Source organism: Manduca sexta, chromosome 28 (genome assembly GCF_014839805.1).
Source record: "Manduca sexta isolate Smith_Timp_Sample1 chromosome 28, JHU_Msex_v1.0, whole genome shotgun sequence".
Lineage (NCBI taxonomy): Eukaryota > Metazoa > Arthropoda > Insecta > Lepidoptera > Sphingidae > Manduca > Manduca sexta.
This window is the reverse complement of record NC_051142.1, coordinates 12781046-13046882: the sequence shown is the minus strand read 5'-3', so window position 1 is coordinate 13046882 and position 265837 is coordinate 12781046. Positions and strand designations below refer to the sequence as shown.

Genomic DNA, 265837 nt, shown 5'->3' with positions numbered 1-265837 from the left:
CAAGATATATCTATATAAAAAGCGAAAGGTATAAATAAAAATGTTACAAAAAATTTTGTCTTACGGATTATAAATCATGTCTATATGAAAAGAAAACACAATATAATGAAATGTTAAGGTTTAAATCAATAAAACATTCCATATACACACATAATATCAATAAGATATCTTTATCACTTTATGTCTCATAACGTTATTTATTAGAAAATTCAACTGACACTCTAGCATGGGGTCATTATAAAATATAGGACTTTTGATTTTATTAACAATTTCTGTACCATAAAAGATATGTATGTATGTTACCGAATGCATGTGTGATTATTAGTTTCAAATTATTCATAATTCTAACTTTAATATGTATGTATTTTACTTTATCACAATCTAAATTTGAAAAAAATATTTTATTTGTTAATATCGTTAAAAATTACAATTTGTAAATATGTGTTGGTATTAAGTTAATTGTAATTCGGTTTTAATGGTGTTTATTGTTTGAAGTACTGGTAGAGTCATTTTTCATATAAAATAAAAACAAATATAAAGCATTTAATCTAACCCCTTGTTGTATTTATTCGTGAGCTCTTTTCGAGTTTACACGTGTGTTTAAAATGTTCCATTTTTATCATCCTTTTACTGCCATAGTCGCAGGTCCGAGTGGGTGTGGAAAGTCACAATTTGTTACACATTTTATTAAATATATTAATGATGTATGCAACATTAATTTCCATCAAATAACTTGGTGTTTTGATGAAATGCAACCTTTATATAATTTACCGGATGTAAATTATTATCAAGGTATACCAGATATGAATATGTTTGATGGAAAGGAAGCCAACCTTATTATCATCGACGATCTCATGAGGGAATCAGATGGTCGCATTGTTGACATATTTACTAAAGGCAGTCACCATAGGAACTTAAGTGTTTTTTACATTACTCAAAATTTATTTCATCAGGGTAAAGGTCAAAGAGATATTTCTTTGAATTCAAGCTATATCATTTATTTAAAAACCCACGTGATAAGACTCAAATCCGTTACTTAGCACGACAAGTATCACCAGAAAATAGTAAATTCATCGAAGACTCCTATAGGGATGCTACTAAAGAAGCACATGGTTATTTGATGATAGATCTGAAACAAGACACTAATGATATGTGTAGAATTAAATCTAAAATATTTCCATTTGATGGTCATTGTGTAGTGTACATCCCTACAAAAGAGTTTAAATATCTCAAGAGTCAACAGATACCTCTCATTTACAAATGATGGATCGACGTCTCAAGACGCATAAGGATTTGTTAAGCGCTCTTTATAAACTCAAACCAAAACATCAACAAGCTCTTTTAAAAGCCTGTAACGAAAACGAAATTAATTTTATTTGTGAATGTATTCATAATGTCCTACAAGGAAATGTAAAACTTGAGCAAAAATCAAAAAATAAACTAAAAAAGTATAAAAATCTACTTCGAAAATTGGTACGTAAAGGTACAAATAAAATTAGAAAGAATATAATAGTTCAAGAAGGTGGCGCTTTTCTACCGATTATATTGGGTTCTATTTTGAGTGGATTAATAAGCGGACTAGTTTAAAATGGAACATGCAAAGAAAATGTTGCTGGTTGAACAAAGTTTAATAGATAAATTGAATCAAAAGAAGAATGAAAATCCTACCTCTCGTTTGGATAGTGAAATGGAAAATATACTGAATAGTAAGATGGATGATCGAAAAAGTGTAAATTGTACTTACAAGTCTTGCAAAGATACCTTCTATTTCATGGAAGAAGATCGTCGCCGATTGAACTTCCTATAATTACTTCCAATGTTGATAGCAACGATCCCACAGCCGAAAGTTGGAAAAAATTTAATATAACTAATGATATCAAGAATAAAGATCTAGTTGTCAGTCAGACATTGAGTGAAGAAGCGACAAGAAAGTTCTGCAATTGAAAAAATCGTCTTTCACACAAAAACATATTCTTAGTTTGATACCAAAACTTATGTAAAAAAGGGTGAGTTGTTATTGAATTCGGTGTCACTACATAAAAACAAAATATTTTGGAATGACGATGGTACAGTCATTGTAGATAATGAAATAATTCCTGGTAGTAATATTATCGATTTAGTAAGCGACATACTGAGGCCATTAAAAAACAACGACCCGATTGGTTGGAAAAAATTTGCTGAAGCGTTAAAGGATTTAAAAATACCTTTAACTTATATAGAAAATCCGAAAAAGACGTGACTATATAACTCAACTTCAGAAGGACATCGAAGAACAGTTTCCAACGAAGCCAGAGGAATATTTTACACCAAAAAGTGAAGATAAACACACAAATAAAATTAAGAAAAAGATAGACTGGGAAAAATTGACCCCCTTATTAAAATTAAATCAAATTTATTATGATGTATCACATCCAGCTGGGGTACAGTTGTATTGACAAATTATCAAGAGCCATGAAAGGTAAAATGAAAAGGACGACGTTAAAAATTGGTTGCGAACCCAAGAAACATACACTCTCCACAAGCCTGTACATAGAAAATTCCCACGAAATAAATACATTTTATCTAACCTAAATGAACTATGGCAAGCTGACTTAAGTGATATGCGGACTTATTCTAAAAGAAAATAAAGGTTATAACTACATTCTTTGTGTTATTGACGTTTTCAGCAAATATGCATATGCTAGGCCCTTGAAAAAAGAAAAAATTCAGATACAATCAAAAGTGTTTCGAAAGTATATTTGAAGAAGCTGACACAACACCTACTCACATACAATCTGACAAAGGCACTGAATTTGTTTCAAAAGATGTACAAAGATACTTCAAAACAAAAAATATTAATTATTATACAACAAACAATCCCGATATCAAAGCAAGTATTGTAGAAAGATTTCAAAGAACGCTTAAAATGAAGATGTGGCGTTATTTCACACATAAGAATACTCATAAATATATTGACATTTTGCAGGATTTGATACACTCCTACAATTACAGTTTTCATTCTAGTATCAAAATGTGTCCTTCAGATGTTAATTCTAATAATATAATGACAGTTTGGACTAATTTGTATGAAAAATCTGAAAAACCTTCTAAAATTATGTTACCTACGTTCAATGTGGGTGATCATGTAAGAATAACGAAATATAAACATATATTTCAAAAGGTTATGAATCTAATTGGAGTGATGAAATATTTGTGATTTCTTCTATAATAGAACGAACTCCGTGGCCAGTTTATACTATTAAAGATTTAGATGGAGAAGAGATAGTAGGAACTTTTTATGACCGAGAATTACAAAAAGTTATTTATGACCCCACCATCGAACATAAGATAGATAAAATAATTCGCTCTCGCTATTCTGGCAACAGACAACAAGGGTTAGTTAAATGGAAAGGTTATCCGAACAAATTTAATAGTTGGATTTTAGCGTCTAGTTTGAAACAAATATGAATAAAGATTTTTATTTAACTTTACTTAGCAATAGTTCAATGGAATATTTTCCTGAAAACAAAACATCAATTTTTTCAACAAAATTGCCCAAATCTATAATATTGGAAGGAGAGTGGTGTGTAGGAATCGTTGAATTTCAATATCCATGTACCATGTTTACTGTTCAAGACCATGAAATATTGTTTACATTACCAAAGTAATGACAATGCCTAACGAAGACAAACCATCCACAGTATATTATAAAACTCACATACCTGCCACAAACTATGATAATATTAACCATATTTTATCAGCATTAAATAATATAAGAGAAAAATCAAATTCCGCTATGATAATATATCCAAATTTGTGTCTGTTACTGTATTAGATGAAATGATAAAGTCCGTAACATTATCTCCTAAATTGGGTTTACAGCTGGGATTTGAACCAAACAGAAACCTTGTTGAAAAGAATTTTGCTAAATGTCCAGCTAATTTACATTTAGGCTTGCCATCTCAACTTTTCGTTTATTGTGATATAGTTGAACCTCAAATTGTGGGTGACGTAATGACTCCTCTTCTAAGAATCATACCATTAGATCCTTCAAAATACATCTATGGAGCCAATAAAATGCATGTATTTTCACCTCCGCATTATTTACCCGTCATGCGAAGGGAATTCGATACCATTGAAATAGATATAAGGTCAAGCACTGGACAAAAGATACCATTCAATTTGGAACAGTGTGTGTTAAACTACACTTCAAAAAATTATAATGCATTCTGAATTACACAATATGACATGCCCGTATGAACGCTATTACTCTCATCAAGCTGGGTCAGGTATAGGAGTGGTATACAAAGGAGCATCATATCAAAGGGGCATGGAATCGGAAGTTTCCTTGGGGGTTTATTTAGGTCAGTTTTACCATTACTATCTAGTGGGGTTCGTGCTGTTGGTAAAGAGGCATTGAGTGCTGGTGTTGGCCTATTGACAGATATGGTTAGTGCGCGACCTATGGAGGATTCAATAAAAACACGTCTTAAAGAAGCTGGTTCAAACTTGAAACGAAAAGCAGACGAAAAATTGATAGAATTAATATGTCCGGATCGGGCTATATAACAAAACGAAAACGTCTACCAGGAGTCATTCCATCGTTGACTGCGAAAGTGAAAGCTCTAAAAAAATCGAAAATTACTTCAAAACAGATCAAAGATATATTTTCTAACAATTAATCAAAATGTCTTTTTACACAGTCATTCCTGTGAATGCATTAAGTCTGAATTAGATTTGTTTGCATTGCCATCTACACAAACTAGCATTGAAAGTGGGATTTGGATTCATTATAAGCCAATTTCGTCACTAGCGGACGATGGTCCAATAGAATTTCAAGTTCCCGGAGCAGGCGATGACTACATAGACCTTTCTCATACGTTAATTCACTTCAAAAGCCAAAAATATTGAATCAAGATAACACTAAACTAGTGACGTCTACAGTTGTAGCTCCTGTGAATAATTGGTTACACTCACTCTTCAGTCAACTTGATGTATACCTGAATCAAAAACTTGTGTCACCACCCAATAACACCTATGCTTATCGCGCTTATATAGAAAACTTGTTGAATTATGCTCCTGCGGCTAAAAACTCTCACCTCACCTGTGGTTTATGGTACGAAGACACAGCTGGCAACATGGATTCCACGACTGATGCTAATAAAGGATTTATCAAAAGACAAGAGTTAGCCGGTGAGAGTAAAGAAATTGAAATGATTGGTCATTTACATGGTGATTTATTCAATCAAGAAAAATTTTTGATTAACGGTGTTGATATGTGTGTTAAGTTAGTTCGTTCTAGAGAAAATTTCAATCTTATGGCCTCTTCAGTTGACCTTAAATTGAAGGTATCCATTACGGATGCAACTTTAATTATTCGTAGAGCACGAATCAATCCAAGCGTGTTACTTGCACACCAGAAGGTTTTGGCATCTACCACAGCTAAATACCCTATCACTCGAGCTGAAGTTAAAGTTTTAACAATACCATCAGGTGTTCAAGGAAAAACTCTTGATAATATTTTCTTAGGACAAGTACCTAAAAGGTGTATAGTTGGATTTGTGAATAACGCTGCTTTTAATGGAAATCTCACTAAAACCCATTCAACTTTGAAAATTATGATATTAATACTTTTTGTTTATATATAGATGGTCAACAAATACCATCAAAAGCTTTACAACCCTCATTCGACAGCAATATTTTTACTTCGGTATATCATACGTTGTTTTCCGGTACAGGTATACATTTTCTTAATGAAGGTAATGGAATATCTCGAGAACAATATGCCAAAGGATATTGTATGTTAGCGTTTGATTTGACACCTGATTTATCAGCAAACTCTTCCAGTCACTGGAATCTTATAAAACATGGTAGTGTAAGATTAGAAGTTCGTTTTGAAACAGCTTTGACGCAAACTATTAACTGTATTGTTTATGCAGAGTTTGATAATGTTATTGAAATAGATAAAAACCGTAATATTTCAGTAGATTATAGTAGTTAAGAAAATAAAATTGTTTATAGATTAAGTATTTTAAATTGCTCAATAAAATGATTACATCATATAATATATATATTTTTTTTGTAATTTAATCCTTGCAACCCCACAAAAAATATCTGTCTTTCAATAAAGAGAACCATAACAGGTTATTGTTAACCATATTTATGATATTATCACTTTGTCGTTCAACCTGATAAGATTGTGCAACAATTTAGTAAATAAAATGAATACAATAGAAATACAGAATTACTTGAAAAAATTGATCCATGCATTGAATATAATGTGTATGCAGCCAATCGTTTACCGATATATGTTGTAACTCCTGCATACATAGTAAGTAACTTAGATCCTGATAATAAACCAGGTTCTCATTGGGTTGCCATACACATAGATAAGAATGGATTTGGACAGTATTTTGACTCATATGGTCGACCACCTCAAGGATACCACCGAATGTTTTAGCGAGAAATTCTAGAATGTGGAATTACAATACTAATCGAATTCAAAATGATTTTACTATTGTGTGTGGAGAGTACTGTATAATGTATTTGTATTATAAATATTATGGCAGGAGTCTCAAAGATTTTCAACAATTATTTGGTGCCAATACTATATATAATGATGTGTTATTAAATGGTTTATTTAATAATGTTTTAAATTGAATAAATAATATTGAAAACACGATGTTTTGTTATTTTTTTCTTTATTCTATACTAATAAACTAATACAAAAAATATAATTAGTTCCAAACATGTTTTAACGGTTCCCAATTACTTTACAATCGTAAGCTTGACTTGACTTGACAAATATTAAAAAGAATCATAAGTATTTACAATAATTATACTTAGCACTAGCACAAAGAGTTCAAAATGCAAATAGATGAGTAACTTAAAACACTGTTTTACAATACAATCTAAATTATTAAAATATTTAAGTATAGCAATCGCAAAAATACAATGATTGGTTTCTTAGAACAAAGCATAATATCTAAATGAAATCAATTATTTCTTTCACACGAAGAACATTTCAAAGTTATTAAGTTATAAAAAGTTTACGCACTGGCACTACACACTGACAGTTTTTTCATTTGTCTGTATCTATTGTATATTTCACACAATCGTCCTTACTAGCCAACTGTTTAGTAATATTGTATATGGTGTCCTTTACGGTTTGCAAGTTCTTATCACAGTCACTTTCTGCGTAATATTTAAGTCGCACTTCAGCGTGTTTCCACTGTTCGATCGTTGCAATATTTTTTATTTTATTAACGTCGTAAATTTCAATTTTAATCAGGTGTGATGCATGTGTGCCGTCGTCGCTATTAGATTTGATGTATGAAATGCCGCCACCACTCGTTGATCGACCAACACTGGATGACTTTTTCGTATTTGTCTTTTTTCTTCTTTGGTTTTTCGAAAAAGTCATCGATGTTGTTAAATTCGTTCGATCTTTTAATGCCTATGATCGCCATTTTGACTTTGGCTGCGAGCGTCCCTTCTTCGTCACTAGGTTCGTCGTTGTCATCAGCATAATAATAACTCTTGAAAGTATTTTCAGGAAACTGTAATAAAAATGTTTTAGTTATCGGTTAAGTAAGTAGTATGTGATAAATACGTATAGGTATGCTAAGTATAAATGTACAAGTTAATAACAATGATAAATTAATAAGAGATCGAAGTCAGCTAAAATGTATTAACCTCGTGGACAACACATACAATAAACAATTAATTAAACATCTGGTTGGTTATAACAACGTTAGGTCAAAGTATAAAAAGGTACTTACATTCATTTTTATAACAGTTTCACTATTTTAACACTTCACTATTACACTTAACTGGAGATCTCGCTTGGAACAGAGCACAGAGTGGAATACGATACCATGTGATTTTGAGTCGGGCTTTTTATATGGAGAGCGAGTATTGTTTCATTACAGACAAGACTCAACATGTTTCCAACTTTCACCATAAATTTTATATTGAATACTTATTATTCGGAAATGGGAATAATAGAGACGAGACCTATTGTTAAAAATAATAGAGAAGTAGTAAATCATTGATAAAATATAGTTACCACCCGTGGGAACAATGAGAGGATGCAAAGGTTTTGTACCTAGAATTTGGGTAATGTATTATGTATGACAAACAATTGATTGATTTATCTTTCACAAACAATGGCCTTAATGTGTAAAGGGCCAGTATTGAGTAATTGTAAACGGTTATTAAGTAGAAATACGATACAAAGACCTTAGCGTTTTTCAATAAAAAAAGGATCACTGATAGAAAGTAGAAAGACAAAAGCATAACGAAACGAAGGGAACAGGTCCAAGCTTGAAAATGAGCCGTAGAGCATGAGTAAAGTTAATGCATCACTCCATTCGCTGGTGATATAAATGCAATCCGCGGACGTTGGTAATGAAATCCACGGTTAACTTCGACGTTACATGCGGACGGTACAAGAGTAATACGCGGACGGTATCATTGAAATTCGCGGGCGGTATAATTTTAATTCGCGGGTGCTATCATTTTAATTCGCGGTCGCTATTATTTTAATTCGCGGTAGATATCATTTTAATTCGCGGTCGGTATAATTTTAATTCGCGGTTGATATCAATTTAATTCGCGGTTGATATCAATTTTATTCGCGGTTGATATCAAATTAATTCGCGGATAGTATAGTGCCCCGACCCTGGAGCAGCCCGCGGACCCCCCGTGGCCGGGGGCGCGGGGTGGCGTCGCAGGTGCTCGGGTATCGGTGAATCCCTTACTACTGTGATTTGCATCAAATCGATTTGATCACTCCAATCTTCCACTAATATACTTGACTAAACCACGATTAACAGGGACTCAGTTTTTCGTATATATCATAAATGTAGAGATGAGAAAAACGTTCATCTGGTGGTAATCGCCAAAACTGTCTAATGCCCATAAACACTAACACCTCGATATGAGCTGCAGTTATGGCTGTCTACACTATAATTCTCCGTTACCATAGAAATCGTAAACTAAAATGTACTATTTTGTATCCTTAATGGAGTTCTTTTAATACAACGATGATTAAATTACTACGATAGGTCGAGTAATGATAACAAACAGAGTGACCAACTGTTAAGTCCGCTAGATCTAAAGTAGCATATCTGTTGAAATAAAATTATTATTTCGTTTTAAATAAAACGTTTCAGTTTGTAACAACAGTCAACATCCTCTCAAATCAGCACAATTTACTTACTATCATATATTTTGCCATTTAATTCTATGAATCGTTCCAAGTTCAAGTATTAAGATCTTTTATTGTATACGATAAAAATATATAATATTGTTGAAAATGATACTTACGTTATACTTACGTTGTGGCTTAAATTCCAGCTGTTTTCGATAACAATACGCCACATGTTCCACATCTGCGTTTTTATATTGGCCATGTATTTTTTGTTTTATTGACACTAATAGCTACCAGGAGGACTTTAAGGCCCCAAGGTAGCATGCTTAAAAAATTATAAATGCGATACTGTGAAAATGATTTGAAGTTTGCTTGTTGCAATGTCTGTCAGAAGTAAACGCAGAAGCTATAAATAGATTTAAAATTTGGCGCTTAGATAGACCATGTCCTATATTAACATTGAAGCTTTTAGGTAGAATAACACAGAGGTAATTTTACACCGGGAAACGATTATCACGCAGGTAGAGTCGGGTAACACACGAGTACAAACTCCTAATAAGACAATCGTCTCACAAACTAGCCATAACAAAGAAAACATAAATGTCTTTCGCACCAAAATGCACTTTTGAATGGTAAGTATTGGGAAGAGCATTAGAGGCGAGTTTTGTGTACACACCGAAATGTATATACCTGTTACAGCACGTATAGCTTACATGTTCCTTTAGGGATTTCCGATGTCGTACTAGTTAGTCATTCCGTGTGGTCGGGTAACCTCTGTGATATATCCTGTACAACATCCCGTCCTCGACTTTATTTTCAGTTTCATATTATACTTGACTCATTTGACAGCATGTGATGCCTGATTTGCTATCTTAGATTGCTCAAAAAATGCGATTCGTAAATCGATGTCTAATTTTGATGTTTATGATTGATTGAGACATCAATGCGTCGGCCACGTGTAAGTCTCTCACCCAATCCCAATAGACCGCCATGGAGTCGTTTTGTATTTTTTTTTGCACATTTTAAGCACACAGCCCTATTGAAATAAAACTATATTGCGGATTCTATCGCGGTTTTTATATTATAATTTTCCCACGACGATTCGAAGAGTATGCAGCCTTCGTGGTCACAGGGCGGACTCCAGTACTACTACTACCAGTACAAAATAGTTTTATTTTAATGTCTAACATTCGCGTAAGCATAAGAAATCATTACACAGCCCTATTATTGGCCGAATGGTATCACGATCAATGTCATGTGGTTTCAATGCCAAATCTCAGACACTTGAAATTTCGTGTGAACTTACCACAAAAAAACGTTTGTCTATTAAAAACTTTATATAAATATCTTCGAACCTCATAAAACTATTCGGAGTTTATATATAGGATATTTTAGAAATGGCACAGGTTAGTGTTGGTAAGCATAATAGAGTCCAAATGTAATACCGATGTGGCTTCCTTCTAGATTTTTATAATTATTTGCTGAAATGTGATTCATTGAAATGGGTCACTATGGCTAGTTTTATACACTTACCCCCTTATTCATAGACGTTATTTATCTAAGCTTTATTTTTGCTGTGATAACAAGTTTGTTTCTCAGTGCTGACGGCATGGCGGCCTTCGCAGTACGTAGACATAGAGCCGTTGTGATTGGCTAATATTGAGATACACCTTAAATCTAGTTGGCTGTCAGATAAATAAAGCTGAACAAACAACAAGCTATCAGATAAACAAAGCTGAGAAACAGACTTGTTATCACAGCAATGCTCCGTCCTTAGATAAATAACGTTTATGAATTAGGGAATATGTGATCGCCATGACTATTATAATTGGCAATGTTAATTCTCGTCATCAGGGTATCCTTCCACGAGCAAGTAATAGCATGCTATTATTTGTTTATTTATTTATTATTATGCATCATGATGCATTCACAGCTTGTACATATCTTTACATAAAGGCACATAACAGTAAATCAATATTCCTATTCATAATGCTAAAACTTATTCATAATGCTTCTAGTATATACATAAATAAAACATACAAAAATAACCCATACAATCTCTACTCATGGATTGAGATAGTTGAGATACGGAAGCAGCTGATACCGGTCCGCCATCGACGTCTGTTAGATTATACGCTTTATTACACTATTTACGTCAATACGGTGGATCTCGGGACTGCCCGCGATACTTGCAGTTTTAAGCCTGTTGGGTAATCAGCTGGGTTATTGAACACTAGCTTTTGCCACGGCTCCTATAAATATTCTCTCGAAATAAAAAATAGCCTATGGCACTCAGGAGTGATGTAGCTTCCTATTAGAGATTCGGTTTATTAGTTCCTGACACGCGTTCAAACTAACTAACAAATTCAGTGGGTGGTAGGTGTCGTTCGCAAGTTTTGATGTAGGTGAGCATTTTTTGTTTATTTCTCCATCTAGCAGCAGACTTTAAGCACTGCTGTGTTTGAGTTCGACGTACATTGTACCTATAACAAATGTGAAGGCAATTAATATTTTAAGACGTTGAGCGAAGTAGAGTGTTTGCAGTATTTCATACGAGGTACTGGTAGTGTTAATAAATGGGTTGACGCGACGTTACAGGCAACCTGTTTGTTTAGTGAATTCCTGTAGTAGGGATAAACAAATTTTTAATTATAAATCAAGTTTAATGTCAATAATAGTATGCTGTTGGGTAGTGGTGAAGAATGTAATTTTACGAAAGTGATCCCACTATAACTTAGTAATATGTATAAATGCGGTCTACAAATCGTTCTAAGGATAATTAGATTTTACATAAATTACGAAAGGGAAGCCGGCAGGAATCGGGTTATATAGAACCTTCGCCACTGCTGTTTGGCCTTTTTTTTGTCATTAAAGGACATGGCCTTATGAGATCATTTAAAAAAAGTGACACTTCTGGATTAAATGTATAGTTTATAAAGAAATGTACTAATGTTTTGAGTTTTTGTCTCCAAGTAAATAGTGATAGTAACTATGTGATGAGCTTTCAGTATGATTAAGAGGGATTAGGCTTTTTCGTACGCGAGGCTGGCTAATGCGGGATGATAAATTGCACACATCTTAGTTTCCTTGAGAGGATTCTCTATATTTACGATTAATTACAACAATAAACAATACTTAATATAATTTAAAAGTGAGAGTCACAGTTAAGTTCAAGTTGCTGTTTCAAATAGGAATTTTTTGTTCTCATTCTTTGATTTTATTTTATATTCTAGAGTTCACAAACAATTGTTATACTAAATCAAAATACAAAAATACGTTTGCCGTGTATACGATACAATACAACACAATACATTTTAAATTATTTAGCTGTCAAATTTTTTTAGTAAGATTGTTTTTATTTCTTAAATATTTTATTATTTTCATGAGACTTGTTTCCATTGAAATCTCTTAATCTTTTTTTTCTAAGAATTATAACAGACACTTACTCGTCGCTATAGATAGAAATTAATTAGGTTGGAAGGAAAGCTCTTAAACACATAAATCTTTAGCCTTAGGAACTCTGAGAATCTTTAGAACAATATAGTATTGAGTTTTATCACAGCTTTTCGGAATAATCGATAATTACAATAACAAGAAAAGCCGGCGACACAATAGTTGTGTGAGCCGTAGTCAGAACTATGTTTCGGTTTTTATATATCTTTTTATATATTTGCGTAAAACAATAAGAAGATACTTACTACGCAGTCTGGGGTATTTAAAGGTTAAATAAATAAGACAAAGAGGAACTTTATTATTATTAAGAACTTTGTCCTTTAAAAAATAAAATGTAGATTTGTTCGTTTTTCAAGCTAGCTGTGTTGTGCTATCTTTATTATATTTTTTAAAATACAAGACTGACTTTAGGTGCTCTTAATATTTTTTGTATTATTATTTTTTTTATTTTACTTTCAAAGAGGACTGTCATGATTAAATCTCAAAAAATAAGTAGATTATTATAAATAAGGGACAAGACCACTACTATTTATTTTATTTCCGGCTTCGTCCCTGTTGTAAGTGGGGGAGCTGCCTTCTGTATTGGGACAGATATTTGGCGACGCAATTATTGTCACGTTCCGTCCTCAGCGCCAGACGAAAAATGACAAAAAATATTAACATTAAACGCGGAACGTGCGCCATTACGCTACTGGAGTGGTTTCAGCTGATCTTTTGTTAATGTTGACTACTTCCAGTATTGCAATATGGCGTCTTCGGATTTACGATTTTCTTTCAGCTTCGTTTGTCATTCGTGAATAACCAATTATGTTTTTGTTTGCGATGCGGCTCTGGTTATTATCGGGTTCCCTTCTAACGGTATATATAAAATAACTCGTCAACCACAGGGGTCCAATACTAACCAAGTACATAGAGATTTAAGTCATCTGAATCTAAATGGTCTTAGATTTGGAAAGTTAGGTCTAGATTATAAAGATTCGACTTATCCTCATAGTTCTTTGGAATCGACCTTAACACCTCTTGATTTCAAGATTCCTTAAACTGTAATTTTAACACCAAGGTTGACATAGGTAATTAAACGCATTTTATACTGGTAAAATAATAAATTACAAATACATTATATCAGTATAGGTACAATTACACAGCATCTTCGCCTTTATTCCTATTAGTTTTAAAATAGGAAATTGTAAAAAAGGTAGAGAACAAGTGTAAAAGATAATAGCAAAGTCAGTAAAACGAGTCGTGGGTCAGTACCTACCTAATTGAACGTTTTCCTGTAGTTCGGTTGTATCGTTTACTGCATTCTATATTGCGCTTTTGATGATTCTTTTGAACGACCGTGTTAAGGTTGGTACGTATCTTGCCTTATGTTATTTGCAGATTGATATCAAGAGGATGAAGAATGTTATTGTCGTTTTTAAAGAAACTACTTTGAAATATTTAAAATTTTATTTCATGCGTGTTTCTATTATTTTGATTTATGTTTATAAAGAAACAAGTTTTAATACTTTACCTTTCCATTTCGAAGAATGCTTAACTAAAAGCTTTCGTAATAATTATTTTTGTCAGTGAGTGAAATAGCCAAAAAAATAGTTAAATCTAAGTGATTCAATCTGTTGAACGCTGTTGTTTTTAGATTATCTGATTATATGCAAGGCATTTACTTCCGCGCTATTTTTTATCAAAACTTTTTATTTTTGAATTGGCATGGTGGCAACCCTAGGTTCTGTCGTGCACAGATGTTATAACCTTTTACTTCTCCCGAGTTGAGGTAATCGAACTCGCTACATGTTACGTAAACATAACAATTCGCTCGACATTACCTTACTACCGACACTGGATGCTGTTTTTTAGCGTAAACAATACGTGATCTAAATGGAGCTGTAGTTTACAGAATATTAGCTTAGCTTAGACAATATATGAAATTTGTGTCTTTCCCTTCTGCCAAAGTATAAGTTCAAATGCTTGTGCTCAGAATTAAAAAAAAAAACGTTGTAGCGGCGATAGCCTAGTTGGGTGTAGAACTGACTACCGAGACGAATTGCCGCAAGTCCCAAATGCACATAATAGGTCATTGTATATTCTATGTTTTTCTTACAGCGTTATATAAAAAGTAAGCGACATATAAATAAACTCAGTTTTCGATATATTTTATATTATTCTCTATATAATTTCATTGTTGTTGGATCTTCGATTGCTATGGTGTTTAAAACCTCACGACAAAATTGGTAATGAACAATTTATTGGAGCTGAAAATCAATATAAATTTTATTCCTAATATTTTGATTATAAACACTATTACATTTTACTCCAGTGATAACACGAGGATAGTAGGTTTGTAATTAATGTTTTTTTATTTTAATTAAAGTACTTTACTTGCTGTGAAATAGTTAATGATTTGTGCTCCATTACTTTATAAAGAAATAGGTTTTTTGGGGATTTAGTCCTGCTTTATATTGGTCTATATTTTAAATTAGACTTCTAGCAATACCTCGGTTAAAACGGCATTTAATTCCATGGAGTAGTTTATGCATGATGCGTGTACCAAAATACAAACAGAAAGCCAAAATTTGAAAAAAAAATTGTGGTGCCTCTGTTAATAAGGAACCCCCATATTAGTCTTTTTTAATATTTATAATGTACAGACATCAGCAGCCTGTTACTTTAATGTTATTCTACGTAATAATAAAAATTACTGTACTCCACACATTAAAGAAAACAATCCATTGTGTGAGTGTTCATGGAACTTATCCCGAATCAACGTGACTGTAATATGAAATATTTGTATCTACTTAATTAGTTTTTGTTGATCAAGATTCCTTACGTGATTTGAGGATTTCTTGCTTCAACTTCGTAAGTATATTACATCGACGCTTAAATATTGTATTTCATTTTGTTATCCTAGTGTAATGGTTGGATTGAAGTAGAGGCGATTTGATGAGACAGTGGTTCGTTTTGGACTACGAGATACTCACTGATTGAAATTATATAACTTAAAGCCATTACATACTAAGAAGAAATTAAGTATTGTTTGATTTTGTTTGACTCTCGCTGCCTGATATCCCACATAGGCTGACTTAATTTTTAAACTGGTTTTGTTTACTTAAGTCTCCTAAAAATCACGCCATAGATATAAATGTCGTCAGCTCATGTATTTATGTATTATATAACTTTACAAATTGCGACATTGTAATAAGGGGTTTTGTGCTCACAAGTTCGAAATGGAGCAGTTATGAGGGGAATTACAGAGCCCCGGGATTGCGTAACTTTTTACTTTAATTATTACATAGGTCCATTTTACATTTTCTACGTTTCAATGATCTTACTCATAATAAAGTAGCTACTCAATTCGGTCTTCATTCCACTTACCGTCAGTTGTAGTGGACTCAGCTTGCCATGCTTTTATAATGACATAATATTAATTCCTCTACCGACACATACATATAGTCTTGTTACATACAGGTCTTATTTCGCAGATATTAGAAGTTCTTATCGTTATTCGCGGACTCTTGAGAAAGAGGTCGTGATTGTTGCGATGGTGATACACGGAAAGTTGTCGACGTCGACAGCCTTTTTGGTGTTGTTCGCAGGTTTAAGGTTTCTCTATTTTGTCGGTTAGTTAGTGCTGCGTAGAAACTCTCGTCATGTAGGACCGTGCTGCTGTTTTGGTCAGATCAGTCCAGTGAAATCATATCAGGAATTACGGAGTGCTAACAGTCTCGTAATACTCAAGTAATGTATTTGCGAGTCACAGATTTCTTTACCAAGAAACGAACTATACCTAACTTAGCGCCTATTGTACTTCGGGGGCTATCAACTGTTTAGTAAATACCTATACATATAACGTTCATTGACATGATGCGTCATCAAAAGATACAGCGTTAGTAACGTCATTGTAGTAATGGTGACGCGTTGCTGTTTAATTTCTCTGTGACTAATCAATACTATAGCAACGTCATCTACACATAATATTATAAAACAAAGTCCTCTTTTCTGTCTGTATTTTATCGATTTTTGCAAAATCTACTGATCGGATTTTTATGAAATTTGGTATGGCGATATTTTAAAACCCTGGGAAAATTATAGGCTACTTTCTACCCCGGGGAAATATATAGAGGAACTTTTATCCCTGAAAACTCCTTCACGCGGGCGAATCCGTGAGCAAAAGCCAGTAAATATATAAGAACATATTATTAGGGTATAATATACTACTAGTAAGCTGTTGTATATTAGTTAGGTGTTGCTCGCGACTTCTCCCGCGTGAAAGGCCTTTTTCGCTACAATAGTCCCTAAAAGACACTGTCGTGATTAATAGCGTCAACTGTAAGACACCAGCGCCATCTATATAAAAATATAAATATTTCCTATAGTAGCAAATTACCGGGATAATAAGTAGCCTATATGTTAATCCAGGACATGATCTATCTGTGTGAAAAACTTCATACTAATCCGTTTAGCTGTTTCTGCATTAACATCGAACAAACATCCAAACGCCCAAACATTTTCACAAACTTTTGCATTTATATGTAAGGAGATAAGATAAGAATTTGTATGACAATTTTAAAGTATTCAGTAAAGCCACGTTGCAGTCAGTATTGTTTACGGCATGAATGGTCTAGACAGGAATCGCCATGAACCGCTGACTCACAGAAAACCTATGTAGCGGTTTTGTGATTGTGTTTCGTACAATAAATGGGGTTATTGATCTCGAGAGTTGCAAAGCGGAAATTTTATATAGGCAAGTAGTCCCAATGATTCAACCTACTTACTATATATAAGTAGGCTGAATATATATAAGTATGTGTAGTAAGCCTTAAAATTCAAAACGCTTCTATCCATTAATTTCAATTAAAAATATGTTTTCATATAAAGAGTTACTTAACCCTTTGAAATATATTTTAGTGGAGAAAAATTGTTGTTGTTATGGAAGCGAAACTTGAAAAGCGCTACGAAATTTTGAATTTGTTCTACTACATTTGTAGCTGTAAGTACTTGGTTGAATCCCAGGGGGTGGGCAGCACAGCGGGCTTCCTCTGACGGAAGTGTCTAAGTCTTCGTCCGCAGCCGCCCCTGCGCGGTGCCGCCTTGCAGCCCGTCTCCTATGGGGGAGGGGGGGCTCCGAAGCCCCCGTGCACCGAAGGACGCCCTCGGCGTCTACGGCAGCATGAGGCCAACTACACACTGCCGTCCATCCCGGGGGTCAACCGAAAAACCCCTGCTGCCCGCCAACGACCCCTTCGTGGCCCCTATTAGTCGCCTCTTACGACAGGCAGGGGATACCGTGGTGGAATTCTTCAAACGCCCCCATTCCACAGGGCGGGAGACGCCGGTCAGTCGTCTACCCGGCGCCTCCTTCGTCTCCTCTGACGGCGGGAGGGATCCTCCCTCTCTCGATCCCTCTCGGCATTCTCCTTCTGCGAGAGGACCACCTCGCAGAAGTGGGCCACCGCACGCCAGGCCTCCTGACTGCCGACCATGGAAGCGACCACGGCCGGCAGTGAGAGATCTCCTCCGACGACTAAAACGAGAGCGCTGCGCTCGTTGTCCTAGGCTGGGCAGGACTCCAACGTGTGTTGGGCCGTATCCTTGATACAGGTACTCACCGAAGCAACCATGCCCGGTGAGCACCTGCGTCAGGCGAAATGTCGCCGCGCCGTGGCGCCTGTCCAGCCACTGTGCAAAGACAGGACGTACTGCCGCGACGGCCCGAAGCCCTGCTGATGGAGCCTCCAGCCTGAGACGCCACTCCTCCACGGCGGCTCGCCATAAGGAGGCCCTCTTGGCCTCCACCTCCTTCGGGTAGGTATATACTTACAATATACACATACTCTGCAAAGTAGGTCTACCATGTTTAATTGTTATATATGTTATTTAAAATATTGGTTATAACATGCCTTTGTCCGAGGCTCCGCCCGCGTGATGTAGTTTTTCCGGATAAAGTTTCCCGCTATAATCTCTCAAAAGTTATAAATTTTCCCCGTTTTTGCTACAGTTTTACTGCTCCGCTCCTTTTGATCATAGCGTGAAGCCTTCCTCGATAAATGCGCTTGATAAATACTCAAAGATTTTTTCAGTTCGAAGCAGTAGTTCCTCAGAATAGCGCGTTCAAGCAAACAAACTTCAGCTTTATGTTCATAATAGTAAAAAGTATTTTAATTCTGTCTCCTGGTTCTAAGCTACCTCCCAACCAACTTTCAGCCAAATCGGTTTAGCCGTTCTTGAGTTATAAATAGTGAAACTAACACGACTTTCTTTTATATAATAATAGTAACAAATTACCTCATCCAAAAGACCAAAGTAAGTTATTCATTGTGGCAAGTCTGGAAAGGCAAATACACGGTCACAGCTTTCGGAGACTAAACGATGAATGACGCAAGATAATTATAATTATTGTGACAAAGGTTTTACATAATTCATTCAAACACATTTGTCACGTATATAGGTAATTGTAAACGTCATGATATTGTTAGGCGAATATTAAGTGAATTAATGGTTGCTGGAAAATGTTGCTATTATGATGTTAATTTTTTAAATTGGATTTAATAATACGTGTCGTTAAGCACATCTGTGTCTAAAACCAGAGATGTGACTTATTTGAAATACATGAATTTTAAATATAAATACAAAATGCAAAATACATATTTTTATTTTATATTATAAATACTTTTTCGAAATGTATTTAGAATTTTATTTGAAATACTTTATATAAATATTTTGTATTTGTAAGATACAAAATAGTTTTGTTACATTTTTAATTCATTTTTCTTATTTTTCATTCATCCAAAATTTGTTTATTTATGAACGCTCTGATCGTGATTCTTAATGTGGTCACTATTGTCACCAAAAACAATGTTATGCAATATTGTGCGTCAAGCAAATTTGAGATCAATGGCGATGACTACATTAGATCTGGAAACCCTACAATATTTAAAAGATGAAGACAATGCTTTGGAATCCTTGAACAGATGTCCAAGTGTAAAAAAAAACTCTTCCTTAAATTTAATCTTCTTCTTAGTCGTAACACTCTTGACAGAGTGGTCGTGGTCGTCATGTAGAGTTTTCCGGAGCAGATGCAATACGCCTCATGATCTTACGCCATATCTCTCTGTTAGAGGAAATTCTGGTGCATTCATGTACGGGACGGTCCACGGCCGATTTAACTTGATCGGTCCAGCGCGTAGGAGTCCTTCCTTGCGGTCGAGTGCCTTCAACCTTGCCCTGGACGACAACACGTTCCACAGACTGGTCACCTCTCCTAGAAATGTGTCCGAAGAAAGTCGAGTACGCGAGACTGTACTAAGGCGGATAGACGCTGCTTGATGCCGAGTTCTTGAAGTATCGAGGTATTTGTTCGAAATTCAGTCCACGACACCCCAAGCATTCTTCTCCAGTACCACATTTCCAAAGCATCTATCTTCTTCTTTTCAGTCTCTCGCAGAGTACACGTTTCTGCAGCGTAAAGGAATATGGGTAAAATTAGAGTTCGTACGAGCCTGATCTTTGTGGCTTTAGTGATGTTTCTGTTTCGCCATATTCTCTTCATTTAAATTTAATACCTGCTTACAAAGTTCTGCACCTGTTGAACGACTGTTTTCATTCGGTAGAATTATTATGAGGCCCCATAGAATCAACATGAAAGATGAACTCTTTGAACAAACAATAGTATTAAAATCAGTTAAATAAGTACAAGGTATTTTATTTGGAAAACCTATTTTAAAATTAAGTATTTTGCATTTTGTATTTAAATACGTTTATTGAAAACTATTTTGTATTTCTATTTTAAATAGTAAAGGAACAAAGCATTTGCATTGTGTATTTAAATACTTTTTATAAACTATTTTTCACATATGTGTCTAAAACTGTGGCACGGAGGCATTAGACGATGTATGCAGCTAGCTGGTATCACAGGGAGATACTACAACTACTATTTACTCAGTGTTTGTTGCACATAGGCGATGAGATGAGGTCGTAGGTTCAATTCTTATAGGTAGAAAATGACAGTTTGTACCGCAAACTTTTTTCAACTTAAGGTATCAACAAAGCAAAAGAATATACAAATGTAAGGTTGCATTGTTTTTATACGTGCCCGGACGTGTACTCCACCGAACTTAATGGTAAATGGAGTGGGATCCATAAGAATGTCGACTGGCAAGAGATGATTACCCCTCGGCAGTTGACTCAAATATGCCGGCATTTTTTTGTGTCTGTTAGGACCGGACATACACAGGCTGATCTTTCATCACTTTCGTGGGCCATTATATATTTATTTCGTTAACGGTTGCAATCACAATTTCCTGTTATTTTTTACAGGTGCATGTGTTATATTTAGCGCGTAGGGTAGATAAAACCGTATCGGAAGTGAGTGTCCTGCGTGGGAGGAGGGAAAACGATTACATGGCACGTTACATACTAGATAACTTTAATTGGTATTTTTATGAAGATTCATTCAATGAAGTACCTGACATGGCATTATTTGGAGTTCTAATGGTATTTGGAATGGCATTATGTTACCTACGGCATCGCGAGAGGTATTAACGTTATATTATTGCAATATTTTAAGTACATTTAAGAAACGTAATATTGACTTTTTTGAACATCAATTGCATAATAAATAAAGCCTGAAAGATACTTGGTTTTGTTATGAGAATTGCAAGAAGCATTCGTAAAGTTTAAACTAAATTATGCTATATGAAAGTGTGATTTGTTCATTGTTTGAGTGCTGTGTCGTAGTATGGTGTCCTCTCTATTCAACTCATAGCTTATGATTGGATCGCATTCAGAAATGCTTTTTAAACTAACTAGCCAATTGTATACCTGCCGCTAAAAGAATTATGAAAGTCTAGAATTATTCGGGATTACTTCTTTAAAAATCGTCAGATTTATTGGTGTTTTGTTTTTATAAAATATTACATGGTAATGTAAACAGCCCGGATTTTCTGTCCAAAATCAATTTCAAAATACCACACAAACTTCCTGGGTATCCCACAAACTTACTCCACCTATTCAAAGAACTGTGTAAGGATCGAATACGCCGATCTCAATATTATGTAATACCTATCTATTTTGAACATTCTAGAAGATTCATCTTTTTGGTACAGTCAGCAACAGAAGTCGTTGAACATAATTTGTTTCCAATATTTCCTAACCATTATCATTTACCATAAGTTACTGATTAATTTAAATACAAAACAACTTGACATTCAAACAAACAAACTCTTCAGATTTATATAATAAGTATATATTGAAGTTAATAACCAGAATTATACATTTTTAAGTATGGACAAAACATCATAATACTTTAGTAAGTAATATCATAACATTAATAGGAATAGGTTAGTTACATTTTAAACATCCTATTTTATAGAACACTGGCCGGTTTAAAGAACAAATATGTAAATTCAAAATTATTCTGGCAGGAGATTCTCTTCGAAGGATTCAACGTAAACGTCAGTTTCTTTTTCATATTTTTTTCAGCCAATCCTTTCCTTGGGTATCCATATTGAAATGATAACCTTAATCTGTACTCTTCTTTGGTAAGTGATTTATGGTCCGTTTCAATGTTCAGGTGTTTTGTAAATTAGTATCTGTTCATCGACTTTTGTTGCTGATCGTACAAGTTTATTTACATTTAAAAGGCAATTAAAACACCTTACAAATGCTTAGCTGTGTTGTGCAATTAATAAATTGTAACTGTACTATTATGTAATATTCTGTAACGCTAACTTAAGCATTTTTCATAAATTATTTATAATTGCAATTTTCATTGTTTCATTTTCTTTTTAGGCGCAATGTCGTATTTATTTGCATGAATTATTTACCATTTCATATTGTGCACTTACTTTCATAACTGCAAGTGCATTTTAATTCAGTATAATAATAGTCTGTGAACCCATTAAAATAAATAAATATACTTTGAAATAGTTCGTGGTTAAGTTTGGTACGTGATAAATTAACTCGTGTTTAATCGCGACCCAAAAGGCGTCCATGTAAGTCGTTTGCAGAAAAAGTAATCAAATGGAAACTAATAAAATACTTTGTGATTAACTTAAAGAGTTACTGTCTATTAGACCAATACTTTTTAGATTCTGGAACAACCTTATCTATAAGATTTATTAAAATAAAAAATATTCAATCCTAGGAATGCTTAAAATCCTATATCTAGGAGTACCTAAAACCCTCTCGCAGTAAGGAAAACTCAAATTAGAAACGATTTTTATGACTAACAAACCCGCCTTATTTAGAGGAAAACATCGCCAGTGTAGCACCGGCTGCGAAACATGTCGGACGTGACGACTCCGCGGTATAGTGCGTTAAGTGAGTTCGTTCTGACCAGTGAAGTGTACGATGAACAGTTTTAAAAGGATAATATTGTAATTGAGGGGTGAGTGGTAATGTATTTTGAAAAATATTTTTGTAACGGTTACTGTAGTTTTTTTTTAAATATATTTAGTAAGATATAATATGTTAATACTCAAACATTAACATTATAGTTTCCAAAGTCCACAAATAAAGAATAAAGCCCATAAGTATTTCCTATTATTTATAAACATTTTGGTTTATTTTAGTAAACTATACTGATAGTATAAAGGAACAAAGTTAGGGAATTTAATTTTTTTGTAGGCATCTCAATGACCCCACAATTCTGTTGTTAATTTCTAATGCGAAAGTTTATGAATTTCGGATGCTTGTTAGAACTGAACGCAGGAACCGATAAACGGCTTCAGATTATTTAATCTTTTGTATTCTAACGAGCATAAATATGTTCTGGATTAATGTATAGGCTAACTTTTGTTCCGGTAAAGTACGTAATGAGAATTTTATACGAGGAAAGTTCTTTCACGTGGAAAAGCCGGCAGCAATACCCAGTGTTTAATAAATTTTGATAAAGTTTGAACTTAGTTTAGTTTTCGTAATACAAGTTTATAAGTAGTTATCGGAATATAGGTTAATGATTTTTAGCCAAGTTACAGCCTCAAAACGCTATTCTAGATCATTCCTAAATATATAGTTAGCTTTATAAGTAGTATGCTTCCTCGATTGTGAATTGCGGCCTGATACCATAAAGTGTGGGGACGAACCGACATTTAAGGAAGCGATAAATTACTTTCAGACTTTCTTATGCTTTCATATTTTATTTTATTACGTCATCATCCGTAACAATGGGGTAATAAAATGTTATCACAATTTATGGGTTATGTTTTTTTTAGTATCGTATAATGTTTTTCCATATTTTATTAATTATACAATGTTACAAGTTATGCAATGTTGTTAAGTTAACCGTATTAATACATTGAGTAGTTAAATAAAAGATTTATACGTTACATCGGAAATCAAATAGCCAATTTCCCGCCGGATATCGGTAGGTGATTATGAACAAAATGGTCAGTCCGTGTTTATGTCACCGAATTTACGTCACCTAATTTATAAAGAGACGTAAACTATATTATTCAGTTCGGGAGAATACTAAGGGTTGCAAATTTTCGATGGGGGAATAAATCATTGGATCACACAAAAGGAATCGAATTTGGTATACCTTATATAAGAGTTGGATACTCACTCAGTTTTTTATAAAATATTTTATCGCGGATTTAAAATAATAAAAAGGCTCACTAATTGCAATTTTTTTTTTACAAAAAATATGTTTGTTTATTATTGTGAATATGTTTAAATATTTTTTGATTTAATGGTGGTTAAAAAGAAACGCAGAAATGGTTTCCTGGATATATTTATATGTGCAATACAGTTTTGACAAAAAATATTTGTGGATAGCTACATAAAGGTTCTGATTTTCGAAAAAGTTATCAATTTCTATTGCCCGAGCTGGGAATTGTTGCAGGGATTTATTATCAGTTTTTAAGTAAGATTATAATCTGAAAAATAAAAATCAATAAAAAAACGGAGTTTGCGTAATAAAATTGTACTGGTATTCAGTTAGATATCTACCTGGCATTAGGAAAACGGTCTGTCGTGACCTTTCGAACGGTGCCCTTTGATATTCTATGTTAGGGAGAAAAAACTTAAATTGATTATCCTTAGGTAGATTAAATCCCTATTTTTGTAAATAAATATCTTTTGTATCGCGTATAAACGATTAGTAGTTTATGTTTAGGTATAAATGATGAACAGGACATTTTCCAATACCTCGTTTTACTGCAAACTTTTGCTTATAATACAATTTTGCATTGAAATCCGGGCAGTCCTTTTACTCAATATGTGCGTTTGCATCTTTGTGATAATTATGTATTGATAATTGAACCCTTGTATTTTTTTTTATTATCTATTGTTAATTGCCTAGGTGCGACCCTTTAATTGCCTTAATTGTTTATTTCCGCTGAAACATTGCAAGCATTGTAATGTCGCGATTTGAATGTAATTGTAGCCAGAGTAATTACTGGGTATTATATGCAAGAATTCTTTAGTATAATATAAGGCTATGCAATCCTGAACTGAGATTTGTTATTTAAAATTCTAGGTGGTACTGATATCGCAATTGTTTACGAGCAGGCACTTTTAAAATTTGGTACACGACATGCTTGTATCAAGGAATAGAAAAAATAATAATAATTTCTAAAACAAGTATGATTATTTCTCAAAATAAATGTATCTACGTAACGCTACACGAAAAAGTCGTGTTATTACGTGTTTTTCAGCCTCACCTGGTTTTATGTTTGTTTTATCAATAATAATAATATCAGCCCTGTATTATATACTTGCTCACTGCTGAGTTACTAGAGGTAGACTTCACACACCTTCGACATTCCTATAGAGAACTTCTCAGATGTGCAGGTTTCCTCACGATATTTTCCTTCACCGTTAAAGCGAACGATAAATTCACAAAGAATACACACATGATTTTAGAAAAGTCAGAGGTGTGTGCCCTTGGGATTTGAACCTGCGGACATTCGTCTTGGCAGTCCGTTCCACACCCAACTAGGCTATCGCCGCTTTTTTTGTTTGTTTTATTACATTAATTATTTATGTTACTTGATAGAACGAATGTATTAGACAAACAAAAAAAAAAGACAGATGCAGACGATAATTTCGTAGCAATATTCCTGTACGGTGCATACTGCGTTGTAATTTATTGGTCATTACAAAAATTCCACGAGATATGTAGAGTTATAGAGTACTAATACCTAAGTGAGTGTTAGAATGCGTGGCGACGCAGTCAACAACAGTTGGGATAACATCGTGTATTGTGTATAAACACTGGAGTGCAAAGATACGGTATCGCGTGACGTGTCATAATCAATACAATTCGCGAACAGTACCTTGATCCGCGAGTTTCCTTGTACCCATAATGTACTCGACGCAGGCATATCACTTTAACTCTGGGTTGACATCAGCACGCGTCTGGCTCAAAATTGAGCATGGAGGCTCAATGCGGTACGTACCAGGAGAGACGCTTTTCCAACTGATATCTAACTATTATTCATTAATAGATATTGTTTTCGGTTCTATCTTTGAAATGAACTGTTCCGGTTTAAGAATACCCACTATGTTCTTTTCCAATATAACATATTAATACGGAACATTGATCACCTATGTGTCAAATTTAATTTGATTGTTGCATTTTTTTTTTGTTTCTCCGAACATACGAACATCTTCATAAACTTTCACATTAATAAAGTTAGAAGTAAAATCAATTAGTCATCACCTTAGAAGTTGAATGAACAGACATTGTTTAAAACTGACATAACTACGTGTGTTATGAAATAATACTAGTATTATCCTTATTGTGACAATAGTTTGTTGTCCGTGTTCGCTACTTTAGAATCCCACTGTTGTCGTTAGGTATTTTTTTTATGGAAAATTGCAAGCAGGAAAAATTACGGAAGGTCAGGCAAATTTATTAAAAAAAGTCCTAGTTATTTTACGCATAAGAAATGACATTGAATGAGTGGAATTATCGAGAATCTTGACTCAGGTTCAGGCCCCGCAATTTTGATTTTTTTGAATAGTTTATTATCGTTTGTTTTAACGTCAAATAAAATATCATGGGCTGTGTTTACATTGGAAAAATAAAAAAAATTATTTATTTTATATAAACGCAAATATCGGTGAACGGATTTTATGAACGCATACGGAGAGACCATAAGCTTGATTAACAAACAGGTTACTTTTATATCGACTTTCCCGTAGGCAGTACCGTGAACAAAATAAATAAATCATAAATCGCTATAGTGAAATACATAAATTAGCCGTGTAATATTTGGACACGGATATTTTTAGTTTGTCTACTAAAGACTGTTTTCAAAAAACAATCTCAATCTTAATCTTCTATTCGATTCCAAGATTAAACCAATCAGAATAACTCATTCTGATTAGCTTCATTGTGATTGGTCAATTTTCGCGATGGATAATAAGACAAGCGATGTTTTTTCCCAAACGATTCTGTACAATTTAATAATATATCGCATACAATTATTCACAATAATACATTTTGTGTGTGTAAATTATATGTATGTTGGTGCAGAGGAGGGGGCTCGAAAGTGCTTTGAATACGAAATTGTCCCCTCCATTGTTATTCGATGCAAATGGTAATTGCACATCAATTTAAATGTTATCTATTAACAGTTACTGGTAGTAGGTTTCTCATATGTGAGAGTCCTCCTGGCAGCAGTGTATAGTCACTGTTGTGTTCCGGTTTGAAGGACATTGTAGCCAGTGTAACTACTGGACATAATAAGACTTAACATCGCATGTCTTAGGATGGCGAGCGCAGTGGAATACCAAAAAATACTTTGTAATTCATGGTGTTGGAACCATCCAACACCATTAATTACAATTATTTTTTGTAATTCATGGTGTTGGATGGTTCCAACGACCGATAAACAGTAGAAACACCAGTTTCTACTGTTTATCGGTCGTATCGCTTACCATCAGGCGACCGGCAAGCTCGTCTCGTCATACAAAGAAATAAAAAAATAATAATAATAATAGTTATCATCATATTAATAGTCAAAAGAGCCTCGACCAACATCTTCGGAAGCTCTCAATTGGCCGTTGGGTCGGAGGCCAGTTGCAGAAAGCAGTATTGCTGGACACGGCGCGCATTGTGAGGAGATTCCTCACTTTGAATCCCTAACCGCCGGGGGCTTGGGTCTTGAGTTTCGCCATCGGAGGGTCATTACTTTTTTTATATTTTTATATGCAAGTTTTTTTTTTAAATGTATATGTAAAAATGTAAAAAAAAATACCTTTACAATAAAGAGAATTGACCATAGTTATCATGATTATTCGCTAAAGTGACACTGTAATGTCTAACTTAACTAATGGTGGCGGAGGGATCGTCCGCTATTTACATACATAGGTCGACCCTCAACACAAGCGATTGGGTTCGTTTATAGAATACAGCCATAAGTAGTTTTACCATACATAGCCAACGAGGTGAACCTAAACTAAGGTCAGTTATGGGGCAGGTAATTTAGTTTATGTAATACGTCGACCAAAAATCCCACTCCGGCAAAACATTATTGTTTTATGGAAAAAATAACTTTATACAGCTCGTCCCTTGGGACAGTTTTTGATAGAAACATATTTTAATTCAATAAGTTAGACAGACTAGCAAGCAATTTTCTTATTAAATTAATTCCCAAATCCCCAAGTCCACTTAATATAATTCCCATGTAAGTAAGTATTTATTTCTATTACGAATTATTGTTTTATTAGGTTTTAATTTTAGATCATTTGAAAACTGCTTCTGTAGCTTAGTTGTTACTGTATGACTGCAGCGTTGAGATCTTGGGTTCGATCCCCGAGACGGAAAAAGTGATTTTGGATTTTCTACTGGTTATAAGTCTGGAGTTTGGAATTTGTGCCCGACATGGCGATAGGCTCGCTCCCTTTAACACCGTGGGATATGCATGGCGAAAAGTGGGTGCACGAATATACGCCTTGACCTTCGACTCCTTCGGGGATAAAAGGCGTGAGTGGAATTTATTATTCATAGTTCATTTTAATTTTAAGTTCTAAATGAATAATAATTTACCTTGTATTTACCAGTTTGCTCAATCAATATTTATTTTTAAGTAGTAATGATAACATAAATTTAATTCTAAACTTTATATTATTAGTATGTACGAGTACATATTATATATTTATGTATTTATAATCTGTATTTTATGTATTTATAATATTACTTATATTTTGTTTGTATTTAATATAGTTATACATTATAGTTACTTTTATGTATGTTTATGTATTATTAAATATCCTTATGCACCTACCTTATTTATCCCTGCACCACCCTTAGGTTGACTAGGAGAGAATGCCTTTGGCATTTAGTCCGCCGATATACTTATTATGTATATAAAGTGCAAAATAAAATAAATAAATTAAAAATAAATTTAATAAAATGCCAAGTTTAGTTTATTACTTTATTAAACTATTTACCCCGTATAGGGAATGTAGAGAAATCTCTATCTAGTGAAAATTCACAGATGTAACAAGTCTACTGGTATATAGCGCATAGATTTTAAACCCTACCAATTAAATAGCATCACACCTCTGTATTTCTTTGGGGATTAGCAGAAGTATAATACACTTACATTTTGCCACCTATGATAAGCCTATGCGATAGAGCCGAGCGTACAATTCACCGGGCACAATTAGACTCCGAATTGTCAAACCCAATAAAAAAATATTACCTCCAATATAATTAAACATTAAGGATATTAGTGTTAATAATTGTCATCGTCCCTTCCTCCTTCGACTGATGCTGGCGAGCTCCATTGACGCACTTGGCCAGTCTTTGTTATCGCCGCTTTTGTTTGTTCAATAGAGTTCGCGTTAGTTGACGTCCACGCTGCAAACTAGTGTAAATATTGTATAAAGGTGTAGTTTTTTCCTGGACTAGTGAGGTGGCTCGTCTGATTGTGAATTCAGTGTATTTTAAATAATATGGAGGAATAGGAGAATAGTAACCGTCCGGATAACGACCACCATACACAATCCGCTATAATCGCCAAGCCTAACCGTTCTCAGTAGGCAACGGCTTGGCTATGCTTCAGGCATTGCTTTAGTCCATTGGCGGCGGATGCTGCTTACCATCAGGCAGACCGCTTGCTCGTTTGCCTACTGAGGCAATGAAAAAAACGTAAGTGTTGCGTTTCGAGATCAACCTGTGTATATGCGGTTCCAACAGACCGGCATGACAATGTCGACTGCCGAGGAGTAATACTCTCTTGTCAGTCGAAATTTTATTGGACCCACTCCACTTACCATGAGGTACAGAGGGGTCATTTTGTCATTTTGCTGTGGACGTATAATAAAGTACTTTCGCGCCCTCACATCCACTAATACAACTCCCGTAAGCCAGGATCAGCATTGGCACACGTTGTAGGACATCGAATGAAGGAGCTCGACGAGTCTCGGAGAACACTAATCTGTCCTTGCAACGAAATTAATCAAATAGAATTATAGAAAGGAGTTGAATATATTAATTATACACTCCCATTTATAGCAAAATAAAGCGGGCAGAGGTCAGTGGTGTGACATATCTCTCGACTGACTGCTTCGGTGGCGTAGTTGTAATTGTACACGGTACAAGTACGATTACCGCGCTGAGGTCCTGGGTTCCAATCCCGGGTCGGGCCAAAATAATTGTGACTGTGTGAATTATGAGAGTAAAGGAACAGAGAGTGCACCTGTGTATTGCGCACACACTTGTGCACTATAATATATCCTGCGTACCTGGCTGATCTAGGTTGAGATAGGCCGCCTTGGTCAAAATTCGGCTACGAGGGATTAATTCATACATTCATATCTTTCGACGCTCGCTATGTTATCCTCACCTTAGTGAATGCAGTTAAGGGGAAGGTCTTCAGCTAATCACCTTCTAAGCGTAATATTTATTCCCCTAATCTTTAAGCATTAACTTCAGATAAATTAAGCACTCATATTCAGACTCATCATAATCAGACATGCCAAATATACGGCCGATTGGTTTATTCCATATACAAAATTAAAAATATACGGTAAATAATATATAAAAAATATAAATATTATTTTATTTGGATTAACTTTTAATCAAGAAAATTCGTTTTGTACTAAGAACAAAAAAACTTAGTACCAGTGGCGAAGGGTGAAATTTTTCAAAAGGTAACCCGGTGTAACAAAAATTGGCGTCAGTTATAATATCGGGGGCAATACGCATAATTATGATGACAATTACGCAAAATACCTACTAAAGTACCTATTATGCGTAAATAATTGAAACATTCGTAAAATCGAACAATAAATGTAGATAATTTCCTTCCATTAACCACAAATATAAGTACCTATTAATTTGTTATAACAGCAACAAAAGTATTAAAATTATAACCACACTACCAGCTACCTATAAGTAAGTATCAATTTATTTACATAGTAAAACTGTAAATGTAATTTCCCCCTAAAGAAATAGGTATCACGTTCGCCAAACAGACCAACAGTTTAACTGTATCTACATGATAAACTTATGTAATTATCAAGCTATAATATGATCAAGAAAGGTTATTGGTTAACTTTTGCTAGTATCGTCGTGCTATTTTAAATTCAGTAAAATATTACATATAATATTTATTTTTGTCTAACAAACATTTTGTGTCTGAAGTCAAAAAGTTATCAGATCTACTTCAAGTATTTAACCATCTAAATACTAATACGTGACATCACAGACTAATAATATACTTACGTAAAAGTAGACATTAAACTTATCACAGGTAGTCATTTCCATTATAATACGCATTTATTTGTAGTTTCTAATTAAACAAAGCGCTGGTCAACTAAATATCACAGAACTATCAAGAAATAAAATTAATATGACAATTTACAAGCACCGCAACTTAGTAGCATAATAAATTATGACGTTTATCGACACAAAAAGTGACAACAATACATAGTCGGTCAACGTGAAGCCGATCTTCCGCACGATTCCGATGAACACTAGCATAGAAAGTCATAGAATGTGCTGCCATCTATATTAAAAAAACATACTACGACATTAAGCCGCTTGACAGCGGGTTACCTTGCGCCTGTGGCGTCACAATTTTACTTAGGTAACGGAATTATTGGGGAACTAAATACAAGGAGTGCCATCTAACGCTTTTTAAAATAAGTAATTGATATCGATTAAATTAACAAACAATGGGCTAATGGCCGATAGATGTCATTATTAAGTTATCATGAATTAATAAGTTAAGCTATTATAATTACATTTCATTGTCTGATATGTTGTAAATTTATAATTTACCTATTAAATATATTGTTTAGTATCTCCGTACACCTCAAAGGGAAGCCGGTGGGAATCGGCTTGTATGGACGCTTCGCCACTGCTTAGTACCATGTAGCAGGTGTAGTGCTACGTTACGTAGCGCTTTCTACGCAGTGCTACGGGACTGTCCAAATTAGGCATGTATAAATTAAGTAAACCTAATGCTCATTTAATTTTTCATTTAGAGGTGTTAGTCATTTAGCCACATTATTTAATGGAAATAATATTTCATTCCAGTGCTCTGGTACTTAAATGTTACCTAACTTCAAGCAAAAAAGCCTCGTCTACAAAAGTAATAAAGAAAACAAATACATATAAATATGCAATGGATTTGGACCTTTTTTGCACCAGTGTTCCGAGACTTAAAAATATTATGAGTGCAGTTTTCTTCATCTGAGTTCGATTCTGTGTATTGGTTTAGATTATTTAAATTGTTGTTATTTATATATCTATTCTCTTCTCTTTTTTGTATAATCTTAAACATTATTTATACCAATTGTAACATCTAAACTCTAAAGTGTACTATATTCTGTAAGTGAAAATTTAATTGCGTATAATTGCGTAAATCTGCATTAGCTGTAAGTTTTCCACAATCAATAAAATAAAAATAAAATGTGTGGGCGAATGATAAAGTCATATTGGAGACTGCAGAGTCGACGGGTCCATACGATTCCTGCCGGCTTCCTTTTCGGGATTTATGTCAATCGTTCTAATTATTATTAGAACGATTTGCAGACCTTATTTACGCATATTAGAACTTATATGTCGCGTTCCCTTTTGGAAAATTCTACCCTTCTCCATTAATAGACGGTATTTTTTACATTAAAGTAAATGACACATAAATCTACCAAACTAATATTATAAAGATCTAAGTTCGTGAACACAAACTATTTTTTCTTTCTGGAACCCACTGCAATTATACTGTATCGCTTAATGATGCTTTAACCAATAATGAGCCGCGCTTTACCCGAGAAACGTAATTTGTATCAGTGAAAGGTGAAATTTGACGAAAGAGAACACGACACAGCATACAGATACTAATATGCATGAATGCGCCTGCAAATCGTTCCAATGACAATTAAATTGTACACAAAGGGAAGCCGGCAGGGGTTTGGAATTGGAATTTGGAATTGGGTTATATGAACCTTTCGCCATTGATCTATATAAATTTATTTTGATAATTCCAGAAATATACAGTCACACAGACAGAGTTGTAGGAAAAAATATGTTAAAAAACGCAGAACGTTACATGTAACATGCCATCTTTTGAACTCGCATATTTACATAATTTGCGTTGTTTGCGCGCAAACGAGTGGTAATTCTATAAATAAACAAAACGTTTAATTACATGGCTCGAGAATTGAGTGATTTAATTTGCCTTTTTGCGAAATTTAATTTTGTTGCGGTTGCGATTCGCGGATGTTTTGAAATAAACGTGTGAATACGTTATTGGTCCACATCTCCTGCCTAAGCTTTAATTCTCATTATTCCTATTAAACTAACATATTAATTTTGAAATAATTTACATAAAATATTAACATGTTTTTCACATTATTTCAAAATTTTATTTTAGCAAGAAGTTTTGACACTTCGCTGTGGTAATTTTGAATCTATACTATTATATAAAGCTGAAGAGTTTGTTTGTTTGTTTGTTTGTTTGAACGCGCTAATCTCAGGAACTACCGGTCCAAACTGAAAAATTCTTTTTGCGTTGGATAGCCCTATGTTCGTGGAGTGCTATAGGCTATATATCATCACGCTATACCCAATAGGAGCGGAGCAGTAATGCCTAATCTCAGGAACTACCGGTTCGAACTGAAAAATTCTTTTGTGTTGGATAGCCCTTTGTTCGTGGAGTGCTATAGGCTATATATCATCACGCTATACCCAATAGGAGCGGAGCAGTAATGGCTAATCTCAGGAACTACCGGTCCAAACTGAAAAATTCTTTTTGCGTTGGATAGCCCTTTGTTCGTGGAGTGCTATAGGCTATATATCATCACGCTATACCCAATAGGAGCGGAGCAGTAATGCCTAATCTCAGGAACTACCGGTCCGAACTGAAAAAATATTTTTGCGTTGGATAGCCCTTTATTCGTGGAGTGCTATAGGCTATATATCATCACGCTATACCCAATAGGAGCGGAGCAGTAATGGCTAATCTCAGAAACTAGGAGTTTGAACTGGGCCCTTATTCTCTATCCCGCACGTTATTTTAACAGTGCGTAACAAGCACGTAACACAACACATCATGTTTAGGACTATAGAAATTTGGCTTACAGAATACCATTTCACGCACATTTCTCAAAGATAACATGACACGGCCGCGTTACGCGTTTACACTATCATACAGAATAAGGGTCCTGAATAATTCTTTTTGTGTTGGGTAGCCCTTTGTTCCTGGAATGCTATAGGCTATATATATCATCACGCTATGCCCAATAGGAGCGGAGCAGTAATCGCTAATCTCAAGAACTACCGGTTCGAACTAAAAAAATATTTTTGTGTTGGATAGCCCTTTGTTCCTGGAGTGCTATAGGTTATATATCGTCACGCTATGACCAATAGGAGCGGAGCGGTAATGAAACATGTTGCAAAAACGGGGACAATTTATTAGTTATGAGAACTTCCGTTGCGTGCGCTGCGTAAACGGTTAAAGTTATGCAACAATGATGTATGGCGGGATTGTTCCTCTTAAAAATTTCTAAAAAATATATTATAAAACAAAGTCCCCCGCTGCATCTGTCTGCCTGAACGTGTTACACTAAAAAACTACCCAACCTATTAAGATGAAATTTGGTATGGAGACAGTTTGAGATCCTGGGAAGAACATAGGCTCCCGGGAAACTACTACTTTTATAACGGAAAACTTAAGCCTGAAAAACTTTATAACGCGGGCAGAGCCGCGGGCAAAAGCTAGTATCTATATATACTCTTAGATAACTGTCTTTTGTTACGATACCGTAACTTTTGTTATATAATCTTCAAAGTTCAATATTACGTCGTGAGAAGAAATTCAAATGAAAGTGATTTCAAATAAATCTAGCAGACATTTCTCTTAAACCCTTGGTTATTAAGTCGTGTAATAACGTAAGGAAACTGCTCTTTTAGCAACCTTATCTATGAGGTTTCCTTTAAAATTGTGGAAAGTATGCAAATTGTTTGAAATTCTGAGCTTACTGATTCGTATATTGCTTTCTAAAAGGCAAGAATACATAAAATAAAATGGCAATAATAACATTTTAATATCATTAGACTTCTTTGTACTTAGAATGCAGCAAAAAAATACACAACTCCGTATCGTTTTATTGAGATTGGCTGAGAGATTAACTCGTGACTGGCGCTTTAATCTCTCATCAAAACTAAACGAGATCGAACTACGAATCGATGACTTATACCTATGTACAAATGTACATACCTGTAGACTATTTTATATTTACTGGTATATTATCAAAGTACATGTAACATGTTATTGTATATCTTACTTAAGATATCGTATAAAATTCCAAAATATTTTAAGTCTTATTTTACTAACGTTACCGTTTGAATTTAATTGACACTTTTTTATCGCAGGTTTGATGTCTCGTGTGATGTAGAAGCCGTCATATTAGTGTCACTTTGTAAAGTCAAGATGAGTTGTCATGCAATTTTTATTCTGTCTTTGAGAACTGACAAGTGAAACTATGGAATTATAATTTCATGAACCAATGAGCACTTCATTAGAGTACTTAAACATTTACAAATGGGTTAGTATAACTAGAATTTAGTTTAATGTTAATTTTGCTTAAGTTAACCATTTTGTATTTGTCCTCATACTTTTCTAGGCTGTCAAACTTAATTCCTGATTATATCAGTTTGACACTGAGAAAAATAAAGATAGAAATTACATTTTAAATGTCATATGAAGTGACAAAGATTCCGGTCGAATGTTCCGGCCGGATATTACCGCGCCCGTACTTACGTCTCCACATTTCGTGTACAGGAATTTAGGGAGCGACATTTTTACACGGAAACATTTACTTTATTACGTTGCAAAAAGATGTTTTAGTTGTCACATTTTAGGGCATTACTTGGTATGTCGTATTTTATTTAGGGTTGTAACGAAACTTCACCTCCGCCTCTGTAAATGCGGAACTTCCGCAAAAATAGTACCTCCGCTTCCGTAAAATTTCATGTCTCGCGCGTGAAATGGTCAAGAATCAACACCATGCTTGTGCGGCGGGAACGCGGGCAGCGGAGGGAAGGGCTGGAACATACAACAAATGCAGCTATTTAGCTACATTCTATTACCTTAATATAACACGGATTTATATTTTTTCCACTTCTAATAAGACTTCCGCCTTCGGTAACTTCCGTTGCCGCGGAGGAGAAGGTCTTAGCCTGCGCATTTCCACCTCCGTTAAACGGGCCTTCGTCATAACGCTAATTTCGTTTATGCGGAATTTTTTATTAAAGCCGTCATGTTTAAAATGTATTTCTTGAACGATGTAATGTCAAATATTTAAATACAGCATCAGTATTATGATGTACTTTTTCTACCAGTCTGCTGCCACAGGAAACAAGTTTTGTGGATGGGTTTCCGACGTTAATCTGATTACCGAATCGCTCACAGTATACGTTTTGATACTTAAAAATCGTATAATTGCTCAATGTTACTGCGTGAGGAAACCATGTCGTATTTTTAATTGGAAGTTAGTCTAAGGAAAAGAAGTGCATGCGCTATTCATAATGATTGAATAAAAAGCTATTACAATAAAGGTCATATTGTCACAACTAGCGCGACGTATTATATACGCGAAGTTTCAAAACAAAACCAACAACGAACGCTTCTGTTAATTGACTTTCTCTGTTCGTGACTGTCGTGTTATCAAAACAAACATGAACACATTGTGTCTAGAATTCAGCCTGTTCAGAACATTGATTGTTGACTTATGTACTTGGTAGGTTTAGCTAGAATTTGTTTCGTGTAGCATCTTTGTGAAGCCATCTTTTGTTTGGTGTATATTGCGATAGATACGATTTACAGTAGTTTTCAATAATCGATCCCAATCTCAATCTTCAATCCTACTCTGAGAATGAACCAATCAAAATAAGTCATTTATAAGCATTTAAAAAAAACTATGTTCTAATTGGTTCATTTTTGAGGTTTGAAGAAAAGAGCGTATTTTTATGCCGGCATCGCATCGATGATTTCTCTGATATTGTAGATGTTTATGGGTAGGAGTGATTGCTTACAATCAGATGATCCATTTGCTCGTTTACGTCTATATCTACCAATTAAAAAATAAGTTTTGACAGTGTAATTTCATTGTCTAACATTCGCGTAAACATAAGACATAATACCACAGACACATTCTTTAAAAAAGGGTTTGAGAAAATGTTTTTATGGAAAGCAGCGGCTTGGCTATGCCCCTGGCATTGCCGACGACCATTATTGACAGTGACAACTTACCATAAGGTCGACCATTTGCTTGAAACAATAAAAAAACTTACATAGTAGATACAATCAGCCACAAAAATAGCGGAGAAAATTCAAAATTTACAAACGCTTCCACACATTAACTTCAATCTCAAATAAAGTAAATCGTTTGAAGTTTATTTTATTAAAGAAAAAACAATTATTGAAGGCTAAAGTATATAGGCGATATCAAATTTTGAATTTGTTTAGCTACTTTTGTGGCTAACTGTACATAGCTTATTATGAATAATGGCGGGTCTTCCGTACTTTTTTGTTATCAATGAAATCATTATTGTAATTACTTTTTCATGTACGATATAACTCAGGGTCGGTTGTAAATTGTACTGAAAACGGCGAATGATCCACTGGGAAATGAATCTAATTCCGTGTTGAAATAACACCAAATTCTTTTCTCTATACGCAGTAACGGATAAAACTATGCAACTAGTACACTGATTTAGTAATTTATAAAGAAAGGAAAGTCGTGATGCCGTGTATTTTGCTTCTAAAATGTCTTGATAAAATACCGATACCAACGTCTGGTAGATTTTTTTATGTAGGCATCCTTGCTGTGTACTCGGGGGAAACATGCGAATGGAACTTAGCGACTCCAGGAACCCGGAGCAGAATTGGCAGAACAGTGTGGGGGAGGGTTAGAAACCCTCTTTTAGGATAAGCGGAGAGGAGAAAGAGGGAAAATGTTGGCGAGTCCTCATAGGATTCAATATATATTTATAACTAAAAGGTATACATACTGAACTCTGTGCCTAGGGCCGCGATGTCGGATAGTTGTGTAGTGTTTGTTTCAGAAAACATGACTTCGCAAGGAATTAAATTAAATTCTGTTCGTCTCTTATAATATAGTGGTAAATAAGATTCACTAGCTACAACGCTGCCTACCGCTTTGGGTCTGGCGTGAGCTTATGATAACGTATCGGACATTATAAAACAAATAAGATATATACGTCAATAAAGATACCGCTGAAATGTTTTTGTTTTACTAGTTCGAAATATAACCTCGTATTCTTTTTACTGGAAGCCATAACCCGATATCAGTAAACTTCAGACTTAATATTTGTCAGAACACTATTTGTTTTATTTTCGTGATTTATTATCGGAAGTTTTCTTTGCATTTTAATAGTTGGTGACCTATTTGACTTCCGGTGAAGGTTCTACGTATACCTAATGATGATGTAATAATAATATTGATATGAATTTTGAAACGAAGGAAATCGAGAAGCTGATTATGCTAAAAAGTGTATGAACACCCATAGTGTAAGAGGAATTTTATGTTGGTTACCGACCTTTAAGGACGTAGAAGGGAAATGGGAACAGGATTTCTTGAGCCGCCGGTAAATATTATATATAAGCCGCTACAAGAATTGAGTTGAAATTTGGCACAAATCTAATGTGAGTCTTGGTTAATTATATTATCTTTTATATGCTGGACTAATTAATAGTTAAACTTTTGTAACGGGAGAAAATTTTCATACGGGTTATCAGAAACTGCGAGACTATCCCGCCCTCGCCACTAATGCAACTCCTGTAAGCCAGGATCGGGAGTGGCACGCAGTTTATCACACTGAGCGGTGAAGCTCGGCGAGTCTCAGGGAAAGTAATTAGTCTTAACCCACAACGAAATTAATGAAATAGAAGGAAAGGGAGGAGTAGGAATTATATTCTTTTTTGTCCAGAAGCTAGTAAATCATATGAAATAAACTTGTCATTTTTTTACTAGTACTTCGATGTATTACGAAGGAATCTGCAGACCTACATCAATCTAAGAACGGTTCTTTGATGTCCCTAAGAACTCGAGTACAAAACATTTCGGCATTGATCGAATTATATTCGTGGTAGATCGGTTTGAATCAAAGCAGAGTCCCTTGGCACCCGCGGATCCCTTTTAACGTATCCCGTTTGGCAATTCTTGTCAATTTACACATACATTTTGGACACATCTGAAATTTTACGTAGGCGGTGTTGAGAGTATTTTTGGGAAGATGGAAGAAGCTACCACTTTGCTATTTTTGCCCCTAACAGTGTATTACCACTATAATATCTTATGGTTTAAAGTGTATTAGAGCTAGTACCATTATTATTACTTAATATTTAATGTCTTTGAGTGACGGCTGTATTGCAGTTATTCAGTGCTTTATTCTCTGTAGGTCTGGATTTTGTTTGGTGTTACTAGTAGCGTGTGAAGGTTTATTAATCCATGACTTACTTACTTGCCTAGGCTCGGTCCCAAAGGGTGCGAATGTGAGTCTCTCACTATGTTACTGATGCCTGAGTCAAAAGGGACATCAATGAAAGCGGATGTACGGAGCGACACTGTCTTAAAAATACGATAAAGCTTCATAAATAAAAATTAATAAACGAAAAATAAACTTATTATAATAGTTAAGAGTTAAGAAAAAAAAAAATTATTTAAAAAATATTTATTCGTTTACATTTCTGTAACGATTTGAATACACAATACGTTTTACTCATCTTTACAACACTTATTCGTGAAACATTGTGTTGAGATTTAGCGTGAGTACATAAGATGTATGGAAAAGTTTCCTCATTCTACGACTGGTAGACATGCGGTGTTTTTCTGTTAATTCTAGTTTATTAGTGTTGACATACCATGCCTATACGTCGCTTACGCTGGTCGCTTAGTACATTAGTACTGAAGGATTGGTTAACTAATTACATCGAATGTTTCTTGTAAATGCCACTGGAATTCTGCGGCTTATTTCTCTTTAGGAACTTTTATATAACATTCGTAATTAAGGTCGTATTGATCTAGTAGCGCACTTGGTCTGTTACTATAAGGTTCTGGGTTTTGCTTTCGGACAGGGCAGCCGAATCTGTGTCAAATTTTCGATTGTACAAATCACATTTTTTTCCTAGTTATTGCTGGAGTAGGAGTGCAGTGCAAAAATAATGTCGACCATTGCATGAACGAATTATGCTGTTATCTACTAGACTAATGCGAGGATACCGGTGGGATATCAAAAATATCCCTAATTTTAAAGATGTTGGTTACTCATCACTTTATGATCAAAATGCGTGTACCAAATTAGATTAGCTTAATGTCTCATTCGTGTAAAGATAATGTTTTTGTAAACTCGTATGGCGGATTTATTGCCAGTTGCCACAGATAATAGAAAGCATAATTTATGTAAATTAGCAACCTAACACACCCTGGTCACCATCAGATATAAATAAACTAGAAACTAGGGTCACCATTTTACCAGAGATTTATGGTATGTATGGTATTTATTCGTCCGACTACCATACCCACCAAAGAGTGTAATAAATGTGATACCCACACCGGCAAATAATCGCAAACCGAGTAGTAGGTACCTCGCAGACCGCAGTATGAATTAATGTTGATGACAGATGATACATACTATACTTAATACCTACTATTAATATTTTAATATATAGTAGGACTATATAATCACTATTTTTAATTAATAGTAAAAATGTAATTCAATATTCCTTGTTCTAAACTTATAAATCAACCACCACTTTTATTATTATTTTCTTTCTGTAACCGCCTACAAATTATATTAGATGTACATTACATATTTTAAACTTTTTATGAATACAGATTTTTTATGTTTTGCGTAATCATAAGAAAAAGACGCCAATACAAGGAGAATATTAAATCAAGTTCGATAGACTCGAAATTATAAATAGAATAAAAGGTATATGTTAAATGTTAAACTTCCTATTAATAATGAATATTAATCGGCCAGGTTGACCATTTCTTTCTAAGTGTACGTTGGTACTCGGGACACACCCTCGTTGACATACTATTGACCTCATTGTTATCGAACCGGTTCAAACTACATTCGACAAGGTTTAGGAAAATAATTTTGCGTAGCGATCACATTTTATGTACTCAGTTCACTTTGTCTGACGAAACTGAGTTGAGTTTAAATTATATTGAAACAGTATTTTTCTAAGATTTTATAAGAAGTTTAGTTTTACCAAAACATGTTGATAGTGACCTACAAGTTGCACAATCTACGATTAATAAACAATACTTATAAAGAAACCCCCCATTTAAAAATCAGCTTTTATGGATATATTATGTTTACTTAAGGAATCATTATTGTACGTTAGTTTCGTTTCTATAGGTATATTTCAAAATTCTTCCTGTTTGATATAACTATATTGTATGTCTCGGTCACTGCCTTGTCTATAATCTCCGTTATAAAGTAGTAGTCTCTGCATAATAATTGGTTTTAAAATCACATAAATACGGGTGAAGTGACTTACAAGCAGATTTCAATATTATTAACATAATTTACTCATATAATAAATATACAATATAGGTACTCAAGTTTCCTATACGTCAGATGGCTTGTTCTCTATGATAGTGTAAACTTATTATTTTCGTGAAATTAACGTGGAAAGGGATTTTGTTTGCCAATTTCTATTATCTTAAAGTGGTGCGTTACGTGTAGTGCTTGTTACGTGCGATCAAAATAACGACGCATTGAGAATAAGGTTTCAGGTAGGTCCAATACAGATAATATCAGTACATACATACATACATAACATCACGCATTTATCCCCGAAGGGGTATGCAGAGGCGCAACTAAGGCACCCACTTTTCGCCAAGTATGTTCCGTCCCATGATGTGATAGGAGGCGAGCCTATCGCCATATCGGGCACAAATTCCAGACTCCGGGCTGATACTGAGCAGAAAAACCCAAATATCACTTTGCCCGACCCGGGATTCGAACCCAGGACCTCAGAGCGCTATTGTACCGGACATGCAATACAACTACGCCACCGAGGCAGTCATACTGAGTCTGAGATAATATCAGTAGTGTATACTTAAACTGTACTAACATTCTACCAAACACGCAAGTCTTCGAATTCATTGTAAATGTAGTAGTACTCTAGTTACGTCTATGCTCCACACATCATATCTGTGAATAGAAATAGTCATATTTTTATAGTAGAAGTCTGCCTTTTCTTCACGAAGTAGGGTCGCGGCAACATAATTTTTCACGTAAGTTACTCAATTCGGTTTAGTTTCTTCCATCTGACGTCAAATCCCGAGGAGTAATTAAAGGGGGTGGATAATTGGGGTCATGACCTGCCCCTGAGCTGGGTCTAGGTGGCAACTGATATTTTTTTAATCACTCTTATTGATATACTTAATAACATAAATATTTTGTATGATAAAAAACACAGGCGAATTATATGCATAATATTACATGCTGTTATTTAATTTATGTTTCAAGGAAAATTGATTTCGTTATTTGATTTAAATTAATTTGACGTTTAACAATAACATACAATTTCTTTTGTAATTAGATTTATTATTGTAATCGATTTGGAGTCTTTCCTGACTAGACTTCGAATATGACTCTCTCTGACTTAAAAGTCGGATCCGTCCTTGTAAGTAACAACAGTAAACAGAGAATAATTGTGTTTATTGTATAAGTATTAGGTACCTACTTATAGTGTGTAGATTCATAGGTATCTCCCTAAAACTAATGTTGGTGGTGCCCATGATTCTGTTGGACTTATACGTACCAACCACGTGTGTCAATTTATTGTTTAATGGTGGAGATCATCGTTCGTCTTGGTCGCTGTCCGGCGCGATGACGTGATGTTTCTAATCGTGCCTTTAATTACTACATTTGTCGGCGGTTTCGTTATTAATTAATTCTGTATGCGGTTTTGCAACTGTTACATCATGTAGATATAACTTTATTATTGGACGATAAATTATTATTCACCTATTGTTCTAGGCAAATTAATTTAATTTTAGGGGAATTTTATGAAAACGAAAAATATTCAATAAAAATTTCCAGAAAATCTATCTAAGATAAGGTTTCTTTTGGAAATTGCTAATTGTTAAATAAAATACGCTACATCTCTTTAATGTAGCTTTTGCTGGTGGTACGATATATTTATCTGCCCGGATAGCGACCACCGTACACAAGGTGCTAAAACACGCCATAGTTGCCCGCGTAAGTGTGTCGCGTTCCGGGATCAGCCTGTGTTTATCCGGTTCCAACAGGCCGGCATAATTGTGTTGACTGTCGAGGCGTAATCATCTCTTGTCAGTCGGCATTCTATTGGACCCACTCCACCCACCGTTAGGTGCAGTGGGGTCACTGTGCCCTGCACGTATAAAAATGTAGCTTAGATACATGTAAGAAATCACAATTCTCTGGCAATGAATTAATCATGGCCAAATTTAGCATGTACCATCAAATGACTTACAAAGGTTGCGTAGGCCTAACTTAACCTATAAATTTATACTGATATAAAAATACACATATATGTACATAGTTATCAAAAGTATAACAGGAACATAATGGAATGTTGTTTGTATTTAAAATAATCATCATAAATATTGACACGAACAAATATAAGGATAAACTGAACGATTTTATTACTATAAATACAAATTGAATTGTCATTCTGCCTACAGCAGGATGTAATTCCATAAAAGGCAATTATAGATTCTGTCATTACTCTAAGTATCTAGCTTAACGATAATATTGTCTTCACGGTAATACGAATGGTGTAAGGAAAGAATAGTTCTGTCTTTATGAATTTGACTGGTGGTAGATCTCTTACATGTGAGAGTCCACCTGGGTAGGTATCGCTGCTATACCTATCTATTTCTGCCGTCGTGTGTAGTCACTGTTGTGTTTCGATTTGAAGGACATTGTAGCCAGTGTAACTACTGGACATATAAGACTTAACATCGCATATCTCAGGATGGCGAGCGCGCTGGAATAGCAAACAATACATTGTAATTCAAGGTGTTGGATAGTGTTTTTTTTTGTTTGTGGGCGGTCGTAACGCTTACAATCAAGCGAACGGCAAGCTCGTCTCGTTACTCAAAGAAATAAAAAAAATAAAATACAATAATTCTAGAAGTATGATTAACAAATCATGTCTTCTACCACGAACACGATTCAGTGTTACACAGAGCTTTGTAATACGAACTTGTGTGTGATCTTCTACTATTTAGCTTCGCCATAACAAAGGTCGGGCTAGCGAATTGCTCGTTTCGTCACTCAGTTGTATAAAAAGATAAACTCTATCCAACTTTGATTCAGATAGAGTCAATTTATAATTCAAATAACCTGCAGATCTCTGGAATTGTACAAATAAATCCAACACACAACATAGGTATCATTCTACCTGCAAAGATATTGATGTATTTATCAAACGCCAGAATAAATGGGATCTCGTTTAGAGGAAAGAATCCAACGAAGTGTAAATCTCACCACATTTCTGAATCAACGTGGGATTACCGCGTGGACAATATGAATAATGTATGAGCCATATTGAACCATATTCAACTGTATTTGAATGTGACCTTCCATTCAAAAGTAGGGAAAAGGAAGCTAAAGTAAAATGCAAACTAAATTTAAAAAATATGCAAGTGGCAGTCGGAACTCCTGCGCCAAGTTTACAATACAGTTAGCTTATAATATTTTTTGTTTTTATGTATCCATTTTCTTCTTTACGACAAACTTCTAATTCGATTGTTTAAAATCACAGAATATTGATGGACTGCTGTACACTATCATTTACACATAATATCTTCCATCGCCACCGCCATCGTTACGCGTTCTGTTCTATATCGGCAATTTTTCTTCGAGCAATAAAGTTATTAACGGTGTTTGTACAACGCCATCTACATCGAGTAATCGGTGTAACAGGTGAAGGCGTGGCTTTAAACATAGGTGCATATATGATATGAAGAACTATCAGTAAAGACTTGATGCTAACTACCGAGCGATTTTATGATGTAGCTGACTGAGAAACTAGTTACCGTTGTTTGAACAAAGGTGTGCGTAATATAACAGGTGGCTTAATAATATTTTGATGTGGTACAAAAGCTTACAGTTGTGACGAATGTTGGACTTAGGCATTCGTTAATCGTATATGCACCAAGAGATATAATTTATTGTTTATTTAAAAAAAAAATGTATGTCGTATTAAAAAAGGAAATATACAAATAAAATTATTAGTGTTTGCATCAATTCTATCAGGTTAGGAAAACTATTTTTAGTTAAATAATATTAATATTTATTCTTGATAAAACTATAGGCTTTTATATAATAAATTTAACGTTTTCCCGTTTAGCCCGACACCGTAGGGTTGAGATTTTTCTGGTAAGTATCAAAAATAATAATATTTCTTTACCATACATTACTATTGATAAGAATAGTATAAGTTTTAGAACTAATCAAAAAAGTGAATATTAGGTCTACCAAAGTAGTTATGTCTTATGTTTAAATCTGTACATAACTATCAGATGATATCAAAGTTATATTATATTAGAGACGGTTTCATACTTGACTGATAGAGAATGCGTCCGGCATTAAGCCTGTATTTATACAATTGTATTAAAAATATTAAAAATAATATATACATATATATATATATATATATATATATATGTATATATGTATATATTATGTCCTCATTAAATAATCCTATAATATATGATATTTATACAGTGTAAGTGTAAATTAAATTAGTACTAAAATAAATTGAATATGTTATTAATGTAAAATACCTACCTGAATGTTTAACGTTTACTTACGTATTTAGGCCATGCATGGGGATAAATAGATGTGATTATGCTCGTAGTTTAATATCATAACCAAAAAAATAATTTAATAAAAAAATAACCAACAAAATAATCTTAATAGGTTTTAAGGAGCTTTATTCTCATAAGAAATATAATACATTTCACTTATAATGAGATACATAAATTTGTAACTTAAAGTAGGAATTTTCGTTAGTCTCTGTTACTCGTCGCGATAATATGTAGCTTAAGTTTATTTTTAAAAGTATTTACACTTTCACTGTCTTTCACTTTCTTCGGTAATTTATTGTACATCTGTGCACCCACATATAGAATGGTCTTCTGTCCATAGTTTGTTCTTGGCTTAATTAATACTAGTTGGTATTTATTTCGAAGAGAGTATTTATTATTTCGTACATTTAGTTGTATATTAGATCTGATAGTATTAGTAGTGATTTTTTTTATTAAAACGCATGTGCTATATTTGTATAATTGAGTTAAGTTGAAAAGTTGTGTTTTTTCGTAAAGTTATTTAGTTGGCATATAAAACGGATAGTTAAATAATACTTTAATAATTTTAATAAGTATTTAAACATATCACATGTAATGAAATTTCGATGCGAATAAAGTCTTTCATTTGTTTTATGTAAGACTAGCTTCCGCTCGCAGCTTCGCCCGCATGAATTTCGGACTTCAAAAATGGAGCCGGTCGCGAACGTTCGAGAATGTTCGTTTTACGAAGCTACTCGCTACGTATTCGCTAGCCTCTAGGTGCCAAGCAAGCCGCCTGCCTGTGCGTTCGCGACCTTATATATATACAAAAGTAATCCTTATAGCATGATTCAGTATTCACGCATGATGGTTTATTATTAGCGTATTTCATGTATAACTTTGGTGTTTCTATACCGATTTCTATGATTCTTTTTTTATGGAATATTTAATAATGTTAACTTTTTAATTAGGGATGATTGAAAGTGTTATAAACGTAAGAGTAGACAAATATAATGAGAAAGCTTCGAACTGCTAAGCTATCGGGAGTTACACGTGTTATTGTGAGTCAACCATAAAAGATAGACATATGCTGTCGTGGGATATTTTTACATAATTTTAAGGAGAACATTTCCGTCATACATGATTTCTGTGTAGCTTTAACCATTAAGGTTGCACACGCGACGGAAGCTTAAAAAATGGAGTAACTTCTCCCGTTTTCCCAACATTTCCCTTTACTGCTCTGCTCCTATTAATTGTAGCGTGATGAAAAGTATACTATAACCAGCACAGGAGTATGACAAATAATTGTACCAAGTTTCGTTAAAATCCGTCGAGTAGTTTTTGTTTCTATAACGGTTATACAGACAGACAGACAGACAAAAATTTTACTAATTGCATTTTTGGCATCAGTATCGATCCCTAATCACTCCTGATAGTTACTTTGGAAATATATTTCATGTACAGAATTGACCTCTCTACAGATTTATTATAAGTATAGATAGAAGATATAGATGTGATCTTGAAAGCCAATTATCCGAAATTCTTACTATCTTGAAATTCGACATCTTGGTATTCTTTACGAAGAACATTTATTGGATAAGACTTACGCATTGAGCACAAAGTGAAAAGTAAACAAATTTTAAAACTCATATATTTTAAAGATAACACAACTTTACTGAGATTAGGTTCCAAATTTAACTTTTACAATTTAAATGGAGTGATTCGATCTAGACATTCTTTAGAAGATAAGTTTTAATTATATTACTACCGAGGACAATTTATAAGCTAATATTTTATCAAAGTCCGTGTTTTCGCTTAAACACATAATTTAATTAGGACACGCTTTAGATTTCCTAGTATACTTCGTTTTTAATTAATATTATATTATCTTGTCATTAAACAGCAGCGTAGAGGTACATTCTGTAGTGGGTTTAAGGGTATTGCAGTTAGAGTAATTATTAGAGCGCATTTTTACTTATGTGGGAAAAATATGATTTTATGTTGATAAATTTTGATTTAAGCAATAAGTCACTTATTAATCTTTATTAAGCTTTTTGGGCGTATTTATTTTTTTTGCTGGAAAAATACATAGAATTATGTGTTGTATATAATTAAATTTATGCAATTAATATAACATGAAACCTTGAGAGCCAGCGATATGATATGTTAAGTTTTGTACAGCGTTGTGACTGATCTTTATCAATTGTGATATTTATTACCGTCATCATTGTCTCATCACTCCACTTTAAAAAATAGATGTAAAAATTATAGACACTTATGACCGTGGCGATTTTATTATTCGTTGTAGTCATCCTTTAAGTGGCAATCAACATCACGTGCGGTGGCGTTGCTGATTCAGATAAAAACGAATATTGACTGCCTCGGTGGCGTAGTTGTACTGCATGCCCGGTACAATAGCGCTCTGCGGTCCTGGGTTCGAATCCCGGGTCGGGCAAAGTGATATTTGGGTTTTTTCTACTCAATATCAGCCCGGAGTCTGGAATTTGTGCCCGATATGGCGATAGGCTCGCCCCCTATCACATCATGGGACGGAACATACTTGGCGAAAAGTGGGTGCCCTAGTTGCGCCTCTGCATACCCCTTCGGGGATAAATGCGAGATGTTATGTATGTATAAAAACGAATATCTTTTTTTGTTTACGTGCACTGCAAAGTTACCTCACTGATGGTAAGTGGAGTGTGTCCAAAAGAATGTCGACTGACGAGAGATGATTATCCCTCAGTAGTCGATACAATTATGCCGGCCTGTTGGAACCGGATATACACAGACTGATTCCGGAACGCGACACTCCTACGTAGGCCACAATGGCGGGTTGTAACACCTTGTGTACAGTGATCGCTATCCGGACGGATATAAAATATATCCTACCACTAGCAAATTTCCATAGTTGATAGTACTTTCACACTGGCATATTATAACTAAAAAAGATTCGGTCTCGACTCTGAAACTGAGACTTGAAATACAGTGGATACTTGACAATGTTAATTGTCTCGGCGGTGGTCGCATCTCATCATGTTCTATTCTCAGCCAGCTAATTATCCGCTCTACAATCTAGATCCCTTCGCGTGTCTATTCAATTCAGACCTCTGCATTGCGTCAAATCATTACGGAGAGTTTGTCCTGATTTCCTAATCCAGTTTTATACTAAAAATGCAAACGAACTCTCAGAACTTTCTTAAACTTCTGTAGAGAGCGGGTCATTTCATATTTATAGTTTGTCAATTCTCGCAGGGCTTTGTGCTTAGGGCTAGTTCACACGAATAATGCATTTCACATCAATAACGTCATAACTAGTTTTTATACAGGGTCATTTTGACACTGCATTAATAAATGAAACCACATACTCATCTTCACGTCTGCACATTGTGCCAAAAATTATCCACATGATTAAAAAATATTTTCATCAAAATTCCCGATTTTTCTTTTCAGATCTATACTATTATATAAAGCTGAAGAGTTTGTTTGTTTGTTTGTTTGAACGCGCTAATCTCAGGAACTACCGGTCCAAACCGAAAAATTCTCTTTGCGTTGGATAGCCCTTTGTTCGTGGAGTGCTATAGGCTATATATCATCACGCTATACCCAATAGGAGCGTAGCAGTAATGGCTAATCTCAGGAACTACCGGTCCAAACTGAAAAAATATTTTTGCGTTGGATAGCTTTTTGTTAGTGGAGTGCTATAGGCTATATATCATCACGCTATGACCAATAGGAGCGGAGCAGTAATGAAACATGTTGCAAAAACGGGGAAAATTATAAGTTTTGAGAGCTTCTGTTGCCTGCGCTGCGTAAACGGTTAAAGTTATGCAACAATGATGTATGACGGGATTGTTCCACTTTAAAAGTTCTAAAAAATATATTATAAAACAAAGTCCCCCGCTGCATCTGTCTGTCTGAACGTGTTAAACTCAAAACTATCCAACGTATTAAGATGAAATTTGGTATGGAGACAGTTTGAGACCCTGGGAAGAACATAGGCTCCCGGGAAACTACTACATTTATAACGGAAAACTTTAGCCTGGAAAACTTTATAACGCGGGCGGAGCCGCAGGCAAAAGCTAGTATTTTATAATTTTGCAGTTTAATGGAATATGGCGTATACGTTAGTGTATTTTTGACTGAGAGTTTGGTGTTGACGTTGCGATGATTTCTCTTAGGAGTAGTAGGAGTGCCCGATATGACGATAGGCTCGCCCCCTATCACATCATGGGCCGGAACAAACTTGGCGAAAAGTGGGATGCCCTAGTTGCGCCTCTGAATACTACTTCGGAGATAAATAAGTGATGTGTGTTTGTTGTAGTAGTTCGATTAGGGCAGGTAAAATTATAATTACTTTTTATTTATATTTATTTTGTTGCAAACTCACACTTTTTATTTTACATCTACAGATCGAGCAACTTATTGTTAGGTGTTATTTCCAAGTATGTAGTTTCATTTAGTAAAGCAACGTCAAAATAACTCCGTATAAAAATACCTTCATAATTCTGAACTCACGTCGACACACAAGTAGGTACTGTGTAGATATCGACTACGAAAGACACTGTTTTTCACACCCACGGTGAGCACAAATGGTTCTAGTATTCAAACATCGCAATATACGTAAACGGCACGCCACTCTCCACGTAAACAGCCGACTAATGCACTCTGCAATAATAGTTCTTCTTTTAATAGGAGTATGGGGTGGTATTGTAACCTTTTAAGACAAAAAGAATCACAGCCTTGTCATTTTATACTCTCTCACTATTGGGGACAACAGGTCCTTTACCTAATGTGAGAGATTAGGCCTTCGGTCCCACACACTTCACATAACTTATATTTTCATATAAAGAACTCTCCTCGTATTGTGCATTGTAAATATGAGTGATATTAATGTGTTACTTTAAAAGAGTTGCTTGTTTAGAGAAATCGCTTCTTTTGTCGGAACAAAAGACCCAACTTTGCTGAGATAAAATGATAAACTTATATCCTTTCTCATGGGTCAAGCTCCGTACCAAACACCTAAATCAGTGGTCGTACGTGAAAGCGTCAGACACACCTCCAGATTTATTTTGTTTTTATAATATTACCTCGTATGGATGATAATAAAATGGAATTACACACACAAAGACCGCCATTAATCGCAATAAATGTCGAATGTGTATTCGCCGTTAATAATTCAGGGATCGGGAGCGAGGGGTGGGAGTTCCAGGTTTAGTAATTACCAACCCACTAGTGATTATGTTTAATTAACAATTAGTGAAGCGACGCTGTAAACACGTCTAGACGGTACAATTATGCCACCATGCTGTCGCCTATTTGTGTCGTGTGAATGTCTTACCCTATTATTTCTTAAAATAGATAAAGATAAAGATATTCATTTTGTAAAAAATGAGTGACAACAAATTTGTACAAGATCTTCAGTTTTGGAAAAAGTAGCTACATGTTTTGCCTTTTATGGCGTACAAAATTTATATTTAGCGCATACGCGCATGGCTTGTAATTACCATAGAAAATGCTAAAACAATCTCATTACTTTTGACTACAAATAAAATAATAATAATAATAAAAAAAATGTGGATATTATGATTAGAGCAAACATCGTGATTGTAATTAATTTATTATATTTAAAATATAAATTTATACAGAATAGTGTTTATAGGGTTTAATTCTCATCATTTAAAAATTCTGATAAGCTGTAGTAACATTTATGTAGAAGGTATTTTTTAAGGGCAACCTTATATTGTGCGGTCGGTAGTTGTTTAATAGTATTAGGGATTTTATTATAAATTATTGGTGCTAAACAAAATATACTTTTATATTTTAATGCCGTGTTTGATTTTACAATACATAATCTATTTTTGTCACAAAGATTCCTTATTGTAACATAAAGTAATATTTATTGTTGACGTGCAATGTTGTTTATCATGTCGGTTTATTCCATAAAATAATTGTATCATTACTGACATCACCGAAATGGTAATATTAGTTGAATCGAGTCTACTATACTTTTAAGTAATATTTGTAAAAGGTAGGAACATGAAAATCCTATCGGGCATGTAGCTATCATACGTTATGCTATAATGTTAGATGGAGGTAAATGCTAAATACCACTTGCTCAGTCACTTGTCATGAAACCTCAGGAGCTACTTGTAATACGCTTATAAACTAGCAACTATAAGCTTTGTAGCTTTGTAGGTAGGTTCTCAGTGGAAACTAGACATTAGCGAGCGCTAAGGAATCCATAGAGAGAGAGTCGTCAATTATGTATAGTCTGTAATTATTATAATAAACGTAAAGTTTACGGTCCTCGAAGAATTCACTAATTTATATTATTTTTTAACCGACTTCAAAAAAAGACGGAGGTTCTCAATTCGACTATATTTTTCTTAATATTTTTTTAATTTTTGTAACCTCTGAACTTTTGACTGTATGGATCGATTTTGATAATTCTATTTTTATGTTACAAAACTATTATCTAAATACTAATGGTTATTTATATTCTAGGAATGAAATTTTATTTTACCCGTTTCCTTAATAGGTAATTATAGTAAAATGTAATCTAAATTATTAATCAGTAACATTTCTTTTACAGATCAAAACACCTGAAGAAAAATGCCGTCCCCTGATAATAAGAAACCAGGTAATTTAATCATCTATTGTAATAACATATTAATGAATCCATTAAAAATATCCTAAAAAACCGCTTTCCATCACTGTGTACTCAATAGTACCTACTATAATAATAATATCTACTACTGAGCAACGTTAATAGTAAAAACAATTAATTGTTGTAAGTGAACGAAACATCAATGTGTTGGAATTTATACTCATTGGGATTAATGAATCACGAAGTTGTTCCAGTACGTTGAACTTTATGGGAAATCCTTATTCCTCATTTCACATACAAAAAAGATTGAGAGAAATGTATAATCCGATTCGGGTACCTTTTTGTATGATAGAAGCCTCATTAAGATAGAGCAATTATTGCTAGCAAGAATCGTCGGATTATTGCAACCTTCTGTTCAAAAGCTGGGGAGTATTAAAAACTTTTTGAATAGCTGTCAAAAGATTTACACGAGTGTGGTCTAAAGAGTCTCCTTGCTTCTACATGATAATTGTTCAGGCCAAGGGAGTATTGCCTCGCTATTGCATATGTTAAGACCAGGAAACTGTTTTATGTCCTCCGCACGTGTGAAGCAAGAAAATTGTTCAAACTAAATGTGGCTTAACTAGTAGTCTCTTAGGGTTTTTATTATAGTATCATCTGTGTCCATCACATATTTATCTTTTTTTTGTTGCGTTTTTAAATAATACGAACGTTGCATGCATATGCTTTGTACTGAATTTATGTAATGGTAGAACAAATTAAAAGAATCCCCACTCTACTGTTTTAATGGATTTAGTTAATTCCATTTTACAATTGGTAGTAATGTGTGAATTAAACTTGTGGCGGTAGTGCCACCGAAAAATTCGGTAATGACAGCTGGAGCAGTAATATAACCAAAACGCCTTTCTAGAATCGTTAAACCTGACGGGAAATAAAAAAGTGAACAGGAATATAATATACTATCCGTGGGATAAGTCTTTCTTTAATATATATCTTTGTTTTCTATTAGCGTAAATTATACTAGAAAGGCGTCTTGGTTACGGCTTCTGTCGTGTTTCATAATAGTCAGTGAAATAGCCTGAACCCCAAATATTCGTTCCTATCAGCCTCCATTTCTTTCCGGAATTAAAAAACTACGGTGCTGAGTGCATTTTGGTGGTTTTTTAATTGAGTGAAATCCATTATGAATTGAAATAAGGTAGTTAACTAGATCTTTACCTAGTAGTTTACTAAAGGGTATGTTTTTCAATTGTTAGGGATAAGCCTGTTGTAATATAATTTACATTAAAATAAAGTTCAAATATTTATTATTAGAAAGGAATAATTATTGCGTAACGGGTTTATATTTATAAGTCGTATGACTGTGTTATTGGGAACCTTATATTATCTCAGGTTAAAACTATGAAATAGGTTTATGTAAGACGTATAATGTTAGGAGCTATGAACGTTTATAAACAGTATCTTACGTTTCAAGAAAATATGTCTGATATAGAAGGATTCCTCGCAGTAATATCAGAAATGGATTAGTTATTGCACACGCTTCTGCCAGCGTGGTGCAGTTCATTGGTTTCATTCAAGAAAATGCGATTCACTCCGGGATATGAATTCTATTACTGCATAGATATGAAATGTTACCTAGCAACACAAACACATGCGTATATCATTTATATTAAACTTACTCTTATGGTCCTAAAGATTGTTCTTTTCTCTACCCATCCTTGGTATAATTAGTTAAATATTTTCCCGTCAAATAAATTCATAAATAAATGAAGAAGGCCATTTTCATATCTGTTGTTAATAAAGTGCTGGAAATAACCGCAGTAAATAAACATGAAGTCGATGTAAGTACTTGCGGGAATTCGGTGATAGACGACCGACAGTTATGTGCTATTCTTGTACTTATGAACATAACTACTCTTAGCATCGATATATATGTACTACGTACTCTAGGTTTGACGTTCTAAACCCTCACTGTGGTTGCCATTTTACTTATACTCTATTTAAAACGCTTTAGCACTGCATGTTTTAAAAGTTTGGTTAGACGACCATTGATGTTTTAGCGCTGCAGCGAACTTTATTTCTAACTCCAGATTTTGAACAAATAGTTTATATGGACGTTTGTGAGTACCGGTAGAATATAAGTCAATGACTGCGTGGAAGTATGTTCGTTTTTCATCGGTGTTTAGATATATTTTTTATTTATATACCTATGGGTACATTTGTCGTATTGCTATACTAAGTTGGATTGTATGGTAGATTATTATGTGATTTGAAGCGATGTTGTTTTACTTTATACAAATTGCCTTCAAAATAGGAATGCATCTGGGAAACAGTGGCAACCATTTTGTTTTTATTTTGCAGCCTGTTGCAAAACAGCGGACTGTCCGCCCTGTGACCACGAAGGCTGCAGTCTTCGAAACGTCGAAAAAAATTAAAATATAAAAACGTCGATAAAATCCGAAAAATAGTTTAATTTTAAAGTTAACGTTATTAATATAAGAAATTAGTTTAATATTTACCAACAACATGACAAGGTTTTTTTATTTTCCTGATCAGGCCATAATTATGACTGTGTGTAAATTGATTCTTATGTTTAAAAAATATGAACATTTAAATTTTTATAAAAAGTACCGGAGACAAAATGCAATAAATTTAGATATTGCACGTCTGGCAGGCGTCTGGCGTCCCGTGTATTTATCCTTTCCTTTAAGCAGTTGACCGACATTCTGTGACTACTTAAGGCGATACCTCAAGGTCCATTTTCATACATTTTGTTTCGGCTTTAATCTGGGTAACTAAACAAGTATTGGCAAGTAAAGAATTTAAATTCACGTCTAGTTAGTGATTAGTTCTCGCAGTAGAAAGAAAAACGTAAAAATAATTAATAATCATGGATATTTCGGCCTTTAAAATTTAATATGACGAAATTTTAAAGGCAGAAATATCCATGATTATTAATTATTTTTACATTTTTCTTTCAACTGCGAGAACTAATCACTAACTAGACGTGAATTTAAATTCTTTACTTGCTAATACTTGTTTAGTTACCCAGATTAAAGGCGAAACAAAATGTATGAAAATGGACCTTGAGGTATCGCCTTAAATAAAACCCGTTCCTTTCACTCAAATGCACTGCTCAAATAGCTATTCTTCACTAACGGGTACTCGCTTGAATCGAATAATTTGTCTCACTTCAGCAATTTGGCCGGATTAACTTTTCTTATTTATCATTGAACTGCGAAATATAATGTCGATAAAACTCGACGTGACACGATTCGATGGTTGTCAGATTTATTTAAGCCTGCTTTATTGGATGTACCTACAGTTTATGACGTCTGTCTCAACAATAACCTTGGCTTTAACGCCATGTTAATGTTTAACTGGCATTTACCTTTATACGTAATCAGTAGACATTAGCTTTCGTAGCTTATCAATTTCTATATTTAAATGTGATGTTTTACATCAAAAGCAGACCACCGCTTTACTCTCTTCATGTATTCACAAATTTTCACATCAAAGTTTAGTTAGACTAATCAAAGTGGTTTGTCCTCTATGTTATTTGAAATATGCCACGTATTTACTCTCGTCTCAAACAATATGTCAACGGACCTGCCGTTACACTAACTTTTATATTGCTCCGGGCGCTGTAAAGTGTTGAATGTCATCTGTTCTATTTTAGCTGACTTTGCAAGATAAATTTTAAATTTAGAATCCGTATTATGCCGGGATGGATTGTGGGAGTGACTCGATCAATCAAAACTGTCAGTTTTAACAGATTGTGAAAAGTTTTCTGTAAGTAGTGTAGATGTATTGACAGTGACTTCGCATTGATTTATTAGTATTATTTATACAAAGCAAAACTTTAATATTAAAACGATCAAATTGATGAGAGGCCTTACATAATATTGGCCATATTGATATTATAGTCACTGTACAATATTTTGATATAAGAACGATTCGTTTAGCAATAAGAAAATAAAAATCAATCCAATATGAGTAAACTTTAACTTTCCTCAAACATTCTCATCTAATTATGTGGTTCGTTAGACTTGATATACTTTAGAAAGGTCATGTTAAGCACTCAGGTGCCTCACAAGGCCCAGCAGCAATGTTATCAATTTTTTTTTTATGTTATAATGTAAAACACATCCTGACGATTTTTTAGTGCTGCTTTTATTACTAAACTAGATTTTACCTGCGGCTCCGACCGCGTGTAAAAGTTTTTCCAGGACAAAAAATAGCATTTATAGCACTCAGGAGTAATGCAGCTTCCTATTAGGGAAAAAACAAAGTTGGTTTATTAGTTCCTGAGATTAGCGCGTTCAAACAAACAAACAAATTCTTCAGCTTTATAATATAAGTATTGAGTATATTGTAATTTATTCAGATTTTTTATATTTTTTTTACATGAAGCGATTTTATGAAGGTTTAAAAATTAGGTGGGCAATCAAGGGTTCCGTTACCTTATTATAATTGCTATATCATGCAATATAATTCGCCCGCATTTTCACTTAGTTCTCGATATAATCATTACCTTTCTTTGCTTCGCCGTAGTCGAGTAAAAAGTAAGTTCAGATTGTGCTACGTCGACTTAGGTTAACAAATCAAACAAAATCCACGGTCAACCCCATGTCAGGTATCGTTCCCCGACCCGGACATCTAAGGTGTGCATTTTCGAATCGAAAACTCATAAAATTTTACTATTCCCGAAATAACACAGGAAGTCATAAAAAGTCCGTTAAACACTGGAATAGAGTACATTTTTTCTTAACACAAATTGCTAATGTTTATTCAGTGGACCGCTTTGAATGCGGTTTTATATCTTTCGGACCTTTTGTTTTCCGTATTACGTTGCATGTACCTAGTTTATATATTTTAATGATACGATGCAGATTAAACTATGACAAAACATATTGTTTAGTTATTCATTAGAGTGCACTGATCCAGGTGGACATTTTTCGTTAGATATATCGTGTTAGAAAACAGTATGTATACAAAATATTGGGCTATCTGGAATTCGAACATATAACCTTTTAATCCATAAATATACTGACACAGACGGAGACATAGACTCATAATTTCTAAACATGTACTAACCAAATTTTGTCGCTGTATACCTTGCAGAAGTGTGAAGGTATCATCCGTTGGGCGTAACTATGCGACATAATAAGCCCCATAAATTCATCCACGGACTACCGCGGGACCGAAATAATATTGGCACAGCTCTGGTATATTTATGGTGTTTATGTTTACGCAATAAAAACTTTTAGTAAAACTGCCTCGTAAAATAAATTTAAATCCCCATTGTGCTTCATATTTACTGGTCTTTTAGATGTCTTTGGCACGGAGAAGTGTGGCTTCGTAATGATACTAGTCCGCGTGATGCAAGTGAACCACAATGAAACACGGCTGGTAGAAAAACTGCTTTGGCATAGTATTATGCGTTCGGTAAATTAATGTCTCATATATTTGTTTAGATCTCATTGTTATGGCAAGATCTTCGTAGTTTCAAATACACACATAAGTTTAGTATTTGGGTGGGGCTGCTCTATGTGTGACTGTGTGGTGATATCATCAGCAACCGACAGTTCTAGCTGTAAAGAAAGTTTTTATAACAAATACCCATTAATATTAGAAAAAGGTCGTATATTTTTATCACATCCATTCAATATTTGTCTAGTAGAGATCGCCTCGAGCGATAAGACCACCATTTGTACCACCGATGTTGAAATTATTTATAACAAAACAAATATGTATACATATTTGTTTTGTTTTTCAATAGTTATGGTGTACAATAAAGTTTTAAATAAATTCTACTAATATATGAATCTAAATAAATCCGAAAGTTTGTGAGGGTGGATGTATGTTTGTTCCCTTTTTCACAAAAAAAACTACTGAACGGATTTGGATGAAACTTTACAGTAATATTATACATTATACATCAGAATAATACATAGGCTACAATTTATAATGATTTTGTGTAATTTGCTCATAATATAAAGATACATATCAAGTAAGTCGAAAAAAAATATCTCAAAAAACTCCTTCACGCAGGCGAAGCCGCGAGCAAACCTGGTAAATAAATCAAATAAAAAGACAGCTCTAGCCAACGATGTTAACACCATTAAACATTTCTAACTAGTCCATCTACATATCGATTCTATCAATTCAGCACGAATGGTTAATCGCGTCCATCATTTTCATAGAGTATCATGCATTCAGCCTGCAACGAGAATGGACGTCCGGTCGACCGTCTCGTAGCTCCTCGTTGTTGGTTTACAGTGAACATGTCAACGTAAAATCTAGAATTGTTTGATTTTTTTTTAAATAAGCTAGTTCGGTTCCTAACATGACCCACAATCTATGGTTTTTTGTGTTGTAATGCAACAACATACTGCGATTTTTTGTTAGTTCTTTTATCAAATCAGAACCGGCCTATTGCAAGGAAATTGTTGATTAACATTTATTATTAATGAATAATTAGAACTATTTTTTAAACATTGTTACAGGTTCTAAACGGCTGGAGACCATGATAGAACTGCCGTCAGGTGTCACCGAGGAAGACGTCGAGAACTACGCGAATGGAACCGTGAGTACATAAACTATACTTATATTAAAAATCCGGTAAATCTGTCTGTTACACTTTCATGGTTAAACCGCTGAATCGATTTCGATGAATTTTGGTATGGAAATAGTATTAAATACTGGGAAGGACATAAGCTACTTTTTATCCTATAAAAATATATACCGGAGCTTTTATCACGGAAAAAATATTTCACGCGGACGAAGTCGAAAGCTATAAATGATAAGTAGGAGAGTAGAACATCTAGTGAGTATAGTGGTAGGGTATTTGTATCTGAATAGCTGAACTGTACTGTGTACACAACGTTTAAAATACGCCATAGTGGTCCACGTAAGTGTTTTGAGTTTCGCAATCAACCTGTGTATATCTGGTTTCAGTAAGGACGGTATAATTGTGTCGACCTACGAGAGATAATCTCAACTCAATCGCTACATTATCTGGACCCCACTCAAATTACTCGCTAGATATAGAGAAGTCACTTTGACGTGCAAATATATACATAATATATTATATACTTCTTCATCCATACATTGCATAAAACATAGACTCTGTTGATAGCGGCGTATAATGTTATAAGGACTAATGCCTATGGCTTGCGATTTAATTATTTCAGACTAAGTATTCGTTAATATGTGTTGTAAGTAAATAATTACAGATTAAGTTTATTATTTTATCATGTTCCCTCTGACCTTAATGTCACTCAACATAACAAGACAAAACAGACATTACCTACAGTATTATAGACATAATAACAATGTTTAATATTTAGCTTTTAGGGGAAGAATATGATAATGCATATACGATAATGCTATTACCTACGTAATGTATACATGCGCAACGTGTTACTATCCTAGTGTCTTTATATCTTCGTACACACTGCCACCCTGGTCTGACCGGTCACACTGGGCAAGTCTTGTGAATTTAAAATATCTTTAATTAAATAGTATATAATAATGAAGATACGTAGTTCAAAATTACATTTAACTTAGTATATAGTAAAAGTTAACTTGTATAATTAATATAGCAAATATACACGAGTTTATCCTCGAAGGGGTTCACAGAAACGCATCTGTTCGTTACCATACTTTATTCTTTGGGTCGTTCCATTCCTACGAAAGTTGGCGACTTGCGAATATAAGAAAATAAATTACTAGGCGAATAAGAAGATTCAGTTAGTAAAGTCTAATTAAATAATAAGAACAGGTTAGCGACACGTAGCAAGGCAAGTTTGTAATCTCATACAATATTCAGGGCATGTGTGTACCCGGCCGAAACTGTAATACGATTACCCTCAAGATGCTGGTTATGCCTCAAATTAAATCTGGGTTTCATTACCATGCTAACGGTGGCACACATAGATTCATCGTGTGAATCCCGCCTTAGGGAACATGAATTTGCACTAAGCTCACGGTTATTAATATTCATGTAGAAAATTCATGCTTTTTTGATCAGAAACTTTTACTAATCCAAAGTGTCGCCCAGTCGCTGACAACTTGTTACTGACAAACATTAAAGTAAAATCAAAGTGACAGTTGCTTCAGAGACTTCTGTTTATTCATGAAAAATGATTCTCAGCAACAAATTGTTAGTCTGCGTGGAGGCTAATTAATCTGAGGAACCTATAAGTAAAGAATGTGAGAAACTCAATATTGTTTCTGAAATAAAGATAAAGAAGAGCTTGTTTGAACGGGCTAAACACAGGAACTACAGGTTAGAATTGAAAAAAATTAGTTTTGGATAGCCCATTTATCGAGGAAGGCTATAAGATACATAATATCACGCTATGACTATTAGGAGCGATGAAAAATGTTGCAAAAACGGGGAAAATGCTCCTATTTCTTACTTTTTAATCGGTATCGTTTATGACTCTAGTCGTATAGTTTTTTTTTTTTTTATAAAAAACAAAATGATTACAATTACTTCTTTGTTTAAAAAAATACATTCTTCATAGCTTGATTGAATGACATGCCTATTATGTTAAAAGTATTTATATCGGTACAGGATCAAAGAAGATTGAACGCGCTAATTTCAAGCATTACTGTTTTTCAACTAAACCGATTTTGAGTATACCGATTTACTAATAGGAGTTATAATACTCCTGAGAACTAGGCTACTTTTCATCCCGGGAAAAAATTATCCCAAAAATCTTTTTACACGCGGGTGACGCCGCAGACGAAAGTTAGTAAGTAATAACATTTGCCCGAAGCTACACTTCACTTATACGATAGAAGTGCAATGACATTAGAAATTAATTTTGCTAAAACGTTTTATATGCCATGAGACGGAAATACCGTCGGTGAAATGTCAGTGCAATTATAACCTCTCTATATATCCTCTATATCTAAAATAGAAAATATCACTTTTTATTTAAAACCCAATTGTTTTTTTTTCCCTGTATCGTGTACTGTAAGTACCATTATAGTTTCTTGGCCGTTCTTCTCTGGTGAGATCTGCTTTTAAAACTGGTGGTAGAGTTAATGTTGACGGAAACTAAATTATGTATAACATTTTACAGGTTCAAATAAATTATTTCATTTAATTTCATATATGTAGTACAATCACGCTAATTTGTCTGCGGCACCTAGGAGCTAACTTGACTAAATCTTTGTCATACAGAAAGCCAAATGCTAAGCATCACTTCGCATGATGCTTGGTTAGTGAGATTTTATATCCGAACATAAGGGTGGCATCATTTGCACTAAAACATGACTACAATTATATAAAATTGTTAACAACCATTATAGTACTGTGTTATCAACATAGTAATGTGTCTAGATTTTTTAATTATGTCATTTACCGCTGACAATTTTATGTAATTGTACTTGTATCCTACTGCACATTATGAATATATGTTGTATGCCACATTATTGTATGTTTATAGTTTCACATATAAGTAGTTGTAGAATACTCAAGGATGGAAACATCAAATGACGTCTTCTGCAAACAGAAGACGTCATTTGATGATTACTCAAAAGTAATACCACAATTTGTTATTTATTACATTAAATGAACACACATCGCGTCTTTATTCCCGAAGGGCTAGACAGAGATGCAATTATGGCAGGCATTTTTTCGTTACCGTACTGAACACAAATTCTATAATCCGGGGTGATATTGAACAGAAAACCCCAAATATCACTTCGCCCGACCCGGGATTCGAATACGGGGCCTCGGAGCAGTGTCGTACCGCACACGCAAAACAACTACGCCACCGAGGCAGTCGTACCGGATAAAATAGACATGGCTAAAAATTTAACAGGTTTGTTTATTTTTCCTTCCCTACATGAATATGCTTATACCTTAAATACCAGTATGACAACACAAAGCTTCCTCAATTAAATATCCCAATATTTATTTTGTTTAAAACATCTATTCACTCTGGTTTTATTTTGGAATATACACGTGATGATTTTATGTTAAATAAGTGCATAATAATATACGAACGCAGTAATAGGAACTTCACTATGACACTACTAAGAAATTCGAAAGAAAAAGTCTTCACAGTATGTTCATAGATAACAAAACACATTGGCCAGTAAGTGAATGTAAACTGGGGCGGTATCAATAAAATAACACGAGAACGGCGCGGCGGCGGGGCGCGGACCATCAGTTAAGTTATTTTTCCAATAACTAAGAGCCCCCTAAGCTGAGAAAATTGTGTCGCCGGCCCTAATATACTTTAACTTATGTAATGGTATAATGAGTAACCTTCATACCAGATGACCCCAAATCAATTAAAAACCAGTACACACAATAGAAAATGTCTGAAACTTGCATCCGAAGTTTGAAAAGAGGTAATGCAGCTGTGTATTGTGGTCCTACGTGGCCCTAAACGCTTGACATAAATATGTTTTTAGGTTAATAGCGTATCTCATGGGCTACTTGATATAAAATAGGCCCTTTAAATTCAAGCAAGTGGTAGAGACATATAGCTACTTATTCTATCAATTGCATTAATGTAATAGGAATACTTTAATGTTACCTGAATATCCTAATTTTTACCTGTTATTATACCTACTCGATGAAAGGTCAATTGGTAGGTCATATAAACTATTTCCACTGTCCAGAAATGTTCACATAAGTCATAGGTGCGAAACCGATGTTAAAAGAAGAAATGAGATTTAAGTCTCCATTGCATTTTATAAAATTAGGTAATGCGCAAACAATTTTACTTCACCGTGTGTGTTTACCATCAGATGACCCACTTGCTATTTTGCCGGAATGTTATAAAAAGTACCATAACAATGTCATAACGAATAAATCAATTCTATAATTCGTTCAGATGACGTTGTTTTTTTGTTTGTCTCACTGTGGGAAGAATAATGCTTATGTTTATGTCGCGTTACGTGTAAGAGCCAACGTTCCATTTTACGTGCCATTTGTCATGTACTATAATATTATTACGATACACTAGCTGTCCGCGCAACTATACCTTTACAATAAAATAAATCAAGTTGTTTTTTGGATCAAAACAAATATTTATTGTACTAACAAGTGGGGTCGGTGTATAAAAAGTAAGGTCAGCATAATATGTCAACCATCTGGGGACTAAGTTTATTGTTTTATTATATGCTTTAAACAATATAACTTTTAGAACCACACTGAAACCATCCGAATTTAATCCGAAAGTAGAAATATAGAAAGAACTAATTGGGCCAGTCACTAATAGTTTTAATAGTTTATTCGTAAAAAAATTACGCAATTTCCTTTTATACCTTTTTGCTCAACATAAACAGGATAATTGGCTCAGACAGACTAAACAGACAGACCCGGTGGCGCCCTAGTTATTTATCTTCACACTGTCTCTATTAATGAAGTGAAATAAAGGTAACAGACGTAATCCAGGAGGAATAGTAATGCCACAATTTAAGTCTATTTTCTTCGCTGTTCATTACATAGCACAAAATTGCCTAAAATGTTATTTTGAGGATACAATCCATAGCTCAATGGATAGGTAAGTGAATGGATTAGGACTTATTTTCGAATTTTAACCCGGTGTTTTGTATTTTAATTTTGTCATGTTTTCCAAGTTTTTGCAGCCTTCAAGGTCACAGTGCAAAGTGAAAAATACAATAAATGTTTACGCTTATTGGTAGAGACTAAATGCGTAAAACAAAATAATTAAAATGGAATTTCTTGTCAACGTACAATCATTTGGGGTGACCGTATCTACGTGCTTTGTACTTCACTTCATCCCTTCATTTCTCCAGGAAATAGGAATACCAATTATTATGAAAACATTATATATTCAGCGAGTAGCGCCGGAATAAGAATTGGTTACCCTATCATAACTTATAATTTGGAATTCGTGTACACATTCGTGATCGGAATATTCATAACTTTTGGGTATTATCGCTCGGCGCCTTTGGAGTTGAAAATAATTTTATTTGCTTCTGCAGTTCGAACTTTTATAGAATTATACTCCTCTACATAGGTTGCCCTATATTTATTTAGGGGTCTTTGTAATATACGACTAAAATATTATTTTTAACGCTCGTTTGTGTCATTAGCCCGGTATCGCGCTATCTACGACATTACTTACTAGAGAAATTAAATATCTCACGATGGTCAATAAATAAATTAGCTATAAGGCATAAAAACCAGAACCTAGTGGCATTTACATACTGCTGGTTAGCTGCAGAAAGAGATTAACGTTCATACATGGTATATCCATAAGGACTCCAGGTACAAGAAATTTAATTAAGCCAAATTCTAAAACACCTACCTAAAACTAGTAAGTAGATGTGGAAATATTGACAGCCTACGTTGTACTCTAAACATAGAAACATTCTATACATGTGTAATTAAGATTTTAGTAGGCTTTCATAAATCTTATTTTAATTACATTAATCTATAAAATTCTTGCCTTAAGCCTTAATAATGCTTGGATGTCTATATTTTTTCATTTATATGCTTTTATATACCTACCCCCTTATTCATAGGCGAGATTTATCTAAGGACAGAGCATTGTTGTGATAACAAGTCTGTTTCTCAACTTTGTTTATCTGACAGCCAACTAGATTCAAGTTGGATCTCAATATTAGCCAATCACAACGGCCTTATAACGGCCAACGGCTACGCACTGCGAAGGCTGCCATGCCGCCAGCACTGAGAAACAGACTTGTTATCACAGCAATGCTCCGTCCTTAGATAAATAATGTCTATGATGAATAATGGCTAGACATTTATTTGGCGTGGTTGCGCAGATGATGCGTGCATACATTGTTTTGTATTATTATGTAATATCATAAATTGAAAATACGGCATACGTCCCAAAAATTCTTACATACATCGCGATTGGGTATAGCTAATATTATTATGAAAATACTAAGGTTTTTCGGTACCACGATCCTACGCATCTATATCAATAATGTAGCGAGTAACAACGCAAAAGCTTCAATAGCGCGTCACCACTTGGCCTCGAACGGTTTGTTAAAGCAAAGGGTCAACACGGGCCATATTTGCGTACACATAATCGAACCTGTGTGTGCACGCTGTTCGTGTCTTTGTCATGCCTAATCGAACAAATCGAGCCGTAATAGATCAGGTGTGGTAAAATTGTATAGTTTCGTCGAAATTGCGTTAACTTGTGAATAATTAATATTTTAGCAGTTTTATTTTGCGTGGCAGCGACTTCAAAAAGGAAATGCTGACAGTTCTTTACAATCACCACATAACTTCGGGTTATTATAATACATTACTGTATCAATCATAATACATTATTATTATACATTAGTAAATCTAGATTGTCATAATAGATCAGAAATGCGTCCCTTAAAATGCAAGACTTTTTAATTTGTTAATCGAAGAATGTAATTTTTATTTCTTGATCTGGATTTGAATTTTTCAATATCAAAACTCCGTCTAGCGTGAAATGGAGCATCACAACTGTCTATCAAAAAACTGATCGCAGACACATTTGGACACGATCGCTTTATCACAATGGACTTTTAAATTGACATACATGAATATTATGATAAAAAATGTACAAACACAATATTTTATTTCTTAGTCGTTATTTCAAATATATTTTTTAAAGACTGATATTAGGTATTTTGTTTTCGGACTGACCATATATTTACAACAAATGCCCTGGCCTTTATATTTTTAAATCTCTCATTTGAGATGTTTTTTTTTATAAATCTATAGATGTCGTTATGTCGTGTCGACATATAATAAAAAAAATCCCGCAAACGTATAAATAACATTAAATTGCATGTAAACAAATATTAGTCACATGGAACCAATTCAAAGGATGAGTATGTTTTAATTCCATTACAATCCACACGTCGCGTAACCTTTAGAGACCTTCCCTGAAACCATTCACCCCGATTTAATCTGAATAAAAAGGCTTACAGATAAAATTGATAGCGTTCGAAGGAACATAAATAACAATTTCAACATTCTAGTGGTAAATGAAATACTTTGCATTCATGGGTTTTCGTGAAAAATATGTTTTTTTTTAATTGCACCGTAAAATATTACTTTTTACATTGGCCGTCGGCAATTTATGATTACGATGCTGCATTGCCTTTTTATAATTCCGACATTACAAAGAGAACCTCGTGTTATAGTGAATGCTTTTATCCTGCGTGACGTTACTTCAAATTATTTGAGTGTGTTGCCCTTCTAAAGGTAAAATTAATTACTTATCGCTGATGCAAAAAACCTGTGAACTGCAACTCTCATTTTTTCTTATAGTAGTTGTTGGAAGTGGGCTGGACAGTGGACATGTCGCTCAGAACGAAGATGATATTCAAGGAGGCCTACACCGAGAAGGTTGTAAAAGGCTAATGAAGAAAAAAAGATGACACGTAAACAAGACATTATACTGCTCTCCTCGCGTTAATAATTTTAAGTCTCTATGGCCAGTAACAGTACCTACAGCGTCTTTAAATTGGAATATAAAATTGCACTGCTAACACACCGCTGCTGGATGATGAATATAAATATAAGTTGCTATAATAGTACCCAAACGTACTTTAGTCTAGAAAAGCCATACCCCGACACACGGTCCTTAACATGAGCTTTGACTAAGATAGGTGAATAAAGAAAAATTTAATCAATTTAAAAAGCGTATTTGCACATCCCATGCACTATATCGATCGGGTGGCTACTGCCCACAATCAAAATGACGTCAAGTCGGTCATGGAAAAATCTACGCTGATTCTAATCTTTTAGAGGACATACTTTTCTTGATAACTTGTTACATTATGCAGGCACTCGCTAATCAAGACATTTAACCTAGTGTTGGATCGTTCTTATTTTACGGTATTGTAAATACGGGTTTTTTTCTTCCCGTGCGGTGCTGACATTAAAGGTTTTTCCATGTTACGCAGATGTGGATTTCCTCTGTGCCTATGCAAAATTTGTTTTGCTTCGAACATCCATTCAGTTATATATATATTACCTATACACGGGGTAAATCGGTAAAGGTTCAAATTGTAAAGAAAAAATGATTGCAACCCTGGATATAGTACGAATGAAATACGCGAGGCGTACGTACTTAACCGCCTGCGAAAACCAAATATAACACATTTAGATGCGAAGATTGTAATGTCTATTAATATTGGTAAATTATTCAAAGCAATAACTGCTCAACGAAACGCATCAAAAACTTTAATAGCAAGCATGTACGATCTTTTGGCGGTTAAACTATTTTCCAGTAAGTTGCCATATGTAAATGAGCTGATGATGACAGTGTTTAATTAGTTTGGACATGGGGTTTTTTTAACATCGCTATTGTCGTAGAAAACCCTTTTACCTACTTCTAAAAACTACTATCCAATCGGCTAAATTTATAAGAACAAAAATGCGTGCAGAATGTCGCTGTCGTCTAAGAGACGCCTGATTTAAAGTTTGTTTTGAGTTTTCCTTCTTTGAAAGTAAATATAAGCGAGTTAAGATAGTCAAATGCTCTAGTATAGATTGCAGCATGTATCGAAATATATTTGTCACCTTCTACAACCTCAATACAATCGGTAGTCAGTGCAAATGACAAATTGCATTCCACGTTGCAGGTTACGAAATATTAAACAAAACAATAATTCAACTGCTCAGGTCACGTAACTCTATTTTATTGTGGTTAAGCAATTAAACGTGTATTAATATTATGATTTATAATTTCCACGCATTTATATGATGTTTTCCTCCTTATATTCCCCATATCCCCCTTTTGGTTAAGTATACCTACTGTAAGTACTAACATAAATGGACTTACCGTATGGCCATGGGAAGGGAAAATATTATATTTAACTAAGACATTTAAGAGTAATATACCAAATCATACAAAATATACAATACATTTTGATCATTATCAAATGTTAAGAAGTAAATGACTGCCGTTTCTTTGTACCTCCGCTTGGTAGCGATGTATGCGCTGGTACGTGCTGCAGTCGAATTGTGTATTCAGATAATGCGTTGGAGAACATGTGTGCCATTTCTGATTCTCCTTATTTCATCTAGGTCGCTTTATAAACTTATAATTAATAGCAAATAATACCGCCCGTTTTAGAAAAAGGTTAAGCATTGAGCATGGCTGCTCATCGAATCATACTCAGAGATCAATTCATAGGGAATAGCATAGAGTTCTCTATGACTTACTTACTTAAACACAGTATTGATTCTAAATTATAGTTGCTAAATGCACTAGGTCTCGTTTTGTGTAGATTCTTGAGTACGAGTCACCTAATAATATTAAATTGGTCAATTTTATTGTTAGTTACTCACTTAGTGACAGAATTGTTAATCTGGTCAAAAACCCTAAAGATACATTATATTGCAATAAAACTACTAGATCACATTTAACTAAAACTAGAAAAATCAGAAATATGATGCGCAATTCAGCTTTCCACTACGCTATCGGATGACAGCTGTTATCGCACCGAACATGCCGATAAGCGAAAGCTCTTATTGATAACGCGAGACGCCAAGCCATTAATCGAGTAAGGTGACTGCACCAGTAACTGACTATTTAAGATTCTGAAAAATGGCTGAAAAATAAGTATTTATGGGGTCACAATAGAAAAATTAACATAATTTATTATAAGCATTGTGGTAACAGCTTAGTTAAAAAAATATTAACTTGTCTCTGACGATTGGTTTCGAAGCACATCTTACGATCATATTTTTTTTATTGAAACAACCTAGTTAATGTTATATATTATGTAGACGACACTTATGACTATTTGTATATTTTTTTAATTCTACTATAAATAAGACCTTTATGAACGTCGTTAAAAAGGTCTTCAGTAGAATTGTCCGCCAGAGGTACGTCTATCCTCTTTTACTGCTAGTGCTGAATAGAGTCAATTAATAAATACAATACTTTGCTTTTCAAAGTGGAGGGCACGTCCCTCTGGGGGAGGCGTGACATGTAAAGGGGGGCGTTAATATAGATTTTTTAAATTCATTTATATCCCTCTGGAACAGTACTTGTTTTGGAAGAGAAGTCCTTCGCTAGCCTTGACAACATAAATGCAAAATTTCATGATCATTGATTAGTGTAGAAAAGGTGTGAAGGCGTAATAAACAAACTCTATCATAATATGTTTGAGGTAGAACCAGGCCATCTTCTTAAAGGTTTCTAAATCCTTTACAGAGTGGCCGTATTGAATGAATGAATGAATGAAGCATATTATTGTATACCACTTACAGCAAAATAAATATTTAAATGTGAATCTTCGATTTGCGAAAACGATCTCTTCCACCCAACCTGCCCTGGTTGTGAGGGAAACCGGAGGAGATGAGTTTATATCAATAATTTTACTATGCATATTAGTTTTATTAATTAAATGAAACCATAAACATATTTATATAAGTAATTATTTTTATATTATAGATATACTTACATAATATACCCATTTATAATATTATATTAGATATTGGCCATTATGTTCATTAGAGTCGTGTCTGAACCCTTTGTTATTAGTGTGTGAGCCGGTTTATTACGTGTTTTCGGCTTTATTAACAAATGTGATATGAGACCAAAGGTTAACGAGCAGACTAACTAGTTCTGATCGCATTACATGCCTTATAAGGATAATACGTGTTGTTTTGTGGTAGTATCACATCGGCGACGCGACGAGTACGAGCGAGCTGGTGCACGCGCGAGCCCCCGTGGGTGACCGACAGCCCGGCGACGGCGCCAGCAGCTCCGCACACGAAGATGTCTCACAACCAACCGCCTCTACTAACAATGTTAGTTTTTTTAAATACCCTATCCTATATCGAGATATACTTTCAATATTCTTATGAAATCTTTAAAATATATAGATTTCCTCGTGTTTATTTCCCTGATCATTAAGGCGAACAATGCAATGCTATAATCAGAATAATATTATAGGCATTGTTTAATGACAACCTTTATTTTTTTTATTACAACTTGAGAAATATTGACAATAGATAATGACCATTTAACCGGCTATTGGACTATTTTATTGTTCTGCAATTTGCTAAGCTTTTTGAGTCTGTCCTAAAGATGCACTCGAAGTTGTCGACTACTGACGAGTGCTATTCGGGCAATACTTACACTCTTTAACGGTTTCTGGTATGATCTTAGTCCGTAGCATTACGTATTTCACACAAACGCCTATTGCGGTAATAACTTCTAAATAGGAAATAAAAAAATTATAAGAAAAAAATACTTTCAGAATCGAATAAGTGACGACAGACGATCGAGTGTGCCTATATTCGGTGCCATTGAGGATCCAGGTAATTAATTAATTAATTCGTTTTCTAAGTTTTATAGGTACGTCGTGTAAATTGCTACTATAAAAACGTCAATAGGAGCAGTGTCCACGCAAATGACACAACGGTACTATGTAATCATGCTTAATAAATGTCAATTTATCTGTTTCATCGCAACAGATTTCTTTGATACACCTGATGTTCATTTCTGCTCCACTTAAGTATGATTGAGAGAAATGCCTACAGCATTAAGTCAAACTAAGTAAATAAATAAAGCTAAGTTCAGACAAGTTATTTCAGCAATGTATTGTGCAAGAACTGCAATATGCGTAACACTAGCGGCAATATTTCAATAATTTTATATTCATACGACGCGCCGCAAGTCCTTCAAGCTTTAAAGTTTGCAGAAATGATATTGCGGTGAGTATTTACACGGTAACAATTGCTTGTGGAAGATCACGTCTGCAAATTTTCTTGATAAACTAAAATTTGATTATGTTTTATTTTTTATTCCGTCGTATTATTGTACGGTGGGTATGAAGATCATCAGAAAAATTCAAGGATTCGTTAATTAAAATTATTTTGAACTACACTGAACTTATAATACAAAAAAAATATAATCAAACAGGGATACTACAGTGCTTATCATTTACTGTGTATTAAATTCATATACCTTTTTTTTTTTTTTTTTTTTTTTTTTTCGCGGAGAAAGTGCCTTATGACTACCGCCCAGCCTTCGGGGGGGGCGACTGAGCGGTTATGTTGGGGTCACCGTGCCTTACGGCCCGGCGTTGAGCCACCCGGATTTGGTCTTGACCTTCGGGTGACCGCCGGGCCGAGTCCCTAACCTATATACACGCACGGCATACCAACTAAAACTCCGCGGTGGCCCTCTTCGGCGCATTAGGGACGACTGTGGGCTTCCTCTGACTGAAATGTTTAAGTTTTCGTCCGCAGTCGTCCTGCGCGGTGCCGCCTGTTGCGGCCCGTCTCCTATCCGGCGGGGCTCAGAAGCTCCCGCGTAACCGAAGGACGCTCTCAGCGTCAACGGCAGCATGAGACTTACCTTCCACGCTGCCGTCCACCTCTGGGGTCATCACAATATGCGAGATGTGCACAACGTACACTAAGGGCGGACGGCCCCCAGCCGCCCGCCGACGACCCCCCGATGGCCCCTATTAGTCGCCTTTTACGACAGGCAGGGGATACCGTGGTGGAATTCTCCAAACGCCCCCATTCCATAGGGCGGATGAAATTCATATACCTACGCTAGTTATAAAGTAACTATAATATTTTCAGTGCCTACAGAAGAATTGTTGCGACCTCCGCGATACTTCAAAGGAATTCATTTGCCTTCAATCGCCAATACATTTAAGGTACTACATATTGTTTTTATATAGTGATATATATATATTTCTTATTTATCAATAATTTTATTTAGTGAATATTGAACTATTAATTTTTGTTCTAGGATGTAAAAGTAGAATGTTCATATCAAGGATACTCTCGGAGACAGCGGCAAAAATCCCTCATAATGGTCAACATAGTTGACTTAGTTCTTAAGGTTATTATTTTTTTATCTTAAAATAAAGTAAACCGATTCTTGATAAGGATACAAAAGCTTAAAGGCGATAAAATTTTGAATTTGTTCAGCTACTTTTGTGGCTCTCTGTACATGGGCATAACATATTTGACTTGTATCTGCCAATCTGAAACGAACCATTACAAATAAAAAATATTTTACTTAATTGGCTTCCTAAGACAAGATCTTAATCACTGCGCAAATTAACTCTTTCTATCACCCTTTTTGTCTCAAATATTTATCCTACCTTCCTCTCTCTTCAACTACGAGTTAGGACTTTCGTAATTGCGATAGATGCTACAACGCACAAACAGGCCAAGTCAAAATACTCGTATAATAATTTGCCTACTTCAAATCAGTTCCGATTATTAATTATTATACAAATCCCATCTCTCATTGAACTGAATGATGATAGGTATATCTTTTATTTTACAGATATGCCTCGCAGGAATTTATGTATACGCAGCAGGGGGTAAGAAATATTACATTTATATGTATATAAATTTATAAGTTAATTTATTTATGTAAAAAAATCTAAGATGCCGGTACATTATAATCGGAGTGTTTTCCAATTCAAAAAGGAATTAGTATAATAGTTTTCACACATCTTGCGCAAAGAACTTTGTTCTATGAATTTTTCCTACGGTAGATCTATATAGTATTTTCTGAGATCCCGCGGTCATATACACATTTCATGACACAGGGCGGTGAATCTCGGGGAGTCGCTAAGAACTTTGCTGAGAACACTAATAGTCAGTCTTAACCAGCGTTGCCAGACGTCCCGAAATTGAAGGGCCGTCCCGATTTTTAAATCAAAATTAAATTTCCCGCACGACAGTCTTAGCCCCGCTTTCGGGATAATTCGACGCTGCATAAGCGCGCGCGCGATCGAGTGAGTGGTGCGGTTCGTCACGAATAACAATTGGAGGCAAATATCTATTCAATTTGTTTTAGTACTTGAGACATATTTTAAACAATTTTTTTTGTCTTTGACTTTTGTTTTTGAATTATTTCTTTTTCGAAAAACCAGAAAGATTAAACTACATGAATATAGGGTAAATCTGTTTTAAAATATCATATTTTTATTACAATACATTTCTACGGTTTTATATCTATTGTCACATAAACATAATTTAAATCTCAAATAAATAATATTTATAAACTTCTGATTATAATATACATTTTTTACTATATCTCCTTTGTGACGAAAGAATCCCGCTTTTTTCACTCAAAGATTTGAAATCCTGAGTTGGCAAAAAAAATATCTGGCAACGCTGGTCTTAACCCGCAACGAAATTAAACAAATACAAGGATAAGGAGAGACGATTTTTTTTTCTTTTGCTATATTGCGAGGAGGATAAAAGCATTTTTAGTTCGCATATGTGTACGTCGTAGCAGACGGGAAATTACGAATTGTCGTAGACCTACAGGCTACGCTGCGAAGCTACGTGCGCATCGACAGTATAACTGTATACGGTTATTCTAAATGTGGTCTGTCCATTGCATTGTTACACGATGGACTTGCTAACCTAATATTGGCCACTCAATATTTTGATAGGTAGATACTTCTTTACTTAATTCTCGTCATACTTTATACTATGTTAATGGCGTCTTGACACACATACATTTTACAGTAACTTTTGCGCGTGTTTTATAATTTATACAATTATATTAAAAAGCTATGTTCTTTAAACAGGTATAGATAAGCTGGACATGTCTAATCTGGTATGGACAGCGGCATTTGCATTTCTGAATGTGGGCGTTTGCCTGCTGGGCTGGTGGCGTTGCTTCGCGAACAGCTATCTGCACTGGGCGGCAGCCGCCACCTGGATACTGCTCATAGCTCAAGGTGGAGGCATAATGTTATGACTCTTCTATATATCCCCTTACAAGTAGTTTCGTTACCTTCTGAGCGACAGATTTCAATTCCTGAATTCCTTTGTCTAGGGGTCGACAACGTACCTACTTACGCTTGCCCTGCCTAAAGATCACCTAACGGTTACGTTAGATGATTCATAATGCGATTACCGGCAGCTCCACTAAAAAAACTTTATTGACGGAACTGAACCTACTCCATGTGATTAGACATAATTATGCATATTGTCTCTGGCCGTTGTAATCATTTAATTTTACATAGTTTACAACCGTAAAGAGCAGGAGTAGGTACTTAACTTATTAATTATTTATGAAAAAAGGTCTAAGCAGCTTGGGCATAGGATACGACGATCCCCAGAACCAGGTGTGGTACATGCTGTTCATAGTGTTCGTGCCGTATGCGATGCTGCCACTGTCTTTATTGTGGTGCATCGTAATCGGTCTGCTGTCGGGCTTGTCGCATATCCTCGCCACAGCCGTCGTCATCAAAGAATACACAACACAAAACGCTTTGGTAAGTGCATCGTAGCTATGTCGTCAACTCATATAAGGCCGATTGGGGGCTAGCCTGATTGTAAATGTAATTTCTACCAAATACGCATTCCTAAAAAGCCTCTGAAAGGAATAAAAAATATAACTTTATTAGTATCGACATCATAATATTACAGCCGACATCGTGTGCGACGCGTATCCTAGTAGCCAACGCTCTCCTGTACCTGGCAGTAAACTTCGCGGGAATGTACGCAAAGTCACTCGCCGACTGGAGCCAGAGGAAGGCGTTCCACGAGACGCGAAGATCCATGGTTACAAGAAAGAGGACCAAGAGCGAGTGCGACAAACAAAGAGATCTGTTTCAGAGTGGTGAGGATTGTGAAGTCTGTTCACTAATCGGGGTTTATTTTGTGTTTAGTCGAGGTCGAGTGCAGTTGCTTGACTTCTGTACGTTATTATGTAGAAAGTTAAAATATTACTGGCCATATTTCCGAATCAAATTTAAACAGAATCTCTTAGAAACAAGGTACATTCTGAAATAAAGCGAAGTGTTTGGGAAAACTATTGGACCTCCAATTGTTAGTAATGTGTGGACTGTATTTACCACTCACCTGCACTCGCAGCACCGCTCGTTTCCCTGGGTACCCGGTACTGATGAATGGTCATAGGATGCTGGCTGCTGTTCAGGATTGCACCGCACTATCACTGGTCGTCCTTCTTGGATTTTGAGCTAATTGTTAATAAGAGACACAGCGCGCACCAAACTACGTTGCGTTCGAGACCGTTACTTGTATTGAATAGGAAGTGCGTAATGCACGTTCGAGGGGGCAGCACTTGTCGCTGCTTAAGGTGCGATCGGATTTTGTGGCAGATACAGACAGATCCATTCATTTCATTAGAAATATCTTAATCGCGAAATTGTGCTAGCATATTGAATTTAATAAAAGTACGGAACACGAAGGTTTATTTCTAGTGGTTGGGCAATCTTTTAACTGTCATTCCAAATAAAAACAAATTATTAAATAACTTCACAGGCGATGATTACAACATGTAATTTATGATTACAGTGATTCCGTACTTCCTGGCGCGCGAGATCTATATGGACGTGTCAAAGGTAAATGGTGACTTCCACGAGAAGCAGTTCAACAATCTCTACATACACAGGCAACAGGACGTCTCCATACTTTACGCTGATATCAAAGGTTTTACCGGTGAGTTTGATTTTTAGGTTACTTTTGTCCTAGTTATTATAACTAGGTTTTAGGATAAGTTTTATCAATATTTAATAAGTTTTAAGTTTTAATCTTATGTAATTCAATCATATGTGCGTAAGAACTACAGTTTCACTATAATATTGCTAACTACTAAATATTATAATGTTTCTTCGCCAGACCTGATCTGATCGTTGCCTTTTTCAGAGTTATCCAGTAAATGCAGTGCGCAAGAGCTGGTCAAACTGCTCAATGAACTCTTCGCCAGATTTGACAAATTAGCTTCCGTAAGATAATTTTTCTTTATAATACAAACTTGAACTGAGCATTTCAATGCACTGAAAATTCAGTCTAATGTAAGGTATAAATAAAATAACTTTAACCATGAATTTGCAGTTCATTATAATGCCGCGATAGTAATAATGAATGTCTTATGTTAGGAGAATTTCTGCCTGCGCATCAAGTTGCTGGGCGACTGTTATTTCTGCGTGAGCGGCCTGCCCGCGCGGGCGGACCACGCGTTCTGGTGCGTCAACATGGGCCTGCATATGATCCTCGCCATTCGCGACGTGCGCTACAACATGAAGGTATTATAATCCCTTTTAACCCATCATTACGACTTGTGGCAATAAAAAACTTGTAACACTCACAATTTCTTTGTTTGAAGTCGTTATTAGTTCCTTGTAATTGTTTTGTTGTGAAAAAATGTGTGGAACAATTTTTTCTTTTATGTATAAATTTTATTGATAAATATCGTTTCTACAGGTGGATTTACATATGCGCATCGGCATTCACAGCGGCGCAGTGCTGTACGGCGTGCTCGGCAGGTTGAAGTGGCAGTTTGACCTCTGGTCGAATGATGTTACCATAGCCAACCATATGGAGAGCGGCGGATTACCCGGGTATGTATTTATTGGTATTTTCATTTCTAACATACATAGAAGAAAACTCTGAGGGGCTCAAGATTATTAGATTAACGCGTATGAGGTTCTAGGTAAACTTTTTTTTTTTTTTTGGTTTCGCGGAGAAAGTACCTTATTACTACCGCCCAGCCTTCGCGGGGGGCGACTGAGCGGTTATGCTGGGGTAACCGTGCCTTACGGCCCGACGTTGAGCCGCCCGGATTTGATGGTGACCTTCGAGCGACTGCCGGGCCGAGTCCCTAACCATATGTACAACTTAACCTACGCACGGCCTACCAGCTAAAACTCCGCTGTGGCCCTCTTCGGCGCATTAGGGACGGCTGCGGGCTTCCTCTGACGTTGTAGTGTCTAAGTCTACGACCGCAGCCGTCCCTGCGCGGTGCCGCCTTGCGGCCCGTCTCCTATGGGGGGAGGAGGGGCTCAGAAGCCCCCGCGCACCTAAGGACGCCCTCGGCGTCTACGGCAGTATGAGGCCAACAACACACTGCCGTCCATCCCGGGGGTCAACCGAAAAATGTGCAAAATACACAAAAATGCACTAGGGCGGACAGCCCCCTGCTGCCCGCCGACGACCCCCTTCGTGGCCCCTATTAGTCGCCTCTTACGATAGGCAGGGGATACCGTGGTGGAAATCTCCAAACTTTACTCCAAACGCCCCCATTCCACAGGGCGGGATTCTAGCTAACCTGCTTAGCAGTTTATAATAAGTATTTGGTATATTCCACCAGGCGAGTACATATATCAGCGGCGACATTAGCATATTTAAATGGAGCATTTGAGGTGGAACCCGGGGATGGTGGCTCGCGAGACTCGTACCTCAAGGACCACAACATCACCACCTACTTCATCCGAGCCACAGAACAGCCGCGATGGATCAAAAGATTCAGCAGTAGAAGCGGGTCAGAGTATTAGACATACCATCGATTTCTTACCTTAATCCCATTTAAATGTACAAATATTTCCTTTTGTACTTGTTGCAGAATGTATCTCTATCGGCTATTCTAAGGTTGCCTAAAATCGAATGCCAGTAGCATTAAACCGCCTCTATACCTATATAAATGCCATTTGCATGAAGAACCGATATAAAATATAATATTAAAACTGATGGACTTTAAATATTATATGCCACTGATTTTATTACCTTTCAAACGGCGTATAAAAATGATGATCATCATAAACTTGATTTTACAATTTTATGATGATCATAGTAAGTAGTAGTAACTATATTATTATTAACTATATATAGTACTATTGGCGTTTGAAATATCCATCGCCCAGTCAAGTTTTGTTCATTTGAAATATTTGTTTGCAGCACCCCAACAATATCCCAACACATTTTGGAAGCGGTGGCCCGGAGACCGAGCAGCATCATAGAGAATGAGCTGGTCAACGAATGGATTCCAGAGATGCCTTTCCAAAATGTGTGTGCATCAATTCTACAACACGATATATTTTAATTAGTTGCATTTTCTATTCGGCACTACTCAGATCACAGTTTTTTGTGCAAGAGAATTTGCGACATAAATGTTTATGCTCAATTGTGACAATGTGCAACAATTTCTGTTTTTAACAAATGATTGCTTGAACCAGTTTGACAAATTCTACATTAGTGTATCCACTACCGTTATCTTACACGACTTTACTTTTTATCTTACACGAATTTACTTATCTTACTTACGACAAATTCTACATTAGTGTATCCACTACCGATTATATTACAATGATAAATAATTAAATCGTAGGTACATCATACATCCTCTTTTTAAAATCTGTAACAAATAAAATAGAATATTGTTTCTTGACCAGTATCTAAGCGAAAACCCGTTTAAAAGGCGAGAGGATCTGTTCATGTATGACCAGGATATCGATGACGGCGCTCCATTGACAGAAGACATAGAGGTAAAAATCACATATTTTAATAAATAAGACTATTACCGTGTCTTGCATATGCTGATATTATATATAAAGTAGATAGTTATGTCTGTCTGTTTGACTGTATTCTCTGTTTACGACTAAACGACTGCCATGATTTTTGCAAAATTTGGTACAACGATAACTTTATCTATTACCTAGATGATACTGACATATAATTGGGTACAAATAAAGAATATGTATTGGGTGAATCCTGGAATAATCCAATCAGAAATGCTTTAAACAAAGAGTATTATAGATTTATTTTCTATCTGATACAGGATGACGACTTAATAAACTCAATCGAAGTGGAGAGTAATCGTCAGATGCGCATGAACAACATGCGCACGGTGCTGCTGCGGTTCCGGCGGCCGTCACTCGAGCAGAGCTTCAGCGAAGAGGACGAAGGCACGTTTAAGTCCAACGTGCTGTGCTGCCTCGTGCTATGGCTCTTCATCGTCGCCGTGCAGTCCATCATACATTACAAGTGAGCTCATAGTAAAGTGAGACGATAAATCACTAAAATCCCATGACTGAAAGTTACCACCAATAAAGTGGTGCATTAATATGTGCAATTATGTTCGCAGTTGCACCCGTCTGTTGATTGTTCTGGCAATAATGACGGTGCCGTTAACGCTGTCGTTCTTGTTGGTGATGCTGGAGGAATTTAAAGTGCCGCTGCCGCGGCTGGTGCGCTTCTCTACCGCTCTCAGCAGTACACGTATGCGGCGCAACTTACACATCTGTTGCTTCGTCACCATCATGTCTATATCAAGGTATTATTATCCTGAAATCTTACAGACTGAAAAGTAGTTCATTCTCTAAAACCTCAACTATTTTGTAGCAAATGTACAAATGACTGGTTAATAAACTGATTTCCGTCTTTCCAGCGTACTGGTACTAAGCTTATGCGACTTCACGCTTCTACAGACTAACTGCAATCTGACATACACAGGATCCAACAATAGTAGCACTGTCAACCAAACTTCTAACGAGCTCGGCGAATGCCGTCGCCCAGAGTACGTAGTGTTCACGTGGGTCCTGTGCCTGGTCGCGCTTACCTCCGTACTCAAGCTCTATTACTTGATCAAGACCTTCATCGCGATCATCAATGTCATTATGTATTGCTGTCTACTACTCAGATATTACAATTACACTTGCTCATACAACGAAAAAACGTGAGTATTTTAGTGTTATGTACCTAATCAATGTAGGTAGGTACATACATATTCGTAGGTAATCCTATTTTTTGGTAATTATAGACAAAGGAGCAAACAGTATCTAAATATTATATTTATATTAACTCAGTTAAATAGGTAATATTAAACATCGTTAATTTGTCTTGAAACTTGATGTTCAATGAATCAATCATATCGTCAAATAAAATTAGAGGAAGGTGGGATCAGCAGCCGAAGAGCAACTTAAAAAAAGAAATAGTACCCAAATTACTCTAATTAATGCAATTATAGCATTCATTACTGTACTTTTTGTGTAGTTTTTCATTTTGTCAAATTGTCTGGGTTGGTATATTTATTATATGACAGACGGCCGGTCGCAATACTAAACCGTACTAGACGCAATTCTTAATACAGTTAAACGCCGTACGGGTTATTGCAATTTCACCTTGGATCAAATTATTTCTGCAGTACCTACGTGTAACATGTTTCTCCAGCTGGATAAAGAAGGTAATAATATTATATATGAAATATGCAGACAGCTGCCAGCGTACTTGCAAATGCTGATTCTGATGACGATGTTCCTGCTGGTGGTGATTTACCATGGACGATTGGTAGAAGTGACATCACGCCTCGACTTCCTCTGGAAGCAGCAGGCGGAAGTTAATCTGGGAGAGATGGAGGCCACACAGCGAATCAATAAGCACCTGCTGGAACATATTCTGCCAGATCATGTTGTCACGCACTTTTTGAGCAAGGATCGACGTCCGGATGTAAGACTTTTAAGTTGATTATTGGATATGGAAAATCATGAGACGTAAAAGTAAAAAAATCTAAAGATTAATAAACCCCAACAGGAGTTATACTCCCAGTGGCGGCCGGAGGTCGGAGTGATGTTCGCGAGCATCGCCAACTTCGATGACTTCTACTCGGAAGAGAAGGGCAGGGAGAGCATGCAGCTACTTAATGAAATCATTAGTACCGTACCAAATTATATATCATTCTTAAGTTCTAAGAACATTACATAGTAAAGTTATTTGTTGGAATTAAAGGGAGATGCGAAACTAATGCCTAGGACAAGATCTACCAGTCAAGAATAATTTTTAAGCATTTCTTTCCGCCATTACAGAAAAATTAAATATTCAGTCTACAAATTACAAAATAAATTAACTCACATCTGAAGTGATAAGTAGTAGTAGTGTAGTATGAGTACTTAAATTTCGTCAATGACATATTGCCCATTAGCTTTTTTTTTATTACTTACTTAATTGCTTTAATTAATCCTGGCTAAAACACCAATTTCATTGATATTGTTAAGATACATAACAAAGCTAATATTTTAATGAACAGAGCTCAGTTTAAAACTTAACTAAAGCTGCAATCCACAGTTGATTTCGACAATTTGCTGATGAAAGAACGATTCAAGAGCATCGACAAGATTAAGACTATCCGTGCAACTTACATGGCCGCTTCTGGATTGAATCCAAAAAATGTGGTAAGAGCTGAACACTCTCTTTTCTTCCCTAAACCCTAGCGTATCAATGATTCTTTTAGTATTATGGGTGTTTATGGCAGTAGCGATTACTTACCAACAAAAATGTATGTTCAACCCATTCCATTTTTCTGCAGTCAAGTGACGACGACTGCGATCACCTGTGCGCGCTGGTGGACTACGCGTTCGCAATGCGCGAAGCACTTGAGGAAATTAACAAACATAGCTTTAATAAATTTAAACTTAGAGTGGGTACGTATACTGTTTCCATCAAACATTATATATTATGATAACTTCCCCACATGCTTTTACGAATTTCAAGAATTTGTTACGAGAAGACAATATAGATATTATTATGTAATTATCGTTTAAACTCCGATAGTTCATTCACAGTTATCGTAACCTCTACAGGTATTAGCTGCGGCCCACTGGTGGGCGGTGTGATCGGCGCGTTGAAACCCGTGTACGACATCTGGGGCAACACCGTCAACGAGGCGTCACGCATGGAAAGCACTGGAGAGATGGGCATGATTCAAGTAACCAAATATACCAAACAGGTTAGACTTTATATTTTCTTTTTTAGTATAACAACTAAGGGTTCAAATCCCAAGGGCACACACCTCTGACTTTTCTAAAAAACATGTGTGTATTCTTTGTGAATTTATCGTTCGCTTTAACGGTGAAGGAAAACATCGTGAGGAAACCTGCACATCTGAGAAGTTCTCTATAGGAATTTCGAAGGTGTGTGAAGTCTACCAATCCGCACTAGGCCAGCGTGGTGGACTAAGGCCTAAACCCTCTCAGTAGTAGAGGAGGCCCGTGCTCAACAGTGGGCAAGTATATAATACAGGGCTGATATTATTATTATAACAACTAAGATTAGCATGTCCCTCACCTGACGATAAGCATCACAACTCCAACTTTGAATAACGCAAGCAATTTATTAAATGAAAAAGATATAACACAGCACTCTTCATGCAACTCATCACTCACTCATCAATGTTTACTATTATGTACTTAATAAGTATTCCGGCTATAAGTTCCGTCCTGGAGGCAGTTGATCAGCTGATATATAGATTAGCAATAGATTAAGAAGGAGATAAAGCCGTCTTACATGATTTAAGCAAGCAAGCTATTTCAATTTTATCTTTTAAAACTTGAAAACAACGTGATAGATTTTGGCCCAAAAATTACATTTTGATACCTGGTTAAAAATTTACCGACTTCCGTCCAAACAATAAAATAATTTTCATCGGAAGTTTTGCAAATTTTTGAGAAAATAAGGGTGAATGGGAATTTGGTTTAATTGTCAAGTTCCAATACTCTTAGTTGTTGGAGCGGCGTGGCTATGTGGTGGAGTCTTGCGGGAAGGTGCATGTGAAGGGCAAGGGCATCATGGAGACGTGGTGTGTAGTGGACCGACCCGAGGCAGCACAAGCATTGGCTGCAGCTGCCGCGCCTCAACCGCGGTCGCTCGCCTCCATCGTCTACACCATGCTGCAAGTGCGCAAGCGCATCAACACACACCCACTTGACGCGGCCTCGCAACGTAAGCTCAAACACCAATTTTATAGCAAAATTATAACAAAGAGCCGAAGTAACAAAATGATAAATCACGAATGCCACCCATAAACACCTACCATGCTTATCTCTGCACCTCCTTAAGGTTGGCTGGTAGAGAATGCCTATGGCATTAAGTCCGCCTGTATAATAAACACTCATAGGAAAAGCTGAAATAACCAAAGATGCCCATCTTAAAGAAAAACAATAAATATTAGGAAAAGAGTATGTTTTTCGCAGCTCTTAGGCAAACACACTGAAGAACAAAACAAAATAACAAAGGAACCAAATGTCATCAAATCTTTTTCTATGCATAACAAATATGCTTATCATAATCACATATAATAATAATCATATTGTATACAGAGAGACATAAATTTTAGCCTCATACAGCCTACGCTCTGTGGTAAAATTAACAAAACCGCAGTAACAATATTGGTGTACTTATGTACTACTTACATCTATGGAACACACACTTTTAAGACTGCCTCGTTGTCGTCTAAATTAATCATAACTTTATTGTACCTATTTAACCAGTGATTATAATATATAGTATATAAGGATGTTTGTATTCGTGCAGCTCGTCGTGGTGGCAGTATGAGGACGGACCGCGCTAGGACAGCGCCGAGCGGTTCGCAACGACACCGACTGCGACGCACGCACACCAGGCTAGAAGAGCACACGTACGTACCACTCAACACGCATGACCTATACAATGCGAGTGACGGAGGTGCCATACTTTGGTATAACAGTATATCGCTGAATGAGGGGATGTGTGATAAATTCGATTAAGCATCTTCGTCGTGATATCATCTTACTGCACTGATGCCACGTTTTCGTGGGATTGTAGTCTTCGTCGTAGGGACTGAATGTAATATAAAATAGTTTGCGTCGGACTCTTGCTATGTACATAAAATCGTATCCATACTCATTGCAGGTATCCTGTCATGTATAACACGATATCTGTAACAGCGTCCATAACATATAGTTTTGTAAGCCTCCTTCACGATAACTAGCAAACAAATGTCTTCTTAACTTAAACTTTTTCACCGATACACATGATATGTAACTAAATTGAAACTACGTGTTGTTTAGTGATATGTTAGAGCTGGACGTGCTGGGGCGGCCGCACGCGAGCAGTCTGGTGGTGCGGCGCGAAACGCCACGCGTGTGCGCGGCAGTGGCGGCGGCGGGCTCGGTGTCGGCGCCGCACACGCCCACGGGCACCCACGCGTCGCCGCTGGGCCTGCGCGCTTTGCGCAACGCTCACGCACTTGCCACCTCGCCCACCGATCCCACACGCGTCGAATCTTCCTCCATGATGAGTAAACTTGGTACGTTTGTTACAGCTTTTATTATAATATCTACGAATTCAGAAAAAAATATCAATTACATTAATAAACCTAAAGCAATTAAGTATTTTCTTTTATAAATTAAAGGGCAATTAAGGAACATGTTTGCTTGGTGGTAAATAATTACTTACACCCACAAGTACCATCATGTCCAGTGTAGTAATTTTTTCAAATAAAAAATGATATAACATTGGCAATTACACACATTTTCAGGAGCAAGGTTGAAAGCAAATAGTTTTACGTCACGCACGCGACCTCGGGACAGATCACCGAAAATCCGCGAGCAGACCAATGAAGGTTCCGGCACTTCCATTGCTAATGGAACTCCAGGGTCATTCCGCAACCGATCTGGCACTACCGCCTCCTTCTTCAGGAGTCGGAGCAAAGACAAACGGAGCAGAGACCAGCTGAACACTGACAGCATGGAAAACGGGGATGCAGTCACTACCAAAATGTAGATAGAGTCACTGCTGTGAGTGAGGCAACCCGGACGGTAGCCCAAGACATAAGTAATTGGGCCACAAGGGGAACACTCGAAACCCTTAACACTCTATTGGCTAGGGAATGTAATTAAAAGAATACACATACATAGAAATTATATGAAGGAACGGATATGAAATACTTTTGAGACTTTATTTTTGTCTCTAGGTAAGTAAAATATGGACAAATAAAAACGTATGTCAATGGAACTTTATAAATTTGTGCCATATTGAGGGGATTTTTAGAAGTAACATTTTACAGTTTTTCGAAGTTAGGTAATTATTAATTTCATTATTTTATAGTGAAATGTTTTTGTAGATTTCAAAAAATCCTTGTGTACCTACATTATATTATGTAAATCGTATGTATTGGTCACGTAATTAGATATTTTATTTACTATAAGACACCTAATTAATACTAACTATTTTAAACAATCTATATATTCTATATATTATGATGATATAATATATATACAGCACAAATTATGTACATAGTACTTAAACAAGTGTAAAAAATACTTATGTTTTTTTACAAGAGTATTCAGTGTTGTAAAGTATGGATATATTTTTCAAATAGATAATAATGTTTTACATAATATTTTCTAAAAATGTTATGCGAAGTTCATAAACGGAGAGTAGGGATGTATTATGTATTTATCAAGTAAACCGATGCATTATATTTTGACACATATGTCAAACCAACACAAGACATGGCCCATGGAAGACAACATTTTAGTAAAGATCTACTATATAGATTATTAAGAATTAAGTAGAAAAATATGTAAATACTGTATAATATTGTGTTTATGTTAGATTAATAATTTTCAAAGAGAACTAATGCCCGATGCTTACTGGTGCGGCGGTCCGGCGGTATACAAATGGATCCTTTAGCATACTTTCCCGCAGACTCATCGGTAGCAATTTCTATTCAACAGTGACTGGAGTATATACGTGACATCCCTTAATGTACCAGGGTATTTTACAACCACATTCATAATCATTATAGTTTTAACTAAAATATTATATAATGGACTACCTTAATTACTAATCATCATAAGCCGTCATACCCTAAACATCTCACCAATGGGTGCAGGTCGTAAAGATCCAACAAGTTCATTAAAATCATATTAAGATTTATATTTTTTACATTTAATTATATCAATATAATTTTTTCAATATTTTTGGCCGAGTTGATGATACGGGCGGAGTGACAGCTATTATTTTTAGTCATTAAAGCGTGAGAGGCGTATAGGAACAGGCAAAAAGATTTGAAAACTACAATTATGACAGTAATTACCTGTTACTTTGACCTCTGTTTAATCGTTTGATTCTAGTAATGTTAATGTCAAGTTAAACATGTAAATTGTGGATAGATAGAACCAGAAAATATATCCCATATCCCTTATAATGCCCAAAAACCTTGTAAGGGATTGGATGATGCAACATAGAATGTCTAATAGTCACCTATAATTGTACCTTCGTACGCGCCGATTAACGGTGGGATCTAATAAATGCTATCTTCGTGTATGTCCTACTATTGGTAATAATAAATGAATAGAAATAACTCATCTGGGAACACAAGAAAGAAACTATTCTGATTAGACCGTTTTCCCTATGGATCCGGCAGTAGCGGTTAAAATCGTTTATAGGTATCAGCAGCCAAGCTACAATAAGTACGCACATATTTTTTTAATTTAATAAAGAATTTACAAAACGGTTCAAAGATAATTTTAAGCTCTGAGTAAAACCAGAATTAAGTCTGATTCTATAATATTATATTCCCCAAATCGTGTAACTGTTGCTACCAACCTTAAAAAAACTAACACCGGATATTGAGAAGGGGAAGAGGGTTTGTTGCTTTGCTTTTAAGTAGGTGTACCAAACAAGTTAAGCCGGACCATTCTGTGGCCGAAGCTGTGCAGTAAAGTGCGTTACTACTTACAATTAACATACGTAAGTTTGCAGCTGTGAAGTTTTTATAAGTTGTAAACACTTCTTAATTGATTTTTCATCATTTTATCTCAATGGAAAATCGGTATAAGAAGGCAGTCCCGCACATTATAACTGCTATCTAATCTGTCTCTTATCCCCATTGTATAAAGTAGATAAGTCTTCCGCATATATGTGCCGCGTAAAACCAAAGATGTTGATCTCAAAGAGCATTTTGATCTACTTTTAGATGTAAGTAACTTATTTGTACTATCAGCGGTACCAAGATCTGACGAGTGGCTTTTGCGCCTGCCGAATCTCTTATGCCAAAGAATGACGATGCCATGCATAATCGCTGGCATTGTGTAGCGAAATCGGACACGGTATTAAATACCAAATATCGCTTTACTAATGCTTGTTGCATTCATAGCGGCGTAAAAAAGATACGAAATATATCTTCTGACCAAATAATTAGGGTGAAAATAAAAATGTTCACACACCGAGTATTTTTAAAGAGATTTAGCAAGCACAACGGCTATATATGAATTGATGTATCTCAGTGTTACCAAAGCCAAAATAATGTAAGTGTAATTAGTATATCAGGTGTTGCCAGGTGAAATAAAAGATTAGTATTTGTGTATAATGTATTTTATTTCAAAATACTTTCGTGTCCTTAATAAATAAAAGTATGTTTATAGCTTTGGAATATACTTCACCTTGCGACTAATTGCTCACACGTCGTTCTTCCATATACAATGCTGTGATGCGATAAAAGCGTTCCTACAATAAATATATTGTTCGCTTGAGTGCTATCGCATATTATTAATAAGAGATCGGACATGTGTGTTGTAATGAACAAAACATATATATGTACATTTTACACAGCAAAAGTTTCCGAGTATGTTGTATTACATACAAAACACACACATCCGATTTCTTAGCTACACTACTGTGATGGTGTGTCTGGTTATATCCTTCAGCAATGACTTATAAACGCTCTGAGCGAAGCATTAGCATTTATCAATGTTTATATAAAAATATTATGTCCGTCAGTCGGTTAAAAAATTAAATCTACCGTCATTAAATTTTTATTACTTACGCCTTGAATTCGCTAGACAACATTTGACACGCGACTTGTATATTTAATCGGCAATACATTTTATAGCCGTGTAAAATATGATCAATATATTGTGTCGCATTTGTTGCGCGGAGAATGCACGTTCAACAATCATGAGAGAATTTAAAAAGTTAAAATACTTGGTTACAAACATACGTACATTATCACATATCGCAAATAAATACAACAGTTATAAGGCCCTTGTATAAAAAATATACTATAATTAACATCATATTCATTCATTCATTACATGATGGCATTAAAATTGTAAAAATTAAATGAAACGCTAATTAAGATATGTTAAATGAAAAATAGAAAAAGGGTCTTAGGACACAATCCAGTTGCGTAATTGGTAGTCGACTTGAATATCCCGACATCCGATACGTATGAACATCAAGTAAACTACGCGGGCACAAGTCCCTTAAGAAGAGACGTGCGTTTTAATTATATAGATGTGTAAACCAATCTAGCACGCTGGCGCCACCTTGAGAGTATTTTTAGGCGTTAATAATCAACGTAATTATTGGAAAGGTACAAAACAAAGTACAATTTAAAATATATATATATTTCTGATTATTTCATCAGGTACTAAAAATATCATATCACGAGTTTGATTTCTATCAATATAAATATTATTGCTCATTTTGACAGTCACAGCGATTGTCGCTGCCTCTAACTCTTGACTTATCATACAGTTGAGTTCGAAATCACAAATAAATAGGGGCAAGAAACATTTCCTTGTTTTACAAATAAGTATAATCGAACGCAACTAATTTGTCACCTCGGCAATCTTTGGAATAACCCGATACTTTACTTCGGATTACAATGCATTCGGAGGAGTTCTATCAACCCGGCTCCTCAAATATCGAATATAAAATACTATAGTAAATACAAAAATTATAGATACTTAATATAAAATAGGATCTATAAAACCGTTGAACCAATTATGCTCAGTTTTTATGATTTTTGAGATACAACAATTACCGAGGACCCAACTAATTTGCGAGACTATCTTTTTACAAATTGAATTCAAATATTTCCTATGGCACCCGATATGTTCACTTCGACCGTCCATTTCAATATTCAGTTACACTTGACCCATATGATTTACATATCAAAATACGCCCAGACACCATAATGACCTTACTTGCGAATATAGAACTCTCGAGGTACTTTTGTCCCTCTGTTCCTTAAATCGAATATATTTACAGTCTATATTATTATATAGACCGGAAACATGTAAGACTATGAAGTTAGTACTATATGAGTACAAAAAACGTGTTGGAGCTTTTAAACAATTCTGTATGCAATGGTATGCATACTTTCTTGACAACTCATGTTCATAGGAGACGGTGACATATCATTGATTCGTCTGATTTCGAATGCAATAAACACAAAATCAAAACACATCTGATCATTGAAATGTACGGAGCACATTTACGAGCAATTCAACTAATTAAACTTAACGTTATTGTGTTCTGAGTGTAGCATCGCCGTCTGGAGCACTTCTGTCCATCTGTGGAAGGGAAAGTATTATCGAATTACATGTTATACACATACCTTATACTTACATATTAGAGCACGTGGTTTCGAAAATTCCATGGACGCAATTTGGAACCGTGAATAAAAAATATCAAACGACAATTTCAATTACTAAAAGATTCCACTCACAAACTTCGAAGCAATTGACAAAAAAAAATTGTAAGCATCTCAACAAAGTGTATTCTGATTGGTTAATTTGCGGGATCGATCTAAAGATAGCGATTGGAATCGTTATTTTCACATACATAGTTTTACATGTGCATATTTCTTGATCCCTTGTACGGGCTAACTCGTACCCAATAAGTGCGTTGCGGCGTCAGCGCTTTACGCCACGCCAATGCTTTTATTACACCTACACGATCAGTGCGCAAAGCAATCAGACTGCGCTAGGTCGTGCGTGCTCATATCCTATCAATATATCATAATACCATTAAGCAAATTAACAATATATGAATTTTCTCGTATCCTGGACTATCATTTCCAATCAACACTATCAACCAAGGATGTATGGGTACCGTAATAGCCCGTACATCCCTATTAATATATTGCATGGGTCTCATATTAGCGACAAGTTAACTTACCTGTTGTAAGTGAAATGACTATCCGCTCTGAAGAAGTACACGTGGTTCTTGAATTGTAGCTTGAACACGAAGTCCTTGTCGATGCCGTCACCCGACTCCGGCGGCCCTACCGAGTATCTGCAAAAGTTAAATAAACATAGACCATAACACATAGCTTTCCAACAGAATATGTAAAACTCAGAAAAAAAAATCGATATTTACTAAATCTATAAATGTAATGACAATAGCTTCGCCCCCTAAGACATAGAACCAGAGAAAGACAAAGAACACCTCTACCTTCCTCTGAAGAGAAAGAGGCTTTGATGTTATCTGTGTGTATTTACCCGAGCAGTGGTAGCGACGCGAGCGGCGTTTCGTCCTGCCACACCTTGTAGAAGTAGAGCGTGAACATAGCGAACACCACCCACAGCTTCTGCCATCCCGGCGACTTCTTGAACTTACGCAGTAAGTAGCCCGATAGTTGCGTCTGTTAAATGGCATACACAGATGTCGTTTAATTGGAACTGCATTACATTTGTCATATTTTAATTACTGCTATCGGCACAGATTAAAGCAGTCCGACATCACACTGATTGTAGACGTGCATAAGATTTTTAATAGCCATCTGGTTCAACATTGCATGCACTGTCTTTCTAAGCCCGCTGTTCGAATGAGAAGACTTACGAAGGGTGTGGTTAGCTCATTAGGAGAGGGAGTCACCGTCACCGTGTTCGGTCACAGTGATCGGGCATGCGCATTACCAGAGACTAGGGGGACGTACCCGCATGGCGAGGTGCAGCTGGTCGCGGCCGAGCGCGGTGGCGCGGTGCCAGCACACGGCGGCCAGCGCGCCGCCGCTCGACCCGCCAGAACCGCCAGAACCGCTCGCGCACTCCGCTGCCGCACAACACAGATAATAAACATACCACACAACAAGGGTTTTAGAGTAATAATCTTTACATCAATTACTGAAAAACAACTTATTAGTATATCTTATCATCATCATTGATCACAGCATCTTGGTAAATGATAGTTGCGATAGTCTCAGAAAATATAACTGACTGACTAACTGACTATTATAAAACGACAAACAACACGCGAATGAAGACGTTATTAATCTATGATTGGCTCATTTCTTCATAGTATACCTAGTTGTCTCGATAATAAATATGCTCCCATAAAATAAATACTTAACCTGTCAATTACTTCGTTTCGACTTTTTAAAAATACATAATGTGGTCGAGGCTCTATTATAGTTTTTGAACGAACTTGACAATTAATAACGACGCCCATGTATGTTCCACATGTCATCGGACTCCATACCTTTTATAAATATGAATACTTACTAGTCTGTTGGTCGTGCGGAGTCAGTTCTGTATCAACGTCGGTGTATCTGTCGTGCGCGTTGTCTATAGCTTGCCGGAGCGCTTCGTACCAACCGCGGAATTCTTGCTCATTGCTCGCGTTTAATAGGAGAGTCGTATCATCGCCTGCGAAGAATATGGTACCTTATTATTTTATAGGTCTTAAATGAGTTATAACGAATCTATCAGGGTCATCTATCGATATATCAAATTTCGAGACGGTAATTCTGTCATGCTTACAGCCGGCGGTAGCAACAAGCTGGCTATATTCAGGTACTGACCCGTGATGGTGAAGGAGTGCGACAGGTCGCCGCGCTGTAGCTGCAGGCCGTGCAGCGCGAGCGCGGCGTGCGCGCGGAACCGGCTGCCGTCGCTCTTGGACGCCACCACCAGCACGTCGTTGAACTGTAATACGCAAGCTGACTGTAATTTAAGGAAACTTTTCATGCAGTCCCTAATGTTATTTCTATATCACGTGCTAAGGGGAAGAGAGCATTCACTTTTCTTTCCAGTCATATTTGAACTTTGACACGATACGGTGATTCTACTTAGTACGACAAAACAAATATTAAAATGATAATAATATAATACCCACCAGAAACAGCATCCTTTGTTGTAATCCTACTGTGGAATGTTTGTACACGCAGCCGAGTCGTATAAACTCTCGCTCCGGCACCAGTAGCTTGTCGTAACCTGTCGTATTAAGTTTATTAAAAATGTTTTATAATAATTATAAAAAAATTACATTAATTATCTCCCGCTGAACACTATTAGGTAAAATTTAAAACGCTATTAGGCCATTGCTAATTTTAACTGATTTCTGATACACAGAAAACGTAATATGCAATTTGACATTGGTTAATTAGGCAGCATGTTATGTGAATTCTCGGATCAGTGACATATTTTAATGAATTAAGCTTCAAAATAGTACGCTTGCTTGGTAACAGTTAATTGGTGAAAACGAGGACGGCGCCCTATAAGCACATATACGCGCGATTGTATTATACTGCCTTGTTAAGTATATAGCGATTAGAATTTTATGATTAAATATTAAAACAATATTTAAAAGTGTAGTGTAGTTTGTAATATGGAGTACCTGCTATGTCCCGCTGTAGTTGACACAACGCTGCGAGGTTCTCTGCGTGTAGCAACTGCAGCGCGGCGCCGCGTGCGCTCGACCGCGCTACCTCAAGCGCACGCGCCGACGACTCGCTACGGCAGTGCTCGTGCAGTTCTGTAAGACAGAATGAATAATCACTTATTGAGTCATTATACATACAAGAATTTAACTAATTGAAAAATATTGAGTAAACATATACGAATTGATTAATTGTAATTTTATTTAATAGACTTAAAAAGAAAGGGAAAATATTCTCATCGAAGTGTATGTATTTTCTGTAATTATTGACTTTAATCTGTTAAACAACGTTTTTAGTTGTGTCAGATATAGTGCGTAATGCGAACCGTTAGCGAGCGTGTGCAGATGCAGCGCGCGGTGCAGCGGGCGCAGCAGCAAGCAGGCGAGCGGTAGCGGCGCCGCGCCCTCGAACCATGTAGCCGCGCGCGCCGCCTCCCCGCCGCGCCGACGCGCACTCTCCGACGCGCCCACCAGTGCGCCCGCTCCCGCTACGTATTGTGCCTGCGCCTGCGCATACAAACACCATCCATTGTTAACATGCGACGCAATTGTCTCGTGTCTAACAGATTCTTTTCAACTGATCAAAACTTACCTCAGCTATACTCGATAAATAGTCGTGTAATATATCAGATATTTTTTTGTACTCTGGTTCTTCAGATTCTGAAAGTAAAAATATTTTTAATTTAACAACCCACCTACTACATGTTGATTTACCAAATTTATAAACATGGTGAAAACTATTGCACTATTAAGGACAACCAATAGAACATTGACACCTTTAACTTAATTCTTTACGATTATGAATAGCTTCATGTTACAATATAAAACATAAAGACATTTATACAGTTCTCTAAACAAGAGTTTTTGTTTTAAATATAAAATTTCGGAAAAACCCTTTTGTAGTACATATCGGTAAGATGTATGCAGTATAGTTAGTGGTTTATCTTGTACCGTCGCTCCGTGCGGGCGAGGCGGGCGAGGCGGGCGAGGCGGGCGAGGCGTGCGCGAGCGTGCGCTCGAGGCGCGCGAGGAAGGCGCCGGCGGGCAGCGCGAGCGGCTCCAGCGCCAGGCACGCGCGCGCCAGCCCCGCCGCCGAGCCGCGCGCCGCCAGCGACGACACGCGCCGCGACCACGTCTGCACACACAACTCTATCGATCACCGCCCAACATCTCCGCGCCGCTAAGAGGCTCACTTACGGCAACTTTATCATATCTTAGACGCAAACTTTTTATCAAAAACCTCACAAAGGACTTACGAAAAGTGTGAAAAATCTTTAAACATAAACGTATCTTATGCTATTTGTAACCAAAGTAACTGCCGGGAGCGCGCAATAAATTATTTAATGAATATAAAAAAAAAAACAGGTTCATTCGAGATTATCGTAAGATAACTAGGATTAATTAGCTTATTCCTTTTTTTTAAGTGAAACACAACTAAAATTTTAAAACGCTTTTTACTAAGCACTAACCACAGTAACAAGTTCAAGGTCCCTTTTGTATGTGCGCTCAGTCATTAGCAGCTCCTTGGCTATGTAGTAGGTGATGTCGGTGTTGCGCTTCCGTGTATGCTCGCCCGTCGTCTCTCGCAGCGTGCCCAGCACATTCGATGATATACTGCAATTAAATACACATCTTCAAAGCTGTATCAGTTACAGAGCGTATTTTAATAATTACATCACACAGTTTTTTTTTTAATTCATATTACAATGATGGTTATATTCTTGTATCTTGTACAAGAAGCTTGTTTTAAACCCACAATTTAGTGTTTGAACCTGCCTCTTACCTATTATTATTCCGCCTGGACAGAGTATCACCTGCGTCGCTCTCGCCGCCACTCAAGACATCCAAGTTATTTGATGACTCCGAAACGATGTTAACTGTAGCAAAACCAGAACTTTAAATACTTTAAACTATATAGAAGAATATAGTAACTTGACTATAACTTACTTAGGGAAACTGATATTTTTTTAACTTAATTTCAACAAATTAAGCGACTGCCTATAGCTGTTATCGTCAAAATGTTCCCGATCTCTATAATAATGTAAAGACTTGACGCGCGCATATGGACTTTGAAACGTCAGTGACATATAACTGCAGAATATTCTATCAATTTTCCGTTACTTACAATGACTAAATATAAAGAGGACAGGCCTCAAAAATTAGCTATATGAATAAGTTATATTTATGTCAGGGAAATCGACGCAGAATTGTCAATATATATGTCTATCTCTTTTACTCAAAGCTTATTTGGAACGCAACAAAAAAGACAAAAATAATTGCTTTCTTCGCATATGGGACTATTTCGTTTACTTCAACACACTGGGACCGCCTTGCGGCAGAAACGCCATTTGTTGCAGGCGAGTCAGCAAGTACATGTAGTGTCAGACGATGTAAACAAATCTTCATAAATATTGAATTTAAAGTAATATAATCATATTCTCAATTGTTCAGTGTGTTTATTAGTGTATTTGTTAAGTTTCGAAAATGACTCAGTGTTGTGTGAATGGATGCAAATCGAATTCACGCAAGAAAGACCCCGAAATATCTTTTCATAGGTTAGTAACTGTTTTTACCGAAAATTAGCAAATATCTTTGTATATTTACTTTTTGGATTTGTTTTTATCAATTAAAATGATATGTGGATCTGGTTTGTTAAGCTTTGGACCGTTTTAGGCGTGATTTATACACATTAAAATCATTATGTTTGTTTACACACGAGCTTAGGGATGGGTGGGTGGATTTGTTTAGAAATTATTGATATCGATATTTTAACAGACGCCCGTTTATCAGTTACGGTTTTTGTCTTTGAAAGAATGTTAGAGCACACATCAATATTGTATTATCCAGAACGACAAACTAAGTGAAATTAGAATATTTTTTAAGATAACCAAAAAATTTAAAAACAAAGGCAAAATGAATTGAGAATATTGAGCGACGTGATTGGAATCCTACACCAAATACATATTTGTTTACATTTTGAGAAGATATGCATAAACCACACGTTTAATTAACGCGAGTAAAGATAACTGTTTTCCAACAATATTCCCGATAAGTAAAATAGTAATGATTATTATACTTCACCTAATAGTAATATTACTTTAATATATTGCTATGAATAAAATTAGAATTGTTACATAAAAGAATAGATAAACATAAAAGAAACAACATAAAGATGAAATGTAAGATATATTTTTACAATTGGCGGTCTTATGTTTCGAGCAACCTTGCATGCACGGAAATAGATACATAATCATATTGTTATTGCAAATAATTATTATGATTGATTATCTTAACCACCATCTTTACGCTCATTGATTTTAGTTTGCTGAAACATGGTTATGTTTCTCGATCAAAGAGCATAATAATAAAATAAAATAAAACCAACCAAATAATTGCTGACTACGCTATCTTATTCCATTTATCATGTACTAGCTTTTGCCCGCGGCTCCGCCCGCGTTATAAAGTTTTTCAGGCTAAAGTTTTCCGTTATAAAAGTAATAGTTTCCCGGGAGCCTATGTTCTTCCCAGGGTCTCAAACTGTCTCCATACCAAATTTCATCTTAATATGTTGGGTAGTTTTTGAGTTTAACACGTTCAGGCAGACAGATGCAGCGGGGACTTTGTTTTATAATATATTTTTTAGAACTTTTTAAGAGGAACGATCCCGTCATACATCATTGTTGCATAACTTTAACCGTTTACGCAGCGCAGGCAACGCAAGCTCTCAAAACTAATAATTTTCCCCGTATTTGCAACATGTTTCTTTACTGCTCCGCTCCTATTGGTCATAGCGTGATGATATATAGCCTATAGCACTCCACGAACAAAGGGCTATCCAACGCAAAAATAATTTTTCAGTTTGGACCGGTAGTTCCTGAGATTAGCCATTACTGCTCCGCTCTTATTGGGTATAGCGTGAGGATATATACCCTATAACACTTCACGAACAAAGAGCTATCCAACGCAAAAATATTTTTTCAGTTTGGACCGGTAGTTCCTGAGATTATCCATTACTGCTCCGCTCCTATTGGGTATAGCGTGATGATATATAGCCTATAGCACTCCACGAATAAGGGGCTATCCAACGCAAAAAGAATTATTCAGTTTGGACCGGTAGTTCCTGAGATTAGCCATTACTGCTCCGCTCCTATTAGGTATAGCGTGATGATATATACTCTATAGCATTTCACGAACAAAGAGCTACCCAACGCAAAAAGAATTTTTCAATTTGGACCGGTAGTTCCTGAGATTAGCCATTACTGCTCCGCTCCTATTGGGTATAGCGTGATGATATATAGTCTATAGCACTCCACGAACAAAGGGCTATCCAACGCAAAAAGATTTTTTCAGTTTGGACCGGTAGTTCCTGAGATTAGCCATTACTGCCCCGCTCCTATTGGGTATAGCGTGATGATATATAGCCTATAGCACTCCACGAACAAAGGGCTATCCAACGCAAAAAGAATTTTTCGGTTTGGACCGGTAGTTCCTGAGATTAGCGCGTTCAAACAAACAAACAAACAAACAAACAAACAAACAAACAAACAAACTCTTCAGCTTTATATAATAGTATAGATTAAGTAAATATGTCAATCTGTAACTTAAATTTTTAGCAAGGAATAGTGCAACATACAAATATAGATCAAACACAACTGGATGTTTGTCACAACAGGTACTGCTTTCTTTAACAATTGTTACTTATAAATCAGTTTCAGTTTGTTTGTTTATATTATGGTTTGTTATATTTATATTATGGTAGAACCTAACCCTTTTCGTATTTGATCTTTTTGGGCTTGTTTGTCTCTCTTTTAATTCTTCGATGTCGATACAAAATTTTCGGTACTAGCATATCACTATTGTAAGGGGCGGAGTCGGCGCCATTTTATGCATTAAATGTGCCGCATGTCACGTGACCATATTACCCATCCTCTATACTCTTTAATCATTAGTTACTTACAAGTCTAATTCACGGCAATAGAGAACATGACATCCATATTTCGCCATAAAGTGTAATTTATAGGCCATAAGGTGCTAAACGCGTTCATTCGAAACTTCTCACCTATTGACTTTATCGTAACATTGTAATTCTCTAACTTAACCATAGATGATAACTAACCGTTAACATTCCCGTTAACAACATCAGCGGTGGGTGCGGTGGGTGCGGTGGTCGCGTTGTCGACGGCGTCGTGCCCGTTGTGGAGCGCGGAGGGCGGCGCGTGCGCGCGCGGCGTGGAGGCGCACAGCGGCGCCGCGCCCCGCTCGCACGTCGACGTCGGCGACATGCACAGGCTCGCTGACGACACCGTGTTATCCTCTTCCGCTGACGTTTCGTCTGTGAGACATGTATTTCATTAATTAACACTTTTGAACAAATGTTTGTATTTAGAAAAGTTGTGTCAAACTTATTATTATTAAAGAGGTTTAAAAAACTGACAGTATGGAATAGTTACAAGGTTGAATAGGAAACAAATAATATTATTTGCGTAAAAACAAATTGCGATATATGATGCTTCAAATATTACCAAACACAGGATATACAATACAATATACAATTATAATCAGGATATACAATTACAATAAAATATAACATAATATATTTCCTTACTACTTGTTCAAACGAATAGTTTATAAAAAAAAGCATAAACGCACATTAAAACAATAAACAAATTAAACACAAAAATCTGGAAAAAAATGTAACATGCATTTAAAATGTATCATGTAACCTGCAAAAAAATATTTTACGTTTCAAAAAGCTGTAACAAAAAACCTAATAAAAGTATAACATGCCTAAATGTAGATCACACTCACATGGTAATTCCTGGCAGCTTTAAATTATTATTATAGGGAACAAACTTAGAGACAAATAAAAAAATATCGTAAAGAAAATAACAATTGATTATTTTATTTATTTTTATTGTTTAACTATCCCCAAACGCGGGGTAGTGTCGTGTATTGCAGGGGCACAGTACACACACACTCACATATAAATTCAAAAAGGAAGTAACGTTTCAATATTCGAAACAATATAATTACGTGACACGTAAAACTTAAACAATTGTTTTTTTTTGTGACATGAACATATGACGATTCGCACAGATTCGGTGAAATACAAGGGATACCTAATAAAACTGAAAAAAAAATACCACCATCGAAATGACAGAGAGCAGATAAAATTATACATTTATAGCGCCAATGAGATTAAAATTGTACGGAACTTAATACAGTCATATATATTACGTTTAAAAATCATTCAAATAGGCAAATCGGCAATTCAAGAAAAAATAAAAACACAATATGACGAATAAATATTAACTGTTGGAAATGCCTGTGTGTAAGCTTGACTTGTTGTGCAGGCTTTGGCCTAGTCGATTACCGTAGTGCAGCTACTCGCGCCATACCATGACAGTAATATACAAGTTACTATCATTCTACAAGACATGTAGTAATAGGCTTTTGAGTAACTACATTTTCATATCCGTCCCGTTACTACAAACAATAGGCAAACAGCTGAGGCAAGTCAAGTTGTAAGGAGTACATACGAGCAATAGTGAGTAGGTATTCACCCTCAGCACATTAACTCAGAGTATTTGATTCCATATAAAGCATTGATTAAAACAGACTACCACAAAACAATGCGCTGTTCTAAGTATAGTATGATAATTTGACTACAAAACAAAAATCATTCATAGAAGACTAAAGAAAACGCGACAAACCAAATTCGTGGCTGAATGTTTATGTCACAAAAATCCACAATAGTACAATGAAATTGTAACATTACAGTCTATTCGGATTGTACACTTTCAATCGAAAAGTCGAAGTGCTTAAATATCTAAGACTTTTGTATTTTCATAATAATAACCGACCGTTATTGCGCTAACTATTGTGGTCGGCGACCTCTTACAGCTAATAGTCTAAAATTGCTTCGTGCACATCATCATTTTAAAGTTATTTATTTTCAATATTAATTGAACACTATCCAGCAGTGGGTTGACGAATAATAAAAAAAAGTGAAGCGAGTTTTCATTGCGCAAGCTTATATTGTCTTGGTAATAAAATATTGTCTAAGTGTTATAAATCGTTTAGAAATGTTGAAAGGGATATAACGTACGCACTAAACAGCTTCAAGATGTCGGCAAATGAACATTTCTAATTGGAGCAATAAAGCTTTAGGAACTCGTTAGGACTTAAGTAATTATATTATCAATTTTAACTAATGAATTTAGTAGAACAATTAGGTCCGATTTACTTTTATATTTATAATTATTTTTTTTCGACCAATTTACAATCCGCTACCACGATGAAAACACGCTCCAAAACGAAAAGAACATGATCGAATGATAATCAATTGCAATACTAATGTTTAAAGTCTCACACGAAAAATCGAATGTCCAATCGGACCCGTTACAGCATACAGTATGTTACTAGTTACCCCGTGTTCAATTCCACCCCGTTGCATAGAAAATAATACTTACTTATGGCCACAGATTCATACACATCTATACGATCAGGCTGGGGCACAACTCCGCTACACGACAGTATATGTGATGTAATAGCAGCGATTTTGTCAATCATTGATCGCAAAAATGTGGACAAAGCTTATTTGGATCTTAATCAATCGGAATGAAATGGGTACTAACTGGAAAAAATGTATGTCTAAAATTACCATAGCAACTGAGTGCAATAAACGTCTTATCCAATATAGCTGCACCGGAAACCAATGAGCGCAACATTAACCTACCCGTTCACAACTACTTTGACAACACACAATTCGTCTATTTTTTCGATATTCTTTATTCCTATCTAATTAGGATTGCAAATTAGGTTATAAATGAAAACATGAAGCCAATCCTTCGTCACTGTAACAGAAATATGTGTTAAATATAATGTGAAAACATACCGGTGCAAATTAATTATCATTTTTTAAAGATATAATTTTATTAATACTTACAGTGTTCGAAAGCATTTACTTCAACAATTTTATTTACCGATATTTCGGCTTATAATTTTATAATTAAATTGGCATTAGACAACGACAATAATAAACTTAGAGAATAAGTAATTAATAATTAAATGATGTGTGAAGGTTTGTAATTAACACCGATATCTTAAAAACCTCTGGCAGTACATAGCTTTTGTTGTCAATAAATCGAAAACTATTGCGGCTACGCACACAAACACAACTATAACCAATGCGTCTACCGAACCCATCCACACAATACATCTAAAATCAATCTGACTAAACTTAAATATTTTTAACATTAAAAAGTAAATATAATTAATTTTATAACCCCTTAAACTATTTTTTCATATAATGAAAATAACAATAGTCAGTATTTTTAACTAATGTAATTTTACTGAATAAAATACAAATATTATTGGAATCAAGTCTCACGCGTTCGTAAAACTTCGATGACTTTCATAAATTCATAATAATAATAATAATCCAATTGCGTGTCGTAAATATAATTTAACGTTAACACTTTAAAACAATATTAATTTATTAAACATTTTCTATATTATGAAGTAAATTATAAAAATTTAGGAAACATTGAGCATGTTTGGCACTACTGTGTATTAAATATTGTTTAGAATCTTTTTGACGTAGTGTGGATATACATACAATATGTAGGTGAACAGTGAATGCTACCGTACTGAACGGTAATGTCAGAACATAAAACAGATCTTGGATCTCACCACACAAAGTAAATCACAGCCTTTACGCATAATATCTATGTATCATGGATATAATAGAATAAATATTTAATACAATTTTATAAAGTTCAATAAAACACTAAAATATTTTGTTGACTAGAAGAAGTTGGCACTAAACACATTACGGTACCTGTTTGCGTATCCTTGAAGCGTGCGCTCTACCAGGTACGCGAACCGATCTACGTACGTAACTTAATGTTAAACGGTTAGGATCAGTTTTATATTTCATTTTAGAATATTTCATCAGAACTTTATTGATTTCGAAGATGAATATATACGATCGATATACGTAACTACACCTAAGTACTTAAAAAGCTATAGGTATAATAAGTCGACATACACACGATAGTCAAGGGGATCGCGCTACCCGGGAATTGGCACTAGGTATATATAATTCATTATTATGCTAAATATTCAAAGTGATAATGTAAATATATTTAATATAATGAGTACCCTAATATCAAATACCAATGTAACAATTAATTGCAATAATTATAATTTAAATTTGGAAACGCTCTCAGACACCGCGCACGCACACCAGATTCGGAACGAGGGTCAACCAGGAGGAAATGTGAACAAATTAAATGCAAGCATGTACCGCGATCAACACCGTTTAATCGTTTTCATCGTCGGAGCAAAGGGGTGGAGGCAGCGTGGAAACGTCGAACTTTTGCTCGGGGCTGTCGCTAGAAGCCTGGGAGTCGACGTAATGACTCGAGTAAAATCTTTCAACATTGTTCAGACTGAACCGCTGGTCGAGGTCTCTAGTGTAATGATCCCCGTTCTCGTCCCTACTCTCATCCAAATTGTTATCGTACTGTGGATAACATTCCTGTGTTTGAAACATTTCGACTTCCTCGTAATGTTCAGGGTAAGGGCTCCCCCTGTACTCTTCGTACTCATCTTTGTCTGGTGGTAGCTCAGTGTCCGAGTAAGCTACAGACTCTCCACGCTCAAACAAATAGCTACCCGACTTGGGAACCTTGGGAGCACGTTTGATTGTGTCAATCGGATAGGCATAATCATCCGAGTCATCTCTGTCACTAGTTTCCTCGTAGTACACTCTTGGCTGGTGTTGCCCAGATGACTCTCCCATGGATTTGTCCTCGGACTGTCGAAAACTCGAAGTAGACTTAGTTTTCTTCAATGAAGATTGACGACTGCCCTTGTTGGAGTAAGAAACCCTGGGAGGACTGTCTTCAGACACATATTGGGGCTCCTGTGAGTCCAAATAAGGGTGACGCAAACGACCTAACCTATCGAATCGCGGGAAGCCCATCTCATCCTCATCAGCCGAAGAACCGAACCCTTGGAAATGTACCGGTGTAATACTGATTGGAAATTGTTGAGCTTCATAATTTGCAGTTTTGTATTTTGTGTACTCCTCTTGCCCCTCGTCCTCAGAGTAACTAGCCACCTCCTGTATGTCGTAATTTTTTGAGTCACCTTTGGAAACTTCAGAAGAACCAGATTCCACCTCTGGAACGTAGCTGTCAGAGCATTCCGAACTTTCCATACGACGCAAAGATTCTTCTACAGCTAAATATTTTATGCCTTGAGCTTTGTCGCTTTCAGAAGAATATTGGCTTTTAGTAGAATCTTCCTCTAACACGTCTTGAATCCTCTCCTGTCTTTTACGTGCACTTGTTACTTGCTTCTTGCGCCTAAAAGTTTTCATACGTTCACGAGGGTCTCGAATGACGTCCAAGGAACTATCCGTATCATTACCACTAGGGGGACTTTTTAACGATATATTCCGCACTAGAAGTGATTTTTTTACAGGCGCTTTTAAAGGCTGTATAGGCGGTGACTCGGAGCTCAGGCTACTAGAATAATAAGGGGAACAACGAGAAAGGGGGGTCTTGCCGGATCTCTCCGCCGACTTTTTCTCCTGGAGCTCTCTATGCACGGAAGGTATTTCTGGTACAGATATTACAGGCAATTCTGAAGAAGCTAAATAGTGTTCATGGAAGGACCAACTTTTGGGTTTGGTACGATATTGCTGCGAAGTCTTGTACTCTTTTATTTGATTCTTTGAAAGAGTTTTATCGTCATAGCTAGCATGTTTGGCTAGCGGTTTATAATCAGATCTGATAAACTGACCACTCAAATCTTCACGTATAATATTGGAGAATTCTTGGCTCTGGTAGCGCTCACTGTGTTTCTCCTCTTGGCTATAGAGTTGCGAAGGCATGTCTATGTCTAATTCAGGTTGTGGTCCCACGAAGTAGGGCTTAAAATCACTGTCTTCGCTTTGGCAACGAATAGTTGGTTTTAAAAACTTCTGGGATTGTTCTTCATAACTCAGACTTTTCGGAGGCACTTTTGAATATCGCTCGTGAGTTCCTTCTTGTGGTTGAAAACCTCTTAACCTTTGTTCAAACCTAAGCACTCCATTGGAATGCTTTTGCAAACTACTCAAAGAACTAGAACTAGACTTGTCTGATTTGTCACTATAACTAATTGATGAAGACTTATCCGTCTTGCCCATATATGATGCAGTCAGTCTCAAAACAGGTTCCTTTGTTTCCTGAACATCTTTAGAATGTGAAGGTGATTTTTCCGTTATTATCTCATCAGCCTTCTCTTCTGGTTCTAAATTACAAATAGGTTCTACGATGATCGTGTGATCAGATTTCGTAGTATCAGCTTCTTGTGCATCCCCAAGAGCCGTTGCGACTAACGTATGGCTAGTACTAGCAGACCAATCGGATATTGATTGTGCTAATGTTAAAGTACTATCGCTTTTAGTTCCAGAACTGCTATCTATACCTTTTCTGGTAATAGTAGTATCTGAACTACACAATTTATCATACTTAATGTTTTCTGAACTTTTCTCTAAGCTACTGCTCTTAGAACTCATTTCTGCTTGAGAACTCATTTTGGCCTTCTGGTCAGCTTTTTTGCTTGTGTGAGAGGAAGAATAGGCTTTTGCTGATATATTATCCGATTTTTCACTTTTTGGTACCGATACGGCAGATATGCTTTCAGAGGCAGACAGATTTGCATACTGACGGACAGTGTTGGTACCCGTGGACCACTCAGAAATACTTAAACAAATAGAAGTATCCTCAGAGTGGGAACTGTGAGTGCACTTCTTTTGTGGCAATCCAATTTTAACAGTTCCATCTAAATCTGTACCAAAAGAACTAGTTTCTTCTTCAGAGTGGCTACTATGGCTACATCTCTTGCAAGTACCAGCGCTGCCAGTGCTCAGTTTAGCCACCGCGCGAACTGTCTCCTCGATATTTGTCTGGGAAAGTAAATCATCAATAGAAGTGTCCGAATTATTCGATCCAAGGGAATATTTTGGCGTGCCCATTTGAGAAAATCCTTTATCAAAATCAGGAGAAAGAGATTTACTATCTGCACCGAACATATCGTCTGTATATAAATGATCATCTTCAAATATTGGACTATGATTTGTAGGTGATTTTTGGGGCTGATTTATAATCACTTTATCTTCGAGATTACTTTTTATGGTAAAAGATTTGTGTTCAGCCCGAGAACAGCAAGAACCCATGTCACCCATGAGACAGGTCGCTTTACTAATGGTTCCGCTTAAACATGATTTGTCGTAGTTAGGAACTACATTTTTATTTAAGCACGTAAATTCATCATGTTTCTCTAATGGATCAACCATGTAACCAGACATTTCGTAAGGTATTACTTTAACATTTTTCTTAGAACTATCATCACTTTTTGATTTTTCCGACTTCGATTCCGGAACATCTTTTTCTAAATCATCATCATTATTCAATGTATCGCTGTCTTCATCAGATCCCTCTAAATTTCCTTTCGAGCTTTCAGACTGTAAAGTAACCTTCATAGGCTGTTCCGGTTCATTGCTCATATAGTAGATGTGAACTTTTTCTATTATTGGTGTTTCTAATAAAGTGGTGGATGGTATTGGATCGTAATCCTCTTGACTTTTACCAACTACCTGAGGAGGTAGCTCTGGAAGAGGCCAATCTTCAGATTCTTGACTATCACTGGCCGACGATTGCTTTGAAGGAACTTGTAGACTAAATTTTGTCGCCGCAGTTGAACTTTCACCAACCTTTTTATCTTCTGCGCCATCATCAAAAACTTTCTCAGGTTTATCAACATCTTTTTTAGCTTCATACATTTCGCTAATTTTCGTCTGATCTATGGGTATATCTGGCATTTCCGCCGATGTTCTTCTATCGGTGTCCGATATGTAAGCAACGTTAGCATTGCTCGGCGGATCGGAACTAAGGCTAGCTTGGTGATCGCTAGAGTTCATTGACTCCTCATTTAAACTTTCAGATCGCGAACAAGCTTTTGTGGAATCTTCGTCTGCACTGGTTTTTTCTGACGCTGTACTTCTTTCTGATATACGAGATAGTGTACGACCGAAATTTTGACCATAACCTATTACAACGTCAGCTGTCGATGACGTAGCAGGGTAAAGGAAATTGACTGGAAAATCATTAAGGTCATCCGTAAAGTCCGCATCAGTTGAGTCTTTAGACGTATTCGCAGACAACGGTGGGTTTTTAGAAAATGTTTGAAAGTCATCTAGCATTCTTTGATTGTTGTATTCGAATACATCTTTATTAAGACCTAAGCTTTCATAACCTTCGTGATCTTGTGGAATCCAGGCTTCCTCTATACTTGTACTATTTTCACTACCCGAGGCACCAAAGAATGGTCTCCAAGTTGGCTTCAATTCCTCGCCACGACGATATGCTTCGCCCAAAGACCCAGATGTAGACTCTGTTGTTTCAAATGATCCTCTTGACTCTACACTGAGAGAACCTCTGGAATCCATGCTGGATTTAGAGGAACTTTTTTGTTCATCAAGTCGTCCTTTACGCCTTGATGACGAATCATCGACGCTTAATGACCCTTTTGATGGTGTAGTAGTTGTCGTATCTATACTTGATTTAGATGAACTTTTTTGGTCAGTATCTTTCAGAGCTCTTTTTTTCATGAGCTCCCTTTCAAAAGATGAAGTAATAACGTTCCCATCATCATCAAAATCTATAGTGGTATTTTGATCTTCTTGTGATATGGTTATAGCTATCTTAGTTTTCTTAACAGTTCTCTGTAATTCTTTTGCGATATCTGATGCCTTAGAAGCTGCCGATTGGCTCGACTCCGATTCTTCAATGACACACTTGCCAATTTTTTCTAACCCACTTTTTCTTGTATTAGGTTTTGATAACTGCTCGACAGTTTTATCAATGCTTTCCGAGCTTGATTCCGAATCTGAAGGAGCTTTCAATGAATCTACTTGTCCTTGCTTTTCTAATGTCGGCGTGGGGGATTTTCTGGCGCCATATTTACTTGGACTCCTGGGACTTTCAATACGTGTCATCTCGGGTATAGGAGAAGGTGATTTCGAATTGGATTTCGAGTGATCACTAGACAATGTGTGTTGAGATAAAAGATGCTCTTCTCCGTATTCCATTGCTTGTTTTAATTCTTCAAGACATTCGCGATCCTTTTTATTTAATTTTTCAATATCTTGTGATATACCTAATGGTCTAGCTATTGAGCAACTGACACTGGATTCGTCTTCGATAGAACTACCTTTAATATTGCTTGATGGACTAACATCTTTTTCAATGCTAGTCCATGATGTTGACTCTGAGCTACGAGATCGTTCTGCGCTCAGTTTGAGCAACTCACTACGTCTAGATTTAGCCGTTAATAAAGCTCTTTGGTCAGCTTTATTTTCGGTGGGCGATTTATCACTTCCAGAGCTTCCAGTATGTTCTCCGGTATCTGATTTGTTAGATTTTGACGTACTTGAATCAATAAATGGTATATTTTCAATAGTAGGACTGTTTTCCTGAGGTGGAGTAACAATAATTTTATTTTTATTTTTCCATTTCAAGTTAAGGTCCTTAGTTTTTGATGGATCTCGTGTGATCTTTCCGTCACGTTCGGTTTCTGTGTCAGATAACATTTGAGACATTGATTCATGTTTCAAGAACTCTACTAAACTAGCTGAGGATTCATCGAAGGTTCCTTGAGGGTCTAAGGCTCTTTTTCCTCTAGTAGTAGTTTTGCTGCTCATATCAGAAAGGGGTAACTCTGTATCGGCTGTGTCGTCATAATCAACCGTTACCCATGAGCCAGTGTCATCACTTTTACCGCGTGGTAATTTCATCCTCTTTGAAGCTTGATCTTGGTCAGATGAGCTGTCAGCATCAATATAAGGCAATGATAAACCTAACAAATTGCTCTCGTCAGACACTTTCAATTCACTTACTTCCGTTAAAGATTCTTCTTCACTAGTCAATCGAGACACCTCTGGTTTTCTTTCAGATTTAAGCAGTTCATGTACATCTTGATTGCTCCTACTCTCTTGAAGTTCACTCTGCCTTTGTTTATTATAGATATCAATCTTCCGGCGTTCCATTATAATAGTTTGCGTATCATTTTCTATTACGGTGTGTTGGGAACTTGTCATCCATTCTATCGAAGAATCGTCCTCAGTTTTTTCCTTGTAGCTATTTGACGGTGATAGATCTTTAACGTCTTTGACCGGCGTAACTTCCTCTTCCACGATATTCTCGGGCTCTTCTGCTACACTTGGATGAACGTCAACCTTAACGACTTCCTGCTTGAAATGCTTTTCTGTAGTCTCTGTTGGCATCATAGACGAAGGTGTTACGTAGTTTCTATCAAGGCTCTTTGATTTGGCCTTAGAGTCGAGGTGTGGGTCAACTTTCCGATCTAAACTTTTGGATTTCACACTTGGATGAATTTTCTGATACACAACTTTTCCCTCAATTTGCTGTTTAATTTCTTGTTTTTTCGATAGAGTTTTCGGTGACTTTTGTAAGGCAGCCAAGTCATCAAATTTGTCTTCCAAAGACTGACTTGATTTATCATCCATGCTCTTATTAATTTTGGTGCTTGATTTAGGAGTTTTTTGATCTTCGAAACTTCTACTTATTTTGCCACTTAATTTATTATCAAGTTTTTTGGGAGACTTGGCTATAAAGACGTGATCTTCTGCTTTACTTGTGATTTTAGTTTCAATAATTATCTTATCGCCTTCGGTTTTCACCAATATTTTGTCTTCCGGAGGAGGGAAGGGCGGTATTGTATCCTTCACGGGACTTATGAGTGTTTTCGTTTGTTTTAAAGCGGCTTCAAAGAGCATTTGTTGCTTTTCTTTACGTTTGGCAATTTCTGTATCACTATCTTCCTGAGATTTGGTTCTTTCTTTGCTACTACCGCGTTTTACCTCCATTTTCTCCAGTGACTTTGACTTTTCTTTGGCTATCTTCTTTGCAGCTTGGTCTAATTCTTGACTCTTAGCCCGAGCAATGTCCAAGGGAGGAACAGTTAAGAAATCAGGTCGATCTTTCAATGAAGATGGCAATGATTTCTGAGTTTGCAGTGCTCTAATTTTTGTAGCATTAGTATCAAAAGAACCTCCTTTATTCAACTTGCTTATTTTCTGTTTATCCTCAGGCTTTGTTTTCAAAGTTAATTTTTTCTTCTCTTTACGTTTAATTCTTTCAATATCAGGTACAATTTGATCTTCACTCAAGTCGGACAGTTTTCTAATACTACCTCTAGGAGAGTTTAGTGAGGAAGTTGGCGATCTAGATGGCGACTTCGAAATCGGCGATCTAGATAACGGTGACTTACTCATTGGCGACCGCGAAGGAGATTTAGCCTGTGATTGTAATTTGGTTAAATCGTATCGACGCTTAAATGACCGTGGACGTCTTTGTTCAACCAGATCTTCAAGTAACTGCAATTCCTCGTTGTCTATCACCACAGACTTTAATTCTTCGGGCTGATCAGCCATTTGTTCCTCTTCTACTTCTTCTATTTTCTCAATTGTATCTTTTTTCGATACTAAGGTTTTCGCTTTCTCCTCGACTAATGGCTTTTCTTCAAGTATATCACCTTCTTCGTTAATATCCTCAACAGTATCATCTTTCGACGAGAAAGCATTCATTGGCGGCAATCTGTGTAATTGTATAACAGGCGTATCTAAGCTTTTAGCTCGACGGCTTGCTGTTGGTGAATCCTGAGTTGCCTTTTGCCTTTGCAAGGAGAAAACAGACCCTTCTGACAAATTCAGTCTAGCATGTGCAAAGAGAATTGGAGTTCCACCTGGTTTTCGCAGCATGGGCGAAATCAATTCATCTCGTAATGACTTTTTTACATCAAGTTTATTAACATCTTTAGACGTTTCATCCTTAGCGACATCACTCTGCTCGTCAGACTGTGTCCGAAGCCCTGTGACCTTTTGTATTTCCATATCGACTAAATGTTCATCATCCGATTTGAGAAACTCCGTGCTCTCTAATATCGGAGATGGAATGTTCTCGTTATACTCCCAAGTGGAGCTTTCCTTACTAACCTGTTTAATTTCCGGCAATTTCATAGCAGCAACATCGTCTTCAGAACTAGGAATGGATATTGAACGCTCAGAAATACGTCTCAACTCGGTAGCAGTACCCACACTTTCAAGAACTTGAGGATTGTACTTCGCCTCTAATTCTAGTAACTTACGGCACTGAGGAGGCGAACCTTCTATTTCCGTAGAACTCATTGTTTGACCCCTATGCCAAGCTCCGGACGTAATTTTGTCATACTCCATCTGCAATATGGGTTCGAGGTCTTTTCGTGACTGGGGTGGTGAGAATTCTAATTTTGGTGCTGCTTCTGTGGTTCCGAAAACATCATCAGAGTCAACACTTTCATCATCCGAAGAAAAAGAAGTAATTCTTATTTTATTATTATTCTTTGCTTTTATCTTTCCACCTGTGCCTTTTTTTCCAGTGCCTCGTGTTTTAGGTCCACGTTTCGGTGGCATTTTCTCAGATTTAGATTTTATATCAGCCCGTAATTTTTCTGCTGCTGTTAATGGTTTTGATTCTTTGGAAATCGGCGCTTGCTGAATAGTTCGTCCATTTATTGTGAATTTTATGTCATGCGGATACTGAGACTCCTGCATAACGCTGTCTGTTTTGGAACTAGTTGCTGAATCACTTTCTATTTGACTTAATTTGGAATTCAAAGTCTCAAGAAGTGCGGGGTCTAAGTTCTTAGTAATATCACGCTTCGGGCTAGGCATATGTTGCAATTGACCACTTTTATCTACTTCTAAAGTGACAGGGTCTACCTTTGATAGATCTATATTTTGTGTAAACAAAAAGTCACGATTTTCAACTTCAAGGAACTTAGAGCTGTGATCAACTTGTATACTGCTTCTTGGTGACTTGGGCGATTTTGGTGATTTGGGCGATTTAGGGGATTTCGGTGATTTTGGAGATTTCGGAGATTTTGGCGACCGGGGAGATTTAGGATGATCATGATACTTACAACGAGGATGCGCACTAACTACGTGCCTCCCATTCTGCGGAGGAAGCATAACTATATCAGGCGGCTGTCTCTTATCATCTAAAGGAGACGGCGCGGTCCCATTCATGACATGGCGCTTATGTAAAACATAAGGGATATCATATCCATCTTCTATGGACTTTTTCGGCTCTTTAAAACCCGCCTTGAAATCATCAAACTCTTTAAAATAGTTCTTGGGTAAATCGAAAGGAGGTCGAATGTGATCAGGATGTCTTGAAGGCAATTCAAAATGAGATCTTTTGGTAGCAATGGGAGGAGCACTTGGTATCTGGCGGAATATGTAATCCTCATCACTAGACTCGGCAGGTGTTAAATCGATAGACTTTTGATGCATCAATACATGCCTTCGGGAATTAACACTACTAAATCGTGGCCTGTTCGCAAGACTGTTTGGATCGCTCTTAGTCCTTTCAACAGTCGGATGTGTATACGTTACGGCTGTATCCGCCAAGCGACTACTAGAGCTCGTCTCTAGTATTAATTTTGGATTGTATTCGTCGAAATGAGTCTTAGCCATCAATTCCTCTTTGACGTTGTCTTTTCTAACCATATGAGTGTGCACCTTGCCCCGCTTGTCAAACTCCGATTGAAGGATAGAAGCTGTTTCAGTCTGCATCGCAGCAGCTTTAGCTTTATTTTTCGCATACTCAATGCTGTCCATGGCTGGCAATATCCTAACATTAACGTCGGACTCGTTCGAAGACTCTTTTACAAGATGTGAGGTTGTATTCTCTTTACTTATAGATCGCGTTAACGACTCAATCTTTTCTTTATCAAAACTAAACACAGTATCAGATGAACGACGACGTTGGTAGCTGTGTATTTTAGCAGCCCTGGTGCTATCGATCTCCGTTTCCAGGCCGATTATCTTTTCAGGCCAAATGTGCGTCGTTTGCGGATGCAAATCTTCTTCTTCAGTAGAAAATTCCTCAGATTTCTTTGGTGGACTCACGTCCGAATATTGACCGTATTGTTCTAGTTCAACATTTTGCAAACTAGCTGAATGCATCGGTGGAGCGTCTTTATGCTTATTGTTACTTGGAAACGTAGAATAAGGTGTCGGAATATGATAGTAGTTCGGAGAATTAGCTAAATTGGCAATCAAGTCTTCGTGCGACTTATCAAACAAAGTCCTCTCACGATACTCAGGTTTCTCCATTCCGATGAAAGTTGGCTGAGTATCGTAAAAGTCTTTGGTTGAATCCGGACTAGACGAGGGTGAGACGGGTTCGAAAGGATCTATGTATGTTGGCTGTACACTTGTAATACTGCGTCGTCTAATATCATCCGGATCGTAAAGATTCCTCCTACAGTCGTAATAGTCAGATTTGGAGTCCTGGCTGGACGTGCGAGAACCCGAGCGGTCGGAGCTCTTACTCTTTAGCGTCTCGCGGGACTTCTTACTGTCCGTATGATAGACACTATCACGTGACTTTTTACTCGACTCTGCGCTACTCTTTGAGAGTTTGGGATCGTATATGTCACTACGCGATTCCTGACTAGATGTGCGTGAACCCAACGCACGCTTTATCTCGCGATAAAAGGCACCATCTGAGCGTACAGAAAGTTTCTCACGGGGCAAGATTCGCGGGTCATCGATTAAGAACGGGTCGAGAGCGAGATCAGGTTCGCTGCCATACCGGCCGCCAGCAGCGTCCGACTCACGGCCCTCGCCTTCAGATAAATGAGACAGCGAATGATCGTCGTCTGACAGGTCATTACCCGAGTCGAGCGAGCAGGAGCGCGTGCGCACTGGCGGCGAGCGCGCACGCATCCTGTCGCGCCGACCCTCGGACTCGTCGTCAGAACGTTCGATAACCTCGTAGCTGTCGTGCGACACGTCGTCCTGTGATCCAGCACGCGCAAACGACGGCAGGTCGAGACGCGGCTCACCTACCGCACCCGGAAAACTCGCTGAATACGCTCGTCCTAGAAACGAGCGTTGAGACTCTACCGACCCGCCGCGCCCGAACGTGAGCGCTGTCGTGCGCGATTCACCGTAGCGCGTGATGGGATCATCGGTGCGTAAGCGGTACGCATCCAAGTCAGCAATGGCACTGCGAGCGTCGCGACGCCGCTTGGCGCGTCCGGCGTCATCGAAACTATAATCACGCAGGTTGCGACAACTGGCGCTACGTCGCCAAGCAGCGCGTACAGGGGCCGGCTCGCGCTCGGAGGCGGCACGCTCGCGCTCGCGTTCGCGATCGCGCTCGAGCGGCAGCGGGTCGCGCAGGTCGCGCAGGCTGTGCAGTTGGTCGGTCTCGTCGAGCAGCGGCGCGGGCTCGCCGCCGGAGCGGCTGGAGCGCGTGGAGGGGCACGCAGAGTAGATGTTGGTCTGGCTGAGCTCGTACTCGAGCCGCTCGGAGGACTTCCTGAAGCTGCAGGAGTGCTTGGGCAACACGAAGTCCGGATAGGCGCTAGACGGCGGGGAGACGGCGACAGGGCGCGTGGCAGTGTGCGTGGTGCGCGTGGTGGCGGGGCTCTGACCTGTGCGTGTGTGCGCGTGCGGACGCGGGGCACGCGGCGGCGGAGTGGGCGCGCGCCCGCGACCACTGCCTCGCACCAAGCTCGCCTGGCTCCATGTACTCTCCGGAGAAACCTGCCATACACGACGACAATATTATTGAAATAAAACTAAAAACTATTTAACGGATTTTATCACGGTTTTTTATATTATTATTTTTTCCCGACGTTTCGAAGACTTTGCAGCCTTCATGGTCACGGGAGAAAATAATAATATAAAAAACCGCGATAAAATCCGTTAAATAGTTTTTAGTTTTATTTCAATGTCTAACATTCGCGTAAACATAAGAAATCATTATGACAATATTATTCTCACGAAATCATACACAATACAAATTAACTATTGTGTTGTACGGGCGACCGAAACAATCAAGAATCCAAAAGTCATTGTGGACGTTACAGCCGGTCGTCTCGATTCCGTCCGCAAAATGTCTTATTACTCATATAAAAATTCGTCTAAAGCACGCAAATCACGTAGCCTTGTTTATCAACTTTAAACACTCACCAATGGTGTCGTCGTCCGATGAGGCAGAGGCGAATCCTCCGTAGGATGATGATTGACCTCGGCATGAGTCACCAGCTCGGGACCCACCTGTATAGTAGTTATCTCAATCATCAAACAACACCAAAATTGCATAACATTCAGTCTATTCACACATATCCGAACAGCGTCTAAACCGGGGCCAGACCATACTTTGTCATTGATAAAAAGTATCTTCGAGGACACGATAGGTGCTTAACTGGATCCTGCCACACCCCAAACGCAGCACGGATATGTACAAATAAACCTTTTATCAACATAATATACATAAAACCCAGTGCCGAGTGCGTGACGAAAGTAGTGCGTATGACCTGACGCGTGCAACCACTGATGTTCTAATACACCTTTACCAAGAACTTGCATCAGTAATCTATCTGATTTTATTGTTTTCTATACAATTTTACGATAGATTACTGCTACAAGCAATACAGATTGTCCCTGCCGTGAAAGCACATTTACAACATGGTATTGTGAGGGTGGAGAAATAGTTTTTAATAAATGTAAATAATTTTTGATAAATTCATTTCTGACACATGAAGTGAAATATTCGCCATCCTATTTGGTTGCACAATGTCGCTCGTTATTAAATTAGTGTCAAAATAGTAAGCATTAAAGTTTTTTTTAACGTTAAGTATGTAATTTAAAAACACAAATCTTACAGCCTATTGACAAAGTAGGGGAGACCTAGGAAGGTTGTGACAATTTTTACTTAAATGAACATATCTCAAGAAAGAAATATACCACGATTATGAACTGTATGCCTCATCATAGCTCAGTCCTTACCGTTTTTAAAACAGTCATTAAAGTAAATAAAAAGGTATATGATTTCTGAGAAAATCCATGAAAACTGAAACTACTCCCTTTGTCACAACTCTCCTAATACCGAGGTAAGTTGTGACAGGTACAAAGGTAAGTTGTGACAGCTGTGTTTCTGGATTATATTTGATAGACAAGTAGATTTACATACAGGGTCATTTTGACAACGCTTTACTAAATGAAACCACATACTCATCTACTTGGAAATAACACTTTACAGTAAGTTACTTGAGCCGTAGATGTAAAATAAAAAGTATAAGTTTCGAACAAAATAAATATTAATAAAAAGCAATTCCAATTTTACACGTCCTAAAGCTACTACTACTACTCTAAGAGAATTCGTCGCAGCGGCAACATCATACTTCCAGCCAGAAATACACCCCCATACACGCCATATTCGCATTAAAGTACAAAATGATCAAATAATCAGATAACTAAAACCAGGATTACTCGTGAAAATATTAGTTATTAATGTGTGATTTTTGGCACAATGTCAGCAAAGATGAAGACGAGTATGTGGTTTCATTCGCAATGGCAAAATGACCCTGTATGTATTATAAACAAAATAAACATTTTTTTCATAAAAATACTTTACTTATTTTTGACAGAATTATAAGAACTACAATAACATGAAACATTAACATAACAAGCATTAAATCTTTTGTAAGTATTTATGACATATTTATGAGATCAGTCGTTTTAAATTCAGTCAAAAATATTAATCTAGTCTGATAAGCAAAAATAAATAAATGACAGACATCGCAGCTCGCCCCCAGTGCAATCTTCGTGAGACCAGCCTCTGCATTTCAGACACTGGACCCACTTTGCATTTGATCTGGCACTGAGCTACACTTCTACTGCCTTCTCATTTTGTGCCAACATAAAGGCAAAATACTTAAATACTTCCCGTTTCTTTTAGCCCATTATTGGATGCTGCACATGTCAATAAATAATCGCATAATATATTTTCTCCGTCTTCTGTAAATAACGTATGACTGATATAACTCATAGACGAAGCCACATCAGTTGCATTATCTTGAAAAGCCTTTTTCTTCTTAATAAACCTATGTAAAGACATGTAGTTGAGATTGTAAGAGGATGCGGCATTTGGAAGACTTTGACCTCTTATTAGCAACTTCTTCAAAGGCCAATTCATAAATATTGACACTAGCGAGGCCCATATCAGTCTTTGCGTGTAAATATACGGCATTCTAAAACAAAAAAATAGATAATTCAGCATTCAACATTACACCGCATACCCAAACAAGTTCCTAACAAAAAACATTTTAAAGACGAAGTTTAAGTATCGCATATTTTATAGTCAAAGTAGGTTGTAAGAATTAATTAAAACAAACGAATTTATACATATAAATAGAAAACAAACATTGCAAAAAGCATGTAAAACAAGGTAATCAGAAAATGAACTTAGCCTAGGAGAGTTGTGACACGCTGTCACAACTTTCCTAGGTGCCAGAAATCGTGACCTGGTCAAAATAATATTGCTTAATTTCGAAACAAGATCCAAACACAAAAATACAGTGCCATGCTTAGAAACTTCATAAACCGCAAAATATAAGAAAAAATTGCAAATCCACCAGAACATAATATGTATCGATATAAATACAATCAAAATTTTGATATAAAACTTACTTTTCAGTTTTTTTTCCATGCAGACGTCGTACTTACGAAACCGCTGGCCGTGCGCCACTGGCGCTTACAGTATCGAGTAGCGTTTCTCTAAAGAAGCAATCGTGCGCTTTAGCCAGTTCCCTAACGGTCGGAGGTTCTGAGAAATCGTCTTTGTCACAACTCTCCTCTGTCACAACCCTCCTAGGTCTCCCCTACTTGGTATCTATGCAATCCCCTTGTAAAACAACTAGACCAACAAACTAAACCAGTAGAACAAATAGCCATCACCTACAAAGTTAAAACAATCAACGTTAGATTTATTCTGATTAATGTTTTTAATTAAACCTTTAATATGTTTAAACTTGGAACGCAACCAAACAAGACGTCGCGTCGCTAGGGCGCTATTATGCGACACGACACGATCTCGCTTACATCGATGATGTACTAGATGTCAATTGTCATTCTTGATATAAAATATGCGAGCGTGTAATCACGTTCGTGTCGGATGAACGCGCCCGCATGAGACGCATGTTGTTAGACAGATGATAAGACAGTTTAGATACGTTAACAAGCCAATTTTATGAGGCTCTTACGATTTGATTGCAGTACAGTTTTGTCAGCTGAAAGAGACAAACAAAAATATTGTTTTCTATGTGACATACAAAAAAGGCAACTAAATTCATTACAGTTCGCTTCAAATAGACAGTAGCTGCGTGAAATATTTTATAAATTTATAAAATTTACATGTATAGTTTATTTTATTAGCATGATTATAATATGATGTACAAGTTCTTCGAATATAGTATTTCAAATGTGTCCACTAGATCTCAACATAGTCGATCATGCACGTGTTAATTAAAAGGCTAAATATAATTACAAAATTACTTATTCAATTTAAATTTATCCAGAAAGCCTGACTACTTACTTCCTAGAATTTGTGGTATCCTAATACATTATCTTCTTGTTGTATGAATTCTGCCAGACATATTTTCTAGTTGTTGTACTTTTAACAAACACATTGCAATGACAACATGTATCAAGCTCTCTACGCGTAAGAAGTAAGCTATATGCTGTATCATTTTATGTGTGTCTAAGGCTGAAGCCAGACAATCGTAATTTTGTAAGTTATGAATCGTATTTTTGGAGTAACAGTTTTTTTTATTTTATTGCACGCTAAATAACTGCCAGCCACAAATGAACAAATGTTACGTTTTTATCGTTGTTTACTTAAAGTTGTTAAAAAATATACTAATATATAAAACCGCACGCGGCGTATTTAACTTTACTGGAAACTTGCAAAATTACGTCCATCTGGCATCAAGAATATAAAACTGGCATTAATAAACGCTAATAACTAGAATTTTGCAAGCGCTATTTCTAAAAACCAATAGTTACAATGCTTTGAAATATTTATGTGTTTCAAAAATATTGGAATATTTGTCAATATTAATATATAAGCCTGTACGAGGAAATGCACTTGTACAAAGTATGTCAAAGAAGGTTTGCTTCATAAGAAACTTATCTGTTTAGATGTGAGTGGTGTGAGTGGTGTGTGTAGTGTGTTGCGTAGGTGTGTGGCGCGGCTCACCTTGTCCCTCGTGGTGACAAAGGCGGTAGCTTGTAGCGGCGGGCGAGCGGCGCCCGAGCGAGTGCGCGCTCGCTCCGCCGCCGCCCGCGCCTCCTCCGCAGAGTACCCCTTCATCATCAGAGAAGCCTCCAGGTAGTGAGGCTGCTTGTCCCACTCCAGGGAAATCGCTGTCGAACGCACCGCACACGTCATTCACGCGCCAGATACCAGATACCATTACCGACGTCAATATACGTAAATATATCAATTATGGACATTGTATTGTAAAGTTACGTTTTCAATAAAACATACACAACTTGCATTTTACTGTATTTTTAACCAGTGGCAACTATATTAACATTTGAACGATATAACGCTGTGGAGTGGTTCTTAAATTCGGCAAGACCGTAAAATAAAAATGCAAATCGTGTATAGGAAACATGTTTAAATACGTGTATATACCTACTTCCTTACGTGACGCAAGTCATCGTAATTCATACTATCTAAATGTAAGCGTATGTATGGGTGAGAACGAGGAGTCGCGCGGTGTTTTTGCGGTACGTATCTAAAGTTCGAACGACAGTATCGATATTGAAAACTTTAGCTGCTAGGACCTCTGATAATAAATATATAAAACCGAGTACTTCATACTCTTCATTCAAAAACGTTAACAGTCGTAAAAAGTTGGAAACATAATTGAAGCGAAAAAGATCATGTGGTCGTTATATACTCGGTATCAACACTATCGTTCCAACTTCCATAGCGCAGAAATAAAATTATAAACCTGGTTCCATTTCTGTCCGAAAGTATCGATACATCGATACTCAATAACGTTGATGTTTAGATGTGTTCCGTTAGCGGTGCAGGAGTCGGTATCGATACTTGGGGCCGGTGAACCCTATACGTACCGTCGGAGCCGGGCGGCAGCGGCAGCAGCGGGTGCGCGGACACGCTGCCCGAGATGTTGGCGAGCGGCGCCGCGACGTTGCCGCGCGACCCGCCCACCGACCGCGACGCGCGGAACGACCCCGACCTGCCGACAGTCCGCCAGAGGATGGTGACCACACACACCAGCTTTTGGTTCCACCGCGGGCCACCGCTGGACCTCGTGGTTATCGATATCGACACATATCATCGATTACGATATACGATTTTTAATAGAAAAATATCGATAGCCTTTAATTCACTTAATTCGCAAAGTTGTACTTATAGTCTGTATGAAAGCCTGAAGTACGTTCGTAACGGATATCGATCTACGGAACACGTGTTGTGCGTAAAGCTACACTAAGCCGTGTGCCCTACGTATCGTCAGTGTGATGCTAACGTGAATCCGTAACGCGGTACATAGTGTCTATCGAAACCGTGTGTTGAAAAAAATCCCTAAAATCGAACGACTACACCATCCTCCGACCGATTGTCACAGTGACGTTGCCAGGCAACACACTTAGTCTCTCGTCTCGTCTTTTGGAAGAAGCGAAAGTGTCAACGTGTACAGCGCATGCTCGAGAACGCTAATCACCATCGATAAATACAAAACTATTCGAAGCCTTCTCACTAACCAATTCGTTTTAGTCGTTTTTAGGGACTTTTTACTTTTACTTCATGCAATTATCTTTCGGTTGATTGTTTATATTTTATTTAATTATAATCTTTATTCACACAAACGCCCACAAGACAAAACCAAAAGCTAGTGTCTCCCAGCCCATGCTAACCACTCACCTTACTATAAATTATAAATAGTGTACTGTATGTGATCGCTTACAATTCCTAGACGCAATAGTATGGAAAGCGTTCGTATCATAAGGCTATCGTAACATCTAATATACAACTATAAGCCAGTACTAACTACGCCTATGAGTAACGTAGAGTATTAACAAAACTATTATATTGTTACTATTGCGGCTTAAGCTCTCGTTTAGTCCTTATTCATGCAGTTAATATCAACACAATATAAACGTCACGATGGACACTACACATTATCCTTTAAACAATATAAGATGTGAAATGACCATGTGACTGTTACCTTGTGTCGAGCTATGCCTGAGTCTATAGTATTTCTATATTTGTCTGTCAGCTAAGCTTATGAATAATTATATTACATTGTAGCACGTACCTTTGGAATGTTTGTCGTTTCACGTAGTTGTCTCTGACGAATTCGACTATTTGCTTTTGAGTTTTGCCGCTATACCTGCAAGAATAAATACATAATGTAGGATTCAACACCCTATTCCGCCAACACCTGATCAACATTTTATTATAAATGCTCAGGATTGAACATACTCTTGCGCTCAATGTACGACACAAAAATCCTTGTTTGGAACCTCTTCTAGTGTCGATCTTTTAATAATTTATATTTGCAATCCGTCCATCGTTAAAGAAATCACCTCATGAAGTGATTTCCTTATCAATGAGTATTGTCATAAAACGTCGTATGCAACTCACCTAAACGAGGAGCCGCGCGATATGACCCTGGTCTTGTGTCGCGGCAGTCGCGGCACGCTGGAGCAGCGGAAGAACCCATGGTTCTCCACGCATTTCTTCCAGAAGTTCTTGCACTCGTTGCGACCTTCGAAGAAGAACTCCACCACGTCCCGGTAGTATCCCTGTGAAAATTAATATTGTATGTAGTTAGTATGATGTATTAGACTGCAAAGGCAGTGAGTATAGTGATACTCGATGGGCTGTCGCGTCATTAAGAACGGTTAGGCTTTTTTCCAACACGTCATATGTATACGCGTTAATAAACGAATTACATATTGTACTTTTCCCGGGGTATTACATAATGTACTTTTTGAATTGGGACAGCAAGGGCAACTGTTAGGATTTTGCATTCATAGATTTTGAACAAATGGACATTCAGCAAAAGAAAATTAGCAATTTATGAAAAAATAAAATTAACCACCAGTAAAGGTTTGAGCACTTTTAAGGCCGAAAATATAAAAAAAAACTTTTTCATACTTTTGTACGTAGCTAAAGCGGCTAAGGAAGCTGCTCTTGCTGCCCCTTTTCAAAAATCTACTCCATTTATATCATAAATCTCCGTCAAACCGACTCACATATCCCTCCGGGTGCAGTTTGATGAGGAATTTTTTCCTCTTGAACGATATCTTCCTGATCTTGGCCCAGCTGAAGGTGTTGATCTTGGTGAAGTTCTGGAATACCACGATGCCCATGTGCGCTACGGCCAGGTTTAGCGGTACACCCTCGTGGTCTTTGGCAGGGTGCATTTTTATTCCTGGGAACAGTAAAGAAAATTATTTATTATAAAAAATATATGTATATTATACTTATATGCTTTTAAATTAACTTTGCTTGTGAGTGAAATACCTTTAGTTTTGTTAACAAATACTGTTATTGCTCAGCTACAACTCTTTCAGCTATAAACTCTGACGATCTTTTCATTCAGGCAGTTTCCTATTAAGATTTATAATAAAATTTATTTGAATAAAGTAATTATTGTGTTACCGTAAAGTTCGCATCTCCGCGCCGTCTCCAGTAGATTTAAATCCGCTTCCGCTGGACTCTGGCCTCTGGATATACAAACACATGTTATACCTATCTGTAGATACGAAAATTTCATTATTTTCTATTCAAAATATAAGTACAAAATCATAAAATTTATAATACATTATTTATTATTATACAGCTTCATCTCTGTGTCCGATATATAATTTTAAAATTAAACATTTTAAAACAAGCTATACCAACTTTCACTATCAGCAACAATAGAACGCAAAACATCATACATATGCTTCTTATGGTTCTCCATGATCCGCCTCTCGGACTCGGAGTCCTGGCTCGGGAAGAACTTGTACCCGCTGAGGTACGTGTGGTCCGGGTAGTCCTCCGGGACGAAGTCGCCGCACTCCGCTGTTGGTAGACCGATAATGATGTCACCAAGGGCGAGACCACACACGTTCCAGCGTAATTATGTTGTGAATATTTCAACAATATGCGTGTATAATGAGAGAGACACACGGACGAGGGCATGACAGTCTCTAAAAGGCAACAATTGACGCGAAATATTATGTTAGCATAAATCAATATTGCATTTTGAGCTATGTGAAACTTTTGTCTAACAACACTGTTGTCCTGCTAATAAATACGTTACATGCTTAATGTCGGCAGTATCAGGTGACCGCGCGTTGCGCAGCATTTTGATGGTCATGTGATGCATATTACACAATTATTCAATTGAGTAACGAATCAAGCCGATCGCTCATATTATACTTATCGCCATACTTGCCCGTATCAATAGTAAAACCATCCCTTAAATGCATAAACTCAGTAATACTGGCTTTAAATGCTTTAAGCAAATACTTTCTATCGTAATATATCGTACTCAAAATCCCAATAATTTAGGATTCAAAATGCTAAAACCTGAAATAAGAGCTTCTATGTTCTATGACGCTCACCCTGCACGATGTAGCTGGCCATCAGCGCGGCGGTGTTCTCGTTGCACTGTATGCACCCCTGCGCAAGGTCGCGTTTCACTTGCAGACAGAACAGATAGCGCGTGAACTCCTCCTCGAGCCGCGCCGGATCGGGCGTGTAGAACTTCACGCAGAACCGCAGCGTCGGCTCTAGCATCGACAGGCCCACTTGACGGCACATCGGCTTCTCCACGTCCAGCCAGTACTGATAAAAGAACAAAAAAATTAAAATAGCGTATGTGTCGGTAGGGATCAACTGCACCGAAACCTTTAATGTTTTATCCTTTAGTGTTCAAAGGGCAACATTATGTTAGATTAAGCAACAAACTGTTATGTTTAGACTACCACAAAATAAAATAGCTTATGCCTCTTATATTTATTGCTCTATCTCATTACTGTTGAGGATAAGGAAATATGTATAGAGATAAAAAAAAAAACAATAAAACTGTCAGAATTTGGTGATCGGAAACATATGTAAGAAAAAATGCAGGCATCTCAGTATAATGCATGGAGTAAAACTTGACACGACACGAACACGTTACTAATGCTCTTACATAAGCAAAGCATTGTCAGTAATAAGGATCAACTGCGTGACTTAAACCCATTAGCCGTCTGCACCATTGCTAAGGATTCGTCGTGTCTGCGATTTATAACCTAAACCGATTAGGATATTAAACGTGAAACGTAATGTTGCAGCTCTTCTAACAAGCGCAAAGTTACTATAACTAGCCATTCGCCTAAGCGTCTTGGCCTCACAAACAGTAGCATCACCATGCATATCTTAAAATTATTATCTAGGTGGTGCTCGCAGCTTGACTCGATTGGAAAGACTTTCCCTCAACATACAAAATTCCTAAAACTCTGCAGCGATTCACAGCGGCATCCATTAAAGAAATCAGAAAAAATATTATTATTTCCCATGGCAGCAAGTTACCGGTATAAAAAATATGGTAATCTTACATAGATAAGGCACACAGGTAGATCAAATTACATACAAATCTGTTTCTCAATGTACTTCTAACAAACATCGAAACCTTTTCACAAAGCGGCTAAACCATTAAATCTACCGTACTCATACAAACACATTCCCAATTACAACCTCTTGTGAAGTTCAAAGCTAGAAGCAAGTAGCTCGCATTCTTGACATAAAATTTCTTCACAAATTTAAACGATGCAAAGATAATCTTATTGTTCAGTAGTCATTTTATCCTTCCGCGTTACTCAAGATACTTATTACAAGCACTTTTCCTAGAGCGTGTTAGTAAACACCATAATCATTAGTATTCAATAAATATTGTATACTAACCACAAAGTACAGACAGCTGGATGTTAATAAATAATTAATAAACTATTGTTATATTCATGCAACTCAGTCTAAATGAATTAGTTACTAAACGGAACTTTAAAAATTAATGCAAAATAAGGCAACAAGTTACAATTAATAATAATATATTATGTATGTTGATAGACGACTATAAACTATGTCTTGTAAAATAATTAATTAAATAAAATAACCTAGTAATTATTTATAAACAAAACAAATACAATTATCGTTTCTAAACAATGTTACTACGAGATCTATTCAACCCTTAACACGCATACTGTAATACAAAATATTCACACATTTCATTACGAGTTACAACTACCCTCAATAATATAAACACTGGTGTGCGTGCGGAGAGCGTTGCGAATGTATTATTCATGACTCCGCTATTTTATTGTTGAAAGGTCACATGAAAAGGATTTGTAATATTTTTTGTAAACTAATCTTCCTTGCATCTTATGGTTGTATAGATATATCTAACACGCATATTTTTTCTTTACGCCCCCAAAACAATTTAATGTATTATTGGGTAGACTCTGAAAGGGCGGCGAACACCGCACTGGCAGTTGCAGAAACCGCATATGTGCAACGCTTCGTCAATGCGTACTCCGCCTTGTGAAAATGGTTAATTCGAGAAGTATCAAAATACGAAACTTTTTGTGTTTATCATACATTGTATTATACCTATCTACAACATTTAGAAAAAAATAAAAAAGCAATGAAATAAAGTAGATATGCAAATGAAAACAACATATGCAACGTACCCATACCTTCGTCCCGTTGCTGTCCTGGTACTCGAGGCCAAAGTAGTCCGCCTCAAGCAGATGCAGCTGCCGACACACCTGGTCGAACAACACACGACCTAGCGCCTTCGACTGTAACAACCATATTTACATTTAGCACACATCTTAAACTTATTCGGTACAGAACCAATTAGAGCACTTGTAATGACAGCGCGTGGAAGGTGTACTATATTCTGTCTATCAGAATTAAAATTTTTTTTATTAAAAGTGATTAAAAAGCCGTTCTCATAAAGGACATTGCGTCGCCTTATAATTTATTAAGATGACAAAATATATTTAGATAAACTTTGGCTAAAAATATTGACATAATTTATCTAATACTTATAAAACAATAATTTAAATAATATACATTCCATAAAACGAGGCCTTCACACTTCTTCTTGGCAGAATCCTCGAGGTTTTCTATATAAATCTATCTCCTGTCATCATTTCAAAATTCCAAAACATAACTAAATTCATAACAGCCTAACAAAAGACTTTGATGAACTAACGAGTAAGGCATCTGACTCAAAATTTCATATAACATTATTTCGGAAGACGAGCCAACAAGAGCACTCGAAACATCGTGCTGCAAAGCTTCACTACTATTTTGCATCGCTGTAGCCGATAGGGTTGACTACACTGTCAAAGTGACAAAAGCCTTGTTCTTGGCAAAAATAGTTCAATAAAACGTATATTTTAATATAACACAAGTCCGCACTGTAATTATCAATTGCTGCTAAATAAGTTATCGCGTACACTGCCTTTGCTATACAAAAGAAGTTTTTACTCTGCATGAACACGATGCTAACCATAGTCAGTTTAGTTCGTCTCTTAATTCAACTCTTAAAATTGATTGTCTAATAATATGATAACAACATCATGAATATTGTTTTGTAAATTGCAACACTATGTATTAGACGAAAAGTCACTACGTCTCTGAGATTTTTTAAACCTAATTCTTTGAGCCAACCCTTGCTATAATGTATTCTAATATTTCTTCTTTAAAGTAACAACCCTATGCATGCGCTGCTCCCGCCGCGTCCGTTGACCCACTAACAAGTTTAACCCGTGCAGTGCATTGTCAACTGCACACATTTTAGCTGGTAGTTAATTACGACCACCGTGTGACCTGGCCCGCACACAGCTTTTTTAACCCTCATGACCCTCTTGTGTTTTAACATCAACGAATACTCGTTAGTGGTGTTGGTTACGAGCAAACTTGGATTAAATTTTACACAAAAAAGTAACGAGAATTGTAAGATTTTTTTTGTTATGTAGAAACGTATGATAAATTAAATTTCAGCGTCGACGACCCTTGAGAATAGTATAAAATAAAATCGTAGTAGAAAATTCATTATTTCGATGTTACTAAAATACCAGAACCACGTAATATCGTGTAAAATGGCTTTAGAATTATTGTCACTCATAGCAGTTAAGGGTCCATATTGGTATGGAACAGTGCTCTATACTCTGAAATATATGCTAGTTCGATCACCAAATAGACCATGTCCAATAAACGCTTCGAAACAGATATGTGACCGTCTGAAATATTAACTGAATTATCAAGTTTCTTATGAAACGTACACCACGTATAGAATTCCATCATCAAATCGATAAATTATCCAATGCAGTTTAGCAAGTCAAAACTCAATACAATCCAAAATAGACGACGATCGGTCTGCCGTAAGAGGTTATAAACCAAGTGATAATTGAAATGCCAGCATATTTACAATCAAGCCTTGTAAAAACGGCCCAACAATGTGTCCCTTAGAAACGGAATCCTAAGCAAGCTTGTTCCGTAGCTATATAAGCCGATCGTCTTATAGCCTTATAACAACCAAAGTGTTATTCGACGTTTATTCTATTTATTGCTAAAATCCATAGCTACATTGTTTATGGAAACAAGCCGATATTATATTTATTTCAAACATCACAGAATATGCTTCTATTCTCTAACATTATCATAGATCTTTTAGCAGAAAACCAGGTTACAAAACTATCACTAGTATGCATCTCTATTTCAAAACGAAACATAATATGAAGTATCTGTCTGCTTGAACACAAATCATGCTGCGTGATAGGGAGGCTTTTGGCGTCTTATACAGATACGGAGTTTCTCTCATTGTCGAAACCGCCTTATAAGGTGCCTGCTGTTCTTTTTCATACATGCAAAGGTATCAAAATTAATTGCTGTACGACTTGGAAAACATTTATTTATTATATTTGTAATATTTCGTACGAGAAAATAATTTTGTCTATAATAAAAGGCTCAGTTCTCTTCACTCGTACAGATGGCGCTGTTAGGCGCTACAGGATTTAAAGATTCTTAGAGCGCGTAGACTTTTCACGCGGGCGAAGATAGCGCAGGCACATGTATCTGTACTAATACATTTGTGTAATAGTACAACTGTGACTGATCGTCTATTATGAATACATATTTAGTCATCACTAAAACTATCTTAGTAATTTATATGTATAGAGTGATTCAGTAAAGTCATAAATAAAAATAAAAAGTTTAGATTACAGCGATAAAAAGCCGAGGAAATTAAACAAAAAATGTAAATATTGACTATATACTTACGACGTTTACTTTACTTTAAACTAGTCGAGACAGACTGTAAATTCAATGGTAAACAGAAAAGTGTTGTCTTTATCATTCTAATGTAAACGCAACTCGCAGTCTATCAAAGTCACAAGTGTAAGCCGAAATAACATGATGGCTTCACAATGTTTGCTAAAGTTTGGACATAATTATATTATTATGTCTTCAATCAAATCAAAGACATTAAACAATATAGTTAGTTATAGACCGGACATTAGAGCCAAATGTTTGCTCCAAAGTTATTATCAATTGGTAATATATGAGTCGCAGTCTTGTTTGAAATGGCTGTATGACAATATGTCAGAGCGTCCTTAGATATTAATACAAAAATAATTTATTTATAGAAAATATGCTAATATTCGCATTAAAAACATGCAAATCATGATGTGGAAAAAATATAAAGTATTTTGTACATGAATATTTTGCTATATCACGGTAGGTTAAGTAACCATCACATAAGCACAAATTTTTTGTATGAAAATTTCCCAATGTTCGCTCTATACAATCTTAGACCTCTTTGAATCAAATCGTAACAATTAATCCATTTGGCGTTCGGTTGATTGATAGGCTACACTATAATATGAATTTATCTTTTATTTTCGTATGCAGTCCTATGTTATACTCTATCACATTAAAGATCAGTCTAACATTAGAAATGAAAAACAAGGTTGCAGTAAATATATGACGACGATCTCCGAAGTCGGGCGTCGATATTTTAAATTCCAGCACCGTACCTGCATTAGCACAAACTGCATTAGATACAGCGACCTACATATTTCGACTGACTTCACAATTTACAATGTCAGCAAATTTTCTAACATCCATTGTGATATTTTACTCATACGAATTCAAAAAGTTAATGATATAAATCGAAACGCATTACTACAGGATAATTGTGTCCAACTGCGGTCTATACTTTATGGGCTTTAAGGTCCGAGGGTCCTATTCCATCTATAGAGTTCTATCCGAAAGGCAGGTAAGGGAGACAAAAAGCTCCTATTTACCTATACGGCTATCAAAGCTGTCCTTCTAGTAAAACGGCCGTAATTGCTAAAAAGACGGATACACTGCCGTATACGGAATAGGACCCCCTGACCCTATATGTTTTACAGAATACGTTGATTTCCCTTATAGATAACTTCGCTGTTTATCTCAAAGTATATCCCAATCATAGAGAATACCTTTATGTCCACGTGAGCTACACAACTTCCACCCGTTAATATACAAAGGATTTGTAATCTTTAAACACATGCGACATTCTGCAAACTGCGTCCCCAGATTGGAATACTTTAAATAGCCCAGTATGTTGCACAGGCGGGCGTTCCACGTCGACATTGGCTCAATTGTTCACATCTTCAGATCGATGCTCAGGGGACTGTGCGTTAATGAATCAGATGCACCCAGCGACCCGTGCTGCAAGGACTCGCTACGCAAGTGTTATAAATATATTGACATTGGACACATTTATCAGTAACCGTAGTTGGTTTAAAGAATGCGAAAGTAGAATGCGAAAGTAAAATAATGCATTACCGAATTATCTATTTCTACAGGCAATCAAAGGGGTTTTTGTCAGGTTTTCAAAAGCATTATGGCCAGTATAATTACTTAATAATATTAGCATCAATTAGTTTCGACTCGTGCATAGAGATGAAAGCATGTAGAGAATTATTGAAATTACTATTCTAACGTATTGAAAATCAAAATCTCTATCAGGATATTTTTGACGCACTATTAAATCTTTTTACTTATTATGCATCCATAATCTTTGTGATTTCTTATAATATTAGCAGACATATACCAGACACACAGAGGTTTATAAATGCCTACATTTATATTCTTAGAGAATCCACTCCATATTCCGGCAAGAGCTTAGGGTTAATAGATAAAATCAAACATCACTTAAGCAGCTAATTTGTAGCCGAGTGATTAATTTTGCGCTGGTTTAACTTCTCCCCGCTAAGTAGCTCAGCTGGCCTCGTCTACCGATTTAATACTAATTTATGTTTAGATCGTATTAGCAGAGTATTAGTGATGCTTTTAAACAGAATAGGGTCAAAAAGTTGGTCACATTCTGTCGCTAATGAACAATCACAATGCCAGAGGAATTCTTTAGTTAACTGAACGCATGCAAGTGAATCACTTTAATTGTAATTACTTACCTTAATAACACACGAAAACCATAATTTTTAAAAACTTTATACATAGTTCTGATGGGTAATTATTACGAAAGCGAAATGTATAACCAGTGTGTGATGATAAAACATTTCATTAAACGGACTGCTTCGTAGGCGTGGTTGTATTACGGTACACCTGCAGTGCTGAGTTCTTGTATTCGATCCCCGGGTCGGACAGTGATATTGGGTTTTTCTGTTTATTGTCTGCCCAGTCTCAGATTTCGGCACATTATGGCCATAGGCTTGCCTCCTATTACATCAAGGGACGGAATACACACGTTGGAAAGTGGGTGCACCTGTCGCTCCTCTGCCTACCCATTCGGAGATAAAAAGTAATATCTACATTATATTAAATAAAGAACTATAATTCTAAACCTTAAAGTTACTTACCTACGATTCTTTGTTTTTAGTTCTCGAAGAATACAGTTTGTCATAAAAATAATTACACTGCTTGATCACAACTATTTCAAACCCTAGGATATTTTTCAATAAATTTTAATGCTGATATCTTTATCATATGATTTTCTATATAAAATAATGTACAAAATTAAACAGCAAAGTACCCAATCATGTACCCGCATGACCGTCCCTCCTCGCCTAGTCACCAGACTTGCTAATCTCAGTTTTCCTCTAGCCGAGATAACGACTTCGAGAGGCACTCGACACCGAACGACGAAACGAAGTGTCATGCAAATTTGTAGAGTGTGTCGTAAAATGTATACTAGGAAAATGCAAGTGTTTTTTAACCTAACACAATAAATTTGCTTGGTAACGTATCGCCGCAGCGGCGCAGATACCTAAAATGGCTGCGAAATGACAATGCTGAAGGCATAAAAAAATTATGCAATCCGTTTGAGTTTTTATTCTTTTTATTAAATATCTGGATGGCAATCGCGAATCATTTATCTCCCATTATGGGTTTTGATAAATTTTCGTTATCATCGATTACCAACTAGCTCTTTTTTCAATTGTTTACTGTTAAAGAAAGATGAAGAAATATCAAATAAAGTAATAATCGCCAGTGAGCAGAGGTTAGTAGTTAGTACTCCATGGCTTAAATTCTTTAAGACATCAGGTCTGCCTTTATCTTCAGCACATCGTACGTATCAAGCACGCAACAAAACCACCTATTACTATAGATACTGTCAAACAACTTGGCCCAATGCTTATAGATGTCCACGAAGAAGCGCGCGCGGGGAACTCCGCGGCGTATTGACCGAACGATTGGTAAATCAGGAACTTTTGCCTTCCGTACCCCGCTCAAGCCCCGCCTACTGGATCAACTTATTTAACAGCGTCTATACATCCGTGAACTGTTAAAATTGGAAATATTGCACCCTACTGCGCCCTAAATGAACCTGGTAAAATCACTTCAACGCCTTCGACCAGATATCCATTATACTCGCGGATTATTGCTATGTATTGTGAAAATTCAGTTAAACATTTGTTTCGACAAGGTGAAAGTTCATCTACGATCAAAACTTTAAACACAACTATGTCTAAGGGTTATAATCCTTTTCAGGTAGTGATAAAATAAACCACCTCTGACTTGGCACCCCCTCTTGTCAATATTAAAACAACCGCAGCGCATAGCAATATAAAACCTTCTTAACGTAAACAATTAGGCCAACTCGTTTTATTTTTACTTGCTATTTATTTACGGACTTGTAAGGCTCCGTCCGTGTGACGTCAAATCGTAAGGTCGGGCTACAGCGAAGTAAACCTTATAGTGGTTATCTTAAAAGCTAGTTTAATATACGACATTAGAGGTCAAAGGAAAATCCGTTGCGTATTCTAATAATTTTAGTAGGTCAAGCAAGCAATTTAATATTCATATGTATAAGACAAATTGGGGAAACGTCTATGTAAAATCATTGTCTCGCAGAAATAAATAATTTTGATCATGCGTTGGGTACGATCAAAGTATCTCATAGCTTATAACCTGTATCTTTTGTTATTCAAATTTAAAATCACCTCTCCACCACATCCATAAACAATGCAATGTATGTATACCGTGAAAGTATTGTAGTTCAGTCACTCATTTTAATATGGCAGTATATTATGGCAAAAAAAAGTTGGAAAATTACTTCACTCCACAGTTTTCATTTTTCACGCATTCCCGACTCGAGTGAAAAATTATTACTTTTAGCAGTGGAAAAAAACACCGCCCGGTATTATTTCACAGCGATAACAATCGAGTAGGTGAAGCGCTATCAAAGAATCTGGCGACCCGCGTCAAATCGTGACACTTGCGCGCCCGTGTGGAAGCAGACTTATATTATTTTCATTGTAAGCGCGCTATTAAACAGAATGGTATGATTGATTCAACAAACAGCAGTTGTCCAGGGCTTGTTATTGTAATCTGGTAGTCTGTGAACTCATCTGCTTTGGAAGGAGGGAAAAAAAGCATCCTCGTGCAGTCGTATATTATACTGACGGTAGGTATATTTGCCGAATAACCACCTAAGAAAATAACGTTATTACATACATACCTATACTATTTCTTATAAAAAAAAAGTTTTTGTCCATTACCAACCCTTTTCACCGAGAGATGTCGGATGCCACAAAAATAATTTCACATTTTACGGTTACGACTTCTTTCAGAAACTTATTTCAAGTGAAAAGATTTTAATTAAAAGAATTTAGATTATTCTTTACTTTACCAACTCACAGATAACTAAGGAATTGCCAAATCACACCGGATATTTTCAAATTTTAGCTACCTTCTTCGTGTCTTTCGCTGCATCAGTGTTTAACAATTCATTGGCACAATGTCAAAATAGGCCATGATTCTATCGAGCTTTCGAAAAGCATTGAATTTCTCGATCATCGGTGCTCTCACCGATGTTAGACGCATGCCGTGGGCTATAGACATAGATCTCTAGATTGCACGAGTTTTAGAAGTGTATACTTCATCATCATCATTGGCAATCAACATCTACGTGAGATGATTAAGTAGCGTTCATAGACGATGCGCGGTACAATATTCACCTATGCTGGTGACTTATCCGACCGATTCTGCCCGAAAGATACGACCACAGTTTTGGCAGATATTTGTATATGGTAAATTATTAAAACACAAATATCCATGCAAAATTTTAACCAAAATGAAACATTTGACCTACATAAGATAAATCAATGCATTAACATAAAATACGTTGAAGCCAGCCAGTAATGCAGCACTAAATCGACGCAACTTAGGAGAGAAAAGAGAACAATGGACTCATTGAGGCAATCAAAACTGCCTCCGACGGGCTCTCGTTTGATAAATTCTGGCGCCCGGCCAGCCCTGAATGCTGGAGATAAGGGCTGACACAAGCGTACAAGCTGACTGGAGCGTTTTGCGAATTTCTTTTATTTCATTACTCCCAAAGAAATAGAAATCTGCTAGCCCTGTTGGTAGTTATGCATTTTATCATACAATTTCACTAACTTTATCGTGTATGATTTTATATAGGAAATTACAATGAAATCTCAATAACAAAAGAAGAAATAAAATAATACGTACCTAAACAAATATTGTGACACGAACCATGACACATCGCCAAAGAATGTTGTGAAGTGATAATGAAAGAAATATTTTTTTGTAATTTTCACGGAACGCTTTGATAAATTGCGTAAAAATGATTTTGGTCGGAGTGTAAACAGTGAGCCCAACGTGACCTACATTTTCGGGGCGTTTTGGAGCTAAAAGGATATGCGATACATGCTGGTAAATTTGAATCAAACGGAAAAAACGCATGCTTCGTATGTATTATAATAGGTCTCATATATTATTTATTAAAAATATAAGGATTTATTAAACAATAACGGCCTGGTTCTTTTCATAATAAATTTTCCTTTTGCACACTTTTCATGGTGTACCGTTTAACGTTAGGAACTCTTGTAAATATATAGAGAATAAACTCAAAATCACGTAACAGGCTCATTTAGTTTTGTCCATAAAAAAATAAACTATATAGTAGAATGTGGGAATACACCCAAATGTATCACCTGCTAGTAAATTATCAACTCTGACAATTAATACTAAAATGCAAGGAATTGTGGACGCGTTTGAAAGGCGAATACTCCGAAGAACGAACTGCGACAGTAACGGTGGAAAGCCGCATCTACATCTTTCATAATGCATGCTATTCCATCCCATGCCAGATAGACTAAAAAATAATGAAAAAATAAGTTTTACCAAGTGCTAACCCTACGACAAACCAGCACCGTCGCTATTAAAGTATGTTTACCAAAATCGGATACTTCGGCCATATTTCTGGACAGTTTGCGTTCTTCAGCTTTTTAGATTGTTACGAATTTAAAGAAACAATTTCATGTTTCTTATTAAACTTTCTATTGTGGCAAAGTTTTATAATGGTTGTCATTTTGGTTTCACGATAGGACAGGGCTGCTAAAAATATACATTGATTAAAAAGCATAATATCGTATTATTTCCCCAATTATTAATTAGCAAAATGTTTTAATTTACAGTTTCCATTCTTAGGTATCGCAGATAAAGTGCAGTAAACTACCGCCCAGCCATCGCTGGGGGCTATGTTGGGGTCACCGTGCCTCTTCCGACCCCTATCAATATTACCTGCCTACATTGATAGGTGAAGTCAAGCCAACATTTTAGTACTTTACTATCAAACCAAATAAATTTTCGTGGACTCGAGGACCCCCGGTTACGAATCTCTGACCCCCGTTTTCAGGTCACGCCACCTTAGACCCCCCAAGTCTCCCGTGGACCCCTGGAAGCCCACCTAGACCACTTTGGCAATCAATGCTTTACACCATTAATTTGTTCCAGTTTTGACATCCAGTAAAATAAAGAATACAAGTAATTAACAGGATTTTGCAATAAAATGGCGTCATTTAAAAAGGAAACCTTTATAATTATGTAGTGAAAGAATTTGTAATTGAAAAGACGTTTATATGACTGCGTTTTGAATGAGTGTCCTCAGTCGAGTCACGAACTAATTGCATCCTAGTGTTGTTATAATTCAACCACTTGTTAAGACATTGCAGGTTAAATCATCTATTTACCCGTGGCACTTTACGATTATTTATCATAAAAAATAACATCTAAATACTGCCTCGGTGGCGTAGTTGTATTGCATGTCCGGTACAATAGCACTCTGAGGTCCTGGGTTCGAATCCCGGGTCGGGCAAAGTGATATTTGGGTTTTTCTGCTCAGTATCAGCCCGGAGTCTGGAATTTGTGCCCGATATGGCGATAGGCTCGCCCCCTATCACATCATGGGACGGAACATACTTGGCGAAAAGTGGGTGCCCTAGTTGCGTCTCTGCATACCCCTTCGGGGATAAAATGCGTGATGTTATGTATGTAAATACTTTGTGTATTTTTATTAGAACAGATTTGTTCAGGAACGAATTTATAGATCGACCTAGCTCTAAACTCGTATCGTATAAATACCTAGGGAATATCTAACGTGATTTGGGACGTTAATCAATGTAGGTTACATTCACGGTAATAGTCAATACGTATATAATATGCATAGCATGCAAGCATGTACCATATGAACACTGCCACCCACATCATTGGCGACGTATTTGGCTAAAGTTATTTGTCATGATCTAATTTTCGAACATTTCAAACCAGATTAGGAATATTAATGAAAGTAATCCCTAGGCAGAAGTTCAAATATGCAATACAAATGAGTTTAGGCGTCCGGCCGTGCGGCATGCATTAGTAAATTAGGAGAAAGACTGTCTGTCTGGCGGACAGTTGGCACCACACTGAGCTAGCTCTTTTTAACAAGACTTATGTATATCGCAAACATACGCCGATATGGGAACTCAAACTAGTTTTGTGATTTCGTACCACGTAGTTGAGTAGGTATTGAGTATACTGCCGAGTTTTAGAATAAAGAATATTATCATAGCGATTAAAGACGCAAACAAACATTCAGTACTTTTAAAACCATAACATCACTTTTAACACCTAGGTATTGAACCAGTATACAAATTTATGCATATAATCAACTAAACTATCTTGAACTATAAGGAACTCTATTCATACATTCTAGTGGAAATATACGCTTTAAAGTAAAGCAGCGGAATGTGTCAACACCACACGAGAATCTACTGTATTGGGAAAGCTAGGCTTTACACGGCTTTCGTTCCAACGCGACGGAAACTACGAGTAATGGCCGGTAGTAGAGCTGCGTTGGTGTGGGCATTAGCAAAGAAGGATATGAAAATGACAAAATATAGAGGCACAAAGCGAAGTCGGATAGAAGAATTGGTAGGCACGACTACGCGGTTACTTTGATAACCAAACTCACATGTTGAATAAAGAGCATCTTTAGAGAACGCTTAGCCGAGCATGCTTGTAGAAAAAAAATACAATTAACATGCCATCTCCCTTTTCCTGAACATTTATACCACAAGGTGGAGAGCGCCAGATGTTTTCTGAAATCTCCAGAAAATCGACAAAAAACGAGTAACGGACACCATTCTACTAGTGCATCCAAGCTTAAATGTTTACTACATAAAGCGTCAGACTTTAAACTGCCCGCTAAGAAGGAATAGGAACAACATGATTACCGTCATGTTTTAACATGAAGATATTACCAAACAAAACGTTTCGTGTGGTTATTGGACGAGATATTACTCGCACATGAAAATCTTTTTTAAAAGTCTACCTCAGTACTCAATAATAAAAGAACTCATAGATATGCTAGCCACCAATTTGAGCTGAGTTATCTATCAATTGGTCAATGCTAATAATTTTATACAGCCGAATACTGAGTCAAGCCCAACAAGCTAACCATTTGACGTCAACTTTTACTGTGCCAACAACAATACATAGAAGTGCATGGCACTGCACTGCAGTAGTCAATATGTTACGATATTAGCTCCCAGATTTAAAGTTAATTTAAGTAATATGTTTTATCAGTTGCAGGTTCTATGAAACGAACTACAGCTATATATGAAAAGGAAGAAGGAAATTGAGTAAGCCAGAAGCATACACATCACCTATACCGATATTCCAAAGACGCCGGGGACCCACGTTAGTTCCGGCACACCCGTGCGGAACTGAGACTAGCGCACCAGACTTCGAGACGTCGTGTGCATATCAAGATGTACGGCAGAATATAAATTATATGTTTATGGTTCAGTTATTCATAACAGTTTCGGCCGGGCACGAGTGCCTGCCGCAATATTCTATATCTCGTGAGAGCTTTTGAATTTCGAATGCGTTTTTAAAACGTAGCAAACTTAAGTGTGTACTGGAAGTGTTAGACAGGGATCCAAGTAGGTCCATAAGCATCTATAGTTTGACCAAGTTAGTTTAAGTTTCTTGATGTAGAAGAGTTTTATTCCCATGGCATTGTGGGAGCTATTTAAATTATACATATGACATAGGTGACTGGATACGATAAAAGTTTTAGATAGATACATAAAAATATAAATTCCAGAGCTTCAGGGTCATATAGTTTTAAACTTGAAACTTGTTAGTTCAAGCCGACAAATCATTTACAACGTAACAAAATGAAATTCGACTAACCTAAATACAAAAACAAAGCTAATCTAAATTGCGAGCAGGTCAATAAGTCTTGTCTAATTTCGTGCATTCGGCCCACATTGTACGATGTTATCGACGCCACTAGAGATATCTACCGAAGATTCAACTTCCTACTTTATTCAGTAATTGGTTCCATATAAGCTGGTTAACTTAAACACATACGTGTTTTATCTTGTTATCTTAGTATCGGTGTTGCTTAAGCATGTGAAACGTGTCTACGTAGCGTTTAAGCAATTTTCATTTATCGAAAATGGATGATCAGGTTTTAAATATCTTATATACGTAAAACTCAGTAGATAACGTAGTGACAAGCACTGTTTTCATTCGATTTAAAGAAGCCATTCAAGTCAACCAAATTACTGCGTATCAAAAGAAGTGACATCCAATGTCCCGAGGTGACAGAGGCGTTGCAGTAATCTACAATTTAATAATCTACGGTGTTGCTGTTTATCATCCAATTGTATAGGAATTTACCTATTATGCGATATATTTTGACCGGCGTTGCAGTCACCACGCAGGCTGTAATGTCCGTTCATTGATCATAACACGTTACTAACACAATCGTTCATTTCATTATTCAACGTGATTCAACCATATATTTAATAACATAGGAACAATACCCGCAAACAGATGTGACGTCACTAACTCAGTTCATCACTATCATCATCACGAGTCGACAATAGAATATTAGTTTCCCATTTGTTTTGTTTACAAAACGTATACATATATCATCTGTATATGTACCTACACAGAATATATATGTATATTTTAAGATATTACAAATCATTTTATTAGGTACTACGTTTACGGGTTAAACAACCAACTTATTTGTTTAAGGACTCGGACTTAAGTCTAATTAAGCGCCACAAATCCCTCATTGGAAGGGTAAATTTGAAATAAATACAATAATAATATATGTATTGCTTAAAGAAAAATATTCATCGTAAATGATTTCTACGAATATAATTTATTCTGCTCGTACTAACTACCTCAAATAAATTGTAAATTAAATGGTGATTAATAACGGCGAAGTAATATCAATAGATCTATTGAATAGCAGTTAATTTGCGTAATGTAATTATCGAATTTGATTACCACAGAGTGGAATAAAGCGCATACTCATGTCAATTATAACGTCCCGAGAGTACATTTTCAATACAAATGCCTAAACCAGGTCAGTGTATACAATAGTAGGCATCACTGCGCAAAAAGTTGCATCACTAATGACAATTTCGATTTACAAAGTGCTTCGTGGCACTTTAATACGTTCTTGACCGTGAAATATAATTTATGTAATGCCTAGTAAACCCTGACTAAAGTGTTTTTAAAACCGGAACACAACAATGAATACATACCTATTGTTTGGTAGGTATAATTGGCGACGAAATGGTATCTACCCAAGACAGATTGTCGCCTATCAGAACTCAAGTACAAATTAAAATAATTTGTAAAAACGAATAATATGTTTTATTGATGACCCTATATTGTACTGGTCTCTACATAATATTTTTCTTTGACAATGTTTACGTCGTCTCATGCCCCAATACTATCGATAAAAATGCACAATTCCTTGAAATACAAACAAACAATTTTCACTCATAAAAATTCCACACAAGCATACCAACAACCTTTTATGCGGCCCAAAAAAAGCCATTACATAAGAATACAATGGTGTCCAAACGGGCGGTGAGTGCAAAAAGAGCATGACATCACCCAGGGCCTTCATTCTATATATTAAATCGTTCATATTACCCGCGGGTTTCGACTTTTAAATAAAATCACTAATGAATTTCGAAGGATAAGATTCGCTTTTAATTTATTGCTCAATACTAGTCACGGTGGAAGATTGAAAATAGTCATACAATAAAAACACGTATTATTCTCTAAACTGGTTTTAATTAGGTCAATCACAATTAAAGGGTATTATTACTGAAGTAAAAATAATTATTGTTAATGTTATTAAACAGCAGGGTGGGAATTTTTTTACACAGTTGAGTGATATTTAACTTAAGAGAAATATAGGCAATATTTTATAACATACATACATAGTATCACGCCTTTATCCCGTAGGGGTAGGCAGAGACTATAGATTGGCACTTTGCACGATCCTGGCATACTTCTCGCGCTTCCTCAATCTTCATTAATCTTTTCATGCATTCCCCCCGATTCCGGGTACTTTTGACCTGGCCTTATAACAAACGTATACAATTGGCAAAATAACAGACGAAACAGTGGAGCCATTTTTAAAAAGAAGAAAACAGACACAGTGCGTTTATAAGTAGGGTAGTTAATGACTAATTATACTAATATCTAATAATTAATCAACTACATTGTCTATTTATTGTATGATGATCGATAACATACTCATATATTGTAAACACGGTTTAGGCGTGACATGATTTCTGTGTGATATGTTATTTATTGTACAGAATTAAGACTCGGGTGTGGTGCGCCCACGACGCGATGTGCCTGTCTCACCTTGACCAAAGTACCATTAGTACTATGTATGTTTGAAATTAATTTGAAAAGTTGTTTATTTTGTTTTATTGTAAGCTGAGTTGCCCCGTCATAACACATTTGAGCACTGACATAAAATCAATAAAAAATCTGGCGAATATTCCTTTACTAATATGTAAATGCGAAAGTTTTTGAAAATGTTTGGATGTTCTTATGTTTGTTAGTAGATATTTGGAATACGTCTAAATCCTAGGCCATCTTAGGAGATGAAGTAGTGTAGGTGTTAATCCAGGGAGTAACACCTACACTACTTTCTATCCCGGTAATTTGCTGCGATGGGAAATAATGTTTTTGTTTTTTTTTTTTGTTAAAAAGATATGGCATTGGTCTCGTACAATCTTTTATACTTTTGTAGCAAGAAAGGCTAATGACGCGGACAAACCCGCGAGAAATACTTAGTGCTCAATAAAACACCATTTGAAAAAGGCGATAGCCTAGTTGGGTGTAGAACGGACTGCCGAGACGAATGTCCACAGGATCAAATCCCAAGGGCACACACCTCTGACTTTTCTAAAAAATCATGTGTGTATTCTTTGTGAATTTATCGTTCGCTTTAACGGTGAAGGAAAACATCGTGAGGAAACCTGCACAGCTGAGAAGTTCTCTATAGGAATTTCGAAGGTGTGTGAAGTCTACCAATCCGCACTAGGCCAGCGTGGTGGACTAAGGCCTAATCCCTCTCAGTAGTAGAGGAGGCCCGTGCTCAGCAGTGGGCAACTATATAATACAGGGCTGATATTATTATTATTATTAATCCATAAAACTAAATCATAATATCTTTAATTTAGGTAAATCTTTTATATCGGAAATTCTATTCCTTATAACGACGGAACCCCATTTCGTGATCTCTATTTTCACCCTCCTACTCGTCCGCCGCACCTCTGAGGTCAACTGGTCATGTATCTTGCATACATATTCGTATTAAAATTAATTATGCGCGCGCCATTGCAGAAGACTCTCGAAACTTAAACCACTTTGGGAAGTACTAAGTAACGATGGCCGAGTGAGCTCTAATGTAGCATTAATGGGTAGTGCAGTGTCTGAATTATGATTTACTCGCTTTATAGAGTACAATAAAGCTGTATTTAAAAATGTAAGTTAAAAAATGTATGCTACGGAATAAAAATGTTGACAAGATAAAAAGGGTGAGTTATAATGCAACTAAATAGGCATCATCACATTGTTTGCAATGGGGTGCAAACATTCTTTTCTTTTGGTTTAGAAGATATTGTAACCAGTTTAGTAACTCAGTAATCATGAAAATTATAAATTTAAAGTAATTTCTTCATTAGCTATTTATTCAAGAAAGAAAACTGACGGTGATACGTATTAAAATAAATATTTAATATCAGAACTAAAATGATATCCAACTACTACCTCTTAAAATGTGCTAATGCCTCGTAAGCAAATCTCAGCATCAAAATTCTAACACCAGCCCAGCCGTAACAAGAATTGAATGAAGTAACGACTGGAGGTTAGGTCGATTTTAATGTGTCCGCACTCCCCGACATGCTATAAATAACTCATGTCAATGAATACGACGAGGGTATGTCCGTTACATGTAACTAGGCGTACTGATAAAACATTTTACGACGAAATATTTCATGAATGAGACTTGCTGCGAAAGCTCAGTTTTTGAGAACCTGTACTGTTCGTTGTATTCAGTTACTAAGCACATTGTATTTCTGAACCCTGAACAATTATATTTTGGGGATTTGGGCATTAATGAAAGAAACGAGAACTGTATCTACAGAAAATATCCTTTAAATGGTTCCCAGCTTGGAACTAGCCGCATATCATTGATTACCGAGATATGACACTTACATGAGTCATCACTACGTACTGGCATAATACCTGCATGCCTTGATTTTTACTTACTTCTGAATTCTGAATACACGTCATAAAGTGTATAATATAACTATATTATTGACTAATAATACATAACATTTGACCCAGTTGTCAATCAAAGCTGGTTGGTTGTAAACACGAGCATGAGTCGCGGATTTGAAAGGCTCGCGTTAAGGTCGCGCTGGATGAGACCCGCTGAATGCAGCAGGGAAACTGTGATCAATAAGTTCGGGCGAATTACATTCGATACACTGACGCTAAGGTATTTATACGTTTTGGATAGCATGTACGATTATGAATTCATTTAACTGATAAAGATTATTATTATACGACCGGCAAAGTAGACAGCAATTGATCTCTATGAACTTAGCGACAACAGCTTAATTTCAACCAACAAATCTCATTATATGGACATAAAGCGCCGAAATTGTGACGCCATCTAATCGCTGCAGCAATTAGCTGACCAGAGAGCATTTACAACGGCGGTACATTTGTAGCCAGCCGGGCGGCTAACGAGGTCGCACGGCTAATAAACGCCATGGAACAACTAATGAAACACCAGCCTGGCGGCTACACTAATATCGCAGGACTACTGACGGCTATCCACAGACGCAACGGTAAACCTTATTGAACATTTCCTAATAAAAATTCTTTTCGTCCTTACAACAATAGGTACTAAAAGAATTTGAAACAGATTCGCAGTCAGAATTTTGAAGTCAAAATGAGAGCATTTCTCTATCCTTATAGTAGACATCAAGACGTGTGGACTCAGGTAGTGGACATGGACTCGAGATGAAACCGAAACATATGCAAATTTCAGTTTTCTTTTAAAGTTTCTCGTCGTGCTCGTTCAAATAAATGAGTCAGCAAAATCAGAAATAGGAAAGGAAACAATGAACCTACGACTAACCATGACACAACAAAGAAACTGATGATAAAAGAGAACATCTTACATTAATTGAGTACATAAAATATACCCATGTCGTTTAGATTAAACACACCCAGCACTGAATGAGGCAACAGAATATTCGTTTTTGTGACAAATAACCTGGCGCCTTCTCAGGTAATAAGCGCCAGCAAGCCAACTGCTACAAATTACAGCAGCTAACTTAAAGCAACATCAAATTGTACAGTTCCCCCGCTGCTACAACTTTTTGAATAAAATCGCTTGATTTAAGTGACAGATAATTCAGACTATGTAATTGAGGAGGCCCTAGTTTCAAATCCCTAGATTGGATAATCTACATTTATTTGTATTTCTGTTTGTTAAAACATGGTGCAAGGTATCTGTAATTGTATTTTGTACCAAACACATTGGTAAGCTCTAGCATATGTGACGGATATAAACTCAACGAATCATTGATGCACAAATTGAATGATGTCTCCCACCTTTTCAAAGGGTTGTACTTCTAGGTTTACAAAATATATCATATTCTTCTAATGCTTATAAAATTCGATCAGAACTGTCATAATTAACTTAACAATCCAACCTTAGCACATATTATTAAAGTTTTACCTTTGAGAATCAGGTTAAATCGCATTCCCATTAAATAATTATATCTTTGATGCAGAAAAAAGTTAATTGCAACTCGAGCAATGGAAACTACGTACATAATTAAAACTAGAGTGAAGTGATGCAAGGCGAGCGAGCGTGTGAAATTTTAACTATTATTTACACTTTAATACTATCTTAATAAATATATTATAAAACAAATATATAAAACCGCAAATTTTATCTACAGCACCAAGCCAACGAACTATTAACCTGGCGCTATTTCTCTTTAGAGAAAATATATATCATGTAGGAATCTAATACAAACAATTTTAATACACCACGAGATGATGAGACGATACGAAAATGATACGTATGTCACGTATTGTGCATCGCTCCTTATCAAGAGCAGTCGCGCGAATATCCGATGATATATATGCCTTTTTATTTTCAAAGAGGCTCGACAAAATCAGTTCAATGAACTTTATACAGTCTAGAATATAAAGAAAGAGAAATACTCCGCCTGGATGTTATGAGCGCTTACAGGGTAAATGAGATTACGGCGTCCAATTGCGAAAGGTGATTGTCTCAATTGATTTCACGAGCTGCCGTAGAACTTGTGACCTAATTTACCAGATACTGGCTTGGAACTTTCAGTTACTACTGCTTCCAACAAGACTTACGTTGAAAATGATTTCCTATAATCATATTTTTATAGAACTTGATGGAGAGAAGATCACATCGTATACCTGGAATGTTTTACACAAACCGAACCATTCATGTGTACCACATTCTTAGCATTATCACGCCATCGCCCAAGTAAACATGGCCTATGCCAACTACACGCCAGAAAGTGCTTCAAACAATTACCGGTGGATATTTGACATCACAGACACATCGACGGTAAATACTGCGTGTAGGTTAGTTAGGTATTTTATATATGAAAATATAAATAAGAATTATGTAATTTTAAGATGTTACAACAACAATGCTACACAAATATAATAAACAAGAACGATATGAAGGTCGTGTTGAAGGAATCACTCTGCGGAAAAGCCCGCCTATTTTAACACCATTTTTAAAATTAGATATATTATGTAACTCAATATAATTATATTTTTTTTTCTTACGTGGTACAAACAGTTTTCTATCTACAGACCTACTTATTGAACAGAAACTGAATGCGCTGAAACGAATGCGTACAATAACGATAAAGAAAACAACGGCACGAAACTTCACATAAAACTTTATTTGGATTAAAAAAACACGGACGAAACAATGAAATAAGACGCGATTACGACAAACTTGGATACTATTTACTTTGTTATCTATAGATCGCGTGCAGGTTAAAAGAAAAAATGTACATTCTCTAGCTCCGATGTGAACATATCTTGTGAAATTCAATTTAAGTAACTAAGAAACATAAAATTCCGTTGTTGCCTGAATTTAGAACTGCGTTGTAATCGTGCAATGACCGCCCCGTGTCTACCTAATCTCGGAATTGGCTAGCCAGCAATCAATACTATGTCGACAGCAAAATGACCGAGTATTATAAGACTTACATTTCAGGACGAGCAACGCAATGCAGTACTTTTTAACTCAAAGTTCATGTCGCAGTTATTAGATCGAATAATCTACTCAATATAAAAGAAAACCATTCTTCCACATCTTTGTCATAAAACAAACCATAAACCTAGAATTTGAAAATCGAAACATCGAACATCCAAATATCGCCACAATGCAATCGCATCGCAACACGAACGCAATCATGTCTCCGCTCCCAACGGCCGCCTCCCTGCTCAGGGTGAACGAACAGCAAGTTAATTGAATCCCGGTACTAACATCCAACCAAATGTCCAGATACGAGATTGCAACACTCCTTTGATCTGCAGGCTTATGTGGTTATTGCTGATGATCAAGGACGGGTTGAGGACGGTCAAGTCGCGTCTAAACAAAAAATCGATGGGACAGAGCAAATGTATAAATGCCCCGCGTACCGCTTTGTGATTTTAGTACAGAGGTTTGTCACTAACAAACCAATAAATAAATTCATCATAATCCTGAATATAAAGTTTATGTAATGTTTATGTAACGAATTTATCGTATAATAAATATCAAATATTGCAAACAATTAAATAATATTAGTACATAGTCGGGTTAAATTATCGATTTATAAACTTTTCCTTTCTCTAAATCTTTAAGAATCGAAACAGATTATTATATACATAAATTTGGAATACCGTTCAAAAATCATAAGACAGAAAATGGACAGAAAATGCAACTACTCTTGACTAGCATAAGCTGGCAAGTAGATGTTAGGTGCTCTTAGGTAATCAACAAACTATAAAAAAACCACTTTCCTAACTAGGGAAGATTAATATTGATTCTAATAAATTATACCCTCTTATCACAACGTTATCATGATTAAATACATCTTTTATAAACAATTTAAGTTCACCAACCCACATACATAGGAGCAAGGTAGCTTCATTATACTCCAAAATCCAAACATCTCCATTGAATAGATGAGACACCTACTCCTACAAGAAAACAAGACTGTAGATAGGAAGCAGTCACATACTTGAAGAATATCTCAAATGTTACATCATATCAATTTCGAGCCACTAAATGCATATCAATCATAATAAATTCGTGAAGAGTCCATCAATCATTCCCTATCGTCGTTCAACTTCTAAGGGTTAAAAATCTTCAGATGATACGTTCAAATTGAGAATCTTAAGTCGTGGTCATACAGAAAGCTTTTAAAGCGTGCGTAAGGCGCTATAACACCTCGCACTGATATGACGCGACTTCGCGCAAATACGAACAACAGATGTATTGTTTGCATTGATAAACACTGATTACTAAATACTGCATGCCCTAGCGTACGCATTTTCATTGAAAGTATCTACAGAGTAGATTAATAAGTATGCAACACATTTACAGTACACGTCACCGACGCTACATAGTTTTGACGAGCGCTAAGAATGCTTACTGTTTGAACAAACTTTTATGCTTGAACATGAGTGTTAATCATGATGTATACGAAGGTTTTATTTATGATGACGAATAAATGAAATATGTTATTCTGTTGCGAAATATTCGACACATTTATTTGAATATCTTGAGTAACCCTTAGTGATACGGTTTGGACACGGATCTAAATCTAAAGCTATCTGATCCCATATAAATTTATACAATAGGGATTCTATTTGCCAACCATTAAGCAAACGGAGAGTATTATCAAACACTTGTTATTTGGGTGATATCCTGTGAAGAAAGAATGTAGAATGTTACCCTGTGAAGTCTTCCAAACTTAGACAAACGAAGACGGTAGGTGAAGGAGAAGGAGGAATATATCGATACGACAAGCGCTGTACAATCTCATTCACAGCTTTATTACGAGGTCCTGGGTTGTATTGGTACTAATATGAGTACGATTGGCAACCGGAATGTTTTCAATTACACAAGCCATTTGCATTCGATATCAAGTTCATTGAAAAATGGAAACCAGGACGTATGGCAGCATTGTCAGGAAAAGTCCAGAACAAACCCGTAAGCTTTATGCCCATTGTCACAGCTCATCTTGCACTGGCTTCGTGCTTAAGTACTTCACGGCGACCCCATCAAAAGTGAATAACTTTTGTTGACCGAAACAGGGCACGGAGTTGTAATTGGAAAACGCGGTTGCCGCTGGTGTTTAACTTCGACACGTTTCGGAGGTGACATCGGGTTTATGTTAGCGAAGTGGCTTTGTGCCTGTTCGTGCTGGGAATACGAGCGTGTGAGTTTTTTTAATACGATAATAGCAAAGTGAGTTCATTCCGCCTGATGCAAAAAGAAGTCTAGAGACAAATTTTTGTTTTTGTGACGTCAAATCAATTAGCTTATTCTGATTGAACTGCATCTCACTCCAAATGGACCAACGCTTAAAGAACTCAATACTGTGAGATCTTAGGCATTTTAGAGACTAGATAGTGAGTAGGTTTGCATCTCAAAACTAACGTTGTGACTACGCAAAATTTGTGAACAAACACATGTATGCCAGTGATGTATATATAAAGTACTTCGGTATTCCACAATCCATGTGCGTGACGATCTGATAAATTAAACCCTAAAACCTAACCAATCAACCTTCCACTCCCACTCGAAATTTCGCCTAATAACTTATGATAATGCATATCGCCTACTATAAGTTTTAATGTATTGCTACTTAATAATGGAAATTGATATCAATTAAGATTATTGGTTTATTGCTCAAACCTCTTGTGAACCAATCTACTCACATTAATAATTCCAAACGGCAATTCATTTATAATCGCCTGTGCCTTTGTTTTTGCTCTACAGATACTTTTCACAGCATTACTTTGCCTTAATGGGTATTCAGCGATCACATAAAAACGAAATATGTAAATTGGCCTCCCTAATTTGATTTAATTTTGAAAATCCATTATATTCAACACGAAATCTTTGCTCTGCAATAATTACTGCTAAAGTACAGGAAGTAAGAATCAAATCATCCATCAAACGGTCGTAAATTGCGGTCCCCTTCAAGCTGAAGATTGAACATTTCATCAGTGTCTGTGGTCATTAGTGGTGGACTCACCTGTATCTGGAACATGGATATTGTGTCGTCCAACATCTGCACCCTGACGGCGAGCATCTTGCCGCCCTTCTTCGGCGTGGCGGGCGGAGTGCGCGCGCCGCCGGCGCCGTCCACCCCCGCCGGTGTGCTGGCCGAGTGGTGCATGCGGCCTGACAAACCAACACCCATTAATATCGTTGTGACGAAACTAATCTCATAATATGAGTGACCGAGATTGGTTGTGATAGGTAAAGAGCCTATAAAAATTCTACTATCAAATTAAAGCATAAGAATATAGATCGATTAGGAAGCAATCGCATTCCTTTCCCAATTAAACAGCTGTTGCTTAAACAAAGAGTAAATAATACAATGTATTTAATATTGTAATAAATTTTAAAAACAAAACTCAACCGACGCGACAAATAATAAAAAAATAGTTCATTAAAGAAAATTATACTCAGGATCCGAATGCATGGTCATTGACTTGAGAAAGGCAACTTAATTAGTTGACAAGCTCTTACTTCTTAATTGGCAAGCAGCCCGTAATTATTGCAATTTAGTATGAGAAGGATATAGAACGTTACATTTTCTACATCTTAATACTAGAAGTTAACGTAGTTTTAGTAAAACAACTATTTGTACTGAAAAACTCCTTGTAACTGGCGGTTGTGAAGTATTTTTTCCAACTCCTAAATTCCAATGCATGGCCTATGTAGATGTATATGTACAAATCGAGTGATAGATCTCATGGATGCGTTTGTTTGAATATCAGCACATACAAGCACCGATCCAACTATTTCTGCCTCCTAGCATCAAAGCATTGTTTTGTTGCGATTTTGAAAACATTGCAGTCAAAGTAATTTCTTGAAGTAATGAAACGTTCACATTTGATATCTCAATCTGACTAGCGCAGTGCGGACTGCAGAATCACGCTGTACTTTGTTATTCTAAGTTTCATAGCTGGGTTTGGCGTCCCAACAGTTAACAACACAGTATCATATCGATATAGCATTACTAAATGAAACCACATACTCATCTTTGCCTCTACTGACATCGTATCATAAAAACCCATGAATAACAAATATATTTTCGCCGTAAAATTCCGGTGTTAGTTTACTGATTTATGAATTAGTTTGTGGTTTAGTGCAAATATTTTGTGTACGTGAGTTATTTTTGATTGTAAGTGTGATGTTACTGCCCCAACGAATTCTCTTTGAGTGGTGCCCTAGAATACTAAACAGTACTACGTAGTAGTATTATGGTGTGTAAATATATTTTTATTTTTGGTAATTTGTATAAATCGAACAGTTTTAGTTCACATATAATATACTGTTAATCACTTAATGTAAGTTGTTTCTTTAAAAAAGACGAATATGTGGTTTCATTTAGTTACGTAATATCAAGATGACCCTATATGTTACCAAATAAGCAGTAGCAGGATTAATTGTCACGTCACGGTCCCGGGGTTGAGAGAGCACTGCCCACAAACGTCACGATTGCCATGAGAAGTGGTAGCGAGAATCGTTTATCTCCTACCGCTATTCGCTAATGGAGTCGACCTGAGTCGGTTTTTCTAGCAACACCGGGCTGTCGGATGAACAATTTAGGCACTTGAATTAGGAATACGTTCCCTTTTACTCTACGGGGCCTACAGGCTCGAGGCATTGTCAATGATCAGCTGCGATTTACAAATTTAACAGGTTTTGCTCGCGGCCTCGCCAGCGTCAAAGATTTTCCGGGATAATGTTCTCCTATATATTTTGCCGGGATAAAAGTACCAAACTATCTTGATACCAATAATTGATACCCGATCGGTAATTTTCAATTTATCCCATTCAAAAAGACAGACGAGGCGGAGAACTTTGTTTTATCATATGTATGGATTTTTAGATTTGTAACCAGGACACTTTTTAAAGAAAATCATGCAGAATATTATTAAACATCTGCTTTAAATATCTTTCCATACAATCGAATAACAATGGTGATCTAAATGTTGATGTAAACATTGGCATGAGTACATCAGCAGACTTATTAACACTTCATCTACTTACGGGTGTTGCTAAGTGAATGCTTTACAACAAATAGATTGGTTAAAAAATTCTAGAATGCTTTAACTTGGCAACTCATAGCATTATAATATAATCAATAATAAACAACCAATTCGTTAAGCTTTCCGTACTTATTGGAATGACGGTATAAATTATTTGGGCGATTATTATCATGTATTACAGTACCCTTATTACCTAAAGATTAAGAAAGTACACAAAATAAACTGTCATACTGATAACAAATAATAAAGTTGTTTAAACAAGTCAGTAATTTCAGAGTTACCATGACACGAATTTTGTTGACATTATTTTAGTTACTTTGTATGTAACATCTAAATAGTAAATATCTGACATAAATAAGTTCACGGCTAAATATAAGAAACAAGGTTGCATGAATTTTACATAGCTAGGAGTCAAATACAGGTCCTTAGGGCCTCACGACGTAATAATATATCGATTGATTCCTTCCTAACCGAATTTCGGCCACGGCACGGCGGTCAGTCTCAACAGAGATCAGTCAAGTACGGAGGAGAATTTATAGTGCACAAGTGTGTGAGCAATACATAGGTGCACTCTCTGTTCCTTCACGGTCGTAGTCCAGTGAGACGGCAATCGGACATAACCGGAAAGAGATCAGGCACAGATCCTACGGCCTTACATGCTTTTTGAGGCACGGCGGTATCACACTGCCAAATTCCTGACTCGGAACTGCGACTGAATAATTTTTTAAGATTGAAAAGTCCACTCACAATTTTTTCTATTTATTGGGACCTCACCGCGTCGTACTCGTATCGTATACAATTACAACTGCGCCATCGAGGCAGTCACGACGTATATACATTCCTACTAGACTACTAAAGCAATAAGAATAAAGCAATGAAATGGATGGAAAACAATCCATACCTTGTCATCGTATTTAATTAACTCAGCAAAGTTTATTGTTTGAGCAAAAGTTTGGAGCGGTACACAATATTCATTCAATTGTTGTGTGAGTTGTGCTATAACTTAGTTATTATGCGTTTTCAGGAATACAACTCCAATATCTAAGACCTAACTGTTAGTTGCACATGAATTATAGTTGTAACCATTATAGTTTAACATAAGTTGCATGTCTTAATAATCATTATTAATTCAATAACTGTATTCAATCCCTTGTACATTATTTGATTCCTTATTAATGGCATTTATAACAATAATTTTAAATTTAAAGTGTAGGTTGAAAAGGTAAAATAGTAATGCACAATTTTATGAGTTATTGACTTTTTAAAATTCATACATTACAATTACACCATTACTTATTTTGCATTAAATATATATAATAAATATAAAATTACCTGGCAGAGTGTGGTATCCAATTGTGGACAAGTGTCCAGTGGAGTTACAGCTACCAGGTGGTAGTTCCGAGTCCATCATATTGTGTTGTGTACACTCCGTCTCAAACGTAACTCTCTGGCCAGCACTTGTGTGGCCATTCTACTAGCTACACTAAACATTTACACTTTATTTTGGATGCGTTGTGTTCACAGTCCTGGGAACAATGAAATAAAGAGATCTTAATACACTTTCTAACAAATATTTTTACCTACCTATGCCTTAATGTGCTCTTAGAGCACAGATATATAATGACTGCCGACACAATGCTAAGATAAGCCTATGATGCACACTATGGTATATGTTCCTATTTAGGACCCATTAAATTACAACATGGGTAAGTAAGGTACAAAATCACTGAAAATATATTATGAAAATTCATATTACCTAATTTCTGTTAATAGACCACAACTGAATCATGTTTTATTAAGAACTGAAGGGTAACAATTAAATCTTATAAGCTTTCTATAACTTTTGTTCTTGGTATGATGGGTTAGTTTTATTGATGACTATTCAGTTAAGATTTTTAACTGTCAATACAACATAAGTGAAAGTTACTAATTACATTTAAAAAGATATATCTGGATAGTAACATCACTATGGAAATACATATTTGGTAAAGTTTTTAGTGATAATTAATTTAATCTAAGCATTTGGCATTTTGTTAGATATTGTATAGAATTGATATTTCTTATAAGAAATAAAATTAAGAATATTTAAAACCACAATGTAGTACTAGTAAAACTAGTCATATCACAGTATCAGAAAGTAGCTTACATTCATAAATATTGTAGTATAAATTGTTCACTAAAATTAAACCAAAAGTAAACTCAATTTGCTAATGACAACATATTAGATTTAGACCCCAGTTCTCAGATGTTCATAAGAAAAATCATTTACTTAATTAGTTCTACAAATACTCCCAATATTAATAATAACAAATTTGCTCTAATAACCATCTTAGTATTTATAAATAATTTGTACTTAGTTTGTTAATTAATACTTTTGCCAAACAGTTCACATAATGGCTGTGAAATGAAATCCTATAATAATTTTTGCACAATTCCTATGAAAACTTTAAATTTACAAAAACCTTTTAACTTAGATCTTCCATGTCCCCAGGATTTATCGATAATACTTCACTGCACTCACAAAAACACAAACTTTTCAAGTCATAAATTAATCGAAAATGAATAAAAAGCCTGAAGCACTAAAAGACCGAATCGAATTATAGCTCACAAGATGCAAACCGGCGTCGCCCCACTTTACACCCTTAGACATAAATAGTTAGGTTGGATGCAATAACCAGAAAATAGGTCAACGGAGGTGTGCCCGGTCACCGCGAAACAGACAGACGCACTGGCACCCACAACAACGGCGCATCAAAATCTAATAAGCGTTTGCAAATTTAATTATCATGCTACAACTTTGCGACCCGCTCGATTATATCATTCAGAGACCATAGTTCTTTTACTAATAAACATATAATCTTACTTTCTGACAAGTGCAGATGAAGGAGTTACGAGACCGACGCAGCGAAGCCCCTACTCCCTTCGCAATTTGTCAACCATAAAGTCATTGATCTAATTCGTTTTCAATTACACACACACATAGTAATCAATTGTAAACACTTGACAATATCACCAGGTATTAATTTGCTGGTGCAAGATAACGAACACAATTTATTGCACACAAATTGTTCACGGAAACTTTTATACATCCCACACCCAAAAGGGCTTGATCGCCATATTTATTTACCTATAGAATGTTGCCAACGATTAAACGAAGTAATAAATCAGTGTTGCAGGTGTTAATATTTCTATTTTATTATAACGAAGGTCTAGATTAACAAGAAAACTTGAAGAAAGGGCAGAAATCAAACACTTGATATCCGTAAGCAATTTTATGGTCACAATCAATCGCGGCAAGCTGTCTTCTAAAAATTTTACGTTTGGCAGGATTATATTTTACTTACAAAATTTAGTTACGCCCTCTACTAATGGTAGTTTTGGGTAAATGCAGAATTTAATTGCCTCACATCTCAGAACAATAACTCCAATCATAGATACTTTTCTCTGTCTACAAACTTATACATAGATGCGTCTCCTTCTTGTGGAACTGAATAGGACTTATACCGCAGACAGTCCTCTGTTTATAGCAATTGTTAAAGGGTTGCCAAACTGTAGCATTGGATTTAATAAGTGAAATATTTGAGTGGCTACTTTCATTGCAGTTGTTAACGTAAAAAATTGGGAATTCATTGAGCTCTTATAGTCAGCATCCACGTAACTCATAACAATAATAATGAACAGTTAAAGAAGAAATCACATCAAAATGTTTTGTTTTTTTTTTAATCGGAAGACAATACATTTTAATTGCTGGTTTAAAATCAACTGATGAGCAAAAGGCGATCCTTTCCTTTCATCGTAATACCAGCAGATGTAAATATAAGTGATAGATATTATATTTTAGTAGATGCGATAGTGTGCGATAGATACACACATGTGACGGCAAACAATTCCATTATTTAATTACGCAAGACATATCTTCTACCTATGTTCTTGTGAATTTTAATAATAAACTAGAAAATACGTTATGTATATTTAAGTATTTGTACATCCGTTCGGATCTATTCTCTGCATAATTGGCTATTACTTTTTGCATAAGTGCTTATCGCTTTCGGGTTATAAGTGTTAGTTTTTATTACTATTGATTTATTGTAATTAGGTACCATTAAAATTGAAGATTATGGCGTTTAATTTCAGACTGAATAAAAATAATTGTGCTACAACTGAATAATTTAAAGACTAACTGCTGGCAACCCTTGTAGAGAATTTGACTTTTGAGGCAACCAATTACGTATTGTCAAAAAAACATCTGCCTGCTACTACTTGCTAGTGTGTTGTGTTTATTGTGCTGTGTATAGTTTTTAAATTACGAACAACATTTAGTAACGTGTAGATTTTAATTATGTGAAAAACAAAACAGTGCGTGGAATTAAATAATCATGGAAACAACACCGTTGTTGACAAGACCGAAAAGGAGATCCTTATGGTCAAGGTAATTAGAAAAATAATTGTTTCTTTTCTTCTTTGTTGTAACTATCTCTGTTCCAATTATTAATAATAATAATAATTGTTGTTAGATTTCCGTTTTTAAGATTTCGCAAGAAGGACAGATTAAGCGCCAGGGTAATATACGTGGGTCATCTCCCAGAAGAGCAATTTCCACCAAACTATGTGTGCAATCAGGTGAGTGAGAGCGTTGATGTTGCGCATATGATCAAGCTATTGTTCATGATAAAAGTCGTTAACATTTACCAACATCTAACATTGACATTTGCATAATGCATAGAGTAGTATAGTATAAATATGTTTTAAATCACACTCATAGAAAGGTTAACTGAGTTTTAAGATACAAATGTCTAAAAGTTAGTTTCGTTCGTAGACTAAACCTTTTATTATTGCATGTTTCTTGCAATTTAAATAATAATTTTTATACCTTTCAATACAGTCTTGGTTAGCAAATCATTCAAATAAAATGTTATAATGAAATTCTGTGGTATCACCATTCAACAATAACATAATATCAAAGCTGTGCATTTAATACTGATTTACTAAGAGCATGACTTAAGCCCAAGCACTGATAGTGAATTATTAGATTGATTTATCTCATACTGATCAATAATTAAATAAATATATTTCTTGAATAATTGACATGGCTTTCGGTTTAAGTATAGTTTATTATATTGTAAATAATAGGATTAAGATATAATAGATAATAGTATAACCTTCGTTAAACAATGACTGTGTTTAAAATTATAACATAAACAATTATTGGCTACAGGTTTGAAATTACTAATTCCAATCAGAAATTCAGACTGCAACAAAATAGAAACACATAGCTTTCATAGTCTACTGCTGAAATAATTTGCCTTTTTAACTTTTCAATCTCTTCAAGTCGCTCTTTACTCCAGTGTTAATTTTCAACATTTTGTTGAAGAACTTAATCATAGAAGACTATCCTTAATATATACTTTATTGCTTGTATACTTGTTAAAAAAAGTTACATTATGTTTTATGCATGACCTTTGATATTACAAATTATAATACACATTTTACACTGTATATTCAGTTAACATACTCAAATCTTATTTATATATTATATTCTATATAAGATAAGATATTTTAGTGATATGTTACCTAATTGAAATGCATACTTAACCATACATAATATCGATTCTGCATAAAGGTCAAACAGATAATAGTGAATCAATTTTCCAATTAACATTTTTGTGCATGTTTGTTACATGCAAAACTAAGAAGAATCGAAAATGTTATAAATCTGCTACTAAATAACATAATAACAGTAAAAAGACAGATACTTAGTCATTTTTTTTTAATTTGTATTTACCATAAGATGCAAAGTGTGTGAGTTAAATAATAAGTATGTCTGCTGTTAATGAATAATTAAGCTCCCATATTCAGTAATATAATCATATTATAAATATAATATAATATAATATAATCATATAATAATAATCTTAATGGCCAAAATATTTCTTGTGTCACTTATTTTGTTGCACCTTATACGCATAAAGTATACAAGTAGACTTAATGTTGTATGTATTTTATCTTCTAGTAAAATTTCCTATATGCAAGAACTCTCCATGTTATATAATTATCACTGCCATTACTTAACAATCTCGAAACACTATTTTCTTCAATTATGATTAATGGAATTGGAAAAATACCAGGTATAGTGAAATATTGCACAGATCAGTACAGTGTTACAGCCTTGTATATACAGAACATTGGATACATTGTATCTATTACGGATGGCAAGCTATTATCAGTTACTCTGCTGCTTCTCATGTCACTGAGTAATTAAAAACATTTCTATTCTTTCTGGCAATTGTTATAAAAATAATGACTGTTAAATCATTGACTCATCTTGTTGAATAGATTCCCAGTCACAGTTACATATTTGCGAGAGTTTCCTGTGTCAATATTACTGCGGTCATTATCTTATTGGTAACATGCATATCGTCAGTGTTCATTAGTAAACAACATATTTAATTTAACACTTCAACCTAATTTTAAAACATTCACATTCTCATACTAATCTATATCATTATTACCGCCTTAATGATCAACCTTAGATTTCTATTTATTTTGAGCATCTTAATATTAGTATTCTTCTAACACATTACCATTGGCTTATCTATAATGATCAGGTTTCGAGTTAGTTTTGTCTTGCCCGATTCCTACACTGTATTCTATTATTATTGATCTCAACAGCTATATAATTACGTTGTGAAGTTGTAGCTACTATAATTTACCACTTTAAACAGTTTATTTAATATTTAAACTTAACTCCTGCATAGTACAGTGTGCATTAACATCAAAATATTGTCAAAAAATGTTGAGATACAAAATAGATGAAAATGTGTCAATCAACGTTACCCTGTGGTGCTAATTCACATTTATGGTCACAATACAATGGTCATGGATTATGTATTTCTTTGCAGAAGTACAACATCATCACATTTCTGCCGATGGTGCTTTACGATCAGTTCCGTTTTTTCCTGAACATGTATTTCCTCGTGATGGCAGTCAGCCAGTTCATTCCGAGCATCAGGATAGGCTATCTGTACACTTACTGGGGGCCGCTGTGCTTCGTGCTAGCTGTCACGTTGTTCAGGGAGGCAGTCGATGACTTCAGACGATACAGGTAATAATTTTGTTGCTCAGAAGCGCGCGCGCAACCGAAACTCGCTCTGAGCGTCAACGGCAGCATGAAGCCTACCTTCCACGCTGCCGTACAATTCGGGGAGGTCACAATGGGCCACAATGAGTTAAATATGCACAATGTACACTAAGGGGGACAGTCCCCTGCCGCCCGCCGGCGACCCTCCAATGGTCCTTATTAGTCGCCTCTTACGACCAATAGGGGATACCGTGGTGGAATTCTCCAAACGCCCCCAATCCACAGGGCGGGAGACGCTGGTCACTCGTCCAACCGGCGCCTCCAAGCCACACAGAAACCTAACTGATTTCAAACTATATTGTCTTATATTTCATTTATTCTTTGTTTTCGTTGCTGCAGGAGAGATAAAGAAGTAAACAGGCAGAAGTATGAGCGCATAGTGCTGGACTCTCCAGTGGACGACTATAGACCGTTCGTGATGGAGCATGTGGCGGCATCGGAGCTGAGGGTTGGAGACATCGTGATGCTGCACAAAGGGCAACGCGTACCCGCCGACATGATCCTGCTGCGGACCAACGAGACTATGGGCACCGTGTTCATCAGAACCGATCAATTGGACGGAGAGATTGACTGGAAGCTGAGGTATGATTATTGTGGTTGATGGTGGTTATAGGCGGTGGTGATTACCTGTTTATCATCAGGTGAACCCAATATTTTAAAAGTATGAGGGGAAATGTGTAGGCACCGATCAAAGTGGACGTATGGAAAACATACCGCTAATTTCAATACGCGATCCCAATCGCTTTTTTCGATCTATCTCAAAAATGGATCAATCAGAATAAAGTATTTTGACATACTTACAAATTAGTTATTTTGATTGGTACATTCTCTGAATCGGATTGAAGATTTGGATCGTTTATTGAAAACTGTTGATAGTCGTAACATACGACAAAGACGCATGAACAAGAAGCAAAGAGAGTATCATGTTCCCTCCCAGAGCACGTGCAGAATCAAGATGATCAATGATCTAGTTGCATCAAGTTCTACATGACGACATCTGCGAACATAATGCTCTTAAGAATTTCGAAGATATGCGACATTTGCCATCTTGTTGTCAGGGTGCTAAAAGTCAAATCGTCAATGCCAAGCGGTAGGATCGCAGATAATATTGCCAATTTCATTATTTCAAACAAAGTTCATAACGGTGACCATTACCAACAAACCAATATGAGCATAAATAGGAAACAGCTTTTTTGTTTACTAAATGATGAAAAGGACCCATTTAACCGTAAAGATAAGATAGTAGTACAATGTACTCTTAAAATTATTGTTTTTATCTCGAGCGAACACTACTTTGTTTATCATTGTTTAATTACTATGAGTCATTCCATCTTTATAATATTTGAATAATTGTAAATATTAGTAAACTATGCAGATATTTTAAGAATAAGGCCAATTAATGCCGCGTCCGCGCAATAAATCAATACCATAAGTAGTGTGATATTACCGTTTTGGTGAGGCTGCCTTGGTGGCGCAGTTGTTTTCCGTGTGCGGTAAGTCTGCTGTTATGAGGTCTCAGGTTCGGATTCCGTGTTGGGCATAGTGATATATGGGCTTTTACGCTCACTATCAGCTCAGATTTTAGAATCTGTGCTCGATATGGCTATAGCCTCGCCCCCTATCACATCTTTGGACAGAACTCATATGGTGAAAAGAAGGTGCCCTCATTAAACCTCTGCTTACGCCCTCGGGGATAAAATCTTGATGTGTGTTTGTTTTTTTGGGAATGAGCCACTCGGATTGAGCTGATTAATTTATGTTATTAACAAGACTAGGGAATTTGCGGGTGGCAGAGTATTTGTATCAGTCCGCATTGCGACCACTCAAAACGAAGTGTAAAATCCGCCATAACGTCCCACGTAAGTATGTCGCGTTCGGAGTTTAGCCTGTATACATTCAATTTGGAACAGGCATAAATATTTGCACTGTTGGAGGATAATCATCTCTCGTCAATACTCTATCTGGACGCTACTTCAGTTCCATCAAGTGAATTTAATTTACTTTGCCCTACTCATAGTCCAGTAATATTTTTTTTGCTACAGAATACCACTCCCCTCAACACAAAAGCTGCCAACCGACGCACATTTATTGGACATAAACGCTCAAATATTCGTAGAGAAACCCGAGAAGGACATACATTCGTTTATTGGTACCTGCACTAGATTAGACGAGGAAGAACGAGATTCATTGGATATAGAAAACACGCTGTGGAGCGGCAGCGTAGTTGCGTCGGGTCAGGCTACTGGACTTGTTATTTATACGGGTGAGTGTTATTTATGGGTTGAGATTAGCAAGAAAGTTTGCAGAAGTAGTCTTCTATAAGTGTTTTTACCGTGTTAACAATGACACGCTTACTTCTGCAAATTTTGAAGCTTGCAAGAGGCATTTTGATTTGTAGCAAATATTAAAAAAAAAGTTGTTTTATATCCTTTATGATTTAAGTTATTAAATTTCATCAATATTGGTTTAGTAATTTAGCCCGGAAAATGTGCCAGATAATTACTTTTGCATTTATAAAACTAACTTTTCGTCGCAGCTCCACCCGCGTGATAAACCCTTATTACGGTTAAAGTCATACTATGCACTTTTTCTAGGTTGAAAAATAGTCTATATCCTTTTTTATGTAAGATTAGTTTAATAGTTTAACCGTGAAATCATGACAGACAGTTACTTTCGCATTTATAATATAAGCATGGATATAATATTGATAAGTATTCTATAAAAGGTGACTAATAATGATACACCTTGCACTAGGCAGCGAGACCCGCAGCGTGATGAACAACGCCACTCCGCGGTCGAAAATCGGCCGGCTGGACCTGCAAGTCAATAACCTGACCAAACTGCTGTTTGTGGCGACTATACTGGTGTCCTTCCTGATGATCGTGCTGAAAGGCTTCGCCGGGCCCTGGTACGGGTTCATGTTCAGATTCGTGCTGCTCTTCTCCTATATCATTCCTATAAGGTAAGTAATATACTTATACTGGTGGTAGGTCTATTGTAAGCGAGAGGATATGTGGGTACCATCGCAATGTTTATGTCTACCGCCAAACAGCAGTTTTCATGAACTGTGTTTCAGTTTGAAGGATATTGTAGCCGGGGCAAATACTGTATATTAAGAGATAACATTTTATGTCAGGTGATTAGCGTAGTGGATTGCCTCGCAGTACTTAGCAAGAATTTTCTATGGCATTTTTAATATTTATGGGTGGTCATACTGTTTACCATCCGGCGAGAAGCATAATCGTCTTGCCATTAGAATATTGTAAGATCTAACCCTGATCTCATTTCAAGATCTGTAACCAAGTTTTTTTAATTGTCTATCAATACGCGTTAGACTACCTGTTTCATGGTTCTTTTTCTACTCTTTTACAGTCTACGAGTGAACCTGGACATGGGCAAAGCCTTTTATTCGTGGACGATACAGCGCGACAAGAAGATCGAGGGCACCGTGATGCGTTCCACGACTATACCCGAGGAGCTGGGCAGGATCCAATACCTCCTGGCGGACAAGACAGGAACGTTGACTAAAAACGAGATGGTGTTCCAGAAACTTCACTTAGGAAATGCTCTTTTCGATAAGAATAATTTTCATGAGGTCAGTATTTAGAAGTATAATTATTATTTAGAATATATTCAAGGATATTTTTCAAATTATTGTAATGATTCCGTTAATGGACGTCGTTTTTTTAGCGCATGCTACCAAAACCTATAAGTTTTCTATCTAAATCCGTTTACTTTTTGAGGACTCATAGCTGATTTACCCGCTAAAACCTGATTTGTATAACTTCCCTTATAGGCCCAGTAAGTTATTTGCAATCATATCTACACCAGCAGATAAACCTAAGGCTAAGCCGCTAGAGGAGTTGCTAATACCTTACGAGCCTAATATCGGACCCTTGGCCGATGGTAACGTCCAAATTTAAATTGTGCATTCAGGTTTTGCTTTAAACCGAATTTCATAATAATTTTTAGATGTTTGGCGTTGCCTTCCCACATTTGAGTTAGGTCAGTTTTGTGAGGGATGTTTTGACTTCCCACATTTGAGTTACGTCAGTTGTGTGCAATATGAAATGATATTAAGCCACCGTTGTTAGGTGGAGGCTCTCCTGACGCAGCACGTGACGAACGACGCGCCGTCGCTGCCGTCGTCGCCGAGCTGCAGTACTGGCGAGCCGTTCGCGCCGACGCCGCGGCAGGTGTGGCAGGCGGTGCTGGCCATCGCGCTGTGCCACAACGTCACGCCCGTGTACGACTCGTCTGACCAACACGCTGATGAGGCACAATCAGGTATTGGCAGGCATATATTTATCATTAAGGAATATTTTTTCTCTGATGATGATATTTTGGTAATCATTTAGCTAAAAAAAAAAATTATTCTTGTTCCATTTTTGTTCCGTAATTCATAAAATATGGCACTTGCCAATCTAGCTGATTCTTCTATGTAAAGTGGAGTACAGCAACTAAAAAATAAAAAAATATATGTCGTAGTGAAAACTCTTTACTTGGTTATTTTTTTACATGACCGGTAAAGTATCACCGGTGTATATTTATTTTGCAGACAGTTATTCAATTATTGAAACACTTCTTTACTTCACTAACAATTTACTGCATAGTAACACTAGCGGAATACACAATGTGCTCGGTTCGAGCGTCCAAATAAGACTCGTACAAAAACTTCTACAAGATTCTGCTCGTCGTCGTTCGGCCGGTCCTTATATTGACAGCAGTCGACCTCCCTCCTCTTCTAATACTTCCTCGATGTAATGATAGATGGCGCCACTATCGCTCCGGAAATTCACCAATTCAACGAATAACGAGGTGCTGCGGCGACATATATATCAACAAATATTAATACTGACTGGGACTTTTAATTTACGAACCTACGTTTCTCTTCACTTATTACTACAAAAAGTATATAATAAAAATGATGTTCAGATATGGGCAGCTCGGTGGTATCGGAGAGTTGCGGCGGCGCTGTTCCTCAGCAGCAATTGTGCGACTACCAAGCCTCCAGCCCTGACGAGGTGGCGCTCGTCAAGTGGACTGATATGGTATGTTTTATTATTTATATGTGCAAACTTCGCTTGTGTTCGACCACAGCAACTAGCATATGTAAACCAATACAATTTACGTTACCAACTTTCATCTTTAAATAACATCCCTATATTTTTTCTGGATATTTCAGTTCATTGGTGTTTATGGTCATATCTCTGTTGCTAACGTGTATACACGTATGTATATATCGTGTTTTAGTTTAAATTTCATTCAATTATTTCATGATTCCTGAGAGGGTTATGCACTTGTATGGAAGTTTTAAATTTTTATTACTTATTTTGCGAGTATATGAATTAACTGCTCTAAAGAACAATAAAAAAATCTCTATCATGCATTGTAGTTTATTCCTTCAACTGATTTTGAGCAACATTAAAGTATCGTGCCCCTTCTTCTTTGGCGACAACTGCTTTCCAAATTGGTGGTATAGTAAATGTTGATGGAATCTAAATAATATATGGGGCATTCCACGTGAAGCGGGCACGAAAAAAAAATCGATGTGTCAGTTTTAGTAATATTTGATTATGTTATACCTGTATATGTCCTCGCTCTAGATACAAAATATTATTAAAGTATAAAGCCTGGTTAGCGAGTTAAAGGACTTTGAAGTTTTGACTGGCCGGCTGATATAAGCCACTTCGAATCCAATTATCAAGTTTATAAATGTAACAATAAAATAAATAAAGCAATGAAATAAATACTTCATTTAATGAGCTTTTTTATTGTATTTTTGGAAATTGAAAAATGATTTTTTTTCTTTGAAAAAAATGTGTTTGAATGTTTCAAACTTGAATTTCACAAAGTTGGCATATTTATATATTTTTTATATTTTTTCTAAAAATAGCTACTATTGTATAGATAATCCCTGCGAAGTTTCATAATGGGCTGAGAAGTAGTTTAGGAGCTAGACCGATTACAATGCCGAAGCGCGGCGGTCGCCAGAAAGAGCGAAGTAATAAAAACTTTCAATTGAACTAAATACTTTCGATCAGAGTATTTTATCATGTTTTGCATTGCTCTAACGATTCAATTACATCTGATTATTATATAAAAAAATATATTTATATTACTGACGGTGCACAACAACATTTTAAAAAGATTTAATTGTATTAACTTGTTATATTTCAAACAGGATTGTGGTAAAGATGCAGAATTTCATTTTCGTGCCACTTCACATGGCAGAAGGGCAATTTGACGGTCTCGGTGGTAACCTAAAACGCCTGGAGACACAAGCTAGTTTACATAACGCATCAAACAAAGCCATCACGATACCCGACCACCTATACATATAGGCTAGAACATCAATGCCACAAACTCATATTTATTATTACTACTACTATTTATTATTATTATTCATATATATTTTAATGTTTCAAACATGTATTTCACAAAGTTGGCATATTTATATAATAACTTTTTTCTACTAAAATAGCCAATATTGTATATAGATTATCCTCGCCAAGTTTCAAATGTTGTTGTGCACCGTCAGTAATATAAATGTTTTTTAATATTATAATTAGATGTAATTGAATCCTTAAAGCAATGCAAAACATGATAAAATTATCTGATCTAAAGTATTTAGTTTAATTGAAAGTTTTCACTACTTCGCTCTTTCTGGCGACCGCCGCGCTTCGGCACTGTAATCGGTCTAGCTCCTAAACGACTTTTCAGCCCATTATGAAACTTCGCAGGGATTATCTATACAATAGTAGCTATTATTAGAAAAAAATAAAGAATATATAAATATGCTAACTTTGTGAAATTCAAGTTTGAAACTTTCAAACACATTTTTTTCAAAGAAAACAAAACATTTTTCAATTTCCAAAATACAATAAAAAAAGCTCAATAAATGAAGTATTTATTTCATTGCTTTATTTATTTTATTGTAACATTTAAAAACTTTATAATTGGATTCGAAGTGGCGCATACCAGCCGGCCAGTCAAAACTTCAAAGTCCTTTAACTCGCTAACCAGGGTTTATACTTTAATAATATTTTGTATCTGGATCGAGGACATATACAGGTATAACATAATCAAATATTACGAAAATCTGAGACATCGAGTTTTTTTTCGTGCCCGCTTCACGTGGAATGCCCCATATAACATTTTACAAGTCCAAATAAATTACTTAATTTCAATAACCACCATCATGTACTTTCGTTCCAGATGGGAGTGTCTTTGTACCGCAGAGATCTGCACAACATATCGTTGAAATTACGCGCCGCTAACGAGATATTACAGTTCAACATACTACAGATATTCCCCTTCACCAGCGAGAGTAAGATGATGGGCATTATCGTACAGGCAAGTTTATTTTCTTCTTTTTTCATATTATGGCTGCCATGGTTTATTTATCGGTGATTTTGCCAATGTCGAGTTAAATCTATACTTCTATACTATTATATAAAGCTGAAGAGTTTGTTTGTTTGAACGCGCTAATCTCAGGAACTACCGGTCCAAACTGAAAAATTCTTTTTGCGTTGGATAGCCCTTTGTGCGTGGAGTGCTATAGGCTATATATCATCACGCTATACCCAATAGGAGCGGAGCAGTAATGGCTAATCTCAGGAACTACCAGTCCAAACTGAAAAAATCTTTTTTGCGTTGGATAGCCCTTTGTTCGTGGAGTGCTATAGGCTATATATCATCACGCTATACCCAATAGGAGCGGAGCAGTAATGGCTAATCTCAGGAACTACCGGTCCAAACTGAAAAATTCTTTTTGCGTTGGATAGCCCTTTGTTCGTGGAGTGCTATAGGCTATATATCATCACGCTATACCCAATAGGAGCGGAGCAGTAATGAAACATGTTGCAAAAACGGGGAAAAATAATTAGTTTTGAGAGCTTCCGTTGCGTGCGCTGCGTAAACGGTTAAAGTTATGCAACTATGATGTATGGGATTGTTCTTCTTAAAAAGTCCTAAAAATATATTATAAAACAAAGTCCCCCGGTGCATCTGTCTGCCTAAACGTGTAAAACTCAAAAACTACACAACGTATTAAGATGAAATTTGGTATGGAGACAGTTTGAGACCCTGGGAAGAACATACGCTCCCGGGAAACTATTACTTTTATAACAGAAAACTTTAGCCTGAAAAACTTTATAACGCGGGCGGAGTCGCGGGCAAAAGCTAGTAATAATAATAAATAATAAAGCCTATTTATTTCCGAAAAGTAGGTACTTAAAATCTAAACAGTAAATTTCGAAATAGTTATATGATGTCCCGCAGTTCGGTGTGCCTTTTGGCATAGGCCTCCTCCAGCTCTCTCTATTGAGCTCTGTCTTCTGCGACTCTGGTCCAGTGTGGTCCCAAGGGCAGGCGAATGTCGTCTCTCCATCTTGTTCGCGGGCGTCCATGCTTTCTTGTGTCTTCCATTGGGTACCACAGAGTTACTTGCTTGCTCCATTTGTTTTGTTTGCAGCGCAACATATGTCCTGCCCATGACCACTTCAGGTGTTCAATACGGGCTACTATATCTGTGACTTTGGTTTTAGTCCTTATTTCTAGGTTACTGATTTTGTCCTTAAGTCTGACTCCCAACATGCTTCTCTCCATTGCTCTTTGTGTCTTAGCTAGTTTTTGGCTGAGTTTGTTGGTTAGTGCCCATGTTTCACAACCGTAAGTCATGCATGGGAGAATGCAAATATTGAAGGTCTTTCTTTTGATGTTCATACCTAAGTCTTTGTTCTTCATTATTTCTTTTAGGGCCCAGTATTTCTTCCATCCGCAGGCTATTCTCTTGTTTATTTCCTTAGGCATAGAGTCCTCAGGGGATATGATGTGTCCAAGGTACACATACTCTACCACATATTCGATCTTGGTTCCGTTGACCTCTGTAGCAGCTTCTGTAGAGTTGGTCATTAATTTTGTTTTATTTGTGTTCATTTCTAAACCTACAATTCTGCTTCTTTCCGCTAAACCATTGACCATGTGCTCTAGTTTAGTGGGGTCTTCTTCAAGTAGGACTATGTCGTCTGCGAATCTCAAATGATTCAGGCGGTTACCATTTATGTTTAAACCATAGTTTTCCCAGTCCAATCCTCTGAATATGTGTTCTAGCACAGCATTAAACAGTTTGAGGGACAATGGGTCTCCTTGCCTTACTCCTCGGTTTATAGGGAATGGGTCTCCTTTTGATTCCAATTTAATGCGGCTAGTGCTTTTCTTGTAGATGGATTCTAGTAATTCTATATAGACGCCGGACACTCCTTGTTCTTTTAGACTCAGCCAGATGAATTTGTGGTTTAAACTGTGAAAGGTTTTCGAGTAGTCTATAAAGCAGATATACAAGGGCTTCTGGTATTCGTTATATTTTTCCATGACTTGTTTGATTGTGTGGATGTGATCAATTGTACTGTAGTTCTTCCTGAATCCAGCCTGTTCGATTGGTTGGTTTTCGTCTAAGACCCTTGTTATTCTGTCTAGGATTACTTTTGCAAGGACCTTATACACATTTGAAATTAGGCTAATAGGTCGATAGTTGCCTAGGTCATCTTTATCGCCTTTTTTGTGGAGGAGGATAATATGGGATTCTTTCCATTGTTTCGGTATGGTGCCTGTTATTAAGATATCATCGAGTTAAATAGCAGATACAAAACAAAATGGGATTATTAAATTAGATCACCATTTTCTATCTTGGACTATTCGGTCACCGAGTCCGGGAGGTAGAAGGGAGGGGATAGAGGAAAGCAAGAGAAGAGGAAGGAGTAGGAGTTGTTAGGATGGTTAGAAGGGAGAGGGAGGGGAGATGTTCGCGAACCCTTATAGGCCTCAATGTGTATTTGGCAACCAAGAGGTATACACATTACACTATGTGCCTAGCGTCGCGGCCTAATGTTCCTCCGTGCATGGGCGTGCATTCTGTATGAAGACCGAGCGCACAAGAATTGCCTCGGGGGACACCACTTTATACTATTGTATTGAATTATTAGTTTTATTTCTGCATTTCTTATGAATCATTCTGCAAAATGTATAATATAAATTGTATTACGCAGGAAGAGAACTCAGGCGAGATCACGTACTACGTGAAGGGCGCTGACGTGGCTCTGGCGCGGCTGCTGGACTCCAACTGGCTCAGCGTGGAGTGCAAGACGCTCGCTGCCGAGGGACTGCGCACGCTCGTGCTGGCCAGCAAGAACATGTCTCTCGCAGAGTACAAAGCTTTCGAGGTAACTGCCTTCTGCATTACTTTAATTGATATTTATAATCAAACGCAATGAGCACAAGCGCGTCCAATCTTAGCACTATGCTGATTTATAATAATTTTGGACACAACAAAAACTATATTCAACAATGTAATCTATTGTTATTGTCCGCACACACGCTAGTGTGACATTATGATGATGTGATGATCCAGGATCATTTAAAAAAGTATAAAAGTAAGTGTTGAGTGTGCAGGTCGCACAAAGGAAAAGGCGTTTTTAGCTTATTAGAAAGCGTATTTAATGCGTCTTAAATTAAAACAAAACAAAGTACGGAGGTGCAAAGGGCGGACGGGTGCCGCGGGTTAGCAAAACGGCGGCCCGCTGTCGACTAAAAAAAAGGAACAGCCTACGTGACTCGCGGCCCACGTGCCGCGCGCCGCCCGGGAGTCCCGCCCCGCGCCTCCTGCACCCCCCTTACATATTATTATTTTCGTGTCGCTAACAGTAAGTAATATGTGGGTACTTTTAAAAAATAACTTTCGCTTGTTGCAGAGCGAGTACAAAGAGGCTCGTTTGAACGGGAACACTCGTAACGAACGCACTGCCGCAGTCATGATGAAGTTACAGCGCGGCCTGCAGCTGCTGGGACTCACCGGCGTCGAGGATAGGCTCGCTGACGACGTGCCCAGGACGCTAGCTATGCTGAGGACCGCCGGGATAAAGGTAATCTACAATCATTTGTAGAACTTGCACAACACACTCATGCACCACGTCTTAATTCCCCAAAGGGTAGATTGGGTTGCAAGGGCACCCACTTTTCGTCATGTGCCTTCTATCCCATGATTTGATAGAGGGCGATCCTATTGCCATATTGGGCACGAATACCAGACTCTTGACTGATTTTAAGCAGAAAATCTTAATATCACTTTGCCAATCCCGGGATTCGAACCTGGGACCTTAGAGCGGTGGCGTGCCGCAGACGCAATACAACTACGAAACCAAGGCAGTCGAGCAACTTTAGATCTGGAACTCTGAACTTGGAATTAACGGTTTTAAAAAGCTACCTTATCGAACCTTACATGTGAGCTTCATTCAATTTCAGATCTGGATGTTGACGGGCGACAAGCTGGAAACGGCGCTGTGCATCGCGCGCTCGCTGCAGCTCGGCGGCGGCGCGGGCTGGACCAGCGCGCCCGCCTGCAGACTGCGCCGCGACGCGCATGCGCTGCTGCGCGACCTGCAGCAAGGCGACCAGCTCATGGACCTCATCATAGAGGGCGAGACGCTTGATGTTAGTCTACATAACAGTGTATACTGAGGTCACCATGATCTAGTTAATGTTTTTATAGCCTCACTAGCTGGAAAGTGATATGGAGGGTTCATATTTATATAGATTCATTTGCTCAAATTATTGAATAGTACCACATACGAGGAATGTTGGTTACCTTTCTTTTTGTGTTGCAGGTTTGCTTACAGTGGTACGAGGAGGAAATGGTCGAAGTGTTGCGCGGCTGCAGCGGCGTGGTTGTAGCGCGCTGCTCGCCCACGCAGAAAGCGCGTGTGGCGAGGCTGTTGCGAGCGAGGGGTCACGTGGTCGCGGCCGTGGGCGACGGTGGTAACGACGTCGCCATGATACAGGAGGCTGATATAGGTAAGTTAATACCCATAATATACAATGTGTGCACTCAATATAGCTATAAAGTAGTAAAAGACTATAATATAATAATGATCGTGTTCAAGTTAAATTGCTATTAAGGCGATACCTCAAGGTACATTTTCATACATTTTGTTTCGCCTTTAATCTGGGTAACTAAACAAGTATTGGCAAGTAAAGAATTTAAATTCACGTCTAGTTAAAATTGCCTGCCTTTAAAATTTCGTCATATTAAATTTTAAAGGCCGAAATATCCATGATTATTAATTATTTTTACGTTTTTCTTTCAACTGCGAGAACTAATCACTAACTAGACGTGAATTTAAATTCTTTACTTGCCAATACTTGTTTAGTTACCCAGATTAAAGCCGAAACAAAATGTATGAAAATGGACCTTGAGGTATCGCCTTAACAATACAGTATCACTAATCGTAATAGTAAATTTGGTAGGTTGTATCATACTTAACTCCGTTCATGATAGAGATGAGAGAAGCGAATAAGAAGTACATTTGTGTGTGCAGGGGTGGGCATCGAGGGCCTGGAGGGTCGCGCGGCGGCGCTGGCGGGCGACGTGTGCGTGCGCTCGTTCGCGGCGCTGGCGGCGCTGGCGCTGGTGCACGGGCGGCGCGCGCTCATGCGCTCGGCCGCGCTCTGTCTCTTCATCGTGCACCGCGGGCTCATCGTCTCCACCATGCAGGTACTGCGCCACACGTCGCACACGTGCCCCGAAACTAGATAAAGATTCACAACAGAATTCAGCAGTAGACTTCAAGTGGCTAATGATTTTTACATTTTTATTTACAGGCTGTATTCTCTGTTGTGTTCTATTTCTCATCGGTTTCGCTCTATCCCGGATTTTTGATGGTTGGCTACGGTACTTTGTTCACTATGCTGCCTGTGTTCTCCTTGGTAAGCACATTTTATTTACTACGCAATGTTAGCGAAGCTTATAATAGTTAAAAGATAATGTATTCAGTAATATTTCTATTTCAGGTGCTCGATAAAGACATACCAAGTACGACGGCTCTCAGATACCCACAGCTATACAAACAGTTAACGAAAGGACGACAGCTGTCCTACAAAACATTCTATATATGGACTGGGATATCGATATATCAAGGTCAGATATTAATATACTAATGTTATGTGTTATCCTTGTTCTACTGAATAATTATCCAGAAATCTTCCGAGCTCAATTTTACTTTGTTGGTTATAGGCCAATAACAATTTTAAGTGTCCATTATAGGGGACACCAGAAGCAAACATTACCAAACGACAGTATGGACTTTAAGAATCGAATGTCCGAGTAGATTGTATCGTACTTTTAGCAATTTAAAATTGAATTTTCCTTCCACCAGGTGGCGTTATCATGTACGGCGCCCTAGTTCTATTCGAGGACCAGTTGATTCACATCGTGGAGATCAGTTACACGGCGCTGATCCTGACGGAACTGATCATGGTGGCGCTGACGGTGGTCACGTGGCACTGGCTCATGGTCGGCGCTGAGCTCGTCAGCCTGCTCATGTACATCGCCACGCTGCTTATATTCACAACTTATTTCGGTAAGTCGATTACAATGTACAAGTCTCTGTTTGAAATGTAAATCCATTTGTGCACGTCTAGTGCCAAATTTGCCTATCATTGACACTCTCGCCGCGGGGAGTTATAGTTGCGGCCATTGTCATAGTCCAAGACTATGACAATTTCCGCAACTATAATTGCGACGATTTCAGGACCCCACTTTACCCTTGAAATGAGCCGTTAAACGTTTTAAATCAAGTCCTAATTTTTAATGACCAGATTCAAATCAAATAATTTACAGGACATATTATGTCGATAATTTTAACTGCTGGGGCATTTTAGTGACAGTTACTTTATCGATATTATAATCAAAATTATTTTAGACGCTGATTTCATAAGACACTGGGACTTCTGGTGGAAGGTGATCACAATAACTTTGGTTTCCTGTCTACCGCTGTATATAGTCAAACATATGCACAGGAAGTGGAGCGCCCGCCAGTACAAGAACATACGAAAATGATGCTTGTTCCAGTGGGTGATTAGGTTCATTTTTCATTGTGATTTAAATTATCGACTGCACATGTCGGTCAAATGTTTGTGCCAATGTTGAAAGTTGTGTAATATGTTAAGAATGTTGTTATTTTAGGTATATACAATGATTTCCGATTATAAACGATAAGGTAATAGCGATTATGCACTCAAAATTTTTAGGCTAGAAATGACTTCTAAACACAAAAATCCTGTTTGCTGCCCATTCACTTTTTCCTTAGTTATTATTAGTGACAGCAATGGAGATTGAAAAACATTTATTAAGCTAAGCTCAAAGTTGTGACTTCACATTGGTCTACTATGAGTAGAGATTATTAGCTAAAGCGTGACTATGGCATAATACAATTTATTTCTTCTATGACATGTCCTAATTTATCGACTTTATGACTAAAAAAGGAATTTAACTTTTGTTTCAAAAATATAAAGTGTCAATTTAAATTTGTTGATGTTTGAGATATATTGGCCAAAATTTGATCCAATGTGTGTAGTTTTATTTTCAATATTAAGTGCACGTTTTTAAGCACTATAATGATGTTTAATTATTTTAAAGTATTTTAATAGTTGTAAGTTTAAAATTGTTAATGTGTTTTGGTAGGTTAATTAATGTATATATAAAATGTATTTAATTCATTTTTCTTTACCTATCGAGCCTGGTTACCTACACCGAAAATCGAAATAATACAAGTATATAACGAGGTTACGATACATATAATTTTGGGGTTTTTGTGTACGTAAGTGTAGCAATACTCACGTAAAAAAAGCCCCACCATGGGGTAGTGTGTTCAATTTGTTTGGCGGCTATATATCACAGTGAATGCCACAAACCCTCTGCAAAATTTGTGCAGGTTCAAATCGTACTAATAAATCGGAACCTGTACTTCTCTGCTCGACTACATACGATTTTCAGACAATCTTCATGGAGCGGTGTAAATTTAGTTTGATTTTTAAGTATGGTTAAAATTTATTTTACACAAAAAATCAAAATGTCCTTTTTCAAATAATTATTTTTGTATAATTTAGAGTATAAATTTATTTTGTATCGACTTTATTTATGTTTACAACTTATTTATACCAATTATAATCAGAATCATAAAAGATTTTACCTGGTCGATGATGTGTACTGAACGATGGGTAAGAAAAATGAATTGTAAGGAATTTACGACGAATTAGATAGTGCATTGTGCACATGTCTCGTAACTTTATGTATACTCTCTCGAAAATTTTCTAAATAAACAACATCAGTATGTAATAGATGCTATTTTCACACTAAATCAAAGTCAGTAACGTATAATGATAATTTTGCTAAATATGCGTTCTTATGTACTACTATAAAAATTAATTGAATTTATCGATTCAATAGAGACTTGTGGGTTGCCTTCATATGGAATTTATATTCGAGTCATTACCACCTAATAGGCTCGCCCCTGCACCGCACCTACTGGTGCACCAGTTGCGCCTCTGCTTACTACTTCGCGGATAAAAGCGATCAGTGAGTGTGTGGTACCACCGCCACGATCATCATATATTATAAAGCGATCATTTTGTTGGACGAATCATGATATTCCGCCATCTTGTGATGTGAAGAGCAACGTGATTCTGTAATCGAAAACACATTTTTTTCCTCTTGTAAACTATAGAATAAAATGTTGAAATTTTGATAAAATCAACATCCCTCACTTAGATTTGTATGTAGGAAATTGTTTTAAGCAAGTCAGATAGTAGATACTGCACCAATTATAAAATGGCCCTTTACTCTTCACTCGTGCACATTTTGTTGTTATTTTTGTATATCTGTAAATCATAGAGGATTTTTATTGTATACCTTTTGCTATATTCAGATCTTTTCAACTTTATTTTTGTTGTTTATTTATATGTATTATTGGTGTCAAATTTGAATGCATTCATCTGATAGTTATTTGACGAGCTCTTTTGTGCTATAGTATAGTATAGTAATAGTAAGACATGTTACTTTGACATCAAAGGACCAAAGATGTGGGCACTTACCGCATCCATAAAATCTAGAACGATGTGAACTCATATCATAACGCGACAAAGCATTCGATGAATGCATTCAAAGTTAACCTGTAAGAAATGTTACTGTGATCAAATAATAATAACGTAAGTGCAATGATTCCATTTATAGGATGTTAGTGGACGTTTGTAATCTTCGAAGCTGGCCGCGTGCTAACATGTTACCATGGAAAGATTTTAGACAATTTGTAGCATAATTTGGACAAAAACGAAAGTTTATTTAAAATTAAAATTTAAAAAATAATTAAGTACAAAACATAGGACCTAAATTGACGTGAACCCTGGCCCATGTTGGGATTGCACTATTCTGTTATTCGCTGTTTGGTCAAAGACCCTAATCTTAAAGAAACATTTGAGATCGTTAATGTGGCAGATGTTTTTATCAACATTGACTTTAAACTATGTTTTGTACTTTATGTATCGTTGTAAAATCAGGACTCAGGAATTGCAATATGTAATTGTAAACAAAAAAATAGTTTCCTTTTTTATGTTATTAAATAACTTGATTTCACGACAATATATTATCTTCCGTAATAATTTGAAACGTGGTACAAACTGTTTAACATGTGATATCTATTTATTTTAATTAAAATATATAATATCTGAATGAATTGTTGTTATTATTGTATTTGTGTCGACGGGTACGTTCTGTGTATTAATATTTAAAATCTGAAATACTGGACTTTCAAATAGTAGATGCATTTAATGATTTTTCAAAATTCCTAATTTAATAGATAGCAGTGTAACAAATAATAGAATACTGTCCAACTATAAATATATTCTTATAAATAAATTCTTAAACATCCAACATATCTTATTCCATAACAACTAAAAATCCTAGAAATTACCGACTTGTAAGAAACTACAAAATATCACTATCGTTTTGACGGCGGAGTTGTGAATGACGTCACGTCAATCTCAGTGGTCGACGTGGAACGTCCGCGAATAGACTGTCTGGAGATCACGCGCTTCGCCCACGCGAGATTGCGGGAACTCTTAGTCTGTCTCGTTTGTGATTTAGAAGTGGTGGAGCTCAAAGATCTGCTCGATGTAGAACTATCAGTTTCAGACCACGACTCACTCTGCTGCCCTTGGCAGTAAGTCAACTCGGAATGAGACCTCGTGCTTGTCGAATACGCGAGCTTTCGGCCTTTCTGAAGTTTCGACTTTTCTATCTTCACCTGGGAGATTGAAGTTTCTAATTTCGGTGGACTTTTTGGAGGATCTTTGGGTACAATAGTTTGTGAGTCATTTACGCACTCATCCGCACAATCTTCGTCACTCTTAGAAGATAATACAGATTCCACTTCGCTCTCTTTATCGCTCATTATAACTGCCATCAGTTTCTCCGCGTTTTCGTTTAAATCATATACTTTCTGCGTATGAACGGAACCAACTGATGATGATTTTGTTTTGGGAAGCGACTGCTTCGCGCGTTTCCTGTCGCTGTAGTAGATAGCGCTCTGCTGAGGCAACATTGCTGGTATGTTGGACTCGACGTTCGTGTACGCTACATCCTTTGAAAGCGGACTTTGTGAACGCCCTTTACATTTGCACGCATTATTATCGCCGAAAATATAACTGTAGCAAATTTGCAACAGACATATCGCCAAAGCAGATAACAGTACAAAACCAATATAAACTCCAGGCGTCCAGTCTGTGTTTATATAAACATACGATTGTGTAAGCGTCTTCCATGGGTGCCACTTTGCAACTCCTGCATTTTGATACTCAAAAAGATTACGTCGAGAGAGACCCTTCCCGTAGTTTTGGACAGCGGCAGCTATTCTCAATACTCCACCATAAGCCGCATACAATTTCTCGTCTACTAAATGTGGGGCGATGTCGCGTTTCATCCAGTGCCACATCTCGTTGTTAAAGTTTACGAAGTCAGCGTGACGACATTTCTCTGGCGAGCTCCGTAATATACACCTGGATGCAGTTGTGTAATATTTCAACAAAACATTTTCAGAATGAGGTGATGATAAACTAACTAACCCGCTAGATTTAAAAGGTAAAGCTATCGCTGAAGGGGTGCTTTCGTCATCTAATTTAGGAACAGGTAGATGGATACAGGAATTGGAGTCACGTTTTATAATTAAACAAGAGCATGGATCAAAAAGTCTTCCAGAGCCAATCACAATTTTAGAGACTGTTAAATTCGACCATTGCGGAATTCGTTCGGGGCGTTTCCAACCCAAGCCTTGTGTGTTTAAATAAGTTTTTATTTCTTCATAAAAGTTTTCAAGGCATCTTGCATATCTGTATGGTATATATCCAGCGTAGTATGCAAATCTAACTGTGGGTAGCATTTCGCTTCTCATGTGCGCGCCTAGAACATCTGCTAAGGCGTCTTTCAGCAACATAGCGGTATGTTTATCGATATCTTTTTCTACAAAGCTAAGTGTTGTGCGGAAATATCTCAGAGTGTTTTTAATATATCTACTGTTTACTTTATCTGGGTTTACTGGGTAAGGTATCAGAGTTTCAAAAGTTTTGCGGGCCCGTAACCTCGCCACATCGTCTTCGTTCCAACACTGTGTCCTGAGATTCCTATTATAAAACAAAGTACTACCCACATTTTTACTTGTTGCGCATCTAATTTCTGTAGTTAAAAGAACAATCATAAGAAATAACATTGAAATTAAAATCTTATACAAAACACATCCATTTTAGTTTGACAATATTTTGTTCAAAAAGCTTAGTAAAATTATTCTGTTTCTGGTACAGTTTGTACCAAAGAGTATGTTAGCTAACCTTTATTATATTCTGCCAATAGTACTATTTAATGTAACAGAAGTCCTTGAACATAATTTGTTTCCAATATTTCCTAATCATTATCATTTACCATAAGTTACTGATTAATTTAAATACAAAACAACTTGACATAATTGAACTACAAAAGTAGCTGAACGCCGTCAAACCATTCACTGCTAAACATTATTAGCAATTTTTTATGATCTGTAATAAATACAAATGTGGCTGAAATTAGCAAATTCTTTGTTTTATATACAAACTTTTTTCCAACAGTCCAGAATATCAATTAAATTGTTATTTTATAACATACTAGCTTTGGCTCGCTACTCCGCCTGCGTGAAAAAGTTTTTCAAGGACTAAAGTCTTGCTTTATATTTAACCGGGATAGAAAGTAGCGTATAGCACTTAAGAGTAATGTAGCTTCCTATTAGTGAAATATTTTCAAAATCGGTTAAGCAGTTCCTGAGTTTAGCGCATTCAAACAAACAAACTCTTCAGGTTTATATAATAGTATATATTGAAGTTAATAACCAGAATTATACATTTTTAAGTATGGACAAAACTTCATAATACTTTAGTCAGTAATATTATAACATTAATAGGAATAGGTTAGTTACATTATAAACATCCTATTTTATAGAGTACTGGCCGGTTTAAGAAACAAAAGTGTAAATTCAAAATTATTCTGTCAGGAGATTCTCTTCGAAGGATTCAACGTAAACGTCAGTTTCTTTTTATATTTTTTTCAGCCAATCCTTTACTTTGGTATCCATATTGAAATGATAACCTTAATCTGTACTCTTCTTTGGTAAGTGATTTATGGTCCGTTTCAATGTTCAGGTGTTTTGTACATTAGTATCTGTTCATCGACTTTTGTTGCTGATCGTACCACATAGCACTACACTGGCGAACCAAACGACCGCCCAAGGTCTCTCGATATAGTTTATACTCTGGTTTATACGCTCGCTTACACGAGGGGTCCCGCGCGGGGCCCAGCTGAGCAACTTTACCCGCGAAATTTAGAAAATACTTATAGGATCGTTTTTGACTCCCCTCCGGAACCCCGCGCCAGCTGAGAACTGCTACGGTTTAGTGACAAAAATCAACATTGCGGTTGTACCTACCTGGAGACGGATTCAAATTCAATAAGTATTTTATTTTTATGCTAAACTTAGACTACCAAGTTTATTTATTTTTATGGTACCTGCATTAGCAGCTTACATAATAAACATACATGAAATAGGAGATAATAATAGTACAAACATGCAAGCTAATTACAGGTATAAACAGCATGGAGAAAATAATAAAGACACTATAAAGTACTACGATATTATTATTATGTTACAACAGTCAATCAAAACAACATATTATCAAAAGAATTAGAATAAACAGATGAAGAGAATACAAATTGACCACCGTGTATTAAGAACTCATTACTATAAGTAGGTACACTTTGTATTTTTTATTTCGGATAAGTTAATATGTCACAATGTTCCTTCAAAAGAATTTAAAAAATCGCGGTAAAAGTCAGTTCTTGCAATGCAATAAGTATATCATTGTGCAAGAACTTTCAGAGGCGTTTGCAGTAGCGGCAATATTTCAATCGTTCTTTACATGTGCTACTTGCCGCAAGCCCTCAAAACTTTAAAATTTGCAGAAGGAATCTTGTCGCAATTGTTTAAAAGGTAATACCGCTTGCGGAAGTCTACTCCTGCAATTTTTCTTGTAAAAGTCCGGTTTCGACAACCAAATCTAATTACTAACATATAAAACTGAAGATTGTTTGTTTGTTTTTACACTAATAGGAACCTACATTACTTATGAGTGTTACAGACTTTATTTATCTAGGGAAAAACAGAAAATCTTTTTCACACAGGCGGAGCCGCAAGTAAAAGCTATATAGATAAAAATATTAATTTTGACAACACAGACTGAATGTTACCCACGAGTGTCTAACGTCAGTTGTCGTTTAACTGCCCATTTAGCATCGGAATGTTTGCCGCAATGATAAAAGAGTATAGAGGATGAGTGATATGGTCACATGACATGCGGCACATTTAATGCATAAAATGGCGCTGACTCCGCCCCTTACAATAGTGATATGCTAGTAGCAAAAATTTTGTATCGACATCGAAGAATTAAAAGAGAGACAAACAAGCCCAAAAAAGAACAAATACGAAAGGGGTTAGGTTCTACCATAATATAAAAATAACAAACCATAATATAAACAAACAAACTGAAACTGATTTATAAGTAACAATTGTTAAAGAAAGCAGTACCTGTTGTGACAAACATCCAGTTGTGTTTGATCTATATTTGTATGTTACACTATTCCTTGCTAAAAATTTAAGTTACAGATTAAGATATTTACAGCAATTATTTGGTTGGTTTTATTTTATTATTATGCTCTTTGATCGAGAAACATAACTCTGTTTCAGCAAACTAAAATCAATGAGCGTAAAGATGGTTGTTAAGATAATCAATTATAATAATTATTTGCAATAACAACAATATGATTATGTATCTATTTCCGTGCATGCAAAGGTTGCTCGATACATAAGACCAATTGTAAAAATATATCTTACATTTCATCTTTATGTTATTTCTTTTATGTTTATCTATTCTTTTATGTAACAATTCTAATTTTATTCATAGCAATATATTAAAGTAATATTACTATTAGGTGAAGTATAATAATCATTACTATTTTACTTATCGGGAATATTGTTGGAAAACAGTTATCTTTTACTATCGTTAATTAAACGTGTGGTTTATGCATTTCTTCTCAAAATGTAAAGAACGAATATATGTATTTGGTGTAGGATTCCAATCACGTCGCCCAATATTCTCAATTCATTTTGCCTTGGTTTTTAAATTTTTTGGTAATATAAAAAAATATTCTAATTTCACTTAGTTTGTCGTTCTGGATAATACAATATTGATGTGTGCTCTAACATTCTTTCAAAGACAAAAACCGTAACTGATAAACGGGCATCTGTTAAAATATCGATATCAATAATTTTTAAACAAATCCACCCATCCCTAAGCTCGTGTGTAAACAAACATAATGATTTTAATGGATATAAATCACGCCTAAAAGGGTTCAAAGCTTATCAAACAAGATCCACATATAATTTTAATTGATAAAAACACATCCAAAAAGTAAATATACAAAGATATTTACTAATTTTCGGTAAAAAGAGTTACTAACCTATGAAAAGATATTTCGGGGTCTTTCTTGCGTGAATTCGATTTGCATCCTTTTACACAACACTGAGTCATTTTCGAAACTTAACAAATACACTAATAAACATACTAAATAATTGAGAATATTATTATATTACTTTAAATTCAATATTTATGAAGATTTGTTTACATCGTCTGACACTACATGTACTTGCTGACTGGGCTGCAATAAATGGAGTTTCTGCCGCAAGGCGGTCCCAGTGTGTTGAAGTAAACGAAATGGTGCCATATTCGAAGAAAGCAATTATTTTTGTCTTTTTTTGTTGCGTTCCAAACAAGCTTTGAGTAAAAGAGATAGACATATATATAATGACAATTCTGCGACGATTTCCCTAACATAAATATAACTTATTCATATAGCGAACTTTTGAGGCCTGTCCTCTTTATATTTAATCATTGGATTGCCGGCAAACACGGCAACGGCCAAAACCGTTGAAAACCGTCGGCTTGCGTACCCTTTAAAATAACCAAATGGTTACCTTTGGTCATCTTTATGATGCCGAATTAAAAAGCAAATAAAATGACAAATGTTCCAACTTGCCAATCTCAAAACAATGTCACAAACGCGCCCACACAATTCAGTTACGTTATACTTCAGCGCGTGCTTTTCAAAAGTGGCTACATGTTTTGTAATATTTTTGTTGTTAATTTATAGTCGGGGTGGGTCAGCTTCAATAAGAGTCTATACTCTATTTATTATCGCTACCTATACGGACGGGGAGTCTGCTACTAGTCACCGCTATACACTCCCCCTCGGGTTCGTGAATGCGTCCTCGCTCAGGAACACGCTCAAGAACATCAGAAACAGGCTTTACATGACGAGGCCGGCCTCTACGACGCTTTGGCATAATCAGTGGAGGTGGCGCGTCATCTCTATTCACAAATGGCGTAAGTTGGGATGCGTGAAACCTGCCTAAAACATCATCAGGAGCATTAAGTTTTGACACCAGGTAAGTTGTAGGACTAGTTTTCCTAATAACCATATAAGGACCGTCTCTTTTAGGTACAAATTTAGACGATAGCCCTTTGCAGCATTACTTAACACATGCGACTTAACTAAAACTTGATCTCCGACATTAAATTCTTCAGGTTTACGACCTTTATCAGCATAATCCTTACGCCTATCCTGTTCTTTTTCTACTCTATCCCTAACTGAAATTAAAGAATCCAAGAACCTCTTTAAGTAGGGCGTGATCTGAGCCACGAAATTATCCTTATTTAAAACAGTTCTTATATCGAAATGAACGTCAACAGGTGAACGAAGTTCTCTAGCTAATGTAAGAAAAGCTGGTGAAACGCCTGTTGTTTGACACATAGCTTAATTCATAGCAAAACGAACCGATGGTAAATGGTTAGGCCACGAAGAATGCTCAATGTCTACCAACTGGGCCAACTGTGCCTTTAGATCTCTATTTTCCGTTCGGCCGGGTTTGCTTCTGGATGATACAACGGTAATAAATCCTGTTTAATCCCTAGAATATACATGCACTGTTGCATAACGGCAGATACGAACTGTACGCCATTGTCTGAGACAATGCGACGTGGAAGACCGTATCTAAGGAAATACTCCTCAATTAGAGTTCGAGCACAAGCTTCTGAAGTGGCGTCAGCGAGAGCAAAAAGCTCCACCCACCGAGTAGCTGTGTCCTCTATTAACAAAATGTATTTCTCCCCTTCTCTCCAGGAGGGAGCGGGCCAAACAAATCAATCGCCAAAACCTCTCCCCTTTGATTTAAGACCGGGGTCTGTAAAAGACCTGAGGGTTTTAAATTTGATGGTTTGTACCGCTGGCAAGTTGCACACGACTTGACAAAGTCGGTAACGTAACGTCTCATGCCAAGGAAGAAAAATCGCTGCGAAAGCTTCTGAAAGGTCCTATCAATACCTTGATGTCCAGCAAGTGGAGTATCATGACATTCCTTCAAGACATCGAGTCGCAAACTTATTGGAAGAACGAGTTGGGGTTCTTCAACATCGACATCAGGATTGTATCTATAAAGAACACCTTGCTGCATAAAATAACTTCGCTCAGACCAGCGTTTATCTTCCACTGCATCATTACTTTCAAGACGATTAATAATTATTTTTTTCAGCTCCGGATCATCTAACTGAGCAGACCGCAGATCCGCAGGACTACGCGTAGGTAAGTCAACGACAACCGTACATATACCACACTGACCTTTACTATTTTCTTCACAGGTAGGACGACTCAACGTGTCGGCGACAAAATTGGCTCTGCCAGGAGTGTATTCGAACTGAATGTTAAACTCCTGTAACTTCAAAGCCCACCGAACTAATCTACCTGATGGTGACTTCAAATTCAACAACCACTTAAGAGGCTGGCGTCAGTACGCAAGACAAATGGCTTGCTGTAATCAGCCTGGGCAAGAATGGGTGCAGACGTTAAAAGCCTTTTGAGCTCCTGGAACGACTGATTTTGCTCAGAGCCCCATACCCATGGTTGGTTCTTCTTTAAGAGACGTGTTAACGGTTCAGCAACTTTTGAAAAATTCAAAATAAACTTTCTGAACCACGAACAGGTCTGAAGAAATGTTTTAAGGTAACGTAGCGAATTCGGTGCTTTCATATCCGCTACAGCGCGGACTTTATCATGATCAGGTGAAATCCCATCCTGAGTGATGACATGTCCCAAATATTTAACTTCTTTGCGCGCGAAAACACATTTTTCGCGATTGGCACGAAGATTAAATAAGCGCAACCTCTCGAAGACCATTTGTAAATCAGCAATATGTTGATCAAAGCTTTCTGAAATGACGAGCAAATCGTCTTGATAGGCTAATAAAGTCACATTTTTAAGTGACGCGCCAGAGCGCAACCTATCTATCAATCGTTGGAATGTGGATGGAGCGTTTTTTAATCCAAACGGCATTCTTCTGAAACGATACGTTCCTAAAGGTGTCAAAAATGCAGTTTTGTCTCTATCACACTCACGAACAGAAACATTCAAAAATCCACTTCGCATATCTAACGTACTCATGATGCAATTGCGCTTGGTAGATTGTATTAACTCATCTATAAGCGGCATCGGGTACACATCGGTTTTCGTAATCGCGTTAAGTTTTCGATAATCAACGCAGAAACGAACTTGACCGGATTTCTTAGGCACTAATAACGCAGGATAGCCCCATGCAGATTCGCATTCTTCTATTATGTCATCAGCTAACATCTTTTCTATTTCAGATTGCATAACAGCTTTTTTCGCAGGAGTTAATCGATAAGGAGGAACCGCTATAGGACTATGTTCACCGGTGTCTGTTGTGTGTTCAGTGAAAGTAGTTGGTTCGCCTTTTAACTCAAAGACATCCTTATTATTAACTAAGAACTGAGAAAGTACCTTGCGCTGCTCGTCGCTAAGCTGTGACGCTTCCTCATCTCTAAGAATACTACTAGCAGGCAAAGTATTTATTTGGTGTGACTGTGATGCTTTTTCAGATAGAAGATCAAAGTGCTCATTTACGTTATCAGCAAAGTGCCATTTAGAGTTACCAAAATCAACACTAATATTAAAAGTTATCAGAAAATCTATACCTAAAAGAGTCTCATTTTTATCCGCGTCTGGAAAAATTAAAAACCTTACTAACCTGGTTCTGCCTTCAAGAGTTACATTAACTTTGGTTTTAAGAACCGTCATTGGTCTACTAATGCCATCTGCCAATTTTATATTTTCCATACACGACGACATTGGGTGATGATAATCCTTCAAAAGAGTGTACAGCGTATGACCAGCCACACAGCTTTTTGCAGCTGAATCTACTAAAGCTATACCATTTTTACCCAAAATACTAATTTTTAGTACAGGCCGTAAAAAATTTCTATTTTCGTTAAAAGATTGACAATTACTAGCAATTCCGTTCGTTAATTGAAAAACACTATATTCGGAAAAAAATTGAGAACAACTTTTAGTTTTAGAAAAATGTTGAGAACCATTTGCAATTCCTGAAAAATGTTGACAACCACTTTTAATTTCTGAAGTATCAGAATTATCACTAAAACATTGAAAACGCAATACTGACTGTGACATATTATTAATTTGTGGTGGCAACGCAAACTCCCCCTCGTCACAAGTAGTACATTTAACACAACTACACATTTTCACATTCGTATAACTACGTGTTTTAAAATTACTACGACAATTACACATATCAGTTTGCGAGACACAATTTTGTAAAATATTATTATTAATATAACAAGAATCCTTACACCAAAACCAAACACTATGCGGTGACGGGGTACTTATTTGTGACGGCGGCGGCGACGACAACGGCGGCCGGGACGGCAGCGGCGACGACAACGGCGGCCGGGACGGCGCGGCGACGACAGCGGCTGGGGCAGCACCGTCGGCGGCGGCTGCGGCTGGGGCAGCAACGGCGAGCCAGTCGCGCAGCGCCTATCGCTACGCACAGAACGCGCGTGAAGCGACTCAATGCATTGAGGCACCTGGGACTCACATAATACCGAACAAAACGCTGAATGTTCACTATTAACCGCGTTGTTACATTTTGTACACTTTGAACGAATTACATTCGCGGCACCACAACCATAACATTTAACGTTTTTGGTGTCCTCACTTTTGGCATTATTTTTTAATTTTTCACATGTGTCCTTACTGTGACCGGTACGTTTACAGTAAACACAAAATTTTGGTTTTCCCGCTCTTGTCGTAGTCTTTAACTTTTGTAAAACTCGACGGAGCGGCGGCGGCGGCATGCGAAGACTCGACGGCGGCGGCGCGCGTTGGTTCCACGCGAGTAGCGGCACGCGCTGGTTCCACGCGAGTAGCGGCACGCGCTGGTTCCACGCGTGCGGCGGCACGTTCTTCGCAACTGGAAGATGTCGACATTTTGGAACCATCATGCCGTACTTCACTAAGGGAGTCTTCGATAGCTCTCGCTTTTTTAAGCAATTCGTCAAACGAGGAAATTGATTCTCTGTCAATACGTTTACGAATACGGCAGTCCAACAATCCAAATGTCATATCCAATTTGACACGTTCGGACAGGTCACCTTGGGGCAGTTTTGATAACAAGGCACGAACTTTTGATATAAAACGATCAGTGTTTTCTTTACCTTAAGAGCGTTTACGCATCCGCGCGCCGTATGTCTCAAAAACAGCACTTTTCGAAGGAGATAATATCCATCAAAACATTATTTTAAAAACATATGAATTAGTAATTATTATAGAAAAGTTTGTTGTCTAAAAAGTTAGTAGAGAAAATTTTTAGATTTATTGAGTATTTGTAAATTGTTTAATGATTACTGAATAGAGGTTTTCAAATTTGCGCTTCGAACGTCTATTTCGAAGCTCAAAATATCTTAAACCACTAAGGAACATAACAATATGTTATTTTTATCTAACTAAAAGATCCTGAAGAAAAAGTTAGTAGAGAAAAAATATCTTTTTATGTTTAATTCATGAGAAATAAAAATTCAAAAATTCGAAAATTTCAGAAATGTTGGTCATTTAAATGATTTTTTTATCACTATATCTTACTTAATTGAATATAATATTGGATTACTATAATAGAAGAACATCTCCTTAAAAACATACAATTTAAAAATTCTACAAAATTAGTTCTGTTATTTTTCTATAAATATTTTAAATACCCCTATAAAACGCAACGCGCAAATCGTTTCAAATTAGTCCGCCTTGAGGCTTTCTAGAGAGAGGACGTGTCGCTCGTCGTTCCGGCGAGACTCCAGTTGGACTTTGCTGTGCGTAGAAAAAAAAGTCACGTGTATACAGTGATTGCCACATCTTAGTACTTTAGTAAGTAAAATATTTTTTTCTTTAATGATTGCCAATCATTTTAGTAGTTACTATAAATTATTATTATATTATTATGTTTCAGACACAATGGGAAGTAAAGCTATTTCTAGGCAAGAAAAGGAAACGTAACAACGCTGAAACTTCGGCTAAAGCAAAAGCTAAAAGATTGATGTACTAATGTTATAACATGCGTCTGTAGTTATGGTTGTTGCTTTTTTTACTCATTAAACACTTGAGCATAGTTACTCGAAAGAAAAAAATGGAACCTTAAGCTAAAAACAATTAGCCCATTGAAATGTTACATGAGCTTTGTATTTTTTAGAGGACCCAATTTTATTTTTAGAACATGTGTGGGGGGTCAATAGAAGCTTAATGTCAAGTTTGTGAGATCTCCCCCCTTGTCCCCTGGCCGCCATCATGGAAAAAGGGGTGAAAACACTTTTTTCGCGATATCTCGGAAACTATGCGTCTTACATAAATTTTGTAAAGTCATAATTTGTAGCAAATTGTTTTGCCTACAAATATGTTTTTTTTCTCTTTTATCCCCAAATGGTAACTCATACCTTTTCTGTGTGCTCAGTGTGTGTGGTAACTCATACCCAGTGCGCGAGTCCCACTCGCACTTGGCTGATTTTTTTGCATAATGCATAGGTACGCTTACTTTCAAATAACAAGTTTTTTGTGTTCACTGATGCGCACTGTTAAGAAAATTCAAGTGACGAGAGACGGAATCCTATATCTTTCTCCTCTTTGAACCTTAGAAATAAGGGATTTGGTAATTTATGTAGCTAGTGAATAAAACTAATAGTAGTAGTTAGTATACCTATCTTCTTAACTATTTGGGCTAGTTTAGGTTTACACGCTCACATCAATTTTACATATAATTTTATCCTGACGTTTAACCCTGTGCAGGTTTCGGCGTCATTATACTTGTATAAATTAAACGCGTCTAGATCCATATGCAGTTTTACTTAAGTATGTAGTGTTTGCGTAAACTTCGATAACAATAATAGTATATTCTATATATTTTTTTTAATTTTTAGGTAATCGTGCCTGATATTACACTCAAAATAAATAAGATTATTAAAAGCCGCAAAATTATAGATTATCAATAACCACAACAGAGCAACAGGTTGTAGTATCGAACATTTACAACTATTGAAAGAGAATGTTTGCTTGCAGTCAACATTTTTAATGAAGTGTAATATGTGCAATATGGAATTTAAGCTATTTAAGCGCTAAGAGATATACTAATAGTATGGACGTATATCGTGGAACTGTGAATGGAGCTATGATGACTGAAGTTGGTAGATCAAATTTAAACGAACAGTTAGCTTCCATAGATTTACCAATATTAACGCAAAATGTTTACATGAAATGTTACGACGAGTTAGCTAAATGATTGAAATTAGCTGCAGAGGACAGGATGCAAGAGGCCGCTAGGGAAGAAACTGATAAAGATGTTGCCTGTGGCGATGTGAAAGACGGTATTCCCATACTTACAGTCAAAGCTGACTGCTGTTGGCAAAAAAAAGTACAGAACCAACTATTTTGCTTCGTCGTGTGTCGCAAATATTATGCAAAACTATGGATATAAAACTGGTAAATTGTTATACATGGATGTACAATCGATCGATTGATGATCGATGTCACTGAGAAGCAATACCTATTAAAAAAAAAACCTATCCAAAAAAATATAACCAACTTCCGAAAAGAGAAGTCTTTTATTTCTCACTTTCTAGTTATACACCTAAAAATGACATCTCATTACATACACCTTCTGACTCAAAATATAAATTCCAATATGTAATTTCTAATGACTTAATTTAAACTTTCAATACGCTAAATATTAAAAACTGCAGATCTATGGAGTAATTATGTGGTCCATTATAAACATCGTAGCACAGTAATTTTCCTGATTTATTGTCTGATTACGGAGTTCTGGTGCCTATCTTTCGGCTTCATGATGAGCTCCACTTTACTAAAGGGTACTTTCTAAATGCAAATGCTTAAATTTTTAAGCATTTGCATTTAAAAGTGAAAAATAACACTTTGTAAAATTGCCGTTAAAAGTGGTTAAAAATGTTTAATTTTTTTATAATTACAAAATGATACATATAAACTATTTCATGATGAATTCTTATATATTTAATAATAGAATTCTTTATTTATCATAAATTCATAAATCATAAGTTACATTCCAATTAGATAATTAAAGCGAAAAGATCAAAATTGGTTGGTTTGACTATAAAGATAGCCGACGCGCTAACTCTACGCACACAGCTACGCAACGGCTCTGTGTGAGTGAATTTTGCGAAGAATTACCTATAGTTGACTTCACGCGCGGCACGTAAACGCTCTTAAACTAAGGAAAACAGCTCGACATATATTTCGAAAAGGCGGCCGGCGTTCACCATACGCACTTCGTAGCTTCGTAATGGCATCCTCCCATGTTCTGGTAGTACCTTTTACGCCTTGCCACCATGTTCCTGCCGAAGAATGGAGTAACATCGACATACCTAACAATGCGTTCTCGTCGCATATATTCAAACATGTTTTGTAAACTTGTATGGCATCAATAAAATTATCAACGGATTCTTCCGGACTACCACCGAATCTCGATGCGCACTTTGAGAAATTATTTTTCGTGATGGTGGAAGTACATGACGTAGAATTTGGATCAATTGATATAGTTTGCGGTGTCGAAGAGCGAACTTCACGTAAAATTTGACTGCAAAACTCTGCTTCGACTGTTGTAGCGTAGTCAATAGTGTAGTTAAACTACAATATACTAACATCTATGTTATCGACAGAATATGCAGCACAACGCTATTGAACACGACTACTTAAATTGGTAAAAATGAAAAATACTTAATAATGACTGGATCGAATGGCCAACAGCAGATTATAATATGACTACAGCATAATAAAGTATAATTAATAACACTTTTTGCACTTAAGTACAGGGTTAAAGCAAATATATTAGGTTTTTTGTTTACTCACCGATGGAAGCTGATGATTTCAGTTTCATTTTCTTTACGAGAAGAACGAGATTTACACCCCACAATAACGCAGGCCATTGCTTGTTCGTAGGGCTATATTTTACTTAAACAGCACTGTGTATTTATTAAAATTAACAACAAAAATATTACAAAACATGTAGCCACTTTTGAAAAGCACGCGCTGAAGTATAACGCAATTAAATTGTGTGGGCGCGTTTGTGACATTGTTTTGAGGTTGGCAAGTTGGAACATTTGACATTGTATTTACTTTTTAATTCGGCATCGTAAAGATGACCAAAGGTAACCATTTGATAATTGTAATGTGTACGCAAGCCGACTTTAGCAACATAATATTTGTCTCGTTCTTTTCAACGGTTTTGGCCTATTTGAAAAAAAAGGATAAGTATATTAGGGTAATTTAGATTACTTCTATGCTTGTTCTTATTCTGAGTATGAAGACTTAGCTTAGACCTTGTACTGAATCTCATTGAAAGCACTATTAATGACGAGGCTGTATGGGCTAGAACCCTTTGCCTTCCCAATAACAAAGGGAAAATGAATTAAAAAAAAAATGTCTCTGGTTTAATATTTGACTGCTTGTATTTGACATTCCTCATACTAGATAAACGAGATCGTATAATTTGATTGTTTTGTTGAATAGGCGGTTAATAATTTAATTTTTCCGCGAAAAGCACGCAAGTTCATTTACGAATTTGAAACAAATCATGTAAGGTGGGATTTATTTAAGTCCTTATTTAGAGTATACAAGATCATGTCTCGGGTAAGTAATGATGCTATCTTAAAATATTAATAGGTAATATTGTGTCATCCGGGCTATTGTTTTGTAGATAAATGATAGAGTTATGATTAAATTTAAGTCTTTTGTGCGCAATTAATTTCTATGTTTAAGAAACCATGTGTAGGTACTACTGATGAATTTAAGCACCGACTGTATGACAGTAGTACTTACGGAAATCGGTTTATTTTAATAAGAACGTGGTATTATCTTTTAATTTTAAATAATTTATATTAAAACTAAGTTTAGGTATCCACAAATAAAGAATATTTCTACTATAATAAAACCTATTTCAATTTGATGTTTTGTTTATTTTACCTCCAAAATTTTAATCAGACTTAACAAGTGTTATCACACTTCATATACAAGCCTTTTTATGAATACATGAAATACTGATAAACTATGAGTGCTTTTGTGAACAATGACAAATTTGCTCTGTGCACTCAAATAAAGCACAAATAAGCATGCAATGCTGTACTGTTATCAATTTATAATCACAGAGAGGACTATTGTCACCAATAAGCCTGATATTCTAATAGTAGACCAATAGTTGTACCGAGAACTACTTGTTGACATCACCATTTCTCATGATGATAACAGTGTATCGGCCAAAAAAGAAAAAATGCCTTAATATTTAAGCTTCGCACACAGGGTTACTGACATGTGGGCTATGAAGTCTACAATTAGTGTCCTGATTTTCATTTCTGTCTATGGGTTAATGTTACAAGACATTCTACCAACACCTCCAGAAGCTTTAATAGGGCATTGAGTTCAAGGCCAGATGTTGAAAGCAGTATTGTTGAATGCAGCATGGTTTGGGCATTACATAATTAAAGAGACTCCTCACTTTGAACCCCGAACCACTGGTGACCCCGAGCTTTGGTCTTTTGGTCATCATTGGAGGATGATTTCTTAAAATTGTATTATATGCATTGTTACTAACTTTGAAAATAAAGGGAATAAGAATATATTGGGTTATTAGTGTACAAATTCATACTGACTATAACACCAGCTGGTGTCATAATCAATTTGAATTTACAAGTGTAAGGATCATACACTTGTAAATATATATTATACCTTGATACAAGATTATAGAAATATGGCAAGAATGATATTACAGTGTTTATATTGTATGTCATTAGGATTTACAAAGATCAGTTAAGGTAAAATTAATTCTAAATTACAGGATATAAGGTCATTCTTCTTACCTAAAAAATCGCAAAAACCTAAAGATGAGGATGATGATATTATTCCCGAGTCACCTGATGTGCAAATCAAAAACAAGGTTAGCTCTACAACAATTTTAATTTAAAATTATGGTTCAGATCACATGTTTACATAGTTGTAGTTTAGTAAATATATTGGGTACTGGATAGAATATGAAGTAATAGGTTAATATTCTCTACAATATTTTTCACATTGTCCAAAGTTGGTCATGGAATTTAAACTAATGACTCAAGTTCATATAATAATTGATTTAAACTATAAATTTTCTTGCAGAAAAAAGAACCTAGAAAAAAAAGAGTTATTCATGATTCAGATGATGAAACAAATACTAAGAAGACATCTTTAGTGTCAAATAAGTCACCGCGAAACAAATCTAAACCAGATCTTAAAGAGGTGAAAGTTGTTGATCTTTTTGGCAATGCCCCTATAAAAAGAACTGAACCTTTAGTTAAGAAAAGCAAAAAGCAGACTGAGACCGGTATACACTCAGATGATGAATTTGAAAAGAGTCTTCTAGAAATTGATAGTGTTGCTGTAGGAGATAAACCAGAAATAAAACAATTTGATGGTGGTAATTCAGAATCTAATCACAAAGACACCACCACTTTAAAAACACCCAAAAACAAACAAAAAGCAAAATCCCCTGCTAAAGCTGTAGTTACCTCAGCAAAACAAAATTATGCAAATAAGAAAGAAGAATCAAAGTTGAACAGCAAGAGGAAATTTTCTGAATTTGCTGAAATAGAGGTTCATAATGAAGAAGATAACATAAAAAGAAAGAAAATGGATGTAAGTGTGTGTGACAATAAAACTAAAGTTAAACAACTAAGTGAAGACAATGATGATGCAGATGTTTCAACATTTGAAGATGAGTCCTCTTCTAAACATAAAAAAAAGAAAGTCAATACAAGCTTAAATGAATCAGGTTAGACTATACAGTTATTTGTCATGTGTTTTTAAATTATTATACTTTAAAATGAAAGTAGTTATTTGTAATATTTCAAAGTATTTTTGTTCTTTAGATCTAAGAATCTATCTTAGAATACTAATGTAATATAGTAATTTCGCTTCAGTAAAGTATTTTCAAAGTACAAAAATGTACCAAGTTTCTGATTTACTACTGAAATTATAATTGATTCAATAGTAATCTTTTTCACTTTCTTTCAATATACAACATTATTTTCTTGTAGTTCTAACGGATGAAGAACGACATGAAAGAAAGATGCATTCCGCTGCCTTATACCAGAAGTATTTGCACAGATCTGGCCCTAAGCATTTGGGAGCAAAGGAAATGCCAGAGGTATGAATTAAAACTGACCCATGAACACAGTCAAGTAAATTTTCTTGTGTGGACTGTGGATGTATCCAGTTTTTTTGAAAAAGAGCAAATCCTAATTAATAAAAACTTAATATATTATGCCCCATCTAAATCGCTTTGTGTATGTTTGCTAATTATTTATTTATTTATTCTTTTTGCATTCATATTTTATTTATTTCTAGGGTTCACCAGATTGTTTGAAAAATTGTGCATTTTTACTGACTGGAGTGTTAGATTCTTTCGAAAGAGAGGAAATTGTGGAAGCAATAAACAAATATAGTGGTTGCGTTAAAAACGCAATTAGTAAGAAGGTAATAAAGAAAATTTTCTGAGAACACAATGTGCCATACATTTTCAATTCTGTGACCTATTATATACTATGATGCTGACTTATCAAATTAATCGTTGTTATAGTTCAATTAAATATGAATTTTATTTATTAGGTGACCCATGTTTTGGCGGGCGAAGATGCAGGACCAGCAAAAATGTCGAAAGCCCTGGAATTAGGAATCAAAATAATTAGTGAGGATGATTTTTTGCAAATGATTGCAGACTCTAAGAACTCTAAGAATAAAACATCTGCTAAAAATGATACAAACGACGACACTAATAATAAAAATCATTCAAATAAAAGCAAAAAGAGTCCTAAAGACAAAAGCGTTGATAAAAGTATAATTGATATCAAAAAGGAAAAATCCCCGAAGGAAAAACATACAAACGTAACTACGGTCAAAGAAGAAAAATCAAGTGAAAACGTTAAAGTTAATGCCAAAAACTCTAATAAATCAATAAATTCAGGCGAAATTAAAAAAGACATGAAAATTGACAAAAAAAGTATAAAAACAGAAAAACAAGATTCAGAATCAAGTAATAAAAATACAACTGTCATATCAGGTTAGCAAAATTGTTTTTCTAAAATTTTTAGTTAGACATCCAAAAAAAAAAATATTGAATAAAATCTTAACCATTTAATTATTATATATTTTTCCTAGACGTTAAAAGAGAAGATCAAAAGCCAATCCATATAGTGCCTGCATCTATGTGGGTAGAAAAATACAAACCACAGAATGTCAAACAAATAATTGGCCAACATGGCGACGCAAGCAATGTTAAAAAGTATGTAATTTGTCTTTGCTGAGCTTTATGTTTTAGAAATTGAAATTAGTGAAATTACAAATTTGGTTGCAGATTAACAAACTGGCTGACTAAATGGTACGTAAATAGGAAAGCTAAATTGCCGAAGCCAAGCCCGTGGGCAAAGAATTACGATGGAGGCTACTACAAAGCAGCCTTACTTTCTGGGCCTCCTGGAGTTGGTGAGATCTTTATGAATAACTGGTGGCCAAAATATAACGACTTAGAATACGACAGCAGCTAATAAGCTTTCTTTGCTAGGTAAAACAACGACAGTATCGCTAGTGTGCAAAGAGTTAGGCTTCGACATGGTGGAGTACAACGCGTCAGATACCAGAAACAAAACTCTAATCAAGGAACAGATTGGGGAAATGTTAACCACCAAATCGCTATCGGCTTACGCTAAAGGTAAGGTATTAAATTAATGGCGTCAATATATATGGCTGATTTGAATGACACTATAACTTCCTTTTATATTATTTCCCATTTTGGATCTTTTTATTGTATGCATCCAACGACCGAATTTATTAAATGGTCTTGATTGATTTCTGCAAATAGATTCCCAAAATGAAATAATTATAATAAGGAATTTGTGAGTGTGATCTAACTTTATTTTGCCATTGATCCGAAGATATATATATTGATTTTAGGCATAATAAACGGTAATAGTGATGTCTGTACTACATTGAGACATTGTTTTAATGATAGTTTCATCTGTATTGGTAACCCCGTTTTAGATTAACAGCCGTTTTCCATAAACGATCCCAACCTCAATCTTAAACCCAATTCTGAGAATGAAGCAAATAAAATAACTCATTTGTTTATTTGAGATAAGTTTAAACTATTCTAAAGTACATTTTATAAACGGATTTCTGTAAACAGAAAAACAGAATCCATTGTTATTAACATTTTTATTAAAATCAAAAAATATAATTGACACTTATATACCTAGGTACAGACATCGTCACACAACTTGGTCGTTACACAAAAGTACTTAGAATAGTTGCACATTACCGAGGGAATACAGAAATATTGCTTGTGAATAGATTTATCGTCACAGTCAGACTGTAATCAATCGATGATAATACTAAATTAACAATTATTCACACGCTTAACCTCTTATCCATCAATACGGTTATGAACCTGTAGTTCCCCAGTCCTCGGGAGTCTTTAACAAAAATATTTTATAGTATGCAAATCTTATAATGTTCCAATAACTACAAGTATACAATAATATACGTAACAATTTATTTTGATCCACGATAATACAATACCATATATTTTAAAACGTATAATTTAAGAATTTCATTCTTCTTTTTTTATCTCAGTGAAATATTCCGTGGGCTGTTTGGTATTTTCAATGATTTCTTGCAGTGTTGTGTTATCAACTGAACTACTGTTTGAATGCGCAGGCGACGATGCCTGGGATTCATCAGAATTGTGTTGTAACAGTTTCAACTCCGTATTAGAAAAAAGTTTGGCTAGTTCTAGTTTTAGTAAAGCTTGTTCCCGCGGGGGAAATTTTTTAAACGTGTCAGCATAACTGAGGAACAGGTGGTCAATACCGTCCACCTTCCGTTTCTTTTTATTTAAATGTTTGGGAACTTTGTTCGCGTGGTCCACTTTCCTCTTTCTCTTTCGCAACGGTGCTTCTTCATTCAGACAAGTTGATCTAGATGATGAAGCTATATTTACTATTTCTGGTGTTGGCGTTTCTAATTGTGTTAATAGTGGGGATAAATTAGATGATAGTGGCATAAAGTCTTGCGATAATTCAAATTCTCTAGTTGGTTGGATGTAGGACGAGGAAGGGGACGCCGTAGGTTCAGGCAACAAGTAAGTGTTAGGGGGCTTAAAATTATCCAAGAAGCTTAATTGGGAACTCCATAGATAACTAATGTTTTTCTTGTTGGATCCTGATTTACTCATTTGTTTTTTATACTTTGTGTATCCGTCTCGTATTGATTTCCATTTGGATTTAACGGCTTCACCTGGAAAAAAAAATATAATTCCAGAACGGGAATCGGAGTGCTGTAAATTGTTATACTACTTATCTTAAAAATAACTCGGTTATATCAGTATGTGATAAGTACGTACCACTTTGATTTAGCTCCCTTCCTATCAACTCCCAGATAGTTGTTTTGAGGTTAAAGTTTTTGTACTCTTTGTGATACACGTCGTAGAGGAACGTGTGTCGCTTTACGCATTCTATGAGGCGTTCCATGTCCATGTTGGACAGGTCCCGTCGCGCCGAGCGTGACGTGACTGCGGCTTTCTTATCAACTGTTACATTGAACACCAACAATCCACTTACGATGCCCTAACCTTGGTTTCCTACGACGTTGATAGCAGCCAAGTCCAAAAAAACATTGAAAATATACACAGCCGCATTTATGCGCTAAAGGAATGCTATTTGGTTTGTCTATATAACAATATAAAGGTTTAAAACACGTGATAAGTTTATTTCCGTTGAGCGGAGCGGCGGCGGTGCGCCTCGTGACCCGTCTGGCGCGGCGCGACGGCTGCATGACGGCTCTTTGGTGCTTTGCTAGGGGTGTCACATCCGCTCAATTGAACAAAATGTTATAATCTTATTATTTTGTTTCATATTTTTATGTTGTATCGTACAGAATTTAGGTATAGTTTATTTAGCAATATTTGCAACAAAAAAACATACTCCGTACAATTATTTTGTTAATTGTAACTGCATATTAATAAGATAACAAAACACCTACTTTATAACTGTCGACCACGTAATAAAAGTTACAGTCACAAATATGTGTAAGTATGTCATTTGAATAAACCTTAACGTTATCAATTCAAAATTAGTCGTTAATTTAAAAATAATTTGCTTAGGTAAGATTTAATATACTTTTCGGAATTTTCTTTAACATATTCGTATCGGATTCGCCAATATTCATTTATTTTATCTTATATGAATTTCTGAAACCAGTTATTTTTAATTTTTGTATAAAAGTACATAGATAAATATTATCATTAATAAACAAATTATTTTTTAAAGTATGTAATTACATTTTATATTCCGCGACATAGTGCTAAAATCAATTTATTCCATAAAAGAAAAATGATTATATGTGAAAATGTACTAGTGAGCAACCCTAATCGGTAGTCGAATCGGGGCGCTCCCGGCGCGCCGCGCCCCGCTCCGCCCCGTCGCCGTCCGCCCGTCCTGCCGCGCGCACGGCCCGCGGCCCGCCGCGTGCTGTGTTGGCAACAATATGTACAAACGTAGGATAAGCGGTAACGAACACGACCGCTTGCTAAGTGGACAAATTAATACTACTTATGTTAGTAAGTATAATTGGTTTGTCGCAATCGTATTATTGAATTAAATAACCAAATAAAATACCTGTCAGAATTTATGGAATGGTAAAAATTAACACAAAATATTGGGTTCGATAATTCAGAAGTTTTCAAAGTCTTACAGAAATTCAAAGCTCGGTGTCGTTAAAATTATCATAAATCATTACACATAGTACGTGATACTTATCCTAGCCTAGAAGAGTTCCGATGGCGGGGATAAGGACAGAGTAGCCAATACGTGACAATACTACGCTATTACTATTGCTTTGTTTATATTTTTAACGTAACAATGACGGGTGAAGCAATCGTGTTACCCACCGCAACTATTGAAGAGTTTACACGCAATACGAAAGTGTCCCAACTGCACCTAATGGTAAGTGGGGTCGGGTCCAATAGAATGTCGACTGACAGGAAATGATTACCTCTCGGCAGTCGACATAATTATGCTGGCCTGTTCAAACCGCATATACACAGGCTTGCTGCTGGCTATCGGGGTTTTAACGCCTTATGTACTACGGTGGTCGCAATCCGGGCCGATATAAAATATATCCTACCACTAGCATGTGTGTAAAATAAAAACGTAAAATGTAAATGCACTACGGCCTACAAATAACTCTGATGATGGGTATGGAAGTTGCGGTAAAATATCTACAAGCGACGACGTTGACAAGCCAATGTAGTGGCTTCTATTTCTTCAGAATTTAAAGTAATGGATAGCGTTTTATTTATAAGCCCTCGTTGTTCTAGCTATAAGTATAACGATCAGGCTGCTTTAATGAAATCGTTCTGTAGGATAAATTGTTCAAAAATATCCCATAACTATAACCTTACTGACTAATCGTTCGATCGCCCAGTCTCGATCTCGAGGTTGATGCATAAAATAAGTTTACCGAAATAATGCGTGGACCAAAAAAAAGTTCCCTAAGGCTTGTACTGCACCCAACTTCCGACTCTAGTACTTGTGTATTGATATATTGATAGCTTTTCTTTTTGCGCTGCGATATAAATAGAAGCAGAGCAAAATGAATTCTATAGTCAACATTCAATAGGTTTCTTTGTCGCAGGTGATGTTGGTAAACAAGCAGTGACCAAGAAACATGTCCTCGTCATGGACGAAGTGGACGGGATGGCTGGCAATGAGGACAGAGGTAAATATAGCTTAGCTTAGACGTAGGATTTGCAAATGAGTACGAGCAAGTTAATCATCTGAAGTTAAGTCACAGGTACCTTCTATCCAATGTCCGTAATAGCATAGCTACTCACAATATTATAATAGAATAATCATTACTTACCTATTGAATCTTAACTTACTCTATTTTATTTATATACCTGTATTTTTCCTAATAAAAAAAATATTTTTGAACCGTATCGGTGGCGAAGGGTGAAATTTTTCGAAAGAGGACCAGACATAACCTATGGGTACTAATAATATGCATAAATGCGGTCTGGAAATCGTTCTGATAATTATATTTTACATAAATGACGATTGCCCTACACATCATGCAATTTAATTAATATTAAAGAGTTGAAGTTAAATGAAAAGTTGCACAACAATATTACTTCAAGCGGCTTCACATGGATGCAGCCGAGCGATGTAGCAGGCTGAAACAGACACTACAACAAAAAAATGTCAAATGCCCTGCCACCGGAGTGAACTAGGCCGGGTCGCTAGTCATTAATATAATGTTCCTTCAGGTGGTCTCCAAGAGTTGATAAATCTTATAAAGATGACGTCAGTGCCAATCATTTGCATGTGCAACGACAGGAACAGTCAGAAAATGCGCTCGCTCGTCAACTACTGTTACGATCTGAGGTTCAACAGGCCACGGGTTGACCAGATTAAAGTAAGACTTTTTTTATACAACAAGTGAATAAAGATGCTTCTTAATTGACGGTTAACAATTGTTAATTAACAGTAGCTTTTGGAACACTGAACCATTATATACGCTTGTTAATATCAGATATTCGATTGTGTATTATAATGCCCAATTATAATTAGTGTTATACTCTTGCAACTATTTTGCACTAACCTTTAAGTACAATTGAGGAAATGTAAATTGTAATCAGTATTCAAGATGTTTGACCATTATTAGGGAATAGAGTTTCTAAAACATATCCAAAAATTAAAAAATCATAGTCACAATTATTATATCGAATGATTTACTTTCAGTCAGCGATGATGTCGATATGTTTCAAAGAGGGTCTGAAGGTCGCCCCAGACGTACTGTCGCAGTTAATAGTGGCCGCCAACCAGGACGTACGACAGACCCTTAACTTGCTGTCTATGTGGGCTGTGGATCCCGACTTAGCCGACACTGACCGCTTGAGAAAAGATACCAAAACTGTGAAGAAAGATATTAAATTGGTACGTATTTTTTTAAAGGCAAAGGAATACAGTCCTATAGGCTTTTAAAAGTACAAAGAAAATGTTTATATTATCTAGAAAACCAATATACTTTTCTTATCTTTTAAAAACAAATTGTCTAGGGCCCGTGGGAGGCGGTTCGGAGAGTGTTCTCGGCTGAAGACCACAAGTCGATGAGCATCCACGACAAAAGCGATCTTTTCTTCTACGATTACAGCCTGGCGCCACTGTTCGTGCAGGAGAATTATCTGCAGGTCGCGCCACACTGCCCCAAGTAAGTCAACCACACCTTGATATACTCTCTGTCTGTCTCTCTCACAAATACACTCTTTATCATAAATTTGCTTCCGTACCGGGTGTGGAACTAAAACGTACGTATGAAATGGCTACAGAACTTGAAAAATTACTTTTTCAATTCACAAAAACAAGAAGAATGTGTACGGTCTCTGTATCACAACATAAGACAAATAATGCAAACATTGCTTCATTATTTTATGTATTTATGCTGTATTGTAGACATGAAGTGTTGCAGCGGATAAGTAAGGCAGCGGACAGCATCAGTTTAGGCGACCTGGTCGATAAGAGGATACGCAGCGCACAGGCTTGGAGTCTACTGCCCACACAGGTAAACAGGTTATATTATTTTTTTTTTTACATTCTTCCATGGCACAGCGGCTGATGAGCCCTTTTAACTCTTATTCGTTTTTCCAAAATTGCTTTTTATCCAAAATTAAGGGTTTCCGCAAAAAACACTTCGAATTCAGGACAAACTTCCGAAAAATAAGGGTCCATTTAGAGATTTATTTCGGGAAAATTTCGTGCGGGCAAAGCTGCAAGTGAAAGCTAGTATGATAAAAATAACACTTTATCCTCGTCTATCAGGCTATGTACAGTTCTGTGATTCCGGGGCATGAACTGGCGGGCCACGTGGCCGGACAAATACTGTTCCCGGGCTGGCTCGGAAAGAACTCGCGCGCCGGCAAACTGCACCGGCTGTGTCAGGAGATACACGCGCATACGCGACTCAGGTAATTTTTTGATAGAATTTGGGGACTAAATTAAAATTTGTGATCTTTTACTGTACAATGTTAATAGATATAAATTTACGCAGTTACCTTCATGTCTAGTGATATAAGAAATTCCAAATTTCAGCACGTCAGGTTCAAAATCGTCAATATTCTTGGACTATTGTACCCACTTACGCGACGCGATAGTCAACCCGTTGATCAAGGACAAGTCGGACGGTATTGCTAAATCGTTAGAGGTGCTAGAATCCTATCACCTGTTGAGGGAAGACCTGGACTCCCTGGTGGAATTGTCGGTCTGGCCAGGGCAGAGGAATCCCACCATACTGATTGATTCAAAGGTAAAGGTCTTAGGCACAAATCAACGTGATAAATAGATGTTCGTTAATGTAGTACACGCATAATTGGTGTAAAATGTTGTGAGTGATGTGGAAAAAGGCCTATTTCTCTTATTGACGTTTTAAACACATAAAGCGTTCAATGAATTTAAACCACAAATTATGGGAAATAACATACTAAATATGCATATCTTATAATGCCATAGGTAAAAGCGGCTATGACGCGTACATACAATAAGACGTCCAGCGCGCTGCCGTACGCGCCTGGAACCATAAAGCGAGGCTCCGCGCGGGACGACCAAGAGGCGATGGACGACGAGGAGCTCTCCGACCAGCCCGAAGACAGCGACCCCGAAAATGATGCTTTGATAAAGGTAATGCAAGAAATACTTTTTCATATGGTAATTATGTAAAATGTCCTAAAAAAAATATGGGCAGCCTACTTTTATAATTACTTTTTAATTGTGTTATTTTAACTTCACTCAAAATCTGATATTTAATCTACCTTTTATGTTGTTTAGAAAAAGAAAACGAAAGAAACTGAAAAGCCAAGTTCCAGTAAAGAAAAACCAGGTGCCAGTAAAGAGAAACCAAGTTCAAGTAAAGGCAAAGCTTCAAATAAAGCCAAAAAGAAATAAGTAATGAGAAATTTGTAAAAGGAAAGCATAAGAAAGAGGATTGTATCCAGGATGTAGTTTACAGCCAATTGATTAATAATAAAATTGTGACATCTCTTTGTGATTGTGAAATCTCTTAACATTGTATTTGAACTGCATGATACTTATCATCAAATGGATATCGTACAACAAACTATTATATTATTTGTAGATACAACTGGATCTTCAGACCCTCATTTCCACAATGTGTCACAAACTTTTCAAAAATTTGTCGTTCAGAATCATCTGAGTGTGATTTTTTGTAAGTGAATATAATATGTTAACAATTTTTATGTTATGAAGACTTATTTGTCCAACACCACACTTAATATATCTATTTTGAACTAGACTTATTGAATGTTAAAATTTATATTTTAATAACAGAAAAAAGACATTGTGAGTGGGTGGTAAAGTCCTTCATAAAAACTATGTAATATTAGCAGATCAGTGACATTATTCATTTTACCTTACCTTTCATTACCACATCTTGTTTTATTTTTTTTTTAATTCATCAAATTGGATAGTTATAAAATGTACAAAACAATTTTTGATACGATTTAGCTTTAATAAAATATTTTTTTTACACATTGTTGTTTTACATACTGTGTCTTCAAATTTTTCATCTGTAAGTAAAATCTTGTATTGGTTATAATAATTGGAAATACCATTCTATATAAAATATAATTAATTCTTATAGTTTATAGTTACATGGTCTTGCCAAAAGTAAGTGAATAATATGAATAGTCCTGACACCTTACTTCATGCTATTTCAGCACATATAAATCAACTGGGAAGTTATTAATCTTACTGTTGCATAAACAGATGTGTATTATTGTTTGAAAAAATCGTTTGGAACAAGTTAGTATTTTCTTTCATACCAATAACAAAATAAAAACACATTTTGTACAGGTTTGCATTTTATTACATAATACACTAATTATTCACAACAGCCAAAACACTGAACTATTTATTATACTTAATCCTTTCGGATACGTTGCACTTTAGGATCGTCTGGTCTCATGATCACGTAGGTCATTTTGTACCTCCTGTTGTCTCCATCTTCTTTATAGTATTTGTAACAACCAGCTATGCCCATGCCGATTCCTACTAGTGCCAGCCCAGTTGAGGCTAAAACCTCAGGGATTTCATTCCACCCTTGCTGGATCAGTTGGCCTATGGTCCTTCGCGAAGCACCTAGGGCAGTCATTTGGGATGGCTATGTGAGCTTTTATTCCGAAAATTCGACAATTGTATTGCCTTTCTGACTGGAAAAAATGTGTTAAAAAATACAGCTGACAAGTGTCAGCCAGGTGTCAGCACACTGACATTATTTGATAGTGTTACTAGTGCAAAATATATAAAAACTAGTGCTACTTTTTCAATATCTAAAGTCCCCAAAAGCTGTCTATCTATGTAATCGTTTTTCTCTAAAACTACTGAACCGATTTGATATAGTTTTTATTAAAAGATAGTGCAATTCTTGAGGATGGTTCAGGTTAATAGTAAATTACGATTTATGTAAATTGTCTGAAATATAACGAATACTATAGCAGAGGTCGCGAGGTTGTAAAAAAAATCGTGGGTAAGGAACCACGCGGGCGAAGCCGCGGGCACAGCCACTTATAGGTATTTTTTTATTCAATTGCAATGTATTTTTCAAATAAATTAATTGCAATTGAACAATATGTATCTTTTCTCAGGGTTCAAGTTTACTCCGTACCACATCAATATCAGTTTAGTCGTGAAAGCGTAACAGACAGAAGGTGTTAGTTTCGCAGTTATTATATTAAAAAAGCGTTTCAAGATCGCGAATGAAAATCACCAATCAAAACAAAAATAGATTAAAATAAATAGTAGTAAGTATCGATGGTAGTTAGTACAATTTTGTTAAAGAGGTTCGTCTTGTCTACGAGTTCTCTTATTTCCGAGTTTACGACATAGATTGTCACTAATTGTCATGCCATTTGCTCTTTTCCATTTGCATGAAGAATTATACGTAAAACCAAAGAGCATTACAAGCATTACAATACTTCGGAAAGTATAAACATTACATTTTTCACAAATAGAAAAGTATCAACATTATACAGCTATTCCCGCAATTATTTCGTAGGTATTTAATATGACTCCAGAGCCTAAAGAAATTGGACATCAAGTGAGATTTTCCAAATCGTTGATAGGACTCTTCAAGAGAAGCTGTTGGGAAATACCAGAAATAATGGGGTCCTCATGTATGGCGTTAATAGGAATTGGACTAGGCATTGCAGGTGTCTATAAATATTATAAGGAAGATGGTGATAATAAGGAATACAAGCAAACGTATCTTATTGTTAGACCAAGTGATCCAAGAGCATCAAAGATTATTAATCCTTCCTACACGGAATATAAATGTTAATTTTCTGGTCTCTCGTAACTTATTCAATAAAAATATTATTTTCATTAATAGTTTTATTCGTTCCTAGCCTTGGTCGCGACTTCATCCCATGAAATTTGATTTGCGACAAATATATAAAAGTACCTAACGAAAATCATAGAGCAATTTTGAATGCAGCCAAAATTTCCACCACCATGCAGCGTGGTATATGGTGCGGCTTTTGCCTACTACTACGGTCAAGAGCATTACAATACTACGGAAAACCACGACCGACAAATTATTTGCAGCAAAGAGCATAATATAAAATTATTATGCTTTTGTAGTGTTACTTTGTAACCACTACGTGGCACAAAACGTGGTTACTGGATTCCGAGGATTCCTAAAATATTATGTATAAACTTTTTTGTCAAACCCCGCGCTTTTAATATGGTACCTACCTTGTTTATATAGAATAAGACAGTGTAATTGTTTGCTAAAAAGCAGTATATTTTGTTACTCTAATGTTTGTGTTTGTGCTTTGCTATATAAATTGATGATTTTTTTTAAGATTTTATATTAAAACAAAACGTAATTTCAGAGTCGCTGTCAGGCGTTGTGCTTGTTCTTGTTCTGAGCCAATGTTCTGAGCGTTGGTCGATCGGAGCTGTCATTTTGACATTTGTTTGGTGACGTTACCGTCATTGACAAAGGTCACCGTAAAGGGTGACCGATACGAATATTGTCGGCAAAAAATTACTGTAATTTATTCCAAGGATTACTTATTAGCTGCAGTCGGTGACAGTGTTCCAGAGTGTGTGGACGCCAAATTATAAATTTGTAAAAATGGGATCCCGTTTCCAAGTTGTCGAACAAGGTCCTCCAATCGAGGTCTTTTTGTTAAATAAACTTTTTACCGACGATACGTATCAAAATAAAGTCAATTTAGGTGTCGGCGGTAAGTAAGATTCGCAAGTGTTTAAATTAAACCATGAAAAGTATGTAATCTTATAATATTATGTAACTTGTTTATACTCTGTTTATTTCAATCTCAAGCTTTTTATGGACCTATTACTAACGAATCCTTATGATCACGCGACCAGTATTTTTTTCTATAATACGATAAAAAAATATGTTTCGGTTGATGTTCGTTCTTTAACTAGTTACGCTAAATGCAGTTAATATTCTTTATTCTTATCAAGAATATCGACTTTTATTTACAACTCGTAAATAAAAAGTTTCCTAAAAAGGATAGAGAATACTGTTTCATTTAAATATTTTTCGTTTTCTGAATTTATAAGGACTTTAATCATAGCCACAAAATCATATCAATAATGAAATAATATTAAAATTGTCATAAACATGTGTGTTCCTTATTGAGTTTTTTATAAAACATCTGTATTATTTATATAAATTTGGCTCATATTGTTCTGCACTCAGTTTGATCTTTAAAAACAACAATTTATATGTTTATGTTACAAAATTTACAATGTATGTGAAAGTATGATTATTACTAGGCACTAGTTTTAAATAAAGTTAACAGAGTATTTTATTATATGAATAATGAGAAAAACAATGCCTATGCTTTAAACTTCTAATTCTCATTATATTTATACTATTCTCATATTTTAATACAAAAGGGCAAAATATTATAATATTATGTTTCTATAATATTCATGTAATCTGTACAATAATATTTTATGACAGCATACAGAGATGAAAATGGCAAACCATGGGTGCTGCCAGTTGTACGCAAAATGGAAAAGAAAATGTCAGAAGACCCAACCCTTCTTCATGAGTACCTGCCAGTACTTGGTAAGTGACAATGAATATGAACTAATACTATCACGAAAATAAGAAATTTGACACATTTATGTTATGATTGCTTTTTAATAATAAAAAATATCATAATATAGATTCATGCTGTAACACATGATTTTAAGTGTATTAACAGGACAGCATATCGAGTATCTGGGTTATAAATTAACTATTAAAAGTAAACTATGCTATTCTAAAAATTGCCTCATTTCCAAGAAATCCGTCACCAATGTTTATTTATAGGGATGCAACTCACATTTTGTTGGTCCCCATCTATTGTCATAAATAAATAAATACAATTTAGAGGGAACCTGTTTTAATAAACGAATATCGTTTTGATTAGTATTTAAAACATTATTCAACAATGTTTTTCAATTAATGATACATAAAAATAAAATTGGTAATTGAACTTTTTTTTTCAATATTTACCAAAACTATAGCGTTCATTGACACGGATTCTTTGTAAATACATACTTTTAGATTTAAAAATTAATGCATGGGACCCATAGATTTGTTAAACCCTAAACCCACTGGCTCATGGTAGTCTGTAACATCAACCAACAGACAAGACAGATGTTTGTCATGACTTCAATCAATTGATTAAATTTAGATTACAATATAATCATATTGCCTGTTGCTATTGTGTGTTATCTGACATTGATAAAAAATGACACAATAATGATGCAAAATTTGAAACATTACGATAAAAGATCAAAACACGTGCGTATCAAATTGTATTGTGGTCGCCCATTATCGTTTTGTAGATTTTAGTAAAAAATAATAAACACCTTCGATTTTTTTATGCGCGTGAATAGGCTGGGTAGGTACTGGGACACCATGAGACAGAAATAATTTTAAGGAACTGTGACTTTTGAGTATACTCGTTGCTTTTCTGAATATAGTTTCAATGATATACGTCTAAACTTATGATACGTTGTATCTTCTAAGACTGTTTGTAGAAAGCTGTATATTATTGTTTATCGTAGGAAACCTATTTGTTCAACGATTCAATCGATGTTTGTTAGGCTTCACTTCGCCTACATACCTAGTATCTAGTATTAATTTATGTTATTTACTTAGATATTATTACAAGATCGGAGTATCATTATATCATAAGGCTATTAAACAATTTAGTAGGTCACCTGGTAACATAAAGATATTAAAATCTCACCGCCATTTTCAATAAACTATACCAATCGCTTTTTCGATCTATGTCAAAAATTTACCAATCAGAACAAGTTCTTTTTACATGCTCACAAATGAGTAATTTTGATTGGTTCATTCTCGGAGGCAGATACAAGATTGAGATTGGGATAGTGGGCAGGCCATATAGAATCTATCGAAGGCTGATGATGGTGATGATATAATAACTGCTTCCAGTTCAACGTACACGCAAAATCAATATTTCAAATATGTATTTTAACGGTAGGTGTGTAGAATACCGTATTTGGCGTGTTGCAGCTTAAGTACTGGTTTTATTTTCAAGGCGGCATTTAGCAAGAGTTAGGCAATTGACCAGATTCCAGCTACCGCAATGTTTTTAGGCCCTATTATTAATGTAATTTAACAAAAATATTATACATTTTAAGAAAGATTTGAGCAAGTTTTTTGTATTAACGATATGGACCAGAGAGTCTACTTCGAAAAACGAAATCCGTAGTTTCGGATGACGGATCGTACATTTTGTTACTACGAAGTGTTTCGGATTCGATGACGGATTCGACGACGGATCCGTAATCGGATTTTGACACTTATGACATTTTACTTTCGTCGACCGCACTATGAAAACCCATTTGACATAAAATACATCGTTTCTTCGTTCGGATCTTAGCGTCAATTTTACGAAAGCTCTAAGCCTTTCGTTTGATTTTCGTTTGGTACTCCAGAGGTTTGAAAATTGCTCAATAACTCCTGTGTGAAGAATTGTTGCAATAGGAAAGTGCTGGGCGTTGGAAGCGTCTCTAACTGCGTAAAACCTTCGTAACATGGAATTTTTAAGAGCTTATAGGACTTTGCCACCCCTTTTTGAAACCATCTGCGAGGATATAGTTGTGTATAGTACACTAATTCCTCCAAAGAACATATACGGGGAATTGATACTACCACTAAGGTAAGCCACAGAAGAAATATTACTTTCTACCTTTCTCAAGAACCTAGCTGGTATTAGTTTTGTAGTATTCTTAACGTCTAAATGATCTTGTTTTTGTTTTTTGATGCATTGTACTAAAATGTATATAATATTTTTCTAATTTCATATTTTGACTGGCGCTACATTTTTATTCCAGGAGTTGTTAGGGAGCTGTGGAACTAAGTGTAGATAGGTCCATGGCCCAGCAAACAGTCTCTGAGTGCCTCAGGCAAGTGTCTGAGTCAGCCTCATATATTGACTAAATTTATAAAATTTCCACAAATCCGACAAGAAAGGACTCTTATTAAAGTACAGTGAGTTAATAAATATTAATCATTCTTAGAAAGTTCCTAAGTATCATCCACATAGCATTAGCCTTTAATTTAAAATAAATTTAAACACTTTATTTACTTAGGTTAAACAAGCCATTAATAATTTCTCATTTTTCATAAATATGTAATTCCAGGCAGAATGTATGTGGGTGCATTGACTGCACCCATATAACCATTAGAAAACTTATGAATTTTATGCCATCCTTTGTATAAAGTGCCTATGACTTTGAATTTATTAGACTTTAAACATAATATGTTTTCTTGTTTCAGAATCAAATAATTAAACAACTACTAACTCGCTAGAGCTGCCATAACCAACACTGCATCACGCATGGAAGATTAACTACCAAATATATGTTATCGGAAAATAAAACATTATTACAATCATTTTTATATTTGTTTTTTATTTTTTTTATTCATTTCTTTTAACTATCTCCAGTACTTCTTTTCAGTTCAGTCAATGCGAAGGACCCGATTAGAGGTCCGCCTGTGTCGCTAAGTGCACTCGTCGTCGTACTCTCCTTGAAACTGTTAGGTGGAATCATAAGAAAAATGTTAATTATTTATTGTAAACATCCTAACACAGGGTACATAAATATATGGGTTCTTATTCCTACTGGGATGAAAAATAATAAAATTCATAGAAAGATTGAATAAATTTTACCATAAAAACCATTGTGTATATCGATGGGCAAAACTAATGATTTCTTTAATAGATCAAACCAAGGAATTTACTTGTTATTACACAATAACTGCCTTTACAATGAAAAAGATAATTTGTTTAAAGCGAGTAAATAACATTTTAATAATAAACTTACCAATACAATCAATAATTTTACTTGTAAATTACAATTACAATTTGTTGTGATTTTCGCCAATCAACTTGTCAATGTCCATCAATTGTCAAAAATTCTAATATTCCACAGATTAAAACATAATGCAATAAGACCGTAGATTGCATAATCAGTAAAAATATTTATTATTTTGTCATTAATAAACATTTAGAGTTATGAAATAATAGATAGATTGCAGAAAACCTAATTAGACATCCAATTTATATGTTTTTTTACAAGAATGCCATGATAGGCAAAAAATTACGGTTTTTAAATATATACATCTCTAATCCGACACAATATTTTCATTCGAACGATTGTTTATGGTTCCGAAAGTAACGATGACGGATCCGAAGTAATTTGGTAGTAGGGTTAAATCCGAAGTTCGTCGTTTCTTCGTTTCGGAACGACGTTTCGATGTTCGTTTTTCGAAGTAGGGCCTCAGGTGTTACGGAAAATGTATTTAAATGTGAAACTACTTAGCTAGGTATTATATTCTTTATAATTATTCTTCCCTAGTATAGAAAACTCTATTACATGACGCGTCGTAATTTTCCTTTTTTATGTGTTGATGTTTGATAACATCGATCGTAGTTATGTAACCGTCATGGTTATCTTCTTACGGCAATATTAGCGATAGTGTTTGTCGTGCAGTCATTAAAATGTAATGTAAAATTCGTACGCATCATTTCACACAGTCTTTTTTACCTGATGGCCTATAGGATCGAATACATTTTTACTAGATTATACCGTACGTAGTACATATACATATACCTTTCGTTAGCCGGCTAACATTCCAATGACGAATGGGTGTATATCGATGATTATATCTGTCACAAGCTGATTTAATAAAACAATTTAGCTCTTCGTTTCCTTATTAGATAAAACCTCTCAAAATATTAGATATATGTAATATAACATAAGGTAACTTTTGTCAATGGTAATAGTTCGCTAGCACGCCGAGATACAAGAGTGCGCCTGGCCTAAGAATACTGTACCTAGTGATTAAACCACTGAGTCCTATCTACACATGAAGTATTATAATAAATTAGTGCTATAAATTTCGTATATTGATATACATAATTATGTTATTATAGTGAATAATCAGTCGGATTTTGGTAAAGTTATAATTACCTATGCCATCATAAGGGCTGTGCCAGATTTATATTTTCTTCAAGTATAGGCCGTTCAGTTCGTGCCGCCCTATAAGTGCTGTGCATTCGAATGTTTATTTTTCTGCAGCAAAAAAGGTTCCCGATTGCAACGGTGTCGCCCTTACTTTAAACTGACGCCCCAAAGACCACTGCCGGCCCTATGCCGCGGCCTATATAGCTTATTGACAAATCCGCTACTGCATGAGGGGTACCTAATTACACTACGCGAGCAAAAAATATCAAGGTCTTTACCTATTACAAATTTGGCATTAATATTAATTGGCCTAGTTTTGTAATTGAATCCGTCCGATAGTTAATGTTACCGAAGGAGCTTCAATATTCGGAATATTACAGAAATATTTTTTTATCGCAAAAAGTATGCATAATCCAATTCTACAGCCCATATAATTATTGCGACAATTCGATATCGATAAATGTTATGTATTATGTAGTTTGTATGTTCCTGTTCGAGATAACATATCTATGAAGTAATTGGTGTTTACGCTTAGGGACATATCACGCTGGCGAATTGCGAACTGTTTCGTTGCGGAGCGGAGGTGCAGCGAATATGTAGCGAACTCGCCGCTGGTGTGCAGCGAATACATTGCAGGCACGCTTTTGGACAGTCATTAATAGAATGTAATCCGAGGAGGGAACATTGTTGTAACGAATGAAAATTTTCTTACTACAGGCGCATGTTAAGACCTACATTTCACGAGTTGTAATGACACTCACTTGCGTTGATCAATATCATTACAATACAAGATATACAAGACAGTACAAAATGACGTTGTCGAATCAAAGACGTTGCACACTCGTGACGCGTGCGCTGCGGATTCATTGCGCTGTGAATTTATTCGCAATTCTTCAGTGTGACAATACCCCAGCATAGCGATACCCAAACCAGTATTTATCTGTGAAATAGCTTGTATAAGTAGTACATATTTTAAAATAATTAGTTATTCATGTTCATGATAAATTAAATAAGGTAGAACCTTGTATTTTATAAGGGGATAGTATATTTTGGAAGTAAACTATGTACCGTTCATTTTATACCAAGAGTTTTGGGTGACTAATAAAATTGTTAGTAGTAAACAATAATTAGAACTTAACAATATTTAGGGGTTAATAAGCTGTCAAAGAATTTAAGAAATAAAAAGTACATATTTGGCATCTCCGTGCATCGACAGATAACGTAACTAAATTATTCTTTAAGATACTGTGTTTGTTCTTGATTTCTTAATAAACTTTCTGTTAATTTTTATCAAAATTTCTTTGGTAATTAATATATAAATAAATTATACACAGACAAACGTAATGACATGATATATAATATGATTATAGTAAGTATTTTAGTAGTAGTATTTTAACCCGAATCGAAAAGTCTGACAATAAAGAAGCAGTTAGTCATAAGAAACCTTTTTTCTATTTAAGTATCGATCAAGATAGACTACACGTCAAGGTTTGTTAACCTTAAGTAGTGCTCTACTTAATCGATTTCGCTGAAATATACACGGAGGAAAATAAACTTTACTGTTATATTAATTGGACCTTATTTGAAAAGGGGAAAGGATTTGAGATTATGTATATTGTATATCTAAACTAATATTATAAAAGGAAAAGATATGACATTTTATATTTTTGAATGTAACGGATAAATTTAAAAACTACTCAACCGATTTTGAATTTTTTTCATTAAAAGCAAGCTACGTTTCCTCTGGGTCCTATAGGCTACTCTTCATCCCAGCAATGGGCGCTAAAGAGATGTTAAAGCCGGTATGTAAGAAACAATTGTTTTCACAGGTCTGGAGCAGTTCTCAAATGCCTCTGTGTCGATGTTGTTGGGCGAGGACAGCCCAGCCATCGCCGCCGGACGCGTAAGTTGCAACAAATTCATTTTTAATGTTACCATATACAATCATATCGAGAACTTATGTTTATAATTATATTAGAGGCATTTAAAATTATTGAAAAAGAAAGTAACAATTTAATACTCCTATCGACCCTGGAAAAAAAAATTGACGGGAAAAGTAGAGGTTAAGCGCCCTCGTGGGAGACCATCGGCTAAATGGAGTGAACAACTCACTAAACCTTTGCAACACAAACTGCACGATGCAATTCACGCCGCCGATGATAGAACCAGATGGAGGGCGCTTATAGACTATAGACTCAGCCTACTGCGGTCACAATCCTCAGCATTGAGGGAACGACAGGATGGATGGATCGACCCTGGAGATAGAAAAAAGTGTGATGTTAACATATATCACGAAATCGAAAACGCGATACCAATGCGAAATATTCTTGTTATAGACATTCGGAGTACAAGCGCTGTCAGGCACCGGAGGGCTGCGTATCGGCGCCGAGCTGTTGAACAAGCACCTCAAATACACCACTTTCTACTACTCCAATCCCACGTGGGGTGAGTATTACATCACTTTCATGACAGAAACGCTCAGAGATAACAAAGGCCACAGCTTATGTCTTCATCACTAAAATTAAAGGTAACAGCTAAATCAATGCCATAAGAATTATCAAAAGATAAACGTCGTTAAACTAAAATTTATAATACTTGCCAGAAAAAAATTGTCATAATTTTGAAGTATCTAACAGTAATTTTGAATGTTATTATCAATGTAGAAACCGGCCGTAAATATAAGATAAATTATCTATCGATAAAAAAGAATAATCTCAAATTTAGAAATTACTTGTATCGGGTAGTTATTGGTTATAATTATTACCGTTAGCTTTAATGTTGGAATGAGAAATAATGAAGTTCACATTACCTTACAGGCCACTATAACAATTTCGTAGATAATTATTCGATGTCCAAGCGACGATAAATCAGATCTTAATTAAATAATTAAGAATGCCAAAATATATATTCCATTTAGTTCTTTCCATAATTTCGCTTTTCCTGGCGTTTGCCCTGGTTTTCAGTGATTATGGATGTTCTACATCATTTAAAAATAAGGGAACATAAGTTGCGCGCATGGCGGTTATACTATAAAAATATGTTTATGGTCCGAGCGTGATAAAGTTGTCAAGGAAAATATGATAACCGTATATTTATCAGCATGAAGTCGCAAAAACCATAACCAGAAGAAACCAATTTGTGTTCGTAAATAAAAAAGTATTTGCTTTTATATAACAAAGCCAGCTACATCTTCTTCTAATTAGCATTAATTAATTTATGTTGCGTAGCCGAACGGATAGACAAGTGAAATTATTGCTTGCTAATGACAAACTGTTTAATGTTATGGTGTTGCTACTGTTTATGGGCGATCGTATCACTTACCATCAGGCGAGTGGCAAGGTCATCTTGTCATTCAAGTGCAATAAAAAAAAACACACACATTGATTCCATGCTGTACCTACTACTTAATATCCGCATCTCTAACTTTGTGGCAATTTAGGTGTGGTCATAAACAATAGTAATATTTTTTTCATAGTGTGGGCCGGCAAATGAGAACGTTGATCCATCATATACCTAAATTGATCAGCATTGATCAAGAACTGTGATGATGATTCTAAAAGAAACTGGGATCCTTTATCGAACACAAGGAGAGAAAGAGGGTAGTTTTGTCCTCCGGAAATAATCCGCGAACTATAACCCCAGGTCGATATTCTGTTATGGTGGCACTACACTTAGCATATTTGTTAAAATATTTGCGTCTTTTGGGCAAAGCAATAGCGACCTTGTGTTCTTTACGTACATAGCTGATATTGATTAGCCCAAATAATGCAAACATTGGCTCAAATACCACTCTCTATCAATTACTTGTTGGCCGATTTTCAATTACATCAAGCGATATGCAAGTTTACGTAATAACAACAACAGTTGTCGAGTATGTTGACGGGTCGTGGGTTATTGGAAGCATCGCGTGACGCAATTAGACGACGTACTGTAAACAAATTGTTTCCCAGATTCTACAGTTAATGAAATATAGACCTTAAAGTAATTATTTTGTGACAGCCACGTGTTCATTTTTGCGAAAGATAAATATATTTGGTTGTTAACTGTACTGCAATATTGATTAATGATAACCAAGGAATACTTATAGATAAAATGACATAATTTAAGTCCCAGATTTTGTTTCGTTTATTAGCGTATAATATTAAAAATACTTAAGGTTCATAATGCCGTGACATAATAAATATTTCGTAAGACCAATATGAAACTCTTTCCTGTGCTATGAATTTATCCATTCAATATTATTTATCAGCAAGTGGCCCGTTGTTGATAAGCGGCAGCCGTCAATAGTTACTTAAGTATTATGCCGCCAATCTTAGAAATTTTGGCATCGAGAGCCCGCCCATATGCCAAATCGAATGTTGTTTAATATTGTAAACAGTAAACAATAGTGTTTTACATTGCAACTTAGCGGCAGGCGGCTAAAGTTTGCCAATATCGGGAATACTCATCCATTAACTTGCTAGTTTAACAAATATTACAGTTGTAGACAATTTCGAAAAAAATTATAACTGTTCATACTTCACTTACACGCAAAGACCTATGTAAGAACTTACGATACCGAGTAAAAGTCTAATATTAGGTAAGTTCTCGTAAAACCCGCTTAGTTTTTTAAGATAAGTCATGACCATAGCCTTTTAGAATTTATTAGCAGATCTTTTTCCTCAATCCACTTGAATACACTTTTTAGCGTTAAGAGGTAATTAAGAATTGCTTAAATAGCTGTCAAAAACATCACCGGTTCCTAGTTTAAACTTAATTAAGAAGGAAGATGGCGGGTTTTGACTTACTAGCTGATATAATATTAATACTTGATTCTTTCAATAGAGAACCACCACTTGGTGTTCGTGAACTCCGGTTTCACCCAACCGCGTACCTACCGCTACTGGAATCCGAAGACGCGCGCGATCGACTTCGACGGCTTCATTGAAGACCTGAAGAACGCGCCGGAGAACTCTGTCATTATCCTGCACGCATGCGCGCACAACCCCACTGGCATCGACCCCTCCCAGGAGCAATGGGAGAAGATCGCCGACGTCATGGAGGTAAGTTGACGTGACATATCTGCCCGGGTCTTGGTTATAATTTTTGAAAGATAATATTCTCTTCAGGTTCTTTCCTAAAAATAGTTATGTATCCTCAAAAGAGATACCAAAAAGAACTACTGTGTCCAATAGAAGAGCGGCTTCAAAGGGTTGGTCGTTATAGATATGAAGTATAACAGACAGTAATCATTGGCGAATGTCATTTATATTTTATATATTTTAAATCCATTGTCCCTCTTCTCGCCATGTAGGAGCGCAAGTTGTTCCCGTTCTTCGACAGCGCGTACCAGGGCTTCGCGTCGGGAGACCTGGACCGCGACGCGTGGGCCGTGCGCTACTTCGTGAAGCGCGGCTTCGAGCTCGTCTGCGCGCAGTCTTACGCCAAGAACTTTGGACTTTACAGTGAGTTATATTTTAAACTGCAGGACATGGTAGCCATCACTAATATTGAAATTACTACAAAAAATTTGCAAAAAGCGATGTGTGGTTCTATGAAATTTGAGGGTTGCCGTCGATTTGTCCAGGTTCCAATCATCAGATCCTGACTTGGTGACTGTAGGACCACCTCAGAAGTATATTTTTTAGAACAAAAAATTCAAATTGAGAATCTCCTCATTTTCTGAAGTCGGTTAAAATGCACAATAAAACGCAATAAAAAGGTATTCAAAAACGTGTACTACTTAGATAAACCCCAGATATAGATATGAGTATCACTGTGTCTGTACGAGCGCGTGGGTAACTTGTGAATTGAGAACCTCCTCCTTTTTTGAAGTCGGTTAAAATGCATAATAAAACGCAATAAAAAGGTATTCAAAAACGTGTACCATTTACACGGACCGTAGGTATACATATGAGTATCACTGTGTACAGACGAGCGCGTGGGTAACTTGGCGGTGGTGATGTCGGACGCGCGGCACGCGGCGGCGGTGCGCTCGCAGCTGACGTGGATCGTGCGCGGCATGTACTCCAACCCGCCCGCGCACGGCGCGCGCCTCGTCGCCGCCGTGCTCGCCGACAAACAGCTCTTCGACGAGTGGTCAGTACACAACACACTGTATCACTGTGTACAGACGAGCGCGTGGGTAACTTGGCGGTGGTGATGTCGGACGCGCGGCACGCGGCGGCGGTGCGCTCGCAGCTGACGTGGATCGTGCGCGGCATGTACTCCAACCCGCCCGCGCACGGCGCGCGCCTCGTCGCCGCCGTGCTCGCCGACAAACAGCTCTTCGACGAGTGGTCAGTACACAACACACTGTATCACTGTGTACAGACGAGCGCGTGGGTAACTTGGCGGTGGTGATGTCGGACGCGCGGCACGCGGCGGCGGTGCGCTCGCAGCTGACGTGGATCGTGCGCGGCATGTACTCCAACCCGCCCGCGCACGGCGCGCGCCTCGTCGCCGCCGTGCTCGCCGACAAACAGCTCTTCGACGAGTGGTCAGTACACAACACACTGTATCACTGTGTACAGACGAGCGCGTGGGTAACTTGGCGGTGGTGATGTCGGACGCGCGGCACGCGGCGGCGGTGCGCTCGCAGCTGACGTGGATCGTGCGCGGCATGTACTCCAACCCGCCCGCGCACGGCGCGCGCCTCGTCGCCGCCGTGCTCGCCGACAAACAGCTCTTCGACGAGTGGTCAGTACACAACACACTGTATCACTGTGTACAGACGAGCGCGTGGGTAACTTGGCGGTGGTGATGTCGGACGCGCGGCACGCGGCGGCGGTGCGCTCGCAGCTGACGTGGATCGTGCGCGGCATGTACTCCAACCCGCCCGCGCACGGCGCGCGCCTCGTCGCCGCCGTGCTCGCCGACAAACAGCTCTTCGACGAGTGGTCAGTACACAACACACTGTATCACTGTGTACAGACGAGCGCGTGGGTAACTTGGCGGTGGTGATGTCGGACGCGCGGCACGCGGCGGCGGTGCGCTCGCAGCTGACGTGGATCGTGCGCGGCATGTACTCCAACCCGCCCGCGCACGGCGCGCGCCTCGTCGCCGCCGTGCTCGCCGACAAACAGCTCTTCGACGAGTGGTCAGTACACAACACACTGTATCACTGTGTACAGACGAGCGCGTGGGTAACTTGGCGGTGGTGATGTCGGACGCGCGGCACGCGGCGGCGGTGCGCTCGCAGCTGACGTGGATCGTGCGCGGCATGTACTCCAACCCGCCCGCGCACGGCGCGCGCCTCGTCGCCGCCGTGCTCGCCGACAAACAGCTCTTCGACGAGTGGTCAGTACACAACACACTGTATCACTGTGTACAGACGAGCGCGTGGGTAACTTGGCGGTGGTGATGTCGGACGCGCGGCACGCGGCGGCGGTGCGCTCGCAGCTGACGTGGATCGTGCGCGGCATGTACTCCAACCCGCCCGCGCACGGCGCGCGCCTCGTCGCCGCCGTGCTCGCCGACAAACAGCTCTTCGACGAGTGGTCAGTACACAACACACTGTATCACTGTGTACAGACGAGCGCGTGGGTAACTTGGCGGTGGTGATGTCGGACGCGCGGCACGCGGCGGCGGTGCGCTCGCAGCTGACGTGGATCGTGCGCGGCATGTACTCCAACCCGCCCGCGCACGGCGCGCGCCTCGTCGCCGCCGTGCTCGCCGACAAACAGCTCTTCGACGAGTGGTCAGTACACAACACACTGTATCACTGTGTACAGACGAGCGCGTGGGTAACTTGGCGGTGGTGATGTCGGACGCGCGGCACGCGGCGGCGGTGCGCTCGCAGCTGACGTGGATCGTGCGCGGCATGTACTCCAACCCGCCCGCGCACGGCGCGCGCCTCGTCGCCGCCGTGCTCGCCGACAAACAGCTCTTCGACGAGTGGTCAGTACACAACACACTGTATCACTGTGTACAGACGAGCGCGTGGGTAACTTGGCGGTGGTGATGTCGGACGCGCGGCACGCGGCGGCGGTGCGCTCGCAGCTGACGTGGATCGTGCGCGGCATGTACTCCAACCCGCCCGCGCACGGCGCGCGCCTCGTCGCCGCCGTGCTCGCCGACAAACAGCTCTTCGACGAGTGGTCAGTACACAACACACTGTATCACTGTGTACAGACGAGCGCGTGGGTAACTTGGCGGTGGTGATGTCGGACGCGCGGCACGCGGCGGCGGTGCGCTCGCAGCTGACGTGGATCGTGCGCGGCATGTACTCCAACCCGCCCGCGCACGGCGCGCGCCTCGTCGCCGCCGTGCTCGCCGACAAACAGCTCTTCGACGAGTGGTCAGTACACAACACACTGTATCACTGTGTACAGACGAGCGCGTGGGTAACTTGGCGGTGGTGATGTCGGACGCGCGGCACGCGGCGGCGGTGCGCTCGCAGCTGACGTGGATCGTGCGCGGCATGTACTCCAACCCGCCCGCGCACGGCGCGCGCCTCGTCGCCGCCGTGCTCGCCGACAAACAGCTCTTCGACGAGTGGTCAGTACACAACACACTGTATCACTGTGTACAGACGAGCGCGTGGGTAACTTGGCGGTGGTGATGTCGGACGCGCGGCACGCGGCGGCGGTGCGCTCGCAGCTGACGTGGATCGTGCGCGGCATGTACTCCAACCCGCCCGCGCACGGCGCGCGCCTCGTCGCCGCCGTGCTCGCCGACAAACAGCTCTTCGACGAGTGGTCAGTACACAACACACTGTATCACTGTGTACAGACGAGCGCGTGGGTAACTTGGCGGTGGTGATGTCGGACGCGCGGCACGCGGCGGCGGTGCGCTCGCAGCTGACGTGGATCGTGCGCGGCATGTACTCCAACCCGCCCGCGCACGGCGCGCGCCTCGTCGCCGCCGTGCTCGCCGACAAACAGCTCTTCGACGAGTGGTCAGTACACAACACACTGTATCACTGTGTACAGACGAGCGCGTGGGTAACTTGGCGGTGGTGATGTCGGACGCGCGGCACGCGGCGGCGGTGCGCTCGCAGCTGACGTGGATCGTGCGCGGCATGTACTCCAACCCGCCCGCGCACGGCGCGCGCCTCGTCGCCGCCGTGCTCGCCGACAAACAGCTCTTCGACGAGTGGTCAGTACACAACACACTGTATCACTGTGTACAGACGAGCGCGTGGGTAACTTGGCGGTGGTGATGTCGGACGCGCGGCACGCGGCGGCGGTGCGCTCGCAGCTGACGTGGATCGTGCGCGGCATGTACTCCAACCCGCCCGCGCACGGCGCGCGCCTCGTCGCCGCCGTGCTCGCCGACAAACAGCTCTTCGACGAGTGGTCAGTACACAACACACTGTATCACTGTGTACAGACGAGCGCGTGGGTAACTTGGCGGTGGTGATGTCGGACGCGCGGCACGCGGCGGCGGTGCGCTCGCAGCTGACGTGGATCGTGCGCGGCATGTACTCCAACCCGCCCGCGCACGGCGCGCGCCTCGTCGCCGCCGTGCTCGCCGACAAACAGCTCTTCGACGAGTGGTCAGTACACAACACACTGTATCACTGTGTACAGACGAGCGCGTGGGTAACTTGGCGGTGGTGATGTCGGACGCGCGGCACGCGGCGGCGGTGCGCTCGCAGCTGACGTGGATCGTGCGCGGCATGTACTCCAACCCGCCCGCGCACGGCGCGCGCCTCGTCGCCGCCGTGCTCGCCGACAAACAGCTCTTCGACGAGTGGTCAGTACACAACACACTGTATCACTGTGTACAGACGAGCGCGTGGGTAACTTGGCGGTGGTGATGTCGGACGCGCGGCACGCGGCGGCGGTGCGCTCGCAGCTGACGTGGATCGTGCGCGGCATGTACTCCAACCCGCCCGCGCACGGCGCGCGCCTCGTCGCCGCCGTGCTCGCCGACAAACAGCTCTTCGACGAGTGGTCAGTACACAACACACTGTATCACTGTGTACAGACGAGCGCGTGGGTAACTTGGCGGTGGTGATGTCGGACGCGCGGCACGCGGCGGCGGTGCGCTCGCAGCTGACGTGGATCGTGCGCGGCATGTACTCCAACCCGCCCGCGCACGGCGCGCGCCTCGTCGCCGCCGTGCTCGCCGACAAACAGCTCTTCGACGAGTGGTCAGTACACAACACACTGTATCACTGTGTACAGACGAGCGCGTGGGTAACTTGGCGGTGGTGATGTCGGACGCGCGGCACGCGGCGGCGGTGCGCTCGCAGCTGACGTGGATCGTGCGCGGCATGTACTCCAACCCGCCCGCGCACGGCGCGCGCCTCGTCGCCGCCGTGCTCGCCGACAAACAGCTCTTCGACGAGTGGTCAGTACACAACACACTGTATCACTGTGTACAGACGAGCGCGTGGGTAACTTGGCGGTGGTGATGTCGGACGCGCGGCACGCGGCGGCGGTGCGCTCGCAGCTGACGTGGATCGTGCGCGGCATGTACTCCAACCCGCCCGCGCACGGCGCGCGCCTCGTCGCCGCCGTGCTCGCCGACAAACAGCTCTTCGACGAGTGGTCAGTACTCACACTCCGCACCAGACCTGGACTTGTAAATAGGCCGACGACGGCAGATTTAGAGGACGCTATATTTAATTAATCATTCGTTTATTTAACTTTAGTCCTTTCCATAATGCAAACGAATGGAAAATGATTAAGTTAGATACCTACATACCTACAAACATAAACTTACCTATATAGGGCGGCAGAAATAAAGTGACCTACACTCATAAAAAATATAAATCCGGCACTGCTCTGCATGCAAGCTCCGAGATATCTTATGGAAGGTGAAAGTAATGATTTCTCGGTTACGTTCGACTGCCTACCGTTGTTCAGGTTGTTATCAGTGTGTAACAGCCCAGGTATTTTGTAATCCATATTATGTTAATGATGGAATAAATGTATTTGACACTTTTGGTGCCTAAATTGTTCTACACCAACGTCATATCGACAAAATAACTGCATAAAATTATTAAATCAACTTTCTATAAGATTACTCGGGGATTGCGCGTGAACTGTACTTTACAATATTACACGAATTTTATTCACCAAGATGTATGTAAAGGCGCAATTGGCACACCCACTTCTCACCTTGTATATAATATATGTTCCCTATAATGTTATCGGAGACGAACCAAACCATATCGAACACACATTAATAAGCACTCACTAAGTTCAAAGTGTTATTACTATTATATATATGTGTTATAACCATTTGGAGAATCAAGAATTCAACGCTATTGTAAACGTCATAGCTCTTAAAATCATAACGGAGTTTTTATTGTGGGATTTAGTACTTATCACCTAAACAGGCAGGTGACTACTTGATTCTTGATACTTCACAAGTCTAGCTTCAAGCAAATTTGATACAAATATTGACTTTTCATATTTCCAATTTATAGGAGGGACCACATCAAGCTCATGTCCTCCCGAGTGATGGGGATGAGGGAAGCTCTAAGATCGGAGCTTGTCAAGTGAGTACCGGTTTAATATAAATCAATGTCGACAACCAAATGTATATCATAACCTTGTCTCTGTACGCCACTAAATGAGATCAGCAGGTCGTCTAGAAAATCCAAACCTCAGATCTTAGGTCACAAAATTGTATAACAGCACTATACTCGTAATCGTTTGTTGTCGTGGGATGTTAAGTTGTAATGCCAAGCTATAATATCTCTTAAAACGATACACTACAGTGCTTTCACACTGCCAGTTGACGGCAAAAATAGATGAAAGAAAAAAGTAACTGCATAATAAAATATCGTGAGAGGCTTAGCTTTTATAATATTTAGCTTAAATGCATAACCCCTGACGCAGTTTATCGATTGGTACTGTGGCGTCGTTTCTTTCAGACGAATGAACCAATTGTGATGCATTTACATATTTTTATTTGAAAGCTGATGTGATAGATATGGTTCTTAGCTACAATTGATCAAGATTCATAACTAGATGTTTTTTATGAACAGACTGGGCACGCCCGGCAACTGGGACCACATAGTGAAACAGATCGGTCTGTTCTCGTACACGGGCCTCACGCCGCGCCAGACGGAGCACCTCATCAAGGAGTACCACATCTACCTGCTCAAGTCGGGCCGCATCAACATCTGCGGCCTCAACCCCGGCAACGTGGAGTACGTCGCGCGCGCCATACACGACGCCGTCACCAAGTTCCCCGAGGAAGAGTAAATATCTTATTATTATTGTCTGCGTTGATGGTGTAATGTCGGGTGTCGATGGGATTCAGGATGGGAAATTACAAAATAATAATTCGATGAAAGGCTAATTGACTTAAGCGATATTATTTTTTCGATTTAACTATGTATTTAAAAAAAAAATAAAAAAAAAAAACAGAAAAAAGAGCTGATTTTAAATATGTATGAAACTTAAGTGTCGCAAAAAAATGTCGCCATAACCGTCGAATTATTAATGTTTTTCATGAAACTTTGTAAGAATTTTGCAAGCTTGATTGCGATCTTGGTAATAATTTCACCGATAACCTGTGACCTTTACCTTAAAACTGCAGACATTTTAAAAATGTATGTTTTTCACCAAGTAATTATTTTATTAATTATATGTGAAGTATGTTTGGAACTTTACCATAGGCTCGAAGAAATTCGTTTTAAGCGTTGTTTCGATTCGATTACATCGTATTATAATCGATTATCACGTGTATTGGTTATGAATATGTTTATCGATATAATAATTTAATCGTATATAGTATCAACGAAAGATCGTGTTCTTGCGTCGTATCCCAAATATTGAGGGTCGGGTCTCCTTCTGCATCACTTTTTCTCAAACGAGTTTTCTCTACCTGTTTTTGTTTCCGGTGGTGAGGAGAGCGCTGTGAACTGTAGAGTCAAAAGTAGTGTGGACCTGAACAGACCAATGTATTGGTTTGCGTCCCTGAGACCTGCGTATTGTATTAGATATATCTTCAAATAAACAAATTTTATGAGGCTGCAAATCTTATTTCCTAGTTTAGGAAATAAAATAAATTTATCGATATTTTTGAGGCTATTATATTCAATACACGACTTAGATATTAGGATCTATTAAATAATGGTAATTAATCGAAATGTCGCTTCTAACGAACATCTACTGCACAAATATACTGTTTTTATAAAACTAGATATCTATCGAATCATGAACACAGCTATACTAATTTAGTTATAGGCACCAATTCTATATTCTTTTATGACAAAACAGATTACTAAAACAACTTCTTATAAAAAATAAACAGTGAAATGGTTAAGAGGTAGATGTTAGAATTGGTGCCGCTGTATTTTAATGCCTTTATAGTTAATTTAGATTTACTGATGCCTTTATTTTTACACATAGATTTACGCTCAAGTTCTCGGCCACATAATTTCTTAAAAAAATATAGCATAAATATACCCTTATGAAAAAATAATTCATATTTCAAAAATGTGTAGATAATATGTTAAGTTTCTTAAATAGTTTATATACAACATAAATAATGGACAGTCAAGATATTTCTATCTACCCACTTACTTATTAATAGTTAACGTGGCCGAGGTTTTCATGTACTCATAAAGAATATAGTGAGAACTAAAAATCTAAAAAGCAATATTAGATTTAAAAAGAAATATATACGTTCTTTATTTAAAAATCACAATTTTTGTGGCTGTGAATAAACATGAAATTGTATTATAAATAATTTTGGAATTATGATGTCTTGAATTAATTTGAATAGTCATGCACTGCCTTTTTGTTTCTTAAATGACCATTATTGGATCATATATTTTCATACTGACCAGTTACATGTGGCTTATTCATAGCAGTATTAAAGCTTTTAGCCGACATAACATTCAATAGTTATTTAGTTATTTTAAGATATGTTGCAAATACATTATCTCATTTGTTAAATTGTCTTTTATTTATTTCATTAAATATAAGTTTTTTTTTTATAATCAGTTGGGAACATTTATATACAAAAAAATGTAAAGGTATCAATTACATTTTTCTAAAAATCCTATCCTCTTTGAATTCTATCATCATTTGTGTATCATTGCAGGGCTACACAATTTATGTTTTACGTCGTAGACTTAGTACTGCGAAAGACCCAAAAATAATATTTAAAAATATTTTTTTTATTTTCCAGCGATTCTCGGTCGAAATTATAAGGTCGATGCGGTATTGGCAGCCACGGTATGTGATGATATTACTGGTTATGGGACAAGTGGTTTCACTTACGACTATCGCCTTTATTGGCCTATATTTGTATTGTCTTTTTATACATTATATTTATATTTAATATACACCATTAATATCAACACTATTGTATTCTGCTATTTGTCTTGTACTGTTTTGTCGAATGATAAACGTCCTATCAGAACTGGCGATAGAAAATACTACTATAATGTTTTTTATTTTATTTTATTTTATTTATTTAGGACCATCAACAGAGATAACAATATTAAAATAATCATTATTTACATGTACATATTATGGTTACATATCCATTGCATCTCTAATAACAGATGGGCTCAACATGCGAGATATACATATAATATTGTGCAAAAAAAAAGAAAAATATATATATAAAATTTGAAAAAAAAAGTTAACAGCAACAGAATCAACTTACATTCTACTTTATAAAAATAAACAAAAATAAAGTTAAGGTTCAGCATTACTTAATATTTTCAGTTTAAGTTTTGGAATCGTATCACAAAATACATCAATATCGTAGATAGTGGCCGAGTGATTGTACAGACACGACAGGCGAGGGACAGGTGCTTGCCTGCCTGTATTTGTTCTATTGAACCGAACATGAAACAGGGGTCCTGGTTTACGTGGTGGTCTATAAGGTACATTCAATAAGAATTTGTTAAGTAAAGACGGTGTGTCAATTACACCATTCATAACTTTGTGGAGGAAAACTAAATTTAAAAGATCCCTTCTCTTACTAAGAGATTGTAATTTAAAAAACTGAAGTTTATCACTGTATGACTTTATATGCGCGGGTACTTTAAAACGATAAGACATATGATAGAGAAAATTCTATTTATGTGAACTTTATATGATTGTGACCAAACAGCACTACAGTAGTCCAATTTACTTCTAACATAGCTATTGTACAGCATCAATGTTGTAGAGAAATTCTTAAATTCTTTGCCATTCCTAAGGATAAATCCAAGTGATTTATTTGCAGAACTAAGAATTCTATCAATGTGAGCTGTGAATTTCAGCTTACCGTCAACAGTTATGCCTAGATCATTGATTACTGTTACCTCTTTGATCGGTTCGTTAGAAATTGTATATAGAGTATTGATTATATTCTTTTTAAGGGTGAACTTTACATGGAAACATTTAACTGGATTTAAATACATCCGATTAGACCTACACCAAGATGACAGGCAATCCAAATCGTTTTGTATCAAGTGTATTTTGAATGTTACGTGTTATCTTGAGGTCATCTGCAAATAAGTAACAATTCGTGTTTTTCAGAACGAAGGTGATATCGTTTATAAAAACATTGAAAAATAAAGGACCTAGATTGGAGCCTTGAGGTACTCCGGAATATAATACAAAAAGAGTAGATGTGTGGCCATTGACAACAACGTTAGATCGCCTGTCATGCAAGTAGGATCTACACCATTCCAATATGGAACCCGAAATTCCAAAATTCGCAAGTTTTTTAATCAAAATACGATGATTGACCTTGTCAAATGCCTTTGTAAAGTCTGTGTAGACAGCATCAACTTGGCTACCCTTGTCGACTGCTGACGTTACATCATCAATATACTGAGTTAGGTTCGTATTGGTGGATCTCTTAGTGATAAAGCCATGCTGGTTTGGGGTAAGTTGATCTCGAATGTGTTTGAACAGATGGGGGTATACTACAGATTCAAAAACTTTAGCTAAACAGGACAGAATAGAAATGGGCCTATAATTAGAGATTTGCTGCTTACAACCATTTTTATGGATAGGGACGATTCTCGCCTCTTTCCATTTGGTTGGAAAAATACCAGATGATAGAGATTTATTAAAAATATGACACAATGGTGTCGAGAGATGATTGGCACATTTGGAAATAAATAAAGGTGGAATGTTGTCCGGGCCCGCACTTTTACTCAAATCAAGCTTTTTCAGTTTACATCTAATAGTGCTTGTGTGAACAACAAAATTTCCAATTTCTTGCCCAGTTTCCAGTACTGTCTCGTTCAGCGTGTTTGAGTAACTATCATCCAGTTCGTATACAGAGGAGAAATGGGTTGCGAACAGTTCGACAATTTCGCCCGTACAGTGACCTGTGGTGTTATTTAGGGTCATAGAAGGAGGGTAGCTAGAGCCATTACTTCGCTTGTTCTTAATGTGTGTCCAAAAGAATTTGGGGTTTTTAATAATCATGGACTCAATTGAGATAATATAAGTATTATAGCATTCCCGCATTAATTTGTCACAGTCATTGCGTAAGAAGTCGAACTCCAATTTGTCCAGTGAATTTTTATATTTTTTATATTTACGGTGATATCTGTATTTACGTTTAAGCAGACGTATTAATGTGGGCGAAAACCACACTGGGTAGTTTGATTTATATTTTGATGAAAATGGAACAATGCGTTTTATTATATCATTTATAATTTCATAAAAAAGTTCTACCATGGCGTTTACATCTTGACAAAGCTTAAATATATCTATCCAGTCAATTTTACTAATTTCAAAGTTAATTAAATCATAATCGGCTTTTCGGAAGTTAAATTTTTGAATTTTAATATTATTTTTACTCCTACTTGGTTTCCCCACTAATTCAACCGTCACATGTAAGGGGGGGTGATACTTATCAACTTCTCGAAGCGGGCTAGGACAATGACTTACTTTGATGTTACTCTTCATGTTACTAAGCACAAGGTCAAGTATGTTACCTTTGTAGTTGGCAATGTGATTATGTTGCGTAATATCATTTAGAGACATAAAATCTATTAGTTCACTCTTAAGGTGGTAGCTCAAGGTCCATTTTCATACATTTTGTTTCGGCTTTAATCTGGGTAACTAAACAAGTATTGGCAAGTAAAGAATTTAAATTCACGTCTAGTTAGTGATTAGTTCTCGCAGTTGAAGAAAAATGTAAAAATAATTAATAATCATGGATATTTCTGCCTTTAAAATTTCGTCATATTAAATTTTAAAGGCCGAAATATCCATGATTATTAATTATTTTTACATTTTTCTTTCAACTGCGAGAACTAATCACTAAGTAGACGTGAATTTAAATTCTTTACTTGCCAATACTTGTTTAGTTACCCAGATTAAAGCCGAAACAAAATGTATGAAAATGGACCTTGAGCTACCACCTTAATAGGACAATTCGAGTAATTATTTGGAGTAGCATGATCATTAGAGTTATCAAGTACCCAATTTATTCCACCCAGGTTGAAATCGCCAAATATAATTGTGTTAACCTGGAGTCCAACGGCGTTGCTACATTTATTAAGATAGTTGTCTAAGTGTGTTCCAGTAACCGGTGGAGGCAAGTAAACAGCACACACATTCAGGGTTGGGCCACGATTGCTTAATTCAACATTTACCCATACGTCCTCGCAATTGCTTTCCAGCTCAGACAAACGGCGCGATGTAAACTTCTTATTAACGGCAACCAAGACACCTCCCCCTCTAGCTTTATGATTAGAGAACTGTGAACTCTCCCTGTCACGTCTGTACACATCATATCTATCATCGAATATTTCCGAACTAAAGATGCTATTATTGAGCCACGTTTCACTGAAAACAATTATACCAAATTATTTTTTTGAATTTTTTGCTGAACATTAATAGTATTTAACCTAAGGCCTCTAACATTTTGGTAATAACAAGATAAATCAAATGAATTTGAGATCATATTGTTTAGGAAAGCACACATAGGTGCGGACCACAGCCAATTGGTTACGGATACAACATTGTAATATAAAATTAAAAAAAAAACATTTATAAATAATTAAAAAATTATTAAGAAGGAGAAACGGTAAGAACTACAATTTACTTTAGTTTAGACAAGGCCTCAATTGTTTTGGTGACAGAGTTGGGAATTAAATAAATCTATGTAAAAGGAAATTTGTACTGTACAACGACTATGTAGACGGTTGTTGTCAATAACCGATCCCAATCTTAATCATCGATCCGGACCCGAGAATAAACCATTCAAAGTAAGTAATTTGTTAGCATGTCAAAAAACGTTGATCTGATTGGTCCACTATCGCGAACAATCGAAAAAAGTATATTTGGCTCGTTTATTAATTTTGGACATAGAAGAGATTAATAAATGATATTTATATATCCGGATCGATCACGGAAATATATCGAATAGAATATTTTATTTATTTTATTAGACGCCAACAAGATATACATTCTACATTATCTCATATATTATAATAGATTATAATATTATAGATTGAACCTGTATATATTCATACAATAATTAACTTGATTGGTTTATTTTCGGGATCGATCCGCTGATATCGATTAAGATCGTTTAGTAATTTCGGTTATTAAGCTTCTGGTGTTAAGAAACCAAATGGAAATATGTTAAAATATTATTTCTAGTCTTACTTCTCTGTTCGGTTTTCACTTTAAACCCTGATATGTATTGAAATATTTAGTATCGATTGTATTTTATTTTTTATAAATGAAAATTTTTAAATCAATTGGTATTGATTCCAAGCATACATAATTTATGGAATACGGGTGTCAAGAGAAAATAAAACATAATAAAATAACAAAGAATAATATACTGTTAAATATAATCAAAACAAAGTTTGTCTATGTTTCCATAGAGTTATCTTCTGTAGTGATAGATACTGGCTGCCGACTTCCGAAACGATTCAAATCTGAAATGCAAAAATAAATAAAAATTAAGCGCACATCAGTAATTTGACCCATACAAATAATCTTTAAAATATTTACTATTGCCGAGTTTTTAATTAGACTGACTCATTAATTTGACAGTTGTAGTGTTGCCAGGGGTACAGGAATTTTATTAGTTATGAGGCAAATTTACAAATTCATAATAAATAAATGTATTAACTTGATTAATTTAATGGCAGAGCGCATTAATATGGCGCGATTGCATTCGTGATAATGAACCAAATGAACTGAATCTACGGATGAAAGAATGACTTTTGTATATATTTGTATATTTGTATATTTGAACTTAACTATACATAGACAAAAATAAGAGTTTAGGAGGTATTAATGTACTTCTGCACCGTTTTCTTTTAAATAATAAAAAGTTATAGATTTCAAACAAAATATTGTAGAACTGTTCTGTCTTCGATAGGACCAGCATTAAGAGTTTACTGGCAACATTCATGAATTAATAGTCAAACTAGTCAGTCGAATTAAAAACTCGAGTTTAGAGAAAGGTAAAAAATAAACAAATATCTTATCTGTAATGAAGCCAGAGGTTCTTTTGTAGTCAATGTTGACTCAAGAGAACTTTGTTGCATACGAGATTATAGATTACATATTATATATTAGTAATGCATAAACTAAGGATGCACTAGTAAATAGAATTACATGTGGAGTACTATCATAGTCTGTGGGGTTCTTCAAGTGGACACACCTTCACTCTTCAATATCAGCTAAGCGGAAATGAAGGATCGAAGCAGTTATTCATTTCCTAACATTAGTTCACCCACAATTCTTGATTTACACAAGCACATAAATCGTTTTACTTGTTGTATTGAGGTACAAGTGTTAAGTTGACTAAATAACTCACACTGTTCGCTAATGGTGAGGTCGACGACTTCGATGAAGTTCTCCTTGTTGTCGCCGCCGACCGCCAGCGAGTGCGGCGCGTCGGGACACAGCGCCGCGCACAGCGCCTGGCCCACGCGGCCCGCGCGCTCGCTCACCTGAGTAGCGCCAGACCTGGGGAACGGACAATACGCGACTTATCATATACGAGAAAATCACAAAAATATTTCAACTCTGTTAAGGCCTTTACCCTACCAGGATTATAATAAACCGTGTTATGTTGCTGTAAAGTATGGAACTAAATTCTTAAACGGTTAATTGAAGACAAAAAAGCTAAAAGTGCTACCAAAGCGGAGTTCCTCAGGGTTCCATATTAGGACCACTTCTATTTATTATATTTATTAATGACATTAAATATTGTTTTCATAACTGTAATTTTCTTATGTATGCAGACGATTTGAAAATATATAAAGACTGTAAAAATATTAATGATTGTGCACTGCTTCAATACGACCTAGACAGATTATACACATACTGTTTAAATAATAAATTATTTCTCAATATAAACAAATGTTATGCCATATGCTTTACAAAAAACAAAAATAAAATTTATTATAATTACACTTTAGATACTGAGCCCTTGAACAAGGTAGATTCGGTGCGAGATTTGGGCGTAATATTGGATTCGAGCTTACACCTTGACTTACACATTGACGATATTATGAGCAAAGCCTTTCGTCTGTATGATTTTGTCATGAGAACTGCATCTGACTTTGTGCGACCTTATACTTACCTGCTATTGTATAAAACTTTAATCCGTTCCCAACTAGAATACGCTGTACCGATTTGGAATCCATTTTACAAGAAGTATAATAATCGACTGGAGATAGTTCAAAAAAAATTCTTACGTACTATGAACTATAAATGCGGTAACTCAAAAACTCCTTACGCTCAGTCGTTAATACGCTACAATATTTTAAGTTTGGAATCACGGCGCTTGCTTCTCGATGTTATGATGCTGCACGGCTTGTGTAATAATAGATTTGACTGTATCGAACTCACAAATAAATTGTGTTACAGGGTACCTAGAACTGTTATCAGACGGGGGGTGCGCGTACCTCAGTTGTTTCACACCGAGTCATGTAGAAGTAACGCCGGGCTCCGAGCACCCCTCCATCGTCTTTTAAACACCTATAACGCACACTTCCAAAATATTGACATTTTCTCCCTCTCAAAAATGAAATTTAAAGAAATGATAAATCTCAAGCTATTTAATTTATTAAATAACCCTGAATAGTCAGTTTGCTTTATAGATTTTTTTTTTTTTTTCAATCCTTCCTATATGTTAATACGCGGACAATAGTGTGGGTTATATGTTTGCATATTTGTTTAGTTTAAGATTAAGTTAGTTTTTAGCATGTAACCGTTTTTTGTCCCTAAAATAAAATATAAAAAAAAAAAAAAAAAAGCGAGTCATGTCCCTAGTTATGTCCCTAGTCGGTCTATAAGTAAAAACTAGAATGTCCTTACAGTACTATATGCCTGAATAAAACAATTCATGAAGAAACAAATGATTTTGTAAAAGTGAAAAAAAAATGACAGTTAACGTAGGCTATTACGATATACGATAATAATATAAGTAATTGACTGACCTTCAATATTATGTTAAATGAAATCAAATTAATCGCGGGTTTGTGAAGATCATTGCACTTATATTCTATCCCCCTTATTCAAAGACGTTATTTATCTAAGGATGGAGCATTGCTGTGATAACAAGTCTGTTTCTCAGCTTTGTTTATCTGACAGCTTGCTGTTTGTTCAGCTATGTTTATCTGACAGCCAACTAGTTCAAGTTGTATCTCAATATTAGCCAATCACAACGGCCCTATGGCTATGCACTGCAAAGGTGTCATGCCGTCAGCACTGAGAAACAGACTTGTTATCACAGCAATGCTCCATCCTTAGATAAATAATAAGAGGGTTAATCCACATCATGATCATTATACTAAACTTACCCTGTTATATCCCAAGTTTTCATCTTGCCGTCTGTGCTGACGGTCACCATTAGACCAGGTATGTGTTCACTTAATAAGAGACCTGAAAATTGTACAATAAATTAAGATCCTATCCAGCAGGGTATAATAATTTTAATACGAATGCTTCAAACAGTTTGAATTATGCTAATACCTGTGACTTCTTTTTCGTGTGCTGTCATTGTCCATAGCGGTTCGTTTTGTCTGCAGTCGACATATGCCACCTTACCCTCGTTGTTGCTCATCTGTTTATACAGGGCGAGATTTATAACAGGTATATTTTTATAAAACAAATTTAAAACAGCTTTTTGTTATTTATTTTTTTTTTACATATACTTGTAACTTCCAGTGTCAGGTAACGCATTATTTTTGAAAAGAGGGCATATAAATTGACCAAAACCAGACAAAAAAGGCCACACATAAAAAGTTTCTAGGGGTATAAAAGACATTTTTTATATATATCTTTAAAATAATTACAAAGTGTAAGATAACTGACCACGAAGCAGAATGGGTTGTGCGTGTCCCACACGGCGCGCTCGATCTCGGGCCCGAGCGGCCAGGCGCGGTGCGCGTCGGCGGCGCGGCAGTCCGTCACGCGCGCCGAGCCGTCGCACGCGCCCGACAGCAGCGTCTGCGCCTCCAGCGGGTGGAACGACACCGATTGCACCTAGCCGCACAACATATTTTAACTCACAGAGTCACAATACATTTATAGTGTATTTATATAATTATATATTCACTGTGCCGTGCCGACATTAACTTCTGCGATATGATTATCTTACTTTACTTTATTTATAACAATAATTTATATTTTAATTTTTAAATAAGCGGCACTGGCGTCATTGGGGTTATGGATCAGTACAGTGATTTAAGAACGAAGGCGAGGGGCGAAGCCGTGAGCAACACCTAGTTTTCTATAAATTCATGCAGATTGCAGCAGACCACATAACGTAAATCCCACTCACAAATTATAAGAACAGTAATGTGGCTTAATGGGGTCTTCCAGTGTTTCTGTATTTATAATGTAACATTATACAGGTTGTTTAGAAAGATGGTATCCTTTAAAATCCTACCTTGTTTTGGAAGTAGTCAAGTTTGGTGTGTGGAGTGCCTTGGTCCAGATCCCATAATAACACGGTGTTGTCTGCCGATCCACTCGCTAACACATGTCTAGAAATAAATAAGTGATCTTAATAAATAATTGGTAAAAATCACTCAAATGTAAAAAAAATTTTTTGAAACCAATCCACAACCTAATTTGCAAATAATTACTAAGTTCTTTTATTGTATTTTCAAATAATGAACTTGAACTGCATTAAAATCTCTTAATTTGGAATTATATTCAATAATAATTATATAAGAGTTAACACACTTCAATAGATTATGTTTATTACTGAATACATAACTTACGTGAAGTTTCTATTCCATGATAAGTCAAGCACTGCGTCTTTATGGCCTACTCTTTTCGATTTTTTCTTTTTATTCGGTTTTTTCCCGAGTTTGAAAGCTGGCTCCAGACAATTTTCTATATCTAAATCCCACACTTGTATCACTGGGTCCATTCCGCCGAGAGCACAAAGGTTGCCTAAAAATGACATCAATTCCAATTATATGGCCAAATATATTTAAAAGAATGTTAGCAGCATATTCCTACTATATGAAATACCCTGAAATAAATAAAAAAAGGATAAAAATGCATTACATTAGTTTGCCTTCATTAGGTTTGTTAAAAAAATTGCGGCACATCCAGTTCTTAAACAAAACTCTTTTTGAAAATTAACAAATGTTTTTTGTCGCTTCAACTGTGGTGTGATGAGACAATAATATATTGATGTCTAAGTTTGTTAATGATAGTGGAAACAAATTCAGTAATTACTTACCAGGATTTGGGTCTGAAGGGTCATGGCTCAACCACTCAATACATAGAGGGAACCAGGGCAGAATGATATCATGATGCACGTAAAATGATCCTTCTTCCTTGTTGAAAACTGAAATAAAAGAACTGTTATTATCAATGTTTCAATTAAACAACATACTAAGGTGATAAATTCCATACATAAAAGTAATTTCTAGGTTTAACCAAGTTTAAAAAAAAAAGATGAAGGTTCTTAATTCACATGCTTGTAATTTTTATACTTTGATGATTTGTACTTCAGACAACTTTGACATCGAACAACATGACACTCAACATGAACAATAATTTGCTGTAATCTGGAAACTAATAGCTAAGGTATACTTACTGTATACTTCGAGTATGCTGGCATCACTCTCAACATGTCCCACTAGCAACAGGTTGTCTGTAGGCTTGATAATGTCATCTTCTTCATCACTGTCTGGGCCTTCAGTCTGATTAATGTCATAAGTACATTTTGATATTATGAAATACGAAACAAATTACCTATTGAAATTTAAAAAGAAAAGGTGGAAATCTATGTATCAAGATTCTCAAATATAATTTATTGTAATGCATTACTTCTTGGATCTATGGCCTTTAGGTTAAAAATATTAATGCATAAAATATTTGATCTCCTCAATATCAGTCAATTTCGAAAATTTTTAACATACAATTAAAACAATTGATTTTAAGTATGATTTTAAAAATACTTCTCCGGGGCTGAAGTAAATTTAAATACAACTATTGTCAACTTACTCTGATCTGCACATGTTCACTGAGGTCTCCTAAATTGGGCATTGTGGCCACAGTCCCAATTCCAATGGGATTTGTATCTGTAAATATATAGAGGTTTACGACAAATGCTGCATAAATTAAATAATTATGATGTCACGGACGATTGGATTTTATTATATGGCAAGTAACTCATTTGCACATGATTCTTGATAAATGGGCTATCCAACACTAAAAGAATTTTTCAATTTGAACCGGTAGTACCTGATATAAGCATGTTCAAACAAACAAACTCTTCAGCTTATATCTATAATATAAAAATAAGTCGGGTTTTCCTTCCTGACGCTATAACTCCAGAACGGCCGAACCGATTTCCACGGTTTTGCATTCGTTAGAAAGGTCTCAGGCTCTGTGAGGTTTACAGCAAAGAAAATTCAGGAAAAATGTCAAGAGAAAAGCAAGAAACAGGGAAAATCATTTTTCACATACAGCGCCATCTCTGATACATAGCATGTACTAAAACGGCGCCAGTACGTGGTGTGTGAGTATGCCTAACGAAAATAAGTACGTTTCATTTCAAGTAGATGGCGCCGGTGCGTGATACATTGTTTGACAGCTACTCATTGTACTCTGCTGAGTTAATTTCTGTGTTGGATAGCCCTTTATTCGTGGAGTGCTATAGGCTATATATCATCACGCAATGACCAATAGGATCGGAGCAGTAACAACAAGTCTCAGGAACTACCAGTTTGAACTGAAAAAATCTTTTTGTGTCGGATAGCCATAGGATGCCATATAGCCATGTCGAAAGATAGATATGACGGGATTGTTCCTCTTAAAAAGTTCTACAAAAATATATTATAAAACAAAGTCCCCCGCTGCATCTGTCTGCCTGAACGTGTTAAACTCAAAAACTACTCAACATATTAAGATGAAATTTGGTATGGAGATAGTTTGAGACCCTGGGAGAACATAGGCTCCCGGGAAAACATATAGCGTGACTTTTATAACGGAAAACTTTAGCCCGAAAAACTTTATAACGCGGGCGGAGCCGCGAGCAAAAGCAAGTAATAGTATAGATTTTTTATTATTCATAATTACAGAAATCAAAAGATATCGTTTTTCCAATGAGTGCAGTTAAACATTTGATAAAATTTCGCCAAAAAAAACTTTTTTCTTAAATACCAGATAAGATGGGACAATACTAACTTGTATCTTCTTCATCATACTGTTCAAAATTGAATTCATCATTAGGGTCTGCGGGAGGATCTGGAGGCGCACTTGCAGCTTCTTCACCTTCTTCGTCGCTATTGTCATCCCCTTGTTCTGAAATTCTATAGATAGCAATATTGTTTTAATAATATAACATTTATTATAATTTTACAGAACAGTAAGTTTTATTTAGTATGCAAGTTTAATTGACTAATTGTAATACAAACCTTAATTCACTAGCAGTCTGTTTAATAATCTTTTCCAATTCTTTCTCAGTCAATTCAATCTGAAAAAAATATAAATTTTAGGGAAAAAAGTTTACAAGTAAAAAATTAAAAATAGTGAGATATTTTACCTTTTCTGGTACAGCTTTAGCTATACCACGACGAACAAAACGCATGCATGATACTAAGCTTACTGTTGGGGTATTTTCTTCCATTTTCTATTTTAATTTGTATATATTTATTTTATAAACACATGCACATAACCCAGACAAAACACGTTAACATAACATTGACAAATGATAAAGACCATAAACAAATTTAAAACTAGAACAATGATTGAATGAATGATGCACAGATAGTATAATCATAGGTGACTAAGTTTGGAAGTTACAGGTTTATGACTTTTTACTATGTTACAGTAGCGTCATCTATTATTTAAGGTGATAGCTTAAGGTCCATTTTCATACATTTTGTTTCACCTTTACTTGTCAATACTTGTTTAGTTACCCAGATTAAAGGTGAAACAAAATGTATGAAAATGGACCTTAAGCTATCACCTTAAGTATTTATATGTAATGTCCAAATGTTATAAGTTGTGATCTATTATAAAAAATAATGTAACACATGTTTTTTTAAAGACAGATAACTGTAAGTTTAAACTGGGTGCTGCGCCGTTGCAAATAATTTATTATTAAGTGCATTTTATCGTAATAATATTATGTTGTTTTCTTCAACATATAAAAATAGTAGGTACATCATTTTTATTTTTTAATCTGAGACAGGAACTAACTTATAAAAAACATTTTTTACCTTGATAGACAGGGTAGCCAACATAATAAAATAAAAACTATTTTTTGAAACGTACTCTATATAACTCTCAGATATAACTAATGCTTTGCAAGTGGCGAGTGGTGACAGTTCACTCCTCAGGTTCACTCAGTCTTTCATGAGTCTGTTAGCTGTTTGGCTCATATATATTATAATTCTCTTTGTGTTTGGCAACCGCTAGTCAGAAGTCTGTGGAATGTGCCATAGAGAAAGACAAACCTCATTCGTTTCGTTCGTATTGGTGTTGTTCAATATTTCCAGGATTTTCAAGCAGAAAAAAGGAAATTTATACCAAATATTCTGGTGAGTTTTAACAAAATTGGATGTCGATTATGATATTTCCCGCAAAATTGATTTTTGTTGTTAATAAAGTTTCACAAAAATTGTTCTATATATCTGTGTTATTATCGGAAACTCAAGTCATAAGGTGTACCTACCTAGAGTGATTTCACGAAATTATTTCCTGACAGCCGTAATAATTTTGTCTAATAATATTGCTTCTATTTTACATGTTATCATAATTGATTATACTTATTGTACCTCTTACGGTATGTGATACACATCAGACAATCATAGAGTTTATATTGTATTGTCTATGTATAGTATTTTGGTGCATATAATGCTTTTTGGTGCATACGGTGCAGACTCTGGTGCAGACGAAAATAGTTAAGACGTTGCTGCCGTACTCAATTACTAGAATGGTATATTTATGTTAAATTTACTTTATGAATTCTCGTAAGACAATAGCAAATGATAAAAACAAAGCAGCTAATCACAGTTTTAAAATCATCGAGATAATAAAATGAAATGAAAAGTAATATACGGGATAAGGATGTAGGAAAAACTTGTCCAACATTGTCGATATTTTAGAAAATATATTGTTTTAAGTCCGCCGGGATTGCGTTATTCTGTACGTACTTAGGAAGATATCACATGTAATGTCTATAATAGTATATATGTGATTATCACAACAGAATATTGGATACACCAATTCATTTTACTACGCTCTAGTTTCCAATATAGATGTGTTTTCCATAAAATTAACTACAAGGATTTTCTATAATCTATGGATTATGAAAAAATTACACTCTACCAAAGATAAGACACAATCTGAAGCACCGAGTAGTTCCATTATGTTGTTAACTGGTTACGGGTTTAGAGTAGGAGTCATTGGTGAAAAGTGTGTTGTGAATAATAAATGTTTTGACACTTTCTAACATTCATAAACACATTTCCAACAATGTAAAGAAATTGATAGAATCGATATTTAATTTATTCTTTAAGTACACCTCCCTATTATAATACAAAATGGCGTTTAAAACCATAGAAGAAAAAGACTTTTACCTGCTTGTAATCATCACAAATTAAACAGGTATTTTTAAAAATGAACATTATTTACTATACCTATAGTAAATAGAATTATTTACCAAGCATGAAACATTTTGTATTTTTTTAGTTTTTTTTCTTGTCCAAAAATATGACTGCTGTCATTTATAACAATAGTAACTTTATGTCAAATAAATTGTCAATCGCCGAATGGCGTGTAAACAGTGCAATGAAATGTTTCGTTGTGCTATAACGTAGTGGTTATATTCTGTTTGGCCGCGTTTAATTTTGTCATGCGATCAAATTTGAATGAAAAGCTAATGTTGCGCAATTTTTAAAACAGCGGATATTTCCATTCAAAGTAATACCTTAAGCAGTAGCAAGTATTTAAATGTTGAGCTATTATTTTGCGAAGTTAGTGATTTATTTTAAAATTCTGCAGACGCAAGTTGGATATCATTGAAAGGAGCATAAAATATACTATCTTTTTATTATCAAAGAGTGGGAAATACTCTAACACCAGCAATAAGCTAGTTGGAAGTGGAACGAAATGCCGAGAAGAATGTCCACAGGTTGAAAAGCCAAGGGCATGCACCTTTGACTTTTCTAAAGAGTTATGTGGGTATTTTTTGTGAATTATGTTTTGCTTTAATGGTGAGGAAAAAGCATTATGAAGATACCTGTATACCTGAGAGTTTGACATAAGAAATTCAAAGGTAGATGTAGTGTGCCAACCTGCACTACACCCCTATAGTGGAATAAGGCCTATAGCTTCTCAGTAGTTGAGGTGGCCTGAGCCCAGCAACGGGACAGTATAATACAAGGCTGATAGGTATAATTTGATTTTGTAAGTGTTAAAGATATGTCTAAATATATATGAAGTTTGGGTAACATGTGAATTAACAGTCAATAAATCAACACACCTTATAAAATTACCATGATGCTTTTTGTATGTGAGAATGATGGTACTCTGAATTTTTGTGAACATTTTTGTGTAACAAACATATTTTTAGAATTAATTATGTTAAGTTGTGTGAAAACTTATCTTATTTTCTAGCACACAAATTTGTTTTTCAGTTACACTAAATAACTTGATCCTCAGAGTAGAGAACACATAGTTATAACAATTTCTTCATATTCAGTTTTTAAATATATTGTTGAACTTCCATACAAACAATCCTTAAGAAACTAGATAAATTCTCATACTAATTGTATCAATCAGCTGATCTCTTTAATATGGTAGAGTGATGGTTCTTTTGAGATTACACCTTATGTACCATAAGGAAAGTTTATAATTATGTGTGTAATATGCCGTTAAAATATTTGTATTAATCAAAATGAGTGGTGCCAAAAATATATGGAAAGGATCAACAATATTATACGTCGACTTAATTGCTGTTCTTACTGTGGCTCCCCTTGATCTTTTGCAAAACAATTAGAAATGATTTGGTGGAGTATATGAACCATGGGAGAAGTTTTAAGAAGGTTTTGTGTGTCATCTGCACATACTAGAGTTGTTACAAATACCTACCTAAACTTGGGCAGCAAAATTTTGCGATCTCCCTCTTGCAATATAAAAACTTGCCTCAATATAAAAACTAAAAATTTGTGAGTGTATAAACAAAAGAGTTAGCCAGTTAATTTGTCATTTATGCATTGAGTTTAAAATCATCCCAATTGGCATAATACTGAGTCTTCAGATTGTGTATTCTAATGACAAATATATATCTTTATTATAATGTACAAAATAAAATATAATTTACAAAATTTTAATCTAAAATACCAAATGAAAATGAGTAGAAGTGTAAAATTAGTAAACTTTAATTTGGGAATGGATATTTCTGAAGATTTGGCTTATGATTTGAAGCTAACAAGCCTGTTGCCATTTCAGGTTCAAATCTGGTTATATTTGTATTCATTGCATTAAACCCTAAACAATTTTTATGTGCAGGACAACAACATCCATAGAAACCTCTACAGAAGTATCCATTGAAGAATTCACTGAAATTTGCGCAAAAGCCTCTAGTTAAATCTGCAACACAACTATGATAGAAACTAAGGAGGAAATGGAAACAATTGGGGAGGAGGTCCCACCTACGCCTCCAGAGGATGTGGAGTGCCGCGCATGCCTCCAACGGTTCGACTATGAGGCGGGCCTGCTGGATATGTTTCAGGCTTGGGAGCCACCATGGAATGGCATGGGTGAATCCATAGCGCAAGATCTAGCGCGTCTCGCCAACGTTAATGTGAGTACATTTTGATTACCTTTATTCTGCGCATGAGATCTGATGAACGTCAAAGAATATTGAAGTTACTTCCATTACAGACCGCCACTTCAATAAACGATCCTAATCGCCTTTTCGATCTATCTCAAAAGTGCACCAATCAGAACCAAGATTTTTGATGTGCTTACAAATGATTTATTTTGAATGGTTCATTGTCGGAATGGGATTAAAGATTGAGATTTGGATCATTTATTGAAAACGGCTGTTAGTTGTTAGATGAATTTGATGCATTATAAAATATAAAACAATATTTGTACTGTGGCTATAATCAATGGTCATTCAACTAACTTAAAAAAGTAAATTATGCAGTAACGAATTATAGCTGTGATTAGTATGTAAAATTCTAAGACGCAAAATTAAAATGACAAACCGGTCCGGTAACCAAACAACACCGGTAATAGGTGTGTGTACCTGCCCCTTTCCACATCCAGCGATTTCCGTCTCGCGCGGACTACAATTGTATTTTTATGTTTTAACAGAGTCACTAAATTGTACTTCAATAGTCAATAAATTGTATTGTATAGGACATTTTGCTTGGATTATGTAGAATAAATATTAGTTTTAAGTCTAATCTGGAATCTCTGCACACTTATAAAATGAAAAATGCAATTTCTAAATTACAGATAACAATAGCAGACTCATATTCAAAACTGATATGTCAGTTTTGTCATCAGAAGCTTTTGGAAGCGTGCAGTTTTGTGGTGAACGTTCGTATTAACGATCGGCTGTTGCGACGGGGTGCTGAGACTCTTCACGAACAAGACGACACTTGGCCTAAACCCATACAAGTTGACAGAAATATTAACAGCAATGTATTTAATAGCACAATGGACGTGGAAATTAAGCAAGAGGTGTTATCGGACGATGAAATTTATCCCAGTGGAGCTGAAGACACGTTCAAAGATGGCACTGATGCCGCGGGTGGTACAGACAACACATTCAATAATATGGAAATAAAAATTGAACCTGAGGAAATTATACAGCCCGCACCATTCCAGATTACAGTTAACGGTGAGTGAGTTTTGAGCTTATACTGAGTGTAATAATTCTGGGTCCTGAGCTCCAGAACGGTTTTAGATAAGTTAGGGGATATTGTTTGGTGTAAGATCGCTCTGTTATTACTATTGAAGATAGGGCATTCCAGCATCTGCGATGCAAATTGATGGACGATTAATGATTTTATGTTGGCTTTAAGCTTCATACGATGTTATATGTGGCTGATTCTCAAACAAAAAGAACAAAAAGTCATTGATTATAATTCATATAAAACGGTATCAAAAGTTAAAAGAGATTCTATTATGAAATCATGTAATTGGGCATATGGAATCTTATTATTTATATTACATAATATGTCAAAATACATTTTTATAGCTTATAAATATGTCATTGTCATCAAATTGAAATACATTTCTAAGGTGTGTTAATTTGTATTACAATAATACCTGGTAATATTTATTAAAATTTTAGCATCGAACAAATGTATATACAGTTAAGAAAAGACAAATACAAAAAAAAAAAACAAAAAAGTATATAAATGTGGTCTTTAAAACATTCCATCATTCTTCCTTATAATTTGTATATTGGATGCAGAGTTATAGTTATTTTTTAATGTGGCAAGACTCAACTCAACTGGACTGTGATAATTGTTATTACTATAACAATTTAATTTTTATTAAAATTTTCATGTTCCTTACACCATGTTAAGGAGATATACTTGTTTGATTTATTATTTAATATTTGAGTGTATATGTTTTGAAGCATATTTTTTGGTGTACAATTGCATGGAAAGGTAAGGTGCATTAATGTTTCATTTTGTTATTCCATCATACAATTTGTTGGTGGGGAAATACCCTCATTTGGGCATGAGGGTTGTGTGAAAAAAGGTTGTATTTCGATTAATTTGGAAGCAAGAAAACACAGACTAATGCAAGTGGAAGCTGAATTAAAGAAGAATATGATAGTAAGAGCAGGGAACAAAATTAAAGCTGATGATAAAACTTTAGAAAAACTTATGGGAAAAGAAATAATTTTATATATTAACAAGAAAAAAAGGGTAAAGTAAAGCTTGTAAGTGATATGAAGGAAAATGTCAAACAAGGAAGCGATGGAGAATAAACAATGCAGTTTATTGAAGAAAACAGACAAGTTAAATAGAAAAATGGTATTGTCATAGAGGAATATCCATCTATTACATACCATGGACATATTTGGAGCTTTTGGTTATTTAAAGGTTGATAATAGTAATGATGTTAAGCGGAGCAGTGACTGCTGAAAAAATATTGAGCGCTAATTATTGTCAAGATGTATCACATATACATAAGAAAATAAATATAGGAATGGTGTAAAGGGATAAATAAAATATCTTCACCAGATGCTGAACTGGATTTATTTATTAAGAAAAAGAAGGTGCCCAAGACTATCAAAAAGACTCTTAGAAATAACAGTTTGATTTTTGTTAAAATATTGTTAATTACTAACCATAATGATAAATTATGTTTTGAAATAAAAAACTTTTGAGATTATACACTTTTTTTAGCTATAAAAATCATTCCTTCATTTTAAATTTTAGTTTCAACCACCTTAAGCCACTTTAAACTTAAATGTATTAAAAGCCATTTAAGCCATATAGTTATGTTTACAGAAGACACAATAATAGACAAAAAATATCAAAATTATTTTTTATTTTGATTGAGAATCAGCCAAGTATACTAACATGAATAAAAAATAGTACTGAAAATGAATGATAACATATGCGGCACCATAGTACTGTGTCTAATAGTAAAGAAAAATTAGAATGAATTGTAGTAATTTGTGTTCCAGAAACCATACCGCTATCCTGTTTTATTAGGTAATTTATATTACGCTTGAGCATACATAATATCCTTTTAGAGGCGATACTAAGCCTTACAAATGAGGTAGTTTGGTCTATTGTCGTTCAGAAAGAATATTTTGAGATTGGATATAGCCCGCTATTTCGATAAAATAATATTAGGAAGGTGATTATCCTTGAGGCCAACGGTAAAAAAAAATTTAGGACATCAATATTACTCTAAATTTTATTTCATTATTACGTTTTGCTCGCGGCTTTGCTCGCATGTAACAGGTTATCCGAGTTAAAAGTCCCACAATCCTGTGATAAAAGATAGCCTTGGGTCTTGCCCAATATCTCAAACTATCTCCATACCAAATTTTATCAAAATCCGTTCGGTAGTTTTTGAGTTTTGAAGAAGGAGATAAGCGGTAGGAGATTTCGTTTTTCTTCACAAACTTTAAATTGATCTATTAGAGTAACATTAATATTATTTAGTTCCTACATTTAGGGCTAAATAATCAAATTTAAAACACGTTGATTATTTCGACTAAATGCACATAAAATATGTAGATTTAATCACCTTTACCATTTTATTGTCATGTATTATACATATTTTAACTGTACATATTATTCCTTCAATTATTGAGATATAAATGTCCCTTAATTATTGTGTGAAGTCTGTAATGACCATTACCAATTCCTAATTAGCACTTGTAGTGCATGGAACGTTTTGAAATATTTTAAAGATAAGCAGTAAGAATCGAAAAAACGAATTGTTAGTACGGCGGGTCGGCTCTGTAATTAAGATCGGTTTAAAATTTGCAGATGATTGCAAAGTGCCTTGGTCAATAGTTTTTTTTTATTTTTGCACTTTTTATAGTTTTATTCTTTATTAATTGAGTGTTCTAGCATCAAAAAACATAACGTTACAGTTTGTATATAATGATGGGTTGGCTTTCGTGTGCTTCGAAATATTTCAAATCCACGGTGGGTAAATCGTAAAAACCATGCAAGTGTTTTTGTAAATTTGACCATATAAGTATCGATCGGTATGGCACAAGCTCTGTGGAGACATCTGTCACAACTGTCATTTGTGACAGCTAGTAAGATGGCGGGTGAATTGGAGTTTTCTGCGCAGCAACAGTATAGTAAGTTTTATTTTTGTTTTTATAGAAAAGATGTTAAAGGTGGTTAAGTCTTCAATATAAGTCTCTTTTTGAGTAATTTGTGTATTTTTAACAAAAAAATACATATCTTTTTTAATATTATAGTATCTCTACACAATTTGAGGAAAATTTTTCTATTAAGTTTAACTCGGGACCTTCAAATATAGTGTCCCATATGGGTGTTTTTTTTTTCAGAAACCAGCAGGCCTAGTAATACCAAGGCGATTCGTAGCGCTAAATCAACAGCGATAGACGAAAATGTCATGGAACCTCCATCGTATGATGCGTCAGCGGGCAAGAGACGAGGCAGGACTGCAAAATCTTATCCAACACTTTCACCTGTCTTCAATAAGTATGCCAAAAAAATAAAAAATCCTACAAGTGATACTGTAGACGCTTGCGATAGCGAACGTCCACATATTTTCTCTGATGCGCAGGAGTTAGAGTTAGCGGATTATTTACTGATAGCCCGTAAACTTTGTCATGGCTTAACTCCCAAAATAGTTCGACAGTTTGCATACCAATATGCTAGTGGCAACATAAACACATATGCTCCGACGTGGTCTAAACACGAAGCGGCGACGTACAGTTGGTTCTATAAATTCATGAATCGCCACAAACAATTAACAATGAAAGTTCCCGAAAGTGCAAGTTTGTCACGAGACAACGGAAGAGTTGGTAGTTTCTTTGAGAGTTTAAAAAACTTGCTGATACAATATGACTTTAGTGCAGGACAAATCTGGAATGTAGATGAAACTGCAATAACCACAATTCATAAACAAAGCGAGATGGTCGGTGGGAAACCTCTTAAACAAGGTGGTAAAGTGACATCAGGCGACACCGTTACCGTGTGTGGAGCTATTAATGCTTTAGGGGGTTACTTGCCACCGTTTATTATATTCCCCCGCAAAGGCTGGCAGAAGAAATTGATAGCTCGCGGTTTACCAGGAACAGAAGGAGTTGCACATGTCAGTGGCTGCATGACTGGTGCGAAGTTTTTAGTTTTTTTGAAATCATTTGTAAAGCAAGTACGATGCAGTAAGAAAAATCCGTGTCTCATTATATTGGACAGTCACGAGTCACACATAACCATTGATTCTATCACTTTCTGCAAAGATAGTGGTATTGAACTTTTAACCACACCGCCGTATATGTCGCAGAAATTGCAGCCCCTGAGCCCCATATTCATGCAGTTGCGGTTGCAATATAGTCTTGTATGTGACACTTGGATAGGCATCGATCCTAGCCGGCCGTTGACGATCGCTAACTTTGCAGAGTGTTTAGGCAAAGCTTATCCAAATGTGATGAATACGACCAATATACAAAACAGTTTTGCGAATATTGGGATTTGTCCTTTTAATCCTAGTGTATTTACTGACGATATTTTGAGTCCAGATAGAGACGCACATAACATGGAATCAATGCTGAATGAAGAGTCGGTAGTAACACAACACGCGTCTTTGTACATTCTTCCCGAGTCAGTAAGGGGGTCCGCCGATCGTGCAACAAATGATATATCGGAGAGTAAAGTGTCTAAGAAACGTATTAAAGAAGAGAATATTGAATAAAATATAACATATTTAATCATAATACTCATAGTACTACTTATCTGTAATTTCTTAAGATTTATGTAAAACATAATAATAAATGATTGTGATATTTCATTTTTTATTATTTTACTACTAATTCCTGGCGTAGTTGTATTGCGTGCGCGGTACGACACCGCTCTGAGGTCTCAGATCTAAATCCATTGTAGGGCAAAGAGAAGTTTTTCTCAGCGTTTTTCTCCTCAGTATAATCCCGGAGTCTAGAATTTGTGCCCGTAGTGGGGATAGGCTCGCCCCTTATCATAATTTGATTGGATGTGGATGCCCTGCTTTATATTCTAGATAAGCTCTCTTTAGTCCTCCGACCTAGTGATATTTAGGGACTAGGTTGATTGGTAAGTCCCGGTCTACGGTCCTAAGGGTTTAGTGATTATCATGACCTCATGTCCATATCAGATGGTAATGGTCATAAGACAACAGCTGAGGATGGCGAGCGCAGTGGGATACCTAAAAATACTTACAATTCAAGGTGTTGGATGATGTTTCTACTATTTATGAGCGATCATATCGCTTACCATCAGGCGAACGACAAACTCGTCTCGTTATTCAATGCATTTAAAAATAATAATTAAAGAACTTTTATAAATGTATTATTAAAATATTATTTATTTGGTGAGTCAACCATGGCGTGTCTAATAGATAATTATTAAGCCTTGAGAAAGGAATTAGAATCAATTTGTTTATAGGTTGTACTTGTTCTCATTTTGCAAAATACCACTATGATATATATGATGATAGTATATTAATTAGTAATTCAGTGTATAAATGTTCATTTTTAGGCACTATTACCCACGATCAGTTTGAGCGGAATTCTATACTCACTAATGGCGAACACAAAGAGGAAACGGAACAAGACGTAAGTTTTTTCAATGTTTATAGAACATATAATAATCCCAGACCCATATACCTGTTGTATTTCAAGTGCACAAAGCAGTGTGGCAAAACACACATGCTGTGTTTTTCATAGCCGATGTGGTGTGCGGTGTTTGGGTAGCACTCATTATGACACGCTAGGTGTTTGGAACTGCACTAGTGTCTGATTTCACTAAGCAAGTGCGGAACAATACACCTAACGTCTGATGTGTCGCAAAGATGATTAATTATTGTTTTGGCGCCGTAACGTATGGTACTTTGAGAATATGCTTAGCTACATAAGAACGTGCTTAGCTTGGTTTTTGTTTGTTATAGTTGGAGAACGTGCAAGTAAAACAGGAGCCACGTAGCGAGGAAGAGGAGGTGGAACCGCCTCCCGACTTGCCGCTGGAGTGCATGCTCTGCACCAAGTCGTTCAACAGTGTTACTGGACTGAAGGTAAACTTGTTAGGCAGTTAATAATTCTAACAGACAGTTTCTTCATGAATTGAAGTAACAAAGTAAAAGCCATAAGAGTTCTGAAACACAATCGTCGCTCGAATAAAGATCGGTGTTGCCACAAGTGAACTAGTTTTGAAATAGTAACGAGTAACTGATTGTTACGGAATATGAAGAAATTAGTAAGTCTTGATTAGCGAACTTTGTCACGACCCAACTTCGCAGAATGTGCGAATACATCGCCAGACGTAATAAAATCTGCTCTGACTTATGTCACGCGTTACCATATGTTCAGGTAATATTCTCTGTATGTCTAATGTATATTGTCTAATGTATTCTCAACGCAGGTGAAATTTAATTAATATAGCCAGCTAGTCAAGTTCACAACATTACTGGCACGCTTGGGAATTTTCGAGGCGCGGTTCGTAAGGTAGACATCAGTGGCAGAGTCCATATAACCCGATTCCTGCCAGCTTCCCTTTCATACTTTATGTTTAATGTAATTATTTATTAATTATTTGCAAACCGTGTTTATACTGTGGCGTAGGGGCGTGACGACCCCCACCGCCCACTAGTGGTGCTCACTACCACTAGTGCAAGTAGTCCACCGACTAATGGCGGTAAAACCATTCCAACACGGCGGAAGGAAGTGACAAGACACAAGACGGGCAGCAGCGTCTTGTGATGAGACTTCCGCCACTGCGATCGCCAACCCGCCTGCCAAGCGTGGCGATTACGGCAAAACCCCCCCCCTATGGTAAGGCCACATAAAAACCGGCCCCTAGTCCCCGGCGGCCCCGCTATTCCTGGCTACGGTAGCGGTCATGGTAACGGCGGGGCAAGGGGTGCTAAGAATCCCCGGCAGAGACCAGGCTACCACAACCGACGAAAACTGGCCCTGGCAACATATAACACGCGCACACTGCGGACCGACGAGAAGTTAGTCGAACTGGAGGAAGAAGTGAGCAGGTTACGGTGGGACGTTATAGGATTATCTGAAGTCCGAAGGCAGGAGAGGACTCGATAATCCTCAAGTCAGGTAACCTGTTCTATTTCCGGGAGGGCGACCAGCAGTCCCAAGGTGGTGTCGGGTTTATCATCCACAAGTCCCTCGTAAACAACGTCGTGAAGATCGAGAGTGTGTCGGCAAGGGTGGCGTACCTGATACTCAGAATCACCAAACGGTATTCGCTGAAGGTTATTCAGGTCTACGCCCCGACCTCGGCACACTCCGATGATGAGGTGGAGGCTATGTACGAGGATATATCTCGGGCTATACATAGCTCCCAGACCTACTTCACCGTTGTTATGGGGGACTTCAACGCGAAACTAGGCACACGTAGCGGCAACGAGCTGAAAATGGGGAAATTTGGGTATGGGCAACGGAACGCGCGGGGTCAGCTGCTGGCCGACTACATGGAGAGGGAGGGACTCTTTATGATGAACTCCTTCTTCAAAAAAGCGTAGTCAGCGCAAGTGGACCTGGCTGAGTCCCAAGGGTGCTACCAGAAATGAGATTGACTTCATCATGTCGACCAAACGGCGTATATTCAATGATGTCTCTGTGATCAATGCGGTGAAAACCGGGAGTGATCACCGAATGGTAAGAGGCACATTGAATCTTAACGTATCGCTTGAGAGGTCTCGACTGATGAAGTCCATGCTCCGACCAGCATCTGCCCATATCAAAAACCCCGAGAGCTTTCAGCTCGAACTCCGGAACCGCTTCGAGTGCTTAGGTGAGTGCGTAGATGTGGATGAGTATAGCAACAGGCTCGTGAAAACTGTCCAGACGACTGGGTCTAAGTTCTTTAAGACCCAGCGTCCAAAAAAGAACTCAAAAGATCTCAGATCCCACCCTACAGCTCATGGTAGAAAGACGCAAGATGGTCCTGCAGTCTTCTGGTGACGTGACAGTCTGCCGGAGGCTCAATCGACAGATCTGTAAGTCCCTGAAACGTGATATACGCCAATTCAACACTAAATGTGTTGAAGAGGCTATTGAGCGGAACAGGGGCTCTAAGGTGTTCGCCAGGGATCTGTCCATTGGGCAAAGCCTGCTGACCAAACTGAAGACCGAGGACGGCAGGATTATATCTTCCCGACCGGAGCTCATGGGTGAGGTAGAGAAGTTCTACGGACAGTTATACACGTCAACACGACGACCTGTTTGCAGTGCGGCCACAGATCCAAGAGCCCCACTAATCCGACACTATACCGAAGACATCCCGGACATCGACCTGTGCGAGATTAGTATGGCTCTCGGGCAGCTGAAAAACAACAAGGCTCCGGGTGATGACGGAATAACAGCAGAGCTTCTAAAAGCGGGCGGACAGCCAATATTAGAGGCTCTCCAAAAACTATTCAATTCCGTCATTCACGAGGGTACCACGCCCCAGGCATGGCACAGGAGCGTGGTGGTGCTCTTCTTTAAAAGGGCGATAAAACCCTTTTAAAGAATTACAGACCCATCTCGCTCCCTGAGTCACGTCTACAAGCTGTTCTCGAGAGTCATCACGAATCGTCTTGCTAACAGTCTCGATGACTTCCAGCCTCACGAACAAGCCGGATTCCGAAAAGGCTATAGTACCATAGACCATATACACACGCTGCGGCAGGTTATACAGAAGTCCGAGGAGTATAACCGGCCCCTCTGTCTAGCGTTTGTGGACTATGAGAAAGCCTTCGATTCGATCGAGACCTGGGCAGTGCTTCAGTCTCTCCAGAGGTGCCAAATTGACTATCCGTATATTGAAGTGTTGAAGTGCCTATACGAAAACGCCACCATGTCAGTCCGCCTCCAGGATCAGTACTCGAAACCTATCCAGCTACAGCGTGGCGTGAGACAGGGAGATATAATATCTCCGAAACTGTTCACCGCTGCACTGGAAGACGTCTTCAAGCTTCTGGACTGGAGAGGACTCGGCATCAACATCAATGGCGAGTATTTGACTCACCTTCGATTTGCCGACGATATCGTAGTCATGGCTGAGACCCTAGAAGACCTTAGCGCAATGCTCGATGACCTCAATAGCGTTTCCCAACAAGTGGGTCTCAGAATGAACATGGATAAGACAAAAGTCATGTCTAACCACCATGTCAGACCCACCCCTGTCAAAATAGGAGACGCTACACTTGAAGTTGTCGACGAGTACGTCTACCTGGGACAAACAGTCCAATTAGGTAGGTCCAACTTCGAGAAAGAGGTCACTCGTCGAATCCAACTCGGCTGGGCAGCGTTCGGGAGGCTCCGACACATCTTCTCGTCCCGAATACCGCAGTGTCTCAAGACGAAAGTCTTTGACCAGTGTGTGTTGCCAGTGATGACATATGGAAGTGAGACGTGGTCGCTCACTATGGACCTTGTCAGAAGGTTGAAAGTCACTCAGAGGGCAATGGAGAGGGCTATGCTCGGAGTTTCCTTGCGGGATCGAATCACAAACGAGGTGATCCGCAGGAAAACCAAAGTAACCGAAATAGCCCTTAGAGTTGCGAAACTCAAGTGGCAGTGGGCAGGGCACATAGCTCGTAGAACTGATGGCCGTTGGGGCAGAAAAGTTCTGGAGTGGCGACCACGAACCGGGAGACGCAGCGTAGGCAGGCCCCCCACGAGATGGACCGACGATCTGGTCAGGGTCGCCGGAGTCCGATGGATGAGGGCGGCCCAGAACCGGTCCCTGTGGCGCTCAATGGGGGAGGCCTATGTCCAGCAGTGGACGACTCAAGGGCTGAAATGACGTGTTTATACATACAAATAACTATTATATGGTGTGTTGGGTTCCCTTTCGGAAAATTTCACATTTCGCCACTAGAAGACTATAAGGTTTCTTATTTGTATAGGTGTTATGTTATAATTTATCCTTTCTTATAGTTCAAGCTTATTCTTGACTGTATTATAAGTACCAAATATCATCAAAATCGCCTCAGATTTTAAGCCGTGTAAACGGATGGATCAGACAAAGAATTCATACATATCTATATAACTATAGTTTGAGTATCACTCACTAACGAATATTACCGGCAATAACTCGAGCAATGTATTTTCAGGCGCACGTGATAGCACAACACTCGTATAAGACTGTGAAGAGAAAGTCTGAAGAGGAAGTGTCGGCGGGCAGCAGCAAGCGCTCCGGCAAACATGTGTGTGTCACGTGCAGGCGGTGTAAGTGAATAGGGCGTGACGGGTACACGGACAAATGTGCTTCAAGCCATTTGTGGGGGTGAAGTTGCATTATCATTTCGCAAAATTGCCGGCAGAGATTTTATCATTTTTATAATTGGAGTTGAGGAAATATTATTGGTAGCTTGCTGCGTGCTGCGTGGCTCAATATTGTAGTAGGAAGGTAGGCTTCTCGAGCTAGCTTCTAGACCTAGGAGACATCGTTTTGAGTTCTGTATATTTGGTCTTAAGCTCATCGAATAGATGCCTGATGACTTTAATCAGCGCTTCCAAGGCTTATCTCTATCTTAGATTTCATCGACCTAACTATGCTTTAGGATCCGCTTACCAGTAGTGGATAGATGCTCGCAAGCTTATTAGCTTTTATCACAATGTCTCTTGACACGTCATTTCTAATATTCTTAAGCGTAACTATTATCAGGACATCTAAATTTTTTTCCATAGATAGTTACATTGCCTTTGCTGGGTATTTACATTGCCTATTGGCTTATTTGTGTTGACCAATTTTATATCCTTAGTACTACTATAATATGCTTAGTGCTAAATATGCTAGAGGCCATCGTTCATAATCATTCTTAACATTGAGAACTTAACATAAATTAAAATATAAAAATAAACTGAAGGTTTCCAAAAAATCCTTTGAAAATTTTTGTCGTTGGCAATATTATTTAGACGTCATTAAAGGATGATGGCGTCAAATAGGACTAGGAAAACAACGCGGCGCCATAACCATTCCAGAAACCAGGAATCGAAATTTGAATAAAGGATTTATAGTAGTAATATTTTTTATCATCTCGTGTATAAATTATGGAATACATGCATAATATGGAATATCTTAATAACATCGGACGCGTAGAACACTTCAAACGCATTTATAGTTCGTGGCGTTCGTCAGCTGTAGGCCGGAATGACTGCGCAGGAGTGTACGCAAAATCGATATGGTTACGTAAGTTCTTCGTTTTTACTTTAATATGGGTTTTTAATGGTTTATATGAGAGACTTTATGGGAAATTTTGCTATGTTAACATCAGTTTATGGTATATCATATTTATTTTTTGACTAGATACGAATGGGGAATACCATCGAGGCTGGAACACGGTATTTGTGTGTTACTTTTCTAATCGATAACTGCTTTAATTATTTTCTCATTTACAGGATGTGATACCGCAAGACGAAACGAATGCCTGCAATGAAAGAGATAAAGAAAATGCTATAGAAATTATAGAGACGGTATCGCTGGATGATATCCATATAGAGAATGCATTCGAACCTGTAGGCAATGAAGATTTGGACTGTGTCGATGATTCGCACAATTATAGTGATCTACTGGTTAACTTCAATAGTTAATTATAAACTCCAAGATATTCACGCTCAAGAATTGTGTTTAAAAAACAACCTAGAAGTGGCCTAGTGGTCTTAGTCAGTACATAAATAGAAACGTAATCAGTATAAGTGATGTAGAGAATGCCCCACACTCCTGCTGTAAGAAATAAATAAATAACTTTTTGATTACTATATAATATATACTATAATTATGTAGATATTTAAGTGGACATGAAGGAAATGCGACTTGATAACTGAATAAGTCTTGTCAGTTGGAAGCGTTTAATAAGATTTTAGTTTCCACAAGTTTATGATTTACTCATTAGTTTGAATAGAAGAATTTTTCTTTACAATTAGTCTGGTGAAACTGTATTGAAACAACAACATTGTGTTTGCCAAGAAGAAAAAAGAAATAGTTGAAGAGCTATTTTGGAACGTAGAAATCCAAATATATGAAAAAAATGGGACCTTGGAGATGTAATGCAAAGAGGAACATTGAAATTCTATGGTGTCGAAATGACAGGTCAGAGAGGAGTTCGTCTCGTCCAAATATAATATTGTAGTCCAAATAATATAGTAAAAATGAAGAAGTTTACAAGCTCATATGATTCTCAATTGAAATTTGGCGCATTATTATGAGGTCTTCAAAATAGATTTTGGAAAAATTTGATATTTCCAGGCAACAATCAAGGCGGCCTTTAAAAAAAAATGGAAGATATCAAGGAATATTTCATCTGATATTAATAATATAGACATTATATACAGACTTTTTGCCCATTTTAATAGTGTTAAAAAGGAATTGAGAACTTTGTAGCAATATTAATATTGAATGGATTTACTGATGTTTATTTTCTGTGCCTGTTATGGAACACTGTGTCGCAAAACATGATATTTTATGAAGTTGTGTTGAATTGCATTTGTACAAAAAAAATAATAGATCCGCCAGTTGAATTGGGTGTAACCTGTAATGGCTGTGTGTTGATATTGAAACGAATAAATAAATAAAAAGTTACAAAAAAAAAAATAGTTTCAAATACAAATGTCAATCTTTTGTATGTTACTAACCAATTTTACTAACAAAACTGTTATTGTCCTTCCTAAGTGTAATAACATAAACCCTATACATCTAATTAACCGTTATTCTGCGAAAACTCTTGCGCATCCACGCTTTCCAACGGAGTTAACGAAACGCCAACAGCGGAAGTTAGGAAGCATGGCATCCCCTTGCATATCTAGAATGTTCTACGTTTACATTTAGAAATATTACATAGACACAGTACGCACGTATTCCATAATAGGTACCGATTACCGAGTTATTTGGTTATATTTGGCACGGATGTATTTGCGTAGCGTTCACGACGCCCACCGACCTGATGGTGCACGAGACGTGCCACAACACGCACGCGTGCTACGGCTGCAACTACAAGTGCGACACGTTCCAGCAGCTCAGCAGGCACCGGCTGCGCTGCAAGGCGCTGAGGAACAACGCGCCACTGCGCCACAAGACTCTACACGATGTTAAAAGGTACCAACGTTTGTAGTACAAATGATCGGTGCTGGTGTTCAGCTATAGATTAAGATGGATGTACAGTCCTCCACAAAAGTAGTTACATATATTAACTTATAGTAAATCGAAAATTATTATTCATCGAAATGTTATATTTCCTTTATCTAAAATAAAAACAAAGATTTTGTTTTTGATGTACCATATTTATATCATTTATTAAACCATCTTTTCATGTATTTGTTTCTATATAAAATAGTTTCGATGTTTGACATATTCCAAGCGTCCATTCCATTCCATAATTTTTTTTTCTTATTTCAGACCACAAATCGACTCGCCGCTGCTTGTTGAGTCGTGTTCACGGCCCACGGATTCGCACAATGACAGTGAGAAAAAAGACTCAGACTATCAGATACCCTCGCTTAGTAATAATATAGATGTGGACATGAAAGTGGAACGAATAGAGTCTATGAGTTCGGATGAATCCCATCCTTGATTTGTGTATGGCAGTGTGGACCGTGGCTCATAAGTGGGCTAGTGCTTTAAACATGTATATAATGTGTGTAGTGGAAACGTGATCTTTATCGCTTCTATATTGCAAAGACTGTCAGTAAAGCTTATTATCAGACTTGAACCGGCTGTATTGTATGATAATTATAGCAACCGATACAAGTCATGAGCAAATTATCAGTGACGGGGACAAATACGCGTATGTTCCGATTTGAAAGTGTATAGTAGTGCGTCTAAGCCCAATAGACAGAGCATCGACAGTGGACCAATCGCGTGAAACGTCATCGTGAACTACGTCAAATCGGCCAATAACGAGTGTGCTCACGACTCGTGCCGCTATCTGTATCTCAGTAGATACTACATTTTAAGTTCGTAAAAAAAACAAGTGCAAGGGAGTTGTTGACTTGGAGTTTGTAATGTGCTCACTCAATGTCTATAGCGTTGTTTTAATTTACGAATGTTTTGTCTCTCTCGGACTGTGATCAGTGTCAAAATCCTTTAAAAATGTTATTGTAAACGACTATTCTAATTGTACCGTGTGACAGTTATCAATCATTAAAAATTAAAATACTGTTCAGAATCCTTCATGAAAAATGGGATTCTATAAACATAGGGAAAAGGAGAATGCCCATACCTGTCCCAAGGTATAAAGGGAGCATATGGGGTTCTTAAATTATTTTTGGTAATTACTCCAATTCTTTTGATAGATATACGTTCGAGGGTTTAATTTTGCGTTTAAAAAAGATTTGTTTCTATATTCTGGCCATTTCTGACCGCATTCTTGTCAAGTGTTATTATAATTCATGAAATTATTATAGAAATTAGTTATATTCGTTTGATAAAAAATATTTTCGGGGTTACAATTCAATTATTTTTTTAGGTTGTGGCGCCATTTTTTACAGACGATGATTTTAGGTATAAGATTATGTGATAGATATTGTTAAAACATGAATATTCTATATTTGTCACTAAATACAGATATTCGCGAAAATACTAACCTCAAAAAACGCACGAAGCGAATGGTCCACGACCAAGCTCCTTAAATAGAGATAAAAAAAATAAACATAAAAATATGTTATTGGATAAAAACCCAACAGTAAAATTAATTACTATTTTATTTGGAAGGATGTTATTTCTTCTATTTTGTGGGTAATTGTCACTGTCAGATAAAATTATATTATCTAGAATGGAATTCCATACACAAAAGGGCATTCTCCTTTATCAAATTATCTCAATAGTTATTACATATATTTTTGTCGATCAAAATTTACAGAAGGATCATCGTAAATAAATGAGGTTAAACATTGTTCGAATTATAATAAAAAGGAATTAAAAATGAACATTCCAAATTATCTTTTAATACCTTTTAATTTTATAAAAATTGGTCCATCGAGTCCTGCGTATTTTACCATCAAATTGAAAATATGATTTATTGTTTTTTTTTATTTAGATGAAAATACAATGAATATAGTTTAAAGTATAGATGATCGGAATCAAAATATCGATAATTTATTATCGTGAATACAAGAATGTTGATTCTAACTTTAAATGTTATCTTTTTCTCATGTTACGATACTAAGGTTTTGTAACTAAATATAGGATATTTTTTCAATTTTATCTATGATTTTGGATATTATTTATAAAAATTACATGTAAACAGAATGTTTTCAAAAAGAGCTATATCAAAGCTTTGTGTTGATGTAAATTTAATGAGTTTTTAGTGCGTTAAAACAGGTTAAGTGTGTTTTGTTTTAACAGCTTTATTTCATGAACTGTAACATGTATTGATATATAATTTGTGCCTGGCATAAATTTAACAAATTCGACTATATTTTGTATGCCGCCAGCTCATCGCCCTGCTTCGGATCAATTAGGCCAGATGTAACTTAATCGATATCGATATTGATCGATAAAATGTAGGGGATATTATCAAGTCAATAGGAGTTGTAGCATATCGAACAATGTAAAGTTAATTTAAGTAGCAATGCAAAACTAATGTCACGAAAAATTCATGTGAAAGTATCTAGATATTCGGTAAACAAGTTTTGTACAAACGCCAAGTATGTTTTTGATTATATTTAATGTGTCACAATGACGCATTAAGTTAATTTAAGATTAGAAGTAAGATAAAATTGTACTTTTCTTTTCCTAAAGGAATCCCATTCAGATTTTAAAAAAGCCTAGGAATTATAAATTAAAAATCTGACTAAGCATAGTGTGAAGTTGCCAAGTTGTAATCGATTCAAGTGTAGACAATTACCATATAATCGATTTCGCTTAAATGTTTAATATGAGTCGAAATAAGGATTCTATAACTTATACATCATTTAATGGTACAGCGATAAAAGGGAAATGAGAATTCCTTGAATGCTTAACGTATTTGTATTTACATTATCGTTTACTTGCAGGTTGATTAGTTATTCCTTTTTGTGATTCAGACAACAAAACTGCAAAATCTGTACTTAAGGCGAATACGTAAACTAATTCGCATTTATTTATCGATATTGCATTTTAATCGATAATAAACCCATTACACAAAAAAAATTGCGCTACAAGATATGGCGCTCATCATGTTTGGCATCGAACATATCGCATAACTCGAACAACGTCTAGTTTACCATATACGTTTTCTATGAACGATTCCAATCATAATTTGCGATCTGATCCTTAGACAAACCAATGAAAATAAGTTGTAAGCATATCCAAGAAATATTCTGATTGTTCATATGGTTCATTATGGGCTTGGTTCATATGTGCGAATGATTGCAATAGTGATTGTGATCGTTGATTGAAATCGGCGGTAACTAACAGCTCAAGCCAGGGGCGTAGCTAGCGTCGTATCAGTGATACGGGGCCCCCGAGCTTTGGGGCTCCTTTTGGTCCATACCTACATTAAACTAAGCAGGCGCCCAAAAGCTCGCACTGCCCTGAGGGGCCCCCAACACATTTAGATATAGGGTCCCTCTATGGCAAGCTACGCTACTGTCTCAAGCGATATCACCTCACATAGGTGTCTGTACCAGTGGCGAAGGTTGAAATTTTTCGAAACCCGATATAACTTATAGGTTAATAATGTAATGCATAAATGCAGTCTGAAAATCGTTCTAATGATAATTAGATTGTACATAAATTACGAAAGGGAAATCGGCATTCACCACTGGTCTGTACAGTGTATAGCTGACGTTAATGTTTATGGCCTGGTTACAGCAAGTTTCTTAATGAAAAGTAAAGCTTAAGGTAATATCATAAAAGTTGAAAATACATACGTCGTTATTTAGGCAAAGTTACAGTAACTTTCACATTTGCTGTCAATGAAGTAAGTAGTCACTTCATACGCCTTCTACTTTGTCTTGAAATCATACACGAATATCACGTCGGTCATAAAGATTAGTCAGTTTGGATTAGAACTTGTTAGATTTAGACGAATATTTTGTGAAGTTTTTAGCCTCGAATTGTGATGTATTAAATAATGATTCTTGTAAATATATTGTTGCGGTTTGCAACTTATGTTTGGCTTTTAATTTTAAAAGTAATTTATTCCGTTCGTTGTACGATGTAGCTGTAATACAGCGGTGATATAACCATTAGACTCCTAATATCCAAGACTTCCTTGCTTTTGCTTCTATTTTTTATATAAGGGTTTTTTGGATATTTAAAATGAATACCTAACTGTTTTATAATAACTTAATATAATTAGTATAAAAGTTAGCGAAACAAAAAATCTAGTTATGTTTAATTTTATCGATAACATTATCAATACTTAAATTGTTCGAAAACGCGGAAGAGTTAACGGGTCACAGTTGTTGAAATTGATTTAAAGATATTTAACTGTAAGCTTATTGGATTTTCCTGTCGTGTTGATAAAATCCTATCGCTTGTTATTAATTGTCTAGTGGTTATATTGTCGTTGACCTTAATTCATATAACCTTAAGTATGAAGGTTGAAAAAAAACACCAAAATCAACAGCAAATCATTTACTATATTCAATAATGTTGCAGTCACTGTGCCGTGTTGATAAATAACGAAAAATATACCGTGTTCCCTGTAATACTAGCGCGTAAAAAATATTTTCTATAATAAACATCTTCTCACAGCCATTCTAAGATACTTTAGTGCAAAAAACTTTTGCTCCAAAATTACGCACAGTGGACATTTAAGTGCTTTCATAAACACAATCAAGTGTTGCATTAATTTTTGTGCTAATATTCCTATGGATCTTTTTAAATCCATCACAATTTAAAAGTTCTAACAATAAATGCTCATTATCAACTTTACAAACAAAACATTTGTTGGCAAATATCAAGATAAGGTACAATACAAATATGATTAGATTAAAACGTGAAGATCTATAAGAGATAACGCTATAAAATAGAAACACTACTCAGGAAATGTTTACTGTTCACAGTAATGTAGGTAGTCACATTGTTCGAAGTTTATTTTATAGACAATTATCTACTTACAATTTATAATACTTTAAAACTGATAAGGTAGCCGCACGTATCTTGACCATCGATTTTAAATGTAAAACCAATGTAGTTTATGACCAAGGGGACCGCGATCGTCTTAGGAGAGATTGCACGCGGTATTCATTGGTCTAAATTAGATAATATTATAATGTGCTAATAATGTTGCGGCTCACGTGAAAGTTGTGTTTTTTCGGTACGTAACCGAAGTGTTGACTGAACGCTGTCTCAGTCGTGTAGCACAGCCACACGTTGGTGTTAAACAACACCGAACGTGGCGGCCGCATTGATAGGGTGTTGCGTCAATATGTTAATCCGATTCACCAAGCCAATGCATATATTACAAGTAACTTTTCGCCTCTTATTGTGAGGCGTACAAAATACGTGCTTATCTCACACTGACAAATATCAAAATCGGAAATCTCGACATTTACCAACAACACACCACAGCCGGGTCACCTAGAACACCATGATATTCCATTAAATAAGTCATTAGATTTTTTTTTATACAATGGATGCATGATAAATGATTGGCTATCAAGATTTTTAATTAACGGTATTGGCTATTTACTTTTTGAGTCAGGAGACCCGGCTAAACCAATGTCAACAACGCTCAATTTAATTTCTGTTCAGCTCATTCAGAATGCGGAGTATGTACAGGAACAGGTTCAGTATATCCATGTACAGGTTGATTGTGGCCAGGATGTACTCCTCGGGGGAGAGGGTGGTCATCATCTGCTGCGTGTCGAAGATAAGAAACAGTGCGAAGAATACGGCACCAGTGAAGGACAGAGCGATTTCGAACGCTGAGCTCTGGATGAATATCTGGAGTATACCACCAATGATGAGCACCGTGAGACCAGCAATGATTCTGAAAATTTTGTGGTTCGGTTATAATTGAAGGACAGATTCATAGACAAAAGACTACATTGCGAGTAGATGTTCATGTGTAATCTATATAGTCTATGTTGATTAGTTAATCTCCTCGCGTAGATAGCGTGACAATATAGCTTCCTCAAAAATATGCATAGAAACTCACCCATATCCAACGAAGGAGAAATCACGTTTGGTGTTAAGCGTGTAAAGTGTGAGAGAGAACACGACAGCGAACGTGAGTCCCAATGCTTGCAGCACCACAGCAGTGTTGTAATACGACACTACAACACCGATCGTGTACGCTTGCACCGCCGTCTGAAATATGCATAATAGATGTATAACTTTTTTTTAAATACATCTCTCCAGTGGCGGCGACGCGATGCCCCAGGCGAAAGTAAAAAAAAGACAGACGCAATAATAGAAGTTACTCGGTTTTAAGTTTCGTAGGTAAGATCGTAAATAAAAGGGCCTTTCAAGGCAACGCGCGTGCCCTCGGGCGGTTGCCCGGTTCGGCTCACGCTAATGCCGCCTTTGCATCTCATAGCCGTTTTTAGTAAACCAAACTCAAACATCCATCCGATCCCTAGTATAAAACAATCAAAATAACTCATTTCCAAGCATGTCAAAAAATGTTTGTTTCGATGGGTCCATTTTCGCGATGGATTGAAAAAGGGGATTAGGATCGTTTATTTAAAACCGCATGACAAGACAAGCAGTGGGGCGTGTATATTAACATACTTGCTTACACAGATTACAAAATAAATTGAGGACCGACATCTGGTGTAAAGAGGACAAACAGATGTGTATAATAAGATAGAAAAAAATGTATTTCAATTGAAGTTAATGTGTAGAAGTGTTGTGAATTTTTAATTTTTCCATATACTTTTGTGGCTGACTGTATGTATCAAAGTTTAAGGATTCCCTCAGTGTATTAGAGTCTTATTAAATATAAGAATTAATTAGATTATATAAAAGTCTTTCTGTATGAAATATAATATGGGATGGAAACATAGTCACATGTTGATTTTCCTTTCTGTGAAACAGGAAAAATATTTATATTGCATTAACCTTTATTTGCTAAGTTACTTACAAAGGCCGCGAGGAGGTAAAGGTTGGCTGGCGTGTCGCGACGCTTGGCAATCAATGCGAATAGCGTGCCCAAACTGAGTATAAACGCCACTAATATCATCCAGTCACTGGAAACAAAAACATATTGGGGTTAAGTATTTGTACAGTGTGAAGTATCTATGAGGTATACAATGGTACGCATATAAATTAGGTACAATAATACAAAACCAGGTACAATAATGTGTTAATGTGGCAGGGTAAAATTGAAATGAAAAAAAAAATTAAAAAATTAAATCAAATGCCCTAAATGAACATTGCTTATTTGAATTACACTTACTTGACTTCAATTAACATTTCTCCCTTGTCCCATCTGTAGCATATTTTACTATAGTAGTGGTACTTTACAGCTGTTTTAATATTATAATTGTCTGTAATATGTGTACCTTACTGAATGTGAAAACAAGTTAAATTCATTTCAAAACTGATCTCTAAATGAAACATATAGGAACTAATTTAAAACTCACTTTCGATGTATGAATCCCTGTACAGGCTCGACCAGCAGGAACACGGCAGCAATAGCAACAGTGGCTAACAACTGCACTGTGAGGAGACCATACACTTTACGTATGAAACCAAGCCGGATTTCTTTGTCTGCATTCATCACATTATTGCGGTATGCGAAATCATCCTGAAAAATGTATAATGATATTATAGTATATTACATTGTGTAAGATTGAGTTTGTGACTGTGTTAAAATGAATAACAGAAATTATGTCTTTAAACATAGATAATTTTGTAGGCAGTGTCTTTGCTGTGCCCTTGGCATTGCATAAGTATGAGTGGAGGATGCCACTTACCATCAGGTGGACCACTTGCTTGTTGCCTATTAGGCAAAAAAAAAATGGTGAAAAGATACAGTAGTTTGAAGAAGACAAGTATGTGGTTTCTTTTAGCAACACAATGTCATAATGAGCCCGTATGACAATATTAAATTAATGTGTTGACCTTTGTGCCAAAAAAAAAATTATCTGACAGTGCGGCTTATTACGCTATGAGTGTATTGTATCTAGCATTTGGCTGTGTGAGGTGAGTAAGTGAAGTCTGAGATAGATCTTTTTCAACATTAGTTGTGTGCTAGGTGCAGGCATGTTGTGAATGAAAAAACACAACTGTTATACGAGTTGCAGTCAATGTGACAAAATGCCTCCAACCTTGAAGACGATTGGTGATTATATTCAGTCATTTGCTATGCCAGGAGCTAAGACCGCTAAGACAGACAGCTAAGAGATCATATATTTTAATTTTGAAGATTTTCTAGCAACATCGGAAACTATACATATATACATTTTAAACTTATTCCAAGCTATGATATTTCTACTCTACCAAACCTCCAGTGTTGTTACAGAAATTAAGGATGGATCTTCTTTGGGATTATTATCAGAGTAAAAGTTTGATAGGACACTTGAATGTTTAGTTTTTTATATAACTTAACTATGATAGAGCAACAGCTGGTAGAATATGATTACATCAGCATAATGTAGTAAAAGTTATTGATCAATATATTTGCATGAAATAAGTCTAACACATTGTAATTTTAAGTTTATATGACTTTCCTATCTTGTCATTTACAATCATTTCACGTGTTTTTTGGGAATGATTCACATAGATAAGACATAATTTAATTAAATGATAACGTTTACAGAACAGGAAAACCACATATGCTTAAGGTTAAAAATAAATATTTTTTTTTTATAAGTTTGGCCACGGCTGATCAATGTTTTGTATAAATAATGAAGGCCATACTGCATACATATTGTGTATACCGTTCACTTGAGAAGCTATTCATAGGCTATTACGTATTGTTTTCTCTTTTACCTCAATAGATTCCTTGCCTCCAAGCTCGCAATCTTCCTGTGCATACATCAAAGGTATTGCTGCCATATTTTATGTTATTTAGCACGGTTAATAACAAATACGATGCGACTAAACAATTTGTTATTCACAAAAAATGGATTTCCCTGTTTACGTGTTTCTTTTCTGTTGACATTGACGTCTATGATTTTTATATTGACATTGACGTTTTAATAAGAAAATTGCCATATCAATAAAAGTACTTGTTATCTATAGTTTATTAAAAGTACTCAAATGTCTAAAGTATCTTTATGAGCAACATTCGCTTGTCATTACGAACAGTTTTGCCTCCGATTGTGCGCAAGGTAGCCTTTTTTTGTTGATAATGTTTTTTTTCAATCTGAAAGCTGATTTTAATAAGGTCAGGTGGGGCAAGTGCGCCGACGCGTCCGGGTCGCGACGGGGTAAGTGCACCTGCCCTAAAAAAATCGAAAACTATTGATGTTATAAGGTCAGTCGGGGTAAGTGCGCCATAAAATTATCATAGCTGGATTCAATGCAAAATAATTTCTTTTTGTGCTGACTTAAGAATGTAATTTTATTAATTTAAGAATATTTGGTATTTTGTGATAACGACCTATAGCCATTCAAGGAAATCAGAAAATAATTTAATAATATTTTGCTCAAAGTAAAAAAAGATGGTAGTAGGCGCACTTGACTCCGGAAATGGGGTAAGTGCGCCTGTGTAAAAAAAACGTCAATATTGAACATTATAAAGAAAACACTCATTTTAGTCCATAGAAAAATAAGTTTTACCCGCATTGCTCTTGGATAATTTTTTATAACTCAATATTATAACAAACTATGGCTGTCAAATCAAATTCGGGGCAAGTGCGCCATATTTTTGTAAATCAGGGCTTCAAAACATTTTACCCATTTTTTTTTTGCTATATTTAGGTATTGATATTAGAGTTTTATGTGCGGATATGTTGTTATAAAGAAATGGTAGCTTTAATACGAAATCCATTTTATTTCTAAAGACTAAAAAAACAAACAAATATGTAGGAATTAACATTTTTGAATGCGTTATAACTCAAGAACTTAGAATTTGGCCTTATAACATTTCTCATTTCTTCTTTTGTAAAAACGAACCATTTAAAACAAACAAATATCTGACGAATTAACTAATACACTTTGTTATTTAAGTCGGCTCAAAACAAAATACCTTGAGTATAAAAAATGATGCTGTTACATTTTAATAATAATAAGTCATATTAGTAAAACTTATTCTCAAAAAAGGTTGTAAATATATGGTTTAGGGGTAAGTGCGCCATACGACTATTAACTGTGGCGCACTTGCCCTACTCGACAATTTTGAGATGCATTTTTTCGCATTGCTAAAAAACCTTTATTTTAGTATATATAGATAAAATTCGGGCAGGAAGTTAAAATAAAAGGTTTAAACTATGTACTCACCTTACTGGTTTACAGAAATATGTTAAATATCTTGAAATATTTGATGTTATCTTTCACGGGGTCATCTCTGTTTACAGGTCTAAATGACACTTATAATAAAATGGCGAATAAATCGTATGAAAATGAACAGAGCCATTTGTGTTTTTTAGTGGAACTGCATTTCAGTTAGAAGCATAGATATAAGATTGCGATAATTGTATAACATCAATAGTTCTCGATTTTTTTAGGGCAGGTGCACTTACCCCGTCGACGCACTTGCCCCACCTGACCTTACAATTATCGCAATCTTATGCTTATCATATGCTTCTAACTGAAATGCAGTTCCACTAAAAAACACAAATGGCTCTGTTCATTTTAATACGATTTATTCGCCATTGTATTTTAAGTGTCATTTAGATCTGTAAACAGAGATGACCCCGTAAAAGATAACATCAAATATTTCAAGATATTTAACATATTTCTGTAAACCAGTAAGGTGAGTAGTTATAGTTAGTAATAATCGAACCGATAATGTTGTTCGTCGTCGCAGCAGCAGCTCCAGTAGTTTATCGTCAGTTTCAGAAGCTCCACAGCCAGACTTTGATTTTATCGGTTCGATTGTCCACGTAATAACAATAACACGCAATATGTACAGTAACTTCGGAAACAGTTCGTAAAAAATTGTTTTTGTGAACAATTGCTTCGTCTGTGCCAAAGCGATTCAGGATCCAAGTAATTCGCGTACAAGCCGACAACCGCGGGTTTGTGTTGTACGTAATGAGAGTACAAAAAAAAGTATTATGAACCTTATAAACACACGTTCTGATGACATTGCAATGGACATTGCTTAACAATGAATTTCTTAACATTTTCGCTTATAACTTTTTTATTTATAGTTCTACGACAAAAAGTTACTGGACCAAAGTTGTAGAGAATTTAATTTGCAACAAAAAATGACATACTTTTTTTTTGTCAGATAAATAGTTTAAGAGATACATACTTAGTAAAAACCATTTCAACCCGTATTTTCAAGATGGCGGCCGTGGGACAAGGGTGGCGACCCCACAAACTTGGTTTTAGCTTTACACTGACCCCCCCTACACTTCAAAAAAATAAAATTGCGTCCTCTAAAAAACGCAACCCCAAATGTAACTTTTCAATGGACTAACCATATATACAAAAATAATGTAGTCTCGTTAGAAAGTTTTCTGTAGCCATAGCGGTTAGGTGATTTTCATACTGCCCCATTTCAAATATTCACCTGTATTATCAGTTTATACTCTCCCTCTCATGGTTAAAATCTTGGTGTAAAAATGTATCTATTTTAGATCGATGATAGAACTTATGTTCTCTTTGTTCTATGTTCCTACCCATTTTCTAGCATAATATTATTGTAATGCTAGCAAATGGGTCGAGATGGATGTGCCCACTTCGGAATTGAGCGGTGCACAGCCGCAGAATGTTGAGGCAGTAAGTAAATTAAAATGACTATTGACATTTTTAAAATCGCTAAAATTATCATATTAATATGCCGAGGCCTTTATTATGTGTGGTGATATTTACTTACATTATATATTATTATAGATAGATTACTATCTACCTATTGCATGAAATAATATATTGTTAATTGAATACCTATAAGCATAATAGAAACAGAATAAATAGCATGTGGTCTCCTTACACTTCTGTCTACAAACTAATGCGTACAGGTGGAGCGTTTGTCTAATTAATGCGTAATTTGGGCAGCGTTTTGGTTCAGAAGCAGATGGTAAAAGACAGACTAACATGTGAATTGTGTCTACACATGGCAGTATGATGTAAATATTGTAGACCTACTTGAATGTAAAACAATACATACAACATATTTATTTAAAATTGAGGTTGAAGTTTTCCTAAAGCGAAATAATCAATTAATTGGTAATAACAATTACTTTAAGTATCAAAAACAAATTCTCCGTTACGCGTGTAATAAGAACACTACCTTCACATGTCATATAGCCGTCTATTGTACGTATAAACGAATCTTTATGTAACGAGTGAAGACGTAAATTGAGTTTGGCGGAGACGCTGAGACGCCCGTCGGCATGTACTCACGTGCCGTCGGTTCAAACGAAGTTTCCACTATAAAATGCGTTTATCTGAGCCAATCAAATCACGTGTGCTCTCTCAAACACAAAAGCAATTAGCTTTGTATTTTGTTGTCAACTGTCTTATATTTAATAGCTAATGTTTTAAAATAATTCATGTTTGGAATTATATTGAAATTGGTTGGGCTTATACCCACATCGAACCTCTAAGAAACATTACTCACGAACAAGTATTAATATGAAATCCCTATAGAATGTAGCAATTATTATAATAAATGTACTTCATAGCAATACCCCACATCTTCTTCCTTTAACATATCTATTATCTATTTTAATAAAAGATTGATTCAAAATTATTATGACAATTAATATCCATATTTTGAATGGCATCTCAGTGTCTTACAATATGGTTTAATTTAAAGTACTTACTTATGGATAGCCTTATTCCTGTTTATCAGCATGTAAGTCAGTCAATGTGAACGTTTTGCCTCTCAATTGCATAAAAAAATAATGCTAAATTTTGTTTAACGCGACGCCATGTACGATAAACTCCCGCGCTAGTAACTATATAGCCCAACTTGATGAGCATCTTGTGTTCAAGTACAATCGTTGCTTAATGTCTCAATAAAAACCAGCACACCCATGCAATTCCCTTCTAATCGGAAACCAAGACTTTCCGTCCTCAATCGTGGACGTGGACATCGTATCGATTCAGTTGGCCGTCCATTATTTTTACTGGCACTAAAAGTTTACTGCCATCAGTAGCCGGGGAAGGTCGGTCGGTAATTACAACGTTTATAGTGAATGCCTCGGAGTGCATTAGAGTTGTAATGTAGAACTCAACTGTTCGCTGGATGGATGTATGTATGACGTGCAGCGAAACTAAACATTTATAATGGGTATAATAATAAATAATACTAATTCTGTTATATATATACTACTGCGTTGTTGGGCATGAGCTTTCTCTACTAATCAGAGGGTTAACAGTTTGCTAGTATTTTTTATTGTGGTACATTTCTTCTGATGGTAGGTAGGTACAGTGCAGTGTAAAATTATTATCGTTCAACGAGAGACCTTGTGGCCTCCGAAATTCGACCGGACCGTGTCGATTTTTTGGAGTTGTAACGACCTATGGGACATGATTATCGGACGACGCCACTGTATCGAGTACAATATTATCTATGTCTATGATATTAAGGTTTTCACCACAGAGTGGTGGTTGCTGTTCAATGGGGAACAAAGTTTCTCATGTCTTTTACTAATAGTGGCATAAATTATATTTGTACTGATTATAAACTGTTAAGCTGCTAAAATCCGATAAGGCTTGTAAAAAATATGCTTAAAAAATCATTTTTCCGCTAAGTAAAATAGACAAAGTTTCGTATCCCAAATAAATAATTTAAAATTTAATTGGGCCAGAATAAGCTTATCGTTGCTGAAGTGAATGAATTTGCTGGAACACCTGTACATTTCATAGTAGTGTAATGTTTCTTCGTAACAAGTTGACAGGATCTGCACGACGCCTTAGGTTTCAATTTCGTCGAACTAACCACGTTTAATTTCTCACTTATGTTACAATCTACAGACAAATTCTTTTCATAGAGGAAAAATCCATTAAACCAAGCGACCAAGTATGTCAAAGCAGGTCACACCTGCAAAACTGGGCATTCGGCACTCTTCGGCAATGGTCGGTAATGATCGACACTCGCTGTAGTGTTTAATAAATGAATGTAGGTACCTGGTTGTATAAACGCTACTGCGCTATGACGCCGGGTTATGGGCTATCATAAATCGTATGGCTCAACAAATTGACAGT

The 265837-nt window shown here is 36.6% G+C and overlaps 12 protein-coding genes and 1 long non-coding RNA gene across 26 annotated transcripts; 7 read left to right on the top strand and 6 right to left on the bottom strand.

The window, feature by feature from the left end:
• The first annotated feature begins 22831 nt into the window (after positions 1–22831).
• Positions 22832–87364, top strand: LOC115448811 (adenylyl cyclase 78C). The gene is made up of 30 exons (XM_030176372.2): positions 22832–22967; positions 52458–52505; positions 58982–59061; positions 70120–70254; positions 70707–70767; positions 72043–72119; positions 72215–72307; positions 72761–72797; positions 74022–74174; positions 74521–74714; positions 74869–75061; positions 75760–75903; positions 76111–76190; positions 76344–76490; positions 76669–76805; positions 77555–77725; positions 78139–78247; positions 78633–78725; positions 79019–79224; positions 79325–79513; positions 79628–79915; positions 80451–80685; positions 80770–80890; positions 81301–81407; positions 81542–81656; positions 81816–81961; positions 82734–82953; positions 83545–83647; positions 84060–84298; positions 84530–87364. Exons 2-30 carry the CDS (start codon positions 52478–52480, stop codon positions 84772–84774), a joined length of 4146 nt encoding a protein of 1381 aa, XP_030032232.1. The 5' UTR covers positions 22832–22967; positions 52458–52477; the 3' UTR covers positions 84775–87364.
• LOC115448812 (FERM, ARHGEF and pleckstrin domain-containing protein 1) lies at positions 87357–152093 on the bottom strand. Of its 4 annotated transcripts, none has more exons than XM_037444789.1 (29): positions 151810–152093; positions 150279–150472; positions 146918–147066; positions 124121–124231; positions 122015–122237; positions 121346–121469; positions 121065–121129; positions 120656–120834; positions 120042–120202; positions 119713–119787; positions 118508–118632; positions 117621–117787; positions 116626–116652; positions 113552–113638; positions 113011–113122; positions 97562–97777; positions 94229–94322; positions 93915–94059; positions 93397–93580; positions 93038–93105; positions 92772–92952; positions 92404–92541; positions 91903–92000; positions 91589–91712; positions 91290–91433; positions 90725–90840; positions 90288–90430; positions 89965–90081; positions 87357–89357 (listed from the first exon to the last, which is right to left on the bottom strand). In XM_037444789.1, exons 2-29 carry the CDS (start codon positions 150355–150357, stop codon positions 89294–89296), a joined length of 3516 nt encoding a protein of 1171 aa, XP_037300686.1. In that variant the 5' UTR covers positions 150358–150472; positions 151810–152093; the 3' UTR covers positions 87357–89293. The 4 variants fall into 4 exon arrangements, with proteins under 4 accessions (XP_037300686.1, XP_037300688.1, XP_037300687.1 ...); XM_037444791.1 differs by having other exon boundaries at positions 124127–124231; XM_037444790.1 differs by lacking the exon at positions 151810–152093 and adding an exon at positions 151409–151704.
• Positions 97801–113004, bottom strand: LOC119191037. Its single transcript, XM_037444788.1, has one exon. The coding sequence runs from the start codon at positions 112295–112297 to the stop codon at positions 101771–101773; it is 10527 nt and encodes a 3508-aa protein (XP_037300685.1). The 5' UTR covers positions 112298–113004; the 3' UTR covers positions 97801–101770.
• Positions 152094–153143: 1050 nt separating the features above from the next.
• LOC115448800 (probable phospholipid-transporting ATPase IIB) lies at positions 153144–172649 on the top strand. 3 transcript variants are annotated; one of them, XM_030176360.2, is made up of 19 exons: positions 153144–153375; positions 153461–153566; positions 155846–156048; positions 156424–156666; positions 158127–158347; positions 158839–159046; positions 159457–159679; positions 160179–160371; positions 161020–161135; positions 163303–163440; positions 166134–166307; positions 166836–167006; positions 167386–167574; positions 167748–167934; positions 168459–168634; positions 168742–168846; positions 168931–169057; positions 169296–169499; positions 169842–169978. In XM_030176360.2, the coding sequence occupies exons 1-19, from the start codon at positions 153323–153325 to the stop codon at positions 169976–169978; spliced, it is 3174 nt and encodes a 1057-aa protein (XP_030032220.1). In that variant the 5' UTR covers positions 153144–153322. The 3 variants fall into 3 exon arrangements, with proteins under 3 accessions (XP_030032220.1, XP_037300392.1, XP_037300391.1); XM_037444495.1 differs by having other exon boundaries at positions 153150–153375; positions 153476–153566; XM_037444494.1 differs by lacking the exon at positions 153144–153375 and having other exon boundaries at positions 169842–172649.
• Positions 172650–172778: 129 nt separating this feature from the next.
• LOC115448799 lies at positions 172779–174882 on the bottom strand. Its single transcript, XM_030176359.2, has one exon. The coding sequence runs from the start codon at positions 174675–174677 to the stop codon at positions 172914–172916; it is 1764 nt and encodes a 587-aa protein (XP_030032219.1). The 5' UTR covers positions 174678–174882; the 3' UTR covers positions 172779–172913.
• Positions 174883–187410: 12528 nt separating this feature from the next.
• LOC115448801 (replication factor C subunit 1) lies at positions 187411–199380 on the top strand. Its single transcript, XM_030176361.2, has 18 exons — positions 187411–187612; positions 188814–188912; positions 189128–189779; positions 190045–190154; positions 190355–190483; positions 190616–191066; positions 191165–191288; positions 191361–191488; positions 191568–191714; positions 195695–195778; positions 196326–196474; positions 196801–196995; positions 197118–197269; positions 197512–197620; positions 197878–198023; positions 198148–198361; positions 198565–198732; positions 198880–199380. The coding sequence occupies exons 1-18, from the start codon at positions 187604–187606 to the stop codon at positions 198994–198996; spliced, it is 3183 nt and encodes a 1060-aa protein (XP_030032221.2). The 5' UTR covers positions 187411–187603; the 3' UTR covers positions 198997–199380.
• On the bottom strand, positions 192115–193820 carry LOC115448802. The gene is made up of 2 exons (XM_030176363.2): positions 193404–193820; positions 192115–193297 (listed from the first exon to the last, which is right to left on the bottom strand). Exons 1-2 carry the CDS (start codon positions 193534–193536, stop codon positions 192612–192614), a joined length of 819 nt encoding a protein of 272 aa, XP_030032223.1. The 5' UTR covers positions 193537–193820; the 3' UTR covers positions 192115–192611.
• A 1539-nt stretch (positions 199381–200919) lies between the features above and the next one.
• Positions 200920–201449, top strand: LOC119191053. The gene has a single exon (XM_037444845.1). It carries the CDS (start codon positions 201134–201136, stop codon positions 201404–201406), a length of 273 nt encoding a protein of 90 aa, XP_037300742.1. The 5' UTR covers positions 200920–201133; the 3' UTR covers positions 201407–201449.
• A 598-nt stretch (positions 201450–202047) lies between these two features.
• Positions 202048–221447, top strand: LOC115448797 (aspartate aminotransferase, cytoplasmic). The gene is made up of 9 exons (XM_037444354.1): positions 202048–202319; positions 203069–203176; positions 209430–209503; positions 209937–210045; positions 212425–212642; positions 212894–213044; positions 213513–213678; positions 218963–219034; positions 219527–221447. Exons 1-9 carry the CDS (start codon positions 202208–202210, stop codon positions 219744–219746), a joined length of 1230 nt encoding a protein of 409 aa, XP_037300251.1. The 5' UTR covers positions 202048–202207; the 3' UTR covers positions 219747–221447.
• LOC119190924 lies at positions 204986–206032 on the top strand. Its single transcript, XR_005113275.1, has 3 exons — positions 204986–205289; positions 205465–205621; positions 205910–206032. It is a non-coding gene; the product is annotated as an uncharacterized LOC119190924 (long non-coding RNA).
• A 4839-nt stretch (positions 221448–226286) lies between the features above and the next one.
• On the bottom strand, positions 226287–233699 carry LOC115448796 (periodic tryptophan protein 1 homolog). The gene is made up of 13 exons (XM_030176357.2): positions 233500–233699; positions 233372–233430; positions 233142–233266; positions 231957–232033; positions 231547–231652; positions 231187–231294; positions 230717–230891; positions 230380–230476; positions 229803–229973; positions 229461–229551; positions 229289–229370; positions 227296–227447; positions 226287–226405 (listed from the first exon to the last, which is right to left on the bottom strand). Exons 1-13 carry the CDS (start codon positions 233581–233583, stop codon positions 226338–226340), a joined length of 1395 nt encoding a protein of 464 aa, XP_030032217.2. The 5' UTR covers positions 233584–233699; the 3' UTR covers positions 226287–226337.
• Positions 233700–234251: 552 nt separating this feature from the next.
• Positions 234252–255727, top strand: LOC115448810. Of its 9 annotated transcripts, XM_030176371.2 has the most exons (9): positions 235306–235568; positions 235965–236140; positions 237474–237768; positions 238431–238818; positions 244172–244248; positions 244581–244703; positions 248751–248865; positions 251557–251731; positions 252032–255727. In XM_030176371.2, the coding sequence occupies exons 3-9, from the start codon at positions 237568–237570 to the stop codon at positions 252204–252206; spliced, it is 1254 nt and encodes a 417-aa protein (XP_030032231.2). In that variant the 5' UTR covers positions 235306–235568; positions 235965–236140; positions 237474–237567; the 3' UTR covers positions 252207–255727. The 9 variants fall into 9 exon arrangements, with proteins under 9 accessions (XP_037300247.1, XP_037300245.1, XP_037300242.1 ...); XM_037444352.1 differs by lacking the exons at positions 251557–251731; positions 252032–255727 and adding an exon at positions 250039–251545 and having other exon boundaries at positions 235304–235568; positions 248751–248843; XM_037444348.1 differs by lacking the exons at positions 235306–235568; positions 244172–244248; positions 244581–244703; ... (1 more) ...; positions 251557–251731; positions 252032–255727 and adding exons at positions 234253–234499; positions 241981–243842.
• A 453-nt stretch (positions 255728–256180) lies between these two features.
• On the bottom strand, positions 256181–260719 carry LOC115448807 (protein lifeguard 4). Its single transcript, XM_030176368.2, has 5 exons — positions 260504–260719; positions 259153–259316; positions 258651–258756; positions 257724–257875; positions 256181–257555 (listed from the first exon to the last, which is right to left on the bottom strand). Exons 1-5 carry the CDS (start codon positions 260567–260569, stop codon positions 257303–257305), a joined length of 741 nt encoding a protein of 246 aa, XP_030032228.1. The 5' UTR covers positions 260570–260719; the 3' UTR covers positions 256181–257302.
• Positions 260720–265837: the final 5118 nt, after the last annotated feature.

What these genes read in the sequence shown, in the direction of transcription:
- LOC115448811 (XM_030176372.2), top strand. Translation starts at nt 52,478, where the DNA reads ATGCCGTCCCCTGATAATAAGAAACCAG. An exon ending in AGAACTACGCGAATGGAACC is followed by an intron (nt 59,062 to 70,119) that starts GTGAGTACATAA and finishes GTTTTGTGGTAG; the next exon opens with TATCACATCGGCGACGCGAC. An exon ending in TGATATCAAAGGTTTTACCG is followed by an intron (nt 75,904 to 76,110) that starts GTGAGTTTGATT and finishes TGCCTTTTTCAG; the next exon opens with AGTTATCCAGTAAATGCAGT.
- LOC119191037 (XM_037444788.1), bottom strand. Translation starts at nt 112,297, where the DNA reads ATGCGTGCGCGCTCGCCGCCAGTGCGCACGCGCTCCTGCTCGCTCGAC.
- LOC115448812 (XM_037444789.1), bottom strand. Translation starts at nt 150,357, where the DNA reads ATGATGGACTCGGAACTACCACCTGGTAGCTGTAACTCCACTGGACAC. An exon ending in GAGAACCATAAGAAGCATAT is followed by an intron (nt 121,130 to 121,345) that starts GTATGATGTTTT and finishes TTGTATATCCAG; the next exon opens with AGGCCAGAGTCCAGCGGAAG. An exon ending in TCCAGGCGGAATAATAATAG is followed by an intron (nt 94,060 to 94,228) that starts GTAAGAGGCAGG and finishes ATTTAATTGCAG; the next exon opens with TATATCATCGAATGTGCTGG.
- LOC115448800 (XM_030176360.2), top strand. Translation starts at nt 153,323, where the DNA reads ATGGAAACAACACCGTTGTTGACAAGACCGAAAAGGAGATCCTTATGG. An exon ending in AGGAGATCCTTATGGTCAAG is followed by an intron (nt 153,376 to 153,460) that starts GTAATTAGAAAA and finishes AATTGTTGTTAG; the next exon opens with ATTTCCGTTTTTAAGATTTC. An exon ending in ATAAGAATAATTTTCATGAG is followed by an intron (nt 159,680 to 160,178) that starts GTCAGTATTTAG and finishes CACCGTTGTTAG; the next exon opens with GTGGAGGCTCTCCTGACGCA.
- LOC115448799 (XM_030176359.2), bottom strand. Translation starts at nt 174,677, where the DNA reads ATGTTATTTCTTATGATTGTTCTTTTAACTACAGAAATTAGATGCGCA.
- LOC115448801 (XM_030176361.2), top strand. An exon ending in AAATACAACTGTCATATCAG is followed by an intron (nt 191,067 to 191,164) that starts GTTAGCAAAATT and finishes TATTTTTCCTAG; the next exon opens with ACGTTAAAAGAGAAGATCAA. An exon ending in GGAGTCTACTGCCCACACAG is followed by an intron (nt 197,621 to 197,877) that starts GTAAACAGGTTA and finishes CTCGTCTATCAG; the next exon opens with GCTATGTACAGTTCTGTGAT.
- LOC115448802 (XM_030176363.2), bottom strand. Translation starts at nt 193,536, where the DNA reads ATGGACATGGAACGCCTCATAGAATGCGTAAAGCGACACACGTTCCTC. An exon ending in AAGGGAGCTAAATCAAAGTG is followed by an intron (nt 193,298 to 193,403) that starts GTACGTACTTAT and finishes TTTTTTTTCCAG; the next exon opens with GTGAAGCCGTTAAATCCAAA.
- LOC119191053 (XM_037444845.1), top strand. Translation starts at nt 201,134, where the DNA reads ATGACTCCAGAGCCTAAAGAAATTGGACATCAAGTGAGATTTTCCAAA.
- LOC115448797 (XM_037444354.1), top strand. Translation starts at nt 202,208, where the DNA reads ATGGGATCCCGTTTCCAAGTTGTCGAACAAGGTCCTCCAATCGAGGTC. An exon ending in AGTCAATTTAGGTGTCGGCG is followed by an intron (nt 202,320 to 203,068) that starts GTAAGTAAGATT and finishes ATTTTATGACAG; the next exon opens with CATACAGAGATGAAAATGGC. An exon ending in TGAGTACCTGCCAGTACTTG is followed by an intron (nt 203,177 to 209,429) that starts GTAAGTGACAAT and finishes TTGTTTTCACAG; the next exon opens with GTCTGGAGCAGTTCTCAAAT.
- LOC115448796 (XM_030176357.2), bottom strand. Translation starts at nt 233,583, where the DNA reads ATGGAAGAAAATACCCCAACAGTAAGCTTAGTATCATGCATGCGTTTT. An exon ending in GTATGATGAAGAAGATACAA is followed by an intron (nt 232,034 to 233,141) that starts GTTAGTATTGTC and finishes ATATATTTACAG; the next exon opens with ATACAAATCCCATTGGAATT. An exon ending in CCTCACCATTAGCGAACAGT is followed by an intron (nt 226,406 to 227,295) that starts GTGAGTTATTTA and finishes TTTGCATTTCAG; the next exon opens with ATTTGAATCGTTTCGGAAGT.
- LOC115448810 (XM_037444350.1), top strand. Translation starts at nt 237,568, where the DNA reads ATGATAGAAACTAAGGAGGAAATGGAAACAATTGGGGAGGAGGTCCCA. An exon ending in CGCGTCTCGCCAACGTTAAT is followed by an intron (nt 237,769 to 238,430) that starts GTGAGTACATTT and finishes TCTAAATTACAG; the next exon opens with ATAACAATAGCAGACTCATA. An exon ending in ATTCCAGATTACAGTTAACG is followed by an intron (nt 238,819 to 241,980) that starts GTGAGTGAGTTT and finishes TTTTTTTTTCAG; the next exon opens with AAACCAGCAGGCCTAGTAAT.
- LOC115448807 (XM_030176368.2), bottom strand. Translation starts at nt 260,569, where the DNA reads ATGGCAGCAATACCTTTGATGTATGCACAGGAAGATTGCGAGCTTGGA. An exon ending in GAGGCAAGGAATCTATTGAG is followed by an intron (nt 259,317 to 260,503) that starts GTAAAAGAGAAA and finishes TACATTTTTCAG; the next exon opens with GATGATTTCGCATACCGCAA. An exon ending in TTTACCTCCTCGCGGCCTTT is followed by an intron (nt 257,876 to 258,650) that starts GTAAGTAACTTA and finishes TGCATATTTCAG; the next exon opens with ACGGCGGTGCAAGCGTACAC.